This window comes from Miniopterus natalensis, chromosome 5 (assembly GCF_054644295.1).
Source record: "Miniopterus natalensis isolate mMinNat1 chromosome 5, mMinNat1.hap1, whole genome shotgun sequence".
Taxonomy (NCBI): domain Eukaryota; kingdom Metazoa; phylum Chordata; class Mammalia; order Chiroptera; family Miniopteridae; genus Miniopterus; species Miniopterus natalensis.
Window position 1 is genome coordinate 37,602,410 of NC_142085.1, and position 265,982 is coordinate 37,868,391.

Below are 265,982 nucleotides of genomic sequence, written 5' to 3' on the forward strand. Positions count from 1 at the left end.
TGCAGTAACATGAGGCAGAATGGATTCTACATAGACGGGAAGCCAGAGGGCCCCTTGCTTTACTACAGCCTCTGAATTGGATACCAGTTAAGAAGTGACTAGATGCCCAAGGTATGCTAACAAAGTAGCAGGTCAGTTTTTAAAAAAGATACAGGGAGAGAAAAGGAAAGGGCAAAGGAAGAAAGACTAAGAAGGAAGACAAAAGCAATCCTGGTTTCCTTTGAGGAGGCATCATCCCAAGAAGTCCATTTTCATAGTCCATATCATTTTAGGACAGAGGGACCTCAAAGATCATTTTCTGAATCCCCCTTATTTTATACACACAGAACATGAGCTCCTAGGTGAGGAACAAGAAAAGTCCTACACCAAAGACAAAATTCCAGATTAATAGTACAGTTATTATTCTGTGAAAGTTGATATAAATTGAGTCATTTTAAAATGAAATCAAAGCAGCCATTCCAGAGAAACTACCTTGTACATCTTGCTCCTTGAACTATTGGACTGTTTGGACTGGGCCAAACCAACACTGTCTTCCAAAGAGCTGTCTGTAAAGTCAACAAGAAAGCAGACATCCTGGCCACAAAGGCTGATGATTATGGACTCGCTGTCTAAAGATAGACTCAGTAACCAGCCATATACAGCTAAAGAGTAACTCAGCTTGCTAGCACCAATAGGAGTGTCTTTCTTCTATTCATGTAGTTATTCCTTTTCTTATTAAAAAAATAAACAAACAAAAACCAAAACATTGCCCTCCCCCTGAAATTGGGACACTAGTATTTGGGTTTCTGCCTGAATCTGTGCTGCCCGAAAGGCAATTCTTTGATCCCAAATAAACATTTGTTGCCTCTCATTTCAGGTTTTTAATTTTAGGTGAACAATTCCATTACAGACCATAATCTCCCATTTACTCCAACAAAAGATACAAGATAACACTCCACAGTTTTTCACTATTTTTTTGTTTCTTTATGGTATTTCTATTTTTGTATGTTTTGAGCAACACCTACATTGCACTGGTGTTCGGGGGGGAGGAAAGAAGGAAGCAATCTACAAACTCTGCTTGACTCAATATCTACATGTCCCTCCTGAATCCAAGGCACTCAGGCACTTGAACAGAAATAGTCTGGCAAAGTGCTGTCCCTTTGGGACATAAGCACATCCATCCCTATTCTTATTCTAATGTGTAAATCTTAAAGCCAGCAGAACAGAATGTAGAGTTTTTGCCTTTCAATACAAGATCAAGCCACAATCTGAGGTTCTTTGTAATACTCCCAACATCCTAGTCCCCAGGCCGCTAAGAGCACTTAAGGACACAAACCTGCCACTAGCAACGTTTCGCAGCTCAATTACACTGGAAGTGGGAAGTAATTCTAAGAGTCTGAATAGGTTTCTTGATGAAAATACTGGTTAGCAAAATGATTGTGCCCTCATGCCTATCCAGCACATCTGGTAAGAAAGAACTGTCATTTCATTTGCATTCCACAAACAATTAAAAAAGTAATCTGCAGTTTGGGACAAACAAATGTGAAACAGCAGTTGACTGACTAAAACCTTCCCCATAAAAGAGTAATCCTGACTACATTATTCTAAAGGACATTTTTTTAAGGCTTCATGAATTGAGTCACATTACTTTAAAAATTATGATTTACCTTGGTTTGATAATTATCTTTGCACTAAGTAATTTTGCAGAAATTGGGGGGTGGAGGAAACTGTTCCATAGAAAGATAGGTTAAAAGACATAAATGGAAAAAGGTTCACAAAAGATCTGATACTTTGTAATAACCTGGTTATTATTTAACAGGAAAGGAGTGAAAGGGGAGACCAAAACATATAGGCATGCCATTTATACAGCTTTGCCAAAAAGCTACATGTAACACTGTCCAAGTCTGTTCCCTGCTCATCAATGGGGGAAGGGACTAGACAAAGGCAGTTTAGACCCATGCCCAGTAAGGTCTGAGTGACTTGGAAAAACCTTGCCCATCAATCACACCAGTAATTGGCCAGGATGGGTGTGGCCACTGAAAACTGAAATCTAAATCTATAAACTTCCAAACAAAGGAAGTTCAGCACTTGCTAAAGTCTCTCTTTGCTCCAGGCCATCTGGCCCCTGGGACTTCTATTTCATGGGCACGCTCCCCTGTAGCCGCATGGTGCATGGCCATGCTGGACTCCACACATGGACTAATGGGCTTTAATCTGGCCTGAATGCTGAACCACAGCTGGCTGCAATGTGGGACGGAAACTCTGAACACTGGCCCTCTCTCTGGCCTTGCTGAACTCCCAGCTGCGCCTCTTTCAGGGCTGGCTTGGGGGAAATGGGACGTTGGAACCAGAGAAGTGTAACTCTAGGCAAATAAAGCCTTCTTCCACATTCCATCCCCCCGTGGGGCTTCTGAAAATGCTTCTTTCAGCGGTGCCCCAAAAACCTTGCTTCCCCAAACGACAGGGGAGTTTCATCCACCTGCAACAGATTGTCTGTGCAAAGGCATCACCATAGGTCCTTGGGGAGGGGAGAGAGAGAGAGAAAGAAGACAAAGGAAGCAGACAAGACATGGGGCAAACGGAACAGAAAAGAAGATACCACCAAGGTGAAAGGAACAAAAGCTTCCTCCTTTTCAGAGGAAAGTCACAGGTGTGAGCAGAGGATTTGTGAACAGTCCCAGCAGACAAGTATGCAGCAAAGTCTACATCACCATCGGTGGTGTTTCCTACAGAACTGAACAGACTGGAGGCTGGTCCTCAGCTGAAGAGCCTTACCTGAGAAGGTGCACTGTTGAAGGGAAGGGCATCCGCAGATTCAGATTTTTTACCTAAAGTGCCACATTTTCCTTAGGAAATTTCTGACCTGATATTTGGTATATATCGTTTCCAAATGATGATTAAATTTATATTGAGATAAGTTTGCCTAAAAATGTCTAGGACTCTATTTCAGACGTACTCATGTTCTTCTAGAAGAATACTAGGCCAGCTGGGTGCATTCTACTCAATCAAGTACCTGTAGATCAGGATGCAAATTGAGAAGAAGGCAAATTTGGTAAGACTAGGGTTTAACTATACGGTCATGAACATAGGAGAGTATGACCAGCTAAGTTGTAATACAGAGTACATATTTTCAGTGCTGGACAGATACTTTCACTGAAAAGTGTCCCAACCTCTCCCAACCCCTTTGCAAACACTACCAATCAATCACAGTGCTCTCTCCTGACTGAGGCAGGACTCGGCCTCATTATATTCACTTGAGAAGAGTTGGTATGAGAGCCAAAGAAATTGATAAGAGTTGGTATGGGAACCAAAGAAATCGACTTCCACCTGTGAGCTATTCCATTATTTTCTGAGATGCCTTACTCAAAAATTAGTAATTGCATTTAGAGCTGCAAAAAAAAAAAAAAGTAGAATAGAAAGAATTTAGAACTATAAAATCTTCTTTAAAACTGCTGAGGATTCTCAGAGTGAAAAGTTTTATTTTAAACTCAGGTTTTCTGTAATAAAGACACAATTGTATAGTGCTTAGTGACCTGTCACATACAGACCTGTCACATAAGATTTTCAAATTTGATTCTCACTGTAACCTTGTGTGATAGTGGAGGAAAGAATTACATAAAAGCAAGAAGTGACCAGAAGATACAAAATTAAAGCTTTTTAATTTTGCTCTGAGGATTTTAAAAGGCAGAGAAGTACTAGTGTTCACAGTGCAGGGTGGGGGGCTTGTTATGCCTCCTCTCAATTTAACGCTAAACACTCTCTTCAACCTCCTGTTTGTGGACCTGCCATATCCATGGATTTTCTCTGTATTTTTAACAGTACTTCTGGGACTAAAAATAAAATTGAAGTCACAATTTTTTCTATTATCTAAAGCCAAAATTTGATCCTAAAAACACAAGCAATCGTCAAATTAATAGCTTGAAGAATACTTCTACTTCCACACACTTTTTAATACAAAAAAAATCAGACACATTTATCCTAGATCTAATACATTTCAGTGCAAGTGATCATAACTATAGGTGATTAAACCAGACCTTTGTCACCACAATTTGACATTAAAGACATCTCTTTCCTCTAGTACAAAAAAAATAGATCATTCTGAATAAACAATTACTGAGATCCTTTCAAAACTTGAGTGCCCTCCTCTGAGTCACCTAATATAGAGAACATATACCATTTGATCCCTCTGGGTTTCATATAACTTGGTTTTTAGTTGCTAATGTAAACTTGTTATTTGTATCTACAACTGTGATATCCTTTATTATGATGGCTCAAATTATATAAGGTTCAATAAGAAATAAAAGCTCTGACTCAGCATAAACAAAATCCTAATATAGAAAACCCCACAGATTCAATCAATTTCCTCACATTTTAAGATGTACCTTATTCTAGACACATATTTTCCTATACTCTACATGAGTCCTCTTGGATTTTTTTATTGTGAATTATTGCCCCCCAAAAAATGCTAACTCATGAAATCCAGCTTCTACAAATACCAGTTACAGTAAACAAATTGATCTTACTCCACTCAAAGCTCCTACCTTATTTTCCTGTCTTCCACCGTAGCACTTCTATCTGAAATTTGCAAGACTAACAACAAAGTTGGAAATGCAGTTTCTGGGAAATGTTTCCATGTCACTGTGTCTTTTTTATTCCCAGTCTGTTCAGCAGTAGAAAGCCTAGAGCCAGGAGGATGTGACCAAGCTGTTGTTCAATCATTTAGTAAAAACAATTCGGAAATGCTTCCTTTGAAACAGCACTTGACTGAGGAGGAGGAGGGGAAATGTAGTCAGGTAAGTAAGCACTCGTGCTGACTACTGGTAAACTTACCTTACCTGGCACGTCAAAAAGCCCACCCGTCACTAACTGCTGCTCAGGGACTTCACTGCCGTCCAACATTCTGTTAACTTGAGATGAAACTAACGGGGAGAGAAAGGTGTTTTTATTCGTGAAAGTGGGTACTTGCTCAGTACACACCATAAAATTTAATAGTACTGTTTTCATCATCCACCTGAGAGATGTTTATTCACTGATTTTGGAAATTAATTCCCTGGTAGGATGAATAAAACATCATTTTCCAAGACTTATTTATTTGGTAAGTTTTTCAAAACACCATGTAGCAACAAGCTTTCTGTGTTTGTAAAACTGAGGGAAAATAGTGCTGGTAAAAATATATTAATTAGTTGGCAGTTTTGTGTACATGAGACTTAAACTTCTGGCTCCAACTCTCACTACCTATGTGACTTTGAGCAAGTCCTTTAATATTTCTGAAATTCTGGTTTTTCATCTATAAATGCAAATTATACTTTTCTCTCTAAGTACAAGCACATAGTTGGCCTTTGTCAGTGGTAATTGGTGGAAACAGAGGGAGGAGAGCATGAGGACAGCAGTTGGAGAATGATTTAAAAAATAGACCCCAGGTTCAAATTCATCCAATTAAAGTTTTTTCTAACAGTGTGTACAAAAGCTACAGACTCAAGGTAATCCCAGTCCTGTTCACAAGCAAGCCTTGCTGCTGAGAGGAGACTGTAGGAGCAGGGTTTAGGAAGGTAAAGGTGAAATGGAGGGGGAAAAATCAGAGTATTGTTAGTTTACTTATTCTGCAGAAATCCATGCAGCCAATTCAAAGATCCTTAAAGTCAAATGTATATAATGCATTCATTCATCCTTCACAGATTCAAAATTCAAACCACAGTCTAAAGAGATGGATAACATCTGATCACATATCAATGAAGAGGCCAGATTCCTGAGACTGTAGTTGAAGCTGAACACATTGCTCTTGAATGCCCTTGGTTCTGTGTGCCATGCAGGCCTGAGTCTTTAAGGTAGGATTCTCAGGGACACAGCTGCCCGAAGACAATCATCTATCCTGGCTGTGTTACATCGGTTGGAAGGAGACAGGAACCACAACCTTACAGAGTGCTCCATGTGTTTCCTCACAACTTGCTGGTGTAAACAGCCATGGGTAACAGTTTCTACTCTTTGAACTATGATTCCGTTTTTTCAATTGAGAAAAAAACAGCATTTGAATTAAATGTTTCAGTATGTTCAACCTAATTTGTCCAGAACAGTCCCTGGGCTCAAAGCCTTAGCCAAATGACTAAGCAAACAGAGAACAGCCCTCTACTCTGGACCCCAGAATACTCTGTAAGTACCAATGACCAGAAATGGGTATTGTCATACCTTAACTCAGTGATTTAACTTGACAAGAAAGCAAAGATTCTCAGTTTATAGTGAACTGCCAGAGTCTTACTACCCAGGACCTGTGGCCAGCCACTAGCTCAGTCACTTTACCATGAGAGAATTTCTGAGGTTATAGTGACCATCACAACCCCTCCTCTGGCTGAGATTTCCCATGACCCTCTTGTGGCAGGATAGTAAGAAGCTAGGAAAATCCCTGGGCAAGTGGAATGGGGAAACTGAGACAAGAAAATTAAACAAGGCCGAACAGTTTGAGCAGCTTGCAGCCAGCTTATGAATGCAAGACCTTATCTTCCCCAACCAAGGACACAAGAGCAAATGGTTTATACCTTTCCTCCCACCCAGAGAATACATAGCTTAAATCACCCTGGCCTGGGAAAATAGAGAACAAAGACCCAATTAATGCCATTTGTGCCAGCTGAACCCAAGGACAAATATCACTTGGGAGATGTTAGGCAGGAAAAATTGTTGCTAGGGCAGCAGGAGGGGAAGGGAGAAAGAAGGGGGAGTTTATCTCACCCGCTAAACAAAGTCAGCTGCCTTAGGACTTACCAAACAAGATGGCCAGATCTTGCACAAACATTCCAAGATAAGCCACAACAATGTACAAACGGACTTGAAGCCTAGTCTGTTACTCAAGATATCTGGAAGAGGAGCTTTGAGACCTATACAGGAAGGGATATAAAACCCCTTGAACCCCCGCCGGGTAGGGTGCTCAGACTTGTGCTTATGCCAAGTGTATTCTTAAAATACTCACTTCCTTTGCTTCAACACTCATCTGAAATCTTTCAAGACTGACAAGAGCCAAGGAGGTGACAGCCCGCTCCTCTGACTCAGGGAGTTGTTCAAAAATACTCTCGCCCCCACTGGACACTAACATCACTGGCCTCCCAACAGTGATATCCTTTCCTTCCTGATCTTGCTCTTTGGCTCTGACTTCAAGCTATAAAGATGATGGGAAATGGATTCTTTTCTCTCTACATATTCCTCTTTATATAGTTTAACCTTGTAGGAGAAGAGAAGAGATAGAAAGTGAATATTATAATTGGAGACAGCTGTTAGAAACACAGCTTTGGACTCAAACTCTGAGAGTTCTGAATGCTGACCATGAAGTTTGCTAGTTTTATCTTGGACAAATTACTTAGCCTCTACATATCATTTCCTTCATCTGTAAAATGGACCCAAATAAATAAGAAAGAAATTAAACTGTTGAGATCAATCACTTATTTGGTACATGTTTGACATAGTATATACCCCCAAAATATTATCAATATAGAAACATGGGGTATTGAGCATAAAAGCAATAGTTTTTTTAGTGTAAAATCTAAAAGAAGCTTGAAATATTTACCCATGAGAATTCAGATTAGAAAAGTCTTAGCTATATATAATAGAAGACAAACAAATGTACACTTATTAAACATATATTCTTTTCCAGACATTGTGTCAGCCCCTCATGTGTTATCTCATTTCATTCTCAAAACAACCTTTCTTCTTAAACGCTGCAAGTGTTGTGATTCTACGGGAAAGAAAACAAACCTAAGAGACTTTAATTTATATCACTTGCACAAAACTATCCAGCTTACTTGAGGCAAAGATGAGATACTAACACAGGTGGATCCAATTTCCAAATTCATGTGTTTTCATCAAACCAACATGTCTCTGCAAGATATTCAGTGAATACTTTCCACCAAGAATTGTGTTAGTTTAGGTGAATCAATGTGCTTGGCATGAAGACAGAGCAGCTTAAGTTATTATGAAGCACTTATAACAATTGCAGTAGTTTCAACAAAGAAAATACACAACAATTAGTACTCCTAACAGCACAGGGGATAAGATATTGCTCATTTTAATTGCTATTAGACCCATTAGCTGTCTTATTTAGTCATTCTGACCTTTACTTCTTAGAAAAGTACCCTTTGCAGGATAATGTAAAAGAAACATTAAGGAAGCCAACCTTTAAAAAACTCCATTTTTTCACAAGGAGGAAACTTTATAGGTGCCAATAGATTTAGTGATGTGCCTTAAGGTACATGAAAACCAGGCTCACCAGCTGCTGTTCTGAGGTTAATATTTCAGTGTTATTTAGCAACTTCCCATCTGAGGGTTTCTAAGAGCTCTATAACTTTACAAACAAACTAATCTCTGCAGTCAATATTTTTCCTTTCCTAAATGAATATAAATTCTGCTTGAATTCACCAGGGAAAAAACACAATGGCTGCTCCATTGCTCCATCAGCACTAGCTGTGCCCACTACTGGACTCCAGAGGCACCTTTTTATATAACTGTTATAGCTCTTATCACATTGCACCATAATTATTAATTTATACATCTGTCTCTCCAAATAGTCAGCGGGCAACTTGACAGCAAAGACTGTCTTATTCACCTTGGTACAGTTTTAATTAAACAACTATTTAAAGAGCCAGGGTCTCTGTGCCAGGGTCCAAGCTAGATGGTCAGGTTATAAATAAGACAAATAAGACATCACTGGCCCTAGGGGAAGCTGTGAACAAGTGGAGGAGACAGGCACATCAACTGATCATTTCAACACAACTGTTGGAGAAACTACTATGGATACACAGATCCAGTGTAAACATGAGCAGGCCCTGAACCCAGTCTGGTGGTTCAAAGAAGGCTTCTAGAGCAGGTGAGGATTTAGCTATGACCTGAGGATGTGCATCTCTAGTTACTAGTGCAGAAAGTGACAGACAGCAAACATTCACTCAAAAATCCATGAATAGAGGGAAGGAGGAAGAAAGAAAGATACAGAGACAAGACTGGACCAGTGAGTAGTTTTTATTTCCACTAAAGATTTGGGTGTGTGTATTTTGACCCCTTCATCACATTTCATAAATTGTGTTCACCCTCTAAGACCTGAAGAATATGCTCCTACTCTTTCTTTACTCCAGAGTGCCCCAGGTTCTTTCATATCATGGTACATGTAGCAAATGATGTATGTGTGGCTCACTGGGGTAAACAGGAGAGGTGCCTGTAGCTGGAGGTGACCTACCACTCAGGCCCCAGCCAGCCACTGAAAAGGCTGAAAGGATCAGTGTCTCAGCAAAACTTTAGGCTCTTGTACCCCATCAGTATGATGAGGCAAACCAATTTGGAAGTATGTCCTAAACTAACTCCTCTCCTCTTTTCTTCACCCCATTCCCACCACGCTACTCCAGGAAACTTGCAGATGAACCACCTATTCTATATGATCTTCAATCATGCAACTTATCTTCTATCTTTAAAAAAAATCAAATCTCTCCTCCTTTATTATTATCATTATCATTATCATTGTTATTATTATTTTAATTCTCACCCAGGGATATTTTTTCCATTGATTTTTAGAGAGAGTGGGAAGGAGGGAGACAGAGAGTGACAGAAACATTGATGTGAGAAAGACACATCCAATTGGTGTCCTCCTGCACATGCCCCAACCAGGGCCAGAGATCGAACCTGCAACCCAGGTACTTGCTCTTGATGGGGAATTGAACTCATGATCCTTCAGTGTGGGGGCTGACACTCTAACCACTAAGCCATACTGGCTCTGGCTCTGGCTCTGCTCCTTGAAAAGAAGACCACCTTCAACTTTACTTCCTCCTTAATGTGCATCCCAATTATGTCATTCTTTATAGTCCTAACCTTGCAAAAAGTTTTCTTCACTTACTGGCTGCACTTCTCTTCGGTCCTGTACAATGCAGATAATGTTCTAGACACTGGGATAAAATTACGAACAAGAAGGCCAAGATCCTATCCTCAAGAAGCTTAATTCCCTTAAAGGACACAGTCAAGTCAACAGATGCATGCATAATATAATATCGTACAGCTAAGTTCTCTGAAGAAAATAAAATAAAACAAGGGGATAGACAATGATGGTGGCTTTATTAGACAGGTAATCTAGGAAGGTTTAGAATCAATTTATTCAAGCAGATCCCTCTTCACTCCTTGTTGAAGTGAATATACTATAAATAAATGTGGTAGTTCTAATGGATAGAAAAGAATGGGTAAAAATTTGGGGGAAAAATGATGGAACAGGAAGAAGTGCAATGGGAAGAGTAGCCAGAGGGCAGTGAGAAATTCAGAAATCCTAAGACCTTTCTCCAACCTTGACAATGTCATCAATCTTGCATATGCATGAGTGCTAAATCAGAAAATAAACTGGGTATAAGAAGCAACTACAGAGACATATCAAGATGGCAGCGTAGGTAACAGCAGTACCCACCGCCTCTCGCAACCACATCAAAATTACAACTAAAATACAGAACCACCATCACTCAGAACCTCCTAAAATCTGGCTGAACAGAAGCCCTACAACCAGGGAACTGAAGGATCATCGAGACCAGTAGGAGGGGGGGAGACGCGGGTGTATCGGGGCTGGATCTCAGACACTCGGCCCTTTAAACCTGGGAGGGAATCTCGGCGGTGGAGATTTCCCGGAGGAGTGAGGGGTCCCAGCCCCACAGCAGGCCCCAGCCCAGGGCTCTAGGGCCAGGAAGAGACGTCCCCACACCTTCGGGCTGTGAAACCAGCGGGGACTGTCGCTGAGGGTCGAGGAGGCTGCGGGAGCCCCAGCAGCTCCTCTTAAAGGGCCTGCACACGACTCACTCAGACGCGCTCCCTCTGAGCCCAGCGCCGGGCAGCAGCCTGAAAGGACCTGGGACACTCGCGGAGGAACTAACCTGCCTGAAATCCGGGTGAGAACTGGAGGGGCAGCTTCCTCCCAGGCAGAGGAGCTAGCAGAGGCCATTGTTCCTTTGGCGAGTCCTCCCCGTACACAGCCGGCAGGCAGGCGCCATGTTTGAACCGCCAGCACCTGACACACCTTTGGCCCCGCCCCGTGATTCCCAGAGGCCCCGCCCCTCCCCACCTGCAGCTCATCCAGGCCATTTCCAAGGGCTTTTCTGTGCGAGTGGCCTCTCGAGTCTCATGCTTGGGACTTTCCTAAAATCTCTCAAATAAGCAGCAGTGGACTCCATACATCTTGATAAGCGGCCCCAGGCCTGGCACTGGCGGCAGCTGCATTGGCTCATAGCTTGGCCTCTCCTGGACACCTCCAAGCCCAGCACAAGTAGCAGCCAACTACGGTTTGCTGTGTAGCTCATGCTGGGTGGCCCTGGGCAAGGCACTGGCAGAGGCTGACTTTGTACCTCCAGGGGGGCCCCAGGGACAGTGCACCTGGTGGTCAGACTCGGCCACACTGGATTACAACCCCAGCACATCCACGAGTGACACTCAAGGGGCGCACTTGGTGAACACCAAAGCCCCACTGAAGTAAATCCTGCTCCATAGGGGTGTCTCCAGCACAGCACCTCTTTGGCTGTAGTTGCAGCTGGTCCTCACAGCTGATTGGCCTGGGGGTCAATTCCTCCCAATGACACCAACAGCAACCAAGGCTCAACTACAACAGGACAGTGCACACAGCCCACACAGGAGAGCACCAGCTCAGGTGACTCGGGAGGCTGAGCCACTGGACCCTACAGGACACCTACTACACAAAGCCACTCTACAAGCTCCAGGAGACATGGCAGCTCTACCTAATACATAAAAACAAACACCTGGGAACAGCCAAAATGTGGAGGCAAAGAAACATGTCACAAAGGAAAGAACAGAAGAAATCTCTAGAAGAGGAACTAAGTGAAATAGATCCAAGCAAGCTAACAGATAGAGAGTTCAGAATTTTGTTTATAAGGATGTTTAAGCATACTATTACAGAAATAACTGAGAAAATCGATAACATAATAAAGTACCAATTCGAAATGAAGGCTACATGAACTGAAATGAAGAATAATTTACAGGGAGTCAACAGCAGAGTAGAGGACACTGAGAATCAAATCAGCAATTTGGAACATGAGGAAATAAAAAATACCCAACCAGAAGAGCAAAAAGAAAAAAGAATCCAAAAATACGAAGATAGTATAAGGAGCCTCTGGGGCAACTCAAGAAGCCCAACATTTGTATTATTGGGGTGCCAGAAGGGGAAGAAAGAAAGCAAGAAATTGAAAACCTATTTGAAAAAATAATTACTGAAAACTTCCCCTACCTGGGGAAAGAAATAGACTTACAAGTCCAGGAAGCACAGAGGGTCCCAAACAAGAGGAACCCAAAGAGGCCCACAGCAAGACATATCATAATTAAAATGCCAAAGGTTAAAGACGAAGAGAGAATCTTAAAAGCAGCAAGAGAAAAGCAATTAGTTACCTATAAGGGAGCACCCATATGACTGTCAACTGATTTCTCAACAGAAACCTTGCAGGCCAAAAGGAGGTGGCAAGAAATATTCAAAGTGATGCAAAACATGGAACTACAACCAAGATTGCTCTACCCAGCAAAGCTATCATTTAGAACTGAAGGTCAGATAAAGAGCTTCACAGATAAGAAAAAGCTAAAGGAGTTCATCACCACCAGACCAGCACTACAGGAAAAGTTGAAGAGTATTCTTTTTTTTTTTTTTTAAATATATCTTTATTGGTTTCAGAGAGAGGAAAGGAGAGGGAGAGAGAGTATGATAGAAACATCAATGATGAGAGAGTCATCGATCGGCTGCCTCCTGCACGCCCCCGACTGGGGATTGAGCCTGCAACCTGGGCATGTGCCCTGACCAGGAATCGAACCTCGATCACCTGGATCCTAGGTCGATGCTCAACCACCGAGCCACGCCTGGCTGGGCAAAGAGTATTCTTTAAGGAGAAGCTAATGAACAAATCTGACGAACTAAACAGATCCAGAGACATTGACACATGCAACAGACGATCATATTTCAGAGGAAAGAGGGAAGGGGGGTGGAGGGTGGGAAGAGATTAACCAAAGAAGTTATATGCATATATGCATAACCCATGGACACAGTGAATAACAGGGTGAAGACCTGGGGAGGGGGTGGGAGCGAAGTGGAGGGGGTCAACTGGGGGGAAAAGTGGGACACCTGCAATACTATCAACAATAAAGATAAATTAAAAAAAAAAAAGAAGCAACTATAATGGTACTGCTTAGGGGAGCCAAGCTTCCCAACCAATGTGCTGCCAATACTAAATCCTTCGGGTCTCACTCTCAAGAACAGCACTTGAGGGTGGGGATGTTGCTAGGGCAGCTGGAGCCCTGTGTGAAGGATGTTGGAGCACACTGGGTTAGAGCATGGGGTGTTTGCAGTCAGGGGAATGTGGCTCTGTTAGTTTATCTGCTGCGTAACCTCAGGTAGGAAAGTTAACATCTATGAGTGTTCCAATTTCATGCATGTAAAAATGGTCATAAGTATTAAGTGATGTTAAATATGTGAAAGGCTTAGCAGAGTTTCAGGCTCATACAGGTACTTATGGAGGGATAATTGGCTAATTCAAACTATTAGAAGCATTTACAACTATAATACACCAGTAAAGTGTAAGACTATTTTAGTTTTTCATACATTTGATGATTTCTTTTACCATGTAAAACTATAAGTCAAATCTCAGAATTGCACTGGGAGATAACCTATGATGCTAGGGAAGAAAGAGAGAGAGAGGGACTGACTTACTGGCTCATAATCTCACAGGAAAAAATGTTTCCCTGCAATGGAGATATGAAAGGCAGTGTACGTGTCAGTCATGGTCTGAGAGTGGATCATACTGGGATGGCTAGGATTCTAGTATCTCTTTCCTTCATATTACTTAACACCATCCAAAATGTCTACCAAAGCAGAGTCCTTGAATGCTTTGGCTGATGGTTACCTTCGAAATCCTTGCCAGAAGCCCTTGTGGGAACCTAAGCTTCAGTCAAATCACGAGGAGTTAATTGAAGGTTTACAAAAGATAAACAGGAAATTTATCTTAAAATTGCATTTTGGTCCTTAATAGCAATCTCATTAAAGGTTGAAAATGTATTGTCATCTAAACAAAATGTGTATGTGTCCTAATCATTGCCTCTACTACAGAGATTCAACTCTGCAACATTTTCTTTTCTTTTTTCCAATTTTAATATCTGGAGCAGTCTTTGGATTGGCTTCCGTTAACAGATTCTAAAAACAGTTCTCTAGGCTCTGCTCATTAGCAGCCTAAGAAAGTTGGAAGACAGCTTTCATCATTCCTCCCATGTACTTTATCCTTGAGCCCTACTACATACTGTGGTCATGGGGGAAGTGCAACTAAGCCCAATTATAAAGGCACTAGCAGGAGAATGGAGAAGTTGAGCTAGCTCCCTCTCTTAAGGGAGCAATAATAAAATATCAGTCAGTGTGAGAAGAAAATCCACCTAACTATGCAAAATGTTATCCAGGATTTGCGAATAGCATTCCTATTTTAGATATTTCATTTCCAAATCAGGACAATTCCGCTGTAGTCCACTGTTATTAAAATAATTTTCTTTCTAGAAGCTGCTAGTAACTATTTCAAATTTGGGGAAAACAGGGTTCTCCAATGCCAGATTTGTATACAAACTCTTAGCAAATCTCAGACGAAACAACATTTTCTGGAGTGCTTACTCCTCCAGGTTTAGAAGACCTTCTATAACTCATATTTAGTTTGAAAAAATACACTCACTAGGAAGCTCTCTATCGAGTTGACTACAAGGAGCTTCTTTTGCTTTCATAGAAAGTACATTTAGTAAAAGTTGACACTTTATAAATTCCTAATGGGTTAGTAAAAAATATTTTAATGACTGCAAGGATGTAACTATAGCTACTCACACATATTGTGGATGAAAACAGAAGTGATATTCTCAGTTTTAATTCTGGAGAGAGTAAATGAGGAGGTAGCTTTTAAACAGCTGTGCAGTGGGCAGGAATAAAGACATGAAAAGGAATGAAACCTGTTCCCATTTTTCCACATGATCCAATAAAGAAGCACATCTTAGACCAGACCAATATTTCTCTTCACAAAGTAAGTTGATAAGAATGTTGGGATATTCAAAGCATGAAATACATAAATCAGAACATGTATAATGGTGTACATATTTTCAGCTTTTTTAGTGTAACTCCTTAAACCCAAACTAGGAATATGAGTTGACACCTTAAAGCACTGCAAAAACTTATCCAGGGTTTCTCATTTCGCTGAACACTGGGAGATAGATCCAGAGCACTGAGCTACAGGGAAAGCACTCATCCAAAAAGACGAATTTATAAAGGTATTAGCATTATGGATGTGTCTGGTGGTCATTTAATAAAGAGAGCCTTTTGGGGATGAAAAGTAATTCGTCCAGTTATCAAGGTTCACCAAAATACAATATATTATAAATGCATGCCCCCTGAAGCAGTGACAGTTGGCTAATTCCGTTCCACAAGAAAGCTACTAAACAACTGGAGGCATGACAATCTATGAAAATCAAGAGCTTTCAAAATGTGAAGAAATGAGCAAATGTTGAGGGTTAAGATTTCTGCAGTTTTTCCTTCCCAAATATTGAAGTTAGACCACCTCAGAGATCAACCAAATGGCCTTTACGTGCATTTAACATTCCACCTGTTTAAAGGTTTTAGGTTGGGGAAGAGAGTCCAAAAGACCAGAGATTTAATGGACTGTGATCCGAAAGATACTGAGAAAGGCTGTGTTCACCAATTTTGTCTACAAAACCATCCCGTAGAAGTTAAAACACTCATTCATAAGGTCATTTATTGGGATTTAAGGTTTGGTCTCCATAAGTTATCTAATGAAATATAAATATATTCCTTGAAAGAGAATACACAATAATATCCCCTGAAAGAATAACTTATAAATCCATGTTTTAAATTAACAAAGAAGTGAACTGAATGATGGAGTGGAATGGGGGCAAACACATTTTCTAGCAGTAGCACGCCTTGTAACTAAAAGGTGAAATTGAGGGTCTAAACTGATTTTTAATTGAAGAGGGTAATGGTAGATAGTGCATCAGCAGATGAGTGGGTGAAAAGCTGTGGTACATTTACACAGTGGAATACTACTTGGCCGTTAGAAAAAAGAAAGAAAAACTACGCTTTAGCACAGCATGGATGGCCCTGGAGGGCACTGTGCTGAGTGAAACAAGCCAGTCAGAGAAAGACAAGTATCACATGGTCTCACTCATATGTGGAATCTAATGAGCAAAATGAACTAACAAGAAAAATAGTGACGGACTCATAGATAGAGAGCAAGCTAACAGCTGTCAGGGGTCTGCCTAGGAGGGTGGAGGGATTGCGCATAAAAGAAAAAAAGAGAAAAAAGCTCAAGGGCAGGGACAACAGGGTGGTGACTGCCAGGGGACAGGAGGGGGGAGGGAGGTGCAGGAGGGTATTAGGGGATAAATGGTGACGGACAGAGGCTTGACTTGGGGTAGTGAACACACAATACAGTGTATAGATGATGTGTTATAGAATTATGCACCTGAAATCTCTATAATTTTGTTAACCAGTGTCACCCCAATAAATTCAATAAAAAGAAAAGAAAGGTCAGTCATCATGGAGCCCCACTGGCCTTGCCCAGTGTTTAGCACACACCCAGTATATAGTAGGCAGGCCATTTTTTGAGTGGATGAAGGAATTGAATACCTTCATCACATTTTTAAGTCAAAGAAAATATTTTAACATTCTTCATGCCTATAATTTTGTTGAAAAGCAAACATTATATAAAGCTCAGTGGAAACTATGGCTAGTTTCATGTCTGCCATGTGCCATTCATTTTCTGATGAAGAATTTTTAAAGTAGTGGGCAATCTCAGGGAAGACATTTTCATTAAGTGAGTTCTGCTGATATTTTATTTGAAGTTAACTGTTAGTTGATAGATAGTTTAGCCAAATCAGAGACTTGAAGGATTGCCCTCAGTGACATGAGCCTTCCTCCAGTCCACTCAGGACATTCCTTACCAGGGCAGCGTAAAGACCTCAGTCAGCCCAGCACTAAAATGTGTGGATTGTGCTGAGACTTCTCTCATTTTACATTCACAGAAGACTGGAAATAAATCTAGGATATGCTGATTAATTCTCTGGCAGATATCAGCTCTTAACATGCATGAGATAGTCCCACTGTCATTTGCCTGAAGGGTATCAAAAGGAGAGAGGGAAATGTATTTCCTCAGGGTGAGCTTAGTCTAAGTTCTCATACAATCAATATTATTACATTTTCTTGGGTTTAAAGCACAAGGAACTGTGATGGATAAATAATTTTTTTAGAAGTCTGTCACTATTTTACCACCACATTTCAGCAAATGTCACAGGGGAATGGCTCAGATCCAAACAGCAATTTTTTCTAATTGGATTCAATGACCTGACATAACCTTAACATGACCTACCTTAAATACCAGACATCCTTTGATTAGATAAACTCAGTCTGAACAGTTTCAGTGTATCCTAGTACTCTAAATACAGCATCTTCTTTTTGATCTAAGCACCTGTATCTCTACAGGACTTGAACTGCTCACCACTACTCACGTCTATAAAGGGAAACTAGAATCATTGCTTATGTTCATTGGTTGTTTCACTCATTACCAACAGCAAATCCAAGTCATTTGTTTTCTCTCTAAACTAACTTAACCTAATAGGCAGTTGTTAAAGAGAAAAGCAAAATGCAATGTAAGACAAATTTTTCAAAAAATCTCAGTAGGTCGGCATTACCTAAAAAAGAGGAACTGTGGAAACAATGATAAGGAACACCTCAGAATCTCCAAAAATTTAATACTTATAAGTTACCAAAACAATCTGAATGATAGTATATTCTGCAAGTAGGAGACCCCCTCAGCTTCACAAAGAAAACTAATTTTATTTCCTTATTCTGTGACTAGCATGAAAATAGGCAATAAATGTACAGGGACTGGAAGAAGTGGATAGAAAACAGAAAGAACAAAGATGAAAATAAGATACATCTAAGGAAAGTAATAAACTAGGAGAGAAAAACAAACAAGAAAGAGAGATAGAAAGAAGTACATCACTGAGCAAAAGAGGGTATGTGTAACATAAATATTGGTTTGTACTTTCTTCCCCCAGTTCTATGGTCTGTGAATGTTTAAAACTTATCTCAGGATTTTTGCAAATGGTGGGAGTTGAAGGAAGGGAAAGGTTTCATTGATCCCAACTTTGAATGTCTCCAGTAGAATTCTAAAGCCTCCCTAATATTTTACCTTTATTAGGTTACTTGATCTTTTAGCTCAAACACCCTAAGTTTCTCTATTTTTTAAGTTCTATGAGAAGCAAGGCTTAGATCTTGGAAGATTAATCCCCGGCAGATTGGCCTCTCAAAAAAAGTATTACCCTCCTACAATCCTTAGAATGCTGCAATGAGCAGTGCTACGGAAATCAATCCTGGTCAACTTCAAGGCTAAGAGCACAGTCCCCTGATCACAACAGAGTGAGTACAATTCTCCTCTTGTTCATTCTTGAAAGCTGAGGTAAAGCACCATGCTACTAACTCCCTATATTATGCAGGCAAAACGGCAAGGCTTGACCCCAACATCCAAATTACATCAGGGGAACATCTGGGGCTTCCTAACCATAAGCGCTAAACTGGCAGATTAGGGTGGGAGCCAAGACCTCACTACAGCCTTTCACAATTCTACCCCAGCTGTTTACTCAGAAGACGACCTCAACAGTGCAGCTTAAAAGCTCCCCAGCCCGGGCGTCAGAATCCTCCCCTGCAAGATGACAACCAGCCCTGCCTGAGCACACAACTATCTGTCCTGTCTCCCTGAGTCTCCCATCAATAAACACCACCCCACAAGCCTAACGTGTGCACTATGGGGTCATGTGACATGGTTTGCACAATAGCCAGTGACTACAGAGTATATTTTATTATGGAAAGTTTTTAACGAGATCGGCTATGAAGCTATTTGAATTTAATACTACCTACACTGCCTACTCTACACATCACCCCCACATTTTTAAATCACTAGGACATGTCATTACTGGGACTAAAACCAACCTGAACATTAACTTGAAGCGCGGGGCCTCTTCACTCTCCCATCTCACCTCTCTTGGATATGCAGCGAATCCATACCTCTTTGAACAACTGCCCTGTGCACTGATTCCAAAGCCCTTCTCATGGCACCACAGAGACGGTTAGAGGAATGTCACAGAAGGCCAGTTATGCATTTGATCTCAGTGGAAGACAGTTGTGATCTCTTCCAAACACCCGACCGTCACTTTTACTGCAGTCGCCACAGGGGACTAGAGTAAAAGAACAAGAACAAATTGAAACAAACCCAGTAACTCTACAGAAAGAAAAAAAAACCCACAAACAAACAACAACAACAAAAACCCCAAAGAATGTACAGTAGTGATAGTGGGTAATCGATGTAATCTTTATATAGAGCAATCAAAATGTCATCATCACTGTTTGGGGACTAAGAGATATACTGATTTTTTTAAAATGGGTTTTACACACTGAGGAATGAATATGAATTCTGCTTGAAGAAGAAAATACTAATTTCTACCATTTATAACCCATTACCCTAACAGCCCCTTTTCCTCTAGTTAGAGGGGAGCTTCTATGGTTGTGATACTGCATCATCAGATCCCTAGTCTCTTTGTCTTGGAACAATTTAGAGAAAATAATAAAAGAATGGATTACACAGCACCGAGGACCTTCTTAGTCTCTGAAAAATATAACCTCATATGAAAATGAAGGCCCTCTACTTATTTGAAAATGCAATTGAAAATTCACTGCTGTGGTGCTTTTTAAAATTTATATTTCTTTGAAATTGCATTTTTAAACTACTTCTTGTTTTGTTCTAGAAAGATTTTTTTTCTCCTATTTCTCTCTGAAACTTTTCCCTCAAACAAAATTTTTATCTGAAGTTTTAAAAAACACACTGCTCCATCCTCTTGTTTTATTTTGAATTACTTCTCCCCCTGGCTTGTTTTTTCTCTTCTGATTTGAAAGGAGAGTGGGAAATTCTATGAGAAGTAGAAGCTTTGAAAAATAAAAACCTATGTAACCTCCTCTCCATCAGTCAAAAATGAAACCTTTTTGCAGGTGCTTTTGCTTGTGGAGACTCACTTATGCTGCACTAGGTTTTCTAGCTGTGGGGTTTTTTGGGTTTTGTTTTTGTTGTTGTTTTTGTGTATGTATTTATTTATTTACTTTCTTATTTATTTATTTATTTTTACTGAACAAACATTAAAAATCAGCAGGCATTTCTCAGACTGAGAGGCCTCTCCTCTAAACAGCAACAGCAAATCCACTTTCTTCGCTGGAGATATTTCCGCTGTTATGATGATTCTCAGCCTATTTCAGGAAGAAGTACGTGCCCCAGGGAAATTATTATAAGCTGCAGTATCTTTCACAACTTAACAGTCAGCTTGAATTTGATCCATCTTGGCACAAACTCGTATCTATACCAGCTGAAGACCTCCTAGGATCTCATGGGTGAATTCTTTCCCCCATACGACTATGTGTCTAGAGCTTCGAATACAGGCTCTGGGATCCTGCTCCACCCTTTATCAACTGTGCATCCTTAGGCAAGTTTCTTAATGTCCTTTTGCCTTAGTTTCCCCATCTCTACACGGAAATAATGCTGGTGAAAGCATCTAATCACCTTTGGCGAGCCCTTGGCACAGAAGCCACTCAAAAGCCTCAGCAATTGCTCTCAAATTTGTGCTTACAGGGCAATGGATTAAGCTACCTTGCCACAATTCCTACAACCTCATTTTTATGAATCTCTTGCCGATATTAATCATTTCCATGAATCACTCCTCTATAACTGTTTGGTAGACAAATCGGCTGTAGAGTGAGTAAGAGCAGGTTGCAGAGATACTCTGGACGGCTCTTACTTCCTTTCACCGGACAGCAGCTCTGCTCAGAGAAGTGAGAAGCCAATGAACTCTGTGAGGTTATGGACCCATGAGCTCTTATCCAGAAGGGTCAGCCTCAGAAATCTCCCAGCGTCAGAGCTCTTGAGCCTGAGCCTATTCAAGCGAGTGATTCCTTCATGGTACCTAAGTAACGAGGGGCATTTTCAGCAGCTACACTCCCTAGACTGTGCCTCATGCTCCTACCCACACATAGAGCTAAATTATCTCATTTACAACCTCAGTTCCCGACTCGGCTAAAAAGCACACACCTATAAAGACAAACCTCCCAGCAAACCAGGTACATGAGCAGTGTGTTTGCTTAGAGTCTCGCGAGTCTGTTTAGCGTTCTTCCCTCTGTAAGATTTCAGACAAACTGCTTATGCTCCCTCAGCCTCAGCTTTTACACATGAAAAACGGGGGTAAGAAGAGCTACCCTGCAACATTTACTATGTGAATTCAAGATAAATTACTTGAAGCTCCCAATACTAGAGATAAATTACTCTAGTCCCTTAATGAAGACTAGATTTTAAATACACGGTTATTACTTTCATTATTGCCATTATCATGCTGATGAAAAAAATCGTATATATAATTTGCTTATGCATAAGGAACTCTTGGATGGATATGATAGTGAAACTGGGGAACAATGAAAGGAAAATCAGAGGGTAAGTGATCACAGTAAAATATAAAAGAGAAATTACAGTTGATGGGATAGACCTAATGAACTTCTCTCTCAAGTGTCTTTACATCAGAGTTCACAGACCTCTTGAGAATCTGTAAGACCAAAGAACCCTATCTCCAGAACAACAAGTCCACACATAAACACATAAAATTTTAGGGCTCCAAGAACTCCAGCATGTGAACTATAAACATCTAAGCCAGTATTTTCCAAACTGTGCATCACAACCCACTGTGGGTAAAAGCTATTCAATCAGTTTGACCAACTTATTTTACGTAATAGCATTATTTCATGAAACCTTTGTTTCATGTGTGTGTGTGTGTGTGTGTGTGTGAATTCATAGGTGCTCCAGATAACAGGGTTAAATGCCTTTCTTCCATAGGTTATGTTCAAAATGTTTGAGATTCTCTGTTTAGCTAGTGTATTTGATACAACTACTTACCTCCAATCCAGATTTCTCTAATAAGTAGACTTTCATTAATTTGAACTCTCCTGGGATAAAGAGCTTAAGAAAATCAAAACTTCCTCTCATCCCTCAGAAATAAGGCTATGAACACAAAGATAGCCATGCCTATTACTGAATAGCGGGCATGCTACAATAAGAAATGCAGCATCGTTAGAGTGAACAATACACAGCTACAATTTAAGAACATCAGGGTGTCAGAAGCCCTATTTTTAAAATCCAAAAGAAGCTACCAGTAATGTGCTGAGCACAATGCAATTGCTGTGTTACAATAAGATTTTGGAATTTAACATGCACCCTTTTGCTTTATGTAAGGAGTAAACAAGTAAGCATAGAAGTAATCTACATCATCATCTGAAACATCTATAAATGCTTTGAGAAGAACATAAGGGAGAAAGGACACTGAGCTCCTTTCAAACATATTTGTATAATGTGAAGTTCCTCTAGCGGGGGGGGCGGGTGTCTCCATCTATATGAAAATGAAGAACCAGGCAGAGAGGACACTCTGCCCTTCAAGTAAGAAGGATTAAAAGGTAGGGCTGGATGCTCGGAGACAAGTTATATAAATACACAATGCTGGAGGAACCATTTTGTTAAGCATGGGCCACCAAGAGTCACAGGTGCTTTCACATTTACATAAAAATCCACCCATAACAAATTCCTCCACCTTTCTCTTATTCCCTAGACCTTTAAAAGAATCTCACCTTTGCCTGGCCAGAGTGACTCAGTTTGTTGAGTGCTGTCCTGTGCACTGGAAGGTTGCTGGTTCAATTCCCAGTCAGAGCACATGCCTAGATTGTGGGCTCCATCCCCAGTAAGGGCCATGCAGGAGGCAGCTGGTTGATGTTTCTCTCTCATTAACATTTCTCTCTCTCCCTCTCCTTTCCTCTCTCTAAAATTAATAAAAACATATTTTTTTTTAAAAATGACAAACTCAAATATGGCCAAATAGAAATATCTTCAAATACAAATTGGCTCAAATAATCAAATTTTTCAAATAGAACACAGGAGTTCTTCACAATGCCAAAGTGTTAAAATAATAAATATTAAACAACAGAGTAAAAACAATCGACATTTCCAACAGAATAACATGACTAAAAATTAATGCGTCACACGCTGTGACCAGGCTAACAAGCATGAAGTAACTAGTAACAAGTATATTACTAGAAGATGGGCAAAGGCACAGAAAGAGGCCCTCTCTAGGGCACAATGTAAAGAACAGCAACCTTCGTTTTTACACCGTTTACATAAACATAATAGTACCAACAAGGAGAATCCACTTGGTTCTTAGTTTTTCAAAGTTTTCCAAGACTATATTAATGTCATATTGATAAAATTAACAAACAAAGCCTCCCTTTGGCTTTCTATTCACCATGGACCCTTTGGATCACAAAACACTAAATAGTGCTTCGTATACTCATTTTCATAAGGAAACATTTTTACATTTGTATGGTGCCACTCATATTTTAGAATGATGCATCTTTACTTATTTTTTTTACATTTGATTTATTTTAAATTTATTTTTCAATTACAGTTTATATTGTTCATTTTTTTAAACTTTTTTTTATTGTTCAAAATATTACAGATGTTCCTTTATTTCCCCATTGACTCCTTCCACCCCGCACCCACTCCCCACCCCAGGCCTTCATCACATATTTTAATCTATTTCTTTTCATATATTTTCAGATGATCTCAAGATACCTTATCTTAAGAACCTAGTGACCACCAAAAACCAGTTCAGTGGAGAAATATGCATAATTAATTTGTAGACTATTCTCTCACATTCAAGTTCTAAAGGATCTATTACAATTAATATGTAGTTTTAAAAGGCAAGCAGGATAAAATGGAGTACATGTTGAAAGACATCAAAAAATGAATTGCTTTGACTTTGTGTTTAATAAAAAAATTAAGGCCTTGAATCAATAAGCCATTTGAAATATCCCACCTTTACTTTCTTCTTCCAACAGAAAAAATTTTTCTTAACAGATAGACCAAGAGAAAATAAATGTACTATCTTTTCCTACTATATCAGGGTACTCTGGAATAAATTTTAAAGGCCATAATACTAAATTTATTAATATGCAGATATATCTTCCACATGATATAACCCTAACATTTGCTACATACCCATGATATATCATTATTGTTCTCATATATATTCATGAAGAACAACTAAATTGATATAAAATATTAAAGAAAATTTAGTAATTTAGGAGAGCATATTAAAAGATGATTATAGAGCATAATATATTCAAACAAATCCAAATGAATGCTTTTAAAAATAAGAATGCATTACTTATGATCATGGTAAAGACAAGACTTCCTCTTATATCACGGAAAAATGTTTTTTACAATAAATAAATAACAGACTGACAATAGGAGAAACAAGTAGGGCATTTGTTTTTTACTTAATAAGAAGTTCAGCTAGAGATGAGCAAGAGTTGGTCTGGCAATTCAGCAACATCATCAAAACCCAGACTCTTCCCTGTCAACCATCAGCAGCATGTCAGCATGTGCACCTTGTGTTTATTCTGGGCATCATGATTACATTCACAGGCAGGAAGAAACTGGTAGCCAGGCTATTCTCTCTTTTCAACAGGGACAGAAACTTCTTTCTCAGACACCACAACAGAATTCCCTTTGCATGGCACTGGGTAGAATTGGGCCACATGAACCCTCCTATTTGAAAGGGAGTCTGGGAGACTGACTACGTGGCAAAGAACAGGACTGTCGTGATTGGCTTAGACAATAGCACCTTGCTTCTCAACAAACCCAGGGCTATAGAAGAAGGAAGACATTGTTGTTGCATAGTGTCTGCCACACATCTGTAATTACACAGCCAATCCTATAGGGAAGTTACAAAAGTCGAATGTGATATTTCTACAAAAGTCCCTGCCTGCTAAAAATATCATTTTCCAAACTTCTGTCCATTCCTATAATCAATGCTGTCAAGGTTATATCATCAACACAGTCTGGGCTATGTAGAGCATTTCCTGCATTCTGTCTTATTATATCATTTCAGTTTTTCTGATATTGCTAATTCCCTCAGAAGCACGTAGGTAAATAAGTAAAATTCCCTTTCAGGTTTAGCAAAGAAAGAGAGGCTGCTTTTTCTTTCCTTCTTTTTTTAATGCTCACCCAAGGATATGTTTTTATTGATTTTTGGAGAAAGGGAGGGAGAAAGAGAGGGGGGGGGGAGGGGGAGAGAGAGAGAGAGAGAGAGAAAGGGGGGGACATCAATGTGAGGGAGAAACCTCTGTTGCCTCCTATATGTGCCCCAGATCAGGGGTCAGACCCGCAGCCTAGGTATGTGCCCTGACTGGGAATCGAACCTGCAACCTTTTGGTGCACAGGATGACGCTCCAACCACCTGAGCCACCGGCCAGGGCGAGAGGCTCCTTTTTCTGGGACCCCCATCCATAGCCATATATGGAAGGATCACCCTGAGATGGATATCGGACCACACGTGGGAGGCATGCAGGCTATACCAGTGGGGTTATCGGAAGCTAAGCTGGTCCTAAGACTTTTCAGAACCAAAGATGAATTGTTCCTGCTGCCTCCAGAATTAGGGAAGTTCTTAGAAACCCCAGCAGCATTCAAGGGCAATAGAAGCTAATGTAGGCCGCTGCCCCAAAGGCCCAACGGGGCAGCAGTTGCTGGGCAGCCTCCTGGAACTCTACGGAACTTCTTGATTCTGAAGGGCCCAGGAAAGCACCAGGACATTTTTAGGTTCCCACCCTCCCACCCTTCCTTGAACGGTCACAGGTGCAAAGGAACCAGCATTCCCCCATAACCTGGGGGTGCTCCAGTGAGAAAGGAGAAGTAATAGGGTAGGAGAAAGCAGAACATATGGCAATAGAGGCGAGCGGTAACTCTTTCAAGGCGGAAGAAGTTGTCGACATTGTAAAATGCTGCAAGCACAAGGGAAAGGGGTGAAGGCAGAGGGAAAAATCATCAAACAATCCAACCTTCCAGAGGGAAATGTTCGTAGAGTGGTAGAGGCGGATGCCGGGTCCCAAAGGGGGAATGGGAAATGAAGAAGAGAGCTTGTGTAGACCACTTTTTCCAAGTCTTTTGGTAAAGACAATAAAAACTACGGTGCTAGTTCAAGTGGATATCTTTCAAGAAAAGAAACATAACATGGAGGTTTTTCTATACTCCAGATCACAGAAAGCTCAACCAGGCATTTAATTCTCTCCTAAACTTTTTAAATACGTAAATGACCATGAAATAAATGCTCATTCTTGATAATACCCACCTGGTAAAGTGATTCGCAGAGAGTTGAGCAGTACTGAAACAGTCTTTTCTTAAATACTAACGGGAAATAACAGGAAATAGCGTGTTTTAGTTTTTTAAAGAAAAAAAAAAATGTGTATGTGAGGAAAAAGTAATAAGAAGCAAAATACAGCAATTCCCTAGAGAAAATTAATGGTTCAAAAGTCAGATGACTGTATCAGGAGTGATGCTGACCTAAGAGGGAAACAAGAAAACTCCATTAGTGTGGCTTTTCTTTCCTCTGAGCTGTAGTGCTCTATCCCTTGAGAATGCCAAGGCAATTTTTACAGCATAAGGGCTTCCCATCTATTGCAGTGATTCTCCAGCATTGTAGAGTTTTTTCCAAATAAAGGCCCTGCTGCTGCCCATCATGGCATAATTCAAATAATTCAGTGTTTCTTACTCAGACTTAGAGCCAAAGTCTGTGAGGCCACTGCAAGGTACCCTGTGGCACACCACTTGGTGCCAGCTCATCTTCACTTCAACCATTAGGTTCAGCGATCTAGGGCTGCACAGGTGACTGTCAAGTACTTAAATTATAAGCAGTGTGTTTAACTCAGATTTCTCTGTTTCCCAGCCTTGAGGGCTAGCCCTTTTCCCCTGGTTTCCAAAAGTGTGAAGAAACTATGTACAACGATGCAGCTATTCACAAACTTTCTTAGGAGACTCCCTTCCCAAGTCACTAACATTACTGGGTCAGGGAGAACATTTTTGTGATGCTCGGCAAAGCAAATGCTCAATAAGTAATTGCTAAAATAAAACTGCGCTGTCAAAGTCCAAATCTGCAAAGACTGCTTCTTCTCCGTGAGCATGTTTCTCTGGATACCCAAAAAGCCTATTGCTGTATCTATGCATCATTTTTATTCTCAGTCTTGTCTAGGACCGAAACTCTGATGCAGATCTGCAAATAAGATATCCGGGAATAACTAATAACAGCTACCAAAACTGCCATGCAGAATCTTAAGCTTTTGGCAGGACACTGCATAACTCTCTTTTGCTTAGCTTGGCAGATGGTGGTTATACATTTACTGGAGGTTAACACAGCTGTTGAGAGAGCAAGCTCAAGATTCAGACTGCCCGAGTTTGCATCACAGCTCCACACTTACTAAGTATGTAACCTTAAGCAAACTATTTAGCATCTATTAACCTCATTTGTAAACAGAAATAATACGTATCTTTAGAAGGATGTTGTAAAAATTAGATAAGGTCTTAGGGGAGTATGTAGCACACATAGTAAAATAAAGTTCAAAAAGTGATACTATTACTTTTTCAAAAACTACTTTTCTCCCATTATTTTAGTAATTTCTTTCATGGAACCTTCCTTCCAGAACTTAGTCTTTACTTTCTTAATCTCGATTTGGACTTATCCCTGAGGAAATGTCAAATTCTGCCTCCCTCAACAATTAAAAAAAAATCTTAATTAAAAAAACAAATTATCCAACATTGTGCTTTATTAAGTTTGGGACATGGTGTTTCCTTTTAAACAAACAAAGAAAAAAAGAGATATTCACTCCATATATCTTGCATTACAGCGCCAAGGATTTGGTCATCTTTCAGTTATAATAACAGCAGCAGCTAAAAACCTGGGTGGAAGAAACACTAAAACAAGTAAATATTTCCTCCTTTCTAAGTGCCACTTACGGGGATTCGACATTCAGGCCTCATAATAATTCTTCTGATTTGCACAGTAGTTTGGTAATTTAAAAGCACTTTCTCAAGCAAGATCCCATTTTTTAAATATTCATAACAATCCCTGGGAAAGAGAGAAATAAACTGTCACTGATCCTTTTCTACATAAATAACTTGAGGCCACTGGACGGCAAGTTTTCATCTAGGGTCACACTGTTGGTGGTTGGTTGGACAGGGACTTAAACTGATGCTTTCTGTCTCTAAGGCTGATGATGCCCTTAGAAATATTCCAAGCTCCCTCTAAAATACATTGAATAGCCAATAAGAATGAAAGATATATTAATCTTTAAGTTAAATCCTTTTGGAAACATTGAGACAGTTAAACACTAGTGGCCAAATCAGCCAATGCTCTTATAGCATCCTAGGTCTTTTAGTGAAGGAGTCTTGAGTCAATTCCATAGTTTTCTGTTTTATTGAGAATTCAGAAAAGGGAATTAATGAGCAGGCTCTTTAAGTATTTAAAAAGTGCTTCTAGGAGTACAAAGAAATATGAAAGACTATAGTTTTTAAAACTACCACACACACTCAGTAATTACTCTCACACCCTCACCCAGACCTGATAGGTACAGCGGGCCTTTTTTCTATATAAAAAATTCCATCATCCAAAATACATTAAAACTATGCCTGAAGGATCAACATACTCTATTTAGTAATATGAAGGTCTGACATCATTTTAGATCCAGTAATAACTAAGAAATAAGAATTGACTTGGCTTGGACTGTATTGAAACTGGTTTACTGAAGGAAACTCCTATTGTATATTGATCCAATCTATTTAAATGCTCATATTTTGACTCACTTTGTTTGGTTACTGGTTAAGGATGCCAGGGTAGAATGTACCATCCTCATTTTCTCTGAAGAGGCAAAGTGATCGCAAAGAAAAAGTATGAAGTTTGGAGATAATCTAGGTTTATGTCCTAGATTTGCTATTTACTAGCTGAGAGCTTTAAAAAGATTCTACTATACTTCAGCCTCTGTTACATTGTCTAGAAAAGGGCAATTATGATGACATTTCACCTGGTACTAATGAAAATTAAAACAGATAATTTACGTAAAGTGCTTATAGTATCTATTGTTATGGGGTTTTTTTTATTATCCAGCACTTTTTAAACACCCTTCCAAAGTTTGAGAAATTTCCAGCCTTATGGTCCCTCCTGAAAGTAGAAGCCCAAAATCCTAACCCTCTTTACACCCAGGATACAGACATGCGACCCAGGCTTCTTCCCAGCTCCCAGTCACATGCCCCGTCTAGAGGGTGGGTCCAGTGTTGGCAATATGAGCTGGGCATGTACCTTGCAGCAGTGTCAATAGGACCCTCCTGAAACCATCCAGCAATGTGACTTCAGCTAATATCACTTCATAAACCAATATTACTTAATAAAATGTTTTGGCAAGAGAGTTATGGAGTGGATTTTGTTATTAGCAGCCAAGAAACCCTGACTGAAGCAGCACCTATTCTAGGATATGGCAAGAAGTACATACCCAACAAATATTAGTTGCCTATCACCCCTCTGTGTAGAGTCCATTTTATCAAAGAACACAGCCTAATAACAGTTGACTTGTGTTGAGTACTTACTATGTGTCAGAAAAATGAGAAAACAGAGTAATTTACATCAATTTCCAAAGTTCAAAAGGCTAGTAAATAGTAGAACCCAGATTGGATCGTCATCATCAATAACAAACGTATTTTACAGATAAGAAAACTGATGCCAGAGAGGTGAATAACTTCCCAAGGTCACAGAGCTCATAAGCAAACCAGGCAGGGTTTCATATAATACTACTATGTTTTCCTCTATTTTCAATCAAATAGCAATAGGTCTTATCTTTTGAATATTATATACAAATTACAAGTACAATTTAGATCATGGTCTCTAGAAGAATTTTCTCTTTGACCTTTCTCAATAAAGATAAAAAATCCCACACTACTTACTATAAATGGAATTCTGTCTTTTAATCTTAAAGTTGTTCTTCAAAACAAGTTCATGCTAGTGGTATATTCTATAACTGAAGGGTAAGAAATGGAGTTATTATTTCTTGATCTATCCTGATACCCTAACTATTGTCTTCTACTTTGGAATTACAGATTCTAAATTATATGGTCAATAAATCTTATAGAATTCATTATAGTTAAAGATTCCAGACATCATTTCCTGATTTTGATACTTTTGCTGATTAGTTGACTATCTAGATAGCACCAAACAAGTGAGAAACAGCATTATCTGTTGGGAGCCCTTGACGTGTCTGGACATGGTCCACGTCGTCGCCAAGGTTTGCTATCTGAGATAAGGAAATACCAAGGTCTGGGCTCACTCAGGAGGCAGGATATTTACTCTGAAAGAGTGTTTATGCAGCCTTGAAGGAACTACTTTGCCTAATACCGCATTTCTCAGAATGTATCCCAGTTATTAAATGGTGCACAGCTGTACACATATTTTTAAATTCACAAAACATTACTATTGCACAGTCAATATTCATTTAGATTTATCTTTATATTTACCCTTTCCATTGCTTTTCATTCCTATCTGGATTACCATGTTTCTGTACTCCATTATTTTCTCTCTACTACTTAGTATTTCTTTTAGTGCAGGGCTGCTGAAAAAAAAGGAGAGGTTGTGTGTTTTTTGGTTTTACCTCAAATATCTTTATTTTATCTTTCAATATATTTGGAATAATTTTCACTGGTAAAGAATGCTATGTTGGAAGATATTTTCTTTCAGAACATCATATATTTTTTCATTGCTTTCTGGCTTTGATCATTTCTGTTGAGAAGTCATTTGTCAAAGTTGTTCCTCCTTTGAAGGGTAATATTCCTCTTTTTTTGTTCTGGCTGATTTCAGATTTTTTTTTTTTTTTTTTTGCCTTTGGTTATCAGCAGTTTTATTATGCACCTAGGTATGGTTTTCTTTGCATTCATACTTCTTGGGATTTGTGATGTTTCTTGAATCTATAGATTGATATTTTCCAGTTTGGGTGAAAAATACTCAATTTCTGTTCAAATACTATATCTGCTCTATTCTCTCACCTTTCTCCTTCTGGGACTCCAATTACACATACGTTGGATCTTTTAACGATGTCATATATCTCTCCTGTGTTGTTTCTGTATTTTTCCTTTCCATGCTTCAGTCTGAATATTTTCTGCTGATTCATCCTCCAATTCACTAATTCTTTAGCTGTGTCTAATTTGTTGTTAAATTCATATATTGAGTTATTTTATTTTTCTGTCATATAATTTTAATTTTTTCTATTTTTTAATCTATCTTATATTTTTCTTGAATATATTAATCACAGGTTTTTTGTTTATTTGTTTGTTTTTGTTAATCCTTACCCGAGGATATTTTTTCCATTGATTTTTTTAGAGAAGAAAGGAAGGGGGGGAGAGAGAGAGAGAGGGAAACATCAATGTGAGAGTGACACATCTATTGGTTGCCTCCCGTACCCGCCCCAACCAAAGCTGAAGATAAAACCTGCAACACAGGTACTTGTTTTTGGCCAGAAATCAAACCTGAGACTCTTTAGTGCACAGGCCAACACTTTAACCACTGAGCCACACCAGCCAGGGCTAATCCCAATTACTTTTAAGCCCATGTCTGATTCATCCAATACCTGGATTGCCTATGAGTTTGTTTGTTTTTGTCTGTTCTCTCTCTCTCTCTCTCTCTCTCTTTCCCCGCCCACCCCCCCTTTGGCTCAATCTTTGGTGTGCCTACTAAGTTATTATTTAATAACAAGCATTTTGAATGAATAGGTGCAGGAATAAATTGAGATTTTCAGATTTATCTCCTTCCAAGTAATATTCAATTATGCTTCTGTCAAAAAGAATAGAGGCTGATTACATTAATTCGATTGTGATTAGTCTATTTCAAAGCTGAGTTTCAGCCTTTATCATGGTTTCTTCCCAGTTTGCCACTACTTCTAGAATATAGTCCTTTAGGCTTTCCAAATAAAAGCCTGCATGATTTATCAAGGCTCCTCTTCTTTAATGGGCTTGAATTTGAATTTCTCTCTCCCCAATGAATAGAAATAACTAAAGTATCTGTTTAGATTCTTAGTCTTTTAATTATAATTTTTTGCTCAGTCTCTCAACCTCTCAACTGCTGCTTTCAAATTAGTAAATCCCTCAAAGGATAAGCATTGCAGAGCTGGACTAATCTCAGTGCTTTTATTTCTCTTGAAGATCTTGGCCTTTAAGCCCTGTTGCCCAGTAGCTTTTCAATGCTTTCAAACAAAATTTTACCAAATAAAGTTTGTGATTTATCTGGCATTTCTAGTTGTTCTCCAAGAAAAAGTAGGTCTGATACTACTTTCTTATCTGGAAGAGGAAGTTAGCTTATTTGTTTATAAAAAGACTATCAAAGTGCATTGATACAACAATTGAGGATCTAGTTTTTAGAATAATAATAAAGTGTTAGATTTCTTTTCTCTGAGAAAAATAACTGTTAACGTATTTCACACATTGTAAATACGTGTTCATTATAGAACTCTAAGAATTTTATAAAAGCATAAAAAATAAATTATATCACTTATAAGATCACCATCCAGAGGTAAATCCAGTTAGCCATTTGATATTCCTTTTTCTGTTATTTTTCTTCTACAGTATTTTTTCATAAATATATACTTACATTATATACACAGTTTTTTATTCTTTTTTGCTTAAAATATATTGTAATCATCTTACAAACATCTTGGTAAACATGCCATTAAATATTTTTCTCCTTCCTTTTTTTGTCTGTCTGTTTTAGACAGTTACCATGATTTAATAGTAAATTATCATTATTAAACATGGGTTGTTTCTTAATTTGTGGTTATTATAAACAATATTTAACCATATGATTTCACTTATAAATGAAATCCAAGGAACAAAATAAACAACAAACAAAACAGAAACAGACTCATAGATACAGATAACAGAGTTGCCAGGTATGAAGGGTTTGGGGGGCTGGGTGAAAAAAGTGAAAGGATTAAGAAGTACAAATTGGTAGTTACAGAGTAGTCATGGGGATGTAAAGTACAGCATATAAAATACAGTCAATAATATTGCAATAACTATATATGGTGCCGGGTGGGTACTAGAATTATTGGGGTTCACTTTGTAAATTACATTAATTGTCTAACCACTATGCTCTACACCTGAAGTTAATATAACATAAAATAATATTAAATGTAAATTGTAATTGAAAAAATATTAAGAAATTAAATTTGAAAACAATATTTAGATCATTACCCCTATATGCATTGCTTAATGACAGGGTTACCTTCTGAGAAATGTGTTATTAGGCAATTTTGTCATTGTGTGAACATCATAGAGTGTATTTACACAAACCTACATGGTACAGCCTACTATACCCCTAGGCTATCTGGTATAGCCTATTGCTCCTAGGCTACAAACCTGTACAAGACTGTTACTGTACAAAACAACACAAGATTAAATCAAACACAGGAGAAAATTATGCAAACAAAAGATACGGTAAACACAAGATGTGTGAGGCTGCTGCCAGTGTATCACGGCATACTGTTTTATAGAAAACTTTTTTTTATAAATAGAGAGAGTATGTGTACACTCCAAGCTAATAGGAATTAGTATAGTAAACACATAACCCATTACATAGTCATTTATTATCACTATCAAGTATCATAATTGTATGTGCTATAATTTTATATGACTGACAGCACAGGTTTGTTTTGTTTACACCACCATCACCACAAACACGAGTAACGTGTTGTGTTACAATGCTATGACAGCTAAACATCACTAGACAGCAGGAATTTCTCAGGTCCGTTATAATGTTAAGGTTTCACCATCGTATATGTGGTTTGTCATTGGCTGAAACATCACTATGTGGTACATGACTGTACAATGTCTGAAATATTGCCTAAATATAAAGTCTTATAAATGGAACTACTGTGTCAAAGAGTACAAACATTTTAAGATTTTTGATACATATATAGCGAAATTGCCTTTTAGAAAAATTATATCAGTTGACTCCCCTTCAAGAGTGTATGAGAGTGCCCGTTTTCCTATCACTGAATAAAATCCATTTTTTTTTGCTAATTTGATAAATAAAAATGAGTCTTTTTTATTTGAATTTTTGGTAACTAGGGGATATGCTTAATAATTTAATTCTTATCTGCAAAAGTCACTCACTAACCACAGTGGTTACTAAATTACTAATACTGAGAAATACCCTTATTCTTAAGTCACAAAATTTCCTATGGATCTGGTAATATAATAAATCATACACTGCCATGGTTTGGATAGTTCTGATTATTATGCTTGAATACATATGATATTTAAGTGCAATTAAAAGGCCATTTATTCAGTACCATCTCATCATGTTCTCTTCCTAAGGATATGATGTATCACTAATGAGCACAAATGTGGTTTCCACAAATACATGAAGGAAGCAGCAGAGACTGGCTAGTCACAAAAAGAGCACAGAAAGAGATAGCCAAAGCGACACAGAATAATAGTAATTATTTAAATAATTTAGAACCAAATAACATCAAATCAGCAAATTATTTTTTAAAGCTCTCCATCTTTCCCATCCTTGGTTCCTGTTTTAATCTGCATTTTGGGCAGCTTCTCTCAAAAGTATTGCTAGGCTCTAATATGTCTCCAAGTGCTGTCTTCTGACTCTGCTCTTGCTGACTGGTATCAATCACATAAAATTATGTAAACTCCTGCTCTGTAGGGAAGCAAGAGGAAACGTCTTCCTGCCCAGCATATTCAATCTAGTCAAATTCAGTGCCCTGATAGCAGGAGTTACCAAATCCATTTCTGGTATAAAAGCCGATAAGGGGACCTTGAGTTTCTCTCAGAACCCAGATAGCAATGTAGTAAATTCCCCACATCTTCACAATTTTTTAAACACTATTTTTACTCTTATTCTAATTTTCAAAATATTATGCATTATAACCAGATTACAAAAACTTGAATCCAAATGCAGTATCAGCATATGACAATATCACTTCATTGCATTATAAACTTGATTCTAAATTATAAAATTAGAAGCTGAGAAAGCAGCACAGAGCAGTGGTACCAGACAACCTGAGTTAAACTCTGCATTCACCACCTACCGGATGTGTGGCCTTGGCATATTTCTTAACACCTCTGTGCTTCATTTTCTTTGTGTGTAAAATGAAAATATTAGTAAGTACTTTATAGGGTTGCTTCAAGGAGTATATGTGTTAATATATGTAAAGCCCAATAGTGCCTGGTATATAATAAGCACTATAAATTGTGCTTGTTATTATTATTACTATCATTATGAAATAATAGATTGTTCATGAGGATTTAGGGGGAAATGATGATTATCAGTAGTAAAAACATATTCATAATGAATTATCTTTCTTTTATTTTATACAACTACCAATTTGAAAATTTTATAAACCTTCCTCATCTTCCTTCTTTTGAAGCTTCAGCTTTTACTTTCAGAAAACAAGAAAAGGACTTCACTTCCATAATTTAAGATATTTTTAAAAGGACCTAGGAAAATATGTATTAATTCAACAATTAAAAAGTCTGAAGCCTTTAACCCTGAAGCACCTTGTTTCTTGCTTACTTATGACATGTCACACAAGTTACTTTTTTTTAATATATCTTTATTGATTTCAGAGAGAGGAAGGGAGAGGGAGAGATAGAAACATCAATGATGAGAAAGTCATTGATCGGCTGCCTCCTGCACGCCCCCCACTGGGGATCGAGCCCGCAACCCAGGCATGTGCCCTGACTGGGAATCGAACCTCTATCTCCTGGATCCTAGGTCGATGCTCAACCACTGAGCCACGCCCGGCCAGGCTGATACAAATTATTAACGCATTAAAGCTTTCAGACTGGCATGAAAATGCCTCCAGGGTCTCCAAGAGCAAAGAGCCCTCCAAGGACGCCAGACTCTGAGTAACTATTAGGAACAGACCAGCAATATTCCACCAGAATAAACAGCATTGTCAATAAGAAGAAAAAAGATAAAAGGGACGTGGCGGTATCTAAAGAGTGAATACATTTTACTTTCTTTCTTGCTTTATATGTTTGATCTTGTCTTTTAACCCTTCCTATAGATTCTGGATGCATCCAAATACCAACCTCACATATTCAAAGCATTGATGTCTGAATAAAAAAGTGCATGTACATGCTTGTGTTTGTGTGTGTTTTAAACAGAACCAGTGTTGTTGTTTCGCTTTTGTTAACTCCCACAGAAGTATGCTTCTACATCAGGACAGTCTTACTCACGCATTTGCTTCAGTCTTGCCAGCAGAAAGTCTGCAACAACCCCCTGCCCTAATTTGGCAAAGGGATTTATTATAGAGAAACCCAGACTCTGCATCAAGTGGTCACATACCACTTGAAATTTTTCTATTGAACCAAAGATACAAAATTAGGAAATTACCAGAGTATCTCATTAGATGGAAAAAAACTTTTCAGTAATCCTGGGTATCTTCCTGAAGTCCCTTTTACCAACTAAATATTACTAGATGGTTTAAACTTAATGATTAAAAACAGAAGTTCTACATCACTTGTCTTTTGCTCTTGACTTTCCAAATTAACATAAAAGACTCACCATATTTAAAACAGAGCTACCCTGGGACAATCACTGCATCTACAGAACGTCCAATAACTTATATTTGGGCACAAGTATATCTGGATTTGTCAAAGGTCATGCAAGATCCATGAAACCTAAGTGGGTTTTAGGTTGGGGTTCTGCTCACGTTGCTTTGAATTTATAAGAGCAGGTCAGTGAATCCTTTGGCCTGAGCAGAAACCATACTCTTCCCACTGCAGTTAACTCTGTAATTTAGACCTGATTTGAGGAGGTTTTAGCAGCACTCATAGAGCATCTGGCATCCACTGCCCTTTACATCAAAGGCTATTTGGTTCCACTCTAGGGATTGACAATTTCATGAGACATTTCACAATTCTAATGCACATTTCAGGTCATTTACTTAACCAAGCAATATGCTCTGTCAAAGAACTTCTTCCAAGTCAAAGCAAGAAAAGGCCTTAATGTGGAACACAGAAAAAGCACTACCCAAATGAAAAATCACTAGAAGAAACAAGATTATTCCCTCCCACGCTTCCTTCCCACTTGGTAGACCCAAGTTTCAATGAATTTGTGGTTACCTCAGAATACAACTCAAAGTTTAAATTATAAATCACAGCCCTACACAGAGCATCTGAACACATCAGTTCTTTTGAGAGCGGCATGTTCCAGGAAGTCTAATACAGCCACAGCCCACTACAGAGAGTGTTCCTTAAGGGTGGGGACAGGACAGGTTAGTTAAGGTCACTTAAATCTTCATTTTTTACAGTGGATCAGAACCCAGATGGCTGATTTCCTGCAGAATTTCTGATAGGAATCCAGTAAAGCTGGTTTCAAGTCAGTTTCACTTAACAGCTGTAACCTTCTTATCCAAAAGTTGTGATCCACATGAAGTCCACAATGAGTGCATCAAATCTGAGGTAGTCAGTCTTACAAAGGCTCTTACAAAGGCTCAGTATCTGAACATAAAAAGATTTTGAAATGACCACCGGCTGCAGAGTGTGTGTGTGTGTGTATGTTTGTATTACAGAGTAATTATGATGAAAGAACATTGCTGAATCTAGTTCTCACATTTATAACAATGAAAATCCCTCTAAATTCAATATACATAAAGAGCAGTTGTGACACTTGAAACTTCCACAGTGCAATAGGGCTGGTCACTTTCACTGAGGGTTCTCATTGGCTGCTGTAGATGCAGCAGAGATCAGATGATGAATGGCTAGTGGTGGTGGTTACCTGAGAAAGGTTAGCAAAGACTATTTCTTAATTGTGTTGTGTGTGGCTGATTTTCAAGCACAGCACACAGGCCATCTAGCTGAAGTTTAAGGGCCTGTGTTTGTTTTTGAAACCTTATTGCTACCTGTAGTATTACGTCTTACTACTTCAAAGCTCTTCTCCATTTCCTTACCCTAAGGGAAAGTAACTGTAATCAGTAAAACTTTCTTGAGGTTGTTTTTAAAATATCCTTCCTTAAGAAAAAAGAAAAAAAAGCCACCCCTTAGAGGAATCTTGAGGGAGAGACGGGAGGGGGAAACTATCAAACCATTTTTAAGGCTTCAATTGAACAGAAAACATAGAATACTGTAACTGAAGATCGATGGTCCCATTGTCTCTGGTAGCAGATCTACTATAGTGCTCAGTGCTATTAACTAAAAACCTATTTTGGGACCAAATTAAAGACAACTGGAAAGTTAAAAAGTTGTCTAATAACCTGGTGATTCCCAGTAAGACTCATTTTTACTGTTAGCAAATAATAGACAATACATCTCGCTTTATGCATAAATAAGGGCAACAGTTTTCTCACTCAAGTGAAGTTCTACTCATTGTTGAGTGACTACTCCTCACTTCTGCCTCAGGGGAGTGGATCCGGTAAAGAAGCACCAATATGGTGAATCACTGCCCCTTATTTTGCAGGACAGGACAGAGGAGCAGGTCCAAGTGGAGGCTTAAATTCAAGCCAGCTGTGGTGTCAGGGGCAAAACGGGTGGGATTTACTTTACAAGTCACCCCCCAAAAAAAACAATTCTTTCCATCTGATATCATTTGCATTTATTCCCATTTTATTTTAAAAATTCATGGCCCTAAACAAAATGTGGATGCGCCCTATGTGGTCGCTCAACTCCAGGTCGCGCTCCTTTCAAATGCCTGCCTCGGCGTTCCTCGCGCTTGGCAGTGGACGGCAGGGGTGGGAACCGCGCGTGACTGTGAATTTCTGGCGGTCCCCGCGGCGTTTTCCTTGTTGTGCTTAACCTGGCTCCAGGAGGCCTGTACGCACAAGCAGTCATGGCCGGTGCTGGGGTTTCTCTAACAATAACTGGAGCAGGAGGTGCGCGCTCCCGAGCTGTTTCATTCCAGGGACCTGAAGATTGTTCTCCACCGCCTCCACCCCTTCCCAGTGATAACCCGGGTCTTCCCGTTTTCAGTGCCCTCCATCCTGTCCGCGTATCTGCCTGAACTCGGAAGCCTTTGCAATCAACCTGCTTTGGCTCAGATTCTTCCCACTCGTCCTCCTTGGTGGAGGCCCCCGCACCCGCGCACCCGCCGCCGTCCCGCGCACCCGCCGCCGTCCCGCGCACCCGCCGCCGTCCCGCGCACCCGCCGCCGTCCCGCGCACCCGCCGCCGTCCCGCGCACCCGCCGCCGTCCCGCGCACCCGCCGCCGTCCCGCGGGGCCCTGGCGCTCGCCGCCCAGTTGCTCCGCCCCTTCCAGTCCCTCTGGGCGAAGGAGCCGTGCGGGCCCCGCGCCTCCGTCTCGGCCGCGGCCTGGCCCCCGCGTCCCGGGTGGGCGGGGCGGGCGGCGCGCGCGGGCCCGCGGGTCCCCGCCTTCGGGGCGGGCGCGGCGCCGCCTCAGCCCCGTGGGGCCGCGGAAGCCTGTTCCACTCCTTGGCTTTCAATTAGCTGAACGTCGTATAAATTCTTTCTCGTGGGTTAAAAAAAAGAAACACGGCCATTTAATTAACTTCTGTTGTTTTCATCCCTTCACGTCGCCAGCCTCTCTGCGCTATGCGGGAGGAGCCTGAGCAGCGGCACGCTGGAGACCCTTCCACGCGCCCTGGGCGCAGCGCGTCCCCAAGGGGTGGAATAGCCCCGAAAGCGTTCGCGGCGCCTCCTCCGGCCAGTCTTGTTCAGTTCCTTCTCCTAAAGTAACTGAAGCCCCACGAGAGACTTACCATCTCTTCCCCTTCCTCTTCCTTCATTTAAGCAGGCTTTTTTTTTCTTTTCTTTTTTTTTGGCCCCAGGCGCACCAATACAGCAAAAACAGTTATCTAAAAGCAAGATTAGATCGCGCCCTATGATATTGTCTCCATCTGTCATAAAAGAGGATTGCACATTCAACGTACTGGTTATCATTTTCCAGATTGTGCTGATAAAAAGCGGGCTTTGAAATTCAGGAAGCAGAGCTGGCTACATAATTTGTGAGGCGCAGGGTAAAATGAGAGCACAAAACCCTGTTCAAAATGCTGGGGCAAAAGGTGCTGTTGAAATTACTAAAACATAAAGTTTCTCCCTCTCTTCCATGACATTTTATGGTGATTTTTTTTATTTGCTACTTAATGTCCTTCTAAGTTAAGAAAAATTAAACTTTTAAAGTATTAGCATGAGTTTTACTATTCATATTTATATTGCAGTAAGTTTTTTAATACAAGGGCATTTAAGTGCTATGCAGAATCATCAAATTACACAATTCGTACTTCATAGCTCATACATCCGTATGTATTTCATTCTTAGCAAAAGAGTGGAAACACTGCACAAAACTAACTCAACTGTTTAATTTCATTTATTGGTACCAGCACATTCTACCAACACTGTCTACCTTTGGTTTACTAATAAGTTTGGGAGGACTGGGAAGAAAAAGGAAATATTCTTCCCTTTTTATATTATCATTTCTAGCATAAGTAATTGGCGAATGGAGGGACAATAGAGGCTCCCATAGTTGTTTGTGTTTCTTAGAAGGCCATTGCCTTCCTTCCGCATTCAAAGCAAATTCTAACTGGGAAAAGAGTGTAGCCTGTCAGGCTGTGAACACCCTAACTTAGTCACAGACATAACACTTACCTTATATTTGAATCTCACCGAACTCCCATGCATTATGCATTCCCTGGAATTCTGTGCTCATGGAGCACTGTGAGCACTTTATGTGATAGAGTAGCAAGAAAAGGTGGACTCACATATTAAATGTGACTCCGCTGTTCATATACTCATTCCATTGCCCCACCAGACTTCACTTGCATAACACAAGCTCAAAGATAAAATTATTAATAATTTCAAGACATGGGGTGAAATGGGTCATCGGGGAGAAAAAGGGACATCTGTAATATTTTTAACAACAAATAGTAATAATAATAATTTCAAGACAGAGACAGTAAGGTATTAAACCAAGCAGCCCCTTTGTGCACAGGGCCATGTAGACTGCACAGGCCATAAAACTAGCCTTGCTTGTAAGGTTGATTAGAAAAGCTTCATTTTCTTTAATAAGAGAGAGGAACAGGAGCTATGATTACCGACTGTTTATTATATGCTGAGAACTAGGTTAAATCCTTCACATACACTACCTCATTTAATCATCAAATAACACTTTGGGGTATTTTTATCCCCATTTATAAAGCGGGAAATTTGGGATTTTAGAGGTTAAGTGATTTGCCCAATATCTCTCATCTAAAAGGTGGTGGTGGATTAGGGATATTAACCCAGGTTTGACTAATTCCAAAGCTCATTACATCCCACTACTTCAAGATCACTGAGTTCAGATTTTAAATTATAAAACATTTTAAAATTATTCCTTTCATATACAGCACATATAATAAATATATATGCTAATAAAACCAAGTATAAATTAATAAAATAGCATGATTCACATGCTATTAAAAATCTCATCTAGGCCTCTAGTTTAATATGACAGATTAAGCATACACATTTTACCTCCTCTACCTCCCAAGGCTTCATAATAATGCTTTCTTTAAAAGTTACAAACTGCAGCTACAAAGAGCAGAGAATGGAAACTGTTGGTGAATAAGCAATTCCAAAAATCAAAATAAAAAATTCACAAAGAAAAATATGCAGTCTAAATCTGTTTATAAAGTTAAAAAGCAGGTAAGACTAATCAGGGTTTAGGAGTACATACACAGATGACAAGACTACTTTTAAAGCAAAGATGATTAACACAGCCTTCAGTGCAGGAGCCACCTACAATAAAGAGGATGACACGGGGGCTTCTACGTGTTGCTGTTTCCTTTCTTACCCAGGGTTGGTAGGCACATGGGTGTTCATTTCTTTACACATTTCTATATACAATGACTAATTCTTAACTAGATGCTGCATTCACAAAGTAACTACAAGATAGTACATGCAAGGCAGAATCAGGTAATAAGAAAAAACTTTTAGAAATTAAAATGTGATTGCCAAATAAAAATTCAATAGAAAAGTTAGAAAATAAATTTAAAGAAATCTCCTAGATTGCAAAACAAGGTTAAAATATGAGAAAAAGATAAGAGATTCAAAGGATTATTCAAGACATTTTATATCCAAAGAATTCCAGAGAGAGAGAAAAAAAAGGAAAAATTATCACAGAAGTGATAATAGATCATTTCCTTGAAGATGGATCTAGTCTTTAAACCCAAAGAACTCATTCTGCATCCAGGACTTCAATATGCTTTGGCAAGCTGTCATATCTCTGAGGATAAAGAAATAGTCCAGAAGCTACCAAGGAGAAAAGACAGCTTATCTGCAAGGGAATGAAAATCACAGATATTAGCCTTCTCAAGAAAACACAGGGTGTGGAAAGGCAATGGAGCAAAGCCTTCAAAATTCCCAGGAAAAATGATTTTTATCTCAGATTTCTATAGCAACCTAATAATCATTCATGAGGAAATAATGAAGGCATTTTCAAATATGCAAGGACTCAGAAGTTTACCTTAAATGCACCCTTTCTTAGGAATGAACATGTATTTTAAGAAAATAGGGAAGGATTCCATCAAAACATAAAAGAAGGTCACCTAGGGCCCCCCCAAAATAGTGATTCCCAACTCAAGAGAGCAGTGAAGGGAAATTCCAGGATGACAGCCATATATATGGCTGTCCTAGAGAGAGTCCTAGTAAAGACTGGAGCGGGGAGAAAGAGGGTTGGGGTAGACTCAGGGAAAAGATGAGAATTAATAGAACAGATAATATGGTTGGGAATTTGAAAAAGCTTGAGGATAAAACAAAGGCCTTGGTGAAGTGTAAAAAGGAGAATGTTTGAACTTGACACAAAGAACATTCTCCATTGAGTGGCACAGTGGTAATAACTTGTATCCCACAGACAAGAAATGTTGCTGGCATGTTACTTTATTCTACAGTGATCAATAGGCATGTGCACTTGGCCCTCTAGGAAGCAGTGATCAAGGCAGAGTTAGAAATGCAAGAGATTTATTGGGTGGAGATGCCTGTGTAAGATAAACGGGAGAGGAAGTAGGAGTAGGCAGGAAAAGCTTTCAGTGCTCAATGTAGATCTGACATCTGCAAAAGGAAAGAAAGAAAGGAGGAGACTTGGGTAGGAAGAACCACTCTTGAAAAACACTCAGCCAGATTAACAGGGAGCTACAAAGCAAAAATTGCCCTTTGCATAAGTCTCATGTTGGGCAGCAATGACTAGCACCTAAAACTCCCCACCATGATCAGTCATTGGCTAGATTTGCCCAGAGAGTCAAGGAGAGTGTGTCCTCTGCTTGAACACTTCGGTGGACCTCAAAGGAGCTGCAGCTGACTGCACTTGTTGCAGCAGAAGCTCTCTTAAAAAGAGACCTGATTCTATTTTGTTTGTTAGCTTATTTTGTTCATTAAATTCCACATAGAAGTGAAGTCATATGGTATTTGTCTTTCATGTTGCATAATAATCTCCAGGTCCATCCATGTTGTCACAAAAGGTAAGATTTCCTTCTTTTTTACAGCCGAGTAGTATTCCATTGTATAAATATACCACAGCTTTTTAAATCCACTAATCTACTAATGGGTATTTGGGCTGTTTCCAAATCTTGGCTATGAAACTTATATAATTTTATTAACCAATGTTAGCCCAATTGATTCAATAAAAATTTAAAAAGAGAGGGGGTAGGACCTGAGTGGCATAGCACATTTCTTCCAATATATGCAACACACTCACCCAGACCTCAAAGCACACCACCTCAAGCCTTTATCCAATTAGTGCCTTAATTCAAAATCCAAATATTTTCAGTGATAAGCACTCCTTTACATTAGTCATTTATGCCTCCCCCCCACCAAAAAGCGGTTGTTTTATCCAATATATCCAGTGGTAGAGGAGGTGCAGGATAACTACAATAAAAGCTAACCAATGATCTAATATCTGTAGTGATATGGAAGACACTTTGTGTGAAAAAACCTCATGCACGTTGCTCATGTAACTTATTTCTTCTAACTGACATTTGAATAACATGGTCATGGTGCTGAGGGCCTCTTGGCATCATCGAGGATAACTGCCACTGGTCTCCCCGGCATCCTTGATTTCTTTTCCCCCCCATGGGGGCAATTATATTCTGCATCAAGCTTCAGGAGAGGAGACAAAGGCAGTCTCAGAGGCCAAAAGGATTCATGATAATGAATAAACTAGATTGAAAGCATTACATATAAGTGATTATGTATCTTTAAAATTATTTAATATAGGGCACATTTTTATGAGATAAAACTTATGTGTACTCTTAAATTAAAAATTAATGGGCCTGTCTTGAGAAGATTCCCAAAGCTCCTAAGTGTCTCCATTAGCCAGTCGGGAAGCTTCAGTTATGCTATCCCGCTTGTCTATTTTTCTCACAGGCCTCTGTTGCCCTCTTGTCCTTTATTCTCCCTGGACACAACTGAGGTGAGGCTGTACAGCTTTCACAACCTACTTCCCACCAACGTCGGTTTGCAGATTTGCAAGTTGCTTTTGAGTTAAAAAATAAAATAAAAAAATCATAGACTTTTGCAGACACAGCATGCGGATTATTTGGCAATAACATTCCCTCAAAAACTTACCTGGCTTCTACTTTTTTAATTTTCAGGGGATAAGCACAAAGATTTCTTCAACAGATCATTTTAAGACTTGAGGACTGACATTTTAGTCACTACTTCTGTACTCTGCCTAGAACACTCTCTGGCAGTTACTGGAAGCCAACTGAGGCTTGGGTGGCAGGGCAACACCCTTAATTGCATCTTTGCAGCTAGACTGGTTCCCATAGCCTGACAGGGGTGCTTGAAAAGATTTGGGGCCTCATTCTTATTTCCTGCTAAACCTGACAGTTCTATAATCGCTTGAATTTGGATTACAGAATCAGTTGACTTTTTCAGCCCTTTAAGGTCCCAAATTACCAAAATCACAGTCTTCTGAGATTGCCTCACAGAGTCCCTCATCAGAGTTATATTTCCTTCCATTTCTACCTGCAACCTAGCTGAATCTAGCCTGAGCTTTCCTCTTTGTGGAAAATTCAATAGAACATTGAATTTTCCCACCATTTCCCCTGGAGTTACAGGTTCATTTGGCTCATAATCTTCCTGTTCAAGTATATTTGCCAGTTTTGTCACACCATAAAAATATGTAACCCCTTTTACATTCTGTAATGTCTGTATCCTTGAAATTATCAAAAAAGCGCACCTATTTAAGTTTCTGCTATGTACTGTACTCTACTTTCATGTACCAAATTTTATATTGGTTAAGATATAGGTTCAGCTGCAGGAAACAGAAACCTGAGTTAACATATCTTTAAAAAGATAGAAGATCATTTCCCTCACCCGTATAGCAGCAGGATAAAAGAAGGGGGAATTCGCAGCACAGCTCCTTCCTTTAAGGGCATGTCTTTGAAAGTATCTATCCTCTGTCATTTTCCCTCACAACTCCGAGCTAGAACATAAGACATGACCACAGTTTAGTGAAAGGAAAGCTAGGGAATAAATGGCCATGTACCCCACTAAGAAATCCCAGGGTTCTCCTGCTGTCGAGAGAGAGAAGGGAACTCAAAGACAACTCTCCCCGAGCCTTGCCCTCTACTCCACGGAGAAATGTCCAGACTAATTCTCCTAAGATAGAATTTACTTCATCAAGATTGATGATAAGTCCTTACTGCCTCCACATTTAAAAAAAATCAGTTTCTCTATGTCCTAACTTTCAAGGCTCCTTAATCACACTTCCTTCGAAGCCAAGCTCAAATCTGATCTTTTTAAAATAAAATCTCAGGCTGTTCCAGACTGATCTCTCCATCCTTGTACTCTCAGCATGCAGTTTAGCACTGGATTATTCTCTAATTTTTAATATGTGTATGTTTTGTCTATAAAGAATGATGCTGTGCTCATTACAAGAAAGCTCCATGACTTACCACCTTTTTTTTTTTGCCTCATAACATACATTAAACAGTTAATAGCATAGAGAACACCTAACAAATTACTTTTTTAATAGATCAAAATCCTAAGCCATTATTAAACCCACAAGTATTATAAGGAAAATAACTTAAAAGTACAACAAGGTATCTTTGTTTTCTCTGATGCCATGGTCCAGTAAATATACTGTTTGGGGCTGGATTCCTCTTGCGAGTCAATTTCTAATGGTTTACAAAAACATCATTTCTTTTTAAAAACTTATTTCTTCTTATTAAAGTACTATAAAAATATTAAAGTACTATAAAAAATTAGCAAAAATACTACAAAATATAAATAGGAAAATAAAATTATCTATAATCTCTACAAGAATAGATTACACCCAATAATATTTTAGTATATAATCTTCAATGAAAGATGATTTCAAACACATTTCAATGATAATTTCATGCACAGGGTTTGAATTATCAGAAAACTATTAAGAGGACTGTCTCAAATGGCTTTAATGATCTTTCTTATTTATATCTAACGGGACTTCATCAAGCCTGCTGACATTCTTCTCTCTATACTATTTTCACCAAGGCATGTATTTAAGCTGATTTTATGATTTCAGGATTTACTATAGACAAATGCTTGGCTTTCAGAGATATGGCGACATATCACACCATCTACAGTCATCAAACAAAGCATATGGTATTTTTATGTGTTTCATTTTTCTATTCTATGGGTTGTAAGTATTGATATATAAATTTTTAAGAAAAAGGGGATACCTACACTATAAACTTATATTTACATATGTTTCAGTATATATTATGGTCTTCACAATTCTTGGCAAGAGACAATATGATATATCCTCTCAACTTTCAAATGAAATTTCCTAAAGATACATTCTCTCTTTAGAATGTTAATCATTAAATTATATCTACCTCTTTTTATCTATATCACAGAGTGATGATAAAAATAAATGGTGAAATAAATTTGAAAAAAATTCAAACTCTAAGAAGGAATAGCATTATATCAAGATGAAGTACTATTTTATTTACAAATTCAAGATTTATTTTGAAATAAAAGTCACCCTACCATTACACTGTATATATACAGATATTTCTCAAATCATTACTTTCCATATCAATAAAAATGAAATCATTGATGGCTTTCCTTTTCTCTGTATGGGGCTCTCAAATAAAAGTATTTTGTTGCAATGATCTTTTCTCTGTATTGAAAAATAGTGCATCCCAGTTTCAAAGGGGGGAAATTACAGACATGAAGATTACTCATGAAAAACTGGGAAAGGAATCCAACCATAATAGGCAGCAGAATTGCAAAAACAAACACTAGGTATGATATAAAATTAGGAAGAGGTACTATCTTAATAAATAGCTCCATTCTTTTATTTTTGACTTATCAAACTGTTATTGCTAACTTAATATTTTTCATATTGGTATTTGGCAATATTAGAAAACCAGAGAAAGAACTGATCCTTAGTCAAAATGTGAATAATTACTAATGTTTATTTAGTTACCAATTTTCTATAGTTCTTTAAATTGTCATAATAAAAAGCTGCTTTATCCCAAGATTTCAATCACTTCCATTTCACTAACTAGTTGCTCCTTGTTGGCCAGAATTAGGATCAGCAAAGCAACTCACTTTATCACTTGTAGCTTTTAAAAATTCATTTTTAAAAGAATTGTCAGCGTGTCTGATTTTAACTGCATAAAGCCAACCAATAGATGTCCAGATAAGAAAAAGTACAGCCTTCATTATCTCTTGGCTCTGTTCAGTTTCTGTGATCTAGTTTCAAAAATACATCACACGCGTTCATTTGCCCAAGAGGTCTCTAATACTCTCCTACAATATCATTTATGTCCATTCCCCCAAAGGATTTCCTGGGTACACCTGCTTGTAAGTTCATAGATTTCTATAGAAGAATATATCATTTTCATAGATATCATATATCTTCTTGCCTGATAATAAGGCTTTTTTTGATAGTCATATTGAAGGAAAAGAAGGAGAAAATAGAGATTTTATCGTGAGTTAAATTGGCCACTCAAGGAGTACCCTAAATCTCAGATTAATCTTGAAACTAATTTTAATGATAGCTAATATTTACTGAGCACTGTTTTCCTAGCCCTGGGCTAAGCACTTTAGTTGCATCTTCTCATTTAATTCTCATAGTAATAATGACACTATGTTTACTATATCTGTAGAGAAAATCCACCTGTTTTTCAGAGAACTGATGCCATGTGATGCAACGAATATCATCTATAAGACTGTCAATAAGGCACATACAACACAAGCAGTCAGTCAGTCTCTCCACATGATCTTCCCTCGGCCAAAATGCAATTGAAAACAACATAAAGAGGAACAGATTTGAAGTCATCTTTCTACTCTGCCTATCTCAGGCTGCTAGGAATACACACATCAAGGCTCTGAGCCACTCATGAAACTTAGTTGTAGTCTTAAGTCCTGGCCTGTAGACTTTTATAAAATAAGCATCACATAATTTTTCTAGGCCTTGACATCTAAAAGTCCTGTATACTGACAGAGGAAAAACCTTCTCCATTGCATCAGCTGTGCTTACATCCTAAGCCTTCTAGGCCCCGCTGTCATCTTCTGAGGCCCCACTTGGCCCAAAACACTGCTAAAGCCAGAAACTGTCGATCGAGATTAAGCTGCAACAGCTGTAGACTATTAGGCCTGAGACTCTATTACCGTTGCTGTGGTCAGAGTTTCATGAGACACCCCCTCACCCCTGACCGCCTGCAGCCATTACCTTGCTGTAGTCTGCACTGCGTGCCCCCATACATACGAAAAGCAAAAACAATGGAATATTATTTTAGAATGGGTTCTCTTGGGATGTTTGGATTATGAGTAATAGTTGTTTTCTTATTTATAATATCTTTATTTGCCACTGATTATTATGTACTATTTTGTAGTGAGAAAAATGTAATGGAAATAAATATTCTGCTCTTACTGAGTTAAAGTATACAGCCACAGGCCACTCTTTATTATATCTATTAAATTTATTATATCTGTTATAATATCTATATTATAGCTATGAAATCTATTATAATAGATACTGGCAATAAAATTTTCAGAACATTTAAAAAAAGAATTCTATATCAATCAGGGCTTGAACAAAGAAAGAGAACCCACTGGATGTGTGTGCGCATGTGTAGAGAAGGAGAGATTTTATTATATGAATTTCACCTCAGTTACAGGAGACTGTCTCTCTGAAGCTGCTGCCTCTGTGCCCGATACTAGAACCTGAGGTCAGCAGGTAAGCCAGCTGGGAAGGAAAGTCAGATATGAAATGAAAGAAGCAAGGACAAACCTGCAAGGTTAGGTTAGAAGCCCCACGGACGGACTGGAACCTTTGTCAACATCTCACCACTTTGAAGCTTCCAAGTTCAGTGATTGGGGAGATGTATCACTTTGCTGGAGCTGTCATAGCAAAGTACTAAAACTGGGTTGCTTATAAAGGAATATATTTAGTTTTAGAGACTATTAGTCAGAGATCAAGGTGCCAGCAGGGTTGGCTCTTTCCAAGAGTTGAAAGAGAAACTATTCCATGCCTCCCATTTCTTAGCTTCTGGATTTGCTGACAATCTCTGATGTTCCTTGGCTTATGCTGAATCACTCCAATTTCTTCCTTCATCTTCACATGGCATTCTCCCTGTATGCATGTCTGTCTTTATATCCAAATTCTCCCATTTTATAAGGACACCAGTTGTGTTAGATTAGAGCCCACCCTAATGACCTACTTGAGCTTGATAAACTCTTTAAAAACCCTATCTCTCTCTTTTTTAAGGCCAAGTAGTATCCTATTGTATAACTGTACTATAGCTTTTTTATTGACTTATCACGGATGGGCACTTGGGCTGTTTCAAGATCTTGGCTATTGTAAATAACGCTGCTATGAACATAGGGGTGCATATATTCTTTCAAATTAGTATTTCAGGTTTCTTAGGCTATATTCCCAGAAGTGGGGTCACTGGGTCGAAAGGCACTTCTGCTTTTAATTTTTTTTTTTCGCGACGGCATGGATAGACCTGGAGATTATTATACTAAGTGAAATAAGCCAGTCAGAGAAAGGCAAATACCATACGATCTCACTGATATGTGCAATCTAACGAACAAAATAAACTGACGAACAAAATAGAAACAGAGGCAAGGACACAAAGAACAGACTGACAAATGTCAGAGGGGAGGGGAGTTGGGGAAGTGGATGAAAGAAGGCGAAAGGATTAAGCAAAAAAAATATATTTATATAACACAAAAACACAGACAACAGAGTGTTGACAGCCAGAGGGAAAGAGGAGTGGAGGTAGGTGGAGGTGGGCAAGGGGGGGGGGTGAGTGGGGGCAAAAAGAGACTTCGTTTGGGGTGATGGGTGCACAATGCAGCGTGCAGATGACGTTTTATTGAGTTGTACACTTGTAACCTGTATGGTTTTGTGAACCAATGCCACCCCAATAAATTCAATTAAAAAAAAAAACGTCCGAGTGAGGCCCATTCTAGGGACTGATGGTTAGAACGCCAACGTATCTTCTTTGTGGGGTCATAATTCGACCAGTAACGGGAGACAAACATGCACCTGGCCCAGGACTCAGTGCAGGGTAGAGAGAAAGTCTGGCTGAAAAAGAGAAGCTACAAATCAGCGGCTGCCTGTGCCAACAACTTGACCAGCAAATAAGCAACAATATGCGTGTGACCTCCAACAGTGCCTCCCACCTGCCTTTCTTCAGCCTTCTACAAATAGGAAGAAGTCTGCTGCTTCACATTTGCATCCCAAGTCATGTGCAAGTTTTCTCTTGTGGCCCACGCTAACCGGAACGATGCAGGGAAGGGAATCCTGGGAAGAGCAGTTCTAGCTGAGGTAGGCTGACACAGCACAAACTCACACGGCTCAATACAGACAGAATGCAATTTTTAAAAAATGGATAACATATTTAAATATATCTTTTACAATATGAATATCCAGTGAACACATGGGAAGGTATTCACACTCATTAGTCTCCAAGGAAATTAAAATTAAAATCACAATGAAATAAATAGATACAGAGATCAAACTGATGGTGGTCACAGGGGAGGGAGGTTGGGGGACTGGGTGAAAAATGTGAAGGGATTAAGAAGTACAAATCGGTTGTTACAGAATAGTCATGGGGATGTAAAGCACAACTTAGGGAATACAGTCAATAATATTATAATAACTATGTACAGTGCCTGGTGGACACTTGAAATATCGGGGGACCACTTTGTAAAGTATATGATTATCTAACCACTAGGCTGTATTCCTCAAACTAACACAAAATAATATTGAATGTAAACTGTAGTTGAAAAATAAAATTTAAATAAATAAAGGCTACCTACCTCCACAAAAGAAAATCACAATGAAATAACCACTGAATGGTTAATATTAAAACAAAACAAAAAACAAATTAGTAATATCAAATATAGATGGAATAAGTTTTTAAGTTTATTTAATCTTGAAACACATGAAAATATTTTGTCCAACCAATATCTTAAATGGACCTTAACATAACTATAGTAGTTTATAATGTCAATGTGTTTTTATTTTTTATTCCTATAACTACCAAGTAAAATGAGTACAGCAGGGTGGTAGGCGGAATAATGGTCCCCAGAATGTCCACATCTTAATCTCCAAAACCTGCAAATATGTTACTTTACTAGGCAAAGGGAAATTAAGGTTGCAGAGAAAAGTAAAGTTGCTGATCCGCTGACCTTAAAATAGAAAGATTATCCTGGATTATTCAGTTAGGCACACTGTAATCACAAGGGTCTTTAAAAGAAAAAGAGAAAGCAGAAGAGTGAGAGCCAGAGAAAGAGATATAACAAAAGCAGGGTCAGGAAGATGCTTCATTTCTAGCTTTAAAGATGGAAGAAGGAGGGCACAAGCCAACATTTGCAGGCAGTGTCTAGAAACTGGAAAAGAGAAGGAAATGGATTCCCCCCTAGAGACACTGGAAAGGAACTCGGCCCTGAAGTCATCTTGATTTTATCCCCATGGGACCTATGCTGGATTTCTGACCCACAAAACCGTGAGATAATAAATTTGTATTTTTAAGCCATTAGGTTCGTGGTAATTTGTGACAGCAGCCATGGAAAACTAATATAAGTAGATACTATTACGCTCATTTTACAGATAATAAAGTAAAGCAGAGAAGTAAAGCTTTAGGGCTATCACTAAATGGTGATAAAGTCCGGACTGGACCCATGAGATCCCACTCCAGGACTTCCTCCAGAGCACCAACCAGGCTTTTCTTTGTGTGAGCAGGTTAATGTCAACACAAGAAGATGCTACATTGTGGCTTTCTTTCTTTCTTTTTTTTCACGGGTCATGGCTTTCTAACAAAATAAAAAAAAGTCATACACATTTTTACTCTTAAAACTGCATGGATTTGAGCTGAAAAAATATAACACAAGACAACTTCAAATAATCTTGCTTTGTCCAAGGATAAATCAGCTACATAACCTGCAGACTAAACCCACAAATTTCAGTTCTAGGACCTAGAAGACACTAGAGCCAATCATGCATATCAATCATTTTAAAGAATTTTAAACCAATTTATGTTAATGTGCCTTCCCTAACCTCAGGCTAGGAGACTCAGTTTATAAGAAATCAAATAAATTACCCTGACCTTTTTCAAGAATTATAAAATGGTTCAGAGAAGTAACTGTTCTATTTGGACTGTAGGCCAAGTGTCAAAGTTAATACTTCCCTTAGAGAAACTGTTTTAACACATTAAATTATAAAGCAATCTAGAATATCCCCTAGGGCTTCTTCTTATTCTCAACAGCATAAACAAGTAGTTTAAAGTTAATAAATATAAGGGAGAGCACAGCAGCTCTACATTTCCCAACTCCATGGGGCATCATTCACATGAAAGACATGTGAGCAGTGACCCCTAGAATTGTGCATTACAGTGGTTCAAGGATTAAAAATATTTTTCAGGACTGTATACCGTTCTGCCTGTCATACCCATAACTCTGTCCTTGTTCCTAGGGGGAAAACACGGTTAGTTAAGCACTGTGATTTATGGAAGGAGGAAGGGCAAGTCAGAAAGCATGAAATTCTACCTCAAATATATACCTTTGGATTGAGTTTTTTTTAAAGCTCCACATACCTTTTTATGATTTTTATTATTATTAATACTTACACAAACACTATCCATTTATTATAGAAAAATTTTAAAACACAAAGAAAAAAATCCATAATTCTATCATTTAAAGAGGCCTCTTTCAGCCTTTTTCTATACTTCTATACAATCTATACTTCTATAGATAGCAGATCCCATTACCCACATTGGATCTCTCCCTTAATAGGTGCAGCCTCTGTAATTGCAGAGGTAATGAAGACTAGGAGATGTTACTGTCCTTCTGATGTGAAACAGGCCTCAGAAGGCAAGCAAGGCATTTTTTGACAGTGACATTAATGTACCTGAAGAAACCACTTCCCACAGGACAATATTTCCCAGTCATCCCAAGTCCTGCCCCCTATTCCTACCCCTACAACTCTATATTTTATATTATATGACAGGGGTCAGATCTGTCAGAAGAAAGAAGTAAGAAAACTTCATCTCCAATTTGGAGATGCTTGTGTCTGAACATCACTTTCCATCTTCTTGAGAGCTCCTGGAAGCTTGTGATATTTAATATCTTCCCCAAAAAAACTAAAGCCAGGCTTTAAAGATAATTCAGCATCAAGGGGATAGCTATGATTCTGCCCCGTGGTCAGGAATAGTACATGGATATAAACAAATATTAAAAGAAGACCTCGTATTGAGTTGGAAAAGATAAAAAGCCTTCTTAAACAATAAGAAAGGGTAGGTTTCCACTCAGTGGTCCAGTGATAGAAATGCTTAATATTGCTTAACACTGGCCTGGCCAGCATGGCTCAGCGGTTGAGCATGGACCTATGATCCAGGAGAGCGAGGTTTGATTCCCAGTCAGGGCACATGCCTGGACTGTGGGCTCGATCCCCAGTAGGAAGCATGCAGGAGGCAGCCAATCAGTGACTCATAATTGATGTTTCTATCTCTCTCTCTCCCTCTCTCTTCCTCTCTCTGAAATCAATAAAGGCACATTTTAAAAAATATATATTACTTAACACTGGATAATATGGAGCTTAAAAAATATTTAAATCTGTAAAACTAAAGAACAGAGGGAGGAAGACAGGAAAATCTCCCTCATCTCAACTGATTATTTTTTCTTTTAAACCTCCTAAAATATATTGTTACAAGTATAAGAATTAAAACACATTATGATTCTTTTCCATGTTAATAAACATAATTCTCCAACATGGATATAAGTAGTCTAATTCATGGAGATGCAACAATTTATTCAGCAAGTCCCAACTATTTGACATTTAAGACTTTCCAGTTTTTGCTGTTATGAATAGGACCACAGTAAACACACCTATATGTAACCCTTCACTCATCCTTCATTATTTTATGAATCTCTGAGCTAAGGAGCATATGCACATTTTAGGGTTTCATTACCTGCATATATAATTACATATTAAATATTTAATAATGACCTCCCAAGTTAGTACACGTGTTCTAGCATTGCATCAGAATATTTGTCTCCCCACAACTTTCCCAAAATTATAGCGTAATTTTGATTTTTAGTTAATTTCATAAGTATATAACGATATCCTTTATTTGCTCACTGGTCATAGTTTGTGAAACCCTGTTCCAAAGGATTCAAAAATAGCACTTGCAGAAAAGTAACTACTAGGCTGAGGGGATGCAGGAAATGAAGAAGTAAGGACTTTCAAGAAGGCAGAGCTACCACAGGAATACATGGCCTATCAAGGGGAAGAAACTTGCCAGAGGGCAAGAGGCCCCATCCGATCTGTACAAGTATCACAGCCAGGTAAGGAGATAGTTATATGAGGATGTGGCCAGATAGCTGCTGCCAGATAGGAGGCAAGAGCTGCCACTAAACAGCCACTAGGTAGGAGGCAAGAGCTGGTCCACGAGGGCCACTGAAGAAAGCCCTATTGGGCAACCTGCACACTGATTCACTGACTTCCACAATGAATAAAATGAAATGAGTCCTGAAACTTGGAAAAAAAATACCTTTTGCCACCATAACCTAAACAGGGACCTCTAGCAACCTGTATTGATGAAGATTAACAACAAGCCATCTGGTGAAGAAATCTTTACAGGGTTCAGCTCCAGTTTCACAAAGCAGGGCAAAGAATGGTAGATCAGGGCTTAAAGACAATAGATTTAAAACATGTATGTGGGTATAAGATTTCTGAGTGATCCAATTTGATTCTACGGTAAAGCTTAAAAAAATGTAAAGAAAAAAGACTTAACATGTCCTTTTAAACTAATTATCAATAGTCTTAGCTGTACTTTTGATAGACTAGTAGAGTCACTGTTAAGTGCCCAACTATGGTAAACTGATTGTATGAATGGTCCCAATTCTTCACTTCTCCCTTTATCCACACTTTTTGCCATGTGCCTTTGTACTTCTGCTCGCTAAAAAGGTAGACTCAGTTTCCTTACCACTTGAATCTAGGCTGATCTTACAACCTGCTCGAGCTAATGGGATAGTAACACTTGTGATGCAAGCAGAAGCTTAAAAAAGTATTTCTATAACTCTGCCTGCCTCTTGCCCTCTGCTATTGCCATGAAAAGATGTCCAGATTAGCCGATTGAGAGGCCAACAGACACATGAAGTGAAGCTAAGAATCAAGATCAACCAACAGCCTGCCAATGCCACCACATGGGAGCAAACCTAGACAAGAACAAGAGTTGCCTAGCTGACCACAAACACATAACCCAGCCCTGCAAAGCCCAGCCCAGGCCAGGGAACACCACAGATTTATGTTCTAAATAAATTCTTGTTATTGCAAGCTACTGGGTCTTTTTAGGTGCTTGATACACAGCATTATAATGACAATAGGTAACTGATATTCTGCACTTATTAACAGAAGAAATCAACATGATTCATACACCACATAGGTATATGGATAGTTTTGATGTTTCACTATGAAAGTTGAGATTGTTCCTGGTTTTGAAGTAACCTCTGCCTTGAAGTAATGAGCAGATATATTGTAAGACAGGGTAAAAACTTTTCTCAGGAATAATCTTTGGCATGAGAGTGAGTAAACTACTAGACCTGTTGAGGCATAAAAGAAGAACCCAGCATTTGCAGACTAGAGTGGTTCATTTCATCCTTACAGCTCTCTAACATGTCCACATAGACACCCAAACTCACCAAGATAAGCAGTTCAGTCTACCACCAATTTCTTAATCTGAAAAGGAACACCCTAACATAAAACACCTGTAAAACATAAAAACTTTTTTTCTTCAGCCACTTCCTACTAGGTCATTTCAGGGATCCCACCACTTAATAGGATGTCTCCTTCTACAGGTATTCAGACCCTCATGCCATGCCCAGGCTGCCTCCTGTGGTCTCCCACCCTTCTCTCTCCCACTCCTGGTTTCCCTCCATCCTGCAAAACTCATTCCCACAGAAATTAGAGTGGCTGATAATTTAGGAGCTATTGTATCTTACTAGGGAGAGGGTATAAGTATACAAGACAGAATGACAGACATCAGCAGTAAAATAGAGAGAAAAATGGGTCAGTATCTGGAGGATCAGAATACCTCCTGGGCACCCTGTGCAAGCACAGCCCCAGGAAGGGCTGGTTTCATGTGTGTGAGATCTATTCAGTCACACAGTGCCCTGCACTTGGTTTAATGCTCTGCTGTAACTCTTCCAGGGGCCTTGCATTTTCACTTTGTATTAGGCTCCACAAATTATATAGCTGCATTCATCCAGAGGTAACAGGTAGGTCTGCTCCTCTTCAGATGTGTTATATCTTGTACAAAAGAACAGGTTTCATGTATGGAAATCATTTTATGCACAATCTTCTAAGTGCTACTGATCTAATAAGCTAATGAAGTCCAATCCTCTGATACTCTAAACCTCAGGTTTTTTTCTCCTCCGCAATCATTCATATACCAGTGTATATACTCTTTAAAACGAGTTTAAACAGAATATTGGGAAAGTCTGGGAATGATCTCTGAGAGGGCTGTTTTGATTTCCTTCAAAACAGATGACACCATTATTACTCCGGCAACAGGTTAAACGTACATCTGGGACTGCCATATAAATCCTTACCTCTCTTGCCTTAGTTTCACATTCTGTTCCGTGGCAGAGGAAATGGAAATCTAAAATGCAATTTTTCCCTAGAGATAACATTTTATGTACTATTTATTAAACCTACATTGTGTGCCAGGAATCTAAAAGAGCACACAAAAATGGCCTCTTTCTAAAACAGCCTTTTCAATTACTTCTCAGTGTAATACCTTTGTAACTCTTCCAGAGGCTGTAAAGTCCAAGGACTAGAGTTTCCTAGAAGTGTCATTATTGCTGCTAGGCAACAATGAACCTGCTCACCGGGTTTTTCCATAGCCTCTCCTGGTTGTTCTGTATTTTATTTCCTTCTCTACGGAACATTTCTCCCCACAGTCCCTTCACATCCTGTCAATACAAGGGAGAAAAACCCATCCCTTGGACTTTGGTTCCCTTTACTTACAAATAGATGAGGCTAACTACCTGCCTCTTTAATAAAATGACAAACTCCCATCCTTATCAAAATATTTTTACCACTAGCCTGCTAAAGAGTCTAAAATTCCAACACCTAGAGTCATTGCTTTGTATTAAGAATTTCACAAGAATGTTTCTGTTAAAGTTCAATTGATACTTGGAAGAGGCAATACAATCTATATAACATTAAGCAGGAAACAGTTAAATACTAACATCTCCACTCTTCCCTGCGTTCCTTTTAGATATGCAGAAGAGGTCAGTGATGGTTAGGGAGCTATGTTCTTGTCACAAGTTGGGGGATCACATACTCAGTTTATACACCAAACAGGAAGTGACTATTTCCACCAGGAGAGATTTAAACAATCTTCCCATTGGCACAGGGACTAACTGTAGCAGAGAATGCAGATTGTGGTAAAACACAGACAATGGAGCCTCTAGTGTGAGAAGGAAGACTCCAAACAGAGAGAACTTAGGTTGCTGAAAATACCAAACAGCCTTGCAACTCATAAATCTATTTCTACATTAACAGGGAACTTAGCTGCCTGAAATTCTCCGACCATATCAAAAAGAAGCAAAACCTTTTTTCTTGTTTTAAGCATGAACTTTGATCATTGACAGAATCATAGTATGAAGGCTGACTGCAAATAGTAAGGAATCTAAATTGAAAAAAACAAAAACCCAATGCAAGCATTACAAAGCAAAGTATTATGTAATGCACAGAGGCTATCAAAATAACTGAAATAACACAGGAGATGTGGACAACAGACCAGAACAGAGACTGTCTCTTGGGTTACATCTATCTATGATAAACTGAAAGATAACATCATACCTGAATAATGTTTGTATTTTTTTTAATTAATGCATGTAAAAATGAGCTTAAATTAACGTTTAGCACTCATTCCAGAGAATGGGTGTAGTCACTACACAAACTTTGGTTGTCTATAAAAAGTTCCTACTTTATAAATCCCAACAAATCTTTAGTATTAAAACATCAGTGTAAAGGTAGACCTGTTTACCACTGGAAGTCATTTCAAAAGAAAAGAGGAAACAGAAATGCAAACTCCATCTCCACCTATAATATGAGAAAGGGCTATCAACTTCAGCAAAAGGTAAATTGGAATGTGGGAAGCTTTCAAGGAAGGACTCCTATGTCTGCAAATCTCAAAGTTGAAAAATCTTCATCATTCAAAGATAGTGACACACTCAGAAGAACAAGAGAGGGGGGATGGGTTGAGGAATCACATACTTATACAGAGCATTCTCATGATGAGGCAGGATAGAAGATACAGACTCTGTGTTGCGAACATATCTGAAGTTTCTTGGTGTAATAAATAAGAGCTAGCAAAATATTTGCATCAATATATTAATAGGAAAATAGAGGAAGGGAACATGGAAAACAAATGACAGATGAGGAAAATTCATACTCATGTTTTCATGTAACAGATGAAAATTGTAAACAAATATGAACCATAGATATAAAGCACTTAGCAAAACAAATGTCTCTATGAAATCAGACTTTATAAACAGAATTATGCAAAATCAAGCAAGACAGAGTAAAATAACACAATTAGTTAAAGATAAGCTTGCAAATGTACTAAAGAAATAAGAAAAATAAAGCCATTCCAAAAATTAGGACCACAATAGTCATGAAAAAAAAAATGCAGGCACATGAAATGAAGATATATTAAAAGTATCATTCAAAAGAACTGTACAGATAGGGAATATAGTCAATAATGTTGTAACAATGAGGTATGGTGCCATGTGGATACTAGACTTATCGGAGAGATTCACTTAGTAAGTTATATAAAATATAGCCACTATTCTGCACACCTGAAGCTAACATAATATTGGTCAACTGTAATTGAAAAATAAAATAAAAACTTCACAGAAATAAAATAAAACTTGCATCTATAAACTGAAAAAAAGCACGCCATGTCTCTGGAAAAGTTAACACAGAATGATCAATGCCAAGATATATAGTAAATGTATTAGAGTCCTTCAAGAGACAGAATCCATACAGTCAGGGAACGTTCAATAGAAGGAATTATTAACTATAACAGGGATTGAGGTAATGAGGAATTGGCTAGTAAGAAGTAAAAGGGAGTCTGAAAAATATAGGAAGAATAGCAGATATAAGGAGCAGCCACTACCTCTATGGCTGAGATAAGAAGAGGCACCTACCCTACCCTGCACAAGAACGAAAATCCAGATCTTGACAGGAAAGACATAACATGAATGTAGTTCACTAGATGTTGAAGTCACTGAGAAGTAACACTAGCAGAAATTGCTGAAAATTTACTGTCTGGATAAACTATGCCATGAGTTGGAATTCATTGCAAAGCTTCCCAAGGGAGTGCCAGGAGAAGTCATTCATGGGAAATGGTGTCTTGCTGGTGGCATTACACTGAAAGTCATCTAAAGAGTACCAGGGGCCCTCGTCAGTTTGGCTCAGTGGTTAGAGTGTTGGCCACAGACTGAAGAGTCCAGGGTTTGATTCTGGCCAAGGGCAGGCACCTCGGTTGCAGGCTCGATCCCTGGCCCGGTTGGGGAGGCAGCCAATCAATGGATCTCTCTTACAGCGATGTCTCTCTGTCTGTCTCTCTCTCCCCCTTCCACTCTCTCTGAAAAGCAATGGAAAAAATATCCTCAGGTGAAGATTAAACATAAAGGAAGAATATCGGGGGAAGTTGCTGGTCACTGGGTACTGCTGACAAACATGTGGTACAGGAGCCAAGTACGGTACGTTGGAGGAGCCAGGCACTGAACAAGGGAGAAACCGTCCACATTCCCGAAGCCATACATTGGAGGAGCTGCATGTTGAAGAACCCAGGTGCAGGAGGAGCTGTCCCATGCTGTGGGAGCCTGGCACTGAAGAAGTTGCCATGCCAGTGGCAATGAGCGCTAGAGAAGCTGCTAGGGCTGAAGCTGCATGCTGTAGAACTCATGCTGGAGAAGCTGTCCATGCTGCAAGAGCGACGTAGGGAGAGGCCACCCATGCTGCAGGAGCAAGGTGCTGGAGAACCCATTCGCCCTGCACAAGCCTGGGGAGAGACATACACTTACTTCTCCTGTGTCCCTCCCGCACCTTCACAAACAAAGCTCAAGATCATGCCATGTGGCAAAAGGAACATATTTACAGGGCCTAGCAACCTGAGAATGGAGACTGTATAAGTATTTTCTATATTTAGAATAAAATCAATATAAAAAATTATTTCTTCTATTCTGTGGAGTTCCCTTTTTTCAGAGGTAGCAGGAAATGGAGAATGTATTTGAGATTAGAGTAGTAAAGGATATATTTGTTTAATTAAACTGATAATAAAGTTTCCTTCCTAACTGTGAGATTGTCTTCCAAATAGCTAGTTGAAAAAAGAAAATGATGCTTGTAGAGCTGGGTTTCTCTGTATTACTAGCCTATACAGTGATCAAGTCTAAAATCTCCTTTCATTTACCTAATTTATTCCTGAAACCACTCAGGTAAGTTGACCCCCACCAAGGAAATCCCATAACCCAGAGAAAAGGTTCTTGTTCACTCCTGTGTGGAGCCTGGGACAGATCCACACTGCAGTCTTGTCAGCAGCTCACATTCTCTCCTCTGTTTTCTCCTTAAGGAGTTCAGCACCCAGAACATTCAGAATCTTTCTAGAAACAAAAATAACCCTAACTATAAGACAAAAATATCTTGCAGGGTCAATGATTTTATTACTTTGTAACCAAAGGATTGAGAAGGCAACAGAATCTGACAATTCTTTCAAATAATAAAATTTTAAAATGCACAACAGGGTTGGCTACCAACCCAACTTTGAATAATTTCACATAAATTAATTAGTAGAGCTTAGATATTGATAAAAACCTTACCCAGAAGACAATATTAATTTTTTTGAGTCCAGGTGTCGCAATAAGTTCAAGGAAATAATGTATGAGGTATTTTTTATGGTTATAGAAAAAGCAGGAGAATTACAAGATACAGCACAGATTTAAATCTGACAACCAGTTTTCTTTCTAAAACTGGGTCTGGATTTATTTTCATTCAAATGTTTTAAAGGATATTGTGAGCCTTCAGTTTTATCACAGGAGATTCTAATTGTTGTACCACTTAAAATGAAGCATTTGAGCAAATAAGCATTATATCAGAAAAAGCTTTTTCAATAAGCTTGTTAATTAGAGGCTTAGAGTCTGTAGCTTTAGTTGGAACCTATTAGCCAATACTAGAACAAAGAAACAGCTATGTGGCTAATGGAATCAAAGTGCTAACAAAGAGCAGAATAGGAGATTCTAGTTTTCATACTGAGACATCATGGAATTTATAATGCTGTGCATCCACCTCTTTGACCTCCAGTTAGCCAAGGACCGTTAGAGAGACCTCAAAGGAACTTGGGACTAATTCTGGGTTCTGCCCTCTTGTGCAGTACCACTCTTATTTCTAATAGCTATCTGTACTGTTGAGACATTGATGCAACACATGGTTTAACTGATCTGTATAACAGTAATTTGATTTACCATTTTTCTTATTGGTAGCTGTGTTAGTCAGTTCTCTAAAAATCTAAAAGAACAAAGTGTCCTGTTATGAACCGAATGTTTGTGTTACACCAAAATCATATGTTTACATCTAATCCCCAATGCGATAGCATTTGGAGGTGGGGACCCTTGGGAAATAATGAGCCCTTATGAGTGGGGTTAGTGTTCTTAAAAGAAGAGGCCAAAGAGCTAGCTTGCTCCTTGTTTCACCATATGAGGACACAAGAAGCTGGCACTCTGCAACCCAGGAGAGAACCTTCATCAGAACATAATCTGGGACCTGCAGCCTCCAGACCATGAGAAACAAATTTGTTGTGAATAAGCCACCCAGTCTGTAGTACTTTGTTATAGCACCTGGTATGCACTAACACACACCTTATCAGGAGGTAAGTCAGCCTTCAAAAGTGTGCATGTGGAATTCTACAAGCTAAAGTCATTCCCCCTCCTGAGCTTTATATCCCTTTCCAAGCCCATCCCTCCAACCAATCTGGGCTCCTGGCCACTTCTAAACACACCTCAAGTTTTCTCATAGTTGTGCCTTTTCTCCACAGAAATATCTGCTGCCTTAGCTGTGTATGTCCAAAATTTCACCATATCTTCAGAGTCCCTGTGAAATAATAGCTTTTCTAGAAAGTTTTCCTTGATTGCCCCAGCTCAAAGTGTTCTCTCCATCTTCTGAACTACAGCACTGTTTCTATTCCTTTATATGGTGTGTAATGTTTTGTAATTTGTCTACATGTCTTATCAACTCTGCTAGGCTAGAAGTAATTTCAGAGAGGGGCTCATGGCTTATAAATTTTTCTTAACCTCTTTATAACATGGTGTTATGCTTTGCACATATTAGATGCTCGACTAGTATTTGTTGAATTAGAAATTAATCCCCACAAAGAGACCTTTACCTGCAAGCAGGCAGAATTCAGTCTGGCAGATTAAACCACATAGGAAGGGAAATCCAGACACTATTGAACAGTGCCCAAGCTAAGCTATATTGGGGCCTAAGGCAAAAGATTAAAATCAGTAAAACATCCTGTCTTCATTTAAAATTTTGACATGTTTTTCATTGTGGAGATTTACATTTTTAATTTTGATTATTCAAAATTGTTATTATTCACATATTGCATTACAATACTATTTACCTTGATACCTGAGTTTATAACAACTTAAATTTTACAGCTAAGGCAAGTGCCTCACTTTATTCTCAGACCTCCAGTAGTCATAATCAGGTGGATGTCAACTTAAGGGATCCAAGTAATTTGCCCATTCTGAGCATGATGCTGGCCATTGTGTGAATTAGGAAAGAACTAAATAGATTTCCAAATTCTCAGATAAAGTTTCTACTGCAATGTTGAGCTAGAGTGTCAGCCCATTCCTACAAACACTATGCCAAAAGGAAAGAAAGATGCAGATGGTCATACTTGTTGGACTCAAAACCTACAGAGGCAAACAGGATCATCCCTGAGGCAGTGAAAACACATTTGTCAGACTGCTAGACTTTCCTTCCAAGCCCAACCAGGTGGTACACTGAAAGTGTGGCTGCCCTTCTTGCCCTGAAAGGAAATGGTTCAAGAACTCCTCAAGCAGACCTGGATCAATACATGACATCTATCAGTCAATATAGCAATTGGTACCTGTATGAGACATGATTAATAAAGATGGGAATATCCTTCCTAGGGTTTTGGGGGTTTTCTTTGGTTTCTCCAAAGAAGATGACTTTGGCCCCTTTACATGTTTACATATGTGAAGGACATTCGAGTCTTTGCAAATTCCTAATCCACAGTTACCACTGCAGTTTACAATACCCACCACAGAAAGCAGTATAGCAGAACAGAAGCACATAAGTGATTGATCCCTCCAGTCCTTCAATGATTTTATAACAGTAACAGTAAAGAGCTATCCAAAGTTATTTTAATTCCAAGTCATCACTGTCTTAGGTCTGTTGACTTCAATCACCTGACTTAGCAGATAGCTTTTTTCAAAAATGATTTTTTAAAATAAATTCATTTTTATCCAGTCATAGGAAATATTAAATCCCAAATGATAAGAGAGCAACAAAGCCTATTTACATTATTATTTGTGGCTTAGTTATATACTCTTTAGAAATAGGGAAAATTTATTCATAGACTTTTCTTAGGCCACCCCTTGGTATTGATTTCAGAAATGTAACGATTGTTACCAGTGTCCCAGGTTTCAAATCCTCCTCAGTCAGATTTCTTTGGTGTCTGTGTTAATCTACCACCCTATATGCTTGCAGAAGTCCAGTCCCCTTCTCTGTTGTTTCTGAAGATACTCTTACCCCGCGATTTTATCATCTTTCACTTAATAATGTTAGTATAATAGCTTCAACTTCACCTACTTCCCTAAAAATAATGCTGCTTCATCCAGATGTCTATTAGTTATAGAATGGATAAATAAATTGGGTATAGTAACAACATGAAATATTATATAGCCATGAAAATAAACAATAGCAACTACATGCAACAACATGGATGACTCTCAGAAATACAGGTTGGGCAAAATAAGCCAGACACCAGAGGTTGCATATTATACAATTTCATTTATTAAAAAATCAAAACAGACCAAACTAATCTCACATGGTAGTTACTCTTGAGGAAGATGTCACGTCTGGAAGGGGACAGGGGAGATCTTCTGGGGGCGATGATAATGTTCTGTTTCTTGATCTGAAGGCTAGTTACACGGCTGTGCTACTTTGAGAAAGTCCACTGAAAATTTTTTGTGTATATGCTATACAGCAATAAAAAGTTTTGTGAAAATAATAATAATGTTGTTGCCAACATGCCATTGCTTAAGTCTATAACTAACCATTTTTTAAATGGACACAAATTCACACAAACATTCTTAATCTCTCTCTCCATACATATACATTAAAAGCTATTCTTAAAAATAAAAATGCATATAATTCTAATTCTACACTTCTGGTAGAACTTTTTTCCTTGCACCTAGATTCTCTTCAGGAATCTATAACTGAACATGTTTAAAACTAAATTCACTGTCCTCCCCAAAACCTACTCCACTCCTCTCCTACCTTCTCTATCTCAACAAATGTTATCACCATCTATCTACTCATTTGCCCAAGTTAAAAACATGGTTTCTTCTTACTTTCTATATTTTTCTTACTGCTCAAACAAATAAACACTATTTGCTACCAATGAAATGCCTTCACCTCTTCAATGCCATCATTTTAGTCTCCTCTCCCCAATTCCCATTTCCTTGCCTTATTTCAGTACTTCATTATTTTTGTTATGGATGATTGTGATTAATGGCTCCCTTGCCTCTCATCTCACCCCTTTCCAATCTATCCAGCCCACTGCCTTCAGAGCCCTGTACAAGCCACACAAAGGTAATCAGTTTCCTTGCTATATAGCCACACTTCTATTTAACCATAAGTTATTTCACACAGACTGATCACCCATATTCTGAAACAGTTGACTTTAATATGTTCTCTCTTCAAAAAATAATTCATTTTTTTATAAAAAAATAAAGATTTTTCCCAGTTCTGAGATTATGAAAATAATGTATAAATTCAACCACAATTTCCCAAGGCATCTGTAGTGAGAAATTTATGGTGATAAAATGTCCTACATGTCATATCAAGAAAATTGCTTTCGTGCTTACAGTGAACATGTTTGGAACACCTGCTCAGTCCTTACATCCCCTATAAGAACCTCTTTTCCCATGGAAAAGAGTAAACCAGACAAGCTATGTTCATACAATTTGACTTTAGGTTGATCATTTTCTACAGAGGAACTACTGCCTTTATTTGGAAACTGTTTTAAGCTGAGCCCATCAGTTTTTCTCCTGGGAGCTCCATTTTGAGACTGAAAGTTGTTTGTCACTCTCCAGTGGGTACTTGAACTATGACTGTTTGACAGAAAAGAATGGAGCGGACACACAAAGAAGAACAGGAGACTCTTCTGTTCTCAAAGAAGAGGCAGGAGACTGTGGCCTAGAAGAACTGAAGGCAATCTCATTCTTCCCCTTTTCAGTCCCTGGATCCAGTGCATACAGCCTGGAAACACTTCCTGCTTTTGGAGTTTAGATATAGCCTGATTCCTTAAAATGTCTTTTACCTGGGGTGAATTTTCACTACTGATAAAGAAAAGATTATACAGTAAAGCAATGCTAAATTTATCTAGTTACCCAGCCCCCCAAAATTCATTTAATTATACTATTTTCCATTAATACTCTGAGTATTTTTCACTTATATTAATGATTTAGCCAAAGAATAAACTCCATATCCTGTAAAGATAAATTGAACAGTCAAAAGTATCAAATTCCAAAATGAAAATATCAACCACATTGCTGTATAGCAGTGCTCCCAGGTTTTTCCATGCCATACCTCACATAGAAAATGATGCTATTTGTGTGCTACACTAGAAAAAATAGCACACATGATGCCATAGGCCCAGAACCAGCCTGGTTTCACAAGGACTGAGAGAATCAATGTCTAACACCCATATTAATTTGTGGTGCACTGATATAATATGTCCCAGCGCACCAGTTAGGGAGCTCTTAATAAACATATATTTCATAATTGGAAACTGTATCCTTGTCTTCAAAGAGCTTAAGACTGTACTCCACATACAGTACCAAACCCTGAGAGAATTTAAAAATAGAATAAAAATATTCATATATATGTGGGGTGGGGATTGGGTGGAGGGGGTAAAAAGGGAGAAAATGGAAGACATCTGTAATACTGTCGACAATTAAAAATAACAAAAAAATAAAAATAGAATAAAAAAAACTTTCTGGGTGAGACAACTGAGAGAGCATATAGCCAAGAATGGCACTAATTTTGGCTCTAACAAGAGTGATGTAACTGAAACTCGTGGACACAAACAGCAGTGTGGTGGTTGCCAGAGGGAAGGTGGTGAGGGATGAAGGGGGATTAGTATATGGTGACGGGAGAAGATATGACTGGTGGTGGGAACAAGGTGCAATATACTGATCTTATAACACAGAAACCCACACCTGAAACATATATGATCATGTTAACCAATGTCACCTCAATAAATTTAATAAAAAATAAAATAAAAAATATATAGGGGGGAAACAATAGTGAAAGGAGGAAAGTTCAGATGTTTGAAAAAAATCAAAGTCTAATTCAACAGAATAGAATGACCACGAACAGTACTCTTCCCTGCCTCCTGAGATGCCACCAAACGGAGGGCAAGGGAATAAAAAGGGAAATACCACAAGGACAAGGAGAACAGCAGGAGAGTCATCAGTGAATGAGGGATGTCAACAAATACACTGGGGGTGGGAAACACATGGACAATGGCAATGGACTTAATAGGGAGGGAGAAACTCTTATGTGAAGTTTCTGCAGAGATGGCAGTTGATGGGAGCTGAGTGAATGGATTCATCTGCAGAATTCTTGCGATGCTAAAGACTTAGAGCTACTTACCAGTTCAGAAGTATCAGAAGGTAGAAATAATAATACACAGGCTGAATACAGATTTGGGTTGAGTCTATACACTGCTTAGCCAGGTAAATGCCCCATTCCCACTGCCACCACATTCCTACTCTAGGCAGGATAGCAGAGGCTAATTCTCTGGAAAATCTGAAGCCAAAATACTGTAGACTTGGGGAATTCAAACACAACAGAGGGCAGAGATGAGATCCCCAGAGTTGTCTTCCCCTATCATCTTCCAGCTTACAGCCAGACTAGTATTTCCTGATACTGGTATTTAAGGATTCCATCATGAAAAGCCCAAAACACCACTCAGTTGCCCAGCCTCACATGCCATTTCTAATCATTTCCTTATTGCTACACTATTAAATATAACCCAACAGCAAAGGATCACTATACGTTTGGGAAAAAAAGTCTCCACTGAAAGAGAGATAAAAGCAGATTGAAAGAAAGAAACCTAGAGGAATCCAGTAGAAAATTTAAAGAGAAAAATTTATTATTAATATCATCAGAAAGGTAAAAGAAATTATTATATCCATAAAAATAAAAACCATTTTCTGTTATAAGATAAACAAGTTCTGGGGATGTAATGTACAACATGGTAACTATAGTTAACTATCTCATATTGTATATATGAAAGTCACTAAGAGAATAGATCTTAGAAGTTCTCATCACAAGAAAAAAAAATGTAACTTCATGAAGTAATGAATGTTAATCAAACTTATTTTGGTAATAATTTTTCAATATATTCATATATCAAATCATTATGTTGCACACCTTCAAGTAATACAATATATGTCAATTATATCTCAATAAAACTGGGAAAGAAAAAACATAATGTGGTATATACATAATATGGAATATTATTTAGTTTTTAAAAAGAAGGAAATCCTGTCATTTGCAACAACATGGGTGAACCTGGAGAATATTATGCTAAGTAAAATAAGCCACACACAGAAAGGCAAATACTGTATGACTTCATGTATATGGGGAATCTAAATAGTCAAATTCCTAGAAGCAGAGATCACTAAACCACTAATGGTGGTTTCTAGGGGCTAGAAAGATGAGGAAATGGAGAGATGTTGGTAAAAGGGTACAAAGTTTTACTTATGCAAGATGAATAAATTCTGGAGCTCTAAAGTACAGCAATGTGACTACAGTTAACAATATTGTATTGGATCACTAAAATTTACAAAGAGGGTAGATCTTAAGTGTTATCACCAAAGAGAGAGAGAGAGAGAGAGAGAGAGAGAGAGAGAGAGAGAGAGAGAGAGAGAGAAATAGATAACTATGTGAAATTAAAGATATATTAATTAGCTTGATTGTAGTGATCATTTAGCAATGTATACATATATCAAAACATCAAGTTGTAAAACTTAGAAATGTACAATTTTTTATTTGTCAATTAATTATATATCAATAAATATGAAGGGTAAAAAGCAGTGCAGTAATTTGAGTGACTGGATAGAACACAAAATAAAAATGTCAATCCTTGAATAGAACTCAACTCTATAAACACTTATTGAATAATTTTATATGCAATCCTGTGAAGTATGAAGATCAATTGTGCCCTTCCCTGGAGGAACTTGAGAGAAAAGAGAAAGAGAGAGAAAGGGGGAGATTATACTGCAAGGCAGGATGCAGGGAGTGGACGTCAATAACAAGTTATGTGAAAAATTCATTCTGCCTGAGAGAATATGGCTAGAACCAGGAGGAGCTACAGGTAAAATGGGAGTAGAATCTGGTCCAGACAGCACTGAAAGCCAGGGGGAGAGGCTCCATCCAATATAAACAATCAGGAATCAGTGAATGGATGGAAGGGTGTTAGGAGTCAAGTCAGAAGAAATCAAAGCAGCTGAAAATCAAAAGTGGGATTCGGTCAAGAGAGCCCCAGGTAAAAGAGTATGGGAGAGATATAGAACAAGGAGGCAGGCATGGGCATGACTTGCAATGCTCTAGCCAAGACCATCACTCGAGGCCAGAGTTACCACGGTAATTCTGTCAGTTACCAACTACATAGAACAGGCAGGAAGAAGTTGTGAAGAACAAGAAGAGCAAAAGCGCACACAGCTGAGAAGGCCTTTGAGTTGGACGTGACTTTGCTTTAAAGACACTTTTATTCTAGAGATTTAGAAGCCCACCTCTCCTCTTTTACTGACCTCCCTCCATGTCCCCAGCCCCAATATTATTAACAACCCAGACCATTTGCCATTGTGCAGCACAGAATGTTCTTCAAATTTCCAAATTGCTCCTCAAGCTGCTTTCTTTCTGAAAACACCTCGTCTTCCTTCAAGGCCAAGTACCCAAAATGAAAGTTGAATTTAATTAATGTATATTGATTACACTGGTTTTCACTTTGGTAAAACTTAAATTTAGTGATCCCACTAAGGTAAGTAAAGCAAAGTAACCAGAAACGAAACAGAAAACTGTCTTATATAAGAGGACCATTGTCCCCAAAAAGGGCTCCTGTAATCTCAATAAAAATGGCTCCTAACAGTACTGCTAAGCAGGGTCTCTCTCCTAGGGAAACTCAAGTGTTCTTAGTAGGAGATAGAGGAAACAGAGGCATCCCCAATTCTTCATAGTACCAAACGCCTGAGGAATTTTCTATACCTCAGGATCCACATCAAGAACTTGGCGTTTAGCAACCAGTGCGCCATTTCCCCAAACCACCAATTTATCACTGCCCTTTCATATGGGGCATCCCAGTGTTACTCACTTCCCATGCAAACTCTGTGAAAACACAGTAATCATTTCATATATTTTCAGGATTGGCAGCATTGGCTGAGCTTGAGTTTCAGACCTCAAAAAACTGATTTTTAGATTTTACACAGTTGTATGAGAAATTATTTTTTTAAGACTAAAAAGATGAAAGCATAATTAGTTTTCTGAAGCTGTCTGATATCAGTGATTTACTCATACTGAGTTCAGCACTAAGACCATGCTGTTCCCTTAGAATTTTCTGACTGACAAAGCAGGAACCCCATGAGTCTGAACATTCTGTATAAAACAACTAATAGGAATGTAACTGGGCTTTGATGTTGAAGGGCCTAGAGCAGCTGTGAGATTAAAATGCTGACTGACCACAGGCCAGTTCACTCCTTAATACTAACAAGGGACAAAATGCTCAAGTTGACCACACAGCTCATTTGATTTTATGTGACGTTAGTCTCTCACTGAAGTGCTGCCATTTTGCAACAGTATTGTCTATTGTAGAGAGCACAAAAGGCCAATCACATCAGCTTCAGCACCTATACCAACACATTTCAAACTGGATTATTTCCATTCTTATTTTGGTACTCCTGTCATTGTTTGAAGTTCAAGGCATGCCCTAAAAGCTACTTTTTAAATATGCTGTGGAATATGCCTCTGCTTGCATTCTCTGAAACCAGGCTATTTGGGCTGTATCTTTAAATGATATAATAATCAGAGTTAATGTTTACTCAGTGGTAGGCACTGCTCTGGATGCTTTTACTTTCATTAATTTATCCAAGCCTCATGCTACTATTAGGCCAGGGAACTGAGTGTAGAGAAGTTAAATCATTTGCCCCAGGTCATAGAGCTGGTGAGTGTCAGAACCAGTTTCTTAAGTAAAGAGAGCTAGAACTCATTCATGCTATTTTTTAAATTTGGCAATGGTTGTTTTTATTCAGAATTAGCATAAAAAAGCTATTACTAACTTTGACTTTGACTGTCTTAGCTTGACCCACAAAAGGACTACAGAATCATTCTGGAGCATATGATTAGATTTGGATTAGTTACTCACTATAAAAATAGAACAGTTTAAGGAACATAATTCTGAATTTATCCCAAAAGATGTTATATAGCCAGATGCCTAGAAAAATCAGTTCTACTCATTTGGCCACATTACTCATTCATTCTTAGAAGGAGAAAGAAAAAAATAGAAGTATAATTTTCAACAAGAGTTGAAGATATTAAATATGTTAACTCACTTAGGACCTAATGTTTTCCCTAAACCTTCTCTGAGCAAAATTTGATTCCTAGTATAGCAGGAAATCACAATCTGAAGATTGGCTGTCACGGATTTCACCTCCTCCATTGGGCCTTGCTGTGCGTGACCTTGGACATGTTACAAAACCTTCTGAATCTCAGTTCCTTCCTCTGTAAAAGGTAAATGCTCCTTATCCTGTAGGGTTGATTAGATTATTAGAATAATGAGACTTGGATTTCAGATCCTCAAAAAATGTTAGCCATTTGTCATTATCATCATCCTTGTCATGATCAAAACTTCTAATGGTCAGAAAAGTTCTAAGACTGTCTCTCCCCAAACACAACAGTAGGTACTACACTGCGGACCGCTCTATGAGATCACAGGTTCTTTAAGTAATTTGACTCATTTCTTTCTCTTCATGATGACTTGTACAATACAAAATGATTGTCCCCTCTGAGGCTAGAGTAAGAAGCTATTCCTCATGTCATCACAAAGTCTTCCTTTATTAGAGAAAACTCGGATCCCCATGGTACATGGGGTTCCATTCTTTGCTTTTGAGTTTTTATGAAGTTTCCCTCAGGTCTATTACCTTCTCTATTTTTGTTGTCATTGTTGTTTTGATCGACCTTATACAAAAGGGAGGGCATCAGGAGTGAGATGAGGCATCATTCAGCTTATCTGAGACTGGACTTCATGGCAATGATGTATCTGTAGTCGGGGGCTCTAAAGTAGGAGAAAAGTTTCTGTGTCACTCTTTGAGAATTCTCTCAATTGAACAATTAGCAGATGGAACAACTTCCTGGGAAGGCACACACACCCAACTCCACTGCCATCTCAACGGGGCACTTCATTACATCGACTATGAACCTTGTTGAAAGGTTGCAAGTCACTAGTCAAAGCTGAATAGGAACTCCAGAGCTTGTACAGTTTTTAGTACTTAGCTTAACTGAGACACTGAGTCCTACAGATAGCTGTCTATATATGACAGAGAATTAGTTCAGAACTTGTGGAAACAGTTTAAGACCCTGAAGTAAAGGGCAGCAGATAGTAAATTCCCTCACTATGAAAAGATGCCCAGATAAAAACTATAAATGATATTGTAGAAGTTTCTTGGGGAACTGCAAGGAGAACCATCTTGCTCACTGAGGTTGCATGGGTAAGGACTGGTATATAGTGAGAATGCTGAATATAAAAAACAGGGGTCAAAATATAAAAACTTTTTATCCATGAATATTTTATTGCCCTTTATTTAAAACTGGCAAAATATTAATGTAATACTATTAAATTAAAAATAATGTTTTGTTATAACACTATGGATTATTTAAACAGGAAAATCAGAGATCGAAAAATGTTAATACATATAGGGGTGGGCAAAAGTAGGTTTACAGTTATGAGTACAAGAAACAGAATTTATTCTTGTATTATTACTTATTAATTTGTAGTTTTCCATACAAATAAATGTAAATATACTTTTGTCCACTCTTGAACACTTGAAATAATAAACAACATGTAATAGATAGGAGTAAAAGTAAACTCTGCATTATATTTTAAAATTGGCTAATAAGGTTTAAATGGTCAGAGAACAATAAGCATAATTTCAAAATTCAAATGTAAAACAATAGCAATCATATCCTACCATTACATCTTAAATTATGGTTTGTAATACTTACTGATTGACATGTTTTAAAATCTACTAATTTTCAGGTGTCAAAGTTCTGTTTGATCACTGTACCCTGTTAGAATGGCAAAAAAAAAAAAAAAGGAACAGACAACATCAAATGCTGGCAAGGATGTAGAGAAATAGGGACTCTTATTCACTGCTGGTGGGAATGCAAAATGCTACAGCCAGTCTGGAGATGGTTTGTTTATTTCTCACGAAACTAAACATACTCTTAACATATGATCCAGCAATCACACTGTTTGGTATTTACCCAAAGGAGTTGAAAACATGTCCACACAGACCCTGTAAATGGAAGTTTATAGCGGCTTTATTTATAATTGCTAATACTTGGAAGCAACCAAGATGTCCTTCAGTAGATGAATGGAGAAAATAAACTGTAGTACATCCAGAAAATGAATATTATTCAGCGCTAAAAAGAAATGCACCATCAAGTCATGCAAAGACAAGGAGGAAACTTAAATACATATTGCTAAGTGAAAGAAGCCAACCTGAAAAGGCTACATACTGTATGATTCCAACTATATGGCATAATGGAAAAAGCAAAACTATGGAGACAGTAAAAAGATCAGTGGTTGCCAGGGGTTGGGGAGGAGGGAGAAGAAAATAGGTAGAGCAAAGAGAATTTTTAGAGCAGTGAGACTACTCTGTACGACATTATAATTGTGGATACATGCATGTATTACACAGTATACTTACGTCAAAACCCATAGAACAAGAAAAAAACCTTCATAACACCAATAGTAAATCCTAACATAAACTATGAGCTTTGGGTGATTGTGATGAATCAATACAGGTTCATCAATGAAAACAAATATACCACTGTGGTGCAGGATGTTAATAATGGGCAGGTTGTGTGGGTGAGGTCAGGGCATAATGGGAACTCTATACTTTCTGCTCGGTTTTGCTGTGAACCTAAAACTTCTCTAAGAAAATTGAAATCTATCAAAAATTTTCCAGTTGTAACAGGTTTGTAACATGCTTATAAATTTACATATGTTTAATTGCATTTTGGATCAACACATTATATTGGGTTTAAGATATATGATGTTGTAAAACAAAAGCTATGACCTTACTTTATCCTAAGAGAATGGTTTGGTTTTGTTTCCTCAAAAAAACTCAAAAAACAAAAAAAAACACACAAAATAGCAAATCCTCAGTGCTTATATATTTAGAAGAAATGTCATGAGCCTTAGTATTCTAGAAAATCAATGTGGGGGGACTGAAATACAATATAAAAAGGGTAATAGTTGAACATCACATTTGTCATAGATGAAGTGTTTCTCACACACATGGTAATTTATTCATTGGTTTATGGAACTCAGTTCTCCAGGGATAACAATAAATCCATGTAAAGGTTCTATAAAGATTCTATATGGATAGATTCAATGTTTCCATTCCTGACTTAGCTGATAGATATGCAGAGTTGTCCACATTCAGAGGGTCCTCTGGTGTTCATGGACTGATGTTAAAGAATAAAGAGGTAATTTCAAAAAAGATAGTTACAAATTTAGTATTGGAAAGTTTCCCTCCAATTTTTCTTCACTCTTTATTAATATGCAATCATTATGAATCTTCTTCACATGTGGGCTTCTCAGATACAGAAAAGCACTAAGCAATATGTTCATCCTTTTTGGAATTAGCAAAGGACCTAAAAGCATACTGTCTATATCTTCTGTCTAACTACATCCTGGAAAACTTAGTTCATCTCAGATTAATTTTCTAAGATTTAAGACAATGACATACTTTAAAAAATAACCCAGTTCAATAATCACGGGGGGGGGGGGGGGCAGTAAGGAAATGGTTCATCTCCAGAAATATACCCTTTTAATGGAGTTTACAGTGGGCAATTAAATATTTATATTATAAGATGCTAAAATATTCTAAGAAATCTTGGTTTATTCTATAAAGTCATAGCTCCGCAAAATTTTAGTTTTTAGAGAGCTAGGCAGAGAAAAGTGAACTGAAATATAATGTTGTATGTAGTTCCTTTAAAAATGTATGTGAACTCAAAATTAGAAGCTTTATTCTTTCCACTAAGAAGAGGGTTGGGTAGTCAAAGAAAATAATATATTTGAGAAATCTAGCAATCTAAAATAGCTATTATATAATTGTGTTTATTATGCTTCACTGGCCCATTCCTTGAAACGTGTCACTCTGAGAGGGAACATTTATAATCTCCTACTGCCATCTTATGTAATGTCTTGTCACTGCACAATACAAAAGGAGAAATATACATTAAGGAAAAATAAGAACACTTTCTGGAAGTTGTATATCAACCACCTTTCTCACATAAAAATTAAATATCTCTTTTTCCATTCTTCATCTACTTACGCCAGGATTTTTTAAAGTTTGGTTATTGAACAAATTATTTATAATTCCTTTTCTATTAATTTCTTAAATTTTCTATCCTGGTCATATATATTATCTCTTATATAGTTTATTGTAATGTAAAATGCTGTGTAACATTATATAATATTCAGATGTGTGAGTAATGCAAAAACTAGAGTTTGAAATGTATAACAATAAAGCAGAAACAAAGCACAGTTCAATTTTTTAAAGCAATAGAAGTCAACAGACTTTCTTACAGAAGTTTATCCTGAAACCAGCCAAGTTACAAGCCATCAATTTTATATAGACGAATTTTAATTTAATGTGTCAATTGTAAACATATGCCAGCATTTTAATATAAAAATAACAATGCAAATAGGTGAATTTGTATTGTTTTCTATAAATTCTAACAATTCTTTTTTAAATACATGTCACTAATCAATTACTATTCAAAAGACCACATAACCCAATGCAAGTAGAAGAGCCTTCTCACTCTTATTTGACTATCTAACACCAGCATCCCAACTATTAGAGAGAAAAGTCAATTAAGAATATGCTCATCCACAAGTAACAAAAACAAAACAAAATAAAAATCAAACCAACAAAACCCACCAAGTAACCATGGCTCAAATAGATCAAGGCTTGTCTCCATAGCATATGTTACCTTCGATTCTATTTCTCAATAATGTCATTAGTTACTAAGCTTTCCATTCTACTATCCTTAGGTGATTGACCTTTGTTCTCATGTTTGTCACCTCATGGTTACAAAATGGTTGCTATAGTTCCAAATAATAAATCAGTATCAAAATTTGAACAAAATAAAAAAAAGAGAGCGCCAGGTGCATCCATTCCAATATTATCATTATTAGCCTCATGCAATGAGGCTAGGACTATGTTACCTGGCCATTCCTAGCTGCAAAGGAAGGTAAGGAAAAGAATATTAGTTCAGCACATTTACTATGAACAAAATTAGCAAGACAAGGGAGGAATGGATAGTGAGAAGAAACAAAAAATGTCTGCCACAAGGAATGAGACTAACATTGATCTATAATTAAGATTTGGGGTCCAGATTACCTAATGCTAGATAAAGAGTTAGGGGGCAAAATACATAGCCAAGTAAGGGAAATCTTTAAGTGCCATAGACACAGAGAACCAATAATGCTTGGTAACTGAAGTGCAGATTTTACACAGGTAACTGGAATCAATATACCCAGGAGGCAGAAGTAGAGACGTCAGACCCAATCACAAGCAAGAGCTCGCAATGACCTGAAAGGAGACATCTAGCCTAGAGAACATCTCCCAACAACATAAGAATCCACACTGATATGGGCAGTGTACTCCAGGCCTGGGCAAAGCCAGTCTTTTGTAAGAAATGAGAGCACCTGTTCTGCATTGCATTCAGACGTACAGCCTGGGTTATCAAACAACTCACCCAGAAAAAAATCCCAAGGACAAAAAGTAATGCAAATGGTCTAGTTCTCATCTAAATGTCAACCCTATAGTACACTTTAAGTGGCAACCATAAAACCTCCTCAAAGGGACACCTTCAAAACCCAAAGCACACTGGATATAACTGCTGCAAAAGATGGAGTTGCTGCCAAAAAAGGAAAAGCATACAAAGAATGGGAAGAGTGGTACAACAAATGGAAGAAATCATCCTCAGGGATCCACTGATAATAAAGTAATCTCAAAGGGTCTTTTCTAATCTTGTCTTTGTCAGACTCTTTCAACTTTAATAAATAAGAACCATAAACAGGAGTTATGGTCAAGACAGCAGCATAGGTAAACACGGTACTTGGAACTTCCCACAACCACATCAAAATTACAACTAAACTACAGAAAAAACATCATTGAGAACCATCTGAGAGTGAGTTGAACAGAAGTCCTATAACTAAGGATATAAAGAAGAAGCCACATGGTAGAAAAGGCAGAGACGCAGAACAGGCTGATCCCACACTAATGCGTGGCAATTAAAAATCAGGAAGAATATCTCTCTGCAGGGGTCCTCCCTGAGGAGGGAGAGGTCCCAGCCCCATACCAGGCACCCCAGCCCAGCATTCCAGTGCCAGGAAGAGAAGTCCCATAACTTTTGGCTGTAAAAAACAGCATGGATGGTGGCTGAAAAAGAGGGCTTCTGGAGACCCAGGCATTCCTCTTAAAGGGCCCACATGCTGACTTACTTGGATTCACTCGCTCTGAGCTCTAGCACTGGGGAAGCAGCTCAAAAGGCATCAGAGGCATATGGGGAGGAACTGAATTGTCTGGTTTCAGGACATGGGCTGGAGGGGCAACTTTCTCCTCAGACAGAGTGCTGGTAGCTGTGAGGTTGGCTCCTGCACAGCAGCTACTCCACTGTTGTCACAGTGAGTCCTATAGCCAATCAACCTGGGGGTATCAATAGCAAGCAAGGCTCAACTAAAACAGGAAGGTGCACACAAGGGTGGGGGGTGCACCTGGAGCACCTAACTTGGGTGACAAGGGAGGTTGTGCCACTGGGCCCCACAGGACACCTACTATATAAGGCTACTGTATCAAGACCAGGAGATATAGCAGCTCTACCTAATACATAGAAACAAACACAGGGAAGCAGCCAAAATGAGGAGACAAAGAAACAAGTCCCAAATGAAGGAACAAGAGAAATCTCCAAAAAAATAACTAAATAAAATGGAGGCAAGCAAACTACCAGAGTTTAAAACAATAGTTATAAAGATGCTCAAGGATCTTAGTGAGAACTTCAACAGCATAAAAAAAAAAAAAAAAAAAAAAGGCATGGAAACCATAATAAAGAACCAGTCAGAAATGAAGAATACAACTGAAATGAAGAATATACTATATAGAATCAACAGTAGAAGCCAGGAATCACACCAGTGATTTGGAATATAAGAAAACAGAAAACACCCAATCAGAACAGCAAAAATAAAATGAACATAAAAAAGTGAGGATAGCTGATGGAGCCTCTGGGACAACCTAAAGAGTAGCAACATTCACTTCATGGATTTGCTGGGAGGAGAAGAGAGAGAGCAAAGAATTGAAAACCTATTTGAAAAAATAATGACAGAAAGCTCCCCTAATCTGGCAGAGGAAATAGACATACAAGTTCAGGAAGGGCAGAGAGTCCCAAACTAGATGAACACAAAGTGGCCTACACCAAGACACATCAAAATTAAAATACAAAAGTTAAAGACAAAGAGAGAATCTTAAAAGCCGTAAGAGAAAAACAGTTATCTACAAGGGACTGTCAGCTGATTTCTCAATGGAAACCTTGAAGGCCAGAGAGAGTGGCAAGAAATGTTCTAAGTGATGAAAAGCAAGGACCTACAACCAAGATTACTATACCCAGCAAAGCTATCATTTAGAATCGAAGGACAGATAAAGAGCTTGCCAGACAAGAAAAAGCTAAAGGAGTTCATCACCACCAAATCAGTAATACAAGTTAGAAACTTCTTAAAGAAGAAGAAGATCAAAAATATGAATTATAAAATGGCAATAAATACATATCTATCAATAATTACTTTACATGCAAATTGACTAAGTGCTCCAATCAAAAGATATATGGTGACTGAATAGAAAACAAAACAAGACCCTTACATATGCTGTCCATAGGAGACTTCATATTAAAAGATACACACAGACTGAAAATAAAGGGATGGAAAAAGATATTTCATGAAAATGGAAACAAACAAAGAAAGCTGGGGTAGCAATACTTATAGCAGACAAAATAGACTTTAAAACGAAGTTTATAACAAGAGGCAAAGCACCCAGTAATTCCACTTCTGGGTATTTATCTGAAGAAACTCAAAACACTAAATAAAAAAGACATATACATCCATATGTTTATTGTAGCATTATTTACAGTAGCCAAGATACGGAAGCAACCTAAGTGTCCTTCAACAGATAAATGAATAAAGAAAAGGTGGTGCATATATAAAATGGAATATGATTCAGCCATTAAAAAGAATAAAATCTTGCCATCTGCAACAACATGGATGAACCCAGAGTTTATTATGCTAAGTAAAATAAGTCAGACAAAGACAAATGCCAGATGATTTCATTTATATGTGGAATCTAAAAAACAAAATAAATGAACAAGCAGAACATAGACATAGATGCAGAGAACATTTTGATGGTTGCCAGATGGGAAGGGTGCTGAGGGGATAGGTGAAAAGGTAAAGGGATTTAGAAGTAAAAATTGTTAGTTACAAAATAGTCATGGTGATGTAAAGTGCAGCATTGGGAATATAGTCAGTAATATTGTAATAACTATATAGTCTCAGGTGGGTACTAGACTTATTGGGGTGATCACTTCATAAGTTATAAAAATGTTTAATCAGGAAGTTGTGCACTTGAAACTAATATGTCATTATACATCAACTTTAATTTAAAAATAACCATAAACAGAATCCATACTAGGTCCTAGGGAGTTAGGAAAGGGGTACAAGAAAAAATATTAAAGAAACAGAAGACTTGATTTTCCCCTTTCCTCCCATGACCCTAAAATGAGCTTACCTGCCATTCAGAGAAAACAAATGAAAGGGCTAAAGGACAGGGTCATTTACAAGAACAAATTAATATAAAACCAACTGAATTTTAGAGAACTAAGGGACATAGGGCAGAGGTTATATGACTGAAAACTGCAAAGACTTACTCCCTGCCCCCCTGCAGGTCTCCAAAACATCCTCACAAAAATGAATGCAGTAAACCAGATGAGGGCATCAGCAAAGAAAAGAATCCTAAAGAGGATGAATTGTCAGCTGAATTTTGAAAAATCTGTGGGGTCAGGGAAGAGACACAAATTATCAGAATACTGCTGACTCATCTTCTACATTCACAGGCTTGTGTCCAGTCTTAATCACATAAATTTGAATGAGTTTTAGAGAAATTAGAAAGATCCAAAAGATGTTAAAATGTGTCCAATAGAAAGGATATCAGTATTAGGAGCAAAGATTAAATGGATTTGCTTCATTTCACATAGAAGATATATGATCGTTCTGTTTAAATTCTTCTTTGGAAGTATTTCAGGTGTTTTAGAAGGAAATTAAGTATTTGTTCTCAGTGAGGAAAAGAAGATCAAAACTGGACCAGAAATGATACTGAAAAGAAAGAATCTATGACTTTCAACCCTGAAATAAGCTATCAGGTCAAGAACTAGCTTCTGTTTTTAGATGTCTATTAAGAAAGAGTCGACCATGATGAAATTATGGGTGATTTTCACTTTCTTCTTTGCACTTTGCTGGATTGTCTAAGGGTATATAACCTTTAATAATAAAAGAATTTCAAAAAACAAAAATTGAAAAGCTAAGTAACATGGTTCAGACCATCAGTTGTCTGAAAAAGGAGATTAGAGAAAATATGAAAGTCCCTCTGTGTCTTTTATTCTGCATAAAAAGGCCCTTCCACAAATTAGGTCCTGTATAAATGATTTTTGATAGAATATTAATTACTCTTAATACAGTATCTAGGAATGTTAATATATTCAATCAGTTCTTCTATACATAAGTGATAAATGTCAAGACCTTAACCGTTCAATCACTTGATGGTTATTTAATTTCTTGGCATTATGGATGGTATAGAAGCTGGGGAGCAGTAGTTTCCTCCTTCAAAATAAAAATATTCAAAAGGAAATGTCTAACTGAGAGAAAAAAACATGGCCTTGATCATTTTAGAAAAACAAAAAGAAAATGGAAAATAACTGTCCCACCTACTCACCTTCCAGGTCTTTAAATAATTTCCTTTTATATAGTGAAACAAGCATGGCAATGAACTTATAGGAATAGATTCTAAATAATGATCATGTTCTGCTTCATTATATAGCAGAACTATAAAAACTGATCAATAAAGTTACAAAGGAACATAAATAAAATAATTCTTCTACAAATAGCAATAGGCCACATAAAAACTAGACAAAATCCAATTATAGAAATATATAACACTTTTTGCTAAGACAATGACACACACAGGAATACATAAATGTAACAGAGCCATTTATGCCTGGTTTCCTAAGATAAAAGTATTCATACAAATCACTGTTAAATCAACTTTAATTACCAAGTCAATTTAAACCAAATTAGGCCTAAAGCCACATAAGGCTCCCCTGGTTTCCTAGAGCTAACAAGATTATTAACTAAATAACACCTAAGTCATTTCTGTAATTCTCTATTTAGCCTGAGCTACCTAAACTTAATTCAGGGAACTGAATTCAGAGGACTAGGCTGAGGAAATGCTACTCTGATGCCATCCTGTTCACGGTGCTAAGGGGCAGCGATATTGGAAGTCAGAGATGAAAAGCTAGTAAAATGCTGCACAACAAAGAAGAAAACACATTTGTGAAATCAGAGCCTCTCAATCTGGCTGCAAATTTGAATCTCCTGGTAAGTCTTTTTTAAAGTACCATATAAATTAAATCAGAAATCTTTAGAAATTGAGCCCATGCTTTTTTTAAATTTGCCAGGTGATTCTAATAGAGAGAAAGGATTAAAAAGCATAGCAACAGACGATCTCAAGTAAACATTATTCATGTTGAATGCATCCAAAACAGAGAATTGTGTTCCCAACAAGAGTCAGCTCCAAAGGGAATTAGGGGCACAAATATGATACTTTTTGTAACTCCAGAATACAAAGATGACAACTTATAGTAGCCAAAGCACCAAGAAATTATCTGAGGGGTTGATTGATAAGATAGTAAAAGAAACTAAAGCTAAAATCTTCCTTGGTCCCTTTATTCTTCAAATGCCATAAGAGCAAATAGCTAATACCATCAAGCAGTGGGGCAACGGGGAAAAAAACAAAAACGAAGGTGTTTCCAAAATACAACTGTTGTTATTTGGATGTTGTGACCAACCTCAAAGTAAAAAGCCTTGGAAATAACTATATAAGCATTTTTTAAGGCATTCATCCAAATTCAAAAAAACCCTAAGTCCATTTCTAATAAGGCTTATTTTTTAGCCTGAAAAACTTGAAGGAAAACTCTAGTGATCTTGAACTTTCAAAAAAAGTTTTCTCAAGTTTCTGATGACCCCCACAATCACCAAACTGAGACTGAATCAACAATGAGAAACTGAAATTAACCATTGTGGATGGGGACATAAAAATATATTTCAGATAAACAAGAAGGTATAGAGAATAACAAATACCTGTATACCCACTACCTATTTTAACACCTTGCTGATCAGCTATTTCAAGCCAGAACTCGCCCATGCAGCTACCTACTTTGGTCAGCAAGGTGTTTAAAATTACTTAAATTAATGTAAGTGCAGACACAACTTATCTCATGACCAGTCAGCAATGTTTGAACACAGAAATACGTGTATACTCATGACTGGTCGGCAAGGTAAGAAATAAAACATGAAAAATACAGTTGAAGTCTTCTTTGTCCTTCCTCTCCAATAATTTCTTTCATTCCTACCAGCCCTCTTCAAATGAATAGAACTATCCTAAATTTGGCATTTATTATTTCCATGAATATTTTTATAATTTAACCATACAGGTATAAATCTCCAAATAATATATAGTATGGTTTCTTTTATGTTAAAATTCTATAAAAGTGGTATCATAATATACAAGTCTTTGTCACATATATATTTGTTTTGTTCAATATTGTATTACATGGTTTATCCATGTTTATACATATAATTCATTTTAACTGCTGGATAGCAGTTAGGTCATACCACAATTTGTCCATTGTCACACTACAAACATACTGAAATGTATTTTCTCATACATAACTTCTGAATAGTGGCACGAATTTCTCCAGACACTGCTTCTCAACTTTAATGTGCATATATATCACTGGGAGATCTTATTAATTTAAAAACAGACAATTTTATGATTTAAAGCAAGACTGTAATAATTATAATAATCAGGGATATTTTTTTAAAAGTCATACTTACCTATACCACTTTGGCCTTTAAAATATCATTACGATAACCACAGAATGTTTAATTTTAATAAATGTAACTTCTTAGTAAATCTTCCAAGAATAAAACACTGCAAAATGTATTCTAAGTCACCTAATGAGTCCACTACTAAATAGGTTGATAGTTACAAGCAAGTTAAAGGCCAGGGAACATCTCCCCCAAAATGATGGCTTTGCTTTTGAATGTTTATTCTAAATCCCATCTCTCTTCTACCAGAAATAAAACAGTTGAGCCAGTCCTCCATGTCTAGTTTGTGACTATAAAGGGATGCCATTTGCATTAAAAGAAAGCTTAGTCTTCAGTTTTCTGCAGTGTGGTGAGTAAGGGGTAGAGTGGAGAAATGACCATGGAGAAGTGGGATCACTGGATCAAATGGTAGTTGTATTTTTAATTTTTTAGTAACGTCAATAATGGCTATACCAATTTACATTTCCACCAACAGCACACAAATTTTAATATGTAGTTATAAGATAAGTACTGGGATATAATGTACAACATGACGACTACGTTGTTTAAAAAAATGAAATTATGTTAAAGATGACCTGTCTCTCCTTTATCATTTAACAATCTGTATGTATATAGCTTTATTTTTTCCTTATATCATCTGATTTGTATATGCTACTCCCCCCCACCCGCCCCGAATTCCCTCCAATTTGCTTTATGTATCGAATCTCCTTTCTATGATGGAAGAGGAAAACAAGGTAATTTACTTTTTTCTTAAAACCCTATTTTTTCTAACCATCAAATGTATCTCTGGTTTCTCTAGCACAGTGTATTAAATTCTCTTTTGGTGCTTTGAATATCAAAGACATTTCTTTTTCCTGAAATGATGCCTTGAATAATCCATTTTCTTTCAACCTTGCAACATATTATTTCCCTCCTGGGTGTGACTGCTTGTCATCTTTAAAGTAACCATACTATTCAAATGTTGTTTACTATGGTAAATCCAATGTCTTTGAACTAAACTCTGCTTTTTATGTTATATACTGGAAAGTGACTGATATCTATGCTTTCATTAAAACAAGGATAGATGTGCATTCATGGGTTTCTAAAAGTCTATATTTTATACAAAGAAGTTGAATTTCCTTTGAAAAAACAGACACCAGGGGTAATTCGTTTTTCCTGGAGAAAAATAAGCTTTTTATTGTTATCTTAGATTTTTGGAATCACCATAAAAAATACATACAATATTGATTACATGTTGAAATTATATTCTGAATATACAGGGTTGGGCAAAAGTAGGTTTACAGTTGTCAGTACATGAAACAGAGTTTATTCTTGTATATTATTATATTATTTTCCACATGAACAACTGTAAACCTACTTTTGCCCCACCCTGTACTAAACTAAATAATAAATTATTAAAATTAATTTTGCCTGGATTTTTAAAACCTTTTTAAACGTAACTAATAGAAAATTTTAAATTATGTTTGTGGCTCCCATCATATTTCTATTGAACAACACTGGTCTAGTCTCTCTCCTGTGTCCTCAATGTAAACAATTGTAGGTGTACAACATATGACTTAAGGTGCAATAATACAGGATAAATTTAACAGACCAACAAAAGGATTAAATATGCGATGTCAAATCTATACCTGGGTATTAACTAGACATTGTGGTGATGGTTTTGCAGTACAGTCATACCACATCTCATTGTGCTTCACCGATGTTGCGTTTTTACAAATTAAAAGCAAGACCCTACACCAGCAAAAAGATTGTGATTCACTTTATTGCGATACTGGCTTTATTGTGGTGGTCTGGAACCAAACCCACAATATCTTTGAGGTATGTCTATATACAAATATCAAATCATTATGTTGTACACCTAAAACTAATATAATGTTGTATCTCAGTTATATCTCAATAACAAAAATATATAACAAAAAGAATTAACCATCCACACCTCCAACGAATCTGAGAAGCAACAATGGGTCGAGCTGTGTAACTAGCAGCAAGAAGTCATTCCTGCCAACTCAGATCCTATCAGTCTGGTCACTTGGGAATCCCTGGTGCCTGCAATGCCTGAATGCTTACATGTAAATGATGATGGTGATAACTGTCATTTACTCAACACTTAATTTATCTCAGACACTTTACAAAGATTCCTCATGTAATCTTTCCAGTAATCCTAGAGGTATATTAGTCATGGTAAGCTACCTGCTGAAACAAACAACTGCCAAGTTTCAGTGGATTACCAAAATAAACTTTACTTCTTGTTTACATCTGATGGAGGTGGAAAATGAGTGGCAACATGTTCTGCTCCTTCTGTCTTATACCTCTTACCTCTCATATAACTCTGGAGTCCTCTCTAGTCAGCCAGCATATGGAGAAAATGACTCATGAGTGCCCATGGAGAATTTTTATGGGTCAAGCCAGGAAGTGGGTGCACTTTATTTCCACCAGCATTCCATTACCAGAACTCAGCCATGGACATGCCAATCTACATGGGAGGCTGAAAATATAAAAGAATTTTTACTTGTGCCCCAAAATAAAAGAACATAAACATAGTAAACATTAGCAATCTCTGCAACGGGTACATATAATATCTGTTTTACAGATTAGAGAACTGAGTCTCAGAAACATTAAAATGAATTCCTCAAGGTTATATCTAGAAAATGATATTCAACCACAAGTCTTTAGGACCCCAAAGCCCATGCTTTCTAGGTAACACTGCAGAACTCACAGGAATTGTCATCATCTCAGTATGTTACTTAAGTGGGAGGATTAAGCAAATGGTCAGGAGTTGACAAGGGACTGAATTATCTATCCTCTTCTGCAATTACTAAAGGGCAAGGTTGGGAAAATCTGTTTAAATAATCAATATTTCACTTTGCATCATTGAAGAATATGTCTATATGACTTGAGATGAATCTTCAACATACAACATAGAACCAGTGAGGTGTGTTATTTCACTGCCAAAACGACATAGTGAAATATATAAATTCCTAGGATATTCCATAAATAATTATAGTCCAACAGTATTCAGATGAAAAGACCAAAGAATATTTGTTTTGAAGGCTAAAATCATTTATTTATCCAGAAGACAAAATCACCCAGAATACCTTAATAATCATATTTATTCTGCAATGTTACTGAATAACAATTCTTGCTTGTATTGGTAAGTATAAGCCATTCCAGACTTGGAAATTTCATCTGATTTATCAAAGAGATTTTATTATATTTAGTTTAATCTTATCCATTAAGGATTATATTATAAAATAACTCATTTAAAGTTGATAATTCACGTAGGCTACTTATGTTAAATCAGCCACATTGTTCAAATATTCAGAATCATTTCATTGCCTGATATTTCTGAACAAACAGAAATTGACTGCATTTAGGGGAAGGACAGAACATGAAGTGATTAAGATGAAAATAGAGCATTTTCTTCATAGGTAGATGACCAGTGAGCTGGCTATGAAGTACAGATAAAATTGTTAGATGTGGAAATCATTAAGCTAATTTGGCTATAAGTGAGCTATAAATTAAGGTATATCAAAAGATTAGTTAGGTTACAAATGCTGGAATATCTCATAAGAAACTTTGAGGTTCACAGACTTGAAACCAATTTGATGTGAATTGCTGATGCAAATGAACACATTTCTTTAGGTGGCCATTGAATTATGCAGTTTGTCAGGGTGGGAAAGTCTGGAAGCAGACAGATAGGAAAGCTGTCTCAAGGATGTTAACTATGATAGTAAAAAAGATAGATCCAATGATGCTAGTCATTTGCTTTGTTTTTCTCTCTCTATTTTTGTATCCATTGCATCTCAGGAGCACTTGTATATCTTGTCAGTCAGTATTCCTGACTCTACTAAATTTTATGAACATAGTTCTGAGAGAATATTGTTTTATTTTCAGTTCTATTGCCATTTTCAAAATGTTATCCACCTAGCCTTAAGCTTCCTTGGGCTAATCTTTTACTATTCTCACAATATATGATATTTTCTAAGCTTAGTGCGACTCAAGCATATTTTCTACAAGTTTGGGGACAAAAGGTTACATACATGTCTTAACTCCATCCTTATGGAGACATGATTTGGGTTACACCTTTCCCTTGAGTAGGTTTTCTCCTTAACTGAGTGAATGGCATTTTCAGGTAAGCAGTTTTTCTCCATGCTCTTTTAGATACTATGTAAAAGGGGTTTTTTTTTGTTGTTTTTTTAAATATATCTTTTTTGAGAGAGGAAGGAAGAGGGAGAGAGACAGAAACATCAGTGATGAGAGAGTCGTCATTGATCAGCTGCCTCCTGCACACTCCGGACTGGGGATCGAGCCCGCAACCTGGGCACGTGCCCTGACCGGGAATCAAACCTCAATCTCCTGGATCCTAAATCGATGCTCAACCGCTGAGCCACGTCCAGCTGGGCATGTAAAAGTTTTGATTCATCAGAGCTGCCCAACTACCTTACTCAGACATAATCCTCAAAGCCAAGGCTGTCTCAGCTGCAAAAAAGATACAAGGCCATTGGAAGTAGAGTGCTTACTTAATTTTCCACTACCACGAGTCAAGCATTGTGCTGAACATCTTCAAATACGCCCATAATCGTCCTGAGTTCAGTCATCTGATTTGTCAACTGGAATCCCATCCTCTCTTTGAGAAAGGCTCCTGTGAGAAATTCTGCTGCCCTTAATCCTGTGCATTTTAATTCTCATGGTAAACTGTTGCTGCTACTTCTGCTGAACTCTTGATATCATTGTCTCAACTCTTACAGAAGCTTGCTCCTTCCTTTCTTTCCTTGATTTCCCCCAAACCACATATATAATGCAATGCTTTGAGTTGTTACACTGCCAAAGGCCAAAACTAAATATTGTAAATTAGAAGTCTTTGGTCTTTTGAAGTTCTCGACTCTACGCCACCGGGGAATTTTTCTACCCTTCTCCACAAAATCCAGCCGCGTTTCCATGCCGTATGGCCCTTCCTCCGATTCCACCCTTGTCTCTCTCTCTCTGGCATTTCTGCCCCCACACCTGTCTTCACTTTTTTGTGCATAACTCTTTAGTTTTCTAATTGTATGGCAGTCTCCTCTCAGATCTCACTCTCAAGGATTCACCGTCCATACTCATGGAAGTTTATCAAGGCATTTTTCTAAATGTAGATGGTTCCCTGAGTATGGCTATAATATTTCCTGAAGTACACATATGTATTTAATTTAAAAAATAAAGCAACTAAGCCTCAGAGGAGATAATTTCACAGCTCACATATCTTGACAATGAATGTCATTTTATTCAAAATAACTTTGTCTTTTTAAAACACAAAACTTTTTTTTAGTTTAATAAACTATATTTTAGAGCAATTTTAGGCACACAACAAAAATAAGCAAAAGTTCAAAGAGTTCCCATATAACTTCCTATCCCCTTCCAAACACCACCTCTTCCACTGTTGACACCCAGCACCACAGTAGTAAATTTGTTATAATTGATGAACCAACCTATACTGACACATCATAAACACAGAAAGACCACAGTTTACATTAGGGTTCACTCTTGGTTTTGTATATATATTCTATGTGTCTGTACCATTTTGGATTCCCACGAACAATGACTGAGAGTTCCTGTTGCTCCACATTTTTAGAGAGAGAAGCTAACTGAGGACTGAGTCAGAGGAAAGGAGAAGTCAGGGAAACACCCAGTAAAAAGTGACCAGAGAGAAGTAGAATAAGAATAGAGTGTAACAGGAGTCAAGGGAGGCTAGAGGTGATCAGATGTTTTGTTTGTTCATTTTCTCTGAGAAAGAGGTTTGCCAGCAGTAACGTGCCTGTATGTAGTCAAATAATCATTGATCACTGGGAGGCAGCACGGCACAGTGGAAAAAGCATTAGACTGCCTCTGCCCCATAACCTGGGAGATACAACTTTAAAAACCTGGTTTGTTCATCTGTAAAATGAGACTATGTTTCTTCTAGCTTCCAAATTCCATGTTTTCTTTCCCATGGTATTTTCTCTTTTACTTTATCACAATTTTGGATATCATCTTTTTTCTCTGATAATTTTAATAATTTATTTAGCATCTACCTCACTGTTCCCTGTTAGAGCTCTAATGATTGATCATTTAACCAAGATGTTACATGATTTTTTTAAAATATCTAATGAAGTATATGTAAAAAGAAAAACAATTTATGTAAGTACCCCTTTCTTATCTGTAACAACTTCACCAGGGTGTTGTAGTATAAACCACCATTTCTTCTAGATAACTCAATAAATTAAGATGTCCTCCCTAAGTCACTGATCTATCTGCAATGTCCTATTAGCTTGGGTAGTACTAGAATTAGAAATTAAATATTTTTGAAGATTAAAATATCTATTGGCAAAGCTCTCTCTAATCCACTGCTTTCAAAGGGAATTAATATCAAGAAGAAGCAATCTTTACCCAAGTGAGAGTTTTATAGCTTAAATTTACAAATGAGCTGTCAAATATTTCTTACTCTCTTGGATACAAATAGTGTAAATCAAGGCATAATTACTAATAATTGTTAACTATTACAATAGTAGCTTTATTTATATTACTTCTCTCCTAATCAAGAGACATCCAGTGCTTTGCCTAAGCAATTAAAATGTAAGTAGTTATATTATGCAGCCAAACGTGAAAGCTAAGAATAATAACCCAGATAATATCAAAGGAAACCAGCGATGTGAAACGGATTGGGGTAGAAAGTGAGTAAAGTGAAAAAAGATTCAAACCAAAAGTTTACCTGAAATATTGAAGTGTCTAATAGGTCAGTAAAGTATGTACACAGTCAGGTTATTTCCAATCCAGAAGCAAAATATAGGTCAGCCCAGCCTAACAACAAGATGATATAGTGGGGAGGCAATCTCACATTTATTTCCCCTCAGAGAGAAAGATGTACCTGAAAATACTTTTTCTGGACTAATTTGTAACTTTCAAGGTGAAGATATAATCATTAGACTCTGGAACTCTGTGTAAGGGGGCCTGGGGAAACAAGCAAGTAAACCTGGGAGAATATCCTATGCTCACTATCCTGTTCTTCCTGTATCATTTAAGATACCAGAAGATAAACATTTGTAACCAGTAAGAAAGTAAAAAACAAACCTGGAAATAATGAGAAAAGACAAGATGGAGAGCTATTTCCATTGTCTGGGGTATTTGTGAGGTAAGATAGGATCTTATCTCCCTTCATTTCTGGAAATCCTGAATCCAATTACTTTTTGAAACTGCTGTTGTTGTTCAAACAATATTAACAAATACTTAATTAACTCTTCCTATTTTTTCTAGTTGTGCACTCATCCCTTAACCCTTTGTCATCCAGTTCCCAGTGAAACAATTCTTTGAAAGTCACTAATAACCTTCTAAATATTATATTTAATAAACATATTTCCATCCTTAAATTTTTTACCTGTCTGTACCATTTGACATTATTAATCACCTTTCCCTTCTGGAAAATTTTACATCCTGTAGTTCCACAACATTGTGCTATTTTAATCTTCCTCCTACCTCTTTGAGCCTTCTTTTCTGCCCGATTTGTTTACTTATATATATTTCCAAAGGTAAATAACCTTGTAGTTATAACAAAGTCTAAAGCAATTCAGCATCTCTAGCCTCTTTTATATAAGCCAAGGACCTTAATATTCTTTAGCCAAATGCAATGAATATCTCTCTTCCTTTGTCACAAATGTCTAGAGTTTTTTTAGTTTCAGTTTTTGTTTAACCACTCACAAACAAGAAATAATTTTCATAAGTAATTATAGGACACATGTTATCAATTTCTGTGATTATTGTTATTTCTCCTATGCCATGCTTTCCTATTGCACTTACTAATATTACAGAGGCAAACACTATGATAATATTTTAGTGAGAATCTATAGGTGTGGCAAACTCCTTAAGTCTTTGTATGTCTGAAAATATCTTAATTTTCCCCTCATTCTTGAGGGATAGTTCAATGCCTACTTCTAGGTCATTTTTCCCCCCTCAGCATTCAAATATGTTGCTCCATTCTCTTCTGAATTTTTTTGAGCTCTCTGGAATCACCCATTATAAGGTGGGTCCTGTCACAAGCTCTAAATCATATAGGCAGACACCCAAATCCATCAAAAAATGAAAATATACACCTGGGACACCAAGTATGAGCAGGATCAGACCCAGACTCCCATGCCACCAGGGCTGCACAAGAACAAGTCTCAGCTCACACCAATGGTTATACGGAGGTCCTTGTATGAACAGCTAGAGGAGGGAAAAAACCTGAGCTTTTATGGACAGGTTTGTGAATGGGCTGGCTGGATAAGCAGGTTCCAGTTGGAAATGGAAAGCAGCTGCATGACAGTATCACTCAGGGTGTCCCTGAATAACAACAGAGAACAAAAGTTTCTCAAAGCTTGAAGCTTTGAGCTGTGTACCTAATGACTCACTTTGTGGGGCGCTCTATAAAGTGCTTAAGGCTGAAAGCTATACAGGAGAGCTTTGAATTCTCCTCTATTACCCACTATTTTCAGTCAATATTCTTAATTTTAAGATAACATAAAACTGAGTTAAGATACTTATGCAAAAAAGGGGGGAGATTTTATGATAAGGACAGGAATATTTTTTAGAACTACAGGGCAGGAATGAAAGCAGGCCTACGGAAAAGAAAATCCCAGAAAGAGATTGGAATCACATCTGGACTCTCCCCCTATCTCATCTCTGTTCCTCTCTGAGTGTCATTGCCTCGCTCTTATTTTCCTTCCTTTTCTCTATACACTGACATTTTCTGCTTCTATATTAGAAATGGTTTGTGGAAAATTGACAATCTTTATCTCTCAAGGTTTTATGTATGTATTTGAATGTATGCCATGGTCCAACTTTGGAGAGATTGAATTTTTTTTAATTTGGTATAAATATGGATTTCCATCTTAAAAACAAAAACAAACAAAAAACCTCTAACTGGCCCAGCCTGAATCAGGCTCCTAACCTGGGTCCAATTAAACTGTGTAAAATAGAGTAGCCTTACTCAAAATGGTTGCTAGAGGATCAGCCTTGACTTTGACGGGAACTAGTCCACTGTGAACTGAACAAATACATATACTCTACCATCCTCATTCATTCTCCAGTTATCCAGGCTGAAAACCTCAAGTCAGCTATGGCTTAGCCTTCTCTTTCATTTGCTACATAGTTCTGTCACCAAAAACTGTTCCATTCTCGCCTGGCTGGGTGTGGCTCAGCAGCTGAGCATCAACATAGGATCCAGGAGATCATGGTTCGATTCCCAGTTGGGGCACCTGCCCGGGTTGTGTTGTGGCCTTGATCCCCAGTTGGGGGCATGCAGGAGGCAGCTGATCAGTGATGACTCTATCATCATTGATGTTTCTCTCTCTCTCTTTCCCTCTCCCTGAAATCAATTTTTTTTTTTAAACTATTCCATTCTTCTTTCAAGATTACTTTTATCTAATCATATCTTCTTTTCCACTGTCTTGTTTGCCAAAATGATAATTCAGAAAAAGGGTATTTCATTAGTTAAATCTGCATTCTTTAATTACTCGTGAGTATAAACTTCTTTCCCATGTTATAGAATATTAGTAGATCTGCTTTATCGGTTTGTATCATGGACTGAATTGTGTCCCACCTCGCCCCCAAATTCATATGTTGAAGCACTAACCTCTAATGTGACTGTAATTAGAGATGGGGCCTTTCAAGAGGAAATTAAAGTTAAATGAGGTCATAAGGGTGGAGCTCTGATTCAATAGAGCTGGTGGTCTTGTAAGAAGAGGAAAAAAACATCAGGAATGCTTGCATATACAGGAAAGACCATGCGAGGACACAGTGAGGTTTTCTGAAAATCAAGAAGAGAGGCCTCAAAAGACACCAAACCTCTCAACACCTTGATCCTAGACTTCTAACCTACAGAACTGTTAGAAAATAAATTTCTGTTAAGCCATCCAGTCTGTGGTATTTTGTTATGGCAGCCCTAGCTAATACACTTTGCCTCTGTTCACTAGCCATTTTTCTTCTATTTTCTTCTGTTAAGAGCTCTCTAAATATTAGGTGATTAGCCTTTTGTATAGAATATTTAACTTACAAATATTTTTAAGTTACAAATATTGTTCACAATTTATTTGTCCCCTCACCTTTTTGTTTTGTATACTTAAATTTTTTTTAGTGTAGTCAAAATTTTCATACCTTTCCTTATGGTTGTTGCATGTGAAACTGTGCTTAGAAAGTCCTTCCCATTCCCAGAATTATATTCACCTATATTTTATTCCAATTTTTGTGTCTCTGAATTTTGTTTTCAGTATATGATGTAAGATAGAACAATTTTTTTCATATAGCTAACCAATTATCCCTGTACACTTATTCATTTTCCCATTTGAAGTATTTTATCATTTCCTAAATACTTATATGCACTTAAAATTTCTGCTGCTTTTTACTTATGGCACTCATTAATTCAATAATTCACTTTGGAGATTATTTGTTCTATATTTATCATTAGGAAAAATGAATTTTCCATCAAATTCAAGAAACACTATTTTATCTCAAATTATTTAAAATAGGGGGAAAGTTTTAAATGTTTTTAAATTAGAATACTATCATGTAATTTTTAGGTAACGATAAACATCAACATAAACTTAGACAAAATTACTTTAAGCCAATAAAGAAGGGGAGAGAGTACCATCTAACTTAGCTGCATTATCTTACTAGAGAAGATAAATGGCAGAGAGGAAACTCCTTGAGGATTGGCAGTAGGCTTTTTCTCAGGCTCCTTTTGATAGAATAGTTGTCCTTTTTTTAAAAATTAGTTATTCAAAATTTCTTTTTTTCCCCTCAGGGGACAGGAGGGTTAGATGTTTTTACATGCTCAGTGGTAAGAAGAAAGCCTAACGGTGGTCAGTGGGTTCAGGGTTGTGTTGTTCTCTCTTGAAAGGGAACAGACAACATCTGGGCTGTAGAGGCCACCAGCGTCCACGCCGAACGTCCTCTGCTGCCCATGAAACGCCTCCCGTCCGTGTTCAGGGCCGGAGCAATTCCAGGGGCGTTAGGAAAACTTCGAGAGGCTGGAAGATCCTGCCGAAGCTTTAGCTGCCGTCACCGTCAGCTAACCATTCTCTCCTCCCAGCTCTCCATTTGCAAGCGCTTGACAACCACGAGGCACTGTGAAACGCGTTCCCGACGTGGCTTCTGAGAAACGAAAATGAGACTGGGGGACCCAAACTCCCGAAATCAAACTGGCAAAAAGCCGTTCATCCCAAGAGAGATCTCTGGCGAACCCCGGCTCTGCCGCGCCTCAAGGTGTGTCCAAGCGGAGCGGTAAAGTGGGAGAGGCACGGCTGAAGGCGAGCCTGGCGTGGAGACGCGCGTGTGAACGCAGCCCCGCTGCGCCCGCCGGGCCTCTCGGGACCTTCCCACGTACCTAAGGCGAGAGGCCGACGCGGGCGGAGGGCGGACGGCGGGCGGGCAGAGCTCCCGGAGGCGGAGGCCGCGGAGAAAGCCCGCGCAGATTTCTGAAGGCCGTGAGGTGAAGCTGTTAGACCGTAACGACCCGCTCCGCCAGCGCCGTGTGAACAACGCGCCGCAAAACTCCCCACCGAGCGCGGCTCCCGCTCTCCAGAAGTTCCGGGACCTCCCCGCCCATCCCGGCGTCCTTCGCGCTGCGCACGAGAAAGCCCCGGCGCGCTTTGGCCCCCTCGGCCGCCGTCGGCTCTGAGTTGCTATAGTAACCGAGCTGCCATCACTATGTCGTTACCACAGGCCTCTCAGTCTCGGGTGTTCGTGGAACTGGTTCCCTGGGCGGACCGGGGTCGGGAGAACAATCTGGTCTCGGGCGGAGAAACGCTGCCGAGCGTCCGCCGTCCCCTCTCTTCAGCACAGAGCCAAACCTCGACCCGCGAGGTGCACGTCAGCGGCACCGCGGAGGTGTCCGCCAGCCCCGACCGCGCGCAGGTGGCGGTGCGCGTGGGCAGCACCAAGGAGGCGGCGGCCGAGGCCAAGAAGAGCGTGTGCCGTCGCCTGGACTACATCACGCAGAGCCTCCAGCAGCAGGGTGTGCAGGTGGGAGCTCGGCGCCGGAGGCGTCTGGAGCCGCGTCGCAAAAACCCAGAGGGTCTGGGCCTTCGGGCCGCTGGAGCGGGGGTGGAGGTGTTGGAGGGTCTGAGCAGGAGACACCTTCGTCTCCGCGGCGTTACAGGGTGCCGCACCCTGGCGGGGAGTCCAGGCGCCAGTAACTATTGGCGCACGCAGTGACTCGTAAAATAAGAGAATGCAAACTGAGTAGGGTTTTATATGGTGATATTTGCCGCAATAATTTTCTTTTAATCTTGAAATGATTAACTGTTAAACTTGAAACGTTAGACGTAAATGCTTGCCTAAGTGATGTGCTCTACTCTGATCATTTTTTGTGTTGATGCTGCACCGTGGAGCTGGCAAGTGAAAAGCGTGGCCTGCTTCCTCCCGGCCACGAATGTTTGCTGCTTCAGTATTTTTTGCGAACAGTAATGGAGGGGTGGGAGGCTGGAATTGCAGACAACATTTTTCTCCAAAGTTTTCGGTTTTAAGTTTAAAAATTGGGCCATTATATTGTAGATGCCATCTATATTAACTGCCCCTACTTACCAGAGATGTCTATGAAACAAATCAATAAATCTAACCTTAAGCCTACTAATAAGAATAAAAAAAAGTAATGTGCTATACACTAATAGCACATTAGTTTAATCCATACAACAGCCTGGGTACACAGGTTTTAATATAATCATTTTCCAGATCTAAAGAGGTTAAGTAATAAGTAAATGCTTTGAACTTCAGCCAGGGTGATACGTGTCCTCCTGTATTCCTAAAACCAAAATACAGTTACTTCCAGCAATGCCAGACCCTGGATAATTAGAATGAAAAAAAAATCAGAAACCATAGAATGGGTCAACTCTCTAAATTCTTTCATTTTACAGAATAGGACTCTAAAGGCAAGAGTTGTGATTTATCCAAGGTAACACTGAGTTCATTAAAGTGCTCCCAGTTTATTGTTAGAAATGGCACACCCTGAAAAATCAAGTCTTTTCTTTAAGGAGAAAACATACAGGGTGTTCTCCCAAAATGTATACACACTTTGAATAATTATAAAGGCAGCGTTTATTAAATCTGAAAAGAAAGAAACATCAATTGAGCTATCAGCTGTTAAAGTGTGTATACATTTGGGGGGTAATACCCTGTGTTTGTACTATATTTACAAACAGAGTTATTTTAAAAATCATTTGGAAAAGATGTCTCTAAATGATTTTACAGTTTGGAAGAATTCAAACACTAATTAAAATAATGTGAATAAAGTGAGTTAATATATTTACTATGTAGAGAAATATTTTCTCAGAAAAACTGCCGCCAGTGCCGCAGTCCTGTTTGAATAATATTACTAATTCTCAAGTTACATACATAAAATGTATAATACTGTCACATGACTATAACTTCTAATATGTAAAACAAAATAAATTACTATTTCCTGGTTACAGTTAGGATAACATTAAGATTCAGTGTTCAAGGCAAGACATACAAAGATTAGTAATCTCCCAATTATCTCTGCTAATGGAGAAAAGCAGTCATGTAGATAATTTTTCAATAGGTAATGCAAAAAACCATTTATATCACTTTGCAGGAGGAATTATAATGGGTCTTCACAAAGCCTCATTCATTTTAAACTTTGGCATCTTGGGTTTATAAACATCACCCCCTGTTTAAAGGGCTCCTCAGTACTGCACGCTCCTTTGCTGTGTAGAGCGCCTAACCCTACCGTTTCCTGTCTCTCTCCCCCCTGGTTGACTAGCTGACTCCCTTTTTTTTTCTTCAAGAACTAGCCCAAGTTCACCTCCTTGGCATTCCTTTCCTAACATAACAGTAGTCCCTGTCATAGCACACTCCACTCCCCACTTTTCATTAAACTTATCATTTTGTATTGTATTTGTCACTTCTCTCTCCTCCATATTCTGAACCTCTCTAGAGAAGAAACCATTTTGTCTTGTTTGCTTTGCATTCATGGGTCATGCCTCATATACATCACATAGTGTATACTCAGAAAATGGTTTCTGAATGAATAAAAAAAATGAGTAAAGTATTAAGTTAATAAACAGTTCAGCTATATTATAGATCATATAAAACTTTATGATCACATGCAGTTTTATGTATGAGGCCATAGCCCTCATTTATTGTTTTCATGGAAAAAAGTTCTAAGCAGTATTTACTCATTCAACCATCAAACATTTATTAGGCATTCCCTGTCCCTGTTCAATTTAAAACAGCACTTACTGTAATATGTAATTATTTTGTTTTCTGGTTTGTCTGTTCCTCTCATAGGCTGTAAGCTTCAATATCTGCCTCTTCATAACTGTATTTTTTCCTCTGTAAACGTGTAATGGATGCCTTAAGCATGTTGCTAGGCACCAGAAATAGACAATGAGTAAAATTTAGGTTTTGTGCTGAGGGAGTCCCATGATAGGAATAGACTAATAAATAGTAGGTGTTGTGATGAAAGTATGTACATGATACAATATAGTAGAGTAAGAAAGGAAGTAATGTTCATTTTACTTGAGGAATTCCAGAAAGCTTTCATAATGGAAGCGACAGGTGTCAAATCTTAAACGGCGGCTGAAGGGAAAGCATTCCAATTTCACACTAGAGTGCAGTAAGTATATGTGTTCAGAGCACTCTACATAGTTCCCTGTGCTAGGACACAGAAATACTTAGAGAAACTGGAGGGGAATTGAGATAAGACTGAAGAAAGCTGTACGCAGAACATGAAGGAAGGCCTTGTGTGCAGTACTGAGGAGTTTGGATGTTATTGATGACAAAAAACTGCTTACTAGTGCTAGACCTTTTACAAATGTCATCACATGTGATACTCCCACCATATGACACTGGTAGTTCAATTGCTGTCTTACAGATGAAGATTCCCAGGACCACAGTGATTATTGGCAGTAGCTTGTCCAAGGTCACAAAGCTAGGATGTGGCAGAGTTTAGACTCCAGTCAAGAACTCTTCCTGCAAAGCCCATGCTCTTAACGACTAGAGTACATTGCTGCTTTAACGTCTTGGCAGTGGATGGGTGAGTTTTTAGGTAGGGGATGTAGCAGATGCTATTGCTACTTCACACTTGTATCCCTTGCCACTTTACATTTTTGTGCATGCAGGTCCAACTTAACATCTGCCAAAGCTTGTGAATTTTTGTCAGCTTTTCCAGGCTGCAGAAATCCACTCTGCTTACAAGTAGGCCAGCCGGTAGTGCCAGAGAATTAACAGCCCCTCCCCAGGTTCCAGGAGCTTTCAACTAACAGCTGAGGGGAGTGATGAAAAGACACCCCAGATTTGTCACCCCTTGGGCAGGATAACCCTGAGACCTGTGTTCTACCCCAGTTCCCAGAGTATGTGTACATGAATAAGTTCCTTTGCCCACAGTGGTGACTGTTTGACAACATACCCTTTCATGGCTTCCCTTTTCTGTTTCATTTCTCACTCCCCTATGGTGTTTCTTGAGCTTATCTTAAAAATTAACTACTTGTACTCAAATCCTTGTCTCAAGAGTCTATTTCTGGGTGCATACAAATTAAGATAGGGAGTAGTAGGAACAGATTGAAAATCTCCTATGACTTCACTTCAGTTTTTCATTACTAAAAACGGTGACAGAATGAATATCCTTGTTGCTGGGTAGTTATGCATGTTCTTTCGACATTAATTCCTGGCTTATGCAGACTTCTAAGGCTTATGAAAAATTACACTTAGGAAGATAAGTTTACATCTTTACTAGATATATATCCTTGGCACAATGTGTATTATTTTCTTCTTTAACTTTGTAAATCCAGTAGTCAAAAAAAAGTTACTGTTTTTACTTGTTTTACTGTTTTTTGACATTTGAGGTTCAACTTTTTTCACGTAAATTGCCAGTTTAAACATTTTAAGTAAAAAATGGGCAGAGGACCTGAACAGACACCTCTCCCAAGATGACATACAAATGGCCAACAGATGTATGAAAAGATGTTCAGCCTCACTAGCTATTAGGGAAATGCAAATCAAAACTATAATGGAGCTCTGGCCGGTTTGTCTCAGTGGTTAAGAGTATCAGCCTGAGGACTGAAGGGTCAGGGTTCGATTCCAGCCAAGGATATGTACCTCGGTTGCAGGGTCTGTGCAGGAGGCAACCAATCGATGTGTCTCTCTCACATCGATGTTTCTCTCTCTGTCTCCCTTCCATGCTCTCTGAAAAGCAATAGAAAAGATATCCTCAAGTGAGGATTTAAAAATAAATAAATACTACAATGAGAACCTGGACAGTGTGGCTTGTTGAGCATCAACCTGTGAACTTTTATATCATAATAGCATAGCATCTACATTTGCTTACTACCTTCTCTGTGTCAAGCACTTCATATGCAACTTGCCATTAAATCCTCAAAACAATTCTATGTAGTAGAGTTGGTATTAACCTAATTATATAAATGCAGAAACTAAGGCTCAGAAAAGTTGAGTAACTTACCCAAAGTTGCATACTATAGGTAGTCAGTAAATTTGTATTAAATTATTTGTAAATGAAATATTTTAAAAACTCTAAATGTTGTATACAAGTAATTGTTCATGTATATATGTGTGTGTGTGTGTGTGTGTGTGTATATATATATATATAAAATCAACCTAAGTTTGTACTTTTTGTAAAAGCTAATGTAAAAACTACAAATGGAATTATGATGAAGTTTTTAGCAGCAATTTGTAGGCGTCTGAATTTATTTTGTTACTTTTAGGGAAGTTTTAAAACATCAGTCAAAACAGTTCTTTCTACATACTTTGTCATTCTGATTTTAATACATTCAGGTTGCTACTTTATGTTTTAGACTAATTCTATTTGGTAGCCAAACATTTAGTAATCATACTCTTGTACTTTCTTTTTCAGGCAGATAATGTATCTGTGACAAAGGATTTTAGAAGAGTAGAAAATGCTTATCACATGGAAGCAGAGGTATGTGCTTACCTTAACAAAAAATTGGAAACAGCATTACTTTGTGTGGACAACTTGCATTTATTTTTGCTCTTGAACTGAAAGGTATAGGAGAAATGTTTCTCATCGTATTGATAAAAGGTTATTTTTCTCAAAATCATTTTTGATGTTATATATCTGTGAGCTTTTAAAATAAATTTCATGAGGAGTACTCCTGCCTATTAAAGGCAGAGGATATAATGAAATAGATGAGTTTCCACATACAGATCTGAAAATAACTGCTGGAAGAAGAAATATACCTCACTGACAGCAGTGAAGTATGATGTAATTACTGCTAATTGGGAAGCTAATGGTATAGATTCTACTAAGGAGTCATGAAAAATTTGTCCGAGTTAGAATTCAGCCAAATAAAGTTGAAGGGAAAAACCTCCATTTCTCTTTCATAAAAAAGCCCCTGACTAGTTTAAAATGTATTTTAAAATATTCCAGTTAATATTAGATGAATTATAAAATTCATAAGCAAAAATAAATTTAACAACAAAATAATTTAGTTATAAGTATCAAGTAGGCTTTTCATATCTGTTAAATACTGTAAAATGACCTCAGTGTAATATGGCTTTACTTTTTAAAATCACATTTAGAGAAAATTTTGAAATAATGTATCAGGAATGAAAGTAATTTCAAGTGTCATTTCATTTACAGGTCTGCATTACATTTACCGAATTTGGAAAAATGCAAAATATTTGTAACTTTCTTGTTGAAAAGCTAGATAGCTCTGTTGTCATCAGCCAACCCCAGTTCTATCATACTCCAGGTTCTGTTGAGAATCTTAGGTAAGTTAAGCACATCTTTAACTAAGTTATCAATTAATTAAACAAAACTATTCAGTTTTATAATTCATTGAATGTCATATTAATAATATCTGCATTTAATTCCTAAGACGGCAAGCCTGTCTTGTTGCTGTTGAGAATGCGTGGCGCAAAGCTCAAGAAGTCTGTAACCTTGTTGGCCAAACTCTAGGAAAACCTTTATTAATCAAAGAAGAAGAAACAAAAGAATGGGAAGGCCAAATAGATGATCACCAGTCATCCCAACTCTCAAGTTCATTAACTGTACAACAAAAAATCAAAAATGCAACAATACATGCTGCTTCAAAAGTATTTATAACTTTTGAAGTAAAGGGAAAAGAGAAGAAAAAAAAACATCTCTGAAATTCCAACCAAAATAGGTTGTGTTTGTATCTTTTTGTCTATTTTTATACTTTTTATAATGTTTACTTTTGTACTGAACATATATATATATATATTGTATAGTATATAAAGTGTTTCTCCCAAAAATCTGTGAATCCTTAAATATAGTCCCACAGAATACTTGTTTACTTTCTAATTCTAAAACCTTTCTGTGGGAAATACTCTTTGGAAATAAATATTGCACACTTGTATACTGAATTTATATTAGTTCATGTGTAAGTAACTTTTGTATTTCTACTATAGGAAGAAATATTGACACAGTTATTAGCATGATAACATTAATAGAAAGAATGAAGAGCAAAACATAACTTTTGATAAAAGGGTAAGGAAGTATATCATGAAAATGTTTTGATGCCAGAAGTAAAAGATAATATACAGACCAGACCCTCTTCACCAGGGCTTCTTTGATTAATACCAGCACTCTCCAATACAAATATAACATAAGTCACACAAGTAATTTAAAATGTCCTAGTAGACACATTTTTTTAAAAGTAAAAAAAAAACAACAGTCAAAACTAATTTTAATATTTTATTTAACAAAGTATATCCAAAATATTTCATTATGTAATATTTTAAAAATAATTAACAGGTATTTTATATTCATTTTTATACTAAGTCTTCAAAATCCAGTGTATATCTTATAGCACATCTCAGTTCACATGCAAAATTTTCATCAGAAATATTTGATCTGTACTTAAGTTTCCTAAAATTTAGTTGAAACAGTAGATTCACACATGCAAGTTGTCCCAGATATGCCTAAAAGATCTAGTAATTGGATCAACTATCTGTTTCTAAATTAAAATTTTTAAAAATTTAAAATTCAATTCCTTGGTTGTACTAGACACATGTCAAGTATTCTGAAGCCATAAGTGGCTAATGGCCACCATGTTGGACAGTGCAGGGTGATCCACTGAGATAATACTTAAGGCTGTTTGAGATGTAGCCATGTCCACGGCGTTGCTTTTGCAATACTTATTACCCACACAGGCTTCCCATTCCCCACCATACAGCTTAGGTTCTAGGGTTTTTCCTTTATCAATCTTGATACTTATATACCAATATTTCTTTCCTCCAACATATTCCAGTATACAGTTTCCATCCCCACCTTTCTTAAGTTGTACTGGAAGTCTTATCCACCTCTTCTGTAATGTCCTTGGCTGGAGGGAGTGTGGAAGCCAAGATGAAGTTTTAGAATCTGACACCACTATGTTCAAATCCTGACTTGACTCCCAGAGCGTAAGCTCCTTTAGAATGGAGATCTTGTCTGCCCTGTTCTTGGCTGCATTCTCAGACCCAGCATGTGATTAACCAAAGAAGTTACATGCATGTATACATAACCCATGGACACAGACAATAGTGTAGTGAAAGCCTGGAGAAGGGGTAAGAGGAGAGTGGAGGGGATGGGGGGGGGGGGACATCTGTAAAACTTTCCATGATAAAAATGATAAAGATAAATTTGAAAAAATTAAACCACTTCTAGAACAAAAAAATAAATAAAAATAAGGTTATCAGAAAACCAGTTTAAAATATGTTGAATTTTGATTTTGAGAAAAGTTAAATTATATCTTAGCTTTTATTTATCCAGTGGGTAGAAAAGTGCAATTGGGGCTGTACATCAAGGAAAATAAGTGTTCCCACAATAAAAATTTAATCACGTGGGCAGATTTTTCTTAGCTATGGCTTCATTATATTTCTGGTTCCATCATATTTGGTAATGAAGGTTTTTAACTTAACATGAAAATAAACAAATTTTATTTTATCAAACACTTTTTAGAATTTACAGGAATTTTAAAAGATGTTGCTTCAAAAAAATCCTGTAAAATGGACAGTTGAACAATTCTATAGAGCAGCTGTGCACTAAATTTTGTGGACAATTGATGGCAATTTAATTTCTGACACATGGCAAACAGTAGAGTCTCACAAAGAGATACTTAGGGGACCCATGCCACAAAGCCTACTAGAATAAACCTATCCGGAACCTAATCCTAACAAAATTCCTTTGTTCTGAACCTCCTTTTAAAAAATCTTTCCAGAAAGCAGCAAATTATAATTTCTGTTTTCTGAAAGAAAAAATTTTAATTAGGATATCTGAAACAGACCCACTATATTCTAAGCTCCTTTATAAAAGGAAATACTATTAAAATAAGGTTTCTAAATATTACTGATAAAATTTAGAATTCTATTCAGTTACATGCTAAATTTCTTTTTTTTTTTTTTTTTGGTAGTAGCAATTTACCTTACTTTTATCAGTATTCTTATTTGACAGGTAATTTGAGTTCAATATAAATAAATAAGACTGAAAAATTAATTTGTAAATTAAGATGCTGTACCTCATATCCCATAATGTCCTCCCCAGGAATGTAGGTCAAGGATATCACAATTCTGTCAGACTTGTTGACAAGAATATGATAGTAAGGAATTCTCACTGGCCTAAAGAAATAAAAACGTGAATTATGAGGTCAAAAGTGGTAGTTAATATATATTATAAAGGCAAATGCTTTATTATTCATTCCAGAAAAACAAATGTGTGTGTATATATATAAACACACACAGTTGAACCTTGAGCATGTGTTTGAATCATGCATGTCCACTTATACACAGATTTTTTCAATAAGTACCTGTACAGTTTTTGCTCAGCAGTTGGGAATCCCCAAATGTGAAGGGCTATGCCATTTTATATAGGGGACTTGAGCATCCTCAGGAATCCTAGAACCAATCCCCAGTGGACACTGAGGAACAACTGAGTTTTGGGGGAGTCAAAAGTTATATGTGGATTTTCACTGTGTATTGGGGGGTGGTTGGTGTCCCTAACCCCCACATTCTTCAACAGTCAACTGTAGTTTAATTAAAATAACATAAAGAGCCTTGTGGCCAGGTGGCTCAGTTGGTTGGAGTGTCATCCTGTACACCAAAAGGTTGCTAGCTCAATCCCCCAGCAGGGCACATACTTAGATTGTGGGTTCAATCCCCGGTCGGGGCATGTATAGGAGGCAACCGATCAATGTTTCTCTCTCTCCCTTCCTCTCTAAAAATCAGTAAAAATAAAATATAACAAATATTTATACTGTTTTTATGCATATTGTATTTGCAGCCAAAGAGCTTCTACTGGTAATGTAATCTAAATTAACATGCTCAGTTATGTTAATAGACCAGGATTCACAGTGGCTAATCCAAGTCACTCAGGATGAGGTAATAATTTCCAAGAGGGATTATTTGTACTACTTTATTAAAAAAATAATACCCTTTAATAACCTGTTTATCAGGAAGGAGGATATTCTGTTTCAGCCATTCTTCTGGCACTTTGGCTTCAACATCCCAGCCAACAGTTACCCCAGATAGTCATGTCGCCTCTGGATGATCCCACTGCAAAATGAACAAATGCTGGCTTTGGACTTCAAATGTAAGTTGGTTCTATTATAACAGTGAAAAACAAAAAGACTAAGCAAAAACATATATTATTTGCTACACAGGGTTGAAGATTTATCAGGGTTTCATAGGCTCAGTACAATTAATAAGAGACGAAAGTGAACCAAAAACTAAAATTAGTTTACACGCTAAGAGATGAAAATCCCCGATGGCAGGAGAAAGTGCTAATCCAAATGATCATGAAAAACGTTAGCGATCCTTGAATTAAAAAAAAAAAATCCTCCAAGTGCCATGTTACTTACCATCTGGTGGCGGTGGTGTGTGTGTGTGTTTATTTATTTTAATTTAGAGGTTCTATCACTAATCCTCTGCTCCTTCCCTTCTATAAACAATTTTTGGCAAAGGGTCAAATTCAAGATAATAGCGTCAACATACATATGTTTTACACTGATCACATTAATACATTCTAATTATTTCTTTTTATTGAATTGGGGTAACATTGGTTAACAAAACCATACAGGTTTCAAGTGTACAACTCAACAAAATACCATCTGCACAATGCATCATGTGCCCATCACCCAAAGGAAACTGTCCCCATTTAGCCTCCCTTTGCCCTCTCCCACCTTACCCCACCCCCTTTCCTCTGGCTATCATCATACTGTTTTGTCTGTGTCTATGTGATAGATACACACATACACACACATATATACATGATGTCTATAGATTGTATCACATTTTGAAAATGAAATGTATTCTAATAAACTGCCTTTATAATTATTCAAAGTGAGTATACATTTTTGGAGATGCCCTGTGTATATGTGTATGTATATATATTTTTTTGCTTAATCCCTTCACCTTTTTCATACAGCCCCCCAACCCTCTTCCCCTCTGACAGCTGTCAGTCTGTTCTGTGTATCTATGCTTCTGTTTCTGTTTTGTTAAATTATCTTGTTCATTAGATTCCACATGTGAGATCATATGGTACTTGTCTTTCTCTGACTGGTTTATTTCATTTAGCATAATACTCCCCAAGTCTCTCCATGCTGTTACAAAGGTAAGATTTCCTTCTTTTTTATGGCCAAGTAGTAGTCTATTGTGTAAATGTCCCACAGCTTTTTTTATCCACTCATCTACTGATGTGTGCTTGGGCTGTTTCCAGATCTTGGCTACTGTAAATAGCATTGCAATGCATATATTCTTTAGAATTAGTGTTTTGGATTTCTTTAGATACATTCCCAGATGTGGAATCACTGGGTCAAAGGGCAGTTCCATTTTTAATTTTCTGTCTCTACATAAGACTATGAATGCCTTGAGTACGGCTTTGTCCTCAAACATTTGTTTTCCCAGTATCTGGGTAGTAAAAGGGTAAGGAAGAGGAAAAGCTGGCTGTCAGATGCTTAAATTTGTTTCCATTAGCATGAATTTTACTTTAAAAGCCTATTTTAGAAAAATATTTGTATTTGATAACAATAATGAATTTGTAACTCAGACAAAAACATGTTGTTTCCCTGGCCGGGCGTGGCTCAGTGGTTGAGCCTCAACCTAGGATCCAGGAGATTGCAGTTCGATTCCCGGTCAGGGCACATGCTGGGGTTGTGGGCTCGATCCCCAGTTGGGGGCGTGCAGGAGGGAGCTGATCAATAACGACTCTCTCATCATTGATGTTTCTATCTCTCCCTCTCCCTTCCTCTCTCTGAAATTAATAAAGATATATTTTTAAAAAATAAAACAAAACATGCTGTTTCCTTTTGTTGAATTAGTCATATTTATTGTAACTCCATTTTAAAAAAATTAGTATGATTCAAATAAGTCATCTTTAGCCCAAGTAAGTAAATAGCATGAAAAAATTTTTCTTAGTTTATGCTAAATCAGTCATGAAAAATCTAAGGCATTCCACTCCATTTTGGAGCAGGGGGTGAAGTATAACTCAAAGTTGAATGTCAACTAAATAAAATGATAATTATTTTATATATATTGAGTGTTTCACAACTCAATACATGCAAAGCAAGAATTTCCTCACCTTTACTGTAGCTATTCCTAAGATGATAAAGCTGGAAATTAATTATATTTCAGAAATTACACTTTTTCATCTAAGGGTATTAAGTGACCTCATTTTTCTCCAAAATGGTTTTGTGCCCCTATTTGCCATCATTGCTCAAAATGGTTTTTAAAGATTTTCTAAGGTGTTTCTGTTCTTAGAGGTAATGGCAATTTTTAAGTATTCAGATCAAATGCTGTTGAAAAGTACTGTACTAAGCTCAATAAATTAGATGACCTTCCCCTGCCCCCCAAGAAAAAGATGAGGAAGATTTCATTACAGAGCTTCCACTACAAAAGGAGACTCCATATTGATCTTGGATTTGTTTTTTGTTTTAGTTTTACTTTTTTTGGATGATTATATCATCGTGTTAGGGGATTTCTATTCCTGGACCTAATTTCCATCATAAATAGTAAAATGTGCACGTGTTGTTTTATATCTTTTGCCAAAAGCCACTAAAGTTATTAATCATTATTCTGCTCCCACAATCCCAAAATATTATCTTAAATGATGTAAAGGTCTCCTCTGAAGGATAGCTATTTTTTAAGAATTAAAGAAAATAGACAATTATAATACTTGACTCCTTGAAGACTGAGCGGAAGCACTGCCATACAAAGCACTGCTGGCAGAGCTGCAGCAGAGCACAGAGCTGCAAAGCCCTCAGTACACTTTTCAGTCACCTCCCCAGTGACAGTCTTTCAAGATGCTTCTCTGGGTAGTATATCGGGCAAAAAAGAGAAAAGCATGCTTATTCACCTTTGATGTGCAAAATCCCTTAGCAACATGTACATATGAAACAAATGATTTTCCAATTACTACTGCCGAGCTCAGTAAGTTACTAATTTTTATTTTTTGTTATTGGATTGAAAGCTAATTAGAAGCATTACCAGGTTATTAGGTTTTTTCTAGCTACAACTGCTCTTCTTAGAATAAGTGCCAAATAGCATACCTTCTTTCCCCTGATTCTAGCACCCCATTTCCCAAAAAACATGGGTTCGCTTTACAGGTGTCTTACATTTGTGAGTCTAGATTTATGGGCTCACTTGGTACAAGTAGCAAAAATAAAGAGAAATCTTAGACTGTAAGAAGAGCTTCATTAGGAATAGAAGATCCTTTCCTAAGAGATCATTGGAACCCTTGAGACCCGTTTGACCCATAGTTTCTGTGTTAAAATAATAAAAGTTTAGAAGTTGACACCCAGAATGTTTGTGTTGTGTGTCAAACACACAATAAAAAATTGAGGCAGCCTAATTACTAAAGAAACAAACCTGACGCTGAGAAAGAAGTTGAAAGGCAGAAGAGAAGCCAGTCAGACTTCTGTTGGTGAACAGGCAACTGATGGTGGCTTAAAAATTATTGCACATTGATTTTCTGACCCCCTCAATGTCGAAACCAGAAGTTCTTTGGGTGAATGTACGCACTGTAGCAATAATGTAGGCATCTGCATTACACTCACCAAGGGCAAGTGCTGTCTTAGTTACCCGACTGAGAATAGCCCAACTTCAGCAAAAAAGGACAATGTGCCCGGCCGGGCGTGGCTCAGCGGTTGAGCCTCGACCTAGGATCCAGGCGATGGGGGTTCGATTCCCGCTCAGGGCACATGCCCGGGCTGGGCTGCAGGCTCAATGCCCAGCAGGGGGCGTGCAGGAGGCAGCCGATCAATGACTCTCATCATTGACGTTTCTCTCTCTCCCTCTCCCTTCCTCTCCATGAAATCAATAAAGATATATTTCAAAAAAAAAGACAATGTGCAGGGGTAGGCAAACGTAGGTTTACAGTTGTGAGGATGTGAAACACTACGTGTATCCTTGTGTTATTTACTAACATTGTATTATTTATTTGTATTACCAGTTTTAACCAACTTTCGCCCACTACACTGAGGAGGAGGAAAGCTGACTTCAGGGGACGCAGGTGCACACCAGGCCTGAGAGCTAGCACAGCCTTCTCCTTCCCTGAAATGTGGGGGTTGTAACCGAGCGTCTCCGCGAATCCATTGGACACACGTGCGAAAGGGTGTGTTTGTTTTATGGAGTAAACCAGGGACCCCCTGAATGAAAGCGTACCCCAAGGGCCTTTATGTGCTCCTTCACTTCCCGATGCCAAGCCCAAGCGCCAGGCTCTGCGGGCATGGAAAGTGCCGGCTGTCGTGTCCGGGAGAAGGGCCTCGGGCTTAAAATTCACTCAGTAACAATGGAAGGCGGAGCCGAGGTGGAGAGGGACCTAGAGATTACTTAAGACGAAGTGTTCACCAGTTACTATGTGTGGGGCCTATTCCAATCACGACTCAAACGAGCTAAACACAACTATTCAGAGCAAGGGGGCATTTAGAAATTTACATGCCCACTCGATGTTTGATGCTGTTCCTGTCCGTCGGCTGTTAGGGCATCTTTCCATCTCAGCGTAAGAACTCAGGAATGACTGAGGATCTGGCTGGGTTACGCGGGACGGGCACGCGGGGTCTGGGAGGCAGCCGGAGCCGGGCCGTGCCGTCGGCGTTCGCCAGGGAGGCTGAGGAGGAGGCCGGGCGAGCGCTCCCGGGGCGGGGCTGCGGGGCTGTGGGGGCGGGGCTGCCGGGCTGCCGGGGCGGGGCTGCCGGGCTGTGGGGGCGGGGCTGCGGGGCTGCCGGGGCGGGGCTGCGGGGCTGCCGGGGCGGGGCTGCCGGGCTGCCGGGGCGGGGCTGCCGGGCTGCGGGGGCGGGGCTGCCGGGCTGCCGGGGCGGGGCTGCCGGGCTGCGGGGGCGGGGCTGCCAGTTCTCGCGTCCGCGCGCGGTCTGCGCCCTGAGGGCGGGCGTGGCTGGGAAGGGAACCCTGCGTGAGCGGAGTAGCAGGTTATCGAGCACCGGCTGGAGGGCTACCGTGGCCCCCGACTCCGGGGCTGCTCCTGGGGACCATCAGAGCGGACTGCGGGTCCAGAACTAGTCCCGGAGTCAGCCTGGGAGCCTGAAGCCCCGAGGCAAGTGCCTCCCGGCCAGGCGCCGGGTGATAACACCCGAGAGGAAACCCACTTCTGGTGGAGTCCAGTCACCGAAGACTTACAGATATGCAGCTGTAACCCCAAACTGTGTAAGAGCGACAAAAGTACTAAAGAAATCCAAGGGTGGGAGGAAACACGACTTCAACCAAGAGAGGGAGAGGGCGCAGCCGACGACACAACCGCAAAACCGGACTAACCTTGAGGAGGAAACGATCACCTCTTGCCCTCCCCCGCCCGAGAGGAGGAGCCATGCCCGCGGGCGTCGTCGTCCACCCAAAATACCTCCAACCACGCGACGCGAGGGAGCAGGCGGCGCGCTCGCCCCGGTGCCTCCTCAGGCCGGGTCCTGTCCCGCACCGGGTGCTGCGGGCTCCCGCCCCGCCCGCGCTCTGTGTCACGCAGCGACCCGAACCCGCCTCCGGTTGAAGCCGGGATCCGGACGGCCGCGCCTGGCCCGGGCCGCGGGAGGAGGGAGCGCGCTGGGCGGACCGGGCGCCGCTCCGGGGTGCGGGGTGGCGGCCGAGGGAGCGCGGGTCCCGGGCGCCGCGAGCCGGCCCCGCCCGCCGGGAGCGCGCTGCGTGCGGGAAGCAGGGCGCGCGCTCTGCTGGGGGCGCTCGCCGCCGGGCCCTGAACCGCACCTTCCCAGCCGCCGGCACTCCTGACTCCCCCGGCCCCGGACTCCGCCCGCCGTGGTGCGCCCAGAGCTTCGTCTCTCGCCGTGACCCCGCATCCCTACGCGTGGCGCTTTTCCCCCTTTGCCCACTGTCAGTGCCAAGGGTCAGAATGGCCTTCGGGTCCGCCGCATCCCTTACCCTCCTTAGGGCGCCAAGGGCTGTAAATTTTACCTTTTCCCCCTTTCAGGCCCCTACTCCGTCCCTAATTCAACTGCCTGAGACCAGGTTACCGACCCCCACTACCGTAGGATTCAGCGACCCCATTTCGGGGGGGTATATCCAAAGGAAAGGAGGTCGGTATCTGAGAGGTACCTGACCCGCGCACATCCACGCCAGAGCGCACTCTGATCGCGTTCATCCAGCTTAAAACCTTTCCTTGGCCCCGGCAGTCGTCTCCTTGGAGCCATCCCCTCCGCGTGGTTTCGGGGACCCCTCACGATCTGGCCCCTGGGCTCGCCCCAGTTTCGCCCCTCACGTGCTCCAGGACAATCAGCAGGCTCCCCTGCGGGACGTTCCTCACCCCCACCGCCTCCCCCTGGCTTGTCTCATTCCCTCACCTTTGCATTCAAGACTCAGCTCTGACAACGTCTCCAGGACGGCCGTTCCAGCTGGGTTAGATCACCCCTTGGGGGCATTCAGGGCCCCTGCACGTTCCTCTCCCCTTCACTAAGACCTGCTCCAGCTCTGTGGTTACCTGTCTAGGCCAGCTGTGCAGATTCTTCTGCCCTGCTCCGGGCACTTTACCACCTGGTATTGGTACCAGGTACAGGGTTAAGCAGGTGCTATGAATCATTCTATACCACTAGCCTACAACGTGGTTTCCATTAACGCCAGCATACACATGTGCTATCGGCTAAAAGAGCTGAAGAAATTAGTCTAATCTCTCAAGGTCAGGGTGCAGGGAACTCAGGCATTCCTATTTTTGAAAATCGCCCTCCAGGTGATTCCTGTGGGCAGCCAGGGTTGAGGACCACTGCTCTGGTCTGTCAGCTCTTTTAGGACAAGAACCCGACCACGTGTTTCATCTCTGGACCTAGCACCATGACTAGGACATAGTATGTGTTTGTGAAATAAACGAGGTTTTATTTGATCTCAAGAAGTCAGGCCATTCCGGGATCATAACTGCCCCCCCCCCCTTTTTCAGGTGTGCAGAGACCCAGAAAGCTGAGACTTGATGGTTCATAAATGGCAGTGCCCTGGTTGAAGACTAGGGACTTCAGACTCCTTCCACGCTCTTTTCACCGTTGCAGCTTCTGGGACAGCCTTCCAAAGGAAGATTTCCTTGTGATTCTTCCTGGAAAACTTCGGCGATAAGATTCATTTTCACATCTGACCAGGTCTAGAATATCAGTAGTGCTGGAGTACAGCGTAGAGAGGGACAGGGTAGGTCCTGCTGACAGAAAAAGCAGCAGCAAATCCACTGCGCAGCATCGCTGTCTTGGTGTATATTCTCAAAAGGAATTGCTTGAATTAAGGTAGTTATTCTGAGATCATTCCAGGCCATCTAGACTATTATTCTAGGTATTTATTTATGCCAAGCCACCAGGTTGAAGGATTTTTAAGTAAAGGAGCAACATGATCAGCACTGAATTTCACACACACACACACACACACACACACACACATACACACACACACATACACACACACACACAGAGGAATGGGTTCTCATGAGACAAAAGCAAACGCAGGAAATGATGCCCAAAGCAGGATCGTTCATAGTATTAAAAGGCTAGAAACAAGCACTGTGTCTACTGGAAACAGAATGTTTGGATAGTGGTATGTTCACACAGCAGTGTAAAAACAGTAAATCTTGGGAATGTTACAAAATCATTGCTGTATAAAGAGACAGTCAAAGAGTATGGCCCCCCAAATTTAGAAAAAAAGGATATTAGCTAGCACTCACGCCGTTTTGTTAAGAAACGTGGTTTCCATGTTTACTCCTGCATATGATACATGCAACTTATTTCACAAATATTTGAGTGTTTATAACTCACAAGTCATCTAAAAGCACATTTATATGCATTATATAAGCGCTTTATGAAGTGGCATAAAATGGACTGTGAAAGCATAATTGATGGCACAAATGTTATTGAGGAGATGATTTCATCTTTAGAGTTTAGCAGTATGGAGGTTTCTTAAAAAATTAAAAATGTAACTATCATATGATTCAATAACCTCACTCCTGGGTATATATCCAAAAGAAATGAAGTTATTACCTCAAAGAGATATCTGCACTGCCCTATTCATAGCGGTATTATTTACAATAGCCAAGCCATGGAAACAGCATAAGTGTCTATCCATGGATGAATTAAAAAAGTGTGAGATACACACACACACACACACACACACACTACAATATTATTTAGCCATTAAAAATGAAACCCTGCCCAGCCGGCATAGCTCAGTGGTTGAGCATCAACCTATGAACCAGGAGATCTTGGTTCAATTCCTGGTCAGGGCACATGCCTGGGTTGTGGGCTCGATCCCCAGCTGGGGGTGTGCAGGAGGCAGCTGATCAATGAGGACTCTCTCATTACTGATGTTTCTATCTCTCCCCCTCCCTTCCTCTCTCTGAAATCAATAAAAACCTATTTAAAAAAATAAATTATATTAAAAATTATTTTAAAAATTATATATAAAAAAGGAAACCCTGCCGTTGTGACAACATGGATAAATCTGGAAGATATTAGACCAAGTGAAAGAAACCAGACAGAAAAAGACATATACAGCATGATCTTACTTACATGTGGAATCTAACAAAGTTGAACTTCTGGATCCAGACAGTAAAACAGTGGTTTTGAGAGGCTGGTAGGGAAGAAAAGGGGGAAGAGTTGGTTAAAGGGTACAAACTCTCATTTATGAGATGAGTAAGTTCTGGAGCTCTAATGTATGGCATAGTGATTATACTTAATAATACTGTATTATGTACTAGAAATTTAGTAAGAGAGATCTTGTGTTTTTAACGCAACCAAAAAGAAAAAGGTAACTAAGTGAGGTGGTGGATATATGAATTAACTTGGTTGCATTAATCATTTCACTATGTATATATCAAACCATACACTATACACCTTCCACATATGAAATTTTTGTCAGTTGTACTTGAATAAGTCTGGGGCGGGGGAATAAGAGTTTAGGCAAAAAGTGATGAGAACAAACTAATTGACACATTTAAAATAAAACTCCTGCTGTTTTTCTCTAGGAATAGTTCAACTATTTCTGTTAAAGAAGTAAAAAAAGCAGGAAAAAAAAAGCATATCTTAGCTTTCTTGGAAAAACATTGATATTAGATAAAATAGTAAAATAGGGAGCAGCAAATAGGAAGTTAGCTGACATTTTCTAACTGCTTCTTAGTAACCACAAGATGACAGAATTTAGGATCTATATTTGTAATTGCAATATTATACTAAGCCAAAGTGCTTGTCATATGAAATGTTTCTAAATAAAATTTCATTTGTAATATAGACCATTTAACCATTCCTCTAAATTGAAAAAATACTTGCTTTAACTAGGGATCAACAAACTAATACATTTATTAGCTAACTCTGGGTAATTTTAATAATTTGTAAGAGAACATTGAAAATTTTCTCAAAACAAAAGGAAATGTGTCTTTTAAATTTTGTTTTTCAATGTTTTTATTGATTTCAGAGAAGGGAGAGGGAGAGATGGAAACATCAGTGATAAGAGGGAGCCGTTGATCGGCTGCCTCCTGCACAGCCCCTGCAACCCCGGCACGTGCCCTGACCAGGAATCGAACCAATCGCCTGGTTCCTAGGTTGATGCTCAACCCACAAGCTACGCTGGCCAGGCAGAAATGTGCCTTTTAACTCACCTTTCACCTAACAAGAATTACGGAAAGGTTAGCACAGAGGGTAACTTTTTTTAAAGTCTTGACTGAAATGAATCTTAAAAGTATGCCATTATCTGGGTTTTGGTATCATAATATCCAGCGCATTATATAATACATGCATTTTTCCAAAATAAAATGTCTGGCTATTGGTGGACAGTCATCCAAACTCTTCTCCCATATACTATCTTCCAAGCTTTTAGGTATGTCTGTTGCTTTCCTATCTGTTGGGGCCACTTCAGCACTGAGCTTGAAGGTGGGTAAAACAAAGGCAAGCCCCAGAGCTGACCCCTCAGGGAGCCACTAGACAGGTCAAAACTACAATTTATGGTTCCCTACTCTGGTATCAGGAGTGCCAGTTGCCACCCTCAAGGGCCCTCCTGCATGGACAGAAAGGGAGTGGGGAATGCTGGGTAAGCTAAAATACCCTAACTCACTGAAATTTAGCAGCTTCTTTCTTCATTAAACATTCCCCTGGTAGTTTTTCATGAGAGTCTATAATAAAGTTGACTCTGACCAATTTTGCCAGTTTAGTGGAGGGCTAGAGTTTTAAAATTCCCAATTCCACCAATTTTGGTGGCATAACTCCTCCAGCAATCTTAACATCACATTAAATTATAAATATCCACCCCCTCAAGTGCTCTTTGGTCTTAACTTTTTACTGGTTCATTTATTGAATTGACATTTCTCTGAGGGCCCCTGGAAAATCACAAACTTTAGTACTTTTTATTAGTAAACAAGTATTTCAGCTCAACTCACAATTTATAGTATGTTGCAACAAAAGAGCCAAAACTCCTTTTTCTAAGGACTCAGAAGGATCGTCCACTTAGGTCATGGCCACAAGACACAGCTTGCCTGGAAATTATACATTAATGACATATTTTCTTTAGGGACTAAATAGAAAAGCCAAGATTGAGCCATGAGTAGAGGGGACAATAAACAAATCATAAGGCTATCCGAATTGGGTTGGACCCTGCAGATTACCTAATCAACGTTTTTTACTTTACAGATGAGGAAGTGAAGCTCAGAGATGCCTCAATTCCAAGCCCAGTTCATTCCAAGGCACTGTGCTGCCAACATGCCCAGCTGGCTATTTAGGCATGAGAGCTAACTCACGGAATCCTTTCCACTATTCTTTTCCCAAACAAAATCAAAGTTATCACCATATGGTAAATGTGTTAAGTGAGAAAACATTACAAATGCAAGAAACAGAAGTTTTGTGCTTTGTTTTTTTAATGTATTTAAATAATGGGGAAACTTAACCTAGAACATAAAGTTGATGTTATTACAAAGAGAAACCAGGGAAAGTGGTTGCTGAAAATTAATTTTCTTGATTGGTTCTTCTAAGTATACACCATGTATCAGTAACAGCATACTTTAGAAAGAAAAGGTACCTACGGATATTTTCCCTGCTTTCCTCAACTTAGAAATTTCATACAGTCATTGGAACAAAATTTCTTAGGGAGAAATGATACTGAATAGCACAAAAGTTACAAATCATCCCCTCACGTGCTTAATCTGACTGTCATTTATTATACCTTTGTATATTCCTTATACTAAAATTAGGATTCTGGGGAAGTCAAGAAAAATGTATGCCAATCTGAACAAATTCCTAGGAAAACAGCAATAGCTTTATAAATCTCATTTTGTATAGTTGCTTAATAAGGAAAACTTTTTCATCATTCCTCCATTTAATTCTTTCCCTTAAATTTCACTTCACACTTTTGAGAAAATACTTATGCAAACTGTTCCTTTTAAATGTGTCTCACAGAAATATCTGAATATCAAAGCAGTTATCACCCAGTAATTTGCACATAGTAACACATCAACAAGATTATTTCATTAAGTGTACACACTAAAAGGCAAATGATTTATCTTTAACCTTCGGTTACTTTGGAATTAAATTACATTAGAGTACTCACAATCTTTTGATTGGCTAGTAATTTTAACATTTTGCTAAACAGACAGGGCATTGGAAACTCTAATGTACCAGTTTACATAAAAGCTTCTTTGATATAGTGCCTGCTGAAATTACATACTGAGTGCTTCAAGTATTAACAAAGAGCAAATAAAAGAGAAATCATGAGGCTCTACCAAAATAGTTTAGAAAAACAAGTTTTCTATTTATTTAAAAATAAGTTTGTAGTTACTACATTGCAGGGACAGGAATTCTTACACATACATTCTAGTATAAAAGGATTCAAAGAATTATGCATCAAAACTAACATAGAAAGTGTCCACATAACAGTAAAGAAAGGTCCAATCAGTATGTACAAAAAGAAAGGGTACTGCTATTCTGGTGTGAGACTGCCATTTATAACATGATATTCCAAGTTTCTGGAAGGAAAAAAACAAAAACCTCAGTAAAGCTAAATAATTAATTTGTCTTTAAACTCTGTTACTTATTACATACAACAGATTTGCTTGTCTTTAACATGGTTTTCTGTACAAAATAAGCATAATTTTAATTTGAAAATGTGTCAGTTTCAACTTTAACCCTCTAGGTCAGTAACTTTTAAAAAATTGAACTACATTCTACATGTCTAAATATCGTGTGACAGGATTTAACAGTTTTCTATAAAATCTTTAATAAGACCCCGTGTCTTGCAGTTTTAATATGGTCCAAAAATGTAACTTTGTGTTTTGTCTCAATTATATTATTGTGATGAATCAACACGCACAATCTTAAAAGTAACGAGCATACGTGTACATCTGCATCATATATGTGTACTATATATCATCTCAAACCTATTCTTTTAGTTCCTTAAATGAAGTAACTCATAGCCACCCACTATATGTATTTGGTTTGTGCCATATAAGGTTAATTTCCTGATGATTTTATCTGCATTAAAAAAAGTATTTCAACACAGCTATCAAAACTAAAAATAAGTATGTGTTTACAGCTCTTAATATTTTCTAATAATTTTACTGCAGTGTGTACAAAGTTTATCTCTGGAGCGTCCAAAGTAGTACTTACAGGCTTCTGACTCAGCTTGACCTCTTCTTGGGTACCGTACTTGGTACAAAATGACTTTTCATTTGAAGTGATTAGCTCAGTACAATTAAGAACAAAAACAGTTTCTTAGTAAATGTAATAGTTCAAACCACTTGGAGATTTGGGGAACTGAGAAGTGCAAGGGGAAAAGAGAGGAAAAGGTGTATTTTTTCCCCAATTTTAATAGGAAAATAAATTTTCAACTAAATGTAAACTAAACCACTTCTCAAACTATTATGTAAAAACTACTTTCTAAGTATAGGGGTAATTCACAGAACATAAAAGTACTTCCCTTATTGTTGAGTTTTAAAATCATATATTTCCTGCATATAAGGAGAACACTTACAACAGCCCTTTAAATACTCAAGTATCTTGGTCCTTTCGAGCCTACTCAAAAGTAAATTTCAGGTGAACAAAAACATTCAGAATAATAATTGTTTTCATTAGATTCAAAACTGAAAATCAAATTGCTTCCAGTTGATATCTGAGAGAAATATATAGGTATGTTATGTATAAAATGGAATGCTAGAATTAAGTAAACACTATTAACTGAATGAGCTTATATTACAAATCATATTTTAAAACATGCAAATATTGCTAATACCACATAAACAAAAACCACTATTTGAATGCACTTGTTAAAATATCTAATAATCTACTGCACTGCAGATAAGGGGCAATTCCACATGTTAACACATACTTGTCACATGAGGATTGTTTTGATCAGTTATCTTATGCAATACATTTCCAAGTGATACTAAATTTAGCCAAATTCATGTCTCAGATGTGACCCAATCAGCTCACAAATATTCTATATGTTTTAATTAAATTTAAGGATGATGGTATTTTTGTGATAATATTCAAATTTATAAAGCTGTGCAGTAATAAAAACAATGGAAACAAGAGCAACACATCTTTACTACAGAAATGTACGCAGAAAAGAGTCCAACGCCATAATAGCAGACGGCAAAAAATAAAATTTTAAGAAAGTATATATCTGTTGCCCAGTTTTGAGACTGTAATTAGACTAAATAGTCAAACTGCTCATTTGTAACATTTTATAATTGTTTAAGCTCTGACTGGGACTTGAGAATGTTGGGGTGAAGGGAGAATATTAGAGTTAATTAAAAATACATAAAATGATTTACAATTTCCATGCATGTGACAGGTTATAGTATTTCTGAAATTTTCAGTAAACTTACTTTAATTGCTCACCTAAAACAATTGCCAACATTTCCTTTTGCCTATAAACAGTACATACAGGAATTCACTGTCTCAAGATATTTTCCAAGTGGTCAAACAAAAGAAAAATATGGTAATGACTTAAATTTCTCAATTCAACTTCTGCAATGTATAGAAGCAAAATTATAAAAATATAAAATCTAAATAAATCTGGTATTACTAATACATATTTAACTGTTTCAATTACAAATAATCTCACCCAAGTAATTTCTGCTTTACTAAGAAACCAGTGTCTAATAATGTCCAAATAAGGGTCATAAATATACAGTGTCTTAAGAACAGAAGTAATACATTTACTTGTTGCAGGTAAAATGGTAAATACTCATTTCTTGCTCAAGAGTTAGAACTAACCCATACACCGTACTAGAGGAACATTCCACTCTAAGACTGTGTACGCGCTTCCTTTTTCTGTACACACTTTAAAACTGTACACATATTTTTTACAAAAATGAATTTATAGTCTATTATTTTTTCTAACACAATGCAGATAACATCAGGAAATTACATGTTTCAAATAGATTGCCTTCAAAAGCAACAAATTACTTCAATGACAAATTTCAAACATATACACTTATTATTGTGTAACTGAAACTCATTTACTATACAACCAAGCCATCCATTTCTGCATTATGAAGAGTTCAGATACTGAATTTTAATTATATAGTAAATATATTTGTTAGAAAAAAATAAATATACAAAAAACCTGAAAAATTTGAAATTATTTTTCAACTGCAAAATCACAGCAATCCAGTTAAGATCTGGAAAATGGTTTACTTAATTTCACAGGATTTCTGTACAAATTTAGTTACAAACGATTTAAAAAGCCCAAATGCATTGCTTTCCATTCTTCTTCAAGACAATTAAATACAGCTAAGATTTATCCCTACCAGAAAAAAGTAAAGAAATAATTATGTAATGTATTTTGCCAAGGTTCAATTGAAAACTTTATTTTTCTACATTTAGGGTCATGCTGATACATATTTTCCCATCCTCATTTTAAAAAAATGTAGTATTTGAAAAATTTGGTTACATTTTTGTACCATACCAGTCCTCAGAAAATACTACATTCTTTCAACTTTTTAAAAAATGGACAATAACTTTTAAACAATAGAAATGGTATTTATGTTGTTTTTTAAGGTATAAAATAACTGTACCATAAACAAATAAATAACTGCTTTCCTTTTCCATAGCAGTACATATAGCAATACATTCTCCTAAGTCATATAATTATCATTTACAATAGACAACTTAATTTTACTAATGATGCAAAAAATAATAGAATACAAGGCACAATCATTAAATGGAATTTTTCCTTTAGGGTGTATTTTGACATACCAGCGTGATAAGGATACGGTAAAAAGTGCAGAAAAAACACAATGTGCAATGAGACCACTGTATAAAACATGATTGCATAAAAAGTGATTTGGCCTATTTTAACCTTTAATAATTGAAAATAACCAATCTTCCCCTTAAAATTAAACTATAAAGTATGACATTTTAAAATTATTTTTATTCTACCACAATCTAAAAAATCCTGAAGAAAAGAATTTATACCTGGGTAATAGTATATAAGTATGTGTTTGTATATATATTTAATTATACCCATTTATCAATATATACACATACACACACATTTCTTTGTAAGTCATTTTAGCCTATTAGATAAGTCTAAAGTTTAGAAATGACATTAATCCAGATCAGTAAGTAAACATCAAATCCCACACCTTTTTCCTGTATTTTCCTTGAATCCTTTAACCACTTAAACACTTTCTCTAAAACATCTCTGTCAAAGGACCCACCAGTGCATTACTTTCTACTATTAGTACCAAAAAAAGATACATATCAGCATAACTCTTTAATAACGTGCTCTTTAGAATAATATATAGCCTTTCCAATACTGAAAAGTGTATGCTGTCCTGACAGTCAAAAACAGGCTTTCCACTGCACTGATTCTCAGTCTTTGGCACAATAAACAGAGATTGAGTGATTGATATAAGAATCAAGGTCTGAAAAATTAGACAGTCAAATGTTTTCCAATGTGGATATGTTTCCTTTTCATCAGTACATTTTCTCTTACGTTTGGCAGAAATGGAATACAGCAAAAGCCTCCTCTAGATTCTTTGTAGATGAACATTGTACAATTAAAATTAAACTCTTTAGGGTATCAAATTGTGGGAATTTTATATTTATCTTTAGAGGAAACACATTTCTTAATTTACTGCTGCTCTGGTAACACGTCTTCCTAGGGGGCACAACTTCTGTATCAATAGAAATGTACCTGGCTTGGTCAAAAATAATTCATTTTAACATGAAATGCTCTATCACTAGGAATATTATGCTGCTTAAAAATGTAGCAGAACTGTCTTTTCCAGAAATAAAAAGGGAATTTATTATAGGTCCTCAATTTCTTTTTTCCGAACAGTGAATGAAATGAATGTTGAAATGCATAACCTATCTAAGGGTAATAAATAGCAAACATTTAAAATATATATGTATATATTTATATATATATTCATTTAAAGAAGTGAAGTGTCTTATAAGTTTGTTTACTTTTTTTGTAAATCAAATCATAATATTCCCTAATCCACCACAGCAGCAAGGAAGCAGAAGCCTTAGTTCTACGTATTCCTTAACTGTACCTGCTATATGATTCTGAAGTAAAATAGTTTGGTACAAGTTACCAACCAATTAAATTAGCTTTTGCTTTTTCAGTCAACTTTCGGACTCGTCCTCTGCTAGAAGTTCCAAAAGTCAAAGAGGTGTCTTCAAACAGCAGCTGCCTCTGCTCCTCCTCAGAGTCATCCTCATTATAGAAAGCTGTCCTTCGGCCTTGGTTTCTAGTTCTCATGTGGGGTTCAGAGCCTTTAATTTCCTCAAACTCTTCCTCCTTATCCGTAGGCTCGTCTGTCTTTTTCCGGTTACTTCTCCGTAGCATTTTAACGCTCGTAGGAACTATGAGATCCGCGTCCAGTTTTTGTGTTATCTTCCTTTTGGGTTTTCTGCCTCCACGACTCTTTTTCTGTAACAAATCCTCCTTTACAGTATTAGTTTCAGGAACAAAATTGCATGTTGAAGAAGGAACTACTTCATCTCTAATCGGGTGCACATTATTTTGCTCTGCATTTTCTGGCTTTGCATACTGCAGCTTTTTGGGCTTCCTACCCCTTTTCTTGTGTATAAGTTCACCACTATTGGTATTAACTTCTACCTTAGGTTTCCTTCCAGGTCCCCTCTTCACAAGTTTAGACGGCTGCCCTCCATGACCATTTACTTGAATGCTTCCTGGTATAAGAGCATTGTTCTTACAATCTGTAAAAAAAGGGAACAATATCACACTTAATATATGGAATTGCTTTTTTGTTTGACCCTCAAACTAATCAATAAGGCCATCACTATACTTATATGTAGTGACATAATCCTAATTATTTTTTTACTAACATAAGAAAAAGAACCAACAAAAGGCTACCAGTTTAATGATATTATTTACAGGCACACCTCATTTTATTGTACTTCACTTCATTGTGCTTCAGAGATAGTGCCTTTTCATTTATTTTTTAAACAAATGAAGGTCTGTGGGAACTCTGTGGCAAGCAAGTCTATCAGCACCATTTTCCCAACAGGCTCAGATGATGGTTAGCGTTTTTAAAGCAATAAAGTATTGTTAAAATAAGGTATGTACATTATTTTCTTTAGACATAATGCTATTGCACACTTAACAGACTGTAGTATGGTGTAAACATAACTTATTCGCACTAGGAAACAAAAAAATTCATGATGAAAATCCCACTGTAACAATCTCCATGACCAAAGTCACCATGCTTTATTAAAATATAAAAGAAAATTTGGGATATCAAATTCTAAATATGTAGGATCTGGAGATCATGATGCACTGCATTTCTGTGGTAAGAAAGAAAAAAATCTATTGCCCTTTCAGATGAAGGGAAAAAAAAGGTGACATACATGTACTACCACTAACTTTTTTCTTCCAAAATTCTAAAGTTTTTGTTTGGTTGCGGTACATGATCTGCCATGCAATATTTTAAAGGAAATCCACAAAAAGATGGAAACTGCTTTTAAAGAGAATGCTTCTTCATAATAGTATTTTTTGGTTATGGGTTGGAGTTGTACTTCATAAATATTCAAGAAAAAAACCATCAAGAGACTCACAAAAGGTCAGAGCCAGTAGCAGAGGGAGAAGGCAAAGCCCTCATTTCCTGACTCCAAAGCACAAATGATTTTCTTTAGATTGGTGGTTTTCTATAAAGATGGGGGGGGAGGGGAGAATGAGGAGGAGTGTGTGTGTGCGTGCGCATAAAGTAGTTAAGCATTTTCTAACAAAAAGTTATACTTAACCAGCCTGAGAATTCTGTGTATCTCTTCATTTGTTTTCCATTAAGACTACTGACAAGGGCTCTAAACATCCAGTCCATGTACCCACTATAAAAGTTCTATAGACTGGATTCAAGAACTCCAGGAACTCCTTGAATTGGTCCAACTTTTGAGTGGATATGCCTATGTGCAATTTCTGGGGAAAGGACTTCAGGTTTCATCAACTTCACAAAGCAATATATAACCTAAAAAAAGGTTAAGAACGAATGCAGCTCTCTTAAAAAGGAATTCAAGAGCTTTAAAAAAATTGAAAACTCACTGATCTGGACCTGTCCTAGTAGTTACTAACCACGTGGCTACTGAGCACCTGAAATGTACCTATGCCATTGAGGAACTGAATTTTTAAATCAATTTAAATTTGAAAACCGAATCAGAATACATTGAAATACTGATTACATGTTGAAATGATAATATTTTGAATATAATACAGAATAAAAATTACTAAAATGGATAATTTCACCTGTTTGTTGTTATTAAAGGTAGCTACTAGAAAATTTTAAGTTACATATCTGGCTTTATTTTTACTAGACAACACTGCTCTTAATTCTAGTAGTTAATTCAGTTGTCAATATGCAATAAGTCATCATTCATAAATTATTTAATAGTTAATTGTATTTCTATACTATGCTGGTATACTCTTATGTATTTGTAATACTCAAAAATTATAAATCAAATTGGCTTCTGGCCCTTCCCTATTGTAATGCTAGTACCAATTCACTATATACATTTGATTTCACTAGGATTCAGAAGTGACAGAAGCAAGGCCAATATACTATTTAAAATTGTAATTCAGTTCAGAAAGGAAGAAAATGTAAAACAATCATACATAAAGTCATTTGCTTATTTATTCAAAGACTCATTATCCACTATATATTAAGTTGAAGTGATTTAAAAATGAATAATTAAATGCAGGAATTCAGAGTCTACTGGCTATAGACACATGTAAAAAAATAATAATTCTATCAATAGTTTGAGTGCCACTAAAGTCAATGAACACTGTATTCTGGGAACACAAAGAAGTGCTTAATTTTGAGTAAAGAACCCAGAAGGCTTCCTGGAGAAGACACCACTTTAAAGTAAGACTTAAAAAGTAGCAGGAAACCATTAAACTAGAAGGAAAAAAGACATTCCAAAGGAAGAAAAGGACAACGATATTCAGGGACTTCCAAGTAGTTTAGTATGGCTAGGACATAAAAGGGGGAAAGCAAATAAGAAAGCTGGAGTGTTAGGCAACAGCCACGGAATGAAGAATCTTGTATAATATGCAAAAACATTAAAATCTGATTCCATGTATGATTGGAAAGCAGGGAAGGATTTAAGTGTGTTTGTGCACTTGTGCTAGAGAGAAATTATCAGACAGGTCACTTTGGCTGCAATGTGGAAGACGGACTGGGTAAGAAAGAGTTAAGAACTCGGGCAGAGAGACCAGTTAGAAAACTAAGACAACAGTCCAGGTGAGAAATTCTATAAGCCGGAATTAAGGCCATGGAAGTGAGAATGGCGAGGAGGAATAGGCTTTATCGACATTAAAGAGGCAAAAACAACAGAAACTAATGGCTGTATAGTTCTGGATGACTCCCCAATTTTAAGCTTATGTTAGTGGGTAGATCCCAATACCACTAATCAAAATGAGAGCATTTTAATAAAAAATTAAATTTTGAGAGGTTTCTGGGGAGAACATTGAAGAAGAAATGGTTTAGATACAATTGGAAGTCATGATACAAAATGCTTATTGTTGAGGTGTCTGCTGCCAATAAGCCATAAAAATTTATAACATGTCACAGGCTGTATTTATATCATTTACTTTCATCTTTCAAATGTAATAAATACCTTTAAAACAAAAATCTGCACATGAAAGAATTTGGAAGAATAGCTGTAAAAGGCCAAAAGTTGTATACTAGAGTACAGGGCCGGGCTGTATACAACCCTGATGAATTATTACTTAGTAAAGATTGGTGTGTTGAATTTTGTGATGTAGTAACAACTAATTTTTATTTTTTCCTAAAAAGTGAAGACTGCTACATGGGTTAACTAAATTCAATTTAGAGAGAGCGAGAGATGGATTGATGTATGAGAGAAACATCGATTGGTTGCCTCCCATATACATCCTGACCAGGGATGGAATCCACAACCTACGGGTGTGTGCCCTGACTGGGAATCGAACCAGCAACCTTTTGGTGTACAGGATGACATTCCAACCAACTGAGCCACAACAGCCAGGGCTACAATTTGTTTCAATTTCCATATAAGAAGTTTTTTTTGGCCTTTAAAATTTAATAATACAGTTTGCTTTTGGCACAAAGCTGCAAATCAAAAGATATCTCATTAAATTTTTCAACTAATACAGAATGTGACTTTTAAATGAGCAACCTAAAAAATTGATAGAAGTGCTAACTTGATCAAAAGCATCATTTTAAAGAAAGAACTACTGTATCTTCAAAGATACAAATAACACCTTACCTTGCTCAATGAGAGCTGATGACTTTGAAAGAGTGGATGTCTTTGGGAGTACAGATGATTTCACTTTACGTTTGACTGGCTTTTCCTTCTCTAAGTTTTCTTTTGCAGAATTACTCTTAGTGCCATGACTAAAACTGGATTGACCAGGACTTGAAAAAGTATTCAAGGTTTTGGAATGTTTCACAGAATTCTCTAGAACTAAAACACACACACAAGAAACATTAAAAGCTAAGAGTTATTTAACCTAAAAACAAGCAAGAAGGTTGGGATTACATCTAACCCGAATTGCTTGAATTATCCAAGAGGACAAAACTTGGGGGCACTTAAAGCTTCTTTAGGAAATCTACTTTCAAATTCGGAAAAAGGCATAAACAAATAAACTCTTAATTTTAGACCTTTTTATAAGGCTGTCCAGTCACTGTAAAATTATGAAGGTATGTCTTGGCAAACTGCTACAGAGTCTGGATACTAGGACTTAAATTCAGGAAGTTTGGATCAGAGTTGCCATTTTTAAGCATTATTCTACACTGACACTCCTTAACCTCCATCTTCTTTTTCTTATTAAAAATAAAATGTTTTTATAAAAAAGGGCAAAAACCATAAAGAAAAACCAACAGTGTCTGCGAGAATTTACTAAAATCCAGTATATTTCATTTGGCAAAGTAAAAGCTTAAATTAAAAAATCATTATATACATTTCAATTTAGAAATAGTAACTGACTCTTACTTGTTTTCCCCGGCATTGTAGATGTATTAGCTTTCGAAATAAAAGTCTTTGCTGCTGAAGAAGTAGAAGGTTGCTCAGTGGTAACTGGATCTACAACCACTCGGTTGCTTCTGGTTCGAACTACAGAACTTGATTCTGTTTTACCATTTATCTGAGCAGCATTGTGCCGTGGTGGTATTAATCGTGTAGGTGTAGAGAATGGAGAGGTAGAGATATCTGACTTTAGTTGGGGTTTTACGATCCTTTTTTTCCTTTCAGGGCTGTAGATAAAATAGTACCATTAGTTATTCTTACAGCTCTATGTGGAACAAAATAGAGTTTTATAAATACTATTGGATTCAATATTTGCACTATTATGAAACATGTTAAAATATGGATTTCATATGGAATATTTAGTGAAGGATCGCTGTAAATGCTATAGTTATACATGACAGAAAGCATGATGCCATCACTATCCTAAAAAATGCTCTTTTACTGTATAGATTTAGCAGTTTGAATTTAAGCACTTACACTAGTATAGCTTTAGTTAAAAGATTAAAAATCCTCCACATCATAGGAACTTGCATGTCAAATATATCATTCTGCAATATAGGGAATAGTAAAGGAAGTATTAAAAAACACTGAGTTCTATCATTTAGTTAAAGATCAGCTGATGCTGTTGAAAAGAAATAAAATACCTTGATGCAACACTACTGGAAAGAGAGCTGCTTCTGTTTCTTTTCTTCCTCCTTTTAGTTATTGTATTTCTTTTATGAAAACGAAGAGCAGATTTATAATCTGATAAAACTGAACTGATGTGTTCTTCAAAGAAAGCAGATAGGCGCAAACTCATGCTGTAAATCTATGATAAGAAAAAAAGCACATTCAAACATTTCTTAAAAGAAAATATTGACATAATTTATTCTTCTAGCCAAAAGTTTTTAGAATTTAAACTTCGCTTTTTTCCAATCTCTTTTGTTGAAGAGTAAAAGTGGAGTGTTTTTACATTTATTTTTGTATTTAGATTGGGAATCTTTCAAGCTTTGAGATTCTTAAAGAAAATACCTACTATGAATTCAGATGGCTTATACAGACAAGTTTTCCGTAAACTCGGTCTTACTGACACTATCCCTGAGGGTCTGAATCTATTTTCCATTGCTACCTAGAACTAGCTACCTATTCTTTCTCATTTCATTTCCACATATCACCCCTATGTGATGTCATATCTGGTCAAACACAAGTAAATTAAAGTTTTACTCATTTTTATGAATCATTCACAAAAAATGCCCCTTTCTATTAATGCAGAAAAATGGCTGTAAAAGTTAAGCCCACATAGCCCTAATATATACCACAACAATATATGTGGTATCTATTTAACTATACTACTTCAAGAAAAGGGGTCATCCCTAAACATTAGTGACGCCAGTGTTATTTCATAGAAGGAAAAAAGTAGAAAGTCAATTCTTTTTTCCACTAGGATACCATTAAGAACATAGAAAGTTAATCAACTTTGCTTTAAATTTTAAATAAAAATGACAAACTCCAATAATTTCATTTAAATTAAACATAAAAAGAAAACAATTTAATTATATACCCTTGATCTTTTGCTTGGTGTATATGCTTTAGAATTACTAAAAATAAGTCTGACATCTTTACATAACTCCATTGGTGACTCATAATTCCCAGCCTCTAAAGTTTCTCTAACGGTAGCAAAATCCATTGGAGTGTCAATGATGTCTCTGTAGTCCTAAGAGAGGAAAAACAGGTGGTATTATTATCATTACTACCACAAGGCATAAGGATTCACATACAATTTCTGCGATGAAACAGAGCCCTAGAACTATTACTAATCACTCCTTGTTTTCCTCACCAAGGCCCCCTTTTTTCTAATAATTTTTTTTCATGCCCTCTCCTTTATATTGCAGTCAACATAGGATTTTTCTCATTCAAGAACCTATTAAGTTCTGTTTTCCCTCCCTTTGGGAAAGAGGTAAATGGAGTTATGTTAGAAGGGGATTAAAAGAGTACTGAAAAAAATCTCAGCTCTACAACTACAAATATAAGTTTGATGTAAAAAACCCAAAACTTTATGCTACTTATAAACTCTAAAGGCTGCCGAATCACTGAAACATAATCATAATTTTAAATAGTTGTCACAAAGCCTATGACTTCATTCCACAGAGAAGGGGAATCACCCAAAGTCTCCACCTAGTCAACTGTGTATAAAAAAGCAATAAAAAAAAGACAAGCGAAAGCAGAAAAAAAGCAACAGAAGAGCAGAATATTATCTGAACATATTATCTCTTAATAGGGATAAAGAGTACTAAACCTTTCCCATAGCCTCAGAATATGTAACACAGAAGAATTTAATTATATACCCTTGACCTTTTGCTTGTGTGTATGCTTTAGAACTACTAAAAATACACATTTAGTAAAAATATATTTTTCAAACTGTAACTTGACTTTGAACCATCAAGTTTAAATTATGATCAAGTATGTTTTGCCATAAAGCAAACCGGATTATTGCCATTTAAAGATAGAAAGTTTTATTTCTTCCTTAACAATCTACATGCCTTTTATTTCCTCTCTTACAGTGTTCCACGGGCTAGAGTTACACTACTATATGCAGAGCAGTGAAAATGGACATTCTTGACTTATTCCCAGTTTTTCACGATTAAGCACAATGTGAGCTGTAGGTTATTTAATAAGTGTTTCTTTATCAAGTTACGGAAGTTCCCCTTTATTCCTAGTTTTCTTAGATTATGAATTTGCCTATCTGGCATCCATTCATCACCGGGCCAATTATATTAACTATTTTTTTCTTATTTTCTGTATTTTGAGTATTCTGGTATTGTGGGGGCCTTACAGACCCGAGGAAACGCTGCCCTTCTTCCCAGGGCTAGCCAAATTTTACAGACAGCAAATGGCTGCACTGGGAACGTGTTTTTTATATGCAAACCAACCACCTCCTTATCTAACTCTGTATGCCCCACCGGAATTATTCAGAGTAGTCAATCCTAAACTGTTTACCCCTGCTCTGCCTTGTCTCTCTCACAGAAACCCCAAGAAAGGGTCTGGCTTAAGTTTTTCCCTTGCTCCTGTCTTCTGCCACAGATCAAAATGTGGTGATTTGATATGGCATCAAGTTTCACTGGTGACCCACTCCCTAGAACCTGCAAATATAGTAACTTCTTCCTTCCAGGCTTTGTTCTCGTTTTTCTCCAATGGCCATGGGGACTTTACAATACCATAAAACATCTAACATGTACATTCTTAGAACAAACAAGTAACTCATTCTGTCAAATGCTTTTTCTGAATTAATGACTAATTTTTTTCAATACTGAACCAGTTTTATATCCCTGGAGTGAAAAAAAATGCCACTTGGTCATGGCATAAAATCATTTTTATATATTGCTGAATTCTAATGTGTTGATATTTTATTTAAAATTTTAATTTTTTCTTTTTTGTACTGTTTTTATCTGGTTTTGGTATCAGGATAATACTGGCTTCATAGATTGAGTGAAGTGCTCTCTTCTCTACTTGTGGAAGAAATTATGTAGAATTTGTTAAATCTTTAAACATTTGATGGAATCCTCCAGTGAAGATATCTGGACTTTGAATTTGAGATTTCTTTTTTGCAAGCTTTTAACTGCAAATTAAATGTTCTTATTAGTTATAGGGCTATTCAAATAATCTATTCATATTGGGTGAATTATGGCAGTTTGTACTTTGAAAATTGGCCCATTCCATCTAGGATGTCAAATTTGTGTGTGGAGTTGTTTGTAGTGCTCCTTTATTATCCTCTTGATATCTGCAGGGTCTGTAGTGATATGCCCTATTGCGTTCCTCACAGAAGCAATTCACGTCTTCTTTTTAACTCTGTAAATCACAATAGAGCTTTGCCAATTTTATTAAGTACCAGCTTTTGGTTTTATGGATTTTCTCTATTGTTTTTCTGTTTTCAGTTTCATTGATTTTTGCTCTTAATATTTCCTTTCTTCTGCTCACTTTTGGTTAACTTTCTTCTTCTTTTTTAGGTCCCCGAGGAGACCTGGATTACTGACTTGAGCCTTTTCCTCTTCTGATGAACTATTTAGTGCTATCAATTTCCTTGATTTGCTTTACTTCTGACCCACAAATTTTGGTATGTTGTATTCATTTTCACTAAGTTCAACGTATTTTTTTATTTCCCACAAGTCTTTTTTAAATCATGAATTATTTAGAAGTATATTGTTTAGTTATGTGTTTGGAGATTTCTCTGTTACTGACTTCTAGTTTGATTACATTGTAGTCGAAAGACACACTATATGAATTCAATTATGTCTGTCATTTGTTATGTTTGTTATTTTTTCCAATCTTATGAGCCACTTGAACAGATTTTAGAATTCCACTTGATTTATCTATAATGTTCATGACTATAACTCTTTGTATAGTTTTTTTAAGTGGTTGTTCAGTTATTGTATAATGATCAAAATATAATGGTGTCAACATTTTACCAGTTCAAGTGATGCACAGAAACCTCCCCTACCCATATTTTTTACCTTTATGTTCACTGATTCTTCTGTTCTCTTCAGTTTTGTTATTATTTTTTAGTTCTATTTCCATTTGATTCTTGTAATTCTTTTTTGAGACTTTCTTGGTATGACAAGGGATTTTTGATTGAAACCTGGACATTTTGAGTCTAAGACTGGATCTTTTTAAAATCTGTTTTAGTGGGCCTATTCTGACCCCACTCTTTGGGCTAAGAGAGGGCACTGCCTTGCTACTGCCAAGTGGGAATGTAAGTCCAGGTTTTATTCAGCTTCCACTACACTCAAGGCTTGAAACTGCTAGAAGGAATAGGAGTTCAAGTTCCTTACTAGACTTCCACTGATACCAGCTAGGGCGGGAGTAACTTTGTTACTGCATGACTTCTACTGAGTGGCCTTGTTATCACTGACTGGTGATCAAAGTCTTGACTCCCCACTAGGCCTCTGCTTATACCACCCAATGAAGTAGGGCAGGGGTACTTCATTATTGCAGGTGGGGTTGGAAGTCTAGGCTGGTATTTGGGAAGCATGGCTCTCCACTGGTCTTTGCAGGTGAGAAAGGGGTAAGGCCATAATTTTTCCTATGGTATTTGGCTGGAGTAGAGATATTAATCAGTAGAGTTTGTGTTGCTGGGCTGCTCCTTTCTTGGTCCACTGGCTGAAGAGAGCAGGCTTTTCTGAGTCTGTGCATGTTGGCATTTCTGGCTGTCAGTTTCTCCAGTATCCAGAGTTGAATATATGAGGCAAAAAACATACCCAGGAAATTCAATACTGTGCTGTTTCTCAGGTCCTGTGATCCCTAGCCTGTCCATCTTCTCTCCACCTTTCAGAATCTTCTTAAATTTCTTTTATACAAAACATCCACAATTTTTTAGTTCTACTTAGTAGGGAGAATAGGGGAAAGTATATCTACTCCTTCTCATAAATCCAATTACACAGCCTTTGACCAAAATATATATTTTTTTACATTTTTTTAAATCCTCACTTAAGGATATGTTTTTATTGATTTTAGAGAGAAAGGAAGGGTGAGAGATAAATATCAATGTGAAAGAGAAACATTGATTGCTTGCCTCCCTCCAAGCAGGGATTGAACCCACAACCTGGCTATGTGCCCTGACTGGGAATCAAACCTGAAACCTTTTGGTGTATGGGATGATGCTCCAACTGACTGAGCAGCCTGGTCAGGGCTGACCAAAATATTTTGAAATGTCTCATCTGTAAGTGACTTTAGAACCACTTTATAAAGTGGTTCTAAAACTGGTCTTAGTACCATTTAGTAATACTGTGATTTTAGCAAAAACAGTGTACAAGTCTATCTTATGTACCAAATCTGCTCTAAATAACTGGCCATTTATAGAAATTCAATACATTATTAGCAAAAGATTGTCATTTAAAAAAAATATTCCAGCCCTGTTCAGTGTAGCTCAACTGGCTGAGAGTTGTCCCATGCACAGAAAGGTCACTGGTTCAATTCACAGTCAGGGCATGTACCCAGGTTGTGGGCGTGATACCCAGTCAGGGTGCACATAGAGGGCAACTGATCAGTGTTTAGTGTTTCTCTCTCTCATCGATGTTTTCTTCTCTCTCCCTCTCTCTAAAATCAATAAAAGCATATTAAAAAAAATATTCCAAAGACTGAACCCCTGAAACTTCAGATAGCTGGGGGTGGAAGGGTGGGGGAGTAATTACAAAATTGTTTTATGCAATGGTAACAACATCTGAACAGTGTCCAACCTCTTTATCTTAAGGGTATCAAACCAATTTGACAAAATCTGTAAGTACTTGAATGTTAAATTTTATAACATTGGATTTATAAACTACAAATTTTGGGAAAATATAGAAAATTTTTAATGTTTTGCAAAGTTTTGGTTAAATCTCAAATTTATAGAGCACTTCATTTTTCTTGGTTCATATCTTTGGTTTCCATCACTCAGTACAGTATATGGTAGCCACTCAATAGAATTCTGCTGAATAAAGAAATGTAGTAGAATATTTAGCATGTTAATTTCCATCAAAAAAGTTAAATTTTTAAAATCTTGCTTTGAATATTTAATTAAACTCAAAATGTAAAGTAGTATTTTCATACAACAGCTTAAGTATGAAGAGCATGATTGCCTTAAATATTCTGCTGGTAAAGCTGATATAGTTAATTTTGAAGTATAAAAAGTAGATTATCTAGTTTCCTCTTCTCCTCTGACAGTCATAAAAAACAGTAAATACTTTTAGCTGGTGGAAGGAGAGATTCTAAATATCATTGTCCTAATTTTGATAGAGAGAGACTGCATTCTTAAGTATTACCTATTCTCTAAGAATACATAGCTCTAGTGCACTAAATTCACGAGATACGGCCTTTTGTTCTTACTGTCAGTAAATTGCTACGTATTTTGGAAAGCTACTTAATCTGAGCCTCAGTTCAACTTCAGTAAAATGAGTTGGTTGGACCAGTTTTGGGTCTCTTATTTTCTGTATGATTGCTTTAACATTTTTCTTTTGTCTTTAGTCTTTATTTCCTTATGCCTCTTATCCCTCCATTTATCTCTTAAATCAAAATGACAAATCAAAGTTTAATTGGCAACATTTTTTTTCTTTGTCTTGGTGGTACATAAAATACCAGTCATCTTACAAGAATAGTGTTTTAGATTTGATGAAGCACAATTATATTTCAGAATAATCTATTACCTCAAGTTTTAGGGAAGACGGCGTTCATATTTACATTTGTTGTTTCTGTTGTTGGATATAATGATCACATCCTTATATAGTTTACCATTTCTTTTTATCATTAGTTCAGCTTTAGTAGGGATTGTTTTCTTTTCCCCTGATGAATTTCTACACCACAGGGAGTGTAAATTTGCACTCTAAATCCACGCATAGTGCAAGCCTAGGGAGATTTCTCTGACACATTCTCCTTTGTAGAAAGAATAATTATTCTATTTATTTTCATTGAAGGTAAAGCCTTCAACAGTTCCAGTGGAGTCTCAGTTGCAATTTCCTTCCTCACCATGGCTCACATGGCTTCACCTGTCTCCGCATACTGTTAACACTCATGCTTCTAGAATCTAGACGTTAAAGCTTATTTCTACAACTACTTTTCTGGGGAAAAGTCCAGAATACAAACCCCTGCAAGCAGTGGGTAAATTATAACTTATTTTCTAAGATACAAAGTTGGGCTTGCAAGAAACAAAGGGAAATCCACAGGTTCCAAAAACAAAAAGAACTGAAAATCAGAGCACTGAAGCATTAGCTCAGTTGTAAAGAGTTTTTTTTTGGAGGGTAGGGTTTGAACAAGCCCAGTTTATCACACTGCTGGAATTAAAGATTTATCTTCTACACTTAAGATTCCATGTTTCTTGATTTTAAATGATTTGAAAAGGCATTTATGATATTCATGAGAAAATTTCTCTATTTTCATCTTTTCATCACTGTTAGGACATATACATAAATAGGTAAGTCAGATAATACCACATCCAGCTCATGGTCTCTTACAAAATATTGCACTTTCAATTTCATTTCAGACCACAAGTGTTATCTAAACTGTACGAACTTTAATAACTGAATAAAGAAATTAAACTCACTCTAAGCTAATTCAGATTGCTAAGACTACATGCAAAAATACTTAAATCATGTTTACTCAACCTTTTTACCATGAATCCCATAAAGATCATGAGTTGATATAGCCTAAACATATATAATAATGCCACCTTACATTTGTATATAGTGCTTCAGTTTAGAACTATTTTAATGTAGTCTCATTCCATCTCCATAACCCCATAAGGAAGGTTAGGTAGGTATTATTTTCTAGTTTCCTAAATAACTGACATAATAAATTTACAGAATTAGTGTGTGTGAAACAGTAAAAAAACAAAAAAAAGAGAGATGAGAAAATTGCACAATTGGTAAAAGAGCTGGGACCATAACCCAATTTTTGGAGTCTTAGTTCAAGGTTCTTTCTATTTTGCCACGCTATTCAACTTAGATGCTCTTTATAACCAAAAGGATAACGAGAACACGTATGAAGTAATGAAGAAATAAACTATAACCATAAAAAATAATTTCAATAGCATACTTTCACAAGCAAGATATATAGCAAAACTGACAAGTTGACAACTAAAGAAAACATTTTCAAAAATACTTACTAGAGCTCGGCCGGCGTGGCTCAGTGGTTGAGTGTCGACCCATGAACCAGGAGGTCACGGTTCGATTCCCAGTCAGGGCACATGCACAGGTTGTGGGCTCGATTACCAGTAGGGAGCATGCAGGGGGCAGCAAATCAGTGACCCTCTCTCACCACTGATGTTTCTATTCTCTCTTTCCCTCTCCCTTTCTCTCTCTGAAAAAAATACTTACTGGATATTCAAGGAGATCTACTGGCTGGCGGAAAGGTTCAGAATCTTCACACTGAAATATGAGATTTAGCAATTCTTGACATTGTTTCTTCCATGCTTGAATATCGTAAGACTGAGCTCTGTTACGTAATCTTCTTCTAGGCTGATGGTCCTAAAATAAAAATATTCAAAAATATTAATAACACAAAATAAATCTTGTATTTTTAATGCAGTCTTACATAATTAGGTAATATACAATAATACAAATAAAAGAAAATATCATTTACCTAGTTCTGATAATCATGCATTTTGTGATGGAAATTTACTTGGAAGAAATAATCTGTCTAAAAATGCTAACAGTAAAAAAAAAAAAAAAAAAAAGCTCTGAATACAGTTTAATTCACATAAAGTACTCTGCTAAAACAAAAAATAATTACCTTCCTTTTTCGAGTAGAAGTTCCTGGCACATCAGCATCTTTCTCTTCTTCCTTTGAAGTAAGAATTTATCTAATTTATTAAATGTTCTAGGTCTCATTATTAGAGTATACCCTTGAACAACATGAGTTTAAACTGGGCAGGTTCACTTATATACAAATTTTTTTCAATAAATACATACAGTACCATAAATGTATTTTCTTTATGATTTTCTTAACATTTTTTTTTCTAGTTCACTTTATTGTAAGAATACAGTATGTAGAACATATAACATACAAAATGTGTTAAACTGTTTATGTTATCAATAAGGCTTCTGGTCAACAGTAGGTTATTGGTAGTTAAGTTTTGAGGGAGTTAAAACTTACACAGATTTTTGACTGCTCAGGGAGTCAGCGCCCTTAATCCTCACGTTGTGTTCAAGTGTCAACTGTTACCTATAGTTGTTTATCAATTATCTCTTGTACACTTAGTAAACCTGTAATTGATATGCTGGAGCACTTTACTGACTCATTAAAGTCTACCCCCTCCTAACTTTAAAAAAAATTTCTTTATAGCAAACACAAAAAAATTCTGAATCATTTTTAAGTTACTAGAGAATTACACAAAAATAATTTTCATAACAGCATTTACCTGAAAACTACTATGTGTTTCCATTTTTATACCGAATAAGAACAATGTAATAATTACAATAAAATATTAAATACCTCAGAGTCAGACAAAACTTTCTTCTTCATTGAATTGTAGAGTGGAATTATGTTATAGCAAGTCTGATCCCTAAATAACAAGGAAATGTTAGTATACAAGATTAGAGTCGTGAGATATTTTTCCTTTAAATCTGCTACTGAAATCAGATTTTAAGATAAAACAAAGCTGAAGGCTTCTTTCATAGGTTGACACCAAAACACACATCTGACCCCGCTCCTCCAACTCTACATGGAGCCTCCATTCTTGCCTATTTCATTATACCAAACCCGATTCAATTCCCACTTCCAAGCTAATGTACCTCCTGTATACTAAAATTTCTTCCTTTTTTCATTCTTAAATGTAGTCATTCCCTAAAATTTTGTCCTTGGTCATCTTCTCTTGACACTAACTTTTGCCCTGATAACCTTATATATCTACAGTTTACCTGTGTAAATGAATGCCAAATTCCTACAATTTGGTCTGACTCTTCTGAGATTCCTAACATCATCTAAAATTCCACATGTCTGAACCTCAATGTCACTCCCCAGACACTTTTCCATATACTTTTTAACAGCATTCCCTATTTTCACAGTAGTGCATGGTTTTTCACTATTCCATCCCCTGCCTCCTTATAAATCCAATCATTTATCAAGTTCTATGAATAAACTTTCAAAACCTCTTGGCATCTGCCTTTCTCACTTCTATAAATTAATCCCTCATCCCCTCTTACTTGGTCAGCTGTAGCAGCCAATCTGCTATGTATGTCTTATGTCTTTTCCCTATCAATTAATATTAGACACTGCCATAAGTATTTTCAGGATGCCCTGGCCCAGTAGCTCAGTTGGTTAGAGCACTGTGCCGATATGCCAAGGTTGTGGGTTTGATCCCCAGTCAGGGAACATATAAGAATCAACCAATGAATGCATAAATAAGTGGAAAAACAAATTAGTTTCTCTCTCTCTCCCCTAATCTCTCTAAAATCAATACATAAAAGTTTTTTTAACATTATAGTAAAGTATATTATGCATCATATAATTTTCATGTCAAAATATTTTCATAGACCCTTGATTCCTGTGCCTATATTTTAAGTCTAGTTCCTTAGGTTAGCATTCAAGGCCCTCCATGATCTGACCCAAACATGAGTTTATAGCACTGTATTCCTTACTTCTTTCAGCTCGTATACTCTCTACTTCACCCAATATAAATTACTAAATTTATTTAACAACTTTTCCATTTCCTACCTCATTCCATTCTTATTCCTAGAATGGCTTTCCTTTCATCTAACCTCTACTAAATCTATCAATATCTACCTTGTCCATACATCTTAACATACTTTTCTCCTGTATCTGAAACCCCACCTTCACAGCTAGAAGTGAACCCATCCCTCATTTAAGCTTTCATACAAATTCTTTTGTTATTCTTTTCTTTTCTTTAAAAAAATTGTTTTTCTTTAATATATCTTTATTGATTTCAGAGAGAGGAAAGGAGAGGGAGAGAGAGAGATAGAAACATCAATGATGAGTCATTGATCGAACCCACAACCCGACCATGTGCCCTGACCGGAAACTGAACTGGATCCTAGGTCGACGCTCAACCGCTGAGCCACGCCTGGCCGGGCCTTTTCTTTTATTATACTTAGAGATTTATTTGTCTATGAAATTGTATTGAGGTTAAATAGACATTTCTTTCTACCTCCAAATATCTATTATATAACTTTGTATATATCAATTGCTTAAAATTTGGCCAAATAACTAAATTAAAAAGTATAATAACCAAAATTTTGATACAACATTTTGAAAACTATCAGCTAAACATGGTTTTAACAAATTATATGCATCTAAAAATTGCCAGGGATTTATTTTTAGGTATATACAATATGAATGCTTTAAATATTATATTAATTGCCCTGGCTGGTGTGGCTCAGTGGTTAGAGTGTTGGCCCTGCACACCAAAAGGTCTCGGGTTCAATTCCCAGTCAAGGCACGTACCTGGGTTGGGTTGCAGGTTCGATCCCCAGCCCCAGGCTCGCTCTCTCCTCCTCCCCCCTCCCTCTCTCCCTTCCTCCTTCCCTCCCACTGTCTCTAAAAATCAATGGAAAGAATATCCTCCGGTGAGGATCAACAAAAATGAAGAAATAAAATGTTATATTAATTTTTACAAGGCATTTCACAATAACTATTTGAAAGAAATACAATTGCACAGACTATTCCAAATATAAAAATAATTGTTTTATCTACATTATTTCACTAAAATATAAATTTACTATATCCTGATACTGATTCATATATGTGGAAAAATAGATGTAAATAAATATCCATATAACCATTATAAAATTAAAGACTAAAAACTTTAGTTAAAATATTATAAGCTATAAACAGTCCTCTGAGGATAGCTAATTCTTGATTATTAATTTTACTGAAAAGCAAAGCACTGCAACAACAGCCACTAAACCACTTGCAAGGCAACAGATTTCATTAGAGAATAAGGTAGAGGAAGGGCATAAAGTTTATCTTATTAACTTTATCTGGTGTTTTCTTATATTGAAATTACCTATATTCCTTAGCAAAAATTAAACAACTAATACTAGGAAAAAGGAGCCTATGATTATGATGTGTAAGAGAACAGCTGGAGATTTTTTTTTTTTTTCCAAAAAAAGCCTGGATAATCCCTTCACATAAAAATAAAAGCTTTTGGCAGCTGAATATTTAAATACTAAAATGCACTGTCTCCTCGTAACAAGAAATAGTATCCAATATAAATAATCATAATACAAAGTCAGAGCAGTATCTTATACAAAACATGATTCATTCCTCTGGCTTCAATTTATAAGGCTCAGTTCATTCTATGGTTACATAAAATCTGTAAGGCAAGTAAATAAAAGTGCTGCTGCCTTAAGAAGTTATAGTTATCACTCTTGGTATGGGCTCAATAAACGAGGAAGTAAAATAGACTAAAGAATCATCTTGAAAGTTAAATTTAGTTTCTTGCTGGACTCCTTAAATACTTGTTTATAAAGTTGACAGGGCACTGTCACATTAAGATGAAAGGTTCTTAAATCAGATGGCAGACACTCCTTTACTGTGAAAATTAGACAAGTTAACCTCTAAAAGACTCAGTTTCCTTAAGTATAAATTTCAGATGATGATCTCTTCCGCATGTAAGATTTGGGTTAGAAGAAATATTTTAGGTAAAACATTACATGTTCAATAAATGGTTATTATTATTATTACTGTCCAACACTTGGATTTAGAAAAGGATCCATGTTTGTTTATGTTAACTGTTTAACACAATTTTTATGATTTCATAATTATTATCAGCCAATGAACTAAATGTTACTTTAGATGCAAACATTACATGCTCCCTATTTTGAGTGGAGCCATGTGTATAGCACAGCATGTGACATTACCTATATAAAAATGACTGTATTTTACATCTGACATTTTACAATATTGCCATTAAGTATTAGAGCAATATAATTAAGTGTGGAAAAATAACTTACTTTATAAAATGTAGAAGAAGATCAGTCACAAACTTAGCAGATTTTACAATAGGACTTCCAGGCTCATTAAATGTTCGTGTATTATGCTCTATATATCGAACTTCCCACATTAGGGAAGAAACCCGCCTTTAAACAAACAAAATACAGAAGGATTAAGCTCATTATATTTAGAAATATAGGCACAAAATTTAAAACCAAGACATTGTGACTTTTCAAATTGCAGTCTTAAATCAAGTACAAAACTCACTCTTTAAAAAGTTATTTTCAAAATATTATAACCTCTTTGTGTAAGGGGAAAAAAGTGTAGCAACGTTATGTACTTGTACAGAATATGTCTGGATTAGGCACATTAGACCATAAACAGTTCCTTCTTTTAGGGAGAGAGACTGTCTATAGACAGAGTAGCAGAAGAGAACTGATATATATACTTATTTTTTAGCTTTATATATTCCTGTCATATATGGTATCATTTTTTGATAATAAGCATATCTGACATTGATTTAAAAAGAAAACATTTTTCATCTAATTATATTACTGGTAATTAAACGACATGTAAAAATGAAAAGCTAAGTGATAGCCTGCTTAGGAGATATAAAAATATAAAAACATGGTAACCAAGTTAGTTTACCAAGAAAGATAAGTATGTGAAAATTATTTTTTAACACTGATTTGACAATACTAAAATAGATTTTGGTGTTTTATTATTTTATTTCTTAAAGTAAAGAAAAACTAAAGATGACTTCAAGAGTATTAGCCAGTATGTGATCCTACTTAAAATAAAGAAGAAAACACTCAGAAGATCTTACTAATGTCTGAACAAAAACACAATTATACGGAATTTAAAAAATTTTTAAATTGTGGCTACAGATGCTGTAAAAGAGCATTCACAAGGCTAATTCTAATAACAGAATCACAGGTATCTTCAGAAAACCCTATAGAAAACTGTGTGTAAAATAAGGGATTAGATTAATACCAGCAGGGCAAACTGACAGTAGTTTAACAAAAGACTAAAACAAATACTGAAGAGGAAAACCATAAACTATAAGAAGTCTGAAGCCAATGAGTAAAGGAGAAGCAAAAAAGCCTGAAACACTGAAATAGCACTGAAGAATATAACTCAGGTCTGTAACCATATTATCAAAAAAACGTAGTTTCTAATTTATATAAGGATGGTATCCCAAAAGATGTTTTCCTAAATTGGTTACTAAGCTAGGCTAATGGCTAATGCCAAAAATCCTAAGCTGTAATGTACTTGAAATGTACACCTTAGCAGTTACTATATTGAGCAATATTTCTATGAAAAAGTAAATTTACAACAATAGTGGGACATGCCCTAAGTTTATTGTTCTAGCTGAAGTCCAAAAACCATTGCATAAAAACAATTCTTTCCCTGTTACCCTCCAGGTCTTGTTTTATCTTTGAAGCACTAGATTAACTCCGAAAATTTTGCAATTTAGGTGATCTAGGAAAAAGAAGGATATAGTTAAAAATTTCTCCTCCATTTACTCTCTTAAACTTCTGACATGTGGAGTTGAAGATTTAAAGAAATGTGCTACAAGGGTAAGATAGCTGGGAGGCACATTATCATAGGTGATTTCCTCCTCTATGTTTCTGACAAATATCAATGAATCAAGAGCAGAAATACCTAACAAAATCAGAAAAGTCTTCAGAACCTGCAGTTTAATATGTCTTAATTTTCTTTATTCCAGTGGTTCTTAATCAGGGGTGATTCTCCCCAGCATGGGCCATTTGGCAATGTCTGGAGACATTTTTGGTTTTAGAACTAGTGGCTGTTATTGGCACCTAAAGGATAGAGGACAGCCCCAAATGTCAGTAATGTTTTTAATGAGAAACCCTACTTTTGTCAGTAAGGAAGAGCAAACAGTATTTTCAGTGGCAGGTAAACAAAGCACCAAATTAGATTTATACTTTAAGTGATCAAAAGAATGGAAACCACTAAACTTATACAGAAAAATATGAATAGAAAATATGAATAAAAACTTTCCTAAGTTAAATAAATAAAAATGTGAAGAACTGAAGTAATATAAAACTGGTCACAAAGAGAAAAATTTAAAGGAGTATTATTTGAATTAAAATGTTTTTGGCCTGTCTAGCAAAAGTCATATAAGAAAAATGAAAACTACAAGTATGATTTCATTATGTGAAAACTATGACTTAAACTCACATTTTGACAAGACTAAAGTTTTAGGCAACAAATCTACAAAGCCTGTTTGAGATTAGAACTCAATATTTATTGAAATTGTTAATTAGAAGGTGATGATGCAAATTAATGATGAAATTGTGTCTTTAAAAACACCTTCTAGTTATATTTCAAGCTAACCTATAACTATAAAAAAAGCAAATTCAGGATAAGTATTCAAAAGCTGAATGGAAGCAAAATAAGAAAAGATAATTTTTTATATTATTCTATGAAAAATCAATTAAACAAATATTTCCATGAGGTATCTTGGAGAAAAATGAAATACTTTGGCTTGTTTTATATAATACAATATAAAGATAGTGGGCAGCAGGTCATACTAGCAGCTAGGAAAAACTATACCTAGGAATCATATGCTAAGCATGGGGTCTATAAGACCACCACTAGCAGCATTGCTGGCAACAATGTAGAAATGTAGAATCTCAGCTCCTACTCTAAATCTATGGAACCAGATTCTGCATTTTTTAAAAATCCCCAAATGATTTTTATGTATATTAGCGTTTGAAAAATAATGCTACAGAAAATCAGTAAATGGATGAAAGAATCATTTAGCTTTCCTTTGGTAGTAGCTACAGCAAACAGTTCTAACCTGTAAAACCTGTTTTCCAGTCTTTGTTTAATTGTACTTAAATCTGTTGGATATGCCACTACAGTGCAATACATGGGATAGGCTTGCAGATCCACAGGGGCCACAAATGGTGAAGCAATATCTAAAATAAATGAGACAAATAAGTTTATAAATTTATTTTTGTATTGCTTAAAATACTTCAAGGACAATTCTGCTTGAATTAAGACTTAAGCTCTGACCCACATAACATTAGTCTGCCACTGTCTTTTCATAGAAAATACATATTTTAGCTAACCTAGTAAGAGCCTCATTTTTTATTATGCATAATAAATTCTGCATTTACATTACAGAATTCTAAAGATATTTGTTAGTCATAGATTGCTTAAAAAAGATGACATAATATATGTGACATATATATATCTCATATATATAGGGACACATATATTTCTCTAATTAAAACCTATTATAAATAAAACCTATTATAGTGTCTATTTTTGACACTATAATAATACATTGCATTCAAATGTTATAACCGTTGACTTTCTCAAAACTTATCACCTATCTACTCTTTACAACATAATTCTGTGAAATATTAGGAAAATATGGAAGAGGAAACAGGTCCAGAAGTCTTTGACTCAAAGTCACTGATCCAATGAGACACAGTAAACATAAAAACCTAGAAACTAGGAGCACTCTCCATTTTTTGTTCATTCACACAGTATGACAACTTCATATCCTAAAATACTCCTAAAATTACTTATTATTTCTGAGACAATCTTTATGAAGTGTTAGTATTTTATTAAATACTTCAGATGAAAATATTATTCAACACGCATCTCTAGTGTCTTTAGCTCTTCTTATTCATGTTAATTTCTCCCCAGACTCTTTGAAGCTGATTCCTTATGGAAAGGGGGGTTGTTACACAGCACCACACTAACTTAGTTACTCTAGATAATTTGTGGTCATTGTTTTTCTTTTTAATGAGATGATGCAATTCATATGCCCATTTCCCATCCTCTTACAAATATTCTCTTACATATATGTATTATAAAGTTCAGGTAAAACCTAGTATAGCTAGCCAAATAATTCTAATTCAGCTTTTAGTCATTCTCTTCTGATTTACATCATGTCAGCCTGAATATGTCAAGGGTTTTCAAACTGAGTTCTGGAGGAACCAGATTGTTCAGAAGTACCTGGGATTCTAGGGGGGGGGGGGGAGTCCCCACTCTAAATTCAGTTCGAGCAATCCTGTTCATAACTGTTTTAGATACCTGAGTCCTGTAAGATCTCATTTTTTAAAATCCCACTTGAAAATGTTTGCAAACTACTGACTTAATATTAGGAAAGACTATCTGGTTTGTTTTCTGCCGGCTTTTTCTTACTGGTGTTCTTCTATTACCATTTACCTAGTGTCATCAACTGGTTTATTCCTGCAACAATTCTTTCACATTCTTCATCCCTGGGATTGGAACCCCATTCTCCATCAAGAGGTTTATAGATCAACGATCTGCATTCAACATCAGTTAAAGGAACACTGGTACCTAGTTCTTCAGGAAATACAGCTAAAATACACAGAAAGAAATGCAGATTTAGTGAAAATATGTGGTAATTTCCTAACATTTAGGTTATCTTTTAGAAAGAAGAGTTGGTATTGTCATAAAACTAAAGTAAAATTTTATAAAAACTTGGTAAATATAATCTTTGTTTTCATTAAAGTATGCTTCAAGAACCAATAAATTTAAATCATTTTTTAAAACATTACAATTACTTCTCCATTTTTTTACCTCACAACATGCTTTATTATCATTTACAGGTGAAGTAGAAACTATTTCTATAAAATGAGGCAAATTTAAAAGGTTTATCATTTCATAATATAATCTGCGTATTTACTTTGATAAAACATATAAAAGATAAAACTGAAATAAAGTGGTATTTTTCAGAATACTTCAAATAAAGTCTACATTTTTAAAAATGTAGAAAAGCCCAGCTAGAGTGGCTCAGTGGCTGAGTATTGACTCATGAACCAGGAAATCATGGTTCGATTCCCCTTAGGGCACATGCCTGAGTTATAGGCTCAGTCCCCAGCAGGGGGCATGCAGGTAGCAGCCGTTCAATGACTCTCTCATCATTGATGTTTCTCTCTCTCTCTCTCTCTCTCCCTTCCTCTCTCTGAAACCAATAAAATCAATAAAAATACATTAAAAAAAAAAAAAAAAAGGGCAATGTTTAAAAAAAATAAAATGTAGGAATAGAGAGAATTATGAATACTGGCAGATAATTCTTATGGCTTATTGCTCTTAAATGACGAAGGTTTGCTTTCTGAGTGCCTGAATCTTTACTAGAATCTTTGAACCTTTAAAAGAATCATTACGGGTTGGTGATGACATAAATCTAACAAATCTCCCAAGTAATATTTTCTTAGATTAGAGATATTTATGTACAAAATTTTTCCTCCTCACAAAATGCAATTAAACTCTACGGGTATATATGTATGTGTATCCAAATAGATAAAAAACAAAAATTGCCCCCTCCACATACAGGTATGTTTAGGTAGGAAACAAATAGTATCTAAATCGCACCAATTTATTTCAATACATACCCCAGGCATTACAAAGCTAATTAGGAGCTTAATTTCTTTCATTTTCATAACAGTGCAATGTGACTTCAAACTCAAACTTTCACAAAGAAGAAAAATAAAACCAGAGTATAAGCCATGTAACTTAACTGCAAGTCTATTAAGATATTTTAAAGTTTTAAATAGCTCTAACCTACCAGTGAGATGAAAATACATTTCTGGTATTAAATTTTTAAAGTGATAACTTCTAGAAAAAAATAGTCTTAGATAGTATCAGCATGACTATTTTCTCATTTTTAAGGTTTACCAGATTGGGTTTACTTTTTCCAAGTTATCTTTTTTCTCTGACTTCTTACAATAAAATAACTAATGATTACTTCTATTATGTCACAGGTCATACTTTTTCCTTTTTGTTTTTTAAAATCTTTACTCTTATCTGATAGTAAAAGTATTTTTTTAAGTTGAACAATACAGAATAATGTAAAAAATAAGAAATCGAAGTCCTCATATTCTTGCCCTTTATAATCATTAATAATCTGAAATATATATCCTTTTAAACATTTTTATGCATATTGTAATGTATGCTTTTTAAAAAAACTGAAACAAAGATAGGTAATGAAGTAGAAAGAAAATATAATCTCCAGGATTTAGCCACAATGGCCTTTTCTTAGTTCCAGGAAGATATCATACTCACTGCCTAAGGCTAACTCCCAAATCTCAAGGCTATGTCTCAGGCCATATGCAAGGTGACAGTTATTTTATTATTATTAATTATAATTACCTACTTATTGAGTCCTTACATGCATCAGGTTCTATAATAAGTACTTTAGACATATGATATCATTTAATCCTCAAAAAAGCCTCATAAGGAAGGTATTAGTTTATATAATTTCAAAGGCTGAATCCTAAGAATCTGGTTTTGAGACTTTAAGGAACTTGCCAAGATGGCATAGAAGAAGATGGCAGAGCTAGGCTAATAAGACATATGCTATGTCTCACTCAAAAGCCTGAACTTTTTATATTACGTGATACTCTAAGTATTCTCCTGGAGTTACAAATATAACCTTCTAGGAATGAATAATAATTAGCAAAATATTTCATATTTAGCTGTAATTAATTAACTTCTATCTTCCCTGTTAGACTATAAATTCCACTGGGCAAGGATTATGACTATCTTGTTCACTACTAGGCCTCTAAAGTCCAGGTCAATAGTAAATGTGCGATAAGTATTTGGTGAATGAATATTTTTTATTTGATCTTCCTAACAACCATACGCAACAGCAAGTTAGCAAATCAGATATCTTATTTAAGAAATTAATTCCATAAAACACATATGAAAAGTCTAACATACACTTACCATTATTAGGTATAAGCTCCATATCCCAAGGACTCATCTTTTCTGTGTCACCATTATCCCAGCTTAAAGGAAGAAAAATTCTGTTATTAAAAAGTCTAAATATTGTAATGCAATTTTTAAAATAAAATCATCATAAAAATAATTGCTTCAGTGTTTAAAAGAAGTATCTCTATCACTTTATGAATACATGGGGAAAACATTCAAAGCAAGTCAGGCTGAACTAAAATACAACAAATACTTCCTTACCAAACATTATAGCACTGAAACAAACTATCAGGGTACTCATGTTGAAGAGGTTCCTGGCTTTCAATTGTTCCAAACCACCAGGCATCATCTATGACTGATCTGAAACGGTCACCTGGACAAGAATAAAAGCCATCTTATTACTCTGAAATGTAAAACTGCTGCTGTTGTTCCTTTATCCTAAAGTATATCCTTAAGATACTTAAACTGCCTGTATGATTTCAGAAGATATTTAAAAAGTGACCGGCAACTTCAAATTAAGTAAATAAATCAGTAATATTAGGAAAAAGTTATTTAATAAGCACACTTGAAGTGTGACCAGTTTCCAGTATCATTTCTTACATTATATTAGGGTAAAAATAAATTCACTCTTACCTTAAGCATTTTTAACAATCTAGCATTTTAAACTCATGAGGAGGACCATGTCAAAGCTTTTCATTCAAATAAACATATAGTTTCAGAATTTCTGCTCAACAAGTATTTATAGTCTAGCTTTAATTTCTTACTTTGTGTAGCCAGGTTCCTCTGAAAATCAAGACTCAAGCCCAAAACAACAAAACCAAAATAAACAAAACTCCAAACTACCTTCTTTCATCTTAATTACCCTTGAGCTATAACACTCATGCATACACTTTCCATTTCCTATAAAAACAAATGAAAAAGAAACAAAAACAACTAATCTTTGTAAATTAGACTCACTCCTTGAGTCCCTTTCCTTCCTTACCCAATTGTATATTAGGGAAACTGCTTTCCCTAGACCTAATAAGTTATCTTCTCAGCTTGTCTGTGTCATGTGAAAACTATAAGCTACGCTCTTCCTTTTTGTGAAGTTTTCTGCTTACTTGATTTTCACAGTACTTTAGTACTTAATGACTTTTCTCCTGGAAAACGTAGGTGAGGGTCTAAAAGACTTACCCCATGTGACTTTGAACAAATTAATTAATATCTGTTTAAGTTCTCATTTTTCACCATAAAGGATTTAAAAGATGAATTAAAATTTTTTTTAAAAGATAAAGAAATTTAAAGATAAAAAAGAAGCTGGAGCCAGGAGTAAGTGAATAAAACACAATTACATGTTGTTTAGTTAAATACATAGTCTTTGAGTGGGTACGCACTAGGATGCAAGTTTAGATTCAAGCATTCTAACAGCCAATGTCAAGAGGGAAATATGACCTATTACTAGATGCATGTTAATGATACTAAGATTAGTGAGAAGCTACTATATAATTTAATAAACATTTTTTTAATCCTCACCTAAGTGTGTATGTGTGTATGTATGTGTGTATATACATACACACATACATATATACATACATATATATATACACACACACACATATATATATATTTTTCTTTTTCAATTTTGAGAGAGAGAGAGAGAGAGAGAAAGAGAAACATCGACCGGTTGTCTCCCATACATGCTCGACTGCAGATCTAACCTGAAACCTAGGTATGTGCCCTGACTGGAAATTGAACCCACAACTTTTTTTTTGGTGTACGGGACAATGCTCCAACCGAGCTACCCAGCCAGGGTAATAAACAGGATTCCTGATATCACCACCTTACAGTAAATATGATGATGAGTTTCATATAACTTTTTCTTATGATCCTACATAGACTGATGACATTATTCTATATAGAAAGAACTGAACAATGTGTGCCTTAACCCAAATGAACAATAAACTAAAATGATAACAATGTAGTTAAACAAGGAAAAGAGTCCACTATTCAGAGTAAGCATTAAAATTTCTGAGGACAGGCTAAAGTAATTACTATTGATGTAATAGCAGTTGGTATATAGATACATATACAGTATGGCCCCGTCATCCCCATCTGCAGTTTTGTTTTCCACGATTTCAGTTACCTGTGATCAACAGCAGTCTTAAAATATTAAGTGGAAAGTTCCAGAAATAAACAACCTTTAAGTTTTAAATTGTGCACATTCTGAGCAGCATAATGCAATCTTGTGACATCCCACACCCTCCTTCCTGGGACATAAATCCTCCCTTTGCCCCACCATATCCATACTATATAAGCTACCCACCCGTTAGAGAGAGAACATTCACTTTTATTGCAATATATTGTTATACTCTTATTTTATTATCATCAATGTTGTTAATCTCTTACTGTGCCTAATTTATAAATTCAACTTTATCATAGTATGTGTGCACAGAAAAAACTATATATAAAGTTCTGTACTATCTGTGGCCTCTGGTATCCACTAGGAGTCTTGAAACACATCCCCCATGGACAAGGGGTCAGCACTACTGGATCTTCAGAAATAAAAGACCAAGAAGTACTAACTTTAAAATAAATATTAATCTATAAATTTGGTGGGAATGGTAGAGTGAACTATAAGATCCAAATGAGAAAATTCTGATGTACATCCATGTGAAGCATCTCTTTTGATTTCTCCAATGCTTGCCATGTTTCTTTGCTTAGGTTATCAGCTCATTTCTGGAATATTTGTGGACACAAATATTTGTTTGGGAATTTATTGGCAGATGCATGTCCTTAAAAAAATAAAACTTATCAAGTAACACATGAAAATAATTTTTAAAAATCACATGTACAAAGTTATAACCAAAACCAGGAAAACTTGTACCTTTTACTTCTTGAAATTTACTTACAATTTCTAAATAATAAGTAAGGAGCTATTTCTTCACTCATCAATTTTAGACATCAAGTACTGACCTCTATCCATACAATTGTATATAAAAGGTACGTGTATTTTATTTATTCTACATTCAGTTTTTCTTTATCATGACTATGTAAATATTGTTTGCTCCTAAGCCAACGTGCATACAATTACTTTCTTGTATTTTGAATAATTGTTTCTTTTTTTTTTTAATGGTTAGTTTTCTCTGCATTTATGATTGTCTTCCCATAGTCCCTAACAGGTCAAACTATAAAACACTCTTCAATATAATTTCCCAAAAAGTCAACGTGTTACATAATTTATCAGTTCCATTTTTCCCCCCTGAAGACTTCGCTCTTGGGGGACAGTATCTTCTGGTCTGGTTGTTTTAGAGGCTTGCTAGAAAAGATGCTATCCTTAGACTTCGTTGACTGCTACTTGGGCATTCCTTTCCGCTCTTTCCTGTTTTGAAAAAAATTTTCTGTCTCCTTGGGGGAGGATTCCATATTTTTATCTTGGTTTACTCCTTATTTAATGGAATACATCTTTCAAAGCTTCCAGAGAAATCATACATAAATTTTTTTTTTGTAACTCCCATGGCCCTAATTTTGATAACTTGCATTTTCCTTTTTAGAGAACACATATAAATTTCTAAGTTTACCAAGCCCAAACAAAAAAAGACAAATCATGACAATGGCACTGGAGGAGAGATGGAATGATATATCAATGAATGAGCCTTTTCAAACCACATTACGCTATATATGCACCACATCTCACTCCAATATGACGAAGAGTGGCTCTGTATGAAATTTTTAAAAGAAATTCTCTAATAGCACATCCATTTGTACATAAATTAATACATCTGAAATGCCTGGAAACTTAAGGATTTTAAAATTTCTTTGAGTCTTGATTACAGTATTAATTTTTATAAATTATATAACAGTTAAACAAAAAATGTCAGTTTAACTTTAATCCCTCTCTAAATTATTATTAAACATTTTTACCTGGAAGAGTTCTTCGCTTCAATTTTGAGTTATTAATATTTTTGGATAAAAATTAAGTCAACACATAAAATAGCTAATGAACAGCTCTAAACTATCTTTCAAGTTAACAAATCTAAGAGAAAAAAATGCTTAGAATTTCAGCATCAACTAGATTAAAAGCATTTTCATTCATAAAAAAGAACTTAAAAGTACCTGACATAATATTAATATTATGCTGTTAATATTCCCAGAAATGGCAAGACAATTTCTCTGATTATATTTTCCTAAATTATGAAAAAGATTAAATTACTTATTAGATTAAAAACAAACACCTATGACTTCTAAAATTACCCACCTATATTCCACCGCCTATATTTTGCGTCATCAAACTGTTGTCTCAAGACTAGGAAATCTATAACGTCAGGCATATCATGGTATCTAATTACAAAGAGAAACAAACTGATTAGGTCACATACCTAAAAATATCTAAGAGACATTCAAATTTATCTGAATCTTAAAAACAATCTACAAAACTAAGAAACCATTGCCTTTTTCAACAGTCCTTACTTCATGGTAAATGATCCACCAGTCAGTTTACCAGTATCAGGATCTAGAAAAGCAAGTTTAAGGCAGCAAAGGGTAGGCAATCCCACTTCATATTTAATGCCAACTATTTTCATCAGTTCTTGTTCCTGAGGAAAATACAGGACAAAATAAATAAGCTGCTAAACATAATTGAGAAAGCATTTCTTCATTTCAATCTTGATCTAGGTAATTACTCTGTAAGTATATGTAAAAATTCATTGAGATATATACTCAAGATCTGTGTACTATTTATATAGTATTCAAATTATATTTCAATTTAAACAGTAAAGAAAAAAAAAGAAAATCTTAATGAAATGTTTCCCAACACTTAGATGTTTAAACCTCTTTAATTCTGAACTACTGCTGATAAATCTAGAAATACTTATCAAATTTACAAACATGAAGTTTACCTTAGACATTAATGTTGTCTAACTTTCACTATATTTTGTACCCAATTTATAAACTATCAGAGCATACAAATTCAGTCAATCTGTGTTTCTTAGAATGTTAAACACCCTCTATTCCCCAGGATTGCTTCAATTAAGAAAGGTATTTTCATGATACAGTTTCTTATAGTAAAACTATTAAGGATAGTTTCCTCTGTATTCATAATTACGGCTATTAAATAATAAATTGCATACCCGTAGTTCCATTTTATGCCATGGCTGTTTTTTGGGATTGATACTATAAATTTTATTTTTCCGGGCCATTTCAACATATGCTTCATGTCCTTGTCGGAAATAATAAACCTAAAAAGTATATAAAGTCACAATTTTAAAACTTGAATGTGTTTCCTTTAACGCAGTATCAAGAATTTAATGTTCTTTAAAGTTATTCTAATATTTTATTTTTCCTGTTCCTTTTTATTTTTTTATACTAAATAGTAATATTTCCCCCCAAAATGAACAAAATTTATTGTATTCATATTCAATAAAATTTTCAGGTAGCCCGAGGATGGGGTTCCCTCAGCGGCTGTGATTCACCTGGCTCTTAAGCAGTCAAGTCTGCAGAGAATTCACCACACAACATTTTGTTGAAAAGTTCATCCGCAACAAATGAATCTTTATCGTGTAACCTCTGTTCCACATGTTTTATGTCAATCACAACCGAAGTGTTCAAAATAACATTACTTTGGTTATAGACTAAGAGGTTAAGCAGAGTAGTCATTTTTTTGGTTTCACCATTTTATTTTTAGATTTAAAATAAGTTAATCTTGTTGCATAAAAAAGCTGTAACTAGGGATCATGATTAGTTTATTGTTCTCTTACTTTTGTAGCAAGTAGTTCAATACATAGGCAGAACTTGAAAGTGAAAAATGTATTCTCACATATATTTTATCCTTAAAAATGGCAAAGTATCTATTTATCCTCATTTTATGAAGGTCAAATTTAAGTGACTCCTGACTACCATCCTGTAGAACTAGTATTTGAACACAGTAGTTTCATACCAAAAATTCTTCCCACTACTAAAAAATAGTAGAGCTTATTTAAAAAATGCTATTAATTAAAAAAGTTATTAAGTTCTTAGTAGTATTTTGGGACATCCATTATTCTACCTACGTTCATTCTACTCATTAATGTCATTATTCGGTTGTCTGAAACAGTATGAAAGAATGGTGCTGAATAATGAGGACTGACCTATTTAAGCACCAGCAACTAAAAAGACAACTTAAACATTTTGATAGGAAATTATTCAACAAGCAATTATACACTTTCTAACTATCTTGAAATAGTTATTAAATATAATATAATCAAGCATTTTCTTCTTCTTCTTCTTTTTTTTAAATATATCTTTATTGATTTCAGACAGAGGAAAGGAGAGGGAGAGAGAGCTAGAAACATCAATGATGAGAGACTCACTGATCGAGCCCGCAACCCGGGCATGTGCCCTGCCCTGACTGGGAATCAAACCCCAATCGCCTGGATCCTAGGTCGATGCTCAACTGCTGAGCCATGCCGGCCGGGCAATCAAGCATTTTCTTGATGTGGCAGGACCTGTTACGATCTATCATTGTACTAAATTACAACACTGTGGTAATGTTCTGGGCTCTTCAAGAATTCTTAGGCAAGTAGGGATGATTGTTCATTAGAATTATTCTTGTATTATAAAGTTTTTGTTTTCCTTCTTTTTTTAAAATTGATTTTTTTTTTTTTTAAAGAAAGAGAGAGGGAGGAAAGGAGAGGGAGAGACGTAGAAACATTGATAATAGAAACATTAATTGGCTGGGTCTTGCAAGCCCCCTAGTGGGGAATGAACCTGCAACCCAGGCATAGGCCCTGACTGGGAATGGAACCAGTAACCTCTTGGTGCATGGGACCATGCTCAATTCACTGAGTGACAGCGGCTGGGCTTTCCTTCTTTTACTGTAAACCACCACCTGCCAATTTCTACAGCTAATTAGTATGCTTTGCTAAAGAAGCCACTTTTAATTCCTGATTTCTTACTACTCACCTACTGGACACCAGATAACTCTGTCTCTTAACATTTATGCAAGGAGACATGAGTCCTGAGTGGGAAACTTTGATATAAGATCACATATTTTCATTTCATAGTCCAAAGTACATAGTCAAATGATGGCCAATCACATTTTTCTTAAAAACAAAGTCTTTCTTATTTTAAAATAATAGATCTTTTTAAAGATCTAACAAATTATAAACATTGTAAGTATTTAAATACTTATAAAATAAAATTGAAAATAAAATGTATTTCCTTTTTTTAACATACTATATATATTTAAGTCTTAAACTAAGAAAAATACATTTTAAAATTTTAATTTAAAAAAGAAAAACTGGCAACAAAACCCTTATTAAAAAAATACAAACTAGTTTTTAAAATGTTAACAAAATTTCCATTTTTATAATATTTAGATTTGCAATTGCAATGTTCACAGCAGTCTCAAAAAAGACGATCATTAGCACTTCCCTCCTAATTTTACTTTTTTCATACATAGCTACAAACATCTAGAATGAGATACTTTAATAAATACCTGCAATCTTCTAGAGTCTATATTTCTAGAGCTATAAAAATGTTTAAAATAACCTGAAAGAAACAAATAAAGGATGTTTTTAAAAGTCTAAACGTACCTCATCACCCATCTGTGGTACAAATGGACATCTTCGGGGAATAGTATCTGTAATCCATGTTGAAGGCAACCATTCTTCTAATGTCAATCCATTTTCCGTTAGTTCTCCGACCGCCAATCTCTAAGGTTTAGAACATTTAAAGTAATATCATAAAAGCATTCATCTATGATCTGTCTTTTAAAATAACAATAAAGTTAGTTAAATAAAGGGAATCACTGTACAACAATGTATATTCTTTAGGTATTAAAAGCCTATTCTGAAAAGGTGGCAGTAGTGGCAGTATTCAATCTCTCTAAATCACTGCATAAAAAAAGAACTAGGTAATCCAAAACCTATAGAAAACATTCACAACAAAACTAAGTGACAAGATATTGCCATAAATACCAAAATATAAGCTCTGGGTAATTACCCTTTCTCTCAAAGTTGGAACAGTTTTATGAACTTTCCATGTGACAAACCAAAGCATATTTAGGGTTTTTTTAAAAAAAATCCTAGTCATAGTGTGCTCGTAACAACTAAGTAAGATATTCTCATATGGGTTAATTAGTGTAAGACACAGAAGGCTAATTGTTTCCATGGCTGGGCATTATACTTCAACATAGCCAAGACAACATCTCTTCCCTTTTTAAAGTAGCCATATCTCACTCTTGGCTCAGTATTAGTTTCTAACAAAAATTTTTTCTTCACATTTTCCCCAAAATGTTACTAAGCCAGGTGCCTTACTTTTTAATTTTCATGGATAAATATAAAGCCAGGCCTCTGAGAAAAACCTTTTTAACTTTGCTGGTCACCCACAAGTGGCCATTATGGTCTAAATATTGTTACCTTAGACTTAGGAATAATGGACTTTGAAACCTAATATTATTTATAAGCAGAGAAACTTCATGCAATTCACTAAAAATGTTTGGTTCAGTGTTTATACATAAGATTCTAAATTTTATTCTCTTGTGCTTTTTAAAAAAGCAGCAGTTATCACTGAGTTAATGCAAGTTCACTAAAAGAAGCAATATCATAATGGGGTATCACAGAACACTATTTGCAACAGGTACTGTTACACCTGGTACTTAATATCCATTTTCCTCTTCATTAACTACATCTTCCTGTTTCTCAGTCAAACACATCAGGAACACTCTCTCTTTGGAGAGTAGGGAGGGGAAAAACATTGGCATTTACTACACTTGACATGGGTCCAATAGATAATTTTAGTCAGAGGAATGATAGGATCTGACTTACATTTTAAAAGGATCACTCTGGATGCATCAGAGCAGAGATTTTCAAATTATGGTCCAGAGTCCAAGCCCAGCCAGCTATCTATAAATCAAATTTTATTAGAACACAGCCATACTCATTCATTTATGTACTGTCAATGGCTGCTTTCAGGCTACAATGGCAGAGTAGCTGTACCTCTACAGAAAAAGTTTGTTGATGCCTGCTTCAGAGAATAGACTCTACGGGGAAAAGGGAAGAAGCAAAAAGACAGATGGAAGGCTTCTGCAATAAACCAAGTGAGAGTTCATGGTAGCTCACACTAGTGACAACAGAAATAGTGAAAACATTTAAGTGCAGAACATATTTAAAAGAAAGAACCATGGTAATTCCCTAATGGACTGGATGTAGAATATGAGAGAAAGAGGAATTATGGATAACACCAAGGTTCTGGTATAAACAACTAAAAGAGTTGTCACAGTTGAGATGAGGAGGCCTAGAGTACAACAGGTTAAAGAAGAAAGAAAATAAGTTTTGTATGTGAACGATTTGCAATGTTAAGTCAGGTGACACCTGAACAGTTATTTATCCACAAACAGTTATTGAGTAGCCACCATTACTATGTACTGCATCAGAGTTAGATCCACAAATTTTATCAGTTTTATATATTGAGGTTTTAAGTTAAAGTGTATTTTGAAAAAGGTGTCCTTTGACTTAAGAAAAACAAGTAGAAAAATCTAAAAATTGTTAATTCCAGCCTCAGAATGGATTCTCAATTATACTAGACAAGTATTTCTCCCCATAAGGAAAATTCTATGTTGATTGGGATAGCTAACAACTCTTACATAAAGTTGGACATTAAACAGGAATAACCATATTTATAACTGTAAGACTCTGGCATAGCCAAGAATCATTATGACAATAAATCTTGTTCACCAATAATTCTTAGAAAACCTATAATTTTTGGTTAAAGTAGATTTCTGTCACTTAGTATTTAAAACCACTTAGGTAATAAATGCATTGAATATTCCTCAAAATTTCTAGCCTCATGATGAGATATTTTTTAAAATTTGGGAATATGGGTAATTATTTTCTATCCATAGAAATTCTTCTAGGCCCACCTCAAATCTTTTGCAAACCTTATCTAAAACTCTAAAATAAGGTATACCTATTTGATTGCTGATTTACTACCTTTAAAATTAATCTCATAACTAAACATATGATATTTCTTCTATTTTTATCTTGGGGGACTCAAGCAACTTGTTAGTCACACATTATTTTTAGAGTAAGCACTATGTCTTATACTTCTTTCTATCCACTGTATTGTTTTATAAATAGTAAGCACACAATAAATATTTATTTATGTGGTTTCCAGAGCTCCTAAACCATAAGGGATGTATGTCAGATACCATCTGAGATTTCTTCATCTTTGGAGAATTCTATTTTCTAATAGGGATTTTCTATTATCTGCCTTACTGATTCTTGCTTAATTAACTGAAATAGAATTAGTCACATGTAAAATATTTTCATACATGCAATAATATCAATTGCTTAATGATCACTCAGTTACTTTCCAGTTCTACAACTCTATGCATAAAAAAGGAAATATTACTTGAGATAACAAGACTAAGGAATAAGAACCATTTCACCCACTGTTGGATCCACTGGTAGGCTAACACCAAACCATGTGAACAAAATCCAAATTAAAGGGAATGGTCTATAATATCCTAACCTCATTATATTTTAAATCTGTCCCACATAAATATAGTGGCAGACAGATCCTGTTACAATACTTTAAAATTAAAATATGCCAAACAGTAATAGTAGTATGAAGGAGTCCAAGATATTAGTTTGTAGATGGTGGACCACAAAGTAAGCTGCACTCCAGGGACAAAAGAATTATGTTTTCACAGTGCAAACCTCAAAGGTTCATCAGAATTGTCTTGACATTTAAAAAAAAGGAAGTGTTTAGCATATTAGTGAGATACATGAGAAAAGGAGGTGACAAGAATAGTAGGCAGTGGAATCCAAATTAGCTTGTAACTATAAAGCTGAAACAAGAGCTCAACAAGTGTTTGTATAAAACACACACTTAAGACAAATGTATTCTTAAAAAATTTCAAAGCTCTCTGGGGACAAAGACCCTAAAAGTCTCCCTAATATTTAATTCTACAAATGCCAGCCTGAGGATCGTCTGATTATGGCTTACATGCTGTATAAATTAGTAAAGGCTTGTTACAACAGCAGTATCCTACTTTATATTCACATTTGCCTTGTGGTCAACTATGACAAGTTTTGCCACTCTTATTCCAGGTGATGTTCCCCCTATGCTTTCTGTTTATTTTCAGCAATAAAAATAAAGATGGTTAAAAGGTAAAGGCAATTAAAAGACTAATAAGTTATATATTTTGTAGCATTACTTAAACATACATAAATAAATCCCACTGTACTGTCAAGAAAAAAATCTGCTCATGTTATAAGGCTGAATGCTCAATATTTAGAATATAATTAATTCTACAAGGAAACACTCTCACACAATAAGTATTAAAACCTGAATAAAATATATTTTGGTATAAAGTTATATCCTCACTTACCATTGTCAACAGGTTCTCTGACTTACAACAAAGTTGAAATGATGTATAAAAAAACCAATTTACAGGAGGCTAATTAATATAAATAAGAGTTAAGTTCCTACAGCATCTCATCAACGTTACCTCAAAAGGATATTGAATCAAACATTATTGGAGGATTTTCTGTACTCCTCAACAATGTTAATGTTCATCAACTGCACTTTTAAAATGTGTGCTTGGTTTTCATAGAAAACATTAGTGTATGTGTGTATGTTAGTTTAGATATATATATACATATATAAATTAACCTTTTGTTTTCTTTCTTTGGGCTTCTTTTTCTTTGGTGATATTGGTCCATCTTTTTCTTCATTTACTTTTTTCCTTTCCTTTTTAATTTGTTTTTGTTTCTGTTTTTCAGATTCTTCTTCTTCATCTGAACTGCTTTCTGCTTTCTTGGTTTTATGCTTAGGAATTTTCTTTGGTGGCTGCAGATTAATTCCTGCATCTGCTGTCCAGTCAGAATAATCACTGGAGTAGTCACTAGAAAAGAAAAATTGATTTAAAACACACACACATAATACACATTAAGACTTTGTTTTATAAAAATGCAAAAAAAAAAAAGAGATTATAATAAAGAGAAATGGTAAAATAGTACATATTAATGAACTAAAAATATTTCCTTAACTTTCAACTCAATTTCTTCTAAACAGTTTCTTAAAATTCTATATGCTTAACTTAAATATCTAAAGAAAAAAAATATTAAGATAAATAAAGCCACAGTTGTCGCTGAAACAATGAATTTAAGTGCCTTGTATGATTTTAGCCAAAAATTAATTTATGAGAGCTTCATATATTCAAAATATTGTGGGGCATACAAAAATAGGAAACAGAGAGTCACCTTTCTTAATTCTAGCAACGGTGGAAAGATAGCCCTGGACAGCATAGGTGGTATCGACATTGAGGAGTAGGGATAGGAGTTCCTTTTTTGAGAGGTGAGAGCCCTAGCCCAGCAGAAATCCTATGTTGGAGCACTAATGCCCTCATGGCAAGGTCAGAAGCATTCTTATTCAGTGAGAAGGCTGTGCTTGTAAACTATATTGAGCATTTACATATACTTTAGATATATCTTATGCTTCAAAGCATGCCAGAATTCAGAATACTACAGCCCTTATTATTTCATATATCACTACCAATCATGTTTGCCATTTCTTTTCAGTTTACCTTCAACAGACCTAAGATATACTTAACTGATGTTGTTGCAAAATAAAAAATCCAGTTATCTTTTGTTTCAATTTTAGTATATGAGAATATTATTTGATTTTATATAGTTTTACAAATATAAATGCCTTAAACCTAAATTAGACTATGTTAAAATCAATAATTACTTGCCCAGATTTAGTGATGTATGACCTCACTCTTCTAAAAATATTCCTGGTAAATACTGAAAGGATAGATTTTTCTGGAGTTTTATTCCACTACCACCGCCTTTTGCCTTGACCTAATATCCTTTATAGGCATTTATCTATATCTCCCCAAGAATTATCACCACAGATAAAACTCAAGTAATTAACTGATTTTCTAGTATGATTTCATGACATTATAAAATTTAAAATGATTCTAGAGAACTTAAAATTTTTTCAAACACTAATTTAGATGCATGAGAATGCATCTGCAGAGCAAACATCTCTCCAAGAACAGACTGTCCTCAACTTAGGAGTATTTATTTGCACTTATTCCAGCCAGTCACGGCAAATGGCACCTGCCAAATACTGAAAGTTGCTACTCTCTGGAGCATTGAGCTCTTACAGAAAATCTTCTGCAGCCAGCATAAACCTAACTATAAAACCGAGAGACCATGTTCTTTACAACACTGCCCCAAACTGCTGAAGCCAAAAGAAAATATTTTTTTCACTGCCCTGTTTTAAATGCAGAAAACTACCAGATATAACCATGAGCAACTGTATACCATTACTGGGAATAGCTGTTGCGGAAATAGGAAAGCCCTTGATTCTAGCAATGAATAAGGAATTCTTATAGTCTCTGCCCTTGTGGCTTCTTTGACAATTTTATTTTAAAAGCTACTGATGCTAAGGTGTAAGTGTGAGGGCTAAATATAATTACCATTTCCAAAGGCACACTCCTTCTTGCTACTAAGAAAATATCAGCCCTGTCTGTAATAATGTGAATTACTCGTATAAGGAGTTGAAGGAATCCTCACTTACATGGTCAAATGGGGTAGGGATAATAGGAAAAAGAAAACATTATTCTAACTGCTGGAAAAAAAATTATTAATAGCATTCAACAAATTCTACTATAGATAGTTAATTCTGTAAGATCTCATTACTTTCATAATTTAATGCTCAAATATTTCTCAAAACCAGTAATGAAACTAACTTGTGGTTCAGTGTTAAAATAATAGCATTCAGCAATAGAATATCAACTAGGAAGATAAAGTTAAAGCATCATTTTGCAGATCTAGTTGCAATAACCAAATTTTTTTTTCTACTAAAGAAAAGATGTCAGAAAGAAAAACTGTGGACAACTACAAAATAACTCTGAAGAAGGAGCAACCTGGAACTCAAAGAAACTGAAAAATGTTGCTGATAAAAAAGAATCTTCAGCTTTCTGAGGAGTTTATATTAATTACATTTGGAGAAGTAAAAATTCATTAAATTACCTAGAACTGCCATCACTGTGCCATGCTCTCTCTTCTTCTTCAGAGGTTCCACCACTAACAGCAACAACTTCACCTTCCTATGAGATATTGAATATATATTTTATTCAATTTTATAAAAATAACATTCTATGATTATAGAAAATGTCAGTATTATCGAATATTACCAATCAAAGCACAATATTTAAATAAAAACCTGATTTATATTAGTTGCAAAATACAGGCCTTATATTTTTAAACATAAATTATTCAATGTATTTAATAATTATTAAATATATACCAATTATTAAATTTATCCAAAGATATAATACTTATTAATATTGGATTCAGAGCAATCTCTTGGATAAATAACATTCAGGGTGGGGAAAAAGTAGGTTCGTACGGAAAACAGAATAATTAATAAATAATACAAGAATAAACTCTCCAACTGTAAACCTACTTTTGCCCCCCCACCCCGCTCCACATTTTGTTGTTTCTAATAACTTACCTTTTGTTGTTTCTTATAACTTATCTTTTAAATAGATATCAAATTAACTTTAAATTCTTAGGCTTTTGTAAAATTTAGACCTTTGTTAACTTCTTAGGCCTTTGTTAAAGTTTTTATAGATGCTTTGGGAAGCTTAAAATTATAAACTTTTATGTTATATTATTATTAAAACAGCTTCATCATACAAAAAAAGAATATTCCTATCTGGTATTATTTCATCCAAATGGTGGAGGATTAAAAACTACCCAAACACTCTCTTTTTCTTTTATCTCAATTTAATATAACTGAAAAAATCTAAACAAATGATCTGATTATTCCTACCCTTGGTATATTACTTCTTGAAAGAGGAAGAAAAAAATATACTGCTAAATATGAAATAGTCACTGTTTGGAAGTTCAAAATATTTGAACCAAAAGTCAGCACTTTTTCCATTAATTAATACACTGTGCCTAAGGTGACAGTCTGTTCTCAAGGTACTCCTCTAGAAATGTATTTAATTGCTCTAAAAGGACAGCAAAGAATAAACAAATTAGTTTGAAGATGAAGAACTAGTAAATTTTCCTATGTAACAAATGTACCTGAAAATACATAAGGTCCTATTAAGCTGAATCATATTTAAAATATTTTGTAGAAACATAGTATTTTAAAAAACATGCTATAAACCTTTCAAAAATAAGGAAACATTTTATAAAGCAAATAATTAGCCCATATATTTTATGTTTTGTATGTATATCTAAATTGTCATGTGTCAAGTTGATATAACTGGACATAACATTTTAACATCTAAAACCACCAGAGACTAACTTTTAAATTATGGTTAGAATACTCTCAATTTGAGTTATTACTGTCCTGTCTGTAAAAAATATACATAGAGAATTCCCATATGTTCAACATTGTAAAACACAACACAGCTTCAAAAATGTGCCGAATAAGGTTAATCTGTGCTTGCAAATTGACTACCTTGCTGAAAGAATATTTAGTAAGAATGATGATATCTATGGAAATATTTATACATAAGAAATATTTTAAAAATTACATTGAGAAAACTAACTAAAGTGGAACAGAGAATAAAATCTAACCAAGCCCTGGCCAGTGTGGCTTAGATGGTTGGAGTGTGGCCCTGTACACCAAAAAGTGGCAGTTTTGATTCCTGTTTTAGGGCTCATATGGGAACAATTGGTCTGTTTCTCTCTCTCCCAAAATCAATTAAAATAATAGTAATTTTTTAAAAAGAAAATATGATGACTTAAAAAAGTAATTAATCAAAACTGCTAAATGCCTATTGATTAGTTACTATAGTTAACAGCCGAGAGCTTCATGGTCCATTTAAAAAGCTTGGTTTTAGAGTAAAAGGAACCTGGGTTTAATCCCTGCTCCACCATTTAATAGTTAGGTAAATGTGTAATCTAAAAATCTTAGAACTTCAGATTCCTCATACATATAAAATGGGAATAATTCATAAGATTTGTGCATCTGAGATTATGAATATGTGTGCCATGCCTGGAATATACAAAGTAGGTCTTCAGTAAATGGAAGCTATCACTATAACTAAAAAGCCTAGAAATACCATGTTTGAGCTACATCTATAAATATATCAATGAACATAAGAATGAAAGTCATGTTTTTAAAAATAAGTAAAAATGGAAATAAGTTAATTCATGTGATGAGATCTTACATCTGAAGAGCTGGTGCCATTTTCTATCTCTTCCGAAGGTCTAGGAATCTCTTCCAATGCAGATCTGGTACGATAACTATGTTGATTTGCCTGCTGCTTTTTGGATTCTCCAAGATCCAGGAAATGCTCATGAGCATGATTCTGGAAAAAAAGTAAATTAAATTTATTTACAGCATGCTTAAAGACCTAACTTTTTACTTTAGTAGTTGCATTTTTTAATTATAAAAAATCCATTCATATTTATGCTATTACATAAGCTAGATTAGATTACTCGCTCAAATATTTTAACATTACATCAAGTTAAATCACAGGTCTGTGATATGTTGACATTCACTTGCTAATTGGTAAGTTATAAAAACACTGCTTTTGATTAAGTAATACAGACTTAAGGATTCATAATATTAAACTAAGCATAACATTGGACTCTCCTATATCCACGCGAAACCAAACCTATAAAACAGATATGAGAAAGAGGACCACAAGCTGTAAGGCCTATTAATAGAGGCAAACTGGAAACCAAAATAGTGATCACAAACTACCATGCCTCTATGAGGCTAGGATACCAGGTGGCTGGCTCTCTATCTTCTAATGCAGATGAATGTGGGAAAAGCGTTCTGCAGCAGATGAAAACACAACTAAGTCATAAAAAAAAACCTGATAAAGTCCAATATGGTGACAGAAATGAACAAACTCAGCAAACATACGAATTTACACCTAAAAACCCCTTAAGAATACAAAAGTAAAGGAAAAATAATAAAGATTACTTTCAAAAAGAGATTGACATCAGACTTATACATATATCACACAATAAATCATACAATAAGAAAAAGGAACACGTATCTTTAAAGTGTTGATGGAAAATAACTTTGAACCTATAATTACATTCACACTTTTTTTCTTTCCTTCTCATTAAACTTTCTTTTAATGAGTCTTAAAATACTGTGACAGACTTCTGGTCAAGTTGTTTCCACTAAAATGTACTGATTTAAAAACTAACTTAAAACAGCCACACACAAAAAACAAATGGTCAACAAAATATCCTCCTTTCCCTAAAGGTTTTATTATGCACTGTTATCATTAACCAGTCTTTTACATTAAATTTAAATGACCAATTGAGAAAAACAGTTCTGAGATGTTCTTCTACCATTGATTAAGATGGGGTGGCAGGTATTAGAGATAACATTTAGCCTCCTGAGCTTTCTGGGCAGACTTGCTGACTTTGCCAACTCTAGCAGCCTTCTTGCCTACTGCTTTGATTACTAATTTAAACCCACAACTGTCCATCTCATGTTACAAAAAGCAAATTGGCCCAGAGGATAGTCAGAGGTGCTGAGGATAGTCAGAGATGCTCGCAACACACATGGACTCTCCAGGAAATCATATCAACAATGGCAGCATCACCAGATTTCAAGAATTGGGGCCATCTTCCAACTTCTTCCCAGAAAAGCAACCAATCCTCTTCTGCTCAGCAAACTTGCAAGCAATATCAGCTGTGTGACAATCCAGCACAGGGGCATGGCCAACACTAATTTGGCTCAAGATAATCACCCAAGCAGTGAAGCCACCTGCTTCCATTGGTGGGTTATTTTTACTGTCACCAGCCACTTTACCACCACAAGCTTCTTTGACACACATTCTTGGCATTGAAGCCTACACTATTCTGAGGAAGGGCTTCACTCAAAGCTCATTGTACACTTCAAAAGACTTTATTTCAGTTGTAAAAGTGACTGAAGCAAAGGTGACCACCATGCTGGGTTTGAGAACACTAGGCTCTTGCCTCACAATACAACAAAATTCACAGACATCATTGTGAGGAGCAAGGGTTTGCCAGATGGATGAGTTGATAGTAGGATCCAATCCCAGAGGTTCAAGAGCATGTTCCACTAGCATTGCCATCTTTATAGGTGACTTTCCATCTCTTGAACCAACCATGTTAGTATTAGCCCTTGGCTCCACTATGTTGTCACCAATCCAACCAGAAATTGGTGCAAATGCTACTGTGTTGGGGTTGTAGACAATTTTCTTAATGTAGGTGCTGATTCCTTAACTATCTTCTTGTGTCTCTTATGGGTTATACAGTGGCTCAGTGGAATCCATTTTGTTAATACTTCATGTTCATTTTAAGGTGATTCTCTTTTTCTTTCCAGAAACTTTCAGAATGTTCTCTATTTTAGATGTTTCCATACTGCACACTAATGTGCTTAGTTGAGGTTTTAAATAATTTGGTTTTACATTATTTTTTTCCTTATTTATCATGTTTGGCACATTAGCCAGAGGTTAATTCTAGGAAATCGTGGTTCATTATTTTTTAAAACTCTTTCCTCCCTCTGTGTATTTTCTCTTCTTTCAAGACTCTTATTAATACTTATACTACTACTAACCTCACAAAGTTTACATATATATATATTACATAAATAAACATAAATATATACTTTTTTTTTTTTTTTACATTTCCCTCATTCTATCATTTTTATCCCTTGTTGGCGCATTCTGGGGGAGTTCTTCAGCTTGACTTTCCAGCTTACCAACTCATTTTTCAGTGTTTTTATTCTTTTATTCAACCCATCCATTGAGCTCTTAATTTCAACAATGTTTCACCCCAAGTATTGCTCGTAGAATCTTCTTCAAAATTGTGTGTTGTTACATCAAGTTTCCAACATCCCCTCCTATCTCTCTGATAGTAATATGCTGTTTTGAACATGTTCTGTGCATTCCATTAGTTTCTCTATAAGTCATATAACTTCGTTTGTATTGTGTCCCCCCCTCCCCACATCCTGCTCTGGCTTCACTGTGTTAGGTAATAATATTGCACTGGGGAAGGAGAGAAAAAAACATAACTATTTGGGCCTTGCTTTGTGCTCCCAAAAAAGATTCTGGATGTGTATAAGGAGGGTGAGCATCACAAGACCTATAAAACTGCAATCTGAATTCAACCTTGCATATTCCTCCAACCACCATCATGCTCCATTTCCTTCTCCACAACCAGCCTTGTCACTAAAACTCTTTCCTGCACTTCAGTCCTATTCCTGCACTTCTAGTCTTATACTAGTAATAGCCAAGAGAAATAAAAGACTTTCAAACACTCCACGAACACAAGATTTACTCTAGTAATTTTTTTAAAAATTTGGGAAATATGTAAAAGTATTAAAAAAGAAAATAGTTCAACTATAATCTCATAAATTTTGAGTAATCCACTGTTAAGAATGTAATGCACCTTGCTTCTTTCACTTAAATATACTTACCTACTCAATTCCACTTCATTAAAAATTGCTATTTGTTCCATTTTGTAAAGTTTTATGCACAATTTTATATTTCTTTAGGATAAATTTCAAGTCAAAGAACACAAACATTTTTAATGCCTTAATAAATAATGCAGTACAAGGGAAAACTGCTTGTCAACCAATATCTGTTCTCCCTTCTTGCAGAAAAATTAAAATTTTCTTTGACCAAGTTTCATGAGAATAAATCTTGGCCAATGGGATATCTGGCACAATGCTGCAAAGCAACTTCAAAGAGCCTTCCTCGGGAGGGCACCTGTGCCGTTCGCACCTTCCTCACCGATCTGATCCTCTATCCTGGACTCTTAAGTGCGGATGCCGGTATCTTCAGTCATGAGGTCAAATTCACACACAAGAGGATAACAAAAATGAAGGAACTCAGTTCTCAACACTCAGGGCATACCAGACCTGAACCACATACTGAGGCTTTTACATCAGAGAGAAATATATTTCCACCTTGTTTAAGCCACTGTAATTTTGGGACCAAACCTACTACCACAAATCAACTTCACAACTGCTTTCTAAACAGTTTTTATGTTAGTTTATACTTCCCACTGGCACAGTTAGTATCCTCTATTATTAGAATAAAGGAACGCTGTAACTCTAAAATGAAATATGACATCTCGTAATTTGTACATCTATGATTATTAATGTCATTAGCCTAGTACGTGTGCTTTCAAACCTTTTTCCATTCTCATTAAATTTGAAAAACAAAAATGAGGTCATACTATAAACATTACTGTTCTATTTGCTTTTTTCACTTTATAGTAATAAACATCTCCAAGGCAATGGAGTGAATTTTAACTCATTTCTTTAAAAATGTTGTATAGTATCCCATGGGTATATAGATGTCATAACATTCTACCTTTCTTCCAATAATGGGTACTATTCCAGTTTTGCAACCAGGGACACTGTAAGTATTCGTGTGTGCATGGGTATGCACACATACACACAACCCCCCCCCCCACACACACACACAGTATCAGTATTTTTCTTTCTAAAAAAAAAAAAAGACCTTGAAGCACCCTGGCCAGTGTGGCTCAGATGGCTGGAGCAGCTTCCCATACACCAAAAGGTTGTAGGTTCAATTCCCGGTCAGGGCAACATACCTAGGTTGTGGGTTTGATCCCTGGTACAGGAGGCAACTAATCAATGTTTCTTTCTCTCTCTCTAAAATCAATAAGCATGTTGGGTGAGGATTAAAAAGTCTTTAAAACAGCACTATTAGATAAAAAGACAAGTAGATCCTTTTAATTTTAATAGACAGTACGATATTCTATCTGTAAAAGTTGTAGCAACACAACTCTCAATCATCATGTGAATTTATGTTCCCATATCCTTGGATTCTGAGCAAAGGACACAGGAAAGGGTATGCTTTCTAGCCACCATGAAAAAACAACTAACCAACAAAGAAACCCCCTAAAACAAAAATTATTTCGGATTATACTAACAGGAATTCTGTGTGGGATCCTACTGATCCCAGGGTATGATACCCTTAGTAAAGGAAAATATAAAATAGCATAGGACTACTTTAAGGAGAAGAGTCACAAAAGAAAGTTCTAGAAAAGTTGACTAACTTAGGTTTATGAAACTCAAATAATAAGAGGAAGAAGCAGGAAGCCGGGTCAAGAAACCAGCTTTGTTCCCTACAGTTTTCCTCAATTTCAAATTCTAAGGCTCTGAAGCTTTCCAGCTAATTGGTTTAAGAAAAATTTAAGAATAGATAATTGTGACTCCTTGATATTCAAGAAGGTAAGTATGTATCTCTCTCAGATTATTGCATGACCAACGGAAAACCACTGGATCCCAGGTTTTGCAGTTTAGGGTGACAGAGAAACCAACAGAGCAAACTAGTAGAGATAATTTACCTCTTTTAATGGAGAAAATAAGAACTATTAATTAGAGCAGCATAGCTGACTTAATTACCTACAATAACAAATAAGTTCAACAGAGCAAAAAACAACAAAACCACAACCAAAGAGGACCAAAAATAAAATAAAAAAACCGTTTTATAGTATGCAACCAATGGCAGAGCTAAAAAAGATCTTGCTTAGGCTTCTGATATAATTTATTGAATTTAATGGGCATTTAAAAATTGTCATTTGGAGAAAAGGTATGCTACAAGGCAAGAAATATATACTTGATTTTAGCCAAAAGGCAGAGAAGTGACAGAAGGCAGGAAATGTAAAATAAAAAATTTTAAATGGTAAATATAATAAATAATACGAAGAGGTAATCAAGAACTACCTGTATTAATTTTACTTCATTAAATAGCCTATTTACAATGTTAACATTTTTTTTATTACAAAAGGGTCTTAAAATGGTCACTATACTTATAAAGCAAATATTACACATCAAAAGTAATTACTGTTTACCTTTGAGACAGTTGGTGTTTTATTCTCTTTTGGAGCAGCGAAGTGTTTTCTTTTCTCTTCTGATCTGTAAGTCTTTATTTCTTCTTCTCCCTTTGCAGTTCTCCATTCTTCTTGCCTACTGAAAGAGAATTAAAAGCCACATGTTAATCTTGAATTTTTACAACTCATTTCTCACCTAAAGGGATATTATGTGTCAGAGAAGGAATACTACTCAATATTTCCTTTTTAGACAGAGGCATGTGATAAAGATTTCTGAGTTTAAATTCATAGATTATATGCTCTGGACTAAAACAATGGAAAGACAGACCTTGACTACTTGAACTTGATACTACTGGTTCTGCCTTGTTCTTTGGCAAATCAAAAATTAGGTTCTGGGAACATGGTTATATTCCTGAGGTAACTGCTCTATAGAGTTAGAAATTGGATTTATTTTGGAAATATGTCAGCGTAGGGTTCATACTATGGAAATCTTGTGTGCCGTATAAATAGCTAAAATACTAAAAAAAAAAAAAAAAAGGGCACAACAGAACCTTCAGACTGAACATAACTTCTAAAGCCCTGAAAGAACTACATTCTCTCCAATGAAAGGCAGGTCAGGCATCATCTACTGAAAAACTTCAGCTCTATCCAGGAATCAAGCTGAAATTGAACAACACAAGTTGAGTAACATTAACTGTGAATTGTAATTTCATGAAACCTGAACTCACAAGGACAAAATAATTTTTTTACTTTAATTTTTTACAATTTTCAAGTTTTAGAACTGCAAAGGAATTTCACCTTTGAATTATAATTTCTCCTGGAGATTTCATAGTTGGGAGTAATATTCAAATTTGGAACAGCTCTATAAGGTTGTTGCTTTTTTACTAGAGTATACTAACAACATTCTACTTAACTACAAAATCTCTATTGCAGCTGGTGATAATTCTTAATGGAAAATAAATGAGTTAATTTAAATCTTATGAAAAGAATGGCCTTGATTTAATTTTTTGTTAGTTCTTAATTTATTTGTTGTTTTTTAAATTAATTTTTTACTGAGATAACTGTAGATTCACATACAGTTTTAAGACATAATAGATTCCTTATATCCTTTACCCAGTTCTCCCAATGGTAGTATCTTGCAAAACTATAGTACAGTTTCACAACCTGGATGCTGACACTGATACATCAATATTCAGAATTTGCCAGTTTTACTTCTACTCATGTATGTATGTGAGAGTGTATTTACTTCCACCAAAGTTTATCACACGTGTAGGTTTATGTATCCATCACCCCAGTCAAGATACAGAACATTGCCATCACCACCAAGATCCCTTGCGGTGCCCTTTTTATTATACCTATCTTTATCTCCTCTTCCTGAGCCCTTCCTCCCTCTAATGTCTAGCAATCACTAATATGTTCTCCTTCTCTGTATTTTTGTCATTTCAAGAATAGTCTTATAGCAGAGTAGTATTTTATGGTGTAGATATACCAGTTTGTTTAACCACACACCCACTGAAGAATATCTGGGTTGTTTCTAGGTTTTGGCTATTATGAATAATAACTGAGAGTTAATTTTTATTAAGGACATCTGGATATATTGTTTATCAGATTAAAGTTATTATTCAAATTTATACTTTAGGTGTATATTTAACCCTACCCTAACACAAATTTGAAGTACTGTCCAATAAAAAAGCATACTCTATATAAACACTCACATCCAAAAGTATTTTAATATAGATGCTCCTCAAGTTACAATGGGGATAAACCCATCTAAGTTGAAAATATCGGAAGATGAATATGCATTTAATACACCAAAACTACCCAACATCATAGCTTAACCTAGCCTACCTTAAACATGTTCAGAATACAATATCTGAAAAAATGCTGGCAACAGAGTATAGAATGTTTATCTTCGTGATCACATGCCTGATGGGGAGCTGGGACTCACTGCTACTGCATAGCCAGCATCATGAGCAAGTATTATACCACAAATCGCTAGCCCAAGAAAAGATCAAAGTTCAAAATTTGAAGTATGGTTTCTACTAAATGCAAATCATTTTCATACCATCATAAAGTAAAAAAACCCTAAGTTGGAGACTGTCTGTATATAATTACCATTATCTTCTGAATTTAAGAACTTAGAAAAATCCTAATCAAATTCACATTTTGATCTTCACATTTTCCTATTATAGTACTGTATTAGAGTATGTAGTACATATTTACTGGTTCAGATGGACCACATTTATGAATATTTCATTACTAAAGAAACAAAAGGAACTGGATATAAAGTTCCCTCTTGCATGAACCTCAGAAAAAGATATCAAATCGATACTTTTAAATTTATACATTATAATATATTTGAATACAAAAAGAATCATTTTAATATATAAACATTTATATAATGCATTACCAATAAATAATTTTCACTATGCCTCTGAATGATATGAATGAGTAAAATCCATTAAAAACATAATTATAACAAACTTCTCAAGTGTTTTAAGCTACAATTATATAAGACAAATTAAGATTTAAATATGCTGCTCAAGCCCGGTCAGGCGTGGCTCAGCGGTTGAGCGTCGACCTAGGATCCAAGTGATTGGGGTTTGATTCCCGGTCAAGGCACATGCCTGGGTTGCGGGCTCGATCAATGACTTTCTCATCATTGATGTTTCTATCTCTCCCTCTCCTTTCCTCTCTCTGAAATCAATAAAGATATATTTTTACAAAATAAAATAAAATAAAATAAATAATGCTACTCAATAAATTTCATATTTGGTTAATCCAAATTTATGATTTTCCCTCATTCACCTTAACACATCCTCCCCTCATATCCTTTACATGAATCATTCTACAAAAAAAAATTGAAATTAAATTTTTCTCCAGTCATAAATAGTTTAAAATACTAGCTCTTCAGATAAATTTAAAATAAATTACAGATCTGAAAAGGTACCCTGAAGACTATAATTAAAAATGAACACAAACAACTGTGGTACATAAAAATCCACAACTCTGCTTACCTGGCTACACCTGCTGAAAGCTCAGGTACCACCACCCTTCGACTCCAAGCTACAAGATCCCGCTCTGTGGCTATTTCACTTCTTGGTGCATTGCTGTGCATTTGCCGTACTCCTTCAATTTGTCCACTCCGCCTTAGCCCTACATTTGGTGGTGAATGAACCTCTGAGGTAGAGCTTACAGAACCTTAGTGAAAAACATAGTAAGTTCTACTTAGAGGTATTTCTCCATTAGCTTATAACGGGGGGGGGGGGAATCTACACTATCTTCCAAATGAAACTTCATATTGTGGCAAATAATAAATTACCAAATCAGGAACTAAACCACAGACAAAAGTTTAATGAAAACTAAGCATGGTTATTCAGTTAATTAGATATGTTAACGAATCATAAGTATTGACTGTTAAGGCCCAAAGATGTAAAATAATTACTTTTAAAAAATGCTCACCATCTATTTTGGGGGTAACTATATAAAAAGCAGACAAACCCAAGGACATTTATGGTTCATAAATTTCTCTTAAAGTTTAATAATACACAACAAAGTAATTAGATGTTTGAGAATGTGGCTTTGAATATATTTCATAATTTACTGAATAAATATACTTTTTAAAGTATTTTTAAGTTCTACATGTTTATTATAGGAAGTCTGGAAGAATATACATATTAAAAACTACAGTTTAAACCTTACATTATGAATATTTCTTAGGTCATTAAATATCTTTCAAAAACATGATTATTTTGGCACCTAATATTTTATTTTATAGATGAACAATAATTTGTTTAATCTCTTCTCTACTACTGGAAATTGAAGCTGTTTCCGGTTTTCTAATGTTGCACTTAAAAGTATCTCATCTTACCTCTACTTAAACGGCTGGTATTACTGATGCCTGCTTCACCAGAACGCCTCAAGTCTTGCTCCTGTTGTAGTCTTTGAATCATGCTGTCCAGTGGGCTGATCTCCTGATTCGCTTGCTGACTTAAAACTTGGTTCAGTCCTGTGTAATAAGACACAAAATGCTAAGAATACTTTAGTCAACTATTCAACATACTTTACTTATTTACCTCACTTTGAGTCCAGAATTAAACATAAATTTTGCTTGAGTAAAAGACCTAAAATGATCAACAGTAAATGATGGGAATAAATGGAAACATGTCCCCATCGATCTTAATTTATTAAAAATAAAACTGATGATGATACGTGAGTGTTTATCATGATTCAGGCACTCATATAATCATCACAATAACTCAATTAGGTATGTATGATTAACTCCAATTTGCAGGTGAGAAAACCAAAATAAATACTTAAAGTTATATAATAGGATTTCACCTTAGATCATAGTTTTTGTGTGTATGGGTTTTTTTTTTATTAAAGGCAAATATGATTACCCACTTTCTCAAAAAAATGTTTACTGCTTAATTTATTCAACAAATTCCTAAGTGTGTACTATGTGCTAGGGACTATGCCAAAGAACTGAGGATCCAGTAATGAGTAAGAAACATCAAGGTTCCTGACCTTCAGGAAGCTAACAATCTAATGGGGAAACTGAACAGCAAACTCATACATAAATACAGATTATGAAAAATGTTTAAATAAAGATGATGATGAGAAAGAGAAAATAGGGAAGGAAGAGAGATGGGAACTAACTTTGGTGAGTCAGAAAAGTCAAAGAAGCCCTCTTTGAGAAAGCAGTATGAGCTAACAAAGAAAAAGAAGAATTGGTAATCCATGTGAGGAGCTAGAATAAGAACACTCAAGACAGAAGGGTAAGAGTCGATACAAAGACTCTTAGTGTGTTTTAACCCACTCTACTTTTCCAGCATCAATCTCACCTGTACCAGCTTATGCAACTACTTGACTCTTACTCTAATAGGATCAACATCTTTATGCTTTGGAGCTCTGACCACAGTACTTCCACTTCAATTATACATGTGAATGTCACTATCTTATCCTTCAAGCACCAACTAAAATGGCATCTCCATGACATTTCATTTGTGAAATCTTCCCAGACTATCTCTGAAAAAATTAGCTGTTATCCTCTTTCGTTTCATCAAACAATATGTACATGTCTCAGTGCTCAGCTCAATATAAAACTAAAGCCCAAAAGCATGTATCTTATTTACCTTAATATTCTAATTCTAAAGCTAGCACAAAGCTAGGCATACAAATATGTTCAATCCTGCTCAATGAATAAAAAATGTTTAAGCGTTATGAGATATAAGAAAGCATTAACAAGAGAGTAGAAGAAGGGAGCAATTAATATAAGGTATGAGGGGTATATAAGAGATGTAATGAGATCACACTTTTAACATGGGCTAGGAAAAGAAGATACAAAAGATATTCTGCAATAACTAAGTATAGTAATGAAGGTATAAAGAAAGGGGAAAATACATATATTAAGCTTAAATGTTATAAAATAAGAAAAAACTAAAAATCAATAGGATGAAATAACTTGTCCAAGATCACAAAGCTAGAAAGTGGTAAAAGTAGAAAGAGGTAAAAATAAATAAATATTCAAATGCCTGTGGATGCTTCTTTCTGGATATGCTGCTAGCAAAAAATCTCATGTGTAAATATTGATGAGTAATTTTATATAGCTCAAATTTACAAATGAGGAAACACATTTAAAGTGTTATTGTTTGGCCTGGCCGGCGTGGCTCAGAGGTTGAGGATCTACCTATGATCCAGGAGATCGAGGTTCAATTCCTGGTCAGGGCACAAGCCCACATTTTGGGTTCGATAACCAGCAGGGGGCGTGCAGGAGGCAGCCGATCAGTACCTCTCTCTCATTATTGATGTTTCTACCTCTCTTCCCCTCTCCCTTCCTCTCTCTGAAATAAAAATAAAGTGTATTGATCATTGTAAATACAACAAAACAGCACTCAAGCCAATTTATTTATTACAACAGCTGTCATCTATTTTTACCTAGCCCTAAGGATATTTTCCAAAAATAAATTTTATTATAGATCTAGCTTTGCAAACAGAAATATAGTTATAAATAATGCTGAGTTTTTAAAAAAGTATTTGCATTTTGTTCTATTTTTTGTACTCAGTAACTCTTAATGAAAGAAATAATGTTTACTCTGAATTCTGTGACCTAGAACACTTAAAAATTCTGTGACTCACTTTGAAGCCACAATTATTGCTCTAAGTTCTCTTGTGGCCCTGTACTAATGTCTATTTCATTTTCAAGAATCAAGTCTATTTTTTACTCCAAAGTCAGCTTTGTATGGAAGAAATAACAATGGACTGGGAGTCAGGCTGAGTTTGAGTCCCTGTGATTCCATACACTTTTCAACAAGGTACAATGTTGTTTTCATTTTCTAAACTTTTAGGATTGGGATACCATAGATGTAAGGATTAAGTGAGATTATGAAAGCCCTTTATAAACTGTTAAATAAAGAAAAAAGTAATAATCACATTAATTAAATAGCACAAATATTTTAATAAGGAGTCCTTTCCTCATTTCCTTGTGCCTAAAATCCCAATCTAGGTATCTATTTTGAGACTTAGGCAAGATCTGATTCTTGCCAGTTGCTTCTCCAAGAGACTGAAGACATTTTCAGTTCTATGACCAAGACTTCTCTAATCTGAATGCCTGCCTAGACTTCTTAATACTACCTGTTCCTTAGATTCTTTGAGTCCATGCTGTATCCATGCATTGAGACATTTTAATTTCACATACTCCATATACTCAGGTCTGCTGGACTGTACTACTCTCTACGAGAAGCAGCAGGGACTAGTCCTTTCATGCTCCTCCACACCCTCCATCCTGAGTGGGCCTGTCTAGTTCCAAGAGCAGCCCTTCCTATGTATATGTCCATCTTCATGAAATTTCATACCCAATCTTTTAAGAAAAATAAAAAGTAGGTTCTCTACAATGCAATGAAACTGTTTTTCCTATGCTGCTTTTAGAATCTAAATTATTTTAAAGTGAACTATATACTATATCCCATACGTGTCCTTTAAATCTACTTGTCTATTATGCTAGAGTCAAGAACTTAAAGTATTTTCACAAACATTTTCCTAGTCTAAAATATAACAAAGATTCATAATTTCAAACCTGGTTTAACCTTTTTTATGGAGTCTATTATTTTCACTTAATAATTAGTGCTACGTGTCTTGTCAAAAGCGGGGAAGAAGGTGTCTATAGACCTAGCTTCCATTTAAACTCCCATTCAATTCCATTAACTAATTTGACATTCGCCTTCATTACATCACTAAAATAGCTCTCAACACTTTTCATCCCTATCTTACATATAAACTTCTAAAAGTTGATCACATTTGCCCTGGCTGGTGAGGCTCAGCTGGTTAGAGCACAGTCCCATACACCAAAAGGTGGGGGGTTTAATTCCTGGTCAGAGCACATGCCCAGGGTTTTTGGTTCAATCCCCAGTAGGCGCACGTATAAGAGGCAAGTGACTAATGTCTCTCTCTCCTCCTTCTTCTCTCTAAAAAATCAAATAAATAAATAAAAGTTGATTCCTTTTTAAAACAATCTTCAATGTGAATAGGCTATCTAATCTAGTCAATTAACAATTTTACAAAACTTCCGTAGGAAAATAAAAATTTGATTGTCTATGAAAACGAGCATTTACCTGAGGAAGTTACTCCCATCTGAGGGATGAGCTGCTCCTCCCTGCAATTTTCACGACCAGGAACTAATCTCTGATACCTTGATGGATGAGGGTTACCATCAACATCAACCAAAAAAGGGGGAGGCATGAGATGAGGTGCTTGCTGAGTCTGTTCATCTAACACAAAATTGTTAGCATCTCGAATAAGGGGCCGATAATCACTATGAAAGAACATCTGATCTGCTATCTGTAAAAAGAAAGGATGACAAGAGATTGGAAAAATAAAAATTTATCATTATAAATTTCTAATAGAAAGCAAACATTTTACCATAAATCATGATATTAAGCAGCAATATAAAATAATATTGTTTTCTTGAATTAACTAAATAAATCTTTATATTTTCTACATCGAATTTCATGATCAGAAAAGTAGCTGCTTTGAATTTTCTCTGGAACAAGAAAGATTGAATACATATAAAATAGGTTATATGATTTCAAATTACATGATAAAATCAAATCTAGGCATGGTGATCTAGTGGAACTATAATTTCCACAGAGCTACCATGGTTTATCTGCTTTTCTTACTTTTTAAATTACTAAATGTGGTAATATTATTTTTTTTTACCATTTTACAAAGGGTAAGCATTCAATGAATTTATTCTTAGAATTAAACTCTTTAATGATATCCATTATACAATTTAAGAAAATCCTTAAGTATACAATAAACATGGTTTATATAATACTAATATAAAAATTTAACATTATCCAATTTTCCAAGAGTTAATAAGCATTTTCTAAAATTTTTGAAATATAAAATTAATATGAACTCATGCTTGAGACATTTGTAACTTCAACATTTTTATTAGTTAATTTGGAATTTCTTAAACTAAATCAAGAGCTATGCAATTTTTATAACCTTTTACCACTCTATTGTAAATAAACAATTTGTCACTAATCTTAGAGTCTTAATTATTTAAAAACATTAGCTACCATCAGTATGCCATGCATTTATGAGAACCACATGAAAGCCACAGATTTGTACCCCAGATAAATGCATACTGCCCATATAAATAAAATATTTTACATAATTTCAAAGAGTCCCTTTATGGACAATATCACCCATCCCCAGCTTATATGCTCCAACTTTAAGAACTGCAATCTAGATTGCTCTAGCAGGCTAATTAAGTATAAAGTTATTCCTTCTGAAATATACAGATTATATTAATACTTATTTAAATAAGATATAATTATCTAATGTCTATTATAGAAAAGATTTAAAAACTGCTGTCTTTACCCTCCTCTCCAAAACATAAGTCTCCAGACTATTTAAAACATGACTCTTCTTTTTGCTGAAATATTCTTCAAATATGATGAAAGCATAAATGATTTTCACCTCCCACCCCAAATACAACCTCTGAACATCCAGTGATTAAAAAAAAAAAAAAAACACGAAGATTTTTATATAGTCATTATACCCTACCTTGTCATATTTGCTACTGGAGCCAAAGCCAAAAATTAAAAGATGTCCATGAGAGTCTGTGCATGCAAAATGCTGACCATCAGGAGAGCATTTGCAGTCAAATACTGCACCATGTCCTTGGCCTTCAATCTGAAATGTATTTAACCAATAATCAGAAAACTGCCATTAAAAAATAAAGAACTGGTCACTATTATTACTAGAATTTTATGATGATATATAAGTAAACATCCTAATGAAGTGAAAAAGTGTAACAAACACAGTACAGTAACAAAATTTGTGAATATTCATGTAAAGTGCCAGATTAATGCTCTGAAAACCAAATTGTTCTGTTTATCCACAGACCAAACACAATTCAGGAAATAAAACACCACCAATCTCCCCCACCCATAGAATTCTGCTTCGTGTCTTTAACCCAGACTTAAAATGTAATTGCTCCTTACACTCATTACAACTTATCTGCCCTTTGGGCAAAGGCTGACAATGTGTAGTAACTGCAGCTTTTTTTTTTTCTTGGTAACTCTTGGAAGTAGTAGCCAGAGATCACTGTTCACAAGACACTAAATTTTTTTCCTTCTGGTAGTAAGTTCCCTTGATGGTCTGACTCATATTTTAAATGGTGAATTTCAAAGGTTAAAGAAAAGGTTTTTTTTACCTGATAATTGTTTTCTGTTTTCCAGTTCCATTAATCCAGAACGAATGGGTTTCTCCCTGCAACCTGTCAATCAAACAGAGGTGGCCAATCACCACTCTGAATTTTTTTGCTCTCAGTACTTCTTCAGACTATGTTCCAGTTGAAAACTTCTTTAGCAGTGTTCTGAAAGAGTAAAAATTCTACCCTATCTAAAGCACATCTAGGGACTGAATTTCAGAAAAAAATTAAAATAGGGAGTTGACTCCCTAACAAATAACAACTAAGGATGATTTTAAACAAATACGATTGGATTTCTGGATTAGCAGAATCGGAACACACACACATTATCAGGTAAGAAACACCTCCTCTCTGTTCCGGTATCCACTGATCTAGAACAAACTGAATTTTATTAGTATTATTGCAATATCCCAAGAAATGTTTAGAAAAGAGAGAAGTGGTAATTTTCTTTCTTTAGTGTTAAAAATATGGCATAGGGATGAAATGTGCAGTTCACCAAGTACAAGTGAAATTAACATTTAGAACAATAGTTGTTTTCCCAAAGAAAGTTTACATTTTGGTCAGAAGAGAAAACATCACTTTAAAAAGAAGGGCTCTCCCTAATATATTGAGATACCACAAATGGGACTGATTGCCTAAAAAAAACAACAGAAAACAAACAGTTTTTCCTTTAGCTTGTTGAAAAGAAGGAATGAGCTCAATGGTGTTTACTAATGCTGTTTTGAATAGTGATGATAATGGAAAAGAAGAATAACTTTACTCAAAACGTAATCATATGAAAGAAAATTATCGATCTAATGTCTACTACATTTGAAGATTTACCATAAAAGCAAGAAAATGAATTCTAAGTGAAACAGGATCATTTCCTAGTTATGAAGAAAGTTGGAGGATAAGACAGCAGAGGAAGGAAACTGATTCCAAATCCTTTAAAACTATTTAAAAATGAGAAAGAATATAACTATTTCTCCAGATTAACATAAAGGCACTGGTAACTATACAACTTACTATTTGCCAAAATTAAAAGATTACAAGTAGAAAGCCTCTATTTTTCTGTGTTTTTTGCCAAATAAAAAGTTAATTAAACTGTTATAAACTAGTAACCACACCAACAAAGTTTACCTCTAAAAACAATTTTACATAAGAAATTCAAGATCAAGAATCAAAATTGCCTTGGCCATGTGTTATTAGATGTTTTATTTATCTTGTTCACTAACTTTCATAAAAGAGAAAACAAAAAAAGCAACTACTTCATAAATATACTCTAACATAATAAATGCTTCCAGAATTGTAATACTATTAAAGTCTAAATTTACAATTCTAAGAATATAAAACTGAGAAAGAGATTTGAAAGAAGTCTGACTCAGCAATCCCAAAGGATAGCCTTCATGTGATGTTTAGGGAGTCTTGCTCTACATTTTTTCTTTTGGTGGTGGGGGGTAAGTAGTAGTGTGGGAATTAATCAAACCTATACCCATGCTATCTACCCATGTTGCCACATTTACAGTTAATGGATCTCTAAAAAAACATCTGGGAGACATGGAACATGTAAAGCTCTAAAAAAAGCAAAGAAAAAAATAGTAATCCTATTGAAGATCACCATGTTTCCGATATAACACATGCCACTGTGAATATGGCAAAGATGGTATCAATTTTCTTTGTGCAAGGCATCTGCATAACTTCAAAGTGATTTTTATATGGAGAAAATGAAAGTATATTTCAATAAAATAGAAAATAGGAAAAATACATTAAAATGTATTTGGATTAACCTTAGTCATTAAAGAAGGCACTGAAAAAACTGCACTAGTCATGAACCAATTAGAAAAAGTGCCATGATCTTATTAATTAAAATGCCAAATTTATCTTTAGTAATGGCTCCTCAGATAATCAACACTCATAACTACTCAAGGCAGACAAGGCTTTTCAGTTGATGTAAAATAGGAAAGTATTTTACTTTCCCTATGTACTAAATATACCCTAGCTGTTTTTATTATTTATGCTATAATTAACTAAGCAAACCAAAAAAAAAATTCCTCTGAAAAGAATTTCATAAGAATTCTCAAAGAAAAAATTTAATGCACTATTTGAATATGTATGTGTAAAACTAGAAAGCAATGAGGTTTATATTTTAAAACCAAAAGGAAAAAAATATCCTAATTAAAGTTAAGCCTATCACAAATTAAATGTATTGCTTAACAAGAGGATAAGTCAATATAAAATTTAATATTGTATATAACCTATGCTAGTACTATTACAGCTTTAGTAAATTAAAAAAAAAAAAAGAGAAATTTTCAAAGTAAATTTTAGATGAATTATTTCTCTAATAAAATCAAGTGTGCTTGCTAAATATTATTTGAGACATGTTAATAAATGCCACATAATACTCCTACACATTAAATCACAATAAGAGCTGAGAAAATCCAAGAGATAGTATTTACTAATTAGTGCAAAAACTTCAAGAATGAGTTAAAAGTAAAAATAAAAACACATTCAGCAATTATGATAAAGAATTCATTTCTTTAAAGCAAAAGATGAAAGGACCAGACATGTCACAATAACAGACTCCTTTGTAAGGAAACTCTCATACTGACTAAAGAATGCTGGAAATATTTCCAAGAAATAATGATGACAGAATTATAATATTTAATGAAGAACATCAGTAACTTTTTCAAGGCAGAATACTATCCATAACTTGTAATATACTTTTTGTGAAGTGAAAAGAATAATTAAAGGAAACAGGAATGGGGCCTAAGACCCAAGAGACCTTTCCTCTAGTAATGACCAGATCATCTAATCACTCTGTGAAATGATAGCGATAAATGATCCTATACAGTTCTAAAATCCTAACATCTGATATTCAGGAAGACTTTTTAGAAGAACTGGACAATTTTGGAAATGAGGTATGCTAAAAGCACTAAAATGAAGACTAAATTATAGGGTCTAAATTATATCAACTATGAGCTATGTACAGCTGAATATGAGAAGTATGTATTCCTAAAGGAATACAACACAAATCAGAAAGGTAAAAAATAGGAACTATATTAAGCAGAATCATCCTGTTATAGAGTAATTCCAAGTCTGTAATCAGTGTCAATTTTTTGTCTAATTCATATTTTTAAATAAATCATTGATTGAAAGGGAGCATCTCACCCAGAAAATACTCCACAATTTAAAACGATGAGTCATTTAAAATACCTGTATAATTTTATGTGACAGACTCAAAAAGTCCTTCCTTATATATGAACCTTTAAAGTTTATCAACCTGAACGAAAATGAAGCTAATTAAGAATGTACACTAGATACTGAAGACAATATCTAGTTCACCTTTAGATGAACTTTTAATCATTAAAATAGTTACAGTGTAAACAAAGAATATATCTCAAGGGAAGCTATCAACAGTCAAATAGGCCAGGTGTCACCAAATTACTTTAAAAGATCACTGCTGCATGAATATTTCCTTTAATATTGAAATTCTTTATGATAACATTATTACATATGAATAAAGAGAGCTATTGAAAATAAGTGGTGCCAAGATAAATTTACATAAAAAGGAAATTGGCTTGATAAAGCCAACAGATATATAAAAGTAATTTTGAAGAATCAACTCTAATTTTCATCAAAAGAAAAATACAGTACCAAAATAACTCATCTTCAAATCTAACAGCATTTTGTTTACCATATTCTGATTTCTCTGAGGGCAGCAATACTATTAATCAAGTCCTCTTTGAAATCTATTCTCCCCTTTTGATCCCTCTGACATAGTGTCTTACATACTCTCTCAAGATTGTGATCTCTTCGTTATCCTGCTAAATATGACTATTTCTAAAAGTTTAGTTTTATGCCCTCTACACTGCCTTCTCTATCTCCACAAGGAGGTAAACACTATTCTACATGGAAGACTAACATTTATTCCTCTTTTATTCTATCTCCAAGTGCTGGCTGGCCATTTCCATGTAGATAGTCCGATACTATGTCACAGTAAATGTATAAAAATAAACTAAATAAATCAGTTTTCCTTCACATCTTTCATATTTCCATTAATATCAATGTTATCAAAATCACCTAGGCTCAATTATCAACAAATTTATTAAATCTATCATTCTCCAGTCCTAATTCTTCTATCAAAATACCAAATCATATATATAAACACATATATAATTTTTTTCCACAAATTTCCTACTACCTATCCCTATAATTTTTCATGATTTTACTTTTCCCCCACCTGATTTCATATCTAAAATATTACTACTGGCATCAAACTATTTTTCTATTAAGTTTCTGGAATATAAATATAATTTACCAAAAATCCCCACTATGTTAACTATTCTTTATGCTTACATGATAATATGAGGCCATCAACGTACAGCTCAACTTCATACATTTCATTTTATCAGCCATTTTTCAAAATCTATTCCAGACACATTTTGAAAATTGCTCTATGAACATGTCTTAATATTTCTTACTTGGTTATTTATAATATTCCTCTTATTTATTAATTATCTTTTTTACTGATTCAATTCTTATTTCTCTTTCAAGGCACAGTTTCAATTCTTCCTTAACAAAATCGCTGACCATCCACCTGAAGTGATCCCCCTACATCTTTAGATATAGGAATTATCTTTTCTCATATGCATGCCACCATTTAAAAGTAGTTATCAATACTTTTGTTTTCAGGTATATTTTATCTTCTCAATTCAACTGCATGCTGGTTAAAATCAAGTACCATGTCTTATTCTTATTCATGTGTCTCCATATTTTGTGTTCATAAATAAAATAGCACTCAAATATTTGCTAATCAAAATGACTTCACCTGTGTGTTTACATTATGCATAATTTAAATACTTTCTCTTATAACTATCAAATCTTGAATATCCTTGTGATATCAACTCATAGAGCATATCAAAGAATTACAACATAAACGTAATTCCCAGTGTGACAAGCTAGAGAGACAAACATTCATGGCAACAAATTTTAGGGTGTGTCTGCTACCAAGATATAGATAAGAAAGAGACAGACAGAATCTATAGAGCCCCAGAAATCTGAAAGACAGTAGCAATAACTAAAGTTTATAATCGAAAGACTGAAAGTAATTCCTTACCCAGAAAGGTTGAAACAAAGACTGGAAGCATCAAAGAATCCTTTTAACACACAGAAGGCTGATATGACATCTTGTTAGGTAATGAGATAGACAGAAAGGAAGAAAGAAGGAAAGAGATAGAGATCTTGAAATTTGGATTCACATGAGAACACCATATGAGATATACCTATTTTAAGCTTTTTGTTCTCCCTTTCCTAGATACATACAGCTACAATTGTCTAAAACTAAAATAGAAATCACACTGAGAACAGGTTAAAAAGCAAGCATGTGCAAAATTTCTGAGTGGTGGATTGGCAGCCTCTGCTTGTTTAGAACGTTGCAAGGAGAAATTTATTGTTCTGGATTAGTGGACACTGGAACATTTTTTTTAAAATCTCAAGTAAAAGAAAGGTTAACAATTACAAAAATAAGAAAAAATTAATTAAATAAATTTGTTATTTGGAATTTACTCATAAAATAACAAAAACAAAGCAACAATGAAATTCAATAAAATAGCTTTCTAGCAAAAGACATATTGTACTCTTCATTTAAAATCAGAACCAGACAAGAGGCAACCAGAGAAGAGCTTTGAATAACATGACAGAAACAGACATTAGAGAGAGATTCATAGACACAGCTAGAACAATAGGTGTAGAGAAAAGAAAGAGAGCAGGAAAGATAAAGCAAAAGCATCAAACACATGAGGAAAACTACTAACATGGAATCTACAAACCCCACTCCAAACATCTTTTATTTACTATATAATAATAATCCAATGGCCTAGTACTAAGAAATTTAAGTCTCTTTTCGTATCTTTTCAAATAAATTTAACATTCATTTAGTTAAAGCTGTAGTTAAAACTTAGCTGTACTGTGATAATTTAAGAGAAAAAGGGCTAAAAACAACTTTTAAATTTAGGGGCATTTATGCTTAACTTGCCTACCATTTTGAGGGAATGAAATTACGAAAGCCCCCAACTTCAGTTCAGTGAATTTGCACACATTTTCAAGTTACTTCTGGGACTAAGCTAACTGCCTCTCAGTAATTAATTGGAGTTTAGAACATTTAAACGAGTTCAGAACAACTCTCATCAAAACAAAGCTATACTGTTTACTTCCTGCCACTACCAAACACAAATATATGGGCTTGCTAACTATACCTAAAGAATTAAGAATATTCTTAATATACACTATCTGCCTTCAATAAAATATCCAAATATACTCTACTTTTGCCCTGAACTCACTTTATATAAGGACTGTTCAGATGAAAACATGAATAATTTACATAGTTTTTAAAAGAATATAGATAAGAAAGTTTAAGGCCTAGAATTCAGGTTTTTTTTTAAAAAAAACCCCAATAAATTTGTCTTATGTTCATAACATTCTTGACAATATCCTCTTTAGCTTCTCCTTTTGGTTGATTAAAAAAAGGTTCAAAGTTTCTATCTTATATATTATGTTTTTTCAACAAGTACTTTTAAAAGTTTTAAGATTATTTCATTAAAAAAAAAAAAAAAAAAAAAAGGAGACAAGGGGGAAAGTGCAAGGAATATGTATTGTCTATTCCATTTCACACCCTATATCACTTGCCATATACTTCTTATAAGTAACAAAAACCCAACATCCATTCTCCAACTGCTTTTATTATTCGGATCCTCTATTAAGAATAACACTAGCCATAAAAATAATAAAAATGACTTCATTACTTTTATAGACAATACCACTAGCAAGCTGAGAATCTATTTATAAGATTTAGAAATGAACTAAATTAGGGAATTATGCAAGCATACAAGAAATTAAATATCTTTACCTAAATTCTCAATCTCAAACCTTTTGTTTATAAATTTGAGTGATTCTAAAATAAAGCATAAGATTTTTAAAAATGTTGTCATAGCTTGCTGCAGAAAAAAATTAAAATATTTATCTGAATGATGAGTATCAGTACAATATTAAAATATTAATGGCTCAATATTTTAAATTTATTAAATGCACTAAAAGGTTATTTATTAAAATAAAATTACTACATATCAAACATAGACATTTAAAAATTTAACCTTTTACCTTTGAAAGGCTTTCTGATGATACAGGATTTTACTATTTCTAAAATTTCATAAAACAATTTTAATTTCTGTAATAAATAAGAAAAGCACTATAAAATGCTGATTAATACAAAATAATTATTTATTACATAATTTCATTACCTTTTACGAAGGTATAAATTTCAAATAGAAAATTCAATTATCATACAGAGGACCAATAATGAAACAGTATTCACAAAATATACTTGACAAAAACCTGTATTTTTAAGTATTTGTATGTAAAATTTTGTTCTTTTAAAGGCACAGTTTAGCCCTGGCCAGTGTGGCTCAGTTGGATGAGTACTGCACTGCCCTATGCACGGAGAGGTCGCTGGTTAGATTCCTAGTCCCAGCACATGCCCAAATTTCGGGCTTGATCCCCAGGAGGGGGAGTGCAGGAGGCAGCCGATTGATGTCTCTCTCATGGATGTTTCACTCTCTCCCTTCCTCTCTCTATAAAAATCAATAAAAACATATTTTAAAAAATAAATAAAAGCACAATTTACATTCCTTATTTTCAGCCACAGGTATAACGGTGAATTTACTCATTCATTATACAAATTTGATTTTAACACTCACACAAAATGTTAATCTTAATAATACTTCGTTTAAACTTTCATCCTAACTAGCCCCTTTATATAGGGTACAATAAAGTATTTACTAATTTGAACTTATGATTACTAGTACAACTTAATGTCAGGGACTGAATTTGTACTAATCAACTTTTATGGTATTTAAGTAACACTAAAGCTTACTTATTAGCTACAGAGAGCCAAAAAGTTTTAACTATAGCCAAAATTCAACATTCATGATATTGGACAGTGAACACAAGTTTCTACTCCTCCCTCAAATTGTTTTTATTTTCTTAGTAACAATGCTGGATGTTTTATTTTCCATCTGCCATAGATAAAACAAACAATGAAAAAAACAAAAGAATAAAGACCAAAAACTAGGGCACTTAAGGTAATTTAAAATTGAGAGAGGAAAAAATTGTCAAACTAAATTATCTCTCAAAAGATCTACTCAGGAGTTAACATCATTTTGAAAATATTTTCCCACTGCACACATCGCTAACTGGGTAGAGTTGGAAGTTAGCTGTGCAATAATTAAACCCAACTAGAGTTAGCATTAAGAACACATTAACATAGGACAGAAAAACATGGGTTTAAATCCCAAGTACCCATATAATAGCTGTGTGACCTAGCTGACCCTGGGCAAAGCACTTATCTCTATAGTTTCGCCATTCTCAAAACCAGTAATAAAATCTACCCTGATTATCTTACAAGATTTTCATGAGACACAAATGAGGTAAAAATGTAGAAGCATTTTGGAAGCCTTTAAAAATCATCCAAAAAACTAAACAGAGAATCTTTATGTTAATGAGATGAAGAGTAGCTCATTTTCTGTTTTGTTAAATGCAGGATACACTTTTAATCCTTTTTAGTTTGTGTTTTGTTTTTCTCAGTTTGAAGAGTCTATGGTGCTATCCAATTCTATTTATTACATAAATTTGTTTCTTCTGCCATTTAAAGGCTTTTAATTTCTTATTCAAAAAGACCAGGGAAAATATCCTGATCTAAAATACTTATTAAACAATAAATAATTTTTAAGGCAGTTATGTAACTATAACCCCCTTAACTAATTTCAAGGAGTATACAATATAATATGGGTGACTTCTATTCCTGATTATATCACTAATTTGTAATGGTCTAAGAGTAAATCACTTTAATCTCAAGGTGCTTCGATTTTTATATCTACTAATAAAGTGGAATATTAGTGTGATGGACTTACCTGACCAGAAAAAATTCACCTTTATAACTTAAAAGTGACAGGAGTACTCAAGTATGAGAAAACTTTCCCTCTAATCACTCTAATATAACAATGCCCTTTGAAAACATGAAATTACTAAATAAAGTAATTAATATGTGTTTAGACCACAAATTGTTTTCTTTTGAAACTAAAGACAAATTGAGAAATGACTAATTTCCTCTTTCAATAGAGATGTCCCAAAAAGAAGCAAACCAGAACACAAGGATAGAAGAGGTGAAAAAATTCTTCACCAGCATATTTAAGGATTTGTTTTTTTTAAAAATCTCCTCTCTACATATAATCACTAAGGAAATCCATCCATCCCTAACAATTTTACTCTAAATAATTAACATTGTCTTTTTAGAAAAATAAGAATTTGACAAATCTTATTTCTTACTTTACTGTACCCTAAAGGATATCAATAAAGATAGCTACGGTTAATTCCGTAATAAAAACTCCTTTCATCTTCTGAATGCTGCTCCCTCAAATTTTTTATTAATGACTTCTTACTACATAGAGATAACTTTACTATGATTATCAATCAAGTATGTTATCACTTTCATGAAATTCTTCCACAAACTATTATATTTCACAAGACTGTTTTCTGAAACATTTTTGCAAAATAACTGACCACACATACTATTGATTATATTGTTTAATGATTTATCACCAAAGATTTCTATCCTTGATTTTTTAAAAAATCTAACCATGTGGAAATAGCAAACAGACATTTTTAGTTTTGTTTTCGTTGTTAAAACGTATCACTGATGTACAGGAAGTACTGTAAAACAATGTAACTAAGCAGCAGTCTTTAAGGAGCACTTCATACAGTGGTTAGAGAGAAACAGAAACACTACAGAAAAAGGTGTATGTAACATTAAACCACTGCAATTCAAATACCCAGCAAAATACACTGAAATCTATATAAGCAGCAAAATACGGAGGAAAAAGTTCCTAATCCCAAATAAATATCTAACATACTATAATTTGATAAAAGGAAAGAATGCCTGATTCTTTGGCTTTAGTTGTAAAATGGGTGTATTTGAATTAAATTCTGTTGTACTACAGGACTACTGATGAAGTACAATAAAACAATATATATTTTTATAATTTATTCTCATAGTTTTCCAAACTTTTGTCCTATCTATATTGCATTTTCATACTTGTGAGTTTCTCATCAAAGTTTCACTATTAAAGCTATTTAAAAACTAGCTTAGTTATCACAATATTCATGTACTGTAACATGCACAATTAATTTTCCTTTAAATATAGCATCTAAATAAAAGTGTGGAATAAGCAACTTTTTGAAACTTAAAGTCAAAATAATGTCTGAACTTATACTTAAATGGATTTCCTTTGTGATACGCAGAGTACCTGAGTGAAGAAGTCCCCAAATCTTTAATAGCTATAAAGAGACTGATAATTACCATATTGAAATAAGATCGAATTTTGACTCCTCTTGCCAGATCCCATACTATCACGTTTCCATCATGACCAGCAGAAAAGAGAACTCTTGGATCAAATGGGTGTGGCTCAAGAACAAATACCTCATCTTCATGACCCTAAAATATTTTTGAAGTAGCAAAGAATTATAAATATTAAAAAAGAAAATTCAATCAAACAGCAATATGGAAACATTTTGAAGTTCTGAGTTTTAAGAATTATTAAAGTGGCAAAATCTTCATATTTATAAATGTATAATAATGAAGCTGAGCTAATATCACTCTCCAGGGTTTTGCTATCATTTGATGAAACCTGATGCAGCCCTATATACTAAAAAACATCAAGTATCTATAATTTCAAGCCAAACCTGTTAAACTGATTTTTAAAACTGTTTCTAATCTCTGCCAAATATGTGTTACCGATCTATAAAGTTAGAGATTTTAGTTAACATAAGACTTTATTCCTCAATGAAAATATTCCATTCTACAGTTTTAATTATACCAAATAAAAATTAATCTTTTTTCTCACCATCAGGACATGAATTAGTTGGCCGGTGTAAGAATTCCAAACTTTCAGAGTCATGTTATTAACTGCAGTTATAACTGTATTGTCATGTCGATCCCACGCCACCATAGTTACTTTCATCTTTGTGATTTTATCTTCTATTCCTTGAAGGTTTTGACTGAAAGTGATGAAGGCAGTATTTGTTTATACTGATGCTATTTATTAAAATACCAGTATGACAAAAACCTAAATGTAATTTCATATAATTTATATTCATTAACATAACTGTCACTTAGCAGTTAAGAAGAGTTTGAGTAAACAGGATGATGGCAAAAATCACTGCACCGAGTCAGCAAACCTGGGATTCCAGAACTCCTCAGTCTTTCAAAATGACTGAAGTAAATGTCACTGCTTTAACTCTATCTGGACCCAGAAACTCTGTGCCATGCTACTCTCCATCTTTTACTGTTACTGTCACGCCCTAATTGCTCTGCTCTCCCATACGAGACTACTCTACACAAATACAAATAGAAAAAAATGCTAAGACCAAAATAACAGTTACAAGGTGTAATATAATTTCTTTTGGCTGGAGGAAACCACTGGATAGACCACTTCATCCCTCATTAAAATATGCTCTGCTTTTACAAAAACTAGTAAAACTTAAAACTATTCTTAAAATACAATCATCACCTTAACAAAACTGAACTGGAAAAAAATCATTAATGCAGGTCTTCTCAGATATTTTAAAGATCATTTTATAAAAATTAAAGCTTTACATTCCAGTAGCACCTCTAGTCATAAAGCAACCATTTCAACATTGATTATGATATATACTTTTATAGGCTGAGAGTCACACCAACCTGTTATACAGGATACTTTAAATGATCTATCTGTATTTATGTATTATTTCAATTTTGATTTCTTACCCTGCTGGACGAGTAGCCATATCCAACAAAATGCTCTTCCATTCTCTTCGTTTAAATTGCCAAATACGTGCTGTCCCATCACGACTCCCACTTACAAACCTGCATTAAAAAGGGAGCACACCGCCAAAATAAAAATCACACATGCTTTACTGAAAGGAACTTTCTCAGAGTTATGTTTTTAAGAATACTCAAAAAGACAGCACTCATCTTCACTTACACACCATTTTAATACAATAAAAATTACTCAATCAGATATTCACTGCAAATCTAAAAACTTCTGAAGCATTACAGGATTTAAAAAATTTTACACACATTTATTCTAATATGCATGGCTAAGTCTCAAATAACATTCAAAAGGGTTTCAAAGCCACCATTTAGTACCGTAGAAATAGAACTGATACTTTCCAATGGAAAATCACTGACTTTTCTCTCAATACTACTGACCTTGACTTGCTCTACTCAAGGTTCTTAGAAATACCTTTCTTTCATTTTAAAACAGTTCTGCCTCAAATATAACAGTGTGATACATTTCTAATCTCTACTAAGTTTTCCTTTACTTTGATATATACAAGAAATATGCAAGGTGGATAGAAGTCCCTATCATTAAAAATGGCCAACTAAACTAACATTGCTACAAATAAAACATAAAGACATATGTTTGCATGTGAATGCCATATACACTTTTCCGTATAACTGGTCAAGATCTTTCTTTTAGGTGGTTAATTCCTATACAATTCTAATTAAAATCTGACTACAAAAATTTTCATTTCATAATTTAAAAATTGGAATTAAATTTAACAAAAATAATTATTTTACCTGTTACTAGTGTTGGAAAACTGGATACTGTCAACTTTGTCCTATATATAAACAGATAAAAAAGAGGATCCTGAAAATAAACTGTTAGACTCATTTAAATTGTACTCATCTAATTCTTTTCACCAATACTTACAGTATGAAACTCCAATTCTGACATTTTCTCTGGCTGACCTGAGCCAAAAAAATAAACCCTAATAATATGGTCTGTGCTTCCTGTGGCCAGAAACATTCCACCTGAAGAACAACAGCAAACATTTAAGAGTAAAACACAATTTCAAAATTAGATAATGCAATGCAAACAACATAACCACAATGTATACTAAGTGATTAATACTTTACTCTGAAACTATTCCTATTTGTCCTAAGTATATAAATATATCTAACCTGAATTTAATAAAGAACTCTGCTAACATAGTTTTGACTAGAAGAAAGCTTTCCACTACAAATGATTTCACTGAGTGACTACATAATCTTACGTTGAAATTAACAATCATCCTCACTAGAAAACATACCTTTTAACTGCTCAAATTCTCTTGCCCCATCTCCCATCTGTTAAAATTCTATCAAAGTTTTAGGGCCCAATTCCTTCAGTAATTGTCTTTACAAGTTTTTCAATCAAATGAGCCTATTCTCCTCAATTAAGACTTTGTCATATAGTACATAGAGTGTATACCTTCCATTACAGTTATTTGTACATTTCATTTACTCTCTCCTTGAAATCAATACTCTCCTACAGTGCTGAAAACAGTGCTATACATAATTGTACTTAGAATTCTTTGAACACATTTGTGTTATTACTAGAAGAAAAACTGTCTTCATGAAAGTAACAGTGGAAATTTAGAAGTTAGAAATTAAAAATGTTTGAATATTGATATGAAAAAATTTATTCATGTCATCAGTTTGCAATCACTTATCTCAGGTACTAGTGGCTATCCACAATTATGAAAAGAAAGTAAAACTGAAAACAAATGTGGAAATAACTGGTACTAGAAACATTAAATATTAAATCTATTCATGATTCATTTCCAATATCCACTCAAAATGCTGCTACATAAACTCAAAACTTAATCTGAATGTCAGCATTACTGTATAGCTAATTTTTAAAGAGCAAATAAGAACAATTGAGCAAATTAATAAAGCTGTACAAATATCAATCAAATTTCTTTTACTTAGCTATGGGATACCTCCAAAATCCATGAAAATATAAAGGAGATTTAAAGTACCTTTCTTCCAGCAAGATAACTACTCAAAGATGTATTCCTTAACAGAGTAAATTTTGAAACTATTTATTCTGTCCTACTAGAGATTATAATCTTCTTAAAGAAAAATATTATTCCTGTGTGTATATAAACTAAACTCAAAATTCAAATACTTCTAAATTAATTTTCATCCCCTGCCATATGTATAATATGATTTATATTACAATAGTAAATATTTTCCATAATTGTGTTCCACTATAGTTAGCTTGCCCCCCTCCCCCACTCCCGTTAAAAACAAAAACAATAGACATCTATTTCTCACAGTTCTGGAGGCTGAGAAGTTTAAGATCAGGGTGCCAGCATGGGGGTGAGGGGACAAAAACATTCAGCACTCTAAATGAAGTCAAGGACCCTGATGTTCTCTGTATCACAGAATGCCACATTTTCATCTCCTGTGCCTTAACAAAACTATCTTCTCTAATCCATGAAAATTTTGGCATTTAATCAACAGCTCTACCACCTCTTTCTCAACTCTAAAACAAAGGTTTTTGTGTCTTTACATACAAGGTACATACGCTGTGTGCATTAAAAGCTTTTGCTCATGGGTCATGTTGTCTTTTACCATTTTTGTACACAAAGTACTCAGTGCAGAGAACTTTCTAGGGCAGAGCTAACCTCAAGCACTTAACTGCCTTTGAAAATACAGGGTGGGGCAAAAGTAGTTTTACAGTTGTAAGTGAAACAGTTTATTCTTATTATTAATTACTGTATTATTTTCCATACAAACAACTGTAAACCTACTTTGTCCCATCCTGTATAATATCCAGAAAAAGAGATTCTAATGTATAACTTTAAGCAGAAAATTAGGGAGGAAGAAAAATCTTACCAGCACTAAAAGAAGAACAGATCATTTGAACTCCAGGCCTAGGGCGCTCTGTAAATTTTGTAGGTCTTGGACTACAATACAAAAAATAAACAATTAAATATATCCGAAAGGGAATAGCAACACCAGAAACCTGCTGTTTCAAAAAATAATCACAGAAGGACAGAATTATATAAGAAGCAACAGATGGCTCCCCTCCTAAAAACACGTTTGAAATCATTATGTGTCACAATCAGTGGATCTTGCGGAAACTCTACATACAGGTTTTGTAGGAGCTCCTGATTACATGACAATTCACACGTAAAACAATCCCAAAGCCACTGTTACACCAAGACATGTAGGTATTAGTTATACCCACTACTAATCAAATCAAACAGTTTCTCAGTTTTTGACAGAGAACACCAATGCACAAATACATAAATAATTTGTAAACATGGACACAAGCAAAATAGGTGCTGCCTCTGTGGCACAATAACTAAAGTTTTTCGATGTCAGACATTATTTATTAAACATCTCCCCTTGTTTATCTTCTAATGTGATAAAATGTCTTATAAAACTCCAAAAATTAAGAATCTTACATTTATCCTAGTAAAAATCTTATGAGCATTTGACTCTTATGTCAACTATAATGCTTATTCAAAAGTGATGTACAGAAAATAGGTGACACTCAACTATATTTACATTAATTGTATAACAATTAGATTATATGTCTCATATTAATATTATTATTTTATATATTTTATTGATTTCAGAGAAAGGAAGGGAGAGGGAGAGAGACAGAAACATCAATGATAAGAATCATTGATCAGCTAGCTGCCTCCTGCACGACCCCTGCTGAGGAATGAAGCCACAACCTGGGCATGTGCCCTGACCGGGAATTAAACTGAGTTCTCCTGGATTATAGGTTGATGCTTAACTGCTAAGCCATGCCAGCCGGGCTCATATTAATATTATTGACATTAAATGTTTGATGTTATAATCAACCATATTATTAAAAAAATTACAGATTTTACATGATACCAGCTCTAATACATACATATATATGTAATGTTCCAATACAGTGATTGCATTTAAAGCCCTACTTAATATATATTTTGACCTAGTTTTTCTCAGATTAGGAGAAAATTTCAAAATTAGAGCCTTCAATCAGAGTGCACTGTCCAACTTTCACAATCCACAGCATTCAAATAGAGTGATTTCTATTTTGTGATCATTTAAGGAAAGAAATATATTTCTGACCTATCAATTATACATTATGAACAATAAGAATAGTCTTTCTTACTGATATAGAACACAATACAAAGTATTTGTTAAATTTCAAAAATAAATTTGTAAATATTTTTAAATTGGCATTTTAAACAACTTTTCTTAATATCCAGAGGTTCTGATATAATTGAGCATAATAAATACAATTTAGATAAATGAAAAGTCATTAAAACATTCTTTAAACCTAAATGTATCAGAGTAAATTTAAAGTAATTGCAACTTAAATAAATTAATCCGAAATTATAAAGGCAAATGATGTCCTACACTTTCCTTAGCATCTTATAGATCATAGTTCTAAATTTTTTAAATTTTCTGGCATACTCATTCATATAAATGACAAACCACCATTTAGCTGGAACTCATAACCAGAATGTGCAAATAATCATATAGATTGCCATTTTAAATGGGCTTTAATATTTTTAAAGGGAAAAAACAGATAAGTAGGTACAAATAATTTATTTTTAAGTGCACACTTGAGGAACTATTTTAAGACAAGGCCTTAAACTCAGACTGAGCTCAACTTAGGCAAGTTAACATTTCTGTACCTCAGGCTCCTCATATGTAAAATGGGGATAAAAGGAGAAGATATATCTCAGGGTTGCTGAATTAAATGAGTATAATCCATGTAAAGTGCTTACTGCTGGACCAGCACACACAGTAAACATTAGTATTATTAGTATTTTAATTAAGTTCATCTAGTTCTAGATATTATGTCAATGAATAACTGCTACTTAGTTTGGCACAGTGGTTAAGAGTATGTTCTTAAAACAAAAAAAGTGGGTTCTAACAGTGCACTTCCAGTATCCACCTTAGTTTTCTCCCACCCCCCCAACATCCTAAAGATAGTAACATACCTTCTTCATAGAGCTGTCATAAAGATTAATGATATAACAAATATAAAGTTCTTGATACTAGCTTGGCAGACTAAGAGCTTAATAAAAATTGGATATCATTATTATTATTTGCATGTTTTAGGATTCCAATTCTCTCCTTACATTTAACCTACATATGCTTGGGCAGCTTCCTCCTATTCAGAGATCTCTTGAGCCAGCTTCCAAGTCACCTAGCCACTCAGATTACTCTCGTAAGAAGGAGCGCCTTTCCTAGGGGAGTTGTTACCATACATATAAACCCTATATAAAACTGAATTTATCAAGAAATTTGGTTTTCCAGAAGAGGTTTCAATTAATGATGAAACTGATTCTTTATTAATGCACGGAGGGTTGCTGAAGTCACTCATATAAAAAAGCATTATAGTGCAATACAATTTTTGCCTTTGATTAGTAATTAAAAGTCTATGATATAAATATGGTAATTTAAGTCCTGCCAAAATTTTTGGGAGTTATCAACTATGTATAATACAGAAAATAGGTGTCCCTATATCTAAGGAAAAATTACTCTTATTTTTATGCCTGACTCTAGCTTAAAAGTTTTAAAGAACAATTATCATAACAAATAGAAAATATTACTTTATAAACAACTAGAAAAACTTGTATGTCCAAAAATTAAAAAATCACTAAGCAAAGAATGGAACAACTCCTCTGTGGAATATAATATAATGCAACTACTGAAATTTTATAGATGGCTATGATTAACTGTTTGAAAAACAGCAGAAAATTATATATATATTTCCCTATATATAAAACTATATATATTCCCTATATATATATAATAAACATATATATTTATATATATAAATATATTTCCCTAAAAATTTTAAAAATTTTTATATGAAAAGAAATTAAGGTAATGGTTTTATGAATAAATCTACATAAAGATTCTTAAAAAAACCCATTTACATGGAATAACTTCTCAAGGATACAGATAAGTATTGTTATACTTCACAATACAACTCTCAACAAGCACAAAGTTAGGAGTTTAATTTTGTAATACCATTTTTATACCTATGCTACTTTTAAGATCACTAATCACTTTTCTTCTCTACAAAAACAAGATAGAAAAGATAAAAGTATCCCAATCAGGTCCATAGGGAGGTAAACTCAATGGAAAACAACAGTTAACTATTGCTATTGTCCATATATATCAGTAAACTATTTCAACTTTTATCTAAATGTTTACAGAAATCCTTTAATATTCTAAATATTAAAAATTCGACTGAAGTGATTCACTTTCTCCAAAGAACCCTGTCTTTGATCACAATCCTTTTATTCAAACAAAGTATAGTTTATTTAGGCTCCCTCATGCCCTGCTATAAGAGGTACTCTCCAGGAATGTTCATACAAATGGAGTTTACTTAAACACTACTGTTTTAAAAGAATGACGTGCACGGATTATTTTATTAAATAATTCAATTTTTGTTGATAATTTAAAAACAGAAGAGATAATTACTTTCTAATCTGAATGACCTTCTATCCTGAGAGCAGAGAGATGGCCATTTCAACAGTGTGGAAACACTAGATGTACTACCTCTCCATTCACAGACTGTCTATGGGGTAAAGAGAGAATCCACTTGAGAGGTGGCGCGGTGTAGACAGTGCAGGACCAAAGGGCAAGAAAGTGTGCTAGGCCTGACCTTGCCAATTTTTCAAAACCATTTTAACTATGGGAAAGTCATTTAACCTTTCTTTGCCTCACTGTCCTTAAAAGATCATACTGTCCAGCCAACTTGTTTTAATAAGCCAAGATAATATAAGTGAAAGCACAAATGCAAAAGCCTCCAAAAGGGAGGGTGCATCTACCTAATGAAAATGTAATGATTCTGCTTTCTTAAGTTTCCTTAGATCTACAATAAAATCTCAAGTTTACAGACGTGGGAACAGAAATAATTACAACTGTTCTAAAGAACAGCCTACGAACTACAATTATATTTTCAGCTCCAGAAAGAGCTATTCAGAAAAAACTAGGTAGCATACAGAAATGAGTGGTAATAAGACAGGTATAGTCTGAAGGAAAGAACTATGGAAACAAACATGTTAACATGAGAAACTTTCTTTGAAGCATGAAAAGAAAAAGAAAGCATAAAAATGAAGTCAATGAAGAGCCAAAATGATTTTCTGTTACTCAAGGAGAAAAAGAAAATTTATGCCTATTGTTAACTACTTTTTAACTTTTGCAATTTCAACCACTAAACACATTTATGCTTTTAATGTTATATCTGTGAAATAAAAGAGCAACTGACTTTATTTTAAGGGTCCCAGCATCCCACAGCCAAAAACAAATAGTGCCATCTGCCCCAGTAGAAGATAGGTATCTCTTTGAGCCACTGCACAATGGTGAGAACTGAAAAACATCAAAGAAAAAAATATCTTTACAAGAGTTGACAGAGTCCAACTAATAAACCCACTTTTTTACCATACAAATAGCAATAATAACAGAATTAGAAAATGCCCAGAATGACCAAGGTCTTGACTACCAAGTTATTTAAAGCCATGTATTTATAAAGAAAGCAGAAATATTCCTTTGTTTTAGTAGACTTTATACAATGAATTATAAAAGTAACTTCTTAAAATTTACTTTAAATTATAATAAAAAAGGATGTTACAAGGATTAAAACAACTACCTGTAGCGATGTTATAGATGCACTGTGGCCCTGAAGAACAGCCAAAGGTGCACATGTTCGAAGACACCAGACTCGGATCATTTTATCACAACTTCCAGCTGCTATCATGGTATTCTCATAGTTTACAGCCATGTCTGATATTTCAGCAGCATGTCCTCTTAAAGTAGCCAATAATCTGCCATCATCTGTTGCCCAGATTTTCACAAGACAGTCATCAGAACCCTTAAAATAAGAATGAATATTAATAGAATTAACTCTATACATTTTAATTCAAAATCTTAACACAGATAAAGAAATCATATCTTTACGTCCATTTCCCAACAATTATATTTTTAAGAACCGAGAAGTGTTAAATACTTGTCCTATCAATTGGCCTGTACACAAGGCTATTTTATTGAATTATTCACTTATAAAGAATACCCGTGTGCCTACATCTAACTGAAATAGGAAGTTACCAATAACTAACATTTACCTATTGGCCCCTACCTACCATCCATAATAACTTCTATCTGCAATCTTGTAAAAGAATCTCAATTTCTGAAGTAAAAAAACAAAATAAATATTGCAAAATAAATGAAATATACAATAGTGACTAATCCTATGTTATTATGTTACATAAAAATAAAAGTAAGCTAATATGGGGCTTTTTCTCCTAGGAAACTAAAAACACAGAAGGTGTAAGTTTCCCATCATTGATCTTCAGCTAAACATACATATAAAGTCACTCAAAGCCATTTATCAGAAAAAATGTTTATCTGTATGAAATCGATTAAAAAAACATAAATTACTTGTTTTCTCTGCAACAGCAAAATAAGCTCAGGAAGAAACTGTAAAGGATACAGTGTATTCTATGGATAACTATATTTACAAATAAACATTCCAATTTCATATAGCCAAAGTAGAGATTAGAACTTTAGGCTTTATTTTTATTTTTTTATTCTAAAATTTTCCTTATTCATCTTATAGCATATAGTCTATTCCCAATCTCTCCCTATATCTCCCTACTTTTCATTATTACAAAGTTTTAAATTTATTCCAAAAAAGTAGAGAATATCATCATTAACCCCATATACCCATTTTCCAGATTCAAAATTTACCAACAGGTTTCAAAGGTTGCATATATTAAAATTCTTTATGACCTCCCAATCTAATTTTTTTTTTTTTAAAAAAGCACCACTGTATCTGACATTACTCAGAGGACCTACAAAAGCAAATGATACTAGTTATCTGCTTCATAATGACAATACATATGGCATATAAACGATCACATAGTATTAATAGAACATGTTACATGCTGTACCCTAACCAGACTCTGCCACCACCACCTAGAACACTCTCAATTAACCATAAAACCAGCTCTTCAGATTTAGCTTTGAAGCAAACTAAATGGGTTACCAACCACTAGAGTAGTATTAAAACTTAACTTTGGTAAAGTATCCACATTAAAATCTGGTATTACCAGCATGTTCACTTAATCTCAGGTTCTTCATCTTCAAAATAAGGAGGTTAAAAGGGATGATCTCTAAAGTTCCCCCAAACTTTAAAATGTGGTGATTTACGCACTCATGCATCCATCTGCTTGTGATTAAGTATGTGCCAAAAACACTGAAGATACAAGGATAAGATACAAAGACACAGTATTCCAGTCCTTCTGAAGCAAGGCAAAGGGTATAAATGCAGTAACATGTCCTAAGTGCTATACAGATAAGATCCAAACAAGGGAGCAGCCTATTTTTCTTGACAACTGGAAAAGTAAGATCTAAAAAGGAAACCAAAAGGAGCAATGCTTAAACAGTCTTATGCATGAGAAGGCAATGTCGTGTAGTAGCAAATGTCTGGGTTAAAGACCTGCTATACCTACTTTCTAGATGCTTGACCTGGGGCAGGTTACATATGACTCCTGTGCTTCAGTTTTCTTATATGTACCTACCTTATTGGGTTGTTGCAAAAACTATGAGTAAATGAAGGTGGAGTGCCTGGTACACGGTAAAAGCTATAAATATATGGACTATCTACCTACATTGCCTTTGTTGGTGGTAGTATTCTTATTCTTATTTTAATAATATTCTTATTAGTTTAAAGAGAACAAATATTCCACATGGTGACTAGAGAGAAAAGTGTAATCAAAAGCGTGAAAAAAATATAAGTACTTTAAGAAACTACAGGTAGGCTAAGCTAACTTAGAGTGTGCGGTGAAGGCATAAGAATAAAGTCGAAAAAACAGTGAAGGACCTTTTATGGCATATTAAGGAATATGGTATAAAATGGGAACACTTTAAGGGTATCAAGCAAGTGAGAGCATCAGGATCAGATTTATGTTTTTCAAAGATCATCCTCGCATCAGTGGGAATTAGGCTAGAAAGTAGAAAACTAGTTGAAAGTTGTTAAAATAGTATAGGCAGAAGAGAATGAGTGATAAAACCGAGATTACTATAGAAGAGAAAGATCAGAGGAAAAGAACAAAATAGCTGTTTGGGAAATTAAAGAAATGAGTACTATATCACTGCTATAGGGGGGAAGTGAAGAAGCAACTATATTAGACTATGACTTCCAGAAAGCTGGTTTACCTGGCACATGGGAAATACGCTAGGTATTTGCTGAGTTAAAAAATGGTTTTAGAGCATTCATTCAACTCTCAATTTCTCTAAATTCCACAAACTAAGTCAATTTATTCACCTTCTGTTACTTACAGCAATATCTGGCTCTGACCTAAATTCACAACACAAATAAAATTTAAGTATGCTAATACAGGTAGAAATATGAAAAAAGTAAATTCATAATTCTCATGCATCACAGTACTGATATAATTTTGTTCTTATGTATCTGAATAAGATTTTGCTTTGAATTCTACTACAGAAGGTGTTTCACATATTTTTCATGTTAACAGGAAAAAAGAAACCCACAGCTTTTTGACCAAAACTTTACTGAAAGTAAGAGTGGCAACCTATGGTCTAAAAGTCAGCCTCCAGTAACCTTTCACCCATTAAAATCTAACACAAAGACCACTATGTTCACACTGAGTTCATTATTTAGTAATCTCATCAATTTTATATTACTTTATAATTCTGCTCTATTTAGACAATAAAAAAACAAATAAATAAAAAAATTCAACACCAAAAAGCACTATGCACATTTTCACCAAGTGTTATTATCCCAATTAACCTTTCTTTTCTTCCATTAAATTGCAGGAGAGAAATATTTAATTTCAGGGGAATTTCTCTTCACTATCCTCTTCATGATCCTACAGAGTAGTGTGTTATCTCCACTCTCACCCCTGCTCCCCAGAACTGGTAGAATTTCAAACAGGACTCTAAAGCATCCTTAAGCAATTTCTTTCTATTCCATGCACCATTAATTATAATCATTCACTTATTTTTATGGGAATGTGAAACTATAGATGATCTGACAAATTGAGCTATCATAAAAATGACTGTCAGAAACATAAATACACTAACTAAAAAGGACTGCAAAAGAGAAGAAAAATTAAATTTATGGGAAAACATTTTAAAAAGTACTAAATATGTGTTTATATCAAATGGGGAAAAAAAAATTCTTTTTAAAAAGACCAAACTGTAGAGTAGAAGTTTTGAACAGATGAACTTTCTTTCCACAAGCTATCTCAAATGTTAGTGAGGTCAATAATAAACCAAAGAGTAGGACATTATAGTCTTTCAATCAAAATGTTAAAAAATACGAGTTATGGACATTAAAATAAAAGCAATGTTGCCTGGCTGATGTGGCTCAGCAGCGGAGCATCAACCTATGATCCAGGAGATCGCGGTTTGACTCCTGGTAAGGGCACGTGCCCAGGTTGCAGGCTCCATCACCAGTGGGGGATGAGCAGGAGGCAGCCAACCAATGACTCTCATCATAGATGTTTCTTTTCTATTTCTCTCTCCTTTCCCCTACCTCTCTCTGAAATCAATACATATTTTCAAAAAATTAAAAAATAAAAGCAATGTTATGTTAATGGTGAAAGGGATGAGATCAATTACATAGTAAGGATGGAGACTGGCCTTGGCTAGGAGGAATACATAGGCTTCTAAGATGTATGAAGGCAAGAAAGGTATAGTAGAGATAGCAATTTTAAAGTAAGCAATAAAGAAAATGGATTCTAACTTTAGCAATTAAAACAAGTATCTGAGGATTATTTCCTAAAAGAGTAGAAGGGGTAAACAAAAAAGGAGGTCAAAAAAGTAAGGAAAGTTTAGAAATATGAAATTAAGAGCAATAAGAAAAAAGGGGGACGGACGGACACAAATCTGTGAGCAGTAAAAGTCCTGATAAAATTAGATAGCATGATTTTAGAAAAACTTCAGCTGACAGCTTTTTTCAGCAAAGTTTCAAGGCCTAGAAAAAAACAAAGTAGTGATTTTTCAGTTGCTAGGATTACGAAATGGCAAGGTGAAAAAAGTTGGGAGTACAAAGTATAGTGGAAGTAAGAAATTCATCTGAAAAGATTTTATCGGAGGAAGACAATAGTGTTTTAAAAATGCCTGTTAAGGAGTCTGGATTTAACCTGGTGAGGTAACAACAGAATTTAAAGCAGACGAGACTTGGTCACTATACTCTTTTAGCCACAATGTTTTAAGAAGTGCATGATCTAGCTAGGTGCAAAACTGAAAATGTTTTTGGAATTCATTTTTAAATCAAATTAAAATATTAAGCTAGCGTTTAATGCCAAGCAAAAAGATAGTAATGGATCACTATTTTCACTTTTCAATAATGTAAAACTCTTGTAATTACTGTGGAAGTATGTTCATTAATGTTACCATTTTTGTCTCTGTCAAACCTAGCATAAACTGAAAACATTATAAATACAATATGAATGTATAGTTTTAGTTTACTTAAATCCCCAAACAAAATATGACACCAAATCTGCAGTGGTTTTTTTTTAAATGTCAAGACATCTTGTCAATGAAAAGACAAAGCCAAGGAAGCAATAAAAAAAAAAAGTACCTTTTCTCTATCCTGAAAAAACACACACCACATAGTGAAAAGTCCTGGTAAGAAACAATGGGACTTAAATAAACCTTAAATTTGCTTCAGCATAGGTATTTAGTTTCAAGTACCCTATAAATTTGCTTATTCTACCACCACACCTAAAGAAGCCATGTACGGAATGATAAAATCCTGTGCCTTTAAAATAATCAATATGCTCCTTAGGACAGAGAGAAAAAACTGAATCAGACACTTAGTCCAGAATTATTGTTATTTCTTTTAATACTTTTAAGGAGATTATGGAGATAGTGGCATCAATGACGTTTTCTTCCAGCGTACAACTGGATCTAACACTGCAGGTAATTCCTTTTTTGTGTGTCTATCCAAACACTGACACTCTAAATAAAGCATAGGCAATGTCTAGTACACACCTGGCTTTGGTAAGTCTGGTAAAGTTGCACAGATCTCTGTGACAAGGCTTTCTACTCATACAACTTGGGTATTAAAATTCTCCTTAAAACCTAGAAAAAATGTCCTACCTATTTATATGAAGACATTATGAAATAACTTCAGACACACGGCATTGAATCAATTAAATCCTATGTAGAGACTAAAGCAGAACCTAAAGTTTATAACCCCAAAACTTAACAGTTTCAGGAAGGCAAGTTTTAAAGGGTTTAATTGAACTATTTATGCATTTCTTTATTTAAACTAAAAGATTAGAGGTGACAACTATGTGAACTGTTCAATGAAAAGTACAAGATGGATCAGTAAATGACAAAGAATGGTTGGATTCTGCAAGCAGAAAACTGCACACATTTGGAAACAGTGCAACAGGTTACTTCTGCTCAGACACCCTTAAAATGAAAAAGTAGATCTATAAACCTCTCCCTGCTAAAAGCAGCATCAATCATGAAGACGAACCAAAGATTATTACTTTGACACGAAGATACAAAAAATTATGTGATTTCTAAACTTATATATTTGAGAATTTGGTGTTTCTTGGCAGAAGCAACAAAGAAAATTCTAATTTCTCTTGCTATTACTGCATAGCTTTATAAGTCAGGTTTCATGTCTTGGTGTCATTAGAATAAACAGAATTAAATGTTTAAAACACTATTCTACAATGTCATTTCTTATTCAAGCTAAAAAGTACTCTGCTCTTCAGACAGCTAAAAATTGCTTACAATTTAAATTTAGTTCAGTGTTGTTTTTTTCAAGAAAGACCATTGGTTTTCTTTCTTACCAATCTATCAGACCTGTTTCATTTCCCTTACAAATTAGCCTAAACTTCAGTAACAATCATTTCAATGCATGCTCAATTTTCTCACTCCTTGTCCACCTAAACCACCAATGACTAACCTTTTATCGATCTAATCATCACTTCCTTGGATCCTGATTCCAGGATGCCAAGTACCATTATGGAAAAGAAGATAAGCGTACTAAATCTGCAACTTTGAAAATTCACGAATCCTCTATTTACTAGAGAGGCTAAGGCTAATATGTAATCTTTTTTTTTTTTTAATCCCTAACTGGTTTGTATTCATCACTCTCTTCCTATTACCAGGCTTTATCACTCACGTCTAGAACCCAGTCCCATTTCCTAACCAAGGCTCTTAGCAGAAAAATATTTCACATTGACAAATAGGGTCTGTTCATTGTGAGCCTAATTAACTAAGCTTTCTAAATCAGGAGTGGGGAGGGAAACTTTTTTCTGCCAAGGGCCATCTGGATATTTATATCATTCTAGGGCCATACAAATTTATCAGCTTAAAAATTAGCCTGCTATATTTGGTCAAACATTTAATTAACTCACCCCTAATGTGAAGGCTGGAACTGCTTTCACTTTGGTGAGCCCTTGGTAGGGCCAGAACAAATGATTTCATGGGCTGGACGTTCCCCACCCATTCTAAATAGTCAAAATAAGATGCTCTTTATACACCCCATCTTCATATATTTATTCTTCTATCTATCCTCCTTAAAGACCACTGCATTTCAATTATCTCCTCTCATATCTTTAAGTCTGCTCTCCTAGTTCCTTCCCCTTGACCCACATAATTTTTCACAAATTTGTCTTTCTATAAATTACCACACTCTAGCTCTCCTTTCCATTACTGTACTAACTTACTGAACGTCCACCATCATTCCTACACTACTTGTCATGCACATTTAAAATATAATTTTGAATTTCAGAGTTTTCAAGAATAGTGCCAATATCTTCCATAGCTCCATCACTCAGAGTCATCAACTACTAACAACTTACTGCATTTTCTCATCACACCTCTCTTCACTTCCTATCTCTCCATTTCTCACACATACACACACACACCCTCTACCATTAGTCTTTTTCTGCACCATTTAAGAGCTGGCTGCAGACTTGATGTCTCATCATTTCTAAATAGCCCAAGGTGTGTTTCTCTAAAACAAGGACACTCAGCTACGTAAGTTGGGAAGTTGATATTGATAAAACTGCCATCAAAGCCTCAGGTCCCATTCAAATTTTGTCAACTATCCTGGCAATGTTCCCTTTTCCTTTTGCCAGGATTCCATACAGCAACACATGTTACATTTTAGTTATACTGTCTCTTCAGTCAGTCTTCTTCAATCTATCTGGAATACTTCCTCAGGCTTTCTCTGTGTTTCATGTCCTCAGAAAGTTATAAAGAATACAGACTGTACACTCTGTAGATGACCCTGACGCTCAGCCTGTCTTTCATGATCAGACTACACTGACTTGGTATATCCCACAGACAAGATGCTGTGTTTTACTCAGTGCACCACTTCAGAGAACACCCGCTGTCAAACCATCCCACCACTAATAAAATGAACTTTGTCACGTTAGGGTTTCCAAGGTTTCTACCCTGTTAAGTTGCAGGGTTTTTTCTTTTAATTGATTAGTATCTTTAATTAAATAGTACCTTGTGAAAATACTGCAAAATTATGACAAGATCTTCAAACTATCTTCTACCAGTGTTAGCCTTCATTGATGACACGCAAATGAATCCACCACCACTATGATGGTTGCTAAACCATTACTCTTTCTAAATTATTAGAAGAGTTTTCCTTTCTCATTAATTCTTTTACCTATTTAAAGCAGTATACACTCATGGATTTCTATTTTAGTCAACGGTAATAAAATAGTCAACGTCTCTGTTCTCACGGTGCTCAGGAAAAGATACAATAAAAAACATCATAAAAAGAGAATATTTTAAGAAAAATACAGTAATGAGAAAGGCACTGGTGGAGAATGGGAGGGAAGGTAAGCAGGGAAGAGTCTCTAAAAAAGTTGTATCTGAAAAGAGAACAGTTAATACAGGAATCAGCCAAAGAAATATTTTGAAGACAATTCCAGGCAAAGGAAATAGCTCATATGAAAAGTCTCTAAGTCATACATGGGTTTTGCAAGTTTATAGTACAGAAAAAGATCAACGTAACTGAAGCACAGAAGGGAATTTATCCTACAGACATTCACAGGTATCTCTCCTAATACAGTCTATTATTCATTTTTTTCTAATTGACTGGTTGATTCATTAATTTGTTATATGCCTACTGTATGCACCAGATATTCTGTAAGGCACTATAGATCTAAAAAGGTTTAAGAGAAAGTCTTTCCTATTAAAAAGCTCATAACTTAATAGACAGACATCTAAACAAATTTATTGCAACATAGTAGGAAAATACAACATAATGGAAGTATGAAGCTCAGTGGTGGTACTCCACATTCAGAAAACAGCGTTTCTTTTTCAATTGTCAAGCTTTTTGGAGGGTAAGTCTGTGTTCAATCTCTTTAATTTTTCAATTCCTAACCTCTCAAGTGCATTGCAATCTCACTCCTATCCCTAATACTAAAACTTTTTTTTTGGTCAAGGTCATTAAAGGCCTTGCCAAATCCCAGATGACTTTTAGTTCTAATTTCACTTTAGGTTTCCATCTTTCATAAAATAGTAATCCTTTGGCTTTTAAGACACTTCTCTTTTAAAATTTTCTCTGGCCTCTTAGGCAGCTCTTTCTCAGTCTCAGTTACTGATTCCTTTCCTTGTCTTTGGTCTGCTTTAAAGAGTGAAGTTTCAGCCTTCTTCCATTACATACTTAGGAGGTAACATAGTCAATTACCATATTCAATAGTTCCCAAGCTGAATCTTCTAGCCTAGATCTCTCTCCTGAGCTCCCACTGCCTTCTGAACATTTCTATTTGGCTAGCTGCATGAGTACCTCAAATTCGACATGTCCCACCCTCACAAACTTCTCCACTTAAATCCCTACATCACAGGAAGTTATAGGACTTTGCAAACAGTCACACTAGTTACATCATCCTATACTACCCTCACTTAAATCCTCCCTACATTCAAATGAATCTCTTAAATCCTAAAGATTCTAGTTTCAATCTGTTAATTCTATCACTACTACCACTGTGACTCTGTTCAAGCCCTGGTATCTTTCATGGATCATTGCCAGAACCAGTTTCTCTGTATATAGAGTTAGTTTCAATCCATCCTCTTTAATAATGCCAAGGGTGTTATTAAAAAGAGAAATTCTACTCATTCTTCTATCTAAATTTGTCATCTTCTCTCCATTGACTTAGGAGAGAAACCCAATCCTTCCTATGTCACAAAAGGATATTGATGATTTTGTCTCCCACCAACATCTCTAGCTCTTGCTTAACAATAATCTCTATTTATTCTTTGCCATATCCAATAATGCACAACCGCACGTTATGTTCTCCCAAAGTTTATAAATGCCTTTCCCCAAGTCTGCAATATCTAATTCAACTCAGCTGAGGTTTCACTTCTCTCTAGGAAGTTTCTCTTACATCTACTACACACTCGATTAGTTACCTCTCTCCTATAAAAGATACCTCAGAATTGTGAGCAGTCTCTCTCTTATCACATTATATTAATATTGTCTGTTGACGATTTGTGAACTCTCCAGGGACATATACTATGTCTTTCATTTCTATATCCTAAGTATTTTAGAACAGCGTCTGGCTCCAGAAGACTGAAGTGTATTACAAGAACGCATAACCTCATCATCTTTATCATAACTCGTTCCATATGAAAATATTTTATACTCTTTTGCCTTAATTTGAAAAGAGAGATACATTTTGTTTCTAAAAGGAAAGGGGAGAAGGTGATGATCTTTTTATAGGGTCCTCAACGTACTTTTGTATTTTGAGTGAATGGCTGACTCCTAAGAGAATTCATTAACTCTACTTTTTTTAACTAAATATTATGTAAGGTGATGATTCTGAAACCAAGTAAAAATAATTTAAAAACTAAGAGAGAATTAGAGAGCAAGCCTTACTCGATAATTATGCTATCTCCCTCCCTGGGTTCTTCTCATGATTCTACTGGGAAACATCCATTATTAAAATATTCTAGTACAAAATATGGGTAAATTTTCCTAATACAGAATTTCATTTATCAATTACAATAATTTCAATTTAAATCTTGCATAGCATTTACAAATAAGATTTAAGTTGGATAAGAACATAATATGGATAAAATTTATTCAAATCTATAAAATTAATACCAGCAGGTAAAACTTAATGACTGCTTACTGTTTATCTTTTTCTATACTAATTATATGCATTATTTCATGTAATCCCATAAAACTCCTATGGGTTGTACTGTTATCTATTCCTCTCCCACTTTTTTTTGAGATGAGACACTGGTGACTGAAGGGGTGAGGACATCTGTCCAAGCTACACTGCTAGGAAATGATAAAGTTGTGAGTTGAAGGAAAAGCCCCTAATGCCAAGCGGAAGCTCTTAACCATAGTGCTATCTAAACTGCCTCTAGCTGTTCCTACTCAGAAAAGATTCAAGAGAATTAGTTCCTTGGAAAAAGCTTTCAAATTTAGCTACCAAAAATCTTTGTAATAAATGCGCAAGGTCTTAAGATACTCAAGACATAAATAGGAAATACTGGTTAGTCTACTAATGAATTGCTATTCCAATAAATAACAACAGTGCGCCCTCTCACTGGAATCTTTCATTGGTCAGTCATGATCTACTATCCTAAAGCCTTATCTTATCAGCTTTTAAAACTGATTTTCAAAGCATTAGTCAGTAGCTAGTATGTTTCCAATGGAATGAGGGAACACTCACGCAGCAGCCATCCCACTTTATAAAGTGTTATGAACAGGGAACACATATTTACCCTACCTGCTACCTGAGGGTTAATCATAAAAATACAAGACATTTTAAATAACAGTACTCTCATATCTTTGCATTTCTATTCACAAGGAAACATTAAGAATCTGTAGCTGCAAATCACCAATAAAAAAATGACAAATGAGAATGACTTTGGCACAATTAGCAAATTATATCACACATGTAAAACATCAACATTTTTAGATTCTTGTTAAGAATACATAAAATAATACAGTGATAATTTTTTCCCTTCATTTATATGTCTTCAACAAAGGAAAATAATCTGAAAACAGCTTCCTCTTCACATATCGTTTCTGTTTCCCAAATCAAATGCTCTTAAAAGTAGGAATTACACATTTGGAACAGAGCTGCAAATTTTTTCTGTACAGAGCCAGACAGTAATTATCTTAGGCTTTGCAGTCATAACTACTCAACTCTGCTGTTGCAGTGCAAAGCAACCATAGATAATACATAAACTAAGCATGTCTATGTTTGAATAAAACTTTATTTCCAAAAATAGGTGGCAAGTGAGATTTGACTTACAGTAGTTTTCTAACCACTGACTCAGAATGGGGCTCTAATAACTCTGTACCACTCTAAACTTATGAGATTGCAAAAGCGTTATTATTTCATTCCATTTCCCCAAAATAACTTCTAGATTATGGACCTACTTTAAATCAAAACATACACAATGCTTCATAAAGTATACAACAACCAAATTTACCATCCCTATTGTCTTTAAAGAAAGAATTCTCATAAGGTACTTTACAAGCATCAAAAATTAAGAAGTTACATATTTATAATCTCAATGCACTGGCACAACTTGTTACTCACCAAAATGAAGTACAAACACAATGTAATGCTTTTTTCTCATTATTTCAGTTTATTACTATTTTTAAAAGAATTCTTTTAAACATTAGATATAAAAAACTCATTTTATGTTTTGAGAACTGAATTTAAATATTAGTATAATGAATCTGAAAAAGCTAAATGAAATTTTCAATTACAATTTGAGAGCAAAATATTGTTGTAGGTATATCAAACACTTTAGCAAATACATACATCTGTTCTTCACTGTGAAAATAATAATCTATCAGAAAATTTAAAATTTTTCATTTTTATGTTGCTTCATAGAGAACAATGGAGATTAAAAAAAAAAAAGGTAAAGGGGGGAATACTAAGGTAGAAAGTGACCTACAAATGCCAGAAACGGGCAAGAATCAGGGAAAAGAGATGTATAAAAATCTTTCTCATATCCTGCTGGTTTACAGATGACTGGGTATACCAGTAGAGGAGGAGAAGTAGATATAAATAAATCTCAGTTTATAAGCATGTTTACTTAAAAGAGGAATCTATAACTGTCTCAACTGTGTAAAATTCACAGCTGCTTGCTTCAAAGACAGAGATAGGAATTTCCATTTTAACTTCCATTTGCTATTTTCTTATTTCTAAAGAAATTAAGAACCTTGTGAATAAATGCACTACTTTTAGCCCACAGAGTAGTATTTAATTGTAAGTAAAACCATGTTAGTGTGAAAAGTACTACCCTCAGTAGGTCTAATAGTTAAGGTGCCTAAAATTAAATCGAAATTTTTCCAAAAGTAATTTTTTCATTTAAAACTGAAAAGCAGTGGTTTTCCCCATTCAACAAGTTAAAAGAAACAACAACAACAAAAATAAACCCAAAGAGCTTCTTTGAATACAACATCATATATATTATAAAATGAGGTGTTAAGGAGAAAAGATGGTAAGTAAAGCATGGTAGATATGCTCAGAATTTTTTCTATCACTGTTTTAAAGGGAAACTTCCCAAAGGCTAGTGGTTTTCTAGAAGTAATATAAAGAGACACATTTAGTAATCTCCTCTAATATGCTTAACACACTTTGAAAATGCCCTTGGTTTAGAATTAAAATTATTATATTATATTTTGCAAAATTTCAAACTGCATATTTGAAATAATTCTGGGAATTACACTTATCCATGATGAAGAACTATAATATAGCAATGACTGTGGTATAACATGTCTTTCAGGAATTTTCCAAACTTGGATAAAGTCCAGCCTTAAGTAAAATCTTCTGTTAATAAGCTAAATTACCTGAATTTCCAGTTTTACATTAAAAGGAAAAACAAAGGTTTTATCTGAACTTCAACTATAAGCAACATTTCTTCGATTCCACATAAGAATTAAAATATTTTAAAAATTACTTACAGTAAATATCCGTCTGCCAGTTCTATCAAAAGTTACACAGTACACAGATGACAAGTGTCCAAGAATTCGTTTATGCATTTTCATGTGCTGATATACTGCAGTTGGAACAAGTCGCTCAAGCCTGTATTTCCCATTCAGCCTCCTCGAAAACAAAGTATCCGCTACCAAGAAAAAGGAGGAAAATATGTATAATTCAGAAATTATTTTTCTTAAGTATTACCTTTAAAGAATTCACATATTCTAACCTCTCATATGTCAGTAAAAATAAAAATGCTTTCTAATGTATATGGCTCCTAGTTAAAAGTTTCCAAAACAGTCAATAAAAACCTATTATTTCACCAGAAATACATTAAGTCAGGCCTTTTATCCTCATTTTTCAAAGAAGCAAATTCAGTTAAATGACCTGTCTAAAGTCACAAAGTAAATAAAGAATAAAACTAGGATTTAAATTCAGACATCTTTACTCTCTGGATAGTGCTCTTTAAAAACCAAACTCATTTTATATGATATTATTTCTTTAAAAGGGCCCAATGAGATAGGTTTCCTTATAAAAGCAGTTAAACTGGATCCAGTAATTTTTAGTTTTTATCATCCAGCAATTGCTAAACACTCTAAATCTGACATGCCAAACAATGTTTTTAAAAACTTTACAAATGAAGACAGAGAAATAACTCATAGCATTATTTTTAAAAATAAAAATTAAACTGGAGATCTTGCCAAATGACTATATAATGATTCCTTCTCTAAAACCTATCTGTTCTTTTTTTCAACTAATTCATTTTAACCATCTTTCAAGATATGACTGAAATTCCTGTCTACCCCAAAGCCTGATGTGCTGACTGCAGCACAAAATGTTCTCTTCCATCTAAATTCTGACTACTTATCTTCTATACTGATAATTATGAACAAAGACGACGTTCAATAAACGTATGCTGACTGATCAGCAGGCACATTTTTCGCCTACAGATTATCTTTTAATATAAAGCTTTATTTCTGACTGCAACTGCCATCTAGTAAGCACTAAGATGGATAGTAAGCACTATAGTTTCTTACTTTAATTTAGTCCCAAATATAATTAAATATGTATAAAAAATGCTATTTATCCTAGATATAGAGCCTAGCAATTATGTCTGAAAATTGATGAAATACAAATATCTCAGCTGTATGGTAAAGAATATCAGTATTTTTAAAATCCACATACAATAAATGTTTGTATATTTAAAGTAATGTTTGTATATTTGAAAGAAAAAAAAATCTTAGGGACTGGTGAGGAGATATATAGAAGAATGCATTGCAATATTTCAAGAAATAATTGTATTATGCTTGTATGTTCTTTTACTATATCAATCATTTTATTTTCTAATACAGTATCTCTCCTGCTGTTAGCATATAAATTCTATGCAACAATCTATTTCAACATCTAAGAATATCTAAGATAAGTTTTAACAACTGTGAATTAGCCTATTTACCCTTAAGCTGGCTACACAACCACTTAATAGTGATTCAATAAGTTTCTAGTAAGCCCTGATACATTTTTTTTCCTTATGCACAGAAATGGCCTGGTAAAAGACATCCTCCAGTGCTTTGACTCCAAACTGATTTAGAAAAGGAATCACACAAAAACATAGACATCAATTGTCCTGTCAAACAATAACATAAATAATCTTATCCAAACACTAAGAATTAATGAAATTTCAGGCCTACCTGTCTGTTCTGTAAGAAAATAAGTGATAACACATATCACAAGCACTGACAGTGTTACCAAAACATAGTTTAATTCCCTCCATACAAAATTCTAAAACTGTCAAATTTTATTAAAATATTTAACATTGTTCAGGTATAAAAAATGGTTGTTGAAGGTAATTATAATAGCAAAATTATTATTGTAATGATGATGAAGCACTTGATTGTGTTGAAATTTTAAAAAATGAATTTGTTGTAAAGATCATTTGGAAAATCAGTTGAAGAGTATTTTCTAAGCAAAAAACACTTCCCCCTTAGGTAAAGAGAAAAAGATATTACTGCTCTCTTAAACAGTTTTTACTGAATCTTTACCTAAACCGGGATTAAATCTTCATTTTCATTTTGAGAGTCGACTGAAAAAAAGAATATCCCTCTCAAAAAGTTACTTTACAGTCAACTTTTCAAGTAAAACTTTCCAGAAACAACATTAAGTGCAATATATTTATAGTTAAAATTATATTCCAAACTACCCTTTGTTATGCTTCACTACCAATTAATTTGAATACCTACACTATGACTGTATCCTAAGGGAGAAGGTACCTAGCCAAGACTTTGCTCTCAACCAAATTACAAACTTGTGCAACAGTACTAAAAGATATTACCTACAGAGAGAGCAGTATATGTAGAGTTTCCAGGTAATAAGTTGGTAATTCAAACTTGACATAGGGAGTTAGAAAATATAAGTGTAGTTCAATAGTTAAAGTTCAACTTGAAGAGGCTGAATTTGAAGAAGGCCTGACCAGATTGAATAGAGAGAATTTCAACAAAGGTAGAGAGGAGGACATTCTAGGACTCCCACTTAGTAAACTCACATTTTATTTTACTATACAATTTGCATGTCTATCTCCCTTACCAGATTCTTAAGTACCTTAAAGACAGAAATTTGTCTTATATATATTTCTTACAACTGAGTGTAGAACCTTTTAACTAAAAGTATATAAATGGCCTGGCTGGGCGTGGCTCAGTGGTTGAGTGTCGACCTAGGATCCAGGCGATCAGGGTTCGATTCCCGGACAGGGCACACGCCTAGGATGTGGGCTCGATCAATGACTCTCTCATCACTGACGTTTCTATCTCTCTCTCTCTCCCTCTCCTTTCCTCTCTCTGAAATCAATGAAGATATATTTAAAAAAACAAAAAAGTATATAAATGAATCTTAATTAATAATAAGATACACAAGATGGTTCAATTTAATTCATAGTTTTATGGCAGAAAGACAAATGGTAATTATTCACTTTCTAAAGAAACTGTTAATAGATTAATTGGATTTGAGTAAAAAAGGAAAGGACTCTTGGATTATAGGAACTCCTTAAATTTTATCAGACTAGAACATCAATTTTCTAAATGAGCATGGTTAAACAGATATAAGAGATCACAAAGAAATAAGTTTGTTATATGACATTACAATAGTTTAACCCTAAATCAAGTAGCATATATGGCTTTGGTTTAAAAAGCACATTTATTTTCATAAGTATGGTGATGGGAAAGATTCTTAAATTAATTCTGCGAAAGCAAATCTCTATATTCTTCACTTGGAAAATTCTTTCTTACTCCCCAGAGCCAGTTAAAATGTCACCTCCTCTAGTAAGACTATAGTGAATATAACTGGTCACCTTGCAACATTTATTCCTCTGCTCAAAACTGCAATGCTCTTCATTTCATTCAGAGTAACACCAAATTCCTTATACATTCGTCTACCGAGGCCCTGCATAATCTTGTCTCCCATCACCTCTATGACATCACCTACTGCTTCCTCCCCCCAACCCCTTATTTGGTCTGCTTTAGCTACTCTAATCTATCCCATTCTTCCAATACATCAGGCATATTCCTAATTTAGGGTCTTTGCATTGGCTGTTCCCTCGGACTAGAATACTTCCCCTCACATGGCTAATTCCTTGACCTCCTTCAAGTCTTTTTTCATATGTCTGTCAAGGCCTAACCTGATCAGCCCATTGAAAACTGCAACCCATTCCCTACCACCACCACCACCCATAACTCCTAATCCCCCTTTATGTAGCTCTATATTTGCTGTTTTTCCATCACTTATCACCTGATGCTATACATTTATTTGCTTATTATGTTGTTTATTTCCTACTCCCCCACTACAACATAATAAGCTCTCTATGGGCAGAATTTCTGTGTGTTTTGCTCTTTGATTAGCTTATGAGCTGACTGATAGTGATGGCTGGCACTTAGTAGATGATCAAAATATATCTGGTGAATTTAATGAATAAATTACATGTTAATAAAACAATTAGGTTTAGAAATAAAACAAAAATGGAGGATTTCTTTATCGTACAGATTGTAGATGCAAATATCTCTAAACAGTTCTTCATTTCAAATGCCCTGCTAAATTGATTTAATTTGGAGGGAAAGGGAGAAATAAACATATTTACTCAATTTTCTGAGTAAATAGACCAGTAAATGAAAGAAACATTCCAGAAATCACCAATCACTATTATCCATTCAAAATACCAATCTCTTTCAAGTCTGAAGAGAGGAAAGGAGCAAAATAACAAGTGTCATTGGTAGCAAATCATTCAGAAGTCTTTGAAGCCAAGTCTACGTGCATAAATCTACAGAACTAATTACTAGAGATAAACAAAAGACCCATGATTTCTTCACGTCAGATATAACTGTGTACACATATCTAACCAGTGGGTTCTTCTTAGCTACTACTTCTCAAGGTACTAGGATGATAAATCAAATTCCCCCACAAGCCACTTTTTCCTAGTACACACCTATTTATTTTTCAACAACTAATTTCTCTAATCATAATATTAATGAATACTCAATGTAGAAAATAAAAACATAAAAAAGAAAATTCTATAATTCTATCACCTAAAGTGATCACTTTTAAAATTTTGCAAAGGTTTCCCTTATAAATAGCATTTTAACAGCTATGCTATATTCCTAAATGAAATAAGAGCAAGGCTTTAAGTTTGACATACTAATGTTCAAATTTGACACTGTGGTTGACTTGAAGCAAGTTTCTCCAACTTTAATTTTTCCAGTTACATTTCTAGGAACATTTTCCACAATATACTTTGCTTTCATATTATGCTGTTTTTTGACATCTCACGATTTCAAAAATTTTACAGTCAATTCTATCAATATTTTTCCTTTTGTTTATAATTTCTTCTACTACCACCAGCCAACAGTACAATAAATACCCACTTTCACATTTTTAAATTTTTTGTTGGTTTAAATGTCTTTAACTCCTTAATACAGCTAGCGCTTCAGTATATACTAAGAGGTGAGTCACTAAAGATTTGGAGGGAAGATTTTTCTCCCCCAAATGATCAACCATTTGTTCCAGCCTTTTCACTTACTAATCCTTCTCTATTCCATTAAATTGTGATTAAATCATCTTATATACATATTTCTGTACCACGTCACTCACAACATGTCTATTTATATGCCAGTACCAAAATTTTTATTTTATACATAATGATGTTTTAATATTTATCCAGCTATTATACTTTATTATGTGTCAATTTTGAAATGTCTTAGTCTTGATTATTTATTACATAATTTGAGGATCACTGAAAAATTTTAAAAAGAGTAAGTTGGAAATATATTTCATTTCCTTCACTTACAAACAACTGACATCTCTCTAACCAAGAACATGATGTTTTCTTCCTATAGCTGGGACAAGTGTTCAATGCATACGATTTTAGAAAAATATAAACATAAAGTTACCTTAGCTTTTCTCACTATTCAAATCTGTACCATCTGAACTAAGCTTCATGGGGGGGAAATGGATAGCTGCCAGAAAACAGCATCTGCAATAACCACAGTAACTACATTTTTAGGACATTAGAAAAATACATAATAAAATCTTTGCAAATAAGAACAAACTTAAAGCAGAAATACCATAACCCCTTCTTCTAAATTTTTTTCTCCTTCCGCTAAATACTTAGTAAAATGGAAAGGACACATGGTGCAACTGCAATAAATTATCCAAGATCAAAATTAACCATTGTTTAAAATGATGAGTTGGAGAAAAAATTAAATTACTATAAATTTACAAAAATGCAGAGGTTTTTTTTTTTAATTTTTAACAATATAATATGCTATACAATGTCTACTCCAGTGTAGGAAAGCTGTTCCCCCTAAACAATCAAAGCTGAAAGGTCTCAGAACTAGTGCCTACAACTTCTACGAGCTCATGAAAGCAAAGCCCTAGTGATGGTATAATAAATGCAAGCAGTGTGTGGCTATAAGATCCCAAAACCTGAAAACCAACTTTTGTGCCAGTACCAGAATTAGATGAGGAGGTGGAGAAGATAAAATATGTAACTCAGAAGGTATCTCAAGTACAACGTGTGCTCTTTTCTAATACAGAAGAAGGGGTACTCAGGTCAGAAACAATACCAGAGTACTTTACCAAAAGTATTTTAATTAATTTTTATTAAATTCATTTTTGTACTATATTTTGACTAATTTTATTCTATGATTCTAGTTAAAGAAAATGAAAAGCTCCCAGAGTTTCTGTAAATAAAATGCAAAAGTAGTTATAACTGCTTGGCCAGTGTAGCTCAGAGGTTGAGTATCAACCTATGATCCAGGAGATCGCAGTTAGATTCCCAGTCAGGGCACATGCCCAGGCAGGTTGCAGGCTCAATCCCCAGTAGGGGGGCGTGCAGGGGGGCCAATCAATGACTCTCTCTCATCATTGATGTTTCTAAACAATTCCCAAATTAAAGCACAAAAGAATTCTGAATAATCAGTAAGTACCTAGGTTTTTTTTTCATCTCCATGGTCTGTGTTAATAAATGTTTTCTAAATGTAAGATTAATAACTCATAACTATAAAATAAGAGTTTGGAAACCTATAAAACTAAACTTGAGTAAACTATAAAAAAATATTGATAAACACGTAAAACAAGACCACATAAAAACAAATTTCAAACTGATCTACGCCTTAAATGGGGGTACTGCTTCCAGGATACCCCCTGTGGATACTCAAGTCCCTTATATAAAGTGGCATAGTATTGCATATAACCTACACATATTGGCCTGTATGCTTTTAAAATTATCTCTGTATAACTGATAATACCTAATACAATGTAAATGCTATGTAAATAGTTGTTGTATTGTTTAGTAAATAATGACAAAAATGTTCATGTTCAGTAGACATGCAATCATTGTAGGCTTTACTACACAGTACACAGCAGCAACAATATTTCTCAAATATTTCTGACCAGTGGTTGGTTGAATCCATGGATTCAGAACCCGTGGATCTAAAGGGTGGACTGTAGTTTTCCCAACAAAATAATGTTACATCCATGACCAGGAACTAAGAGGACAATTTCTAACTAAGTAAAAATGACCTTCCAAGTTCATTCCAAGTTCAAAAAGTTGTCTATATATATGGTGTTGGTGATTTCAGAATTTCTATCAGACAAATGTACTGTGCAGTATAAGATGTTTGATAAGGCATAAAATTTTACTCATTTTAAAGAACCACAAAAATATTCTAATAAAAAGGAGATATGAATGTGGGGGGTCAAAATATAGCTATATAATTCACTAAAAGAGAAGTTATGATAAAGCCAAAAGTCAAATACCTTGATAAAATGACTATGAAAAAGAGAAAAGTCACCAGGGCTTAAGAGTGAGAAAGAGGTTCTCACTAGAAAGATCTCAAGAATATGATGGTAGAAAAAGGCTTATCTGATATAATTAACAATGTGGATAAATGTCAAAATACAATATACAATGTGGGGAGGAAAGGTGCTATAGAATGCTATTAAGGTATGTAGCAGGTTTGGAAAATAATGGCTAATATTTGCAGAGTGCTTTACTACATGCCAAGCACTGTTCAAGGCACTTTACATATATTCTCATTTAATCCTCACTTATCTTTTAAGGTAGGCACTACTATTATCCCCAATAAGGAAACTGAAGAACAATATGTAACTCTCCCAGAGATGAAACCCAGGTTTGAATTCAGTCTGATTCAAAGAGTGCACTCTTACCAAGCTGCCTAGGTAGACAAATATTAGGGAAAAAGACTAAAAGGAAACATACCAAAGTACTAATAGCAGATAACCAGTGAGATGACTGATATTTGAGCTGTTCTTATTTTCCAAGTTTTCTCCACTGAGCATATATTCATTCTGCTTAATTTTTTAATTAAATAAAGTATAGCTCAATCTATGGCAAGGAACTCAAAAGAGCAATATGGAAAATCTAAATTGTCTAGAGAGATTAACTTAAATTCAAAGACTGAGAAAAATAGGCCCACGGATAAAGATGCAAGGAACTTAAGTTTATTTAATCATAAAAAAGAAACCATAAAGATTAATAAGTATATTAAACTATCTGAATGTATACTATACTAGAAAATAACCACTGTCTATTTGACAATGGAGTGAATGATACGCTACAAAGAATTCACATCTGGTTTGATTAGAAAGCCATGAAATAATACAAAGGGCTATCAATTTTGTTTATAACTTTTGTTTCTAATACATCAAGATAGTTAGGTCCAATTTAATTTGGGAAGGAATTGTATAGTGAATTAACATTTAATTCACTATAGAGCCAACTGAAAAGCTTGCCACAATAATTTTTCTGAAGTTATTAGCCAGAGATAATCTGGGAAATAATTCAACACAGACTGATTTATTTCTACAGCACCATCTGATCTCTATATCATCCTGTACCAATAACTAACAACTGACCAACATAGGAACAAGACAAATAAATTTATAACCATAACCGTAACTATAGTAAACAAAAGTCCCAAGTTTAGTTAAAGTAGAAAGGGGTTGCAACATTAAAAGGATAATCCTGTACTGTAATCCACAAAAAAAAAGGGAGGAAGGCAAGAGAATGGAAGAGTAAAGGGAAATAATCACCTGGTAACACAATGCCCATGAAAGCTTCTCTCATTTTACTATTCTAACTAACGTAATTACTATGCACAGTAGCTATCCTCCAAATCTCTACACAGTCAATTTTGATGCTTAGTTGTACCTCTTATTTGAAAAATAGCATGTTTTTAAGATTTAGCACATACCACAAAGATGAATAATGTCTGAAAACAAATACTAACTGAAATAAAATACAGAAAGCAATGATTCCAAGAGTTAAGCAAAAAATATAATGAACCAAGTATATAACAAGCACTAAAAACAATCCAGCTTTTCCTTAGAGATTTCAAAAAATGTAAGTTAAAAAAAAAAAAGTAGGTAAAATTGGCAGGCGTTCTAGTACAGGTATTTTTTTTCTTTTATATATAAAGAACTAGTATTTTCCTGATATGAATAGAAGAAAAAATTTATAATAAACCCTAAATATAAAGTCTTTCAGAAAGGTACAGTTGCCTGCTTGGTAATTAATTCTGTTACCTAAATACATCAGTTGCATTTCTCTGTTGTAACACAAAACTCAAGATATTTTTGTCATATTTACATTCCTTATATCCAGGTCAGTAATATATAATTACCTGACCATATATGACTAATACCAATCTTCTTGAGTAGGCAAAGGTTACTATTTCAAAGTTTAACTTATTGAGAATAAGGCTCAGAATAATGGAGTCAGTCTGGCTTCATGACTCACTAAATGTGTAACCTTGGTCAAGTTGCCAAAACTTCCCATGCCTCAATTTCTTTCTGTAAAATAATAATAGTTCCTCCTACAGTCCATTTAAGGTTTTAAAAGGGAAAATACTAAGAGCACTGTCTGGTACACAGTAATTACATAGCAAATGTTAATAGGAAAGTTATTTACTATCAAGCCTCTTGCACTTTGTCTATCACAGAGCTGCCTGACAAGGTATTCAAAGAGCAACATAACGGATTTCCTTAATTATATGGACCTGAAGTTCTCAAAGAGAGAAACTTTTCCCTATAGGGGAAGCTCCTATAATATTTTATCTTCCATTTCTTTCAAAAATACTATTCTTCCCCAGTTTAATTTTCTATGTGTGAACATATTATGTTGTATCAAATTCTTTGATTGTTTTTTAAAATAGTTGTTCTTTATAATAAGCTTATATATAGAAATTATTATTATTATTTTTAATCCTCACCTGAGGATATTTTTCCATTGCTTTTCAAAAGAGTGGAAGGGGGAGGGGAGAGAGGGAGAGGGAGAAACATCAATGTGAAAGAGACACATTGATTGGTTGACTCCCACATGTGCCCCCCTCCCCCAGGATGGAGCCTGCAACTGAGGTACATGCTCTTGTCTTGGCTGGAATCGAACCTGGGACCCGTCAGTCAACAGGCTGATGTTCTAACCACTGAGCCAAATCAGCTAGGGCTATATATAGAAATCATTATTTAACCAGGGCAATTGTATGCTTAAAAAAAAAAAAATCAGCCCTGATTACCAACATACAAATATCACCTTTGGAAAATAGGTCAGAAAAAACAATCCAGAAAGCATCAGAGAGATAAAAAGAATATAACTCATAAAAAAAGAGAGTAATAGAAGAGTAAAGAAGTCTAGCATCTGTTCAACCCGAGTTCCAGAGGAGAGAGAATGAAGAAGCAGAGACAATATATTAAAAGATAATGACTGAGACTTTTCAAATGCAATAAAAGACATTATAGATTCAAGCCTAATAAACCTCAAACAAGATAAATTTAAAAGAATTGACACCAAGAGACAAACTACAGGAAACCAATAAGAAAATCTTAAAAGTAACCAGAAAAAAAGAAATGGCTTTCCAATAGGGTTAGTAGATTTTAACACAAATATATCAGTAATTGTATATAAAGGACAAAATGCCCCAAATAAAACAAAGACTGTCATATTGATTTTTTAAAAGCCACTTCTATACTATTTTAAGAGATACAGAAAATAAAAGGATACAGGAAAATAAAAGACTGCAAGTGAAACAATGGAAAAAGATATACAAACATAAAGCAAAATTATGCAAAATTAATATTGATTAATGGTATAGTAAGTATTCAGAAAAGGAAAAAAAAAGTAGGATTTAGATGGATGGAAGAAATAGGGAGAATAACTCCTGGCTAGACAGGAGGATGGGGTGCAAGAAGAGGCTATGATTAAAATATGAAGGCCTCTGAAATTCACAAGTTTAGACTTGGTGGTAAAGGAAATATAGCACCATTAAAATATCCTACAAACCTCTTTATACTACCTTGATCAGAAGAGCAACATAGCTAAAGCAAAATTAAATAAGATGAATAATATTACAGTGTTATACAGTATGATCTGGAAGAGAGAGAAGAAGATATCAGAAGCAAGGAGACTAGTTTGGATGATCTGTAGGAGTCCATGTACAACAAAGGCCTGAGAAGGTAAAGGGATGAATCTAGGAGGCATTTCAAGAGGAAGACCTATCTCCGTCAGTTTTCTTTCTTTGAAATTTTAAAGGCAAAAAAAATACACTATGCTTTATAAAAAATAAACTATTCTTGTTTTCCACCCTTATATTCTGTATCATGATACAGTCACCCATTAAAACAACCTAATAATATACAGGTTATTAAACCAGAGATTTTCAATCTTTTTCATCTCATGGCACACATAAACTAATTACTAAAATTCTGCAGCTAACCAAAAAATATATTTTTTGCTGATTTGACCCAAAAAATAGGCATAATTTTTATTGATTTAAAATAATAATAGTAATAATTACCTACCCCTTTTGCTCCAAAGTGACTTTTTAAAAAAGTCAGGTTCCTATACTTGTAGATAAGGATTTCTGGTACCAAGAATTAACCAATCAGACACAACCTCATTATGTGACATGACCAGTAAGACGCAACTCTATTATATGATCTATATATTTATGGTTCAAGACAGGGAATTCACACCGGACAGCTATCATTGTTTTGGCTATAGTCCTTATTTTATTTGACAATCTAAGGGAAAAGAGGTTAGTGCCCTGACTAAATAGTGTGGGGTTAAAAATTGCTATAGTAATTCTTTCTAAAAATAAAATACCAATGAACTAATTAGCCTAAATTAGGTACAAATCCACAACCCACAATTACATATTATGACTTCTTCACCATTAAGATCACTGATGTAAGAAAAAAATCTGATGACGGCTTTTTCCTCTTTGAATGCTAATGTACATAATATAAAATTTTCTGATTTCACAGTAACTAAAAAACATTTTTATTTTCTAAAGCTCTTTACCAAAAGAGTATCAACCTGGAAATGAACTTAACTCACCAATGCTGGGTGGGCTACCATAGTTAATTGGTGACTCAGGTGGTCTTCCACAATGCAATGCAGCCAGAGCAGATCCTTTCCACACAACATGCTTGCAGCCTATTAAACACACATATTTTTATAGATACAAAAATAGGATACAAAGACAGGGAAAAAAAAAAAATGTCTAAATGCTATTAGAAATTTGCCATACTTTTGTTTGTACGTAGCAAGGACTGTCTTCCAGCTCCTAATAAAGTTTGTACTCCAGGAACACTTTGTGGAATTTCTTGTTCAAGAAGAGGTCCTAATCGATGACATATTTGCAGCAAGTGATCAGGTGCTAAATGTCTGTAATACTTCACCTATTATATGAAAGACATAAAACATTTGCTAAATAAGGTAATATACATTCTTTATAGTAAATAAATATACTTTAAAAAACACAATAATGTGTTCTGGTTAGTCAACATTTTGTTTTACTTGGGAGAACAGCTCATGTTTATTTGGTGAAATGACTTGACTCACAGAATAGAATAGCTACCCAACCATCATTTAATCCATGGAGGAGGAAAAATACTAAGGAATTAATGTAACCTAAATATAGCAAGTTTTAAATTAACAGATGCTAGTCAATGAAAATACTGAATGATGAAAAAATATATAGCATTATAACCTAAAATAGTATGTTTCAGTTTAACATTTTAATTTTCAAAAACTTCAAAAGAAAACATCAAACTATAAAATACAGAAATGTTTTATATCCTTGATATTAGAGTATCTCCAGAATAATTAAGGATTAAATAAACTTGACAGTTCATGTTTTCATTATAAAATTTAAAAACACAGAACATCTATGCTGAGTTTTATAACTGACCTAAAACCTAACATAAAGGCCAAATTCTAACTATTAATTTAAACATATTTTGACTATAGAAAAAAAATCTACCTACTAGAAAGTTTGAGCATTTCTGGAACAACTTCAAAACACTGCTTAATTTATGTTACCATTTGAAAACACATTATGAAATGCTAATATTTTTATTACTTATCCTACGGTGTTTTTAATAGACAATATTTACATATTAATCTAAAGAGAATTACAGAAAATAAAGTATACTATTTTATCACTTTATATTTAGGTTATTAAGTTACTAACAATTTCTCACTGTAGTACCTAAATAATACTCCAGTTCAGCTGTTCTCAATGTGTGTTCTGAGAACCCGTGGGAGTTCCTCAGGCAAAAATTACGAAAACTAAGTACTTTTTCACTCTCATTTTTCTCATGAGTATATGGTGTTTTCCAGAGGCCACATGACATGTGATGTTACAACAGAATAAAAGCAGAAGCAGATAAGAATCTATCTTTATTAAGCCAGACAGTAAATGTTCTCAATAGTGTGAAACAATGACATTATTCTCACAAGTTTGTTTCGGAAAATAATTATGTTATTTTAAAACTTACATTAACATGAAATAAATTTATTAGATTTAAATAATGCATTTTAAAATGTTTTATTTTTTAAATAATATAAGATTATAATCCACATAAGCAAAGGAACTTCAATAATTTTTACTAATGTAAAGAAGTTCTGAGGCCAAGAAGTTTGAGAATTGCTACTCAAGTTCATTTACTAATGGCAATTTTAGTATGAATTTCTTATAAGCTTGATTCAAGGGGGTTTTATCATTTCATTCATCTTGTAGTATCTGTTATATTCTTAACTGCTGAAGACCATGAATGGTATTTCTAAAAACTTAGCTAGTATTCATCCTTCTAAGCTGAAGCTAATTGACAGGAACTTACTTTACTTTTCCTCATAGTACACTCCTGGAATGGAGACAGCTTAGAGCCATAGTGTAACACTCTTACAGGATAATTTAAAACCGTACTATGTCTGGCATACAATAGATGGTCAGTAAGTACTGAGATAATGAATAATTCTGAAAAAGAAGTTCTAATACAAATTATACACACTACATCTCTGCTTTTGAGATTCACAAAGCGCAATAACATTAAAGCCTCTGAAAAATCTTGAAATAAAAACTATCTTATTTTGTTTAATGCACAATTTCCAAAACTCGTTAGCTTTTGGTTCCTTTTTCTCCTAATATCATCTTGATTCAAAAAACACTTTCAACTATCTGCTTCAGTATGATTAGCTAAATAGAAAAAGCATTTAAAAGAAAATATACCAAAATAAGAATTTTTACAATTATATTTATACTTTTCTCTAATCTTTCTTAATTTGCTAAAAATAAAATCTAAAAGAAAAAATATCTAAAATATTTATAAGGTTCCTTCCATTTCTAAACTTGTATATGACAATTATTCTAATGTGACTTCTTTAAATTGATCAAAATTCCTTGTAAAAATTTTACTTTAACAAGAAAGTTCATCACTTATTAATGTTAATTTTGTGATGATCCTGTGTTAGTCTTCTTGCAAAATACATTTCAGGTAATGAACCTGAAAATTCTTATTGCAGAATTTCATCTTTTAATGAAATATTATTAATCCACTTTTTTCCAACTAAATCTTTTCTTGATGATTTAGTATGTTACAATTTTTCAAAATCAACTTTCACTTTTAAGTTATAAGAGATACTTTCAGTTCTTTAACTCCTCGTGCTTTCTGGCTTTTGAGACACAAGCTCATCAATCTGCTTAAAATCTATTCTTTACCCACCCACCTCCACTATCACTTTCTTTCATGTCTCAGTCTATGCCTTACTGCCTTACATGAGCTGTTACACCACAACTGCTCCTTCTTTGTGTTTCCATGGCACATTATATACTCCTTCCCAAATGTCCCTTTATGCTCCTCCCCCCACTCCCAAACACTCTGTAGTACTTACCATATTGTATTAATTTTCCTTAATAATACCCAGACCTCAGTGGGAATCTAATGTTAGGGAATCTAATGTTAGTTATGATCCTCTCCCTCTCTCCTGCAAAAAACACAAATATAGGCCCTACCACAATCTTGCCTTGTGTGAGGGGGCTCATAAGACACATGCCACTATACTAAAATTGCCAATTTATTGGTCCATGTCCTGCATAAGACATGAAATTAGATCTTATTTACCTGTCAACCCAGTACCTAAAAGCAATACTTAGAGTGCTTAATAAATTGTTAGCTAAATGAACACATGAAAATATGCAGAATCACTGACTTCTCTTCTATCTAGCCATTAAATAGTGAAGTTCCTTATGGTCTGAGATCCTGGAAACCAGTTCCAGAACCTCTTTTCTTTACACTCTATGCTCTCTCCTTGTACAATCCTTAAGCACATCAAACTTAAAACACATCTCTCTTTGGAGTCCCAAAGCCACCTCAACTCAACATATGTAAAAATGTGAACTCAATCCTCATGCCAAAGCCCTCCTAAATGGCAATACCATATACCTAGCCTCAAACCAAGTCATTTTTTTACCACTGCCCATTCCGCCCTCCCACCTCATTCCCAATATCCAAGCAGTTTCACCAACTCCAACTGATTTGTCCTTCCTACCCTTAAACCCATCTACCTCTCCTTCACTACCACAACAGCCCAACTTCAAATCATCTTTGCAATGCACTCCCATCTTTCCCACATCCACTCATACCCTCTACATCATCCAAATCTATTCTCTATTTCCTTAGAATGAACGCTCTTTCCAAAACACGCGGTCAAGTCACTCCTACCTAAAACCACCAGAGGCTTTCCTTATTCTGAGCAAATTCAAACCCTTAACATGGTCTACAAACCCTGAAATGCATTTCTGGTCCATCCCTATTTCTATGCTTTACCTGGCACATTCCCAGCCTTACACTCTCCAGCCCCCACTTTCTACATTTAGACACACCCATCTTCTTTCAGATTCTTTACCTGCACTCTCTTCTGTCAGTCTTTTCCCATGTGATGCCCTCATTTCCCTACATCCCCTTGCCCACGCAATTCTTCTATGTGCTTCAGGTCTTCCTGCCAATGTAACTTCATTTGTTTTCCTAACTCTATTCAGTCTAAGTGTGTTATCTTGGGCACATATACTCAGTGACTTTTCTTAACTCGTGTTATCAGCTTATGATTATACATTTTAAAGTATAATGATTTAATGCTTTTCTTCTCGAGTTCACTACAAACTATAAGAGAAAAGGGACTATATTTCCATTTGGTCCCAATTGTCACACACACTACATATTTTTAAAAAATATAAATTATCATTTACTACTGTCTTTTTCTAAACATTATTCTTCATGAATATTACTCCATGCCACTATGGTCAATATTTAAAAAGTAAAAACAAAAACAAATTTTAAAAAATTAAAATACCTCATTTACAGCTATACATATATAACTTTTAATTTACAAATTAGTAAGAACCCCAATCTTTAATGTTAAGCTTTTCAGTTTGAATAAACTGTTATTTTATTTATTTACACTAATAAAATAATTAAAAGGAAATTAAAACTAAAAGGAAAATTTGAAATATTCTAATAAAATCCCTTATACAAAATATCTATATTTGGGTTCTCAGTAATTATTTATACACTATTATATGGGAAAAATAAAACACAACTTCACTTCCTCAGTTCTAATATACCCATTGCTTTCCGTGACCAGAGCTGCTTTCAAGCTCTTTAGATATTCAACACATAAAAAATATTACCAAATTATAAAGTTTGATAAATATTAATAACACAGAGCTAACACATAATGACTGCACACTAAATGCTCGCCCTTGGGGTAAATGTGGTAAGTCTTACATGTAACAACTAAGTTAATTATTTTAACAACCCTATGAGGTACGTACCATTATTATTCCCATTAGTAACGAAATTATGGTGCAAAAAAGCAAAACCACCATTGAAAGTCACACACATTCAGTGGATGGTAGAGAGTCAAACCAAGGCAACCCAACTCCAGAGTCCACATTCATACTGCCCATCCCCAAAGTACCTATTGCTTCTAATGTATGTATGTATCAGTGTGCAAGTAAGCTGTAAAGAATACATTTTACATAGTTTTCAAATGACATTAAACTGAGCAAGAAAAAGAAACGTTTTGAAGTTCATTCTCATTACAAAAAAAATGAGCTCAAAAACATGAATTCCTATAGGTAAAGGGGAACACTTAAAAAAATCTAAGGATACAAAGATAAAACTAGTACAATGACTTAATGACAACACTATATATACTCTCTACCAAAATGGCTAAAGGAAATCAACGTCATCAATCCTGCTTTTGTACATCACTAAGATTAAAATTTTTAACTCTTAATTTAAAAAGAGGGAGATCCAAGATGGCAACGAGGTAGTTGGAAGCTACACTCACCTCCTCCCAGGACCAAACTGGAATTATAACTAAATTATAGAACAATCATCCTGAATAACCAACTCAAGACTAGCTAAAGAGAAGTCTTATAACCAAGGATTTACAGAAGACACATAAAGACTGGTAGGAAAGGCAGAGACGTGAAAAAAGCTGGCCCCACTACCAAAGGAGGCAACGGAGGTTCTGGAGGGATGTTTTGACTGCAGGGGTTTCTCCCTGAAAGCGTGGAGTCAAAAGCACAAACCGGCTTCCCAGCCCAGAGCACCAGAGCCAGGAAGAGGCACACACATAACATTTGGCTGTGAAAAGCAGCAGGGCTTCTGTCCACTAGGAAGAGACAGGAATCCACTAAAGACACAGGCACTCTTAAAGGGTCAATGAACGAAATTTTGTTCACAGCCACTCGCCCTGAGCTATGACTGAGCAAGAGGGAAGTGGAACAGAGTCGTGTGCGGAGAGTTGGGGTTTGTGGCTTAGGGGAGAGTTGAACGGACAGATGACAGGAACCCTGTGCTAAGTTATTCTCTCTTACTGCAGATGTCATTTTTCTCGGGTGGCACACTCCCCTCCATGCACCATCAGGGAAAAGCTATACTCTACCCTCTGAACTCCCTTTCACCCCAACCTGCAGAGCTTACGCCCTGCTGAGGAGTACAACAAGAGACTCCTTCAGTAAATGAGTCTAATAGGCAGCAGGCAGGCAGAGGTGGATCTCAGGGGACTTTTGGGATCTCTTGGGACTTTTGCTGGCCTCCCCCAGGCCCAATGCTGATATAACCAGCTGGTGCATAGCCTCGTCCTTTCTGAGTGCACCCAGGCCCAGCAGAGGCAGCCACGAACTGTGGATTGCCTGTAGCTTCAAACAGGTGACTGAAGGGCAGTCACAGTTAGCATCTTACATTGGCCTGAACCAGAGTCCGGTTGGAGCATCACACCGTACACGAAAAGGTTGTGGGTTCAATTTCCAGTCAGGACACATACCTAGACTGCAGGTACAATCCTTGCTTTGGGGGACATACAGGAAAGCAACTGATCAACGTTTCTCTCTTGAATCAATGTTTCTTTCTCTCTCTCTTTTTCTGTCTCTCTAAAATCAGTAATTATGTCCTCAGGTGAGGATTAAAAAGTAAAAGAGTAAAATGGCAATAAATGCATACCTATCAATAATCACTTTAAATGTAAATGGCTTAAATGCTCCAATCAAAAGACATAGGGTAGCTGAATGGATAAGGAAACAAGACCCATATAGATGCTCTAAAAGAGACCCACCTCAGAATGAAAGAGACACAGGCTAAGAGTAAAGAGATGTAAAAAGATGTTTCATGGAAAGGGAAAAACGCTGGAGTAGCAATACTTATATCTGACAAAACAGATTTTAAAACAAAGGCTACAGTAAGAGACAAAGAAGGACACTAGATAATGTTAAAGGGAGTAACTTAAAAGGATATAACCCTTATAAACATTTATGTAACCAACAAAGAAGCACCTAAATATGTAAAGCCAATCTTGATGGACATAAAGGGAAAATGTGACAGTAATACAGTCATAGTAGGAGATGTTAACACCCCACTGGCATCAATGACATCTATTCCAGAAAGAAAATTAACAAGAAAATGGTGGCCTTAAATGACATACAAGACCAGATGAATTTAATTGATATGTTCAGAGCATTTCATACCAAAGCAGCAGAATATAAATTCTTTTCAAGTGCACATGGAACATTTGATAGGACTGACTACATGTTAGGACACAAAACAAGTCTCCATAAATTTAAGGACACTGAAATCAGTATCAAGCATCTTCTCTAACCATAATGGTATAAAAGAAGAAATCATTCACCAGAAAAAAACTGGAAGGCAGAGAGGATAAATAACGTTATTAAACGATAACTAGGTTAACAAAAAGATCAAGGAAGAAATAAAAAAATACCTCGAAACAAATGAAAATGAGAACACAACACAAAATCTATGTGACACAGCGAAAGCAGTCCTAAGAGGGAAATTCATAGTATTACAGGCCTATCTGAAAAAAGAAAAAAAACTCAAGTAAATAATCTAACTTTACCCTTAAAGGAACTCAAAAAAAGAACAAAGCAAGCCCAAAGTGAGTAGAAGAAAGAAAATAATACAAGTCTAAAAGTATAGAAAATATCAGTGAAACCAAGAGCTGGTTCCTTGAAAGATAAACAAGACTGACAAACCTTTAACTAGACTCATCAAGGAAAAAAGAGGGAGGGCAAAATAAAATCAAAAATGAAAGAGGAGAAGTAACAACTGACACCAAAGAAATACAAAGGATTGCAAAAAACAAACAAACATTATGAACTATACACCAACAAATGGGACAATCAGGAAGAAATGGATTCATTTCTAGAAACATACAATCTTCCAAAACTGAATGAGGAAGAATCAGAGAATCTGAACAGACAGATTACAACTAGTGAAAATGATGCAGTAATAATAAAAAAAACCTCTCGCCCGGCCAGGCGTGGCTCAGTGGTTGAGCGTAGACCTAGGATCTAGGCAATTGGGGTTCGATTCCCAGTCAGGGCACATGCCCGGGTTGTGGGCTCACAGCTGATCAATGAATCTCTCATCATTGATGTTTCTATCCCTCTCTCTCCCTCTCCCTTCCTCTCTCTGAAATCAATAAAGATATATTTAAAAAAACACACAAAAACTCTCAACAAACCAAAGTCCTGGACTTGAATTTTACCAATCATTCAAAGAACACCTATCCTCCTCATACTATTTCAAAAAATTCAAGAGGAGGGAAGGCTCCCAAGCTCTTTTTACGAGTCCAGCATTATCTGAATTCCAAAACCAGATAAAGATACTATAAAGAAAGACAATTAAAGGCTAATATCCCTGATGAACATAGATACTAAAATCCTCAACAAAATATAAGCATACTGAATTCAGCAACACATTAAAAAGATCACACACCTTGATGAAGTCAGGTTTACTCTGGGAATGCAAGGTTGGCACAATACTTGCAAATCAATACGTCTTATACATACCACACAGACAAAATAAAGGACAAAAATCACATGATCACATCAATAGATGAAGAAAAAGCATTTGATAAAATACAGTACCCATTTATGATAAAACACTCACTAAAGTGGGAAGAGAGGGGAACGTATCTCAATGTAATAAAGGCCATAATATGACAAACTCACAGATGATACCATACTCAATGGGCAAAAACCACAAGCATTTCCCTTAAGTGGAAAGAGATGTCCACTTTCACCACTCTTATTCAACACAGTACTGTAGCAATCAGACAAGATTGCTCCTTTGTCAAAAGCAATCAGACAAGAAAAAAATAGAAGTCATCCAAACTGGAAAGGAAGAAGTAAAACTGTCATTATTTGCACATGACATGATACTGTATGTAGAGAGCCCCAAATATTCCACCAAAAAACTACTAGAACTGATAAACGAATTCAATGAAGTAGCAGGATACAAAATATCCAGAAATCAGTTGCATTTTTATACACCAATAATGATCAGGAAGGGAAACTTTAAACAATTCCATTCACAATTGTTTCAAAAAGAATAAAATACCTAGAAATAAATTTAACCAAGGATGTAAAAGACCTGCCCTCAGAAAATTATAAGACTGAAGAAAGGAACTGAAGAAGATACAAATTAATGGAAGCATTTACCATGTTCATGGATACAAAAAAAAATAACATTAAAATGTCCATATTACCCAAGCAATCTATAGACTCAATGCACTTCCTATCAAGTTATGCCATATTTCACAGAACTAGAGCAAATATTCCAAAATATACATGGAACCACAAAAGACCCCAAATAGCCACAGCAATCTTGAGAAAAAAAGAACAAAGTTGGAGTAATGATGCTGCCTAATATCAAACTATACTACAAGGCCATAGTAATAAAACAGTATGGTATATACAGATCAATGGAACAAAACAGAGAGCCCAGAAATAAACTCACACCTTTATAGTCAATTAATTTTGACAAAAGAGGCAAAAACACACAATGGGGTAAAGATAGTCTATTCAATAAATGGTGTTGGGAAAATTGATATGTGCAAAAAAATGAAACCAGACCACCTTCTTATACCATACACAAGAAAAAACTCAAAATGAATTAAATACTTAAATATTAGACATGAATCCATAGAAATCCTAGAAAAAAAGCACAGGCAGTAAAATCTTGGACATTTCTCATAGCAATATTTTCTTCTGTTATATCTCCTCGGACAAAGGAAACAAAAGAAAAAAATAAACAAATGGGACTACATCAAACTAAAATGTTTTGTACTGCAAAGGAAGCCATCAACAAAATGAAAAGACAACCCACTGTATGGGAGAATATATTTGCCAGTGGTACATCTGATAAGGGGTTAATATCCAAAATTCATAAAGAACTTATACAACTCAACATCAAAATAAAACAATCCAATTAAAAAATGGGCAAAACACCTGAAGAGATGCTTCTCCAAAGACAACATACAGATGGCCAATAGACATATGAAAAGATGCTCAACGTCACTAATCATTAGAGAAATGCAAATTAAAACCACAATGAGATATCACCTCACACCTGTCAGCACGGCTACCATTAAGAAATCAACAAACAGCAAGTGTTTGGCAAAGATGTTGGTGGGAATTCAGACTGGCACAGCTACTGTGAAAAGTAAGTATGGAGTTACCTCAAAAAATTAAAAATGGAACTGCCTTATAACCCAGCAATTTCACTTCTGGGAACTTATTCAAAGAAACCCAAAGCACTAATTCAAAAGAATATATGCATACCTATGTTCACTGTAGCGTTATTTACATAGCCAAGATTTGGAAACAGCCCAAGTACCCAACAGTAGATGAGTGGATTTACACAATGGAATACTACTCAGCTGTAAAAAGAAAGAAAGCTTACCCTTTTCAACAGCATGGACAGATCTGGAGAACATTATGCTAAGTGAAATAAACCAGTCAAAGAAAGCCAAGTACCATGTGATTTCATGCATATGTGGAATCTTATGAACAAAATGAACTAACTAGCAAAATAAAGACAGACTCAGAGAGTAGGCTGACAGCTGTGGTGTCGGGGAGGAGGCTGAGTTGGGGGTGGAGGGATTGAGCAAATTATAAAAAAAGAAAAAACTTATGGACAGCGAAAACACTGCGGTGATTGCCAGGGAAAGGGGAGTGGGGGATGGTGGAGGAGGGTATAGAGGGGATAAATGATGATGGACTGAGACTTGACTTGGGGTGGTGAACATACAGTGTACAGATGATGGTTACAGAACTGTGTACCTGAAGCCTGTATAATTTTGTTAACCAGTGTCACCCCAAAAAACTCAATGAAAAGGAATAAAAGAAAAAAAGAAAAAGAAAAAAAAGATTCCTCTTACATGTGGAAAAGATAAAAATGTTAGAAGAGAGTTATAAGTAGATTACACTAAAGGGTTAAAACTGTAAAATTAGATTATGATTAAAAAATAGATTAAAAAAATACACATTTATCAGTAGTGTTCCACTTTTTTAAATCCATGCCCCTTTTGATAAACATTTCATCTCCTCTCCCACTAAGATACAAGAGCTGCTTTATGGATGCAACACCTGATGCCAACTCACAGATTCACTCCTAGACCAGTGGACTAGTCAGAGATTTTTCAAACTTCTCATATTCCTGCCCCCACCTCCAATACCAATTGAGAATCACTTGATATAGTAACAACAATCTTTGGTAAACTGTCTATAACTAATTGCTAAAACCTGAATTAAACAAAATTATCCTTTTTTTGTAAATATCATGTTACATTATCTAAATCAGAAGTCAGCAAACATAATCTGTATAGGGTCAGATGTTAAATATTTTAGTCTGTGTTTCATATTAAAACTCTTTTTAAAAGTATTAACTGTAGCTCAGGAGCCTTACAAAAACAGGTCTGCACAGTTTGCCCACATCAGCCATAGTTTATCCACCCATATCTAAAGAATGACCCTTGGCTCTATCAACTTTTCTAGCAGCAGGGGTAATACAATCCTGCAAAACAGAGGCAACTCTGCTCATGCCTTCTCCCTATTGGCCCAAATCATAAATCTGTAGCACTCCTTTCTCAGGCTGCACATATAAAATACTTCTAGAATTATCATTTACATTTTGAACAATAGGATCATCTTCCAAAAATACGAACTGTAACAAGGAAGGACTAAGAAAAGAAACTGAGCTCTTTGAGCGGTTTATTCTCCTGCATTTTGGGCTAAACCAACCTGTTTCTGTTTGGTATGCTACTTCATATAAACATCTGTCCCTTCCAGCCAAGAAAATGTTCTCATTATCAGTGGGAGGTACTATTAAAATGTAGGTATTATCAGTGGAAAGAGAATATAAAGAACCTGGAAGCCACTGCATTCTACCAGAAATACTGTCATTAAGAACTTCTCTAATCAATTTTTAAAGAAAAGGTCAGTAGTTTGATTAAGGGCTCTAAAGTCAAACCACCTAGATTTATGCTTCCAAACTAAGCATGGGAAAAACATTTACTTGAAGTCTCAATGTCCTCATAAGACTAGGACTGTAAGAGTCACCACCTTGGAAGGTAGTCATAGTACCTGACGTAAGAGGTGGCTTGTTGCTTTAATTATACTCTCCATTACATACTACAAGTTGACCTTTCATGCTAAAAAAATCTTTCTAGACCTAAACAGGGAAACAAAAAGATCATCTTTTAAGGACCTTTTCCAAGTGAAATAGATCAATATATTAATTCCAATAACTTGATTTACCTGTGAGACCTAAATGCCAGTCCTTCGTCTAGCATATAAGACGTCCCTATGAAAATAAGATCCACATAATGATTACCACTAACTAGCATGATCTGATTTGACTAAGTTCTTCATTTCCAGAAAAGCAGATTGGTTCTAAAAAGTCAGTTTTTCAGATTGTCTCATCTATTTTCTCACAATTTTTTCAGATTTGAAAGGCTAGCTGCTTTTGCTCTCTACTCTAGTTTTGAGTACTAAATGGTCAGCTTAGCCCTGGCCAGATAACTCAGTCAGAGCATCGTCCATACACCAAAGGGTCGTGGGTTCGATTCCCACTCAGGGAACATACCTAGGGGGTTTGATCCCCAGTCAGGGGGCATGTATGGGAGGCAACTGATTGATGTTCCTCTCCCTTCCTATAAAAATTAGTAAAAAAAAGAAAAAAAATATCCTCAGGTGAGGATTAAAAATAAATAAAAGGTCAGCTTAATGGACTATAGTTCCTGTTTTTATGACTATTCTAGCATATAAACAAAAATTATAAATTTAAAAACCCTATTTGCTATTTAATCACTTTATAAGCCTATTACTAAAACCTAGCCCCTAAACTTCTCATTATAATTATAAATCTCTTACCATTATTACAAAGTATATGCTAAATTGTATCTATAGTCTTTAAAGCAAGTGTACATGTCCTCTGAGTAACTTTTTTACTAACAGCATCTTCACATAGACAAATATATGGAATACTAGTTGTCAAGTATCCTCCGAATTTATCTTCACAAACAAGTACAGTCAAGTACTCTGCCCACTTCACAGGTAAAGAAAACTGAAGTCCAAAGGTTACACAGTTTGTCCAAAGTCATACATTTAGACAGGAGGAGAAACAGTATAATCAAACCCAGATCTCCAGGTTTCAAGTTAACTGTTATTTTCCTTACATTTCAGTTTCCTTCTCAAAATTTTAGCCCCACCACCACCACTGTCACACAGGTTTTATGATTATAAACTTACTAGAACCATTTTTCAAGTCAAATCTTCTAAGCTGGGAACTGCTCTCAGAAGGACTCTTATATGCCTATGATTTCTTTATAATTAGAAGTATAATAAAATTAATATAAAATCTTATTAGGTGTCAAAATTAATCTTGGTGGTCTATTTACTCTTAATTAACTGTGAATAAACACACTTGAAAGACTGTTTTATATTCACAATTTAGTCAACCACCTAAAAATTCATTTACATAATTCAGTTAGTATAATCAATACAACTATCAATACAAATGTATCATTTAAAGAAAATGCAATATTGCACTTCCAAATTTTATTCATCACAATATATGTTCCGTTAAAAATAAAAACTATCGCCCAGCCAGGTGTGGCTCAGCAGTTAAGCGTCGACCTAGGATCCAGGCGATCAGGGTTCGATTCCCAGTCAGGGCACATGCCCGGGTTGCGGGCTGCAGCCGATCAATGACTCTCATCATTGATGTTTCTAGCTCTCTCTCTGCCTCTCCTTTCCTCTCTGAAATCAATAAAGATATATTTAAAAAAATAAAATAAAAATAAAAACTATCGAGAATTAAAGTTTCCACAAGCTACAAAGGATGCTCTATAAAAATTAATTTGAAACACAACAAAACTTAACTATTTAAAATAATACATTTTGAAGTGTTGGTTTAAAATCAAGTCATATCTAAGCAAAATCTGTGCAATAAAGCAATCTTATTTAAAACATTTACTTAGTAATTTAAAATTCAAATCTATAATTATGTTGAAAAACTTACTGTCTACTAATTTAAAGATGAACAATTCTTAAACTGTTTATGCTTAAGATGCCAAAGTAAATAATCTTAAGAGATGGGCCAGTTTCATTTTTAGTATGTTTCAGTTTCAAACACTGTAATCAAAATAACTAACACCACACCTACAATGACAGTAAAGTTAATTCAGAAAATGTCTATTTCTCCAAGTTGCCCTAGAATTTATTATTTCCACATCTTAATACTAAACCAGAACCAAGTGACACAAGCAAAGGTAAATATTTCTTGCATTTTTATTACAACCTATGATAGACTATGTGCCTGTTATTTATCCATGACAGTGACCAAATGGGTCATGCCACCATGACAACAGGTCATCTGGACTCCAGAATACTACATGGATTCTTTATGTGCTTCCTTTGCAGAAGGCTGCCACCATTTATGCTACCATGAATTACCTAAGCCTTATACTCCAAATCTTGTCTCTCTTACAATTTGAATTACTTTTAACTTAAGTAGAAGCTGTATCAGACCATGTTGCTACCTAATTTTTCTTAGTATCAAAACCTCTCATCCAACCATCTTTTTCCTTATGTGATCCCTGAGCTCCAAAAATGTTGTTTGTGTCTGTGGGTTTGGCAAATAACTAAAGGTAGACCTGCTTTAAACCTGATGACTGCCCTCTCTGTAGAGACCAAAGGTTTTCACGCCTAAATATTTCAACGTTCATTACCATTATTTGATTTTTCAGTACCCTGAGTTCTCAAATTCCATAAAGAAAAAAATTCTATCATTTCCCCACAGTTATAAAATACTCTATATTCCATATGCTAAGTAACATATTTAATAATTCCAAAATAATTTAATTTTCCCACATTACTCATTTCACAAACATAGCATCTCACATACAAAACAAAACAAAAACCCCCAAAACTGATAACTTTACACATTTTCAATTCATTTCTAAAAATTTTAATTTGGTTCCTATTATATAAGAGCCATTTATCACTTTAGATGTAATTATGAAAGCAACTTAAATATTCTAAAAATTTTACTGTTAATAATTTTTTCTAATACACTCATTTTAATGACTTTCTTGAAGTTAATTAAAAGTACATTAAAATAGGAAGTGATTCTAAATGTTTAGTAAACCGTTCCTTTGCTTAGTATTACAGACATTATGAATTCTAAAATTTATGTAAGGAAACTACTAGCAAGAATAAAATTAACCTGTTTGGTATTCCTTGTCCAGAATAAGTTGGGCAAAACAGAATTTTATTTGCTACAATTCTGTAGTGATATGATAACACAAACTTGGAGGGAAAGTATGGCTGCAATAAGTGAGAAAAGGAGTTTCTAGTTATCTACCTGATAAAGAAATTCCAAGTGGATTGTAAAACTGACATTCATAGGATTTACTTAATGTTCACTTAAGAATTTTTAAAGTCTTTATTAAATTCTTTAATTAAAACATATATATCATTAAGCCATATTAACAAGACAAATTAACACTGACAATTTCCAAAAAGAAAACAAATTATTGTGATGGTTTTAAATTACACAAATCTCTGGATAGGAGGAGCCAGGTCCAACAACAAAGTACCCTTCACATATTCCTAAATGTCACCTGATCAAAAGAAAAAAGCTTCATATATTCTCTAACCAATTCTGGATATTTCAACCTTTCAAGTACCTCTTAATGTTAATTGTTCCATAAAAATAGTCATAGTAAGAATCACTACGCAGACCATCAAAAGTTTTCTAGATATCTACACAAACATGTTCTAAAAATTATTTATTTTTGGTGTTTACTATCCTTTTTTCTTTGTATCTTAGGCTTAATTATTTTATTCTTGAATCTAAAAGTAATTATACTAATATCTTTTGAAGTACTAAAGTGGTCTTTTTTATACTATAGCTATTATGTTCAGAAAGCTATGCATACTTGTTTCTGAAATAAAAGATTTTCTTAAACTTTAATACATTAGGAAGCTATAATTGAAACAAACTTTAATACAACTACTAAAGTTCAAGTAATAGCAAACGTAAACCCTTAGTATCTGATTTGTGCCAGTCCGTTATTGGCCCATTTCATAGGCTGGAAAACAGACTCCTGTAGTACTTGCTATTCTGCCCCATAACAATCCTCTAAAGCACCACCATGTAGTTAGGGAGAAGATAATACAACTTCCTCTTTACATAATACCAATTCAAGGTATTAAGACTTTGGCAGGTACTTATTTCATTCTGAAATGTTTGTAAATGTCTCGCTTTTAAAAATAATGATATAAGTACCAATTACATGTGTAAGAAAGAAGTTTTGTCCACTTCAGCCCTTCAGCATGAAATATTGCCTTTACAACTAACATTGTATTTGTTATAATGATTATGATATATTAAAAGCCGCGTTTTAGAGGTTACCAAGCTAACCTTACTATTTCATTGATACTCTGCTAAAAAAGGAAATGGAAACTCTGCAGCTCACATTTATTTCATATGCCCCACCCCAACCCAAATTATACTGGTATTTTTGCAAAGTACTATATTATCTTTAATATAGAATGGGATTCCCTGATTCAAAAACATTTAAAATGGTATACATTTTTCCCCCTAAAACTTGCCTCCCAGGTTTTTTACCTTAACTTTCACATTAATCAGCACATTCTAAATAAATACATACTTAAGATACATACCTAAATAACTCCTATTTGTGGTTCCTATTCATCTCTAAATTTAAGACCACCAATAATTTATGAAACCTAATACTTAAACCATATTGAAAAACATACTAATTATAGCATAAAGAGGTAGTGTACAATGTGGTGTCTCAAAAATCTTCAACCTTGCAAGGAGAAATCATACTACAACTTAACCATGGCACTATCAAAAGCATTTATAAAATTTTAAAATCTGCATTTCTCTATACCTACTTTTCTGTGTTTTGGATAATAAAACTCCAAAAGGAAAGAGTTGAACTCTTAAAGACAATGTACTGCTATTTCTAGTTCAAAATCAGATTTTCAGATTAGAAAAATTGTAATTCACTTATTTCATGAATAAGATAACTGGGGCCCACAGAAATCCTGCAGGTTATCTGCTGGCAGGGCTAAGATCACAACCCACATCTCCTGGCTCTCAATCATTTCACTTAAATAGAAAGATTTCTAATAAAGTGGGATGATTTTAAGAAAAGTAAATACCACTATAAAACATAAAGTAAGTATTACATTATTTTAACAGATTAGCAAAACATAAACCCAGTTTTGGAAAGAAAAAGAAAAAAGCTTTGTAAGCAAGAAATATAATCAGTCTCAAATCTAGTAAAAATGCTTAAAAATTCTACCTCAAAAGTCTCTCATAAATATGCAATCACCACTAATTAAGGTGGCAACTAGAAAGGGAAAGTTAACCAACTAATTTCACCATGCAAACTAATAAAATAAATAATTGTCCAAAAATTAGTTGCGTTTTCTTATACTATAAAAAAGCTTGTCTCCTAAGCCTGGCTCCATTTAAAAAATAAGAATTCTGATAAAAGTTTAAAAAATGCCCTTCTGCTTTAAAATCGACCTCAAATTTTTTAAAATATAAAATTGATTAGACATATACCATGAATCCAAAAAAAACTTTTAATTTCCTATCAAAATGTTTTAAATCTTAAGGTCGATGGTAATAATCACACTGAAGTTTTATCAATCACACTTGAAATAAATGCACCAATTTTTTTTTTAAATCTGTAAACTTTTAAAACTGCTCATAAAACTCCACTTTCCTCTTGGTCAAAACTCAATCACTGATTTTATCTGTAAGGCGACTGCAGATACTAATCTACACCTATTTTTAAGCTCACAAATACAAATATTACTTCCCATCCCAAATAGCTGTAATTTGAGATTTTTCTAGAAATTTCAATCTGACATATGAATTCTTCCATTTAAAATACTACTCAATTTATCAGTAACGTAGCAACAAATTTCCAGGTAGAAGTAGACACTACTTAAACCACGAAAAATAGTTATTATTTTGGTTTCACACACCAAAATAGTCTTCAAACCAATGTTAAATGAAAGTAATTTGATAGGAAACAAAGTTAAACATGTTTAAGCCATAAGAATAAATTAAGACAATAGAGAATACTATACAGAGTTTTGCATGTGTTCACCTAGACATAAAATTCAAGATCCTACTATTAAACAAAAATGTACTCAGATAGCTGGTGTTCCAGAATGGTTTCAGAGCACACTAAATCTCAATTAAAAAGTTGAAGGTAAACGGAATACCCACACACCTACATATACAGTTTGATGGATATGAAAGCACCTTGAATGATGCTTTGTATCCATTAGATACAGAGTGAGCAACATGCTGAATGAATAAAGAGAAAATGGGCCAGAAAACTCTGAATTCTAATGAGAATTTTAAGTGTCTCATGAGTATGCCAACATGACTGTTCTGGTATAAGGGTGAAAACACTCCAAGAAAGACCCAATTCCATGCGAAATAGGCAGATTTTGATAAATAATACACCGATGAAGACATGTGTCCTAAGTCTTGAGAAAGAGCCAGGAATATAAATTCATTTTATGAATATTTGAGAGACAAGAAACCCCTCTCAAAAAATTAAATTAAATAAAAATCAACATTGGTACCCTTTATGTTACTGGAGAAAACAAAATGATATTCCTACAAGGATAAGACATTCCCATTATTTGGCCAAATACCATTAGCCACTTCATTTTAAAAATATAAATATAACATTACCAACTGTCTCCAAGAAAACACAGCAATCTTTAATAACTTGGGGTTTGTGGGTTTTTATAAGATGCAAAGATGAGTTTTGTAAAAAATCTGCCCAATTCTTAAAAATGGAAAATTATAATGTTTATAATATTTTTTCAAATAACAAGACAGACATGGAAATCCACTTGAGATCTAAAAATTTAAATACTGCAGTTATTGAATTTGAGTTGGCCTCAAACTCTATTCATTTTAGCCAAGTATTGAATGAAAGTAGCCTAAATCACTACTTGAGAACTGCTAATTTTCCATTAAATTTACTAAACCTAAGTACCCTTGCTTATTTCAACAGCTGTAAGCACTTACCAACAACCTATATTAAGTCTATAAGAGACTTAGACGCATGTTAAATGTTCTACATCCCAATGAAATGAAAACCATCAAATCAAAATCACGTCATGCCTTCACCTTACACAAGTCATTCAATTCTAAGCTAACTTTGAAACTTCCTAATGTTTCAGAAACCCTCATTAAATAACAGTCATTATTAACTACATCACGACATCAGTTGCAGTATGTCTCAGAAAATCAATGTACTGCATAGATTTCAAAGGCTTGATTTGCCCCGAGTGAGTGCTTTATCTGCCTAACACACACATATTCATAAAATCAACCTAAATCAGTTTAGGAGAAAAGAACATGGAAAGCTTAACTCCCAGATACAGATACCTTACTTTTCACATTCACAATACTAAAGTGATAGGTCCACATTTAGAAGTCATTTTCTACAAATTACTAAAATAGTCATCTTGAAAACCCACAAAATTAAGTAATAGGCATTTTAAGCTACTTAACAAAATATCCCAAGATAAACTGAAAAACTTTTACTTCCCAAGTTCCACCCTAAGTAAATACATGAATAAAAATCAAAACGCTTCAGTGGCCTCCAATAACCGTTTTTAATTAAAAGGGGCATAACACGAGAATTAGGAGAATTAGAAAAAGCCTGTTAAACTTCTGGATTTAGGGCATTACAAGCTTTTACACTTCTGCGAATATTTTGGTAAATGCAAGATGTTCTGCTGGCCAACTATCATCACACATCTGAACCCCTCCAACAAAAAACCTAGCTCTGAATTTAAAGAAAGCAAAAAGAAACGCGAGAGAGAAAAAAATATATAACGTCTTGCCACGGTTCCGCCGCCGCTGAATAGCCTGCTTGTGAAATGCTAATGCCACTTCGGAGCGGTTAGTCACCAGCTATTGTGTGGGGCTGGAGAAAGCCGAGCCGACCGCGCGAGCAGCGCTAGCGAGCGAGCGCGCCCTCTTTCCTCGCGCCGCTCCCGCCGCCGCCTCGCGCGCCCCCGCGTCCGCACGGACGCGCGCGCCAGCCCCTCCTCCTCCGGCCTTGCACTGCACAACACTCATGACGTATCTTTATTTCTAGCACATTAACAAAATATCACAAATAAATTGTCGGCAGCCCCTACGGCCCCGGGGTGCAGGTCCCCCCGGCCACTGCCCCCCAGAGCCCCCGCGCCGACCTCCCAACGCTCCCCCTGGCCTTTGGAGCTTTCACGTTCTGGGGCCAAGTTTTTGTCTCTGTAAAAAATTGCGGGAAATTCAATTTTTATTCGACTCGGGGAAAAGTTTCTTTGCTCCGCGACGTGAATGTCTCACCAGATTCTGGTAGGTCCTGGGATGCTCCTTCCCGGTCCAGTCGGTGCGCCGGGGCAGCAGCTGCGGGGAGAGGACGTCCCGTGAGCCGGGCCCCCGGCCCCAGCCCGCCCGCTCTCCTCCCCCGCCAGCCCCGCGCCCCGGCGGGGACCCCAAGCCCCGCGCCCCACGCCCCAGCGGCGGCGGCAGCAGTGGCGCCGCGGCCCAAGGGCGGCCGCGCGGCGGCAGGACGCGGCGGGCCGCCGCCGCCCTTACCTCTTTCTCGGCCACCTCGCGGATCAGCACCTGCAACAACAAAGCGGGGAGAGCTGAGCCCCGCGCCCCGGGCCGCGGCCCCGCCGCCGCCGCCGCCGCCCTCCCCCACGCCCGCGAGCGGCGAACGCCGGCCCGGCCCGCGCCGCGCGCCGTCGTACCTGAGCCGCCTGCTGACAGGGTCCATCTTCCAGGAACCGGGCGATGAGGAAGTAGAGCTCTGCGCGGGAGAGAGGGACGGGGAGACACACATGCTGAGCGGCCGGGCGGCGGGGGGCGGAGGACCGCGAGCGGAATCGCCCGGTGCCAGCGGCCCCGGTAGCCCCTCGACTTACCCGATCGCAGCTCCGAGAGGCCTTTCCTCTCACAAGACATGTTTATGGGTCACTTCGGGGCCGCTGGCGGGACACCCCGCCGCCGAGGGGAAGCGGGGATGGTGCCGCCGCCTGCCCTATAGCTGTCACTGTGTGTTCACGAGCCGAGCCTCGGCTCCACCATTCAAGCAACGGCGGCGGAGGCGGAGGAGGAGGAGGAGGAAACAACAACTCTCAGGCAGCGGCTACGGCCGCCGCCTCCGCCGCGGATCCCTCCGCCGCAGAAAAGAGTCCGTCGCCTTCACGGCCCTGGGCTCGGCCCGCGCCCCCGCCCCCCGGAGGAAAAAAGGAGTGCCCCGCGCCCTGCGCCCCCAGCGCCCCCGCGCCCGGCGCGGCGAGACCCCCACCCACTCCTCCCCGGCCGAAGGTGCGATTTATTTATTTATTTCCAGTCGGAGAAGATGTCGGAGCCGAAGCCGCGGGTTGGCTGGGAGGCGCTTTCTCTGTGGAGGCCGATCGCGGGAGGGAGGGGGCCGGGGACTGCTCCGCGGAGGGATCTGACGCACACGGAGCCGCAGCACAGCTCTATTCAGTGGCGCTGGCTGGGGCTGAGATGGAAGTTAGTTTCTATGTAGCAGAAATAGGAAACAAATGAAGCAAAACTGCCCAGAGAGGGGAAATGCCCCGAGGATGGGTCTCACTCTCACGCGCGCACACAGACACACACGCCGAGGGCACTCTCACGCTGGGCAAACTCGGGATCGCGCTGCCCGGCCCGAGTTGAATGATAGTGTTTGGTTTCTGTCTCTTGCCATGTGCATGTGTATAAATGCTGCGGATTGGCATCTGTGTAAGTCTTGTCCTGCGTTATTTCTGCAGCCTATGCAAAGTGTTGTGTAATTTATCGGAGTGCTTTATAGTGCGATAGAGGTTCGGGCTCTTTTTGTTAAGCACTCGCGTTTGCCAGCCCGTTATTTGCTGAAGCCACCTATGCATATATCTTCTATTACTGCCATTGCCTTAAGCGTACATTTTTAAAATGCTTTTATTGTTATGTGGGCAAAGCGAACTCCTGATCTGTACTTGCGATACTCTTTTTCCTGATTACAAAAAGGCTAGTGAGGGCTAATTAGGGATTGGGGATTAAAGAACCTTAAAGCTTTTTTTAAGTGTTTACCAGAAGGAATAATGTAAACATCAAAGAAAGGAAAGAACACTAATATTTATCCTAACTGATCTGGAGGTAGTTTAGTGACAGATCAATACCCTCCGAAGGATATTGAAACTATGCTACACTTTAGCCGGGGTGATTAGTGAATAAATATATTAAATTATCTTGTGTATCTTGTAGTTGACTTCGTCATGCTAATTAATGGCTTCTAATTTGAGGTGTAAACCGTCTCGGTTTACAGTTCATCGCGGGAAGACTTCTTGAAAACTGACCCCCAAAAAAGAAAAAAATTAATCTTTTGTAAATTAGTATGTAATTGCCGTTTTTATATGCTAAATCATACATCTGCGTTTTGTGATGAGGATTAGGGCCTTGTTTGTTAAAAAACGAATATGGGTGAAATTAATGGAAACAATGGAAAAAGCCATTTGTTAGGAAACAAGGACACTAAGTGATCTTTATCTCCAGATGATTTAAGCACTTTTCAGAAAGACTCGAGAGTTGATTTTTGTTTTTTAAGGATTGCATTTTAAAGGGGATTGGGATAGTCGTTCTTTTGTTAACATTTAACAAAAGATTCTCCTTAAAATTTTTTAGATAATAAACTGCATTTTATGGATCTGGTCTAAAAAAGGTTATTTGTGTGGGAAAGGACCTACAAGCTGCATTGTGGTTTTCTAGATTGTTTCCTCGAGCCTCCTACCCGCCTAGCTCCTTAACATTCCTAGTGGGAAATACTTGCTGCAACTGCCTTGGGCTGCACTGCCAGGCTGCATCGGTGCGATGCCCTGTGCTCAGCACCCAGAAAGCACCAGGCACGCGATGAAGAAGGGGAAAGCCTAAACCTCCTTGGAATAACGTGATGTAAAAATTGCCTTTTATAACAATCTTAATCAAATAAAAATAAGGGAAGTTACCATGAGTTGTCCCACTGCTGCTTATCGGAGAAACTTATTTATTGAAATGGCTGTCCTTCAAATGTTGAAAATATTTGCATTTTTAAAGACAGTAATTCCATTCTAACTATTATAGATAAAGTAGCTTGCTTCTGGAAGATTAGGTTTGAAATGACATTTAATATGCCTTTGTGCAATTTTATTTATTTCTGTGCCTGATGCTTGCTAGTTTATCTTTTCTTTTTTTTTTTAAGTATTATATTCTCCAAATAATTGTAATATTGTATATCATGATGTTCTTCAAATAAACAGATTTTAAGAACTAAAGATCATAGTTAGAATCTTGTGGTTTTGGAATATTTGTATTAGTCTGATTCTTACTAATAGATGTTTTGTCCTTGCAAAGGAAAATAAACCAAATTATGACACGGAATATAAAATTACCCCGGGTAAAGTTTTCCATATATATCTTGTGACTGTTATGTAAACATGGGAAGCTAGTATGATTATCTCATGTATGTTTTTCATTTAGAAGTTACAAAAGCTTTTCCTAAGAATGCTCCTATACTTAGCTACTAAATTTTTTTCAGGAAGTTTTCTGAATATGATGTTCCTGTCATTTTGAGTAACCTTTGACAATGTTTATAGTTTCTTTTTCAAAGATGGCTGTCACCCTGCCTTTGAACTAATTTTTAACTATCAGTCTGTTTTATGAAAATATATATTAACTGCTAAAAGTTAAAACTTCCCTTTAGCCAAATAAACTACTTGTTTTTAACAGTGGATGTTAAATTGAATTTTACTTAGTTTATTAAATGTAATAAATACTCCTTATAACATTTTAATTTCTTTAAACATAAAACACATTTCTGGATTCAGGCATTACCTGTTAACTATGGGGCTTATTAAATCATTTAGTGTGCATGGATACACAAAAAGTCTGTACATATCAAATAGAAAGAAAATCTTACCTTGAAGTCCTATATTTTAGTTCCCAAGGCGATGGCACTTGTAATTTCTTTCTGAACCTTCTCTTTTGCATATAAGGATAGTTCAGATTCCATCTATGTCCCTTTCTATTTGTTTATTTTAACTTTTTCATGGACTTCAAAAATAAAGTGTCAATTTAAAATTATTTTCATGCCTTTTCTATGAGAAGGCTAACAAAAATAGTTAAAGTTTGGAAAGCCAATGATTAATATTTTTAATATGACAGTCTCTTTAGGAGAATTACAAAGTTTTCTTGAAATGTGAAATTTCAAGAAAAATTTCTGTGAAATTCATCACTTGTTTTCAAGATAAATATTTAACAGAAAGTTTGTCTTGATCGTGATAAGTTATTATTCTAATGAAATCATCAAATGCTGCCATTTGAGCTCTTTCTGGAACAAGATGGGATAATATTTATAAATAAAAGGATTCCACCACATTTATGAAATTTGGTTTGTCTCCACTAGCATGAAATAATACATAGCTAAAAAAAAAAAAAAAATCTGCAAAAACTTTTAAAATTATATATTAAATCCTGTTTTTATTTTGATATGCTTTTCTTATAGCTATAAAGTGTAGAAATGCAAAACTAGAAACATTCTTCCAAAAATACCTCCTTATTTAATACTCATCTGTCCTGACAACAAAATACAACTGTCAAGAGAATCTTGCGTAATACACTACACTCCCTCTTCTGGATTGCTCCCCAATGTTGCATGTTTCTTCCCAAGTCTCTCTGACTTTCTCTCAACACACATATTCTTCTCTCTTCATAAAGCTTGAGTATATATCTAGTTTGAAATATGAGCAGATATACTATTTGGCTGCTACAGAAAGAAGAGATAGTCAACTTTAATAAGCCAAGTCATTATTTAACAATTTGTATTGTCTCCTTTATATCTCACTGAGAAAGTTTTTCACTTAAATTAGGGTACATTTCCTTTTAATCTAACAAAAAATTAGCTGGTTACCAACAGTCAAATAACCCCTTATTTAAATGTTATTAGTAATTCACTACTTAACTTTTTTATCTCCAAATTAAATAATCCTAGTAGCTTAGATTTTTATTAATGTAAGTTTTAGTTTGCACAAGAAAGATATATCTTCGTGGACTTATTTATATGTTTTATTTTTAACATCACTTCATGATCTAACAGTGCAATTACAAAGATTAATGTAGAAAAACAATTTTAGAACATATTCCCCCAAGATTTGGAGCAACACAGTGGACAAAGTAGAAAAAGCTGTTCCAGATGGCAGGAAACTTAAAGGAGAAGTCTGTAGGCATTTTGTATCATATGAAGATGTATGATGGATGGAGAGTGGGCTGGACTGCGCAGGGAACAGCGGAAGGAGAAAAGATAGACTGGGGGAAGGGAGGCAAAGTCTTTGAAAGTTTCTAGTGGTGATGCATTAAACAAAGCATGCTATTATCAATGTGATTTTAAGATGGAATTTGATGACAGGAGTTATGTAGTCACTTGCCTTTACATGCACCCAAATTCATAAGCTACGAACCCCAAAGAAGCAAAATTATTTGATTCACTCAAAGGAAAGGGGGAAGTTTATCTGTCAAGTTAGTGAGGAATCTCTACATAATAGAAACACTTAGAATCAAGGACACCAAAGTAGGCACTGCTGTTGGGAAAGGAGAATAGTTGTTTAAAAGAGTAAGATCTGACCACCAGAGTGCCCACAGGTCTGATTTGAGACTGAAATGTGAGAGTAAAACATAGATGAAAGTAAGATCTGACTCAAAATTGAGAAAAAAGCCAATTTAGATTTAAACTGACTTTGTAATAAAAAAGGGTGTTTCCATTTTTTGAATTCCTATCAGAAGAAGGCCTGTCTAATTTACTACCTTATTTTATAAATTGCCTATATTTTTCTTCTCTTATATACTTGCAAAAATCATCACTTATGCCTCTGTACTTTATTCCCTTTGATGGGTTTAGTCATGTATATTTGTTGAAATAGTGTTTAGCTAACTACCCCAAAGAATGAGCTCTATTATAGTTACAAAATTTAAAATAATGTTGATAGCAAGTAGATCTTTCAACTGAGATGTGTATGTTCAAAATTTAAGAAAAGCTTATAATTTTATTTTGAGGTTACACCTACAAATCCCCTTGCATTTGTAATTTTCACACTTACATTTGAGTGCATAAAAATATACGTGGGGATGAAATGGTTATAGTGGATATTTTAATGTTCATCAGAGCTTACCAACTGGTAATATTTTGTATAAAAACTAATATAGCCTTTAAATGGGATCTACTGGTAGGAACATATGTGTTATTTCCTCTCAACAATTATCAGAAGTAATGTCACTGAACATTATTTGAGAACATCTTTCTTAAGAATATTCGGTAAGCTGTATCTTATTAGAAGGAAGAAATATTTTGCCATACTCACCTCTCTGGTTTGCACATGTTACACTTTATACTTGTTTTTGTCATTCTGTGTTTTGGTTTTTTTGGTAAATGTATGTATAAGATTTCCATCTTTTCCTGATATTCCAAATTTTCAGTTTTTTCAGTGTCTCTACAAATTTCCTCTCTTCCATCACTGAAACTTTAGTTTCCAATGGTAAACCAAATATGGGAATTAAGATATGTAATTAATTTGGAGAGATCTTAAGAGCTCTAAAAATATGAAGGAATCTGTTCATTGCTTCTTATAGTTGATACAATCACATATTAAGATCTTCAACATGTCTTATTTTCAGCTCTCCTTGCTATTAGACAAAAGATTAGAGAGACAATTTACACAACTGGTGGGAAAGGAGGAAAACACAGTTCCTGCCTTCCTCTGCTTTTCCATAAGGAAAGAAATTAAGTAATAAGCAGCAAGAATTTTCTGTTTGTGAAGCATATTTATGCGTTTTTATATAATCAAATTTTTATTTCTTTTTGCTAAAGTCAAGGAAAATGTGGCCTCTTTAAATATTAAATTGTGCTGAGTTAGAGGAATTACTGATTTTTTAAAAAAATTATTTTTGGAGTAATTAATGCATCTTTCAGACTCTAGTTTATAAAGTGTCCAGTGTAATAACTGGCTGAAGGGGACATGCATTGACTCAAACCACTCCATGGCCAATAGTTTTGCTTCACTTGACCTCTTTGAGATGTTTAGGATGAGAAACTCACTTCATTTTGAGGGCCAGATCCCATCATACCTAAAAAACATTTTTAAATGAATCCTTGATGAATACAATGGCAAATTTCAATGGCACAAGAGTAAAGTATTTTTTCCTAATGCCTATTAACATTGCATTCTCCTTCTAGGATAATAATTACAAAGGTCATTTCCCCTTTCGTTCAGCCAGCTTCTCATTGTGGTCTCTTCTTTTTCCTTTTTATTATGAAGAGATTATTTTAATAGAATTTTATTTTTTTAATGTTAAAAATAAGAAGTTCTGTCACAAGTTCTGGTGACTTGTACTACTTCCTTGAAGCTGTGTTTCCTTTTTCCTGGTCAAAATCATAGGAGTTAACATAAGGACCCAAAGTCAACGTTTACTATCTGTCCCCTGTGTCCATATGCCATTCCTGCTTCTATCTTACCCGCATTGCAGCATTCTTACTTTCTCTCTGTGCATCAGCTGAAGAAACATCATTTAAATACTGGCTTTCAATCTGACACTCGTCTGTACAACATTGTGTCCAACACATGGAGATGCCCAGCACACCAGAGGCTGATGGTGGCTGTGAGAGCTCGTGCGAAGCAGCTGAGAGCCCCTCTGCACCTGGAAAGCAAAGGTTTCAGTGATAGTCTGGCTAGTCTCCAGAAATTATCAATTATTAAAACCTAACTTTATTTAGGAGCAATAACTCAATTTATTGAATGGACTGCAAGAGGTATGAATCAGGGGCTATACATATCTTTTAAATTTAACAATAAAGAATTCATAATCCTGAAATAGAAACAATTTACATTATATATTTATAGTTTTTGGTACAAAATGTATATCTTTTACAAATACAAGCAAGAATAAATTCTACCAAATTATTTTTAGTAACTACAAAGTAACAACAAAAAATTTTGTGAAGTAATCAGTTGAGTGTGATATAGATTAATATGAAAGCGTGGTTTTTTTTTCGAAGTACTTTTTCGGATGAGCATATGATTTCCATATTTAAAAAACTTTAACAACTAATTTCTAACATTAGTTTATAGTATAAACTATGAAGAATTTAAGTCAAGAAGTTCTCTAGCCAAAATTAAACCAAAAGCTTACAAACCTAGAAATCTAGGGTTGCAATGAATCCAAAAATTTTTTATAGTGTCCAAGGTTTTTCTTTTAACTTTAGTTTTTTTAAAAGTACAAACGTTATCATCCTTTAAAAGTTTAGCTCTTTTAAACTAAGATATTTATGCTTTAACACGTTAATATTTGAAATCTAGAAATCAGGTCACCTTAACTCAGGAGCAGTTTTTCAAGCCTCTTTATTATGGGAAAATGTCAAACACTCAAAAAAGTAAAGAAAACAGAAATATGATCCCCAGGTACCAGATTCCTGGCATTCATAATTATCCACATTTGGTCAATCATATTTTATCTATTCCTCCAACCACCCCCTTTCTTGCTTAAATGTTTTGAAGTAAAGCTTATCATTACCCCTGTGAAAAATTTGGTATGTAGTCCAGAAGCAAATTCTAACTAGCTTAGCTCTTTCATTGAGTGATTGATTCATCTATTTAATTCCACATATATTAAACATGTCGAACATCTGCCATAATCTAGACACTGTATTAAGTCTTGGAAATTGATTGGCTGGACAAGGTTATTTGAATCCTTTCTAAGAAATTCTCTTATTGTTGGACATGAAAACTGCTAACAAATCAGGTCAGATCATGCAACTGCTTAAACTCGTTAAATACTGCTTCGTGAACTCCTGGACGATATTTAGTATAACATGAGATCCCTTAATAATCTGCCCTCTGAACTTTTCTACACTCAACTTTACCCACTGGACCAGAAGCACTCTAAACTCCTCCTATATGGAAATAGTTATCCAAACAGGCCACTCTTTCGTTTTCTACACCTCCCAGTGTCTGTATTCTTCACCTCAAAATCAGACCAACAATTCTCATGCAGTTTTCAAGTCACGGCCTAATTGTCACTTCTTTGAGAAAGCCTGTGTGCCTCTCCTCCCAGCAGACAGCTAGCTGTTCATCCTCTGTGTTTCCAGACCCCCTTTTGTATATCTCAACTATAGCACAACTTTCAGGTATGTTATAGTTTTATATTGTTCTGACTCACTAATATTTTTCCTTTAGGTTGGTCTCTCCATTTTAGATTTCTATGTCCCCGTTATATGCAACGATTCAGAATATACAACAGGTACTTAATACATTCAGTTTTTTTCCTTGGAATATGTTTATAAGATAAAAAAACTATGGTCATTTCTGGAATTATATTAGGATGGTTCCTAACAATGACCCCAGTTTGCCATAATTTCACAAGGTTAGCTGAGGCGCAGGGCTTGATAGTTACCATATTGAAAGGAAGGAAACAAAATATCTGTTGTATTTAAAGAAAGGCCAGAATATCATGTAACATTTGGATGTCAATTCTGTCCTTTCAGAGCCCTCATTTCAGTACTGTTTGAATATAAAATGAAGGGATGCTATGGTCACTAAAAAAAGATCACACAATACCAAAATAATGACAAAAAAAGAAACCTCACCTAAAACTGGCATCAAATCCGCTTTTCCCCACTTTGCCACTTAATATCTTTTTAGTACATTTTTCTTATGTGTCTTTTATCTCCGTCTTATATCTAGTGCTCTAAAGAATCAGAAAGAAAACAAACTTATGTGTAAACAGGAGATCAAATAAATGGGATGGTGCATCAGCAGGCCTCCTATAGCAAATGGAAAAGATCACCCAACCTGGCTGGTGTGGCTCAGCAGTTGAGGAAAAAGATCACCCAACCTGGCTGGTGTGGCTCAGCAGTTGAGCATCGACCTATACCTGGGTCAAAGGCTCTATCCCTGGTGGGGGGTGTGCAGGAGGCAGCCGATCAGTGACTCTCTCATCATTGATGTTTCTATTTCTCTCTCTCCCTCTCCTTTCCTCTCTTTGAAATCAATAAAGATACATTAAAAGAGAGAGAGAAAGCATCCAGGTCATTATATGCATAATTATGAAGATTCTTCACATAGGATCACAGAATTTCAGAGCTGGGAAGGACCCCAGAGATTACCTAGTCTGAATCCCCTTTCAAAGAGGCTAAATGATTTGTCCGCATTCACACCCTCCTTTTAAAATTTCAATCAACCTTGCAGTTTTTCTGAGGTTATTGGTGAAAGAGCAGGATAGCTGAATAGACAAAAGAGAATAATTTAGCATAGTAGAGTAAAATGATTTCTGTACAAGAAATGATGTGGGGTTTTTTTTGTTGTTTTTTGTTGTGTTTTTTTTTGGTTTGACTAGACTTGTCTGAGGGGATAAATAAGCACAATTAAGGAGATTTGGAAAGAAAATTTATATTTAAACTTTCAAAAAGCATTTGACAAGTTCTTACATCCAACTATTTAAACAATTCCCATAAGAAATTGGCTTGGAAAGAAATAAGAAGAAATGTGATTAGTTAATAAAGTAGATAGACAAAAATCAAATCATAATTCTGTTTTTTACTTAATGTCCTTGGGCAAGCTATTTTACCTCATTTATCATCATTTTCCCACAAATAATATAGACATATTGACTTAATTCACCAAGCTACTGTGAGATGTGAATGAAATAATAATACTGTTATAATTAAAGCTAACATAGTATATGTCAGACCCTGTCTAAGTGTTTAACAAATATTATCTCACTTAACTGTTATCTCTCCACTGTTAAGATGAGAGAACTGAGACATAGAGTAGTGAAGTAACTTGTCCTGAGTCATGAAGCTGGTTATTGGTGAAGTCAGAAACTGAACCCAGAAAGGATGGTTCTAGAGCCCTTACTCTTAGCCAGTCAATCTCATGACTCTTGTGCTGTGAATATGCACGAACCCCTTTTTATGCATAGCCTAGGTACATAATAAGGGCTTTGAAATGTTACTTATCACTATTTTTACACTTTCTCAGGTGGGAGACGAAATGGAGGCCTAATACTGACGGAAGACCTACTTTAAGCATAAGGCATTCTCTCTACAACCAGCCTAGAAGGCCACAGAAGCCCAGAGTTTCTATGATTTGAGCATGGTCAGAAGCTAGTATAGGTCAGAACTGGGATTCAGGGGACACTGGTCTTGTTCCAAAACCCATGTTATTTTTTACTACATTTAAGCCTGCACTCTCACTTGAATTCACACTCTTTTTTAAAAAAAATAATTTTTATTTGTCAATTACAGTTGACATACAGTATTATATTAGTTTCAGGTTACAACATAGTGAGTAGACATTTATGTAACTTACAAGGTGATCACCTAAATAAATCTAGTACCCTTCTGACACTATACATAGTTATTATAATATTGTTAACTAGACTCCCTATACTACACTTTGCATTCCCATGATGGTTATATAACTACCAATTTGTACTTCTTAATCCCTTCTCCTTTTTAACCCATCCCCAGGTATACAACTCCTGATTAAACATTTATATAACTTACAAAGTGATCACCCCAGTAAGCCTAGGACCCATCTGACACCATATAGTTATTACAGTATTGTTGACTATGTTCCCTATGTTGTACTTTACATTCCCATGACTATTTTGTAACTAACAATCTGTACTTCTAAATCCCTTCACCTTTATCACCCATCCCCTCAACACCCCTCCCATCTGGCAACTGTCAAAATGTTCTCTGTATCTATGTCTCTTTATGTTCTGCTTGCTCGTTTATTTTGTTTTTTAGATTCCATACAAGTAAAATCATATGGCATTTGTCTTTCTCTGTCTGACTTATTTCACTTAGCATAATACCCTCTAGCTCCATTCATGTTGTTGCAGATGGCAAGATTTCATTCTTTTATATGGCTGAGAAATAAATAGTCCATTATATATATGTAGCACTTCTTCTTTATTGATTCATCTATTGATGGCCACTTGGTTGCTTCTGTTTCTTAGCTATTGTGAATAATGCTGCAATGAATGTATGGATGCATATGTCATTTCAAATTAATGTTTTAGATTTCTTAAGATAAATACACAGAAGTGAAGTTGCTGGTCCTTCTTTGTCTCTTGTTATAGCCTTTATTTTAAAGTCTTTTTTGTCTGCTATATGTATTGCTACTCCAGCTTTTTTTTTTTATCATTTCCATTTTCATGAAATATCTTTTTTCATACTTTTACTTTCAGTCTGTGTGTGACTTTCAATCTGAAGTGGGTCTCTTATAGGCAGCATATGTAAGGGTATTGTTTTCTTATCCATTCAGCCACCCTATGACTTTTGGTTGGAATATTTAATTCATTTACATTTAAAGTAATTGTTCATATGTAGTTATTGCCATTTTTTATTCATATTTTTATCTTTCATTGTTCTTTTTCTTCTTAAAGAAGTTCCTTTAACATTTCTTGTAATACTCGTTTGGTAGTGATGAACTCCTTATATTTCTCTTGTCTGGGAAACTCTTTATCTGTCCTTAGATTCTAAATGATAGCCTTGCTGGGTAGAGTAATCTTGGTTGTATGTCCTTGCTTCTCATCACTTGGAATATTTCCTGCCAGTCCCTTCTGGTCTGCAAAGTTTCTGTTGAGAAATCAGCTGACAGTCTTATGGGAGCTCCCTTGTAGGTAACTAAGTGCTTTTCTCTTGCTGCTGTTAAGATTCTCTTTGTGTTTAACCTTTGGTATTTTAATTATGATGTGTCTTGTTTTGGGCCTCTTTGAGTTTATCTTGTTTGGAACTCTCTGTGCTTCCTGGACGTGTGTGTCTTTTTCCTTCACCAGGTTTTGAAGTTTTTTGTCATTATTTCTTCAAATAGGTTTTTAATTGCTTGCTATCTAACTTCTCCTGATACTCCTGTGATGCAGATGTTGGTATGCTTGCAGTTGTCCCAAAGACCTCTTAAAATATCCTCATTTTTTGGATTCTTTTTTTCATCCTGCTCTTCTGATTGGGTGTTTTCTCTTACCCATTTCCAAATTTATGAATCGGTCCCCTGCTTCATCTAACCTATTGTTCATTCTTCCAATGTACTCTTCATTTCAATTACTGTATTCATTTCTGACTGGGTTATTTTTTATGTTTTCTATTTTCATTTTTATGTTTCCTTTCTCTTTGTTGTTCTCACTGAGACCATTGGGCATCCTTATAGCCAGTGTTTTGAACTCTGTCTGGTAGATTGCTTGTCTCCATTTTATTTAGTTCTTTTTCTGGAGTTTTGTTCTTTTTTTTTTCATTTGTGACCTAATTCTTGGTCTCCTAATTTTGGTTGCCTCCCTGTATTTGTTTCTATGTATGCTTGAGCTGCTATGCCTCCTGATCTTGGTAGAGTGGTCTTATGCAGTGGGGGTTCTGTGAGGCCCAGTGGTGCAGTCTCCCTGGTCACTTGAGCCAAATGCTCCAGTTGTGTCCCTCGTGTGGTCTGCATGTGCCCTTTTGTTGTAGTTGAGCCATGATTGCTGTTGGCACATCAGTGGGAGGGATTGACCCTCAGACTGATTGGTTGTGAGGACTGGCTGTGACTACAGTGAAGGAACTGCTTTGCAGAGGCTGACTCTCTGTAGCAGGATTCACTTTAGCAGATTTCTGATGCCTGTTGACTCTTCCCTTTGGGTGTATCATTTATGGAGGTGGTTGGGTGGTGCTCTGGTGTGGTCTGAAGCTGGCCGCTGGGTATATTAGTTCTGGAGCCTCTTGGGAGGCGCTCTGGTAACAGGCCCAGGTCAGGCACTGCCTATGCCCTGTCTTGGGCCTTTGTGTATGAGCTACAAAGTGATCTATAGATGGTTGCCACTTTGCTGGGCTTAGAGGTGCCTGGGAGAGGTTAAGCTGGCATCTGAGGCTGGCTGCCACTAATGCTGGGCTTGGAGCTGCTTAGCAAGAGGTTCAGGGCATGCCAAGGCCAGATGCTACTTGTTTGGTGTTTGTGAACCTTTGAGAGATTTTAGGAAAGTCCACAGCATGAGCCAAGATAGGGTGCTTGTATGGAAAGACTACTGGAAGCGGCTTGGGTGGGCCTACAAGTTGGATGGGGCGAGGTCATGAGGAATCACCAGGGCAGGGCCAAGGGTGTTAGCCTGGTTGATGTAGACTCAGGTATGGCGCCTGCCTGCACCTGCAGGGGGAGGGTTCAGCAAAGGAACAATGGCTTCTGCCAGCATCTTTGTATGGGAGAAAGCTGCCTCTTCAGCCTTTACCCTGAAGCCAGACAATTCAGTTCTCCCCCCTATGTCCCTGCTGCCTTTCGAGCTACGGCCGGCCCCGGTGCTAGAGCTCAGAGCACGTGAGTCTGTCAGTGAGTAACTCCATTTGTGAGCCCTTTAAGAGGAACGCCTGGGATTCTAGGAGCCCTTCTCTCACTCAGCCACAATCCCTACTGATTTTCACAGCCAGAAGTTATGGGGACTTCTCTTCTTCGTACTGGAACCCTGGGCTGGGACTCCTTGTTCCTCATTGGGCACCACGGCAGCCAAGATATTCCTCCTGATTTTTAACCACCAGTGGGTGTGGGACCAACCAGTTCCGTGTCTCTGCCCCTCCACCAGTCTCAGTGTGGCTTCTTATATCTTCTTAGTTATGACTTCTGTTAGTTAGACTTCAGGTGGTCCTCAATGATGGTTGTTTTGTAGTTTAGTTGTATTTTTGATGTGGTCATGGGAGGATGCGAGCACAGCATTTACCTACTCCACCATCAATGACCAGAATTCTGTCATGCTTCGTGCTTTCTTACTATTTTTCTTCTACCAAAACCACACTTAGATGTATGAGTAGATATGTATATATATGACATAAGGCACATATGCACATAATATCAGTGTTTTATTTGATTTATAGGTGAGCAAATTTTAGCAAAGAGGAAATGAGAAATAGCATGGGAAGAATTTAGTAAGTTTTTGAAGAACAGAAGCTGGTGGCTGATGGCTCCAGAGTGAACAATGGAGTCAGTCGGGTTTCATATTTTAGAACGTGATGGGGCATACAAACACACATTAAAATTTACTAATCTTCAGTTGATAGTAAGCTTTTATGGGGAGGAAAGGGCCAAGCCAATGATATCAAGTGGCAGAATCCTAAAATGAACTGCTAGATGAGGGATCTATAGTTGTTTTAGATTATTCACTGTAAAACATGGCCTAAATAGCTTTTGTGCCAAAAACTAATGCAAAGTGCCACAAGGAAGAGTACTGGAAATATAAAGTATTATCCCATGGTACTGTAAATTAGCATTAGAAATATTTCTCTGCTAACTTGTGTTGTTGAGCATCTTTTAATACGCTTATTTCCCATCTATATATTTTCTTTGGTGAGGTATCTGTTAAGTTCTTGGGCCTATTTTTTGCTTATTTTCTTGTTGAGTTTTAAGAGGATTTTTTAATATTTTGGGTAAAAGTTATTTATCAAATATGTCTAAATATTGTCAGCCCATGGCTTGTCTTCTAATTCTCTTGACATTGTCTTTCACAGAGTAGAATTTTGTAATTGTAATAAACTCCAACTTATCAATTATTCCTTTCATGGATTATGCCAGAAGGTTATGTCATCACCATACCCAAGATCATATAGAATTTCTCTTATGTTATCTTCTAGAAATTTTATAGGTTTGCCTTTTACATTTAGTACTATTACCCAATTTGAGTTCATTTTTTTGAAGGTGTAAAATATGTGTCTACATTTATTTATTTTTGCATGTGGATGCCCAGTTATTCCAGCAACACTTATTGAAAAAGGCTACATTTGCTCCACTTTATTGCTTTTTTTTTTTTTAAATATATCTTTATTGATTTCAGAGAGAGGAAAGGAGAGGGGGAGAGAGAGAGAGAGAGAGAGAGAGAGAAACATCAATGATGAGAGAGTCATTGATTGAGCCTACAACCCGGGCATGTGCCCTGACGGGGGATTGAACCCCGATCGCCTGTGTCCTAGGTCAACGCTCAACTGCTGAGCCACGCCTGGCCGGGCCCACTGTTTTGCTTTTGCTTCTTTGTCAACGGTCAGTTAACTGTATTTATGGGGTGATCTAGTTCTGGGCTCTCGATTCTGTCCCATTGATCTATTTGTTTATTCATTCACCAATACTACACTGTCTTGATATTATAGCTTTATATTAAGTATTGAAAGTGAGTAGTGACAGTTATTCAACTTTGTTCTTGTCCTTCAATATTGTGTTGGCTATTTTGGGTCTTTTTTCTCTATACAGGGGTGGGCAAAAGTAGGTTTACAGTTGTAATACAAATAAATAATACAGTAATTAAATAATAATAAAAGAATAAACTCCATGTTTTGTGTGCTCACAACTGTAAACCTACTTTTGCCCACCCCTGTATATAAATGTTAGAATCCGTTTGTCAACATTCACAAAATAACTGCTGGGATTTCAATTGGGATTGCAATGAATCTATAGATCACATGGGGAAGAAGTGATACCTTGACAATATTGAATCTTTCTATCATGAATATGGAATATCTCTCCATTTCTTTAGTTCTTCCTTGATTTTGTTCATTAGAGATTTGTAGTTTTGCCCATATAGATCATGTATATATTTTCTAATTTGTACCTACATATTTCATGTTTTGGCATGCAATGAAAGTTGTATTGTGTTTTTAATTTCAAATTCCAGTTGTTCATTGCTGCAATACAGGAAATAATATTTTGTTGACGATATTTGCATCTATGATCATGAGAGATATTGGTCCATAATTTTCTTTCTTGTAATGTCTTCATCTGGTTTTGGTATTAGGGTAATGCTGGCATCATAGAATGAGTCAGGAAGTAGTCTTTCTGCTGCTATTCGCTGAAAGAGATTGTAGAACATTGGTATAATTTCTTCCCTATATGTTTTGTAGAGTTCACCAGTGAGCCCATCTGGGCCTGGTGTTTTCTGTTTTGGAAGGTTGTTGGTTATGGATTCAATTTCTTTACTACATATAGGCCTATTCAGATTGTCTATTTCTTGTGTGAGTTTTGGCAAATTGTATCTTTCAAGAAATTGATCCATTTTATCTTAGTTTGCCAAATTGGGCATAGAGTTGTTCATAGTATTGTATTATTATCTTAATGCCCCTAGTGTCTCCAGTGATGTCCCCTCTTTCATTTCTTAGTATTTGCATCCTATCTCTTTTTTTTTTTTTCTTTGTTGTTTGGTTTAGTTAGAAGCTTATCAATTTCATTGATCTTTTCTAAGAAACAGCTCGTGGTTTTGTTGATTTTCCCTATTGATCTCCTGATTTTGGTTTCTTTTATTTGTGCTCTAATTCCTTTTATTTCTTTTCTTTGCTTATTTTGGATTTAATTTGCTCTACTTTTTCTAGTTGCCTTAGGTGGAAACTTAAATTATTGATTTTAACTTGTTTTTCTTTTCTCATATATGTATTTAATGCTATAAATTTCCCTCTAAGCACTGCTTACACTGCATCTCACAAGTTTTGATAAATTGTGTTTTCATTTCCACTTAGTTAAAATTATTTTTTAATTCTCTTAAAATTTGTTCTTTGACCCATATGTTATTTAGATGTGCACTGTTTAATTTTTACATGTTTTGAGACTTTAAAGTTATCTTTCTGTTACTACTAGTTTAATCTCATTGAGGTATTAAAGCAGACATTGTTTGATTTCTATTGTTAAGGTGTGTTTTATGGCCCAGAATCTTGGTGAATGTTCAATGTGAGCCTGAAACTTTGCATGCTTTTATTCTGTGGTTGTTGGATGAACTAGTCTATTGACGTCAGTTATATCCAGTTGTTGGTGTTGTAGCATTCACCTGTTTCCCTCTGATTTTCTGCCTGCTGGATATGTCTATTTCTGATAGAGGTGTACTGAAGTCTCCAACTATGATAGTGGGTTTATCTATTTCTCCTGGAAGTTCTATCATTTTTTTGCCTCATGTAGCTTGACACCATGTATTGTTAGGTGAATATACATTAAGGATTCTTATGTCTTCTTGGAGAATTGACTGCTTTATCACTATGTAATGCCCATCTTTATCTCTGATAACTTTTCTTGCTTTGATGTCTGCTCTGTCTTAAATTAATACAGCTACTCCCATTTTCTTTTAATTGGTGTTAGTACAGTATATTAGCTTTTGAGTAGGCTTGGAGTGGTATCAAGTAGTTTAAATTTGCATTGCCCTAAAGACTAATGATTTTGAGCATCATTTCATGTACTTATTTGCTATTTCTGTATCTTTTTTGGTGAAAGTTTTGTTGAAATCTTTGGCCCTTTTTATTTGTTATTTATTTTCTTATTGATATCTGAGAGGTGATTTTTAAAAAACATCTGGGTTGAAGTTCTTTATAAGATATAATGATTATTTACTAATATTTTCTCCCAGTCTGTGGCTTATATGTTCATGTAACAACTTTTACTTTCTTTCCAATTTCTCTTCATTCTCTTAATAGTGTGTTTGAAGAGCAATTTTTAATTTTGAAGCCAATTTATCAGTGTTTCCTTTTATCAACCATGCTTTTAGAATCATATCTATAAAGCCTTTGCCTAACACAAGATTTTCTAATGTTTCTTTTAGAAGTTTTATAGTTTTACATTAAGTTCTATGACCTACTTTTAGTTAATTTTTGTATATGATGTAATATATGGGTCAAAAATTTTTTGCATATGCCTATTCAAATTTTCTAGTATCATTTGTTGAAAAGATAATTCTTTTTCCACTGAATTGTCATTGCTTTTTGTCAAAAATTCTATTGTAATTTCCAACTTTTCATTGCTAGCATACAGAAAAACAACTAAATTTTGTACAGTACACTTTTATGCTTCAAATTCACTAAACTCTAGTAGTTTTAACATCTTTTATGTGTTTCCATATAATTTTCCCTATAGGAAAATCATGTTGCCTGTGAATAAAGGCAGTTTTACTCTCTTTCCAATGTCTGAGCCTTTATTTCTAACCTCCAGTACAATGTTGAGTAGAGATGGTGAGAGCAGACATACTTGCCTTGTTGCTGACATTGAGGAAAAAGTGTTCAGTCTTTCACCAGTAAGTCTGCTGTTAGCTGTGGGCTTTTCACAAATGCCCTTTACCACGTTAAGGACATTCCCTTCTTTTCCTAGATGGCTGAGAGTTTTAATCAGGAACGGATGTGGATTTCATTCAATGCTTTCCTGCACCAGTTGAGATGATATGGTTTTTGTTTTTAATTTGTTACTGTGATGAATTACATTGATAGATTTTTTAGATGTGACGCTTACCTTGCATTCCTGAGAAAAACCCCACTTAGAGTACACTTTTTGATTCAAATTTTTCAAATTTTGTTAAAAATTATTTGGCATCTGTGTCAATGAAAAATATTAGTCTGTAGTTATTATCCTGTATAGTCTCGGTCTGCTTTTGTATCTGAGTAAAGCTGGTCTCAGAATGAGTTGGAAAGTTTTGGGGTTTTTTAATTTTCTGGCAAAGTCTTTATAAGATTGTTATCTTCTTTAAACATTTGGGTGAAATTCATCAATAGAGCCATCTGGACCTAGAGTTGTTCTCTGTAGAAATATTTTTACATAAAAATTCAATTTCTTTAATAAATATATTACCATTAAAATGATCTACTTTTTCTTGAGCGAGCTTTGTTAGTGGATGTAGGATATCTCTGTTTATACAGTTTTCTCCTCTGTGCCCTACAAACTCCATCAGCCTTGGCCTTCCTGGCCTCATACTATGCTTCCTGAACGCAGAGAGCCTTCCCAGTCTCCGTCTGGTTTCCTCTATTCTGCACCACAATCTAGAACCTGTTTCTAGGCAGTAAATGTGCAGTTTTGGTGCTCATCTCACTTGTTTCCTTTTTCTTAGATCGCTGTCACTTATTTCCTGATGTTAAGTTTCTTGAAAACCAATGATTTATATATGTTATTCAGTTTTTTATTTGTTTCAGGCAGGAGAGTAAATCTAGTCTCTGTTATTCCATCTTGGCTGGAAGGAGAAATTCATTCTTCAACTTATAAAATGTTTATCTCACCCAAATTTGACTAGCTTATCTTTCTTACATTATGCTTATTTTTAAGTAATATTTTAAAATTTGACACTCTAAATAAATGTGACTTTCCCCCAAGGGGAAAAAAGCTTTTCTCTCTTGTATTTATCTTGGCGCTTGACTCATATAATTTTCACCTATCAGCTTCATAAAATGTCTTCATGTAAGCTATTGGTATCAATTTGACAGTAAGACTTTGTATGATGAATGCATTCTCTAATTGTAACAAAAATATAAGCAAGAGATTTAACTGCTATGCCTAATTCTTCTTCACCACTGCACTATTTTTTACAGAAAAGCTTGAAAACCAACCATATTCTCTTTTGTGCTCTGTTTTATAATTTTTTGCCACCAGAGTTAGTTAGAATGTCATAACGACATATTTTTTAACCACTTAAAAGAGAAAAATATAAATTACTTTGTAGTTTCTTAGGTAAAGCATGCATTTGCCTATCAAATCTACCATCAAATCAAGAGATAAAATTTGAACATTAGACACATTTAGGTTTGACTTCTTTGGGGCTGTCAGTGATAACAGAGTAATAACTAGGGCTTCTTTATTCCGTTTGTATGCTGATTTCACTACTGGCAGACAGAGCTCCTCTCTGCTGTGTTATCCTACAGCAAGCGTTATGCCTGCTGGCACGTGAGACCATCATATTACAGGAGTTACATAGACTTCAGTGGCGGGAAAAGGCTATGCTCACAGCAAGTTTACAGCATATGTGATGTTGCAAAATAGTTTCTTAACCTGGGACCAGGTGCACAAGGGCTCTGGAATCTGTGAACATCTTGATATTGTGTGCAGATGTTTGTGTACGTGTTCATATTTTCTGAACATAGAATCCATAACTTTTATTTGGCATTCAAAGAGATTTTTTATATATTAAGACTCCTCCATCTAGTCCCAATGCAGAGTAGAGTAATGGAAAAATCAGACCCAAAGTGCTGTAGAATGACACCTCCATAAGATTATCCTCTGAGGATAAGTTAAGAATCTAGATCACTCAGGCCTCAGAGTGGATATTTTTGGCCTAATGATCTCCTGTCATATCCCAAATTGTAGCTGGTAGTTCAACATCAGGGTAATCAGCCTTTTGGGTACCTTAAAACATATAACTGTTTTATATTTGGTTTTTATTTTCTTTCACATTAAAAAATAAATAAATACATATTCAGATGAAGCTTTTGTTTAAGGCTAGAAACTGACATTTTAAAAAAAAGGCAAAAAGTTGTTCACCCACATGGTCAACTTTTAAAGTGAAAGCCATGAGGTGTTAGTTTATGAATGTCTATGCTAAATCACAAAGCCAGTTTGATAAGGTTAATTGCACTGTATATCAAAACAAGTAATTTTTTTAAAAGTCACATTATTCTTTCTCACAGTAAGTCATTTCTTTGCTACTTTCCTCTTTCTAGTCCAGCAACACTAGATTTCAGAATGTAGGTTATTCATTTTAATCATTATATAGTAATTCACTCTATCATAATTTTTATATGGGAAGTGTCACTATTTCTATGTAATTTCTAACAAACCAGAACCTCCAAAACAGCTTATGTTCATGATCAAATCCACCTTCTTATATTTAAATAGTGTTTATTAAGTAAACACCATCTTTCGTTCTAATGCTCCCTTTAGTTTCATTTTTGATACCTGGGAGTGTTTCTTTGGTTTAAAGAATGATAACAACGAAGTCACTTCTAAAAAATTTCCATCGCCCATTCATATTCTTTGTTTTTCATCCCATGACTCAGACTCAACTTATGCTCAGTCCTCCCTTTGGTAGTTTGATTTCTTTAACTCAAAAAGTGTGCATTGTGTATTTAAAAAAACATTTCACCCACAGTGACAGAGTCAGTAATATACCAAAATAAAACATATTTCAAAAAGGGAGATACTTTCTTTTATCACTAAAGCATTTTACTGCATTATTATTTGAGGGTATATCTTGCCAATTACTCAATACAATACATTGAGCTAGAGATTCTGAGTTTCTACAAAGTCTGAGGTGTTGTGTTTTGTTTTTGTTTTTTTGGTAAGAACATCATTTTTTGTTGTTGTTTTATAACTATAATGAGTGAATATTGATTTTTAAAAACACTATCTTTTTAAAAATGAAAACTCATCCATTCCTGTATTCTTCCTAAAGTTATTAATTTAAATCGTTATTACATTTTTTCCATTGTATTCGTTGTATTGGAGAAGTATTTTTTTCCCTGAAAGAAAATTGCCATTTATCTATGCAATATTGATATAAAATGTCAAGGTTCATTTTAAAAAGGCTAAATTTAATAGCAGCAACTGTAATCTCAAGAGTAGTATATGATTATAGGAAATGCTTTTAATGTGTTCTCTTAATTTATGGACCCTAATAACAATGATAAAGATGATAAAGTCTGGTCATGCTTCATATGGCTTTCCCTGAACAACGGTGGGCAGTTGGTGGCACAGGTAGCAAAAGTGACAAGTTGCAATATCTTAGCATGGTATGGAGACTATTTTAAGATCCATCCCTGTGGAAACTTAAGCAGATCAAAGGAACTGAATCTGATCTCTTAGTATCGAGCTGCAATACTCCACACTGCTTTTTACTAGGGTCCTGATAAAGGTATCCAATTACTTCTTAAAAATTAAACATCTTTAAATAATGAAATTTTGCTTTACCAAAGGTTATAATGACGTTAAAACATTGTGACACAACTATTCATAAAACTATAAAATATCCAAGAAAGTAATGTATACTTAACTTTTAGAACACAAATTCTAGATAGGTTATGGAATTTAATTAAATGGGTGATTCCAAAAAAAAAGGCCCCAATGCTGCTGAACTCTGAACTTGAAGATCACCTAAACATTCTTAGGTCAGTTGATACTGAAATGAAAGGAAGGGTATAAAAGGACCACTACGTGGCTGGCTATGTGTACTATTTGCCTTACTAATGATCCTGCCATCTCAGTTGTCACTAACCTCAAGGCATACAGTTTTCAATTTTTTCACAGCAGGTTTATTAAATGTTTTAAAGTTGGAGATCTCTTCCTTTTTCCATCCCAGTCAATTCCCAATCTCTCTGAGAGTTTAAAAATAATTCCTAATATGGCAATGAAACTCATTTAATCATTACCAATTGTTTTGAGTATACTTCCTGGTGGAACCTCTCGTAAAAACTTTAAAAACTTTTTCTACAAAAGATAATTTTAAAGAGAATGGTAGATGAAACTTACAGAAATATCAATCTACAATGTATAATCATATCCTAGAAATTTTAGAGATAAAATTTTATGTTAAGCAATTCAATTGGACCTGGGTATATTTACTCCAAACATTTTTTTTTTACATCTATGTATATGAAAAACAGATACTCAAGTCACAACTAACAATCTGTTAGAAGTACAGACAAAATATATGATAATTAGTGACATTGAGCATTTTTTTCATGTCTCTTGGCCATCTGTGTGTCCTCTTTGGAGAAGTGTCTATTCAGGTCCTTTGCCCAGTTTTGAATTGGGTTGTTTGTCTTCCTTTTGTTGAGTTGTATGAGTATTTTATATATTTTATATATGTTATATATT

The 265,982-nt window shown here is 35.6% G+C and overlaps 3 protein-coding genes across 3 annotated transcripts; 1 reads left to right on the forward strand and 2 right to left on the reverse strand.

Moving 5' to 3' along the window:
* Positions 1-37,747: 37,747 nt before the first annotated feature.
* LOC107532796 (uncharacterized) lies at positions 37,748-60,457 on the reverse strand. Its single transcript, XM_087817766.1, is given in 4 exon segments — positions 37,748-37,837; positions 37,839-37,912; positions 38,651-39,346; positions 60,232-60,457. Coding segments are annotated over 4 exon segments (1,086 nt in total).
* Positions 60,458-94,881: 34,424 nt separating this feature from the next.
* On the forward strand, positions 94,882-101,581 carry IRAK1BP1 (interleukin 1 receptor associated kinase 1 binding protein 1). The gene is made up of 4 exons (XM_016207293.2): positions 94,882-95,224; positions 100,089-100,154; positions 100,836-100,966; positions 101,074-101,581. The coding sequence occupies exons 1-4, from the start codon at positions 94,910-94,912 to the stop codon at positions 101,342-101,344; spliced, it is 783 nt and encodes a 260-aa protein (XP_016062779.1). The 5' UTR covers positions 94,882-94,909; the 3' UTR covers positions 101,345-101,581.
* Positions 101,582-116,383: 14,802 nt separating this feature from the next.
* Positions 116,384-243,500, reverse strand: PHIP (PHIP subunit of CUL4-Ring ligase complex). Its single transcript, XM_087817480.1, has 40 exons — positions 243,294-243,500; positions 243,120-243,178; positions 242,962-242,991; positions 242,710-242,769; positions 222,678-222,828; positions 222,485-222,583; positions 210,573-210,733; positions 197,271-197,492; positions 196,890-196,990; positions 192,488-192,558; positions 190,536-190,636; positions 190,403-190,443; positions 189,587-189,685; positions 188,685-188,838; positions 188,141-188,275; positions 177,105-177,233; positions 175,646-175,871; positions 171,907-172,044; positions 171,053-171,236; positions 168,057-168,174; positions 162,404-162,544; positions 160,245-160,321; positions 157,876-158,107; positions 153,792-153,911; positions 151,350-151,457; positions 150,691-150,815; positions 150,479-150,561; positions 146,506-146,617; positions 146,260-146,321; positions 143,734-143,889; positions 142,349-142,469; positions 139,542-139,667; positions 136,063-136,132; positions 135,361-135,411; positions 134,946-135,095; positions 127,667-127,819; positions 126,771-126,934; positions 126,094-126,353; positions 125,368-125,565; positions 116,384-121,827 (listed from the first exon to the last, which is right to left on the reverse strand). The coding sequence occupies exons 1-40, from the start codon at positions 243,331-243,333 to the stop codon at positions 121,196-121,198; spliced, it is 5,460 nt and encodes a 1,819-aa protein (XP_087673606.1). The 5' UTR covers positions 243,334-243,500; the 3' UTR covers positions 116,384-121,195.
* Positions 243,501-265,982: the final 22,482 nt, after the last annotated feature.

Coding starts and splice junctions, on each gene's coding strand:
- IRAK1BP1 (XM_016207293.2), top strand. CDS start 94,910: ATGTCGTTACCACAGGCCTCTCAGTCTCGGGTGTTCGTGGAACTGGTT. Junction 95,225..100,088: donor TCCAGCAGCAGGGTGTGCAG/GTGGGAGCTCGG, acceptor TTTCTTTTTCAG/GCAGATAATGTATCTGTGAC. Junction 100,155..100,835: donor CTTATCACATGGAAGCAGAG/GTATGTGCTTAC, acceptor TTTCATTTACAG/GTCTGCATTACATTTACCGA.
- PHIP (XM_087817480.1), bottom strand. CDS start 243,333: ATGTCTTGTGAGAGGAAAGGCCTCTCGGAGCTGCGATCGG. Junction 151,458..153,791: donor TACCACAGATGGGTGATGAG/GTACGTTTAGAC, acceptor TATACTTTTTAG/GTTTATTATTTCCGACAAGG. Junction 139,668..142,348: donor CTGGAAAACAGGTTTTACAG/GTTAGAACTGTT, acceptor GTTTGTTTAAAG/GCGGGTTTCTTCCCTAATGT.